General features: G+C 39.0%; 3 protein-coding genes across 6 annotated transcripts; all 3 read right to left on the reverse strand.

Moving 5' to 3' along the window:
- Nucleotides 1-15672: 15672 nt before the first annotated feature.
- On the reverse strand, nucleotides 15673-171362 carry MAP4K4 (mitogen-activated protein kinase kinase kinase kinase 4). Of its 4 annotated transcripts, XM_081947641.1 has the most exons (32): nucleotides 170746-171362; nucleotides 170099-170164; nucleotides 98285-98341; nucleotides 81118-81243; nucleotides 76911-77021; nucleotides 74167-74257; nucleotides 72268-72398; nucleotides 68728-68782; nucleotides 67518-67596; nucleotides 66275-66450; nucleotides 65289-65361; nucleotides 63654-63864; nucleotides 55772-55933; nucleotides 53337-53423; nucleotides 52480-52692; nucleotides 50656-50817; nucleotides 46946-47176; nucleotides 45954-46060; nucleotides 43153-43304; nucleotides 41665-41762; nucleotides 39555-39730; nucleotides 38763-38883; nucleotides 37593-37784; nucleotides 31904-32021; nucleotides 31476-31646; nucleotides 30807-30950; nucleotides 26798-26932; nucleotides 25601-25701; nucleotides 24246-24395; nucleotides 20992-21151; nucleotides 19867-20006; nucleotides 15673-18989 (listed from the first exon to the last, which is right to left on the reverse strand). In XM_081947641.1, exons 1-32 carry the CDS (start codon nucleotides 170800-170802, stop codon nucleotides 18906-18908), a joined length of 4137 nt encoding a protein of 1378 aa, XP_081803767.1. In that variant the 5' UTR covers nucleotides 170803-171362; the 3' UTR covers nucleotides 15673-18905. The 4 variants fall into 4 exon arrangements, with proteins under 4 accessions (XP_081803767.1, XP_081803768.1, XP_081803769.1 ...); XM_081947642.1 differs by lacking the exon at nucleotides 46946-47176; XM_081947643.1 differs by lacking the exon at nucleotides 37593-37784.
- A 37210-nt stretch (nucleotides 171363-208572) lies between these two features.
- LOC309389362 (acetylserotonin O-methyltransferase-like) lies at nucleotides 208573-232378 on the reverse strand. Its single transcript, XM_081947632.1, has 10 exons — nucleotides 232136-232378; nucleotides 230692-230998; nucleotides 228934-229063; nucleotides 228210-228384; nucleotides 224430-224559; nucleotides 222818-222880; nucleotides 218034-218152; nucleotides 212625-212765; nucleotides 212324-212446; nucleotides 208573-209588 (listed from the first exon to the last, which is right to left on the reverse strand). The coding sequence occupies exons 3-10, from the start codon at nucleotides 229003-229005 to the stop codon at nucleotides 209380-209382; spliced, it is 1032 nt and encodes a 343-aa protein (XP_081803758.1). The 5' UTR covers nucleotides 229006-229063; nucleotides 230692-230998; nucleotides 232136-232378; the 3' UTR covers nucleotides 208573-209379.
- Nucleotides 232379-240707: 8329 nt separating this feature from the next.
- Nucleotides 240708-257725, reverse strand: LOC309389364 (acetylserotonin O-methyltransferase-like; the record flags this gene model as incomplete). The annotated part of the gene is made up of 8 exons (XM_081947635.1): nucleotides 257599-257725; nucleotides 255524-255698; nucleotides 254584-254713; nucleotides 247153-247221; nucleotides 246604-246722; nucleotides 245702-245842; nucleotides 245419-245541; nucleotides 240708-240916 (listed from the first exon to the last, which is right to left on the reverse strand). The coding sequence occupies exons 1-8, from the start codon at nucleotides 257668-257670 to the stop codon at nucleotides 240708-240710; spliced, it is 1038 nt and encodes a 345-aa protein (XP_081803761.1). The 5' UTR covers nucleotides 257671-257725.
- Nucleotides 257726-288358: the final 30633 nt, after the last annotated feature.

Genomic DNA, 288358 nt, shown 5'->3' on the forward strand with positions numbered 1-288358 from the left:
GCCAGGTCCAGTGCTGGCTTTTACTTCAGCACACATGAACGCAGCTAGATTTTTCCCACCAAAGTGGTACCTATTTATCTACTTGCAGTATTGTATGTTTTCAAACTGTTGGTGGGTAGGAGCCAGGGAGCAGGCACCCTGCCTTGAGGAGCCAGGCTCGAACCACAGGAGTACAGATTATTTCTGGCCAGCAGTTACAGCCTCATTAAGTCACTGTGCCACTGCGCCCCCAAGTCAACAGTGACTTAATAGTACAAAATCAATTTGTCACCAGGTATACAGGAAAGATAGATTTTTGCTGTTCCTCATGTTGATTGACTATTTCAGTCCTAAAGCCAGCAGCCCTTTCATTTGCCTATAGCAGGGGTTCCCAGCCCTGACCATTTCCAAATATATGGACTTCAACTCCCAGGATTCCACAGCTACCATTGCCTTTGTTAAGAATTCTGGGAACTGAAGTCCACTCATTTTCAATTTGCCACAGTTGGAAAGCACTGACCTATAGGATGAAAGTGTATTATGTACCTAGCCATGTATTCTGATTACTCAAATATACATTTTCATATCATATGGCTACACTCCTGAATCCTTTGGAAAGCTAAATTTATACTGTAAACATGGCTTTTGAGCAAGGGATGGAGATTTGCCAGTGCTAATCAATTTCTGGAAAGCCCTTGATATCTTCTTACTAGAGTGGTAAAGAATTACAATTCTCACATGACATTTGGGGTTATTTTTACTTAAAGTATGTTGTGTGCAGCTCCATTTACTGGAAAACATTCTCTCTGGATTTCAGAGACATGCTCTTTGACCTTTTTTTTCTCTTTTGCCTAGGAGGATTGTTTTGGCAAATCACAGAAACACTTTATTACCAGATGGAATTGCTTAGATCTTTAAATTCTAAATCCAAATGAGCAAGAAACTATGTAGACAGTTTTCAGTAGGCAGTTCCTTCTTAGGACCTTTCCAAAATAACAATTAGTTTATGTGAACATGTACAGGTTTCACTGATAAGATTTTATGGATTCAGAAACTATATTTTTGTCCTGAATTGATTCACTTTTCTATTCTTCCTATGGAAATATTTACTTCTGAACAAATTATCATCGTCCTCAGGTCAGGAACTCCAGTTCTGTATAATTCTCTTCTTTGGAGAAAAGTTATTGGGAAATGCTATTCAAGTGCTGTATTGCTTTAATCATAGCAAATGGATTTATTGTTGCCTGGAAAAATTAAATTCCCAAGAATTTAAGGATTAAAGACCACAAGACCTCAAATTGTACCATGAAATTCAATGTTCAATGTTTTTAAAGTAAATGTATTGTGGCCCCCAGAGTCACAAGTAAACCTCTCAATTCACATATGTCCCTTTTAAAATAACCAAAACTAGAAAAAACTTTGGTCTAGATGAATTTCAAAGCCCCCCCCCCCCCATTAGATCACTGCATTGGCTGCTATGATCCTGCTGTGCTGAGGCAAAATTAATACATTAAAGAAGAAGATAGATGTTTCCCCCCAATTTGTAATCCTTCTCTGTTCGGTAAATTCTACTAAACTATCCTGCTATTAATGTGTTATCCCAGACTTCTATGACATTTTAGATGACATTAACCATATCTATTGTAGCAAGTTATCACCTAGCCCTCTCCCAGAAAAATGAAATATCCTAGGAAATATTGAAAAGGCAGAATATTATATTTTCCTGGATGTGAAAAAGGGAGAAACACATTTTACATAAAGTAAATTCCTACAGCTTCCAGCCCATCCCCACTTTATCAATGGGCCATTAAGAAGGCCAAGCTAGTCCACTTTACATAATAAAGAGTTCTCCCCTTCAGCTCCAGGGGGGATGGCAATGAAGGCAGGATAATATTGCCTTTTACTCAACTGACCACATGGCATCTAAACTCAATCAAACCTGGATTCAAAACTCAGCAGCCTAGAGGGTTGCCCTTGCATGGGCCCATGTGAGTCTGGCAACCAATCAGAATACATTTCTTACACAGGAACAGGAAACAGATAGGTGGGGCAGAACAGATTATAAAAATCCCTGCAAGCCCTTCTTCAGCCCTTCTCTTCCCTTCTCTTCTCTTCTCCACCAACATTGAAGCATGTGATCACCTTTGCTGTTCAGGGCTCAGGCCATGTGGTCCTGTCCACCATTAAAACCATCTTTCCAAGCAGCTTCCATGTCTCCAGTGTCTTTTTCCCCACTTGGAGCCGAACCCAGAAGGACATTTCTTCCAACAATTGGCGACCCAGATGGGACTCCAAGCTAGCCTAACAAATGGATATGGCCAAGGTAAGCCTCCCATGCCGGCACAGACCCCATTGAGTCTGTGGGTGGATTTTATCTTGGCCTTAGCCATTTGGATCTAGGTTTTAAAGGGGTTTTGAGTTTGAGCTCAAAGGCTGCCTGGAAAGAAGGTGAGTACCTCTAAATTTTAATTCTCTAAAATTTAATGTTAAAGCATGGCAAAGCGTGGAAATGTGTGTATGCCTGCATGTGTGTGAGTGATGAAATCTTTCTCCCAATCACAGCTGGATCCTGGTTCCTCTGTGTGTTTTACCAAGAGAGCCTGGAAAGTATTAGGGTCAGGCCAGAGCACGGACCTTCTGTTAGGGAAAGGAGAGTGTGTGTGAAAATGGATGGAAAAGTGAATGAATTTTGCTGTTGTTGTTGCTTTTGTCCTGTGAAAAAAAGCAAATGCCCATTGTGTGTAAAGAGAGAAGGAGGTGCTAGTACTAACTGCAGAGGGGCAGAGGTCCTCCCCAGATCACCTTTTTGGATCTGGAAAACCTTAGCAGAATTCCCTACGAGGAAAGGGGCCGAATACTTCGTTGAGGGAATCGAAGTCCTTCCCGGAATTTTTTTATTTCCAAAAACTTACGGCAGGTGGCACCCGGCTAGGCCAAAGTGAGCCCTGCATGTAAAGGGTCATGGGAAGTGTTAGCTCGTGGGTGGCCAGAAGTGCCCTCGGAGATTTCCTTAGATGCCAAGATTTTGGCTGAGAGCAAGGAAATTGTGTGAGAAATGGGCTTTGCTGAAAGGAAAACTAATTTGGCTACATAAAGGTACTTAAAAGAAAAGGGAAATGTTGAAATGTTTCTTTTTTCTCTTGTCTGTCTCTTTCTCTGTCTTTTATGTAACCACGTGGTTTGTTTTTTAAGATTTGTGCCTTCCCCAATTTAACTGAGATTCAGGGTGGGAATGATTTTGTTTGTGAAATTCATGAGTTTTGTTATGCCCTCTTTGTCTCTCTGTGTGTATGTCTAAGTCTTTGTGTGCCCTCGAGGTAATTGTAACTATAAAATGTCTCCAATTCCCCCCCCCAAAAAAAAAAGACAAGAATTTTAAAGTGTTCAAAGAAAGAAAAGAGTAAGCTGGCAGAAATTGCCTTCGCTCAGTTTGTTGGGCCCACAAAACTGAGTGAAGGTGGAGGGAATCTTTGCTTTGCATCTGTTTTGGCCAGCAGAGACAGAGTAAAGATATTTTTTTCTTTCTTCCTTCCTTGCCTATACCTTAAAGTAACAACCCAGGAAATGTTTGCAAGAAAAGTTTCATCCTTGCATTTATTGTGTGCTTAAATGATTTTACCTGTTCATTTCTTTCCTGAAGCATGTGAATCCAGACCCCATTTCTCATCTGTGATATCCCCATAATGTTTATCTGTTTATCTGCTGAGTAACTGATGGTTTTATTTTTTTCAAACTCTGCCTGCAAGCTATCTACCCCCCCCACGCCCCTCCCTTACCTCTAATCCTCCAACAATGCCTTTTCTGTGGGGGAGGGAACCTTGTTCTCATGTTTTTCAGCCCTAGAAGATTGTACTCTTCAGGTGAGTGTAGATTTTTTTTTCCCTTTGGGGGGAGGAGGAGAGTGTTGCCTTGTGTGTGCATGTATGAAATGAAGGAAATTCCTACTAAAGGTTTGCCTTCAACCTGAGTAAAAAAAACCTCTGCACATTTTTCTGACCAACCTACTCTATTAGTCCTAAAGTAAAAACCTGGCCTCCAGAAGGCAGTTTTGATTTAGATTTTGTCAACAAATTTGCTGATTTTCTGGCCACCATCAGATGAATCAAGGGCCCCACCCAGATGCAAATGATGTGTTAATGAAAGTCTCCATACATCTTGGATCTTTAAAAATATGCCAGCATGTGCTGGGAGCGCCAACCTAGAACCCTGGCTGAATGCAAACAATGTGTGGACAAACATCTCTGTACATTGTTTCTATACATCTTGATATTTAAAAATGCCAGCGCGTGCTGGGATATCAAGATAGAATTTGGATCTTTAAAAATTAGCCAGCATCGGCTGGCAGGTCCAAATTAGAAACGAACACCCCAGGGCAGAGACAGGCATTAACAATCTAGTGCGTGATCATTTCCAGACCTGGAGGGAAGTTGAGATCCTTTAATAATAGAAAATGGAGCTCATTGGCTTATGTACAGCTCCCTGAAGTAATTGTAATAACTGCCTTGCATGAAGAAAGAATGAAATGGGATTTTTGTATGTGAAATTAATGATTGCAGTGCAAATGTGAGTATGTTGATGGTAAAGTTGGTATGAATGTAGTTTGATTCCCTTTCATATAAAGAAGCAGTCAGTTACAAGGTTGTTTAATGGTATGTGTGTGTATGCATGTGTGTTATCATTTCCAAACCTGAAGGGAGGGTGAGATCCTCTAATAAAAGAAAATGAAGCTTGGTGGCTTGTAAAAAAAAAAAAGCTTCTTGAAATACCTATGATTGTTTGGCATGAGCAAGCATGAAGGTCTGATTGCAGTATGAATATGAGTATGTGTCCCCCATGCCCCAAGGAGTGATAAGTGAAGGGATCCAGAGAACCACGTGATTGCCTGTGTGAATTCCCCCCCCCCCCCCAATCTTCCTTCTGGGTCATTCTTTGGAGGGAAGTAGGAAAGGCGGGGAGAATGAGTGTCTGCTCATTTTTACCATGAGTGTGTGTATGAAACGCCCCAGTGATACCTGTGAATGCCTCTGGGCATTCCCCCCCTCCTTCTTTCCCTCCTTCCTTTTGGGTCATTAAAGGCTGAAATTTTTTCTCCTCACTTTAACCACTTTCCCCCCCCCCTTCTCTTCTGAGAAATTTGGAGTAAATGGGTGATCTGCTCCGCTTACCTTTCACTATTGTGATCTTTTATCTGCATATAAAATTATGCAGTTACATTTCTTTGCTCTGAATACAATTTTGATTTTTTTTTCTTCTGGAAATTTTTAAGGTTTAAAATGCTTAATTAAACCTATAAAAAGGAATGATTTTGAGATATTTTGCTTACATTTGTAAATGTTTTAACATACTTAATGAGAATTTGCTTTCATCTGAATGGAATTTGATATTTTGGAGTGTTGACTCAAAGTACCTTTTTTTAATTGCAATTTTTTTAAAGCTGTTTTTCTTCCCTCCCTCTTTTACACCTGAGTGCATTTTTAAATGTTTATGAGTCAAGGTGCTCTACCCTATGACATTTTGTTTGTTTGTTTGTCTGCAACACAAGTTGTTGTCCCTCTTGGAAATTTACTCATCTTACTGCAAAAGTGTTTCAATCATACAGGCAGTGGGAATGTCATGTTCCATGAAATTTACCTCGTCTGCCTCCTGAAATAATGTTTGGATTTCCACACTTGGACAGAATGGGTGATTCCACAACATAAGACTAAAGATATGTCTGTAAAGAACTGTATTCTTGGCCTCTCCTCTTTTTTTTAACCTCAGAAACAAAGGACTGCTAGCTCAAACCATGACTCTCCAATTTGCTGCTGGTGATTGCCTCCTGATAAAACCTGACATGAGGAAAAAAAAACTTAGCCAAGCCTGGGACAGACTGCCAAGACTGACTGACCACTCTTACCACCAAACCAAGCATGCCACCCTAGCAGACATGAAAGAACCCTGAAGGAGATGAAGAAGTAAAGACCAAAAGACTCTTTTCAATTCCCAGAAGACAGCTGAAAAGATTATGGGGAGGGTGGAATTTGATAAAGTTTTCTTTCTCTGTTTCATTCACAGAAATTTATTATGCTTTCTTCCTTGCCTCATTTATATTGTAATCAGTTTAATGTACTCATGTAAGAATTGTATTTGAGAGTGGCTGGCACAGCAAGATCTGAACACCTTAGATTTCTGGCTGGTGGGAGGGAAATTTATCCAAAATATCTGTATTTTCTGTATTTTGAAGCAGACACACACACACACACACACACACACACACACACACAAAAGAGAGAGAGAGGGAGAGAGAGAGGCCCCATTCAGAACTAGATTGAAACTATCTCCTTGACCCAACTCCACAAAGCATTTCTTAGGTTGATTTTTGTCTTTGCACAAAAGCCTAAACAGTGATATCTCCCTTTTAATCCCATGGGGGAGGGTCAGTTCCCCTCAGGCAATTCCCCCACTTGAAGAGTAGCAGAAAGGATCTTCAAAACTCAAACCCTGTGACTCAATTAAAAAAAAATGCTGCTGCCCAGTTGCCCAGTAAAGCAGGACATGTTGCACTGGTGGTCTCTGATAGGAGTCCCTGGGCTCATTGTGTGTAACTTTAAAAAAAAAATACTAAATAGCTTGTATTGCACACTAGCTAAACTCAATTTGGCCTCACTAAAATAGGAGCCAGGGCAAGTTAAAGAAATCCCTTGGAAATGGGCAGCCTGTACTTCTTTAAAAGGAAGAATCCTTCAATGGCTGTGAAGTTTTTTTTGGGGACTTCTGCTTGCTTGTAGTCTGGAAGCTCACAGAAAGTGATATCAAACACCTGAAAATAATTGGCATGGTAAATTGGATATTGTAAATTTCTTTCCAGAAATTGTGCCCTGGTTGCTAAGACCTTCATGGTTGAAAGCTCTCTGGGAGCCACTGAAGTGATCCTTCTGCTGTCTCTTTCAATGCCTTTCCATCAGAAAAATTAAGTTTCCCTGATCTGACCAATTTTATCCTTTGTCAAAAACATGTGCGTTCCACTCACATGTTTTGAAAAAAAAAAGGAGGGATTGTAGCAAGTTATCACCTAGCCCTCTCCCAGAAAAATGAAATATCCTAGGAAATATTGAAAAGGCAGAATATTATATTTTCCTGGATGTGAAAAAGGGAGAAACACATTTTACACAAAGTAAATTCCTACAGCTTCCAGCCCATCCCCACTTTATCAATGGGCCATTAAGAAGGCCAAGCTAGTCCACTTTACATAATAAAGAGTTCTCCCCTTCAGCTCCAGGGGGGATGGCAATGAAGGCAGGATAATATTGCCTTTTACTCAACTGACCACATGGCATCTAAACTCAATCAAACCTGGATTCAAAACTCAGCAGCCTAGAGGGTTGCCCTTGCATGGGCCCATGTGAGTCTGGCAACCAATCAGAATACATTTCTTACACAGGAACAGGAAACAGATAGGTGGGGCAGAACAGATTATAAAAATCCCTGCAAGCCCTTCTTCAGCCCTTCTCTTCCCTTCTCTTCTCTTCTCTTCTCCACCAACATTGAAGCATGTGATCACCTTTGCTGTTCAGGGCTCAGGCCATGTGGTCCTGTCCACCATTAAAACCATCTTTCCAAGCAGCTTCCATGTCTCCAGTGTCTTTTTCCCCACTTGGAGCCGAACCCAGAAGGACATTTCTTCCAACACTATAAAGCAAACTTGGATAACATGCAAACCTGCAAATATTATTCAACTGCAACTCAATTGTCCATCATTAGTGGCCAAGGGGGCTAGGACTCATGGGATTCAGAATTCAGTAATATTTAAATGTTGTTCATTCCTATTTTCAAACACCTCTGAATCTCATAGATCGTACTTGTCAGGCAAATTCCAGAAAACAACCAAAGTATGATTTCTCCACCTACCAGATGCTGCAAGATATTATGTTGATATGGATTATACATGGGTTTTGATCATCTAGTATTCTGCAAATGGAATAACTTTATGCCAATATTTATCATAGTGTCTTGCCATGTTATTGTATGGCTTTGCTTTATATATTTATATAGGTTAAGGTGTGATCAAATATCTTGAAATGATGAAACTATACAAGACTCTTTCAAAGCAGGTAATGGAGGCAGAAAGTTTGATCTGTGGTAGGTGTAAGTTTATGTAGCATGAGGAAATTCCAGAATGAAGACTTCTAAGATGACAGATCAAGAGATGGTTCATCATCGCATGCTGGATGAAATGACACTCGTGTTGACAAATGGCTGAATGAACAAGAACTGGAAATGGGAAAGCCTCATCAGCAATTATGCAAGTGAATGGGAACTCTTAATTCTTTGGCCTGTCACGTACAATGAGATACAGTACATGGTGGCCTTCTCTTTGTAATTTTTCTAGAACTCAAATTTAAGCTGGTCACCTCTATTTTGAATAGATGTAGGAGAGTAACTGAAGGATTGAAACATTTTAATTCAGAAAGTGAAGAATAAAATGGATTTGTTTCTTTGCAACTATTTTCTCCAGAATCCAGAAATAGCAGTCAATAGTACAAGGACCACCTGTACAAAATAAGAGCTGTTTAAGGTATCATTTGCTTCATAGGATAACATTCCTGGAAATACTGACTTTGAACTTAGGTTCTAAATATTAGATGGGTTTTTTTCTTTTCTTTTCATTTTTGAGCCACAGATTGATACTCCCTTTACTAAGACACAGATATACTCACTTTGACAAGGCCTTTATTAGGATACAGATAAAGACAAAAAGGAGAAGTTTATGGACATTTACATTTCACACAACTGAAGAAATGTTGCCCATCAAGGTCCTTTCTCAAGAGTTTTCTTTAAATAAGGAGGAAGCATCCCAACTGTGAGACACATTATGTCCTGACTCAAGCATCTATGCTGAACCAACAATATTTCTCATTGTTCCCAGCAATATTTCTCACTGTTCCCATGCTGGATCAGTAGACTCTGCCTCCTCAATGCAATCCTTATGAATACAATCTTTGAGGGTAAAAAAAATCAGAAGGCTGGGATAGGACTGATCAACTAAATACATCAACAGCTGAACTAATGGGGCTATTTGGAAGTCTTTTGTGATGAAAATTAAGCCTTATCTTTACTTTTTTTTACCTTTGGTCCAGGTTCACCAGCTTTGTGAAATGGGCAGCTGCATAAATATGAAAAACAAACCAATACACCTCAATGAACTCTGCTCTGGGCAAGCAGACTCACTGGCCAATTGTGCATCCATGCAAATTGTATGCATAAGCTCCAGCTTGTCAAAACACTTGCTACTGCAGGGATGTCTAAACTTGGGAACTTTAAGACTTGTGGACTTCAACTCCCAGAATTCCCCAGCCAGTCCACAAGTCTTAAAGTTCCCAAGTTTGGACACCCCTGTGCTACTGTATGTGGAAATCTTTTTAATTTGAGACCTTCAGCAGAACTTCTCCAGTGAGCTTGATTTGGGGCTCAAACTTGATGGATTTATCACGGGACTCCCCAAATAATTAATTACTGCTTCATGTCTGAGTGAAGAACATGGAATAATGGCCTTAAATTTACATTCAGGTTGAATGCCAGGGGAAAGACTAAGTTGACAAAGGACTAGCATTATTTGTTTGCATTCAAGCAATGCCAAATAAAGTACCAATCAGCAACATTTGCTCTGAAAAGGAAGCTATGTGGATTTTTTGAATACATAGTTGTTTTGCCTTACCTAATAATTTATGTTGAGATTTTACATATTGATTTCTGTACACAGCTAAAGACCAAAAGCTAAGAAATTATGCAACCATTGAAAGAAAACACCAAAAACCAGAATTACAGATACCAAGATTCTGAATAAAATCAATAATGAAATATATGGTTGTTGAATTCTAGCCAAGTCCCAATGAAAATGTATTTATAATTACCTACTTTGTTTTTGCAAGCTTGTGATATTTTGAATATTTTCCCACAAGTAATCTTTCTAATTGGAATCCTACAGCTTCACTGACTTTCAGTAAATGTGCTTTTGTTCTTGTACATTCAGGGAAATTCCAAATTGCTTTAACTTGGACAGACAGAAGTCAGTCAACATCCAGTTCAATTCCCTTTAGGTAATAATAATAATAATAATAATAATAATAATAATAATAATAATAATAATAATAATAATAATAATAATAATAATAATAATAATAATAATAATAATATATTTATTTCTTAGCCGCACCCTCTCCCGAAGGACTCAGGGCGGCGTACAACAAAACATACGAAATAAATATGTAAACAAAACAAACATATAGCAAAGACATACACTGAAACATACACAAGGAGGAGGTCGATTGATAAAAACAATTAAAATACAGTATATAAAACCCCTAGAAATTAAATATAATTAAAATACCCAGTTAAAAACCCGTCAGGAGCGATATGGTTAGATCAAAGTTGAGCCAGGCCAGCTGCTTGGAATAGGTGGGTTAATTAATACGGAAGGAGCGGAGGTCAGAGGTATTCCTAATATCCGGAGGGAGGTCATTCCACAGGGCTGGGCCCGCCACAGAGAAGGCTCTACTCCTAGGCGCCGCCCCACGACATTGTCTAGCGGACGGCACCTGGAGGAGCCCCTCTCTGTGCGAGCGAATTGGTCGCAGTGATGTATGGGGCAGAATACGATCCCGCAAGTAACTAGGTCCTAAGCGCTTTAAAGATAGTTATCAAAACCTTGAAACGCACCCGATAGACCACAGGAAGCCAGTGCAGCTCGCGCAGGAACGGTGTCACATGGGAGTACCTAGTACTCCCCATAATTACCCGCGCGGCTGCGTTCTGGACCAACTGCAGCCTCCGGGTGCATTTCAAGGGAAGCCCCATGTAGAGAGCGTTACAGTAGTCCAAGCGAGACGTCACCAGCGCATGAGTGACTGTGCGCAAGGCATCCCGGTCCAGTAGGGGGCGCAATTGGCGCACCAGGCGAACCTGGTGGAACGCCCCCCTTGCCACGGCTGTCACATGGTCATCCAAAGAAGGTCTTGCTCAAGCATTATGGACTTTTCAAGTTTAAATTACTACAAATAAGTTTTTTATCCCCTAATTCTGAGCAGTTGTTGCTCAGAATTTCCACACTATCCTCATGTTTCACTGCAAGACACTGTTCTTCACTAGCTCTCCATTTAAACTACTGATGTTTGCATTTATATCCCTCAAGTCATAATCTCCCACTGCACTCTCTAATATTTATCATTCTTTCTCTTAGAATCCTGTTTATTTCCTTTGTTATCTCTGGGCAGGATCTTTCTGGATCTCCTTTCCAAAGTTGTGATCTCCTGGTTCTGGGTTTTCAGAGACCTTCTTCAGAACTCTTTCCTCATCTTGCCTTTGCCTCTGTAATGGTATTTAAATACCAATAGCACTTAGACTTATATATTGCTTCATAGTGCTTTACAGCCCTCTCTAAGCAGTTTACAGACTCAGCATATTGCCCCCTCATTTTACTGATTTCGAAAGGATGGAAGGCTGAGTCGACCTTGACCCACTCAGAATCGAACTCCTAGAGTGAGCAGTGAGTTAGCCTGCAGTACTGTATTCTAACCACTGCACCACCACGGCTCTTTAAAAGGAGCTTTTATTGGCAAATGGGTTAGTGTGTTACCATTAACCCACTCACCAGTATTCTATTCTTGTTAATCTTTTAAATATTTGTTTATATTGATGAGGGTTGTATAGGCATTATCACTAATTTGGACACTTTTAAAATGTATATTAATTGTGTTGGCTTTTTAAAGACCCATGTAATGTAACAGTGTAATCCCTAGGAATTATAAACTAGGCAGAATTGGAATATCTATGTATTCCTTTTCAAATTGGAAGCAACAATTTTGCTCCGTGAACAAGTAGATCAAATAAAATTATGTGATCAAAGAGCTTAATTTACTGAATGATGAATATACATTTTAAAATTCTGTATCCAATCTCTTTTCTTTCTAATACCAACTAATTTCACTGGTATGAACGGCTAGAATATGATGGCGATGTTCTTTTTCAACTTATTTCAATGTATTCTGTCTCGTGTACATTCATAGCATCTAACAATAACAAGTCAGAAGATAAATCATTAAATATATTACAAACAATTAAAATATTTTAGCTAATTCATACTGAAAAAGCACAGCTAAAGAGGAAAATCTTAACATCCTAAAAACAAATGAATAATGAGTAAGTGTAGTTCTTAATAGTTTGGAAAAGTTTTCAATCATAGAAGATTTTACTGATTATTTAAAATAAACTGAATGAGAGGAGAAAAAAGCAATCATTTATTTCCATGTACAGCACGTACTTTTCACAGGAGTTTCAAAACCCTAGCGTGTTGTAATGGAATAGCACATCTGAACTATTTGTTGTTACTCAGATAGTTAAGAAAGCACATTTACACAATCTCACAGTCAATTTCTTCCCAAAAATACAGTATCATCTACAATTACAAAAAATGACTGAGAACACATGCAAGGTTCAGACACAATTGTTTCATTTTTAAGGAGTTGACTGATATAATGTAGGAAATAGAAACAATAGGTTCATGTCTACTGTATGACTAAAAAAACTCAGAATCACACAAAAGAAAATTTGGACAATTTATAGAAGTTAATGGAATTTTAATTTGATGTGTGTTTATGTGCATAAGACATGAATGCATTTTAAAATGTATATTTTTTTCTTTTGACAAGCAAGAAAGATAGCAAGACACTAAGAAATGACACTTAAATTGCTCATTCATCCATTTTTAGTATTCTCTTTTTGAAGATCTAGAAAAACGGAGACAGGCTTAGACATTTAGGATGTGCAATAATTATTTTGAAAGACATATAGGTTTAGATCTTCTACAAATTTTGGTCCAGAGGTAGTTGTATTTTAAATTTGGTAATTAGTCTTCTTGCCTGGGAAGAAGTGAACGTGCAATATCTCTCAATCAGATATGCTAGATTTCAACATGTAGAATACACACAATCAGTGTGGCCAGTTACAAACAAGCTGGTGATTGCATCAGGAGTTGAAATCCAATGCATTTAGGGAATATCTGATTGGGAAAGTTTGGCTCAGTGCACTGAAAACTCTGTACAAAAATTCATTGTCTATTTATTGCAATTTCTAGAAATCCAGTTGCTGATTATGTCAGCATAATTTTAATACAGACTGGCTTGCGTTTGGAGGGGGAATGCTTCATTTAAAAATAAATAAATAAGAAAATAGTATTTCCAAAATATTGTTTTGTCAGGCTAAACTGGAGGAAACGGAGAGTAGTAAAAAAAATTAGCTTGCCTGCTGGCAAATGACTGTTTTGTAATTCGTCACAACTACTATGGTTGTCATTGCCAAGAACAAAATCTCAACATTTAGTGTGCTCACAGGAAGACGACGGTTGCTTAACTCTAAATTAAGCCTTTGGCAGTCATCTAACATACCGTGTTTCCCCGAAAATAAAACAGGGTCTTATTTTCTTTTGACCTCTGAAATAAGCGCTTGGCCTTATTTTCAGGGAGGTCTTATTATTTTTGAGGTGCAGGAGGTGGCGAGCTTGGTCACCTCATGGCTGCTGCAGTGTTGCAATATTTTCAGGGGAGGGCTTTTAGCGCATGCGCTCAAAAGCCCGATTGGGCTTATTATCCGGGGAGGTCTTATATTCAGGGAAACAGGGTAGATTAGGACTAAATTCTTTAATGAATGTTATTTAGTTTATTTTCTGGTTTTGCACAATGCAGTGAATAGTAGTTAATAGTGAATTAATAAAACAAGCTGGACTGAAAAAGAAAGAAGTCCAACATAAAACAAATAAAGCTTAGTTTGTCATTCGGATGTATTTTTCATGTTGTACAAACTCAGCCGTGGTGGGTTGCTCTTTCCATCACTACCTGTTCGCTGATTGCACGTGTTCCGTTCGTGCGCATGCCTGATTTGCACTTTGCGCGTGTGCACAATCTACTGCCCTGTGACAACCAGCTGATTGTTGGGGCTCGTGCAGGCGCTGCACGTTGTGCATGTGCAATTTACCTTTTGCCATAAAAACAGGTTTAGAGCACAGATGGGTCACGGTACCAGTTCGTTCTCAGTTACTCCGGGCCACTACCGGTTCGGCCAAACCCTGGTGAACCGGCAGCAACCCACCTCTGAAACTCAGCCGAAATGTTAAAAAGATAACCCTAACAATAAACATACGCAGGAATCAATATGTTTTTTCACATTAGTACAGGAGAGATTTTGAAAACTAATGCATGCTCTGGCAGAAAAGAATCAATGTGGGGAATGGCTAAGATGTCGGATCAGCCTCACGGATATTGAGGATCAAGTCTACCTTTGCCCTAGAAGCTCATTAGGAAACTTTGGACGAGTCCTTCTCCATCAGCCAAAGCACTGGAGTCCTGCTGGGAAGAAAACTAGAAGGACAGAGAGTGATGTGTCCTTTCTTAAGCAACTATAAAAAGAGTGGGATACACGTCTGAGAAAGCAACTAATGTAAAGCCAAACTTGTGGACACCCAGCAAAACTCTTATGGATCTTTTGTCAGACACTGCAATGTTTTTCAATATGACGACTGTGGTTCATACTATTCTTCTTTCCAAATATTCCCAATCTAAGAACCACCTCCCCATAGTGTCATCCAATCAAATTCACTTTGTTTCAGGAAGCATTATTCACTGTATCTTATCTCACAATCTCACTTTGTACCAATTCACACTTCCCTCCATGCAGTTTCCCCATATTAACCTCTCTTTCTCACATCTACACATTTGCATAGTCCCGAATTATTTCTAGTGCATTCCTGAAAATAATAGAAAAAAACAGGATAGGTAAATTATGGTTTGCCCATATGATGATACTTATTTATAGGAAATGTATTAAGGCATGGGGCTTAAAGTACATGGTGTTTAGAATAAGAATAGAAACAGAGTTTGTTCTGAAATAACAAAGAAACCAACACCACCATGTATATAAATGCAGTGAGATACAAATAACAGATGATGCATGTCTCACATGAACATTCCATATATGTATACCTTAATAATTAACCCTAGTTAAATCTTTGGGGAGGAAAAAGAAGATACTTTAGCTACTCTATGTTTTGAGAAGTAAATCAATTCTACCTTACTTCAGAACAGATACACATCTGCAGTGGTCTATTGGGATAACTTTGGGAGAGAAAGGGAAGGACCACAGCTGGGTAAGCTGAACCTCCAGACATCTGATAAGGAATCCTCTCTAGTTTCTTAAGACTACAAAAACAAAAGAGAGATGTGCCTTCAGGTTTGTTTTGTTAACATAACATTACAATAAAGTAAATTTAGTCCATCTGTTTGTGCTTCCTGTCCGGATTGTCTCAATAGGCTGGCATAAATCTTGCAAGTCTGGAAGTCCATTTCTCCCCTTTTGTCTTTTACAGCCCACAGAAATTACAGACATTTCCACTTGAAATGTTTGCCAACACAACCACACACACACACTCACACACACACACACACGTTTGTTCGCTGGCTAAGCTGCTATTGGTCCCACAGCTGTTTGTGGCTCTTCCCCGTTTTCCAAAGTCATTCCCACATACCATTTTCAGCATCACTCCTTTTTTGTGTTAGCTTTTCCTTCAAAATATATATTTCACAAAGTGTACCAGTTAAAGAATCCTACATAATTTCACTCAAAAAGCTTTCTCTTGAGAAAAAAAAGTTACTCAAAATACTTTCCACATACACATAGGTGCCATTTTTACTTTATTTAAGGAAAAAATGGGTGGGAAACAGTAATTTATAATACACAAAAAAAATTAGACATCACTGCAAAAAGGCTAGGTGTTTCCTTGTCACCAGTCTATTTTGCAGTTCTACAATTAGTAATTTTACTGCAATTTTGTCATTTGTATTATTGTTTAAGCATCTTCATAGGTGGCAATTCCTGGGGTTATTTTTTAAAAAAAACACAAAAATGTGTACTGCTATCACTATGAAAACCTAAACCCCACAAAATCACTTTGAAATAAACCATAAATATGTGATGCACATTAGTGTAACAAAACCATTTTTGTAAACATTTTCTCCAACATAACATGTGCATACGATAAAAAATAAAGTCACTGCATTCATACAGTTAGAATTACTTTGACATAGGATACAGAAATTATTACTTAAAGCTTAAACTAAACTAAGAGTACTCTTAATGCTTACCAACAGCACTGCTTTAAAATGGATTTCAACATTTCGTATGTAGTGGTTTCATAACACTGATTTGACTTGTAAAATTAGCCACCATGGATTTGTTTTTCCATCTTCTTTTCATTCTGACGGACAGAGCTTCACCAGTATATTAATCTGGCAGAATTCTTCAAAATTACAACATTCTTCCATTTGTGAACAGTAGTCTCTTTTTAAATATTTACATACATATATCTGCATATATATATATATATATGTATGAGTATGCATTGGGGGGGTGTACACACCCATGCATACAAACATGGCGGCATGAGAGGCAAGGGCAAAAATTAAATGAGTTTTAATCACATAATGTGATTCTAAACTTTTCCTCAGAGCCTCTGGCCCATTGGCTTTATTATCTTATGCTACAGTTCCAGTGCCAGAGAGGATCCTATTGCTGGTGGCAACACCAATTTCCTGCATCCCATTCATTTTCCACTATTCAATCTAGCATTGATTTTTTTGACTGTTTGCTAAGAGGAATGAAGGGAAGTGAAAGTCACCTGTAATCTTGGGTCTGACATTCAGTGCTATCCAAATCCAAATCCCAAACAATGAAGAAGACATGATTTTTGTTTTTTTGGTTTTGTTTTAAATCAAACCAGAAATTTGTTCCTATCTGTTGTATATACAACATTACTTTTGAGGGAAGAAGAAACCCTTCCCTTGAAAGAAATTGCTTAATAAAGAGGAGAAAGTTAGTTAAGGAAAAGAAACAGCACTTTTACTGATGACCTAAGTACTACTAACTCAGATCTAGGCTCCTTCAATTGGTGCTGTTTGACACAAAGCAAGTCATTTAGAACAATTAATTAGTTAGAACAATTAATCAGTGGAACAGCTTGCCTCCAGAAGTTGTGAATGCCTCAACATTGGAAGTCTTTAAGATGATGTTGGATAGCCATTTGTCTGGAACGATATAGGGTTTCCTGCCTAGGCAGGAAGTTGGACTAGAAGACCCCCAAGGTCCCTTCCAACTCTGCTATTATTGTATTATTATTGTATTATTGTATTTGGTCTATGTTACTTGATCTGTCAAAGCCTCTTAACTGAAGAATCACAGGTAAGTCCCTAATTTTCATGCCATGAAACACTGGAATCCAATTCACTGATTAAAACAGTGAACTTAAGGCAACTGTCAACTAAATTACCCCAAATATATTTTTCAAAAGTTCAAAAATCATAATTATTGTATCATGACACTGTGCATTATTACATCACCAACAGATAATTACACACTCAAGTCTTCTCAAGTAATAAACACATGTAGCCTTTCAAAGTATTAGTCTTGACAGATTTATTATAAAGGCCAAAAATTCTCTGGCTAAAACAAAATTTTGTGGAGCTTTTCCCCTTTAAAAACATGGGACAGGGGAAAGAAAAAGATCCAAGAATTTAGATTTTACACTGAAACACAAGTATATGCTGCTTTAAAAAACTGAATAGTCAGAATTAACTACATTCTTATAGTTTTAGAGCATTGCATTTTTAGAACAGGAAAACATTCCAAATTTCTTACAAAAGTATTGAATTTGCCTAGTTTTTGTTACTTGTGTTTTACTAAATCTCTCATATTAAAGGTAAAATTTTCTGGATTTTAGGCTAAACGTCTTTAAGTTCCATTGGTAATGAAACTGTTACAAATAAAATTAAAAGTCTTCTTTCAAAATTAAAGAAAACCCAATTACTTAAGTCACTGAATTCCAGTCCTTAAATCTAATTTAATCATTACAAGTGACTGCTGGTCTGATCTCCTAAAACCTAGTATGAAAGTAACAGTCAAAACTGTAATCTGATAGTTTTGGTATCACAATTAAGTGGATATTAGTACTGGTTCATCTAAAAAAATTATAAACCTAAACCACCTCTTTTATTGTATGCATTAGAAACAATGAGGTAGGCACAAAAATAAACATGTTTGGAATTTTCTTTCCCCATAGGCTGGTAGTAAAAGCTGTTGCACATTTTAGGTTTAAACAAAAATTAAACCTTTAACTGAGGCAGTGCTAACACTGAAATTACCAAGTTCTGGCCTAATGAAGAGTCATTGTAGAAAAGTGAACTATGCTGTTATTTTTTTCTTTAAAAAAACCCCATTCACTGTGATTTTTAGGCAAAACTTGGTACACAGGAGAAGAAGGACTGAACTCTTGGCCAGGCCAAAACTTAAAAAGAAAACCACCCCACCTTCCCTCAACCACTGTGCCTTTCACATTTTTATAAATATTAACTTTTAAAACCTGCATCTTTCTCTTTTTCCACAGAGTCACATTACAAAAGAAAGAAAAAAGAAAGAAAAGAAAAAAAGAAATGTCAATTAAATTACATTGTTAATATTACTATATTAAATTTGCCCCCTGCTTCAGTGACACAGAGTCCACCTATGTCACCCTCCTGCACCTTCTCCTGCCTGCCTCCTTCCAAAAAAACATTTTCCTGGTTAGTCTCTCTTCCTTTATTCATTAGGAGATCTGGAGCGGGAAAGGAGGAAAAGGAGAGACCTGATTCTTTCTCTAGCGGGATCCCAAATCAGATAGCACCTGATGGCCAAAAGCACCAGCTGCACCCTGCAGCCTCAGTTTAAAAATGAAAAGAACCCAACACCAGTGATGCTGGCACACGCAATAGCATGTCTGGAATGCATCATGGCAGGTCTGTACTCCAGTTGCAAATGATTCCAAGTTATGAAGACTCCAAAGGACAGCAATTCCTTGCCAAACGAGAAGGCTTCTACCAGCTGAGAAGAGAAGTCCTGCCTAAAGTCATGAAATAAACTTGACTGCTTCCTCCAGACCGTACAGAGGCAAAGAAAACCTGTGAAGCAAGAGATCAAGAGAAAACAAACTTATCAGACAATGGAGCAAAGGTGGGAAACCAACAGAAAACAATCAGCATCAAAACAAACATCACAAGGCTGAATTTATCTACAGCTTTTCTCACTCCTGTCGTAATGCCTCATGTGATGTAAGGTAAAGGTAAAGGTTCCCCTCACACATGCTTGCTAGTCGTTCCCGACTCTAGGGGGCGGTGCTCATCTCTGTTTCAAAGAGATGAGCACCACCCCCGAAGAGCCAGCGCTGTCAGAAGAGGTCTCCGTGATCATGTGGCCGGCATGACTAAATGCCGAAGGTGCACAGAATGCAGTTTCCTTCCCACCAAAGGTGGTTCCTATTTTTCTACTTGCATTTTTACATGCTTTCGAACTGGTAGGTTGGCAGAAGCTGGGACAAGTAATGGGAGCTCACTCCGTTACGCAGCACTAGGGATTCGAATCGCCGAACTGCCAACCTTTCTGATCGACAAGCTCAGCGTCTTAGCCCCTAAGCCACCGCGTCCCCATGATGTACTGATACAAAAATTATGGTAATTTCAATCCTGACCTATCTGGAAGGGAGCAGGATGAAAAAGATTATTGTTCATTAATGGTGACACCCAAGCCTCTGTGCAATATGAGTGTGCAGCAGAAAAACCCTGGGGAAAGACATTTTACATGCTCTTTGATGTTAATTAAAGCTTTGCTGTTATTCCAGGAATCAAAAGTTCAGTGTCCATCAATAGCAGTGGCCCTCTAATCCTTTTGCCCACACTCAAATGTCAGAGGATTGGTGTCATCATTCATTCTTCTCCACAGTAATTATAAAACTGCTAAACTGAGTATTAGAAGTAGAAAATATATCCATATATATCTTACCTTGTCATTACGTTCACATAGAAATTTGAGTCTTTGTGCTCTTTTGTGCATAAATACACCATCCAAATGTCCTGTTTCCACTGACCGTATTTCAATAGCCTTTTCTCCCCAGCCCATAATCTGATTAGATCGAATGTAGGCTTTAAGATAAAGAAAAAAGTCACTATTAAATATAATAATAAACAGTAATCCCCATCACGGTCATTCTACATCCTATTAATTTTTCATACAAACCAAAAATTTCATTTAATCTCAATGACATAAATATTCATTTAAAAAACAGAAAGAGAATATTTTGAGTTTAGATAAACTTTTAATTAATTGCCATCTTCTCTCTACTAAAACAAGATTAATCTAGTGCTTAAGGCACCAGGTTAGAAAACAGGAGAAGTGAGTTCAAGTCCTGCCTTAGTCAGGAAAACTGGGTGATTTGGGCCAGTCTGTCTCAGCCTAACATACCTCACACCATTGCTGTCATGGGGAAAATAGAAGGAGGAAGGTGTGTTGGATATGTTTGCCACCTTGCGTTATTTGTTAAAATTATAAAGGCAGCAAATACATTAATAAATACATACACACACCTCTTCAATTGTTAAAAGTACTAGAACATATACCAGTAATTGTAAGCATATACCTTCATAACAAATATTCTTTCTTCAAAATTGTTTACCTCCCATATATGTACAATGATAGCCTACAAATAATTGATTCTTTAATAATATTATCAAGACAAAAATACATAACATCAGATTATTTTAGAAAAATCTAACTGGGTCCAAGAAGCTTGAAATGTATTCTTTTTGAACTTGTTGCCATACAAAAATATCCATCGGGTATGGATATTTTGCTTTTCTGTAGTACCTCTGAACACCTTATAGATGCAATTATGCTCCATGATCTATTTTGTTTTCATCCAAAGCATTTAAACTTAAGCATAGGTGGACTAAATAATGTATAGGTATAGCAGCAATACAGTTATTATTATGTCCTCTGACTTAGCAATAGAAATAGAGAATATAAGGTTTACCAATCGATTGTTCAATAGCCAAAATGACTGAATTTCAGATAAAGAACCATTTATCTACCATTTTCTGAAAGTGTTTTGTAAAAGCTTGGCATACTTACCCACAGATGTAGGCATTTCCCCCCACTGCAGAACCACATCTTTGGTGATCCTTCCATATGTGTTGACATATACTCCTTCATCCTCATAGCAAACAAGCAGTTCCATTCCATCAGTGTTAGGAAGAATAATGATCGCATGGGGCTGGATACTACACTGAATCTGCAAATACATGTATCTTTCAACTCCCATTCGGCCACAAGGTATTTCTCATTTTCTCTGAATTGCACCACACATTTCCTAGACCAGTGAGGGCGAACTTTTTCGGCACCAAGTGCTGAAAAGGTCGTGTGAAAATGTCACCTGCACGCTTGTCAGGGCCGCACTCCGAAAAAGCCGAATGTTCTAGCGCACATGTGTGCCCGACCATCAGCATGCACAGGTTGGTTTTTAGCACTGCTGTGTGCGCGATGGAACCGTGCTCCAGAAAAGCCAAACTTCTGGGTTCTTGCACGTATACGCACCTGACAATTAGCTGGCCAGCGCCCATGTGCACGCCAGTTTTTGGCACTGCCGCGCGCGCGAAGGACAGCTGATTGTTGCGCACACATGCATGCCAGAAACCCGGAAGGCAAACAGGCAAGACTGCATGTGCTGGGCGACATGGCTTCGTGTGCCACTTTGGGCAGGAGTGCCATAGGTTCGCCATCATGGTCCTAGACCAGTGGTTCTCAACCTTCCTAATGCCGCGAGTCTTTAATACAGTTCCGCATTTTGTGGTGACCCCCAACCATAAAATTATTTTCGTTGCCACTTCATAACTGTAATTTTGCTACTGTTATGAATCGTAATGTAGATATCTGATATGCAGGATGTATTTTCACTGTTTTACAAATTGAACATAATTAAAGCATAGTGATTAATCACAAAAACAATATGTAATTATATATTGTGAAATATTTATTTCTAATTACAAATAAATGAAATTTTGTCTTGAAGCATGATGTAGCATGGGTAACAGTCTTAATATAACAACAGTAAACTACATTGCTCTATTTTGCGACAGTATGCGCAATGTGAAATAGAGTGCATTGTTCGGCACATCCAACTCGTTGCACAAAATGTGGTGAAACTCTTAATGACGCTCTTGCTTAGCAACCAAAATTTTGGGATCAATTGTGGTCATAAGTTCTCTTTCTTTTTCTTTCTTTTTTTCTTTCATCTCTGTCTCCCACTTTCTTTTTATTTTTCTTTTTTTCTTCCTTTCTTTCTCTTTCTGTCTGTCTCTCCCCGTGTGGCTCTTTGTCTCTCTCTCCCTCCCTCCCTCTCTGTCTCTGTCATTCTCTCTGTGTGTCTTTCTGTCTCTTTCTGTATCACTCTGTCTCTCTCTCCTCCCTCCCCCATCTCTGTCACTCTGTGTGTGTGTGTGTTTCTCACTCATTCTGTGTGTGTTTCTCTCTCTGTGTCTCTCTCCCTCTGTCTCTCTCTGTGTGTGTCTCTGTCACTCTGTGTGTGTATGTGTATGTCTCTCACTCACTCACTTAATCACTCAATCTGTGTGTGTGTCTCTCTCTCTCTGTCACTGTGTGTGTATGTGTCTGTCTGTCTCTCACTCACTCATTTAATCACTCACTCTGTGTGTGTGTGTGTGTCTCTGTGTCTGTCTGTCTGTCCCCCTCCCTCCCTCCCCCCTCTCTCTGACCATCTCTCTCTGATTCCCTCCCTCCCTCTCTGCCACTCTCTCATTCACCCTCTCTCTCACTCACACACACACACAGACACACATACTGTGGTCACCTTGTTGAGTGTTCCAATCACATTTGAAACACTCAACAAGTGGCCTACATCTATGATTTTTTGCAGCATTCTGCAGTCATAGGACCAAAATATATGGTTAAAAGTACCTGGCAGCGGCATTTTTCCCTGGGGGGCTCCGCAGAACATCCCAAGACGATGCCACCACATCTCCCCTCTTTAGGGACAGGTCCTCTTCAGAAGGACAAAGCCCCGCTGGTCCCCCTCACGTTCTTCATCTTCCAGCCATGGCCCCTCACCATAGAAAACATAGGTGCGTGCACACCCCATGCAATTACAGCCCAGAGCAGGACCAAAGCCCCTTTCCCAACTGGCCCTTCCTCCTTCGGACGGCTTTGGAAGGAAGTTTCTGCAGAAGCCCGGGCAAGTGAGAACAAGTTCCCACCGTTAACGAAGATTCCGAGGCTGTAATTGTGCAGGGGGGGGGGTTGTGCACACCAAGGCTCTGCGCAGCCGGCGATGACTCCGGAGCCCATCTGGGAAGACGAGGAACGCGAGGGGGACCACGCCCCCATGGATGGGCTCCAAGTCATCACTGGCCGCCCAGAGCCTCGGCACGCCGTGGAAAACATAGGTGTGCACACACACCCTATACAATTACAGCCTCAGAGACTTCATAACAGTGGGAACTTGTTCTCACTCACCCGGGCTTCTGCAGAAGCTTCCCCCCGAAGCCCTCTGAGGGAGGAACGGCCAGTTGGGAGAGGGGCTTTGGTCCTGCTCTGGGCTGTAATTGTGCAGGGCGTGTGCGTGCCTATGTTTTCCATGGCGTGGGGCCGCGGCTGGAAGGCGAGGAACGCAAATGGGACCAGCGAGGTCTAATCCTTCTGAAGAGGACCTGTCTCAAAGAGAGCAGATGTAGTGGCATCGGTCTTGGGATGTTCTGCGGAGCCCCCCTCCCCCCCGGGAAAAGCACCACGGGGGATGGCTTTTTAACCAGGCGACTGTCAGAGAGAAGAGGGCAGCGTGCGCCTGTGTCTTAGGCAACCCCTGTGTTAAGGGTCGTTCGACCCCCAAAGGGGTCGCGACCTACAGGTTGAGAACCGCTGTCCTAGACTGAGAAATAATCCATGGAATCATAAACGTTCTCAGATATAACGGATTTGTGTCCCACAGCTCTTCTTTTATTTATTGCTTTCCAAAGCACAAAGCTCATCTTCTCCAGTATTTATGGAAATTCTCAATCATCCAAGTCACATTTGTCCCAAAGGTGATTTTCCAAAGGCAACTGGACTTCCTTGATTTTTTTTTTCTTTGAAAACATTTCAGAAGTAGAGCAGCCTCTCGGATGAGAAGTGAAATATTTAAAAAAAAAACAACAACAAGAAAATCCAGTTGTCTTTTGGAAAAGCACCTTTTGGGTCATCTATAGATACGCATGTTTGGACATAAATTATTAATTATATGCCATCCGTTCAGCCTTTAGTATGTTTTGGATATGTGTTTTGTCCATTATCAAAAATATGAGTTAATTAACATGGTTACAATGCTACATACTTACATGAGTTGGAAGATAAATATCATATACTGATCCTGAGTCCACATCAACTGCATGAAAACCAGCAGAGGAGCCATAGATCACCTTCAGTCTCTGGCCTTCTTCTACAGTAAGATCCACTAATAATGGCTTATGTACCAAGTCTCCAAATGACTGTTAAGTAAATAAAATATATACATATATACTGAAGAGATTATTTTGAAAACAATTATGGAAAATATTTCATCTGGAATGGACTAAGCAGTATTCATTGATTCCATCATTATTGTTCACTTGCTATATGGCAATGAACTTGAAATATAAGAATGAGCCATGAGAATGAGTATAATATTTTTAGATCAGATAAATCGTATGCTTTTTACAATCTTTTACAAAAGTTTAGCGTTTGATCGCTACTGCTTCATTTCCTTTATAAAAGCTACTGATTGAACTTTTACATAAATGAAGAAGAAAAATACAAATTAAAAGTAAAGTGAGAGGTATTATATTTTAAAAGTGTTATTATGAAAATTCACCCTTAAGTCTAGTCATTTTCTCAGAACTTCAAGACTGTGTGCGACTAGTTTTCCCCCCCTATAAAACCTTTTCATAGGAAAAAACAACTAGTCACTTGCATGCAGTCTTGAAGTTCTGAAAAAATGACTAGACTTAAAGGTGAATTTTCATAATAACACTCCATTTAATTTCCTCATCTCTTTCTTAATAATATTCCCTTTCTCCACCTTGAATATTCTTGAATAGATCAATGAACAAAGTCTTATATCATTTTTCCTATGTAGGGCTGGCTCATCTTGCATGACCATTAATCTAAAACTTGGTAGTACATGGAAAACCATGTAATAAAAGCCTACAAACTGAAAGGAAAATGAGAGTAATGAGGAAAATTGCAACATTTCTGACTGGGGAATTGGCAACAAGTCTCATGACTAAGGGACACCAGTAAAACATGTGCATATTATCCCTCATACACAGACCATGTTTCTACTAAAGCAATTATCCCTCATATAAAAAAGAAGGAAGCAAGAAAATATGTCAAGTCATGTTCCTGGTTTCCTTATAGGATTAATCTCTCTCTTGAAGAATCAGTTTTTTTTACTTATTATCCATAGGTCTTAAGCACATCAACTCAAGAGTTCCACAAGAGTGTGGTAGATATAAGCTATATTTCAATTCTAGAGTAGCAATATTCCCCAATACTACTGGGTGAATTTAGATTTGTTATTGCCTAATGGTTAGGCAATTTGTTATTGCCTTTAATGCTATTTAAAGCACCATATACCAAAATTAAAAATTGTTGACAGTTAAGTTTACACTGACATTCCTCAATGACATATTTCAAGGGAAAGAGGCACTCTTACCTTAAATGCCATAAATTTGTGGTATGGCTTTGGTGCCCAGGCATAGACCTCCACAGAACTCTTCAAAGCAATTACTAAGAATTTGATTCTTTCATATTTTACTAAAATTAAAAAGGACAAAAACATTTTGTAAAATTATTTAAGTAAAATGTTTTATACAGCTGATAAGGCATCAAATTTCAATATTTATTGTAGAAAATATAAATATACACATCAGAGAGTTTATAGTCTAATTCACAAAGTTTTGAACTGTTGCTCTAAAATTTTCTCGAACTACGTAATAATAATTAACATTACATGTATGTAATATTGATACATTAACGTTAAATATAGATTCTAGTTCAGACATATTCTTAAAGTATTCAATGACTCTTAACAGTTTTTTTACCATATAAATGTGGGAGGGAGAGAGAAAAACTAATTATCAGTACTTATAAATACTAAGAAATGATTAGATAGATTGATAGATAAAGAAAGAAAGCCAGTCCACAGAAAATTACTATTACGGATTTAGCTTTAAGATAAAACTAATACCAGACCCAAAATTATATGACATCTCTTCTTTGCAATAAAGTCAGCAGCAGTCAATAACTTCCTGGTGTTTCATTTATATATTTTCCAACAGGATAAGAGGGTCAGACTATCTTCTTAATACTTCCTAATATATATGATTTTACTGATACACAATTAATCTCTGCTGTGTTCAGAATTGGTAAAACAATGTACAGGACAGGAAATTACTTCTCTCTATGCTTTGACCTTAGAACATTTTAGGAAATGACATGACACCAAGGAAGTGGAAAATATGAGCTTCATGCTCAATTCACAGTTGTTTGTACTAAAGCATGTGTGTGTGTGTATGAATATACATATTTATTTATTTATCAGCACAAATACAACACAAATGTAACAAAGGCAACATTAAAAATATGGTTTCCTGCCTGGATGGTCTCCAGGAGTGAGCCGAAAGACAGAAAAGGGAAGCCGTGTGTTCCCATATTTGGGCATACCAGGGGTTGTGACACTATATATATAAATAAAAACAGGGCATCCTTAAGAGCATTTATTTTGAAAATGTGAAATATACAGCTGTATTTTTATGCCATATCATTTACTCATAAAAATCAAAACTTCTCTTTTGTTAGGAAGTTACTTATAACTAGAATTGCTTTCAAATTAAGATAATGAATTACCTACCAACTTTGTAGTGTACACAGCCTTCTAAATCACCCACAGTTGTCCATCCTTGTTTTTTTTCTACTTCAGGGTCATTGTGAAGGATCTTGTTTCTTAACCATGAGAGGTAATAAACTCTCAATTTATTTTTCTTACCTAGGCAAAAAGTATTTTCTTAACAACAGGGCAAGGTTTGCACTATTACACTATGTAGAATAATTCAATAATTACTAGAATGTTATGGAATCATCTGTATATGATTCTATCCCACGTAATTTTATCTGCCAGAGGTTCTTATTCAGAACTTTAACTTTTTTTAAAAAAAAAAAAAGCTTAAGTAGCCATTGTATTCCTACTCCAAATACAAGATATATGAGGGCAAACTTCCTAAATTGTATTTTAAAGAAAATATCCCCTACTCCCAGGAACCAGTAATCTGTTTAGAAGAAAGGATCATCTGCTAGAGATGACTCTCACGTGAGTAATGAAGTAACATAGTAATATAAGCACAGAGGTATCCCAAAGTTCATAGAATAGTTGTATTTGATAAAAATATGAAATATTTTTCCTCATTTAAAAAAACCTTAAGAACACAAAAGAGCTACAAATTTATCACTGTACTTTTTAACCAATCACATGATCAGAATGAGCTTAGTCAAGCTGTACAGTAAATGGAATAGTAACTTCTAGAAGACTTTTCTATATAACAGCTGTTCTGTGGTTCTCACACTAAGCCTTATACAGCCACCACTGTTATCACTTAAGTGGCAGGGAAGATTTCTGACTGAATTGTAGGCAAGTGATGCATTCAGGATAGAATATGAAGAACTGAAGCAAACTTTTAAAAAGCGTGACAAATATATGCCTAAATTGTATCTGATACTAAATTATGCACTGTAGTAAAAATGAAAATAGATTAGCAAGTAGCTACAAAACAATTTGTTCAAACCGAATGAACTGACTGTATTACGACAAACATTATTACGAAATTATTACAAAATGCAATTCAATGTGCATAAATGCAAAGTGATTCACTTTGGAACAAAAAAACACCACCACCAAATAAAACTAAAAAACTAAAATAAAAAAAATCAAAGCTTGTTCAGCTAGTTGAAACCAGGAAAAGAATCAACAATAGAAAATGTCAACCAGGCATGACTAAAAGTAATTAAGAAAGAGTGAAAATAAACTTGCCAAATACATTAATGCCTGTACAATCCCAAATGGTTGAACTATACTTGAATTATATGTACAGCTCTATTACCTGATTTTAGCTAGAAAATGTGCAGAATTTAGCAATCATTAAAGCTGCTTCTCTGTATCCGAATGACTTATTAATTATATTGTGTCAATTTATTCAAGATAGTTTGAATCAAAGCGCCATGTCCTAAATGCAAATTTTGAAAGAGCATCTAGTTGGCCTCTATAGCTGTGATTTGATCCGCCCTTCACCTAATCCAGCGGTTCTCAAATAGTGGGGCGCGCCCCCCTTTCCATCTGGGTGCAACGGCTGCGGCGTGGGCGAGGCATAATACATCCCAGCTTGAAGTGGCAGCGCTGGGGACTGCTCAGAGACTCATCAGAGCCGCGGGCTGGAGCTGTGCAAGAAGCCTGCTCGGGCGGGGGTAGGAGGGAGGGAAGCATGGCTGTCCCAGGCTTCCCTCCCTCCCCCCCCCAGCCCAAGCAGACTTTTTGCACAGCTCCAGCCCGCGGCTCTGATGAGTCTCTGAGCAGTCCCCAGCGCTGCCACTTCAAACCGGGATATATTCTGCCATGCCCTCGGCGGCGTCTTTATGCAGGTAGCTCGCCTCCCCGCCAGCAGCTCACCCGCAAGCATTCCGTCTGGAAGCGGAAGCGCAACAGCCGCTGTTGGGGAAGGGACATCTTGCCACCGCCACCCCTTCGCCCCTGGTAACGGCGACTGTTGTGCTGCTGCTTCCAGCTGGGATGCTGGAGGAGCTGCTGGCAGGGAGGGAGGGAAGAAAGGGAGGAGGGAGTAAGGATAGACAAGCAAGAGGGAAAGAGGAAAGAAGGCAAGCAGGCAGGAAGGAGGCAGAAGGAAGGAGGGAAGAATGGAACTGGAAGGGAGGCAGGGAAGGAGGGAGGGAGAAAGGAAGGATAGGAGGATAGGGAAAGAGGAAAGAAGGCAGGCAGGCAGGGGGAAAGAGGAAGGAGGGAACTGGAAGGGAGGCAGGAAGGAAGGGAAGGAGGAAGGGAGGGTGGAAGGAAGGATAGACAAGCAAGAGGGAAAGAGGAAAGAAGGCAAGCAGGCAGGAAGGAGGCAGAAGGAAGGAGGGAAGAATGGAACTGGAAGGGAGGCAGGGAAGGAGGGAGGGAGAAAGGAAGGATAGGAGGATAGGGAAAGAGGAAAGAAGGCAGGCAGGCAGGGGGAAAGAGGAAGGAGGGAACTGGAAGGGAGGCAGGAAGGAAGGGAAGGAGGAAGGGAGGGTGGAAGGAAGGATAGACAAGTAAGAGGGAAAGAGGAAAGAAAGCATGTGACTACAGTGGGAGTCGAGGAAAGACCGGTGTGCTATGTTATGCAGAGGTGTACTTATAACAATTTTATAGACAAATTATACTATTTACAGTCGCGCGGGGGGGGGGGGGGGCGAAATGTTTTCTTCTTCCTAGGGGGGGCATGACAGAAAATAATTGAGAAGCACTGACCTAATCCAACAGAGTTAAATTCTTAGCAGCTAATAATTTTATCCTCAATCAGTTTGTCTGATACTTTTCAGTCAGCTAAGTTGGTGATTTCATGAAATTTGAGAAGGAGTGCTACTCTTTTTTTTAATCTTAAAGTTCCTACCATTTAGTTTGCCTAGGTGTTCTGATTTTTCTATTAAAAGAATAACTACTCTAACCACATAATATATATTACCCATGTATAATGGATGGATAACTCTAGCCTTTCTTTCATTTTTTTTCTAAATTAAACACTCTAGCCTTTCTTTCATTTTTTTCTAAATTAAACACTTCAAAGGTTATATTCCCCTCATAAGACAATTGTTCAAATCCAGTTATCATTTTAGTTGCCCCTTCCATATGACTTTATGACTTGTTAATTACTTTAGAAAGTATACCTTTAATTAAAATACTGCAACATATTTCCAAACCACATTTCCAAGTTTCAATATATTTGTGCAAACTCATATACTGTATTTATGATTTAGAAAGTGCATTTATTCACTGAAGGTGGGTGGGAGGGGTTGTGATGTTTTTGAGCTAGATTATTCAATATTTTCAATTTCATAAATCCATTCTTAAAAATTGATAAATGAAACCTAAATTGAAGTTTTACTAAACTAAACCAACATTTCATCAAATAAAACTTATTTAACAAAACATTCTAATTTTAACATGAAGAAATCAGGTTACAGAATGCTTCTATGTAAAAGTCGCAGCTATTTTATTAGACTCAAATTCTGATTATCCTTCAGAGTTCAAAGTAGCTCACAGCACATCCTTCTCCATTTTCCTCCCACAATAACAACCCTGCAGACTAGGTTGGTCAAAGAATGCACAACTGGTCATTCATACTATTCCTGGTCATAGGAATAGTATGAATGAAAGGTAGCACGCAAGTTTATGTTACAGATTTTCATCAGACCAATCCTGGTTTGATGGCATTTATTTTGTTACATCATTTCAGTTTGAATGATGCCAGTAATATAAATCAAATAAGTTACCAATGATTCAGATAGTATAAACAAGAGTTGCCTTTACCATGTTTCTTTGAGTTTTGGCATAGGTTTGGACTATGATATATCCCAAAACAGATATAAGCCAGAAAACTTGCTCTCGCATTAACAAGGCAGAGTTTGACTTTGTAATCCAGTACCAATTTTTAAAGCTGTGATTTACAGTCATAAAGCAATATAGTTTTAGTCAAGACATAATGTAAGAAGTAAAAATTTGGTTTCTAATATTATTTGTTCATGCAGGAAGCAGGCACTTGTAAGTATAAAATACAGGCACAGTGCTTTAGTAATGCTGCTATTAAGGTTATAAAAAAAGAACTTTTGCCTACCTGATATTGTCACCAAGACATTCAAACCTTCAAGTACATCCATTTGCTGAAATCTCCTTCTGTTTATTAGTGGATAAACTTTCCCTTGACCACTTCGATCTAATAACATCAGGCCACTTTCTGTCCCCACTAATAAATTAACTCCTAGAATAAACAAGATTAAGACAAACACAAGTTAACTGGATTCTGGATTTTCTACTGTGGACTATTTAAATATCCAACAAATATTATCATGGTATAAAACCTTTAAAACCTCCAGAAATGGCTTTGAAATACTTCATAGCCCTGTGTCAGGAATGTTCATACTCAGCTTCAATTTTCAGTTCTCAGTAGGAAATATTTATGAACAATTCTATTGCTTACTATTAGAATCAAAGCCTGCCATTAAAAGTTATTAATAGAATAGAATAGAATTCTTTATCGGCCAAGTGTGATTGGACACACAAGGAATTTGTCTTTGGTGTATACAACATCTAAACTTGACAAACCAGACTTATTATTAAGACACTTAATTTCCATGTTCATAAGTAGGATTAGATCCAGATCTAATTAATAAGTCAGTTACAAAACCAGCACAACTTCTATATTCTTAATAGATTCTTGATTTTATGAATAAGCCTACACTTTCAAATATAGGAATGATGTAGCAATCAACATTAGATTCTATACCCCATAAGGCAGCACATAAGATTTCCGAATTGAATCTCTTCTTGTATTTGCGGATCTCTGGGGTGTCACTCTGTGGCCGTGTATTTGTAGGATTGACATTAACAACTGATCCTTTTCTGGTTGGATCCTGTCTTATTGCTTCTGATCTCATTGCTTCACTAGAAAATCCTACTGCAGAGAGGGATAGAAGAGTGAAAAATGTGAAAAATAGAAAAATGTTTAGTAATCTTAATATGCAGTAGGTGTAATATGTTACACCTACTGAACACATTATGTTAAAGATCTCAATGATCTCAAAATAATCATACTTGCTGTTTGCCTTTACAAAAATATAAATGAAAACATTAAAATAAAGGGACATTATAAATGTATATACATTTTAAAAAATATTTTTATACTATTGATTTATTTCTACTTGTTTAACTTACCAACAGAAGTCACAGTTGTTCCACTAGATGGAGATATCTGTAGTAATCTGGGGTCTATAAAAGGTGTGAAGGAGGATGAAGATTTGTGTTTTTGCAGTGTGTTACTAGCGGACTGAGTCTGCAATGTAAATTTCAAATAATCACCTTAATAAAACAATTTTGTTCTTAACCAACAAAGACATTTCACCTAGCTGTAACTACGCAGCCTTATTTTCAGAAGCTTTCTTATCCCCTTTCTCCAAATGCTACCTATGTAGAGGCAACCTGAGTATTTCTTTAAAATAAGTAAAATTTAAAGTGCTTATCTCTGCTATGATACATTTTGTCCACCAAGCAGACTTTGCTTCAGCCTTTACAAAATGTATTCTGAATGTATTAAGCTTTACACTAAAAACTTAGAAGAATCTCCTCCAGTTGAAATAGGAGGCCCTGTTTCCTAAACCTTGTTTTTTATTGTCCAAATTGTTTTTTTTATTTCATTGTATTACTTCCTACATTGTATTTCTGCCCTGCATCTTTTATACTGTCAGTCACCAATTGGGAAATATCTTCTCCATATGCCATAAGTATGAGCAACAATCAAGCTATCAGCTTTATAATTTTAGCTTGCAATGATTTTTAGGATTATTTTATTTGTTAATTTTGAAAATTGGTTTCTTGCCAGAAAGCTGCAGCATGTTCTTCCACCATCATTTTCACAGAAAAATATTAAGACAGTATTAAACAAGTGGAGTTATTAGGAGGGGAGAGGTGTGAATGATGACATGAAGGCACAGGTGCATCTTGTTATACCACTAAACATGAAAAAACACAAACAAAGAAGGAAAATGAAATAATGAAACTGTTAGAAATGGCTTTTAAAACTTGTCATATATGTGAGTTAAATGTCAGACTGTGCTGCATCTTAAAATAGAAATAACAGGAGTGAAAAATTAAGTATTGCCCTATAAAGTTGATCTAGAAAAAAGTAGCAATTTACATTTAAATTGTTTCATGCCTTTTCCACTCTGCTGTTCAGTCTTCTTTGCAAGTAAATTTCTATCATTGGACATCTTTCACTATGGCCTCTAACAAAAAATGTTTTTCTCATTTGTATATTATTTTGCTTCCATAAAACATTTTCTCCAGAAACAAAGTACATACAATGTAACAATAGGAGAATAATAAGTCTAGTGCATGATGCTAGCTGCTGATCAGACTGTGCAATTACTTTCATAACATTTCTTCACATGGAAGGCTCCCTTTTACCATAGGATGAATGTCAGATAAGCAAGTTCATGCTACCGTGTTTCCCCAAAAATAAGACATGCCCTGCTAATAAGCCAAATCGGGTTTTTCAGAGCATGCGCCATAATAAGCCCTGCCCCCAAAATAAGCCTGCCCCCAATTATTTAAGTGCATGCGCAACCGGTCCCCACCATTACCACTGTACCACCTACTGGTACAGCTTGCGGGGCAAAAAGAGGGCTTGCCGCAAAAACAGTGGCAGGCGAAGCAAAGTGCTTCCACCAGCCGCCCTTCCCTCCTGCGCAAAAACTGCCCGCTGCAAAAACAGCAGCAGGTGAAGCAAAGTGCTTCCACCCCCCCCGCCCTTCCCTCCGTGCAAAAAAAGCCCACCGCAAAAAGAGCGGCAGGCCAGCAGTGCGATCACCCCCTCCTGTCGGTTCCTTCTCACGCAAAAAAACACCACCCACCTAACCCCAATGGTAAAGGCAGCCTGCCTGGTTCCCTTCCCTGCTATCCCTTTAGCGAGGGGTGGCAGGTGGGGGGGGGGGAAGAAGCGAGACACGCATCCTAGCGCTACCAGAGACTGGCAGCTCCGCTGCATTCCTCGCCCTTTCGCCCATTGAAGCCCCTTGTAAAAAAAACCTCATGAGTTGAACTCCTGAGTTTTTTTTTTACAAGGGGATTCATTGGACGAAAGGGCGAGGAACGCAATGGACCTGGAAAGGTAAGAGGCGCGCCTCGTTTCTCCCCCCCTACCTGCCACCTCCCACTAAAGGGACGGCGGGGAAGGGAACCAGGCAGGCTGCCTTTACCATTGGGGTGAGGTGGGCAGTGTTGGGCCATGAGGTGCACCTCTTACCTTTCCAGGTCCATCACATTCCTCACCATTGTATCCAGGGAAGTCCCTAGTAAAAAAAAAACCTTCTCTCAACTTCAAGAAGTTTGATTGAACTCACGAGAAGGTTTTTTTTTTACCAGCGGCTTCCCTGAACACAATGGCGAGGAACGCGATGGAGCTGGAAAGGTAAAAGGCACGCCTCGCTTCTCACCTGCCCCAGAAAATAATAAGCCCTCCCCTCTATAATAAGCCCAAGGCCATATTTCATGGGGCAAAAGAAAATAAGACCCTGTCTTATTTTTGGGGAAACACAGTAATAAATGAACCTTTCATTAGTAGAATAAAACCATTTTATACAACTAATTTGTATCAAATGGTGTGCAAAAATCTTATTTTTAAAAACTTTATTAGAAAAAAGAATTAGGGAGATCTTTATCATTGTTACATTAATGCCTGCAATAGCAATAGCACTTAGACTTATATACTGCTTCAGTGTTTTACAGCCCTCTCTAAGCAGTTTACAGAGTTAGCATATTGCTCACAACAACTGCACAAACTGCATTTTTATTTACTTTGCTGACAGAACATTTAAATAGAACTGGCCATTATATGATACAGAATTTCTCATTACATACTGATATTACCTAAGTGTTGACATAAACCATAATTACTTTTATAGTTTAGCAACCTGACAAAATTTCAATTCATTTCAGAAAAGAAGCTAGCCTTTATGTTCAGTTGAATGCATCCTTGGGTATCATGTGTTTCATTTTATAAGATTAAATGTATAAACTACAGTATACAACTAATCAAACAATGAACTAATAGTAGGAGTAACTAGGAAGTGGTATGCTAGGAACTACACTCACAGAGAAGTTAGGAAAATGTGAAAGAGGCCTAAGTTGAGAGTCTAGAACCGGATATACCATATTTATTTCTGACCACTTCACAGTCCCTCAGACTGTGGGGGCCGGACTGGCTGGGTGGGTGTGGCTAGGTGATCACGTGACTCGGTGTGCATGTCCAATTTAGCAGTCTATTATACAATACACACAAATTAAACTTTAATTTGTTACACTCCTGGGTGTGGAAAGCAGGTTAGTGAAGGGATGTGGCTGCCTTGGGGGGGAGGGGCTTCTCTCTCTCTCTCTCTCTCTCTCTCTCTCTCTCTCTCTCTCTCTCTCTCCCTCCCTCCCTCCCTCCCTCCCTCTCTCTGGAGGCTGGGGAGGCTCGTTTTTGGTGTCCTGTTTTTGGCATCCTCGGCCTCCAGAACCACTTTGCTTCCCCAAAACAGGCCTGTTTTTGGCCTCTCAGGGCCTCTGTGCATCCTGTGGCCTCCTCAATCTCCAGAAGGCAGTTGGGGGCTGGCAAATAGGTGGGGTGATGTTGGCGGGGCAGCCTTATGGTCCTGTGTCAGTGGTGGGTTGCAGGCAGTATGCACCGCTACGGGCGTACGGGTGCCAGCCCGGAGCACCGGGTACCGTTCCGGTACGGTGCTCCAGAGGGCCCATCCAAGCTCCTTACCTGTATTTGAGGTATTTGGTGCTTCCGCACGTGCAGCGCACGTCACCTGCACGACGCTCCGCCGAGCAGCTGGAGCGTCGCGGAGGCATTGAAAGAGGTAAGTACGCATGTGTGCGTACCGGTTGCAACAGGATCCGGAACCCACCACTGTCCTGCGTGGGCCAAATTAATGGCATCAGTAGACGGTATCCAGCCCGCGGGCCATAGTTTGAGGACCCCTGTACTAAATGGACAAAGTATCTATGACTTGTTAAATGCATCTGATCTTAAGAGGAAACAGCACATACTACATAGAATTTGTTTTGTTATCTGAATGCAATCTACATCTATTTCTAAAATGTTTAGGAACTTTTGGTCATTTACCATGATTTCTATATTAAAGAAATAGATTTATTTTCAGATTTTTTAACTGATTACTGGACAAGCAACATCACTAATGCTTCATATGGTTGAAAATGCCTCCATGATTATAAAAAGCAATATATAAGGATTTCCTTTTTTCTAATGTGAAATAAGTAAGGAGCATTGCCCGGGAATTCACTGTCAATCACTCTTAGGAAGTGAGAGGCATATAATCTAACTGCTGTTTACAAGGTATACCTACTGTGGTTTATTAGCCACACTTTCTTACAAAGCTGGAAGCTGGGTGAAGATTTCATCTCAAAATATAATTCAGAACAAGCCCCTCAAACTACAATTAAAGTTTTGCCTGAGAATTTAAATGGCAAACATTTTTGCCAGAAAATTACCCAATTAGTTGCCAGACTGCCTTTTCGCATTACTAAACATGAGCTGCCATTACAGTTTTCAGAATCCTGTGATTAGTTGTATGCCATTTAAACTGTCTTAAATCTTGTGGTGATTTTACAAGGATTAGCCTATTATTGTTATGGCATGCTTTGCTTCTGATTGAATATCTGAAAAAGAGCTTTAAGTCAGGAGACCCCAACCCCTGGGATATAGTCCACTACCAGGCCGTGGCCTATTCGGAACCAGGCAGTGTGAGTGGGCTAATGTGCATGTGTGCACCCACTCAACTTGCGTGAATGGTGAGCCAGCACATGTGCACACACGTATGCAGCTCAACTTGCACAGGTTGATCTGCACGCTCTGGTCCACCACTTGCACAAGTTGATTTGCACATGTACATGTGCAGACCGGTTTGCCGCTCACATGGCCTGGTTCCCCCCCCCCGCAAGGCCGCCGGGATGCAAAGGTTGGGGCCACTGCTCTAAGTGGTTGAAAACAGGGGTATTTAATTTCCATGCGTAAGCAATTTCAAAACAGCTTCATTGCTCTCATACATGAAGAGTCTGTTTGAGTAAAGTGTTAGCCTACAGAATGAAATGAAACTGCTCCTGTGCTAAAATTTGTATTTAGAAGAATTCACATGCAGTAATTTAACCTATCTTCTTTATTGCCAGCAGATGACATTTTAAATCTCTAAATAGCCTGCAAACTGAAAAGATATTTGTATTCTGGGAAAACAGCCTCCTATTTTATAGTCTCCTGTCAGAGCAGAACCATATGTTAAAAACAAAGACAGCTCATTTTAACTAACTTTCTAAAATAAAACAAATTTAATAATTCATTAAAAGAAACTAGTTATTATATTAATATTTTCTCTAAAGGTTCCACTTATGGTTAGATGGAAAAAAACCTTTCCTTTGTAATATACTGCATCCATTTCCAAAGCAAGGACTCTCTATGTGCATATTTTTCCAGCACTGTGCTCAATCAGGCAGCATTGTTACTTGAAAAAGCCAATCACACTAGGATTACTTTTAGACACTCTTCCCAAAATAGCTTTGAAAGAAATACTGATAAAAACACTTGATTTAGGTGATACAAAAGCCATGCAATTAATCACTTGCAAAAAGCAAAACAAAATAGTAGGCAACTGGCAAATTTGGGGTAAAAATTCCATAGTTCAGAATGTTGGTACATAAGAGCTGAAATGTGTTACTTTGGGGGAGTGAAGGGACAGTGACAGGAAGAAGAGCAGCAGAAGGGACACTAGTTGGAAATCCTCTGGATGCTAGCTATTAGGAAATACATTTATAACCCTGTGAAAGCAGCCAGCTGTGGTGCAAGACATACCTCATTAGTAGTTAGCTTGTCCTGGGGTGTCTGTGGGGACATGGTGGGTGTCGGCTGGCTGGAGGATGGGGAGGAGGAGGTGGAGGAAGTAGAGGAGGAATGGCTTTGCTGTAAGAGATCTGGCAAGAGGTGAATACGACCGGCAAAGCCATTGCTCTCATGATGGCTGGCACGCTTTGTGTCAACTGTACTCTGTAGAAAAAACAGGCACACTTGTCTTGCTCAAGTGCTGTGTACAAGTCTATGCCCCTAGCAAAATGATCTATTTTAAATGTTTCAACCAATGCATTAATCAAACAAGTGGAGTGGGGCTTACTATATTAATTTTTTTTTCTTGCAAAGCCAATTTCTTTACTGGCAAATTGAAGTTTCTACAGATCACCTCTATGATGGCACCTGTGTGCATTCTCCTTGTGACTTTTCTTGCTGTCATGCTTGCATTCAATTATCATTCCAGCGAATGTCCTAATTTAGCTGTTTAAACCATAATTATGCCATCTAAATACGGGGGGCTCAATTACAAAACTGATGTTCACTTGAAAAATAAGAAATGTAGTTCATGACCTTTGATGTACCTAACGTAATGTACCAGGAAGTTCAAGGGAACAGAGGCATTTTCTCAACCGTTTCTTACATAATCTCTCATGACACCAAGACTATGGCCCAACATTTCCTAAAGATAAGCTGCCTTGGTCTTAAAACCTGCCAAGATAGGAAATGTCTTGTGTAAGCTGGTTGAACTCTTCAGTGAGATAGTGTGGTGTAACTGTAAGTGATTTAAAATGAACTAGATGATCCTTATTTTACTATCTCAGGGCTGTCTCAACACTTGATTTTTTTTTTACCTTCTCTTAAGATGCCATTAGAAGTGATACTAATGCAACTGGCTTTATACCAGGTTCCTGCTATGACATCTACAGTTTTCTTTTATTCCACATTAGAAGAGATTAAAATAAACACTGTAGAATCAGACAACAGTCATTCCAAAGTATGCATGCAACACACAGTGAAACAATGGGTGAAAACTAGTGTTCTCTTTGCATGCTCTGTCTGTTTATTCATAAATGGCTACCATCTGGGTCTCTAACCAATTTTAAAGTGGGAAAAGATAAATGAGAGAATGAATGGACTGGTGAAAAGGAACAAATTACATACTGAAAGATGCATTACCTGTCGGACGATTAAAGTGCCCTCCTTGGAAGGAGTCATCGCAGGTTCACTTTCCACATCATCATGCACAATCATTGTTTTCACTGATTCCGTTTCTCCATTGCTGAGGTTCAAAGTGGATCTGTTTGGAGATGTCATTTTATCACTGGGGCTTCAATAGTCAAGATTCACTACAATATTAAAATAACTGCAACTATGGGCTTTCTAAAGAATTACTCATTACGTTTTCACGAAGGACCTGTCTTTTAAGAGATTATGGAATTAAACAAATTGTTATTGTTAGCATAGCTAGCTAAGTGGTAGTTGGCATAAAATAAAGGTTCCCCTCGCACACATGTGCTAGTTGTTCCCGACTCTAGGGGGTAGTGCTCATCTGCGTTTCAAAGCCAAACAGCCAGCGCTGTCCAAAGATGTCTCCATAGTCATGTGGCTGGCATGACTAAACACCAAAGGTGCACTGAACGCTGGTTCTTATTTTTTTTTTACTTGCATTTTTTACATGCTTTCAAACTGCTAGGTTGGCAGAAGCTGGGACAAGTAACGGGTGCTCACTCTGTTACACAGCACTAGTGATTCGAACCGCCAAACTGCCGACCTTTCTGATCAACAAGCTCAACATCTTAACCACTGAGCCACTGAGACCTCTAGTTAGCATAGACTTAGCCTTTTATTTTTCTCAGTTTATTATACATTTTTCCTTAAAGTTTATTTTTTAGAAGTATATGCTAAAAAGGACAACCCTATAAATTACAAAGATTCTTTAATAAAGGAAATAGGAAAAATGTAACTAACACTGCTCTGGTATCTTCAGGCCCAGAGGTAGATTCATCAACTCCTTCTTGCTCCATATCATCCTCCTCCTCATCTGTGGTTCCTGATTCTTCACTTGATGATGAATAATCTGTTACTTTGTGAGGTGGTCGTACATCTTCCACTGCCCGCAATTCCTTTGCTAAAGCAGTTAAATCCTAGGGGGGGGGGGGGAATCATATCAACATTATATTGCAAAATTAATGATGAGCACTGCCTGTTTCAACAGCTTTTTCCAAGAACTGAATCCCATTAATTAACTGATACTTTTATTCTACAATTGGTAAGTTATTTTAGTAAATACTCTTAAACTAGTATATGTTTTAATGCTTTAATTCTAATAGAATTAAATCAAGCATAACTCACTTCATATAAACTTCACAGCAAGATTGAAAATTTAACATCTCCCGAGATAGTACATGGGTGTAATTTAATGCATTTCTTTTTCTATAAACTTTCTTAATTTAGCTTTATCATATAATCCCTTCCCCCCCCCTAATACCTGCCATATTCTGCCCAGTTTTGCTCACAATAGTCCCTGAGTTTCCATAGATTTCTTTGGGCAGTTTCAAATGGCCACATGTGGAAGAAGAGGATAGGAAGTTTTGTAAATTTAAATTAAGTCATGTTAAGATTTGAAGTTATTCCATAAATTAACGCTACTTACCACTTCTCCCTGAAGATCAGTCACATGTCAAAATAAGCAAATCAACATTGGACCAAGGTATGGTGCACGGTTGGGAAAGAAAGGTAAAATACAAAATTAGTACAGGACTTAAGGCACTTATCTTGGAGGTTCACATTCTAAAATTATACCATTGGCTTATTTAAACATTTAAATGAAGGAATGAAATACATAACTAAAATGCAACATTAATTCAGGAACTAATCCAGTTATCTTGGGTCTTAAAATTACAGCAGTGGCTTACTTAAAATTTTAAATGAAGGAGTAAGAAAGTAGAGCATGAAATAAGAGTGTGACATGGGATTATAAATAAGAATCAGGATAATGGAAAGTAGAAGTTTGTTTTTCCCTATTTTCCTTTAAATTTTATAAGAAACAATAATATAAAAACCAGAAACATCTGTGCTGAATCAGACAAATGGACTCCTTCCACAAAAGTCAAAATGATATCAATGGGAAGAAAAAGGCAGATGCAAGATTTAAGGATCTAATTTGAATCAAATTAGATTTGTCCCCACTGATCTTCAGAAAAGCTTTCTATTAGTGCATAAATAAACAAGCCAATTTTAATGTATGGGAAAACTATAATTGTGGCAAACTATGAGTACAGGTTTAATTATAGAAATGAAAGGCAATATCCCTTTTACTGCTTGATGAAATTCAGCTAGGAGAAAGAAGAAATGGCTGTCTTTTACTATCTGTACAGATCGGCCTTTCAGTACATCATCCCTGTTGAATGGAAGGATGCCAGTGTTGACTGGGCAAGAGACTTAAAGGCAACTCAATAGGGCTTTCAGGAAAAAATGGTTGCAAATTGAAAACTACTTGTTTTCATGAGTAGCATTTACATAGGTAAGACCCATTGCTTTCTCTAATGAGTTAAGAATGACTGGACGTCTTGGTCTTGAATGTCCTATAAAAACAATAGCATAATTCCTTAAGTAAGTTTAGCACAGTTATGAAAACAAAACAAAAATCCCTCCAAGAAGCTAGCTGGGAACAAAACTCAAACTCTACCCATCTCTGTGCCCTATTCACTTTGTGCTATCATCGCCTATGGAGGCTCTTTCTTGGCTCCATGTTAACGTAGGCCTCAGTCGTCAAAAGATCCTGTAATTGTGCTTAAAGCTCTCACATTTGGACTGGCTGTCAAGAGTTTTCAAGGATTCTAAAATCGCTTAGATAGTATTTACTGTTTTAAATTCTGCTTGCTTGGGTTAATTGCTTGGAAGGAGTTATTGGAAATATTATGAAATAAAAAATGGTATAAAAATAACTGATTTTGTTATGTGCAGATGACCAATGGTGATACAAATTAAACATTATTCATTCATTTCCTTGCCATCCAATTAAAAAAACAACTATCACTGTCTTCTATGCAAAGATATAGACCATAGGGAGCCTTACCGCAGGCTTGCAGGGTCTGAAGACTTCTTTCTTTTCGTCACTCTTTTTGGCTGCAGTTTCATTACGTTGTGAAGGGGAACCTTCAGATTTTGATGACGCTAAATAATCAAGTAACACAAAAGGCCAGTTTATTTTTTTAAAAAAAAATCTGATTTTGAAAATAAACGGAAAAATCCAACAGCAAACAATCAGGCAGTTCTTGCTGCCATTGCAAAAAATAAAACAAAGCCACTGTTAGGAGGATCACAAAAAAATAAGAAAATGTTTCTGAAATATTTGAAACAGAAAATAGTTATTAAAAATTGGATCAATAGATTCCATGTTAACAACAGATCATATGAGAATAATGTAGGTAGTACTTGGTTAAGAATAATTCAGACCAAGAACTCCATTACCAAGGAATGTGGCCGTAGAGTGTGACCCAAAGGTGCTTTTTCAGGAGACAACTGGACTTTTCTTTTTCTTTAAAGACTTTTCACTTCTCATCCAAGAAAATTCTTCAGCATTGACAGGAAAGCAAAAGAAGCTTCTTGGATGAGAAGCGAAACGTCTTCAAAGAAAAAAACCCAAGGGAGATCAGTTGCCTCCTGAAAAAGCATCTTTCGACCAACATGACCTGGATGACTGAGAATCTCTACAGACTCCTAGAGTGTGATGTTATGTTAGTGTGACAATTTACAATGGTAGTTCTACTTGTCATTCTTAGGAAAATCCCACATGCTCATTAGATGTGTCATCAGCTGATCATCATTTACACCTCCTGCCAGCCTCCTTTGCTTGTTGGAATTTGGCAGCAAAAGTCCAAATGGCAAACGTATGACCACAGGACACTGTGACTGTCATAATTATAAGTGGCCAAGCACCTTACACGATCAGAGGGATATTGTGACAGTCGTAACTTCAAGAACTAATCCCACGTTTGCTCATTCAGTGACATCATAACATTCAATGGTTGCTGAAAGAATGGTTAACCCAGGACTACCTGTACATTTCTTTATATACTCCAAGTTATTTTTCTCAGATTAACATTCTGATTAAGTTTTCCTACGTATAAAGCTCTTACAACTTAAAATGACTAGGAAAACAGAAAAGTGTCTGTGTATATATGTGTGTTTGTATGTATACAAGTGTGTGAAAAATGCATGCAAGTGTGTTATATGTAGGTGCCAGTATAATCTCAGCATCAGGAAAAGTCTGATACTCTTGCTCTTACTGCAACTATTAAGCATAGGTTGCAAAAAAAAAATTGTGGACAGATAAGATAGATAGATAGATAGATAGATAGATAGATAGAGACAGACAGACAGACAAATAAATAAATAAATAAATAAATAAATATTGTTTTGAAGGGTTACATTTTTGTAGCATATGGCTATTCTTCACTTGAAACAGTTTTTTGCTTATATCTCATTCAAAACCTCTCTCTGGTTCTAATGAACCTGGCATGCTTTCATGAGAATAATCCATTCCCCATCCCCACCCCCTTACATCTCATTCGGAATCTTTCTCCAGATCCACTCTGGGAGCCAGGATGGGAACCAGGCTGTGAACTCGAATTGCTTGATCCAGAAGAACTTCCACTTCCTGGTCTTGGCACCAGTTTTTCCACTCTTTCCCAGAGTAACCGAGGTTCTATATTGCTAAAAAGGAGAGAATGTTTTTTAAAAAAAATATTAATTTGACCTTGCTTTCTTTTTCTTAAATTAGAATTTATATCCTGCCTCTTCTCGGACAACGATTGGAAACCTTAGGCTTGCTACATCTCCCTGCTTGGTTTACAAGAGCTTAGACAAAGACTGTTCTCCTTCCTGCTGATCCGATGCCTTTTCTCAATAAGAAAATAGCATGCATAATTTCAGAAGTTAATCTATTTTCAACAAGCTTTTTTCCTCAACTGTCTCCTCCTGAATATAAAAGGACATAATGTCACAGGGGATGCATCTTTCTTTTAGCTTCACCCACTGATTGCCTCTGCAGAAGTGAATCTGTTGTCCCTAGATTAACCTTCTTAATCCTACACTTGGATCTGCACATGGGACTCTTTCCATTTTAATAACAACTCTGTAGGCAGGCAAGATTGAGGGTTCAGGGACAACATAAGGCCACACATAAATTTCTATGAACAATTTGAAATGGAATCTCCATAAACTCAGTTTTAGCAACATTTCTACCAGATAAGGTCACGCTTTGGTCATTGCATTTAAGTCTATTTTATTAATCTATATCCTCTTAAAGAGTCACACTGAACAGATGAAAACTTATGGTCACAATGGCTTACAACAAAAATTCTTGGGTCAAGTGTGGTTGTAAATTGAAGACTACCTGTAATCACAATACTAATGTATGCCAAGAAACAAATTGGCAATAAATACAGAAAAGAATATTAATATAATATCAATGCATATATATATATATATCTTTGATCTCACTTGCCATCTTCAGGCTTGGGCTTAAAATGGGATTGGAGCTGCCATCTTTCTGTAAATCTTGGTGGGAGGGGATGGGGTGCTGGCTTTGTTTCAGTAAGTGGAATGATTGGTTGTGTGGTTGTATCATGATTGGTAGATTGGTGCTGGCTGTGTGTGCATTGCAGCCCTAGCCAACAAACGAACACCACCCACCACCCAAGCCGTTACAATACAAAACAACAATGCACACACAGCCAGCACCAATCAGCACCAATCCACCAATCATGATACAACCACACAACCAATCATTCCACTTACTGAAACAAAGCCAGCACCCCATCCCCTCCCACCAAGATTTACAGAAAGACGGCAGCTCCGATCCCATTTTAAGCCCAAGCCTGAAGATGGCAAGTGAGATCTTGCTGAAACGTTGCCAAGACAATCTCAATCCTACACGGGAAAAGACCCGAATACAACAAAACCAGCGTATGTATGTATGTATGTATGTATGTATGTATGTATGTATGTGTATATATATATCCATTAACATAGTTGCTTCTACATTCTGGATTAGTATATTAGTTCACAGGGTTCTTTAAAGACATTCCAGATATAGTACATAACTGTAATCCACTTGTGATACAAATGAGGAAAAATTGGCCACATAATCCACCAGCCTAAACTGGAGTCGCTGGTAGTACAGACAACCATTTCCAACTAATCACATTCAAACGTTGGATTATGGGGTATTCCAACAGATTGTGAGTTTATCTTTCTTTCTTCTTTTAAAGAGTGTATGATCCTAGGCCATTGTAAGCTCACTGAATGACTGTAACACAGCTCAATCTACCTCACAGGTTTGTGGGAGAAATTGAACACTGGAATGTTATATATAGTGTCTTGAGTCCTTGGGAAAAAGGCAGGATATAAAATAAATGAATAAATATGTTGATCCTAATCCAGCCTGTCATATGATATATGCCTAAAGATCTAGTAATTTTCTTGGGGCTGATGACAAAAGAAAAATAAACTGCTGTGTCGATTGTGGGTCTGGGAAAATGCAGTCTATATTCTAAAATAACCTCTACGGTCTCTAGAGGTCAAGCTAGAGTCTACAAATGACTAAAGCTAAAATCACCATACCCTTCTCACCTAAAAAATGAGAAACATCAAAATGTTCCAATATTTTAATATGATGAGATCAAATGAGGGATTTTTTTGGGTGGAAGTCCCACTGCAAATTCAACACATTTATCGCCTACTCTTGCAAGTCTCTTATGTATGACTAACTTAGACAATTAAGTTAATGCAACTATGCATGTGCCTAAGAGACTGATTACACATATAATTCACATTCTCAGTCTACACAAGTTGACAAAATCACCAAACAGGTATAAGAGGAACTGCTATAACTTTGGTATCTGATGGACCAGATGTAAGTACTTTAACCCATAAAATGTCCCACTGAATTGTCATAATTGAACAGAATCAAAGAGGAGACTGGCCAGTATAATAGGCTTCTGCAATCATTTCTGGTATGTCTGTGAAGTTAAATAATAAGTTTAACTCTAATATGAATATCTAAATCATTACTTTTGCTACCATTTTCTGACGTATTAGATATATTTTAAAAAGAGGCCAAAGCATGATAACCTAGCACAGTTCTTCAGGAGGAAACCCTATTTATATGAATGGTGCTGGAAAGTCATTAAGATGTTATTACTTCCTCACAGTATAAATACACCTTTTGAGATTGCTTAGCTGTAGCAAGCTTTGGCTTTAAAAAAGTCAATACAGGTCAAATCTTATATTCTGAGTGAACATGGTATGTCCAGTGAGCTTCCCACTTCAACCATGGTGTGGGAAGAAAACATTACAAACCTTGTGGAGTTCCTTTGACCGGCTTGGTTATTTTGTTGTCCAGTGCTTTGCAGTGGAGAATCTCGGCGGGATAGCACAGGCGATCTGGATGTGGTTCTCACCGGTACCTTATGGAGTGAACAAGTGGGAATAAAAATAATTAATATAATGTTGCAGGAACAAAACTAAGGTTTTTTTTTTTTTGCTCCTGTAAAGATATATACACAGATATATGACTAAATGTATAAAACTATATTACTAGCACCTAAGTAAGGTAATTCTATTGGTTAAAATGTTCACCAGCTATAGAACCCATAAACCCAGTTGGACTGCATTTAAGATGCTGAAAAAATAGGTTGTTTAGTAAATAGCTAGCATAGAAACAAATAACTACCCACTCACAGACGATCATGACAGAACATAGAACTTTAAAGCAAGGGATTCACAAAGCAATAGACTACGATAGCATGGGGATTTAGAAAATTAAGCTCTAAGGAACCAACAAATGCTTAGTAATGGATCAGTAAAAGGCAGACTAGGAGGAAAGCAAGATTATATCTGATAAAAGTAAATCACATTAAAAAAAACTTTTTTGTGGTCAATACTATCTTAAAATATTTACTGACAAAGGAATTTTAAAGAAATAATTTTGGCTATGATTTTTTTTGTTTGTGCTTTCTTGGATATTATCTTTAGAATGATAAATATTTTATTTATGGATAATAGACATCTTATAAATGTTTACTGATCTTCAATTTTCTGTAACCATCTACTTTAGAAGGCAAATTCTTCTTCAGGAAAAAAAAAAGAAACAAGGAAGAGGAGGAGGAGAACTATTACTATATACCATCCTTTAAAAAAATATTCCCGGGGTGGCGTATAAACATATTAAAAGCACAAATTGCCTGTTTCTGGTATTCTACAGGTGTGCATTCATTAATTAAAAACCTAGCACATGCCTTCTGTTATTCTTTGGTTTAAAGAAGTCAAACTTCTGTCTTTCTATTTCTTACCCTTGGAGGCACCTCGTCACTGTCTGATCTAGCCCAAGACTTTTGGGTGGGGTCAGGTACCTCAGATTTAGAGTCAGAACTTTGATTTAGCACTTCACTGCGTGAAGGTGGATATGGGTCCTGAGAGCGCAGATGGTGATGTGCAAATTTGGGAGAAGGGTCACTGAAGGAATGGGACCGTGAGACAGGGGGAACATTGTTCTTGAGAGATGCCAGATGAGACCACTGTACCTTACAAAAAAAACAAAACATAGAACATTCAATGCGTTCTGTACAACTGGCTTTTCCCCATTAAACACAGAATAAAAGGCAAGAAGGATTTAGCTAGCAGGATAGTCACATCTGAGCTATGAAGCAAGGCAAGCACATGATGAAATCAATGGGCTTAAAGCAAGGAAGGTGCTTAGAGAACGTGAAAAGCTGTGAACATAATGTACTGGCATGTCGGAAAGCATATTCTGAACATATAAGTTCACTGGAAGGAAATGAGAGCAAATCCCACTTGTTTTAACATATGGCCAAGTATGTTCCAAATATGCCAAATTTAAAACATCAATAAAAGAATCATATTTTTGAGTAGTAGAAGTCAAAAGAAGCAACCAAGAAGCCAGTAAATATAATGGCTTTGAAACAATATATTGGTATATTCAGAATGTGAAATATATTGCATTTAGGCATTATGGATGAGTTACATGTAATTACATGACTTACATGCTTCTTTTTCAGCAAATATATGTATATATGTGCCCTTGTCAATGTGTGTGTATGTATACACACTGTAAACACCACATATACAAACATATGCATATACAAAGATCAGGTAATATATGATATATGCATATATTGTATGTATGTATGTATGTATGTATGTATGTATGTATGTATGTATGTATATATGTATATATGTGTATAATATATATATATATATATATATATATATATATATATATATATATATATATATATGTGTGTGTGTGTGTGTGTGTGTGTGTGTGTGTGTGTGTGTTGTATTTGGGGTTGTAACACAAACACAAACACACACACACACACACACACACACACACACATATATATATATATATATATATATATATATATATATATATATGTATGTATGTGTGTTACAACCCCTGGTATGACTAAATATGGGAGGAAGGTCACTACTCCCTCTTTCTGTCCTTCGGCTTATCACAAAGACCATGCAGGCAGAAAACCATATTTTTATTTTTACTGTTGCCTTTTTTATATTTGTGTTGTAATTGTACTGATAAATAAATAAAGGGAGACTAGGATAGATCTATTTCGAGCTAATTAGCTCTCATCAGCTAGTCATGCCCTTACTGGGATTAGAACCCGGGCTGTATATATCTTAGGCAGGAGTCTTAACCACTCAGCCACGGGTTCTCTTCCTTATCAGTTGAGCCAGGGAAATAGGTATGTATTTGTGTTACAACCCCTGGTATGACTAAATATGGGAGGAAGGTCACTACTCCCTCTTTCTGTCCTTCGGCTTATCACAAAGACCATGCAGGCAGAAATATGGCTAGCTGATGAGAGCTAATTAGCTCGAAATAGATCTATCCTAGTCTCCCTTTATTTATTTATCAGTACAATTACAACACAAATATATATATAAAATGTATATATATACACACACACACACATGTATGTATAGTATGTATGTATGTATGTATGTATGTATGTATGTATGTATGTATTTCCCGCATATATGCACATTAGAGACCACAGAAATATGATCATAGGCACTTTACTATCATGTCCAAGGTAAACTTTACAGTAAGTTTATTACTGCACCTATAGAATTATACTATGCCGACATTTTTTCTTTAGTTAACAGAAGTTGTTTAAACATGAAACCTAAATAGGTTTCATAGAATTCTAGAAAGAAAAGGATGACTAAAGGAAGTTATTGTAAATTTAGAGCTGTCCATGGCATAAATATATTACATAAAATATATTTTAGAAGAGTATAATGATTTTAAAAGAACTGAACACTCTTAACTACTACAAATATTCATAACTAGCTTATATTTTCTCAGCATAATTTCCCCAAAACATTTCCAACGTTTTCCTAGTTAGAAATAGTTGGGTATTTTTGACAATTACAATTACCATATTGTTTGTACTTAGAACTGCCAATTGTCAAGATAAAGGTACAAAAAAAAAACATTTTACAAAGACAAACCTATCAGATGGATCTATACAAAAATCCAGTCACTGAAATTGTTTTTAAATACACAGTAAACTATATCATTGAATCTGTCTCTTGGAGAGATCATTGTCTCTCCAAAGTTATCTTGAGAAAGCAAGCCATAATAGAAAACTGATCACACATTGGTCATTTAGATGCTGCTTTCAGATTGGAAATTGTGTCCACCTGCTTGAATTTTCTCATTGAATTTTCTCATTCAATGTTTTTATTTTGCCAGAGCAAGTTTGCTTTTAAATGGAGAATAGAAACAAAATTAAATGTTGTTTCATTTCATTTTCATTTCCATTTAATTAAATTGGAATGCAGTAATACACTTAATGATTAAGTCAGGTACTTAACAGTAGCCTCCAGTACATTAAATATTGTGTTTTGGTAGCAACCTCTGGAGGACTCTGGATACTGCATACAAGGCTTTTGGAAACTGAACATGTCCCTGAGGCAGAAATTGTGTCCCTTTACCCTAGTTAATTCAACTATTATCTCAAGAATACTGTAGGAAAATGCATTAAATAGGAGTAAGATTCTATTTTAACCACTGCTAATCCATGCCATGAAAAATCAATTTTATCAACTAGAAAAGGAGGTAGAATTTTTCTTTCAAAATGTCAAATTCAGAAGGAATGAAATAAATTTTTAAGAAATGCCAAGGGAAGATACGAAAAAATATGCTTTTTACTGAGAGTACATATGTTAATGGAGTGTTAGTTAGTTAGCCTATCGGGGAGAAGAACAAGAGAGTCCCCCACACAGAAATATGGAAAAGTGTTTTCTATTAGGGTGTCATTTATTTATTTATTTATTTATTTATTTTATTTCTTAGATTTTTAGACCGCCCCTCTCCCAAAAAGGGACTCGGGGCGGTGTACAGTCAATACAATAAAACCAGTCATAATAATTAAATACATTTAAGCTACATTTAAGATACATTTGGAGGGGGAGATAGGCTGTACTAAGAAATAAATAATTCTAATCCTAAAAACATCACAATTAAAACCCCAAACCCTAAAATAAAATAAATCCCTGGGAGGTAAAACTAAGAAAGTGCCAGGCCAGCTGATTGGAATAGGTGAGTCTTTAACTTTTGCCGGAAGGAACGGAGGTCGGTGGTAGTTCGAATGTCTGGGGGGAGGTCATTCCAGAGGGTTGGGCCCATCACAGAGAAGGATCTACTCCTAGGTGTCGCCCGCTGGCATTGCCTAGCAGACGGCACCAGGAGGAGCCCCTCCCTGTGTGAGCGGATAGGTCGCAGGGACGTGTGTGGTAGGATGCGATCCTGCAGATAACTAGGTCCTCTGCCATGGAGCGCTTTAAAGATGGTGATCAATACCTTGAAACGCACCCGAAAGGCCACAGGTAGCCAGTGCAGCTCGTCATACTTATACCAGTGTAATATAATCTGTTGGTTTCCATATATGTTACTTCCCAACTCTTCCATGTTCTCCCCATCCCATCATCATACATTTCACAAGGATTTTACCTGCGATTCCATTGGTTTTTGCAATGATGGCTGAACTGGCTCAGAATTTCCATTTGAAAAGGACTCTGATCTTGAAGGCACTGGTGGATCTAACACTTTGCTTCCCTGTTTAGACTGGGCTTCTGGGGAGCTCTGGTTATTCTTTCTATATCTGTCATCAACCTGGGAAGAAGAAAAGTCATACGTGGACTCAACTGACAAGGAAAACATGATTCTTAGAAACTGAAATAAAATTCCTTGAGAGAAAACTACAAGTATCATTTTCTGGTCAACACAACAGATGCACTCAATACAAATAACACTGGTAATTTAGAATCCCAAGCTTATTATGTAGCTCCCAGCCCAGTATGACAATAGGCATATCTCTACTATTGACTATTGCTCTTTGGGATTGGGATGAATTATACTTTAAATACAATAAGATAAATACATTTTCTTCCTTATAATGGTCAGTGTCCAGCATCAGTTCAATATGCTAGGATTAATGTTAATCTGCAGATAGCACCTGACTCTTTTGTGAAAAATATGTTTTAGTGAAAATTATCCCAACAGTATTTGGCTACCCTTATTTGGATTTGGAAATTAAACAAGGTTGAAGCTTGTTAGAATTTGGGCCCTGGAGTTTTGTGATGCTTCCTGAAAGCCTTAAATACAATTCTCAAATTCCTCCAGAACTTGTTGCAAAAATGTTATCTTTAATGTAGTAATAAAGTTGCACCCAAACATGGTTTTACATCCATGAAATTATTTGGTAAATTGTCACATTCTCATCAGTTGTATTATGGATTAATACAATAGAAAACCTTTATTGAAATTATTGATATAGTATAGAATATGCTGTAATACAATAATCACTAATGAATGGTGTATAGAAGACCTCTACTGTGTTATTTCTGGCTATAAAATATATACAATAACATAAATTAGGTGTCTCCCTTTCCATTTTACTAGGTTTTATTTAATCCAAATCCTACCAATCACGACAGATCTCTCACTACTAAAAGTTAAGCAAATTGATTTGTACGTTCACTAGAGGTTCTTCTTCAGAAGTGACTGCAATATAGCAATTGATAATCAATTCAGAAATTTCATGTGACTTTAGTGTAATATTATAGCTATCTTGCCTATTGTTTTGAGAAGCGAAGAGATTTTATGGGCTAAATTGCTGGTCCCTGATGTGTTTTTCCTTGTTAAATCACAAAAATAGAAATTGGTTACATGCTACCTGCTGGTGCTCTATGAAAGGAAAGACACCAAAAAGGGTAAAAGTACCGTATTTTTCAGAGTATTAGATGCACTGGAGTATAAAATGCATCAGGATTTTAAAGAGGCAAATTTTTTAAAAAGTTTTTTCACTCTGCAGACCTCCCAAAAACAGTCCGTTTTTTGTCAAAGAAAAAGGCATGCAAAGCCTTTAGAAGGCTTATAGAGTGCTCCTCGGGGCTGGGGGGGAATAAGCAAAAAACAGCCTGTTTTACACTCATTTTTGCCCTCCCCAGCTCTCAGGAGTGCTCTGGAAGCCTCTTAAAGGCTATGCACGGCCATTTTTGCAAAGTGGGCAGCGTTTCAGGTGGCCAAAAATGCTGTATTCAGTGTATAAGACGCACTCAGATTTTCACCCTCTTTTGGGGGGGGGAGGGGGAAGGTGCATCATATACTCCAAAAAATACAGTACATTTAAAAAATGTCCTTTTCCTCCAAGATGAATAATGGGACACACTCATCTTCCTCTCTCAATTTCCTTATGAGAAGGTGGTCGTTATATACATTCTGATAGGTATTTTGAAAGCAACACCAGTTCTAATAACTTGAGATAGAATTTACCTCCCGTGGCCTTTCAGTAGGCTCATAATGGGGTTTAGGCTCTGGGGTATGATAGTTTTGTTTATTCCTTTCTTGCTGCTGGAGCTGCTGTTGTTGTTGCTGCTGCCTCCTGTGATCATGCTGAAGTGACAAAAGATATGCCTGTTCCTGTTGCAATTGACGTTGAAGTCTCTCTGCTTGTCGGTGTTCCTCCATCTCTCGCCATCTGTATTCCTTTGAGAGAACAGGTCAAAATATGAACCCCCATGCTGGCGGCCACTTGTTTATCTTCTGGCGGCTATACATTTTGCTGCAGGTTCCAGGGTGAGTACATACACCAAGCTTCAAAATTACATTCACACAGAGCACAGGTTTTCCCTTAATTTATAAAACATTTTACACTACACTTAGCAAGATTCAGTACTTACAGGCATAGCATTAGTTAACCTATTGTGATCAGCACAGTCATAAATCTATTTTGCCATGGAAGGGTAGAGCGTTGTGTGTTTGTGGGGGGGGGAATGGGAGGGCCAAAAGGAACATAGTACCCTGACTTTTATATCCAATATTTAATAAAAATAACATGGCCTGAACTCTTGTTCTTTTGAGAAGGGCTGTTCAGAAAGTCAATTACCAAACCGTAACGTCTTTAACTTAGGGGAGGAAAAAAAGTCTTCACTGATTGGCTTGTCAGATCATCATACAGCATGGTCCACGTAGGTCTGCCAGCCCCATCCACACTGTAGGATGATTCGCTCTTGTGCCAGGCTCTCCTGTGCATAAAGCGCAGCTGTGTCCATTTAAAGACAACCTGGGACACCGGTCAGAGAAAGCAATCCCAAACAGTAGCTACTAACAAAACAGATACAGTGCTTTACCAGTAACATGGCCTGCTCCTGGAGCAGCTGCTGCTGAAGAATTTCCAGGTGCCGCTGCTCCTCTTCTAGCTGTCGCCTGATATACTCCTGTCACATAGAAATTACCCAGCAATAAAATTGTTCACAACAGGAATGTAACCAAAGCACCTGAGTGCGACACCACACAAAAGAAAAACGCCAACTATCCCAATTCACCTTCAGTGACAATTCAATAATAAATTTAATAATGGGACTCCCTAAAGAACAATGAAATAAAACCCTATCAGCTAAACTAAGGACTGAAAAAAAATCCATTACAGACCCTCCCTCCAAAAAAAAAAAAAAATGACCTGAATAGAGGAAAAGAAATTGTGGCCTAGGAAAAAATTAATCTTGCCTGTAGAATTTTGACTTCAAAACAAGCAAATGAATTTTTAAAAACAGGTTGGTAGTTAATACTAGCAAGTCTTATCAACACAGCCAACACAAAATCACATGCATTTTTAATAACAGAATTAGTTTTGTGTATGATGAACCATGAGCAACAACTAGACTAGAGCCAGGCTTAGTTAAGGCATCCCTTTTGCAAGCTTTCTACCAAAAAGACCTGTCAATTCGAACCTTAACCTCAACTATAAGCTGATCCTAGCCTCATCCTCAACGCAGACAATGCCAATCTGAAGTATGTGGTGGTTATGACAGAACATAAAAAACAACAACATCCACTAGAGAAAGATATAACTCCAAATGCATTTTCAGTGATACTCCAGAAGTCTGGATTCCTAAGCCAAGTCAAAATATGCAGCAACATATCCAAAGCTAAGAATATCCTGTCGTGCAAATTAATGAGGGAAAGTAAACACATGCGCTCAAACACACATGAAAAGACAGTGGACACAAAAGGAATTAATGATGCAATGCAATGGCAAAATGAAACTGCTTGAAATCTTACGAGACAAAAAAAAAAGTGCATACTAGCTTGTTATACAATCCTCGCATACCCAGAATTAAGTGGAGTTAACATTTTGTAGCATTATGGTTTTAAAAAAAATCTATCAATGCCAGCAATACAGGTAGTCCTTGACACTTCACCACAATTGGGTCAGCACCTCCATTGCTAAGGGACGTGGTTGACAAGTGAGTTGCACTTAATTTTATGACTTTTACTATGATCATTAAGCAAACACTGTAATCATTAGGTACATCCAGCTTTTCCCATTGATTTTGCTTGCAGCCCTGGGAAAGTCGTAAATAGCAATCATTGGTATTTACGTCTCTTGGTTGCTGCAATCATTTAAAATACCGTACATGCTGACTGACAAGCACCAAATTCTAATCACATGATCACCACGATGCTGCCAGGGTTATTAAGTGTGAGGCCCAGTCATTGGTCACTTTTTTTCAGTTGCATCATAACTTTGAACAGTTGTTAAACAAATGATTGTAAATCATGGACTACCTGTACATTTTGGAAAGTGTGTGTTAACTATACATCTCTAGCTGCATGCAAACAATGGCAGATGGTTGATGCACTTCTTCAGCTACCTGAAAATATGATTTCCTAAGACCCCAATTAAGATACTCAGGGAGAACATTTTTAAATCTGTTTTACACAAATGCCTGTTACTGCATGTGTATTTCCCAAAATTAAGTTGGGAAAATCTTTCTCCAATCTAGCCCTCTCCAAATGCATTTTCACCCAGCGGTTCTGGGAATTGCAGTTCCAAACTTTCTGGAAGATGCCAAGTTCAGAGAAGCTAAACTATACTGTTAAGTACGGTATTACATACAATTCTAAAACAACATTTCTATTATTATGTATTCTGAAAAATCCCATTATATATTACATATTGTTTGACATCAAAGCCCAAATAAACTTTATAGCAGAATACAATAAATTTTAAATAACACCATGATGTTCTTAGTGCTTAGTATATTTCCTGAAAATTATTTTTCCAATATGAATATCCCCACTTTCTGACTTATATACAAATTATATTTCAAACAGGCAAGATTCATATTTGAGACTGAGAAACTAATATAGTTTTTGTCAAAGATCCAATATTGATAAACTTTGAGAAATGAATGCATTTAAATCATTTAAATGGAATGCATTTAAACTCATTTGCTTCAGTATAAGCAGATAAAGTAAGTCTATTACTATATTTACATGTTGTGGCTTTGTGGAAGAAATTTACTGCCCAGAATCAGGAAGACTAAGGAATCCATCACAAAACATTAGTTCAGATTTTCCCATATTCCTAACCAGGTGCCCCAAACTAGTCTGCTCTTAACAGTCTACTATATTGTTACATTCCCTAATCATATACTAATACACTATCCAGACTGATGGAAGATATTTTTTAAGACTGTAACCAATAGTTTCCTTAGTGTTTCCTATAGTAAAGAGAAGGAAAGAAACCATACATAATTGATTCACGCTGTTTCAGGTTTACCTGCTCTCTTTCCACTCTTCTCTTCTCTTCCTCCGCTCTTCTCCTTTCTTCTTCTTCCTTCCGCCTTTTTTCCAGCTCCTCCAATCGTTTTTTTTCTTCCTGTTCTCTCCTCCTCTGTTCCCGTTCTTGCTGTCTTCTAACTTCACGCTCTCTTCTCTGTTGCTGCATTTCAAGTAACAATGGATAGAAGTCATTTCTTTCTTTTACCAACTGATCAAATCAGAATACAGAGCCTATGGATTTCATTGCCATAAGTCACCATCCAGCATAATCAGTAGACTGGCAATCCAGCATCATTTAGAAGGGTGGCAATGAAATTTCATTTTTTATTATATCAGGATTTTCTGAGCAATTTTTAGAAAGCCAATTCTACAATTACAATTACTAATATTTTAAAATGATTAGCTACCATGTGGGAAAATGTGAATACTGTGATTGTATATAAGAAATCACCATATATAGGGAAGATACTAAAATAGCTTCCATACAGACAGTGCAGTGCTGTCATCAGAGACTTATTTCTAGCGGCTTCATGAAGCAGCTCATGAAGAATTTCTCCTAGGCATTTGGACTAAGATGTCAGCAACTTCCATTAGTTAATTGATGACTGATATAATGTTTGTTTTTTTCAACCTTGGCTATTTGGAGTGCTGTTAATAATTTTATTCTATTTGGTTTTTAATTTTTGTACACCATCCAGAAGCATCTAAGGCTATTATTTTAAAAGATAGAAGTAGTTCATTTTACTCTGAAAATTGCAGGGATAGAAGGGACGAGATCAAAACCATAAATATTTACTGACAAACCCTACTTCAGAATCAGGAACGTCTGCAAGAATATAGACTGAAACACAGAATAATCAGTTCCTTAAGGAAATGCTTTGTGTTCAGGTGAATTAGTCTGTGCTTCATGGATTAACTGGCAGGTGATCTATAGAGAGATCACTGGAAAACAGACATGGAGAGATGAAAGCCTTCTACTAAGAAAAAACTGAAAATATAACTAAACAGAGTCGGCAGCTATTCCTGAAACAAACTGCCATTCTTTTATCCTAGTAGAAAACTTCCCGAGGCAGCCAAAATCTTTATTCATAGAATCATGGAATAGAAAGATTTGAACAGACCTTGTTCAAACCTCTTACTTCATTAATCCACAATTATAGCATCCCTGGTAGATGGTGAGCTGGCCTAAGTAATTCCAGTGAAGCAGACTCCATATTTCACAGGGTAATTTGTTCTCCTGGTGAATAGTTCAAGAATAAATATTTTTTTTCTCCCCCAAATCCAACTAAAATCTACTTTTTTAAAAAGTTGAAATCCCAATTTGTCTCCTGTCTTCTGGCACAATACAGGACAATTCTTCCACTTTTCTACATGATCCTTCTTCAAATCCTTTCACAATAATCATGTTTTTCTTCAGTCTTCCCTATTTAGTGATTCCTCATAAATTGTTCTCTTAAGCCCCCTGGACTAGAAGACCTCCAAGGTCCCTTACAACTCTGCTATTCTGTTATATTCTATTTTGTTCTGTTCTATTCTAAAATTTTGCAATCTTTTATCATCTTGATTTTTCTCCAATGAATATGTTCCAGTTTGACAATTCCCATTCTAAAAATTCTGTTATGTGTCTACTACAGTGCTTTTGCCTGATAACTGTTGCTATTTGCAAATTGAATCATTGTCCCCTTGAAGCACCAATACTATTAAACAGAACAGGAACAGAGTCTACTATGTTTGTCTATATAAAGACTGTAGTGGTATTGTCCATCACTGTTCATACTTGGCTGTGGTGAAACAACATAGTCTTACTTTGATACGGAAGTGTTCTGATTTGCTGTGTCAAACTAAAAGGTCACCCAAATTCAACTGAATGATGCAATTCATGTGGCTTCAGAATACTTCTGGCCAGTACAGAGGTTTCTCTCAGACTATTCATGTAGCACTAACTGATATAGTGTGGAAGACTTTTGGCATGTTGTGAGAGTTGACCAGGCTAGACACCCTTAATGCACACTGGTGGCAATCCTACGGCATTTGCTGAAACTAAATGATGAGTATAATTCCATCTACTCATAACAACACACCCTGCCTCACTACTGAAATAACTGATTGTTGCAGCAGATAGAAGGATCTCTTCCTTAGGACACATATGACTGGGAAGAGAGGAAGCAATTATGAAAAGTAAGAGCTGTTATGCTGTAGTGTTTCTAAACATTATTATGTTATTATTATATTATTAAACCCTTCCATTTTCCATTTCTGCATTCATTTCATGGTGCCAACAATATACAATGAAGAGTCAAAAGGAAGATCCTCTGCTAAAAGATGTGGTACCTGGGATAAAACCAAAGGGTGGGAGCAAGCATAAAACTCAATGGAGTCACTCTTGCAAGAAATCTGGTACTACTATTTGTTGGTTTGACAAAGCTGAACTTTCTATAAGAAAAAAAAAAGACTAACAGTTGCTCGTCCTAACAAAGAAATGAGCAAAATTGCCATATTTCACCAGGAAAAATGATGGTATGTGCTATGCAGGCTTGATTATTGACAACCCTAAAAGAAAATCCTCTTCCTCATATATCCCAGAGTTTTGTCAGCCTTTTTTGTCAAAGACCAGCACACTCAGAACTGCCCTTATGAAGCATCTATCAACATAGCCTGGCAAAGGTTATTGAAAATGAAACACTGCTGTCAGATGAAAGACAACCCTAATCCTGGCTTTAAAACTAGCTAGTTAAAATATCAGATCTTATTTCAGTAGTTGGAACGGTGCGAAGACTGCACGTAATCGTTAGCTGAATAATAGTTGTTAAATATAAGGACCTTCTTCAGTTGGACAAAAGGTAGATTTAGACTGATAAGTCTGAGTAACAGACAAAAGTCTAATCTAAAATAAAACAAGTCATAGCGGTTATTCAGTTGATGCTTCTGAGACACAAAATATAGAAAGTACCAATATCAATAGATCAAGATTTACTTGCAGGCATGAGACATGGGAAATAGTGGTAAGAGCAGATGTTGGAAAGTGGAGTTTTCTCAAATACTGAGATACCTGTTGCCCCCATGAAAAATCTTAGGTAGCTGATGCAACAGTGAATAGGAGCAGTATCATAGCTACTTACCAATTAGGTGAAGATAACAATGGAAATCAACTTTGAATAATTTTAGAAAACTCGCAAAGTTGCTCTATAGGAGGAATTTATTATATATTTATAGAATATTTTAATGCAATGATAAGCAACATTCTAAGAAAGTCCACTTTTGCATTTAGAAAGGAAAGACAGGGATTAGTCCCAACTTGGTGGCTTTTCTGGAATGATCAACAAATCAATATACTGAGGAGTGACGCCTGAGGGGGCATAGTATACACACATGCTAATTCTGTGGCTCTGCTGTTAAATGAACACACTAAAGTGCTAAATGAAGAGATGTTGGTCTTGACCAGGAAAATAAGGAATTTTTTTCCAGAGATTTTTGTTACCATATGCTCACTGAGTACGCCAGTACTATAATTAATCGGACCAACTTTAAACCAGAGTTATGAGGTGCTCCATTTGGGACTGGAAGTTGCTAGGAACGCCTGTGCAAGAGATATAATAACCTGAGCCCGTGGAGCTTTTCTACCTACAAGAATCAACCGTATAACACTTAAAATTGAAAGGGAAATTATTAAAGAGCTTGAGTGAAAGAAAACTCACAAATTCTCTGAAAAAATATAATCCTTTTGATCAAAAATAGAATCCTTAAAAAAAACCTTTTAATCAAATTGATCCAAAGTTTCTACTATCAGTTTCTATTATCAGTTACTGCTTCATAAAATCCAGGCTTACATTCTGATTTACATTCCAATTTACAGTGTTTATAAAGATATAATTAACCGCAATCCTATTATATGAGCTTCCTGTCCAAAAGATTAGCTTTACCAAGGTCTGTTCACCCACACATCTATTCATTTATATACCTACCAGTAAACACACACATTTACCCAGTACGGTTGGAATGGGCCCGGCATCGTCCACATGGACACGGGCCTCCACAACGTTCCAGCTGCTCGGCGGAGCACCAAAGGCTTTAAAGGACAGGTAAGGAGTTGGGCGGGTGGATGGGCCTTCCGGAGCACTGTACCAGAATGGTACCCGGTGCTCGGGGCAGGCTCCAGTACGCCCGTACCGGAGCATACCGCCTGCAACCCACCACTGGATCTACCCCTAAAACACCACTAACATTCTTAACAATCTCAAACTTGACAATCTTTTGTATTTCTTCAGATTTATCTAACTATTTAGGTATTTCAGTATAGATTTATTAATGGCCTTTTTCAAAAGAAACATTTCCCTTTGGCCGAAATATCCTACACTTAGTAATATGATTACTAGGAAATGATCCGTCTTTTAAAAAGAGATGGTATCAAGCTTGCAAAATATGCATTTAGCAATAGTAATAGCAATAGCACTTTGACTTATATACTGCTTCACAGTGCTTTACAGCCTTTTCTAAGCAGTTTACAGAGTCAGCGTATTTGATTGCACTTCGAATGGAAGTGTGTGTTCACTTCTACTGGCTATTTCCCAAGGAAATCCAGGATTCAAAAGAGATATTTTTCTTTTTCTTTGTACTTTTTGTGCTAACTTTTTTGGTGTCTTTTAAATCTATGCCTAAATCTACATACATATTCATGTATTCTATCCTGTAATGACTTTTGAATTAGGTCAAATCATTTTTTGTTCCACAATCTCTTATGTTTTTTTAAACAGCTGGAACTTTCCCAACCTCCAAAATGTGTTAATGTTATTAAATTGCACTAACCAAATATAATAAAGTAAAATTTAACATGGCACATCAATGAATGCCATACTAGGAGCATACTATAACAGTTTCATGTAGGTATCTCTATTGGCTTTATTATCCTAAGGGACTCAAAATATATCAAACTGACATCTGAACAATTCTTAAAAAGTGCTAAGAACACTGTTTTCTCCATCTATTTTGGTGTAACTATTTAATAAACTGTAATAAATTAAATTGGGATATGGAACAGGCTACAGGGGAATCCATACTTAAAAGCTTTGTTATAAGAGCCTGATGAAGTATTTAATGCATAAAATATATCTGTTCTATTCATACAACATCAAATTGAACATATCATGCAAATACTCTTGAATCTTAAAGGTAACTAAAGATGCATTGAAAAAAAGCATCATAATGTATTTTTCATTAACAAAATTGATTATGATTCCATTGTACAGTGTTTTCCAAAACATGGTTAAGCAATACAAAAGGCAACTTAAGGAGTCAAACCTCAAATGCCTTGATTTTTTTTCCAGTTTCCTATTCATGACCTTTTTAATATTACAGATATAATTATTGCTCAGAAAATACATTTGGGGAAAGGAGTTTGATCCTGTTTGTAGAGTCCAAAGCTTACTTTGGATAATAAAGAAATAACTATATGCTATAGTTAAGACAATGGTGTGTAAGCACAAAATGTCAGCAATACAATATTCTGTTTCTCTGCTGTATGGCATCAATTACACTTAGTTTATAGTTTTGGCAGTTAAGCATGAATCTCTTCTTCTGAATGATCTATTTTAGGTAAATAGAACATCCAGAGGTAAAGAAGTTACATGTATCTTGATTCTCTGATTACACCAGAGGTAAAGAAGTTACATGTACCTAGTTTTCTAAGAGTCACTATATCTATCATATAAGTTTAGTATTACTTTTCATAAACTGTAAACATTTTCAATCAAGAATCTTTCTTAGTCCACCTAATACTGGGGCAAAACATAAGTTGAGCTCAATAGATTGCAACATCATTTCTCTTATGTGTCTTGACTCTTAGTGTCAAGATTTTCTAACACAGTAGCATGTCAAAAAATTTTTTAAGGGTACAGGTACCTATTCTACCTAGAAGGGCTTATGGTTTTCAACCTGTGGTCTGAGGACCCCTGGGGGCAATGTCATCCCAGGGGGTCTGTGAATGGCATTATGATTTAAATCTTGAGTTAAGTCTTGGTGGCCCATGGCCACAAAAGGTATTTAAAGGGCTCCGTAGTGAAGAAAAGGTTGAAAACCCCTGGCTGATGGTATTCATTGCTTCAAAATGCACCCAAACTCTTCTAAAGAATGAAGGCTGATCATAAAATTAGTAGACTCCAGGTATCATTGGAATGATGTACATACATTAAAATTCAGATAAGCTGGTAAGCCAATCTAGATATATTTTATAGCAGTATGCATACATGTATAAAGCACCATTTTATGGGTATGCAAGCAGGGTGAAATGCTCTGAAGTCTGCTACCAGTTCTCTTTGCCACTGGCTTGCTTTGCGTGCATATGCACCGCAGGCGCTGCCGTGCAGCGCTGAAAAAGGTGGATTAAGTAGCCTTTTCTGAGTCTGCAAAGCTAAGTAGAACAGTAAGAGGAGGAACAGCTGTGCTGTGTGATTTAGATTCGCTATAAAGCAGGATTTCCTGCTTTCTATCGAATATAAATCATGTGGCACAACTGATTGTCGCACAGCTGATCGTCAGAACTACCTGTTCACCTGAACCGGTAATAAAAAATGCTACTGGTTCGGGCAAACCAGTAGTTCTGACGATCAGCTGTGCCACGTGATTTCTAGTAAATATAAATCACGCAGCACAGCTGATTGTCACACAGCTGATCTATGGAACTACCGGTTTGCCCAAATTGGTAGCATTTTTTACTACCTGTTTGGGCAAAGCAGTCCAAAACGGTAGCACTTCACCGCTGGATGCAAGCATGTATTTCTGTTTTATTTTAATAAACTCTGCAGTCACTAAAAATAATTATTTAAATATTGTGTATATTTTCCTACTTATACCTGGTGCTGAAAGACCAAGAAGGCATCCATCTTAAAATAAAGATGGATTTATTTAGACTGAGACTGTGATACTTCAAATGGACCAAAACAGTATCAGATCTTTAAACTTCAGTTTAGAATTAAGAGCATATTGAAATGTTTTAAGTATTCTGATTAAAAATTCTAAAATAGTATCAGCAGTATTAATTAATCAAATTTATATTTGAATTTGTTCCTGTAGTATTTAGTTCAATAACAACTGGATAGCAATTGCGGCGTCTGCAGGAAAAACAATGGGGCGCTATTGTTTGTTTGTTTTCAGACTACCAAGACAAAAATGAACATACCAAATCTTCCAGATCAGGGAAATAGCAAATCACTTAAGAAAGTCATTTGGCAAATAGTAGACTGCAAAAATGTTAATTGCCACTAACTCTTTTCAGGGACCAAAGTGGAGAAGCAAATGTGAAGTTGTGTTATTTCAGATTTAACAGTAGTCATTCTTATTGAAAGGATTGTGTAAAACTTGCAACTATGAAAAGTCTAGGTATATATAATATTTTTGCAATTGCATTTTGTTTCCTTTTCCAACTCTTTCTTTTTCCTATTTTTTCTCTTCTGTTTGATTACATAAATACAGGCTTAAAAAAAAGTTTTTAAATGAATAATCCAGCTGCTGTGCTATATAGGATTTTTTTAAACCTGGGATTATTGTTATTACATGACTAATTTTATTAGCTCATGTAGTACTCTATCTACATCCTATATGACATCAGAAAATCATCAAACCATTTTTTTCATTCCTATCCTACCCATACCTTCAAACAAAATCCAATTCTGCAGAAGGGATTCAAGTATTAAAAAGCAAGCAAATCCTCATGGGAATTAAGGTTTCTAATACCAAACACTATTGCTCCATTGAAGAATTCTGGCATTGAGTGATAAATTCGAACGTCTTCATGGAGTCATTTAATAGATCCTAAATTCAATCCTTTGGCTTTTGAACAAAAAGCAATTAAAAAAAAGTGTGCCTTTTCAACCTTGACCCATTTCTACCTCTTCTAGTCTCCTCCTTTGCTCTTTCTGCTGTTCAATGCGCTTTTGTCTCTCTGCCAGCAGCTGCCGCTTGTATTCCTCCTGCTCGCGGAGCTGCTGTTCCTGTAGCAGCTGTTGCCTCCGAAGAGCCTCAGAACGCTCCTTGTTTTCCTGCTGCAATCTCAGGAAGTCACGTCTGAGGGTAGATTCTCCAGGCACATTAACAATAGAACTGCATGAGAACAAAAAGGTTTTATGTCTAAGCAAATAACTGAACAAAGGTTGGAAACGTTTTTTTTTTATTTTTACATCTTCCGTGTTTTTCTTGCAAACACTAGAATACATTTGTGGTGTTGGAAGCATGATAGAGAAATATGAGAGAGTCAAACAAGCAGAAAACAAAGCCTCGTTTTTCTTTTAAAAGTTAGATATTTCAAAACTTAGAAAAGGATTACAGAAAAATGCCTGAATTTTAGTATTTAACTGGTATAGGTAGTCCTCAAATTACAAACACAACTGAGGCCAAACTTTCTATTGCTAAGTGACACAGTCAAGTGAGTTTTATCCCATTTTATGACCTTTCTTGCCACTGTCGTTAAGTGAATCCCTGCAGTTGTTAAGTTAGTAACATTGTTGTTAAGTGAATCTGGCTCCCCCATTGACTTTGCTTTTCAAGAAGGTCACAAAAGGTGATCATATATCCCAGGACACTGCAACCGTCATAAATATGGACCAGTTGCCAAGCCTCTTAATTTTGATCACATGACCATTGGGGTGTTGTAGCGGTCTTAAATGTGAAAAAACAGTCATAGGTCACATTTTTCAGTGCCGTTGTAACTTTGAATATACTAAATGAATTGTTGTACCTTTATTGATTATGTAGTATTAGGCAATTCTGTGTTTTGACTATTTATTGTGTCTCAAGTTAAGTTCTCAAGACATATCCAAGATCTGAGCAGTCAAGATCTTTCTACTGAGCAATCAAAGAATTATTTAGTCCTCAACCTATGACTGTAATTGAGCCCAGAATTACAGTCATAATTATGTGGTCATTAAGTTGAAGCATCCAAATAATTTTTCAGTGCATCATTATTTGTGATCATGTGACACACAACACACTATCTATCATAATGCTGACCTGCATGATATGTGGTCACATGAGAAGGACCAATTAGGATAACCACAAAACATCCATTCTATGGCCACTGTAAATTTCACCAATCATAAAACAATCAATTGTTAAATAATGGCTCCTTGTATCCTTTTAGAGAAGATTACATTATAGAGATTGAAGAATTTAAATAGTATTATTGTATACTGCCATTCTGTAAACTACTTTAGAAAAGCATTGTTCTAATTTCTATTGTTAAAAGGCTACAACAAAGCTAAAGAGCATCACAACTACATAGTGATTTATGCCCACATAAATCATTCTCTGTGCCCTACCTCTAAAATAGCTTCTGCAAATACCTCCAGATACTTTGGCATGTAGGCTCAGATTATGAGTTAAAAGTGTAAGACATCTGAATACCAGATTGTCAAAGACTCTGAGATATTTACCTATTTATCAAATTTAGATAATTAGGTACTATACATCTCATTCACAGAGATAGTCATAATATGGTTCTCACTAGCCCAATACCACGATTACAATACCTTGGTTCTCCTTCTTGTTCAGGCACTTCCTCCTCCTCTTCTTCACTTCCACTATATTCATATTCTGTTTCATCTGACAGAAATTGGAAATAAACAGTTATGGCAACAAATCTCTGCAAGCAAATTCCATGAAAAGTAATTTTGTCCACAAATAAGTCTTAAAAGCTTTCAGGAATAATATAAGTTTAAAATCTATAGAATTCATATGAAAAAATGCTTTGGTATGATTTCCTTATGAACTTTAGAGAAAAGGCCCAGAAACTCCCACCAAGTTATTTAGGCAACTATTATTAAAGTTGACATTTAAAAAAACTTTACTCTTCTATATCATTACATGACAGTGCTATTTCTTAGGTTCATCCGTATAGTTCATATAGAATAGTCTACATCAAGGGAATAGTCTGCAGTCTTGCCCTTATTTAAATATTAACATTTTATACTGGCCTGTTTTTAAATATTACAGCAAGCAAGACAACTCTCTTGGTCACATGACATTGGAAACTAGGATTGAAAACTAAGATCTTCATCTGCAAAGTGTTAGTACCTATCATTTTTTCTACCCTCCATATAAACAGAAAAAATCCACATCAAATAGTTTTCACAATTCCTTTTCTGTTTCAAAGTAGTCTGCCAGAGTGCTAGAAGTGAGGGTGGCTGGAAAAGCCACTTATCAGAAATCACAACAATCTATACATTGTATGCAGTTTCCACACATACAGTTTATCTTTGATGGTGTATGATTAGTCTACTATATGGTATCCATTGTATTGTTTGCTGAGTTCACGTTGCAGAAAAAGTCTTTTGAATTTGCAATTCTGGCTTAACTTTTATTTTTTATTCAGGTTTCCTTTCTGTCTATCTTTTGTTCCCATCTATGTTATAAAGGAACTGCTGTTTTTATTGTTTAATTAATTAGTATATAATTAGCATAATCTTACATTCTATGTATAGAGAAATGTGGTTCTACTTTCAAAAATAAAACATACCTTTCTCTCCTCTCTTCTTCCTGGTTCTGTCTATATGATCCTTAAGCTGGATTCTAACTTGTCTTTCATTTGGTTGATCACGTATAAATGGATGCTTTAATAACTGCTCTGTAGGTGGTCGTTGCATATAATTTTTTACTAAACAGCCTTCTATAAAACTAAAGAACTTCTTTGACCTGAGCAAAAAAAAATCATATATGTTAGTTATTTGGGAAAGTATGGATTTATCAATTAAGAATCCTCTATATCCCTAAATATAGGGATGTGGTGGCTCAGTAGCTAAGACGCTAAGCTTATTGATCAGAAAGGTCGGCAGTTTGGCAGTTCAAATCCCTAGCGCCATGTAACGGAGTGAGCTCCCATTACTTGTCCCAGTTTCTGCCAATCTGGCAGTTCGAAAGCATGTAAAAATGCAAGTAGAAAATAGGAACCACCTTTGGTGGAAGGTAACAGCATTCAGTGTGCCTTCGGGTTTAGTCATACCGGCCACATGAACACAGAGACATCTTCGGACAGCACTGACTCTTTGGCTTTGAAACGGAAATGAGCACTGCTCCCTATGGTTGGGAACAACTAGCACACATGTGCAAAGGGAACCTTTACCTTTTATATTCTAAATACTATATTTATATTTAACGTTTACAAATTTTAGAACAACCAGCATTACAGTCCACATCCTGGGACTCAAATAATTTGCTTTTAAACTACAAAGAAAGAAATGTGAATGTTAAGGTGTCAAGAGAGGGTAATCTTAATTATGTTGAAAACCACTTCTTTTGACAAGTCCTTGGAGATATTTTTCACACTACAGAAGACGAAAAAAATATTTGTGGAAGAACAGACAGTTTAGCAAAATTGGATCTCTCTCAAATCTGGGTCAATCTAAGCGAGCATAGTTTTAAAAATAATCTGTGACATTATTACAGAGTGAATTAATTTTGGGAATAAAATATGCCAAGGCTTATGGAACACTGTCTTCCCACAGAAGTGGTACCTATTTATCTACTCGCATTTTCATGCGTTCAAACTTTTAAGTGGGCAGGGGCTAGGGCAAGTAAAGGGAACTAGCCCTGTCACGTGGTGCTCAGGTCTCAAATCTGGACTGTTACTGGTCTTTAACTGCTGAGCCATTACGTCCCCTTAAGTTACTTTTCCGGTCAATGTAAAGAAAGCTCTGTCTTGTGAATGAAACTGCCATGGCAAAATCAAAGAAAAAGTAACTACACCAACAAATCCCACATACCATTTCTTGGACTTTAGCCGTGGAGGAGGATTTCTGGGAATAAGAAACAGGGCTCTCATTGGATGCATATCACAAAGGGCTAAAAAAAAAAGTTTCACAGTTGATTTTTCAACTCTGTCGTATTATTGAATTATATCTGCATATATTTAACGTTGTAAACTAAGCAATGATGGGATTATGACAAGAATAAAAGATTATAAAAATGATAGGCCTGACAACCGTAGATCAAAGAGAGGATAGAATCGTGTTTACGCTGAGAGAGGTGCTGTGATTCCAGAGGCACCATCTGTTCTATAAAATGCCTTAGAGCTAAGTATAACGATTACCTCTTCACATAGCCCCTGGAAATTAGAGACCAAACACTCATTTCCTTTGCAAAACAGTATATGGGGGATTTGCCGTATGCAATAAGCTCTGTGGCATTCTATAAGCTCTAAACATTAAGTCTGCTAATAACATAAAATCAGGAATCTAATAGCACCTTTTCTGACTAACAAATTTTATTCAAAGCCATGAGCTGTTATCATCAGATGAAGGGGATCATCAAGCAATGTTGGTCCTCAAGCAGTGTTGAACTAACATACACAAAATGTTTTAGGCAATCTCACAAAATCTCAACCGCCCATTATGGTTTTTTTAAACAACAATTGTTAATTGATAAGGTAACTGTAACCTCTCCTACATGAAACATACATCTGTATAACCAACTATCCTCCCATCTTTCCCCACCATCCCTTACTTATTTTAAATTCTACATCCATCCAGACATTCCATTCATTTGATTGGACTGAAGCAAAGTGAAAATTCATACTTTTCAATAAAATGTGTTAGTTGGAAAAGGTGCTAACAGATTAGCCACCTTTCGCCTCCAAGGACCAGCACAGCCTTCTTCTTACAATGAGTAATAGTGTTAACTGTCTCAGAATCAAATACATCATCAGAAATTTTACATGGATTCAATATCAATTCAATAATTCTGTATTGCAGGTTTGTTCTATTGTTTGATTTCTATTGGCTTAGCACAATCACTGCAAAATGAGACTTTGTCACAGCTGCTTAATCATTTCTATTTATGGTACTTCATATTTTTAATGCCATAGAGTGGGAAGATCATTGTGTTCCCAAATATTCTAAGGGTACATTTAGATTACAAAGAAAAGAAAATGTTGCATTTCTGAAATCATATAAACAATATATACATATCACTTACGGGGAGCGCCTTCTGCCATCTCAATGGCTGTAATGCCGCATGACCAAAGATCACTCTACAAAGGGAGACCATATATCAAACACATTATCCACTTTTGTCTCAATCAATTATAGCTCATATATTATAAAGGAAATATTAGAATTACAACCCCCCCTCCCCTGTTCTTTAAAACAGTTTCAGTTTTTTTTACAATTTGACTCTTTAAAAAACAGTAACATGTACCTATGTAGTGTATTTTTCAGAGTATAAGACACTTCGGAGTATAAGACGCCCATTAGTTTTTGGGAAGGAAAATAAGAAAAATTCTGGAACACATGGTAACAAGGTCAACCAATGAATAGGCATATCAACTAAGTCAGCCAATGAGAGATATTTGGACTCTGAAACGGTAATTGCTGAGCAACAAGGAGACAGGAAGGAGCCTGGCTTAGCTGAGAACTGAAAGTGAAACTATTTGTGTTTTGCTTGTATGGGAAAACCTGCTTTGGTATTGTATTGTATATTATTATTATTTTGAATCTTGCTTACTTGTGTGTACTTTCTGAATGTGATTACTGCTGCAAACTCTGATGAGCCAGGTCAGCTTCAGCACTTATTGCAGTCTGATTTAGCATAGCTGATTGGCGGGTGAAATGGACTCTCGGAATACACCCAATCAGCTGTTCCAGGCTGTAGGGATTGCCAAAGACCATTGCTGTTTTTGGCCTCTGGTGGGGGTGGGGTGGGGGGGCTACATTTGGTGTATGACACACCCAACTTTTTACCCTCTTTTTTTTGGGGGGGGGGAAATATGCGTCTTATACTCTGAAAAATATGGTAAATATAAAAAATTTAAATCCCTTATGAAAGACAATGTCTAGCATCTTTGCAGTTTAAATCTCTTCCATTTCAAAGTTCATATATTTTTCTTTTTTTACAAATAATGCAAATATTTGTATTCACACATTTTCATATAGATATCTTATGTATCTGAAAGGGAAAACAACACTTTTCCAACCACGGGTATAACATTTCTGTAAATTCTGTATTATTCGGCTATACGTATTTTTCTAACATATGTTTTTCTGATGTTCTGGATATGCAATTACTTAGAAACCAAAACCAAATTGATGGGCATTACATCAACAGGAAAGCAAAGATTGTGCAAAATTAAACTACTAGGACATTAAGCATACTGTAAAACACTCAAGAACACTACTATAAAAAGCTCATAAATCTTTGCAAATATGTTGCTTGTTCTATTTCAAAATAAATGTAAAAATACATTTCAGAGTACAAGATTCAAGAATGTGGACATACTGCTCCTCAGTAGCCTACTACTGTAAGTTTTTAACTAACAAGTCTCCTAAAACATGAACTCTATTTAAAAAAAATTGAAAATGTTTATCAGATCTGAAACAATGCAAAATCTCTTATCCCCAATGCAGACATAGTCCATAATACAATACATGTTGAAGGCCAATACAGAGTCACTTTATAGCAGAGTAAACACTGAGGAAGGAAGGAAGGAAGGAAGGAAGGAAGGAAGGAAGGAAGGAAGGAAGGAAGGAAGGAAGGAAGGAAGGAAGGAAGGAAGGAAGGAAGGAAGGAAGGAAGGGAAAGGAGGGAGGCTTTTTTTTAAACTCCAATATTAACATGGGAAGTTGTAACAGGCTGCACACAGCTTTCCTCCAATTAGTATCACTAAAATATGCTGGACTGTAACACCCGACCAGTATTACCAAATTAATCATCAGTCAGAAGGTTTAATTTAATTTAATTTCTATCTATCTTATTCCTATTGGAATTTCATGACTGAAAAAAAATAAACTATCTGTTAACACAGATATAAAGAACAGCTGGAAACAATTGTACCTCAAACTATAGTTCTTTTATGAAATCTAACAGGTATCACAGTAAAATATCCCTTTTCATTATTTCTAAAGACGTCAATTTTATACCAATGATCTCAATATTTATCCTATGCTGTACGACAGACCATTAAGTTATAAATAGTTGATATCATCTCCAATATTATTAATCTCCTGTCCCTCTTATTCCACATTCATGCACAGCCAAATATTAATTACCATTGGGGAACAAAGATGTACTTAGAAATTGTATTTAGTGTGATGTAAGATCATATCCCCCAAGATTCTGAAATATTTCAAGCTCCTCAGCAAGATGAATGCTTTGTTCTAGAATTGAAAACATTAAATACCAAGTTATCTTTTTCCCCCCATTGGTTTTCCATGATAAAGCTCAGATATTTCTGTAATTGAAGAGTCTGCTTCTTCAAAATGATCTTGAAGAAGCAAACTCGCACAGAGAGGGCCTCCTCCAGGTGCCGTCCACTAGACAGTGTCGGGGGGCGGCGCCTAGGAGTAGAGCCTTCTCTGTGGCGGGCCCAGCCCTGTGGAATGACCTCCCTCCGGATATTAGGAATACCTCTGACCTCCGCTCCTTTCGTATTAAGCTTAAGACCCACCTATTCCAAGCAGCTGGCCTGGCTCAACTTTGATTTAACCATATCGCTCCTGACGGGTTTTTATTGGGTATTTTAATTATATTTAATTATCTAGGGGTTTTTAAATACTGTATTTTAATTGTTTTATTTATCAGCCGACCTCCTCCTTGTGTATGTCTCGGTATATGTTTCTGTTATATGTTTGTTTTGTCCACATATTTATTTCATATGTTTCATTGTACGCCGCCCCGAGTCCTTCGGGAGAGGGTGCGGCTAAGAAATAAATATTTATTATTTATTATTATTATAAACTCAATTTCAAAACAAGAAACCCATATAACATGACAGTGTTTAAAATTTAATGTTTGGATTAAAGGATTGTACAACCACAACCTCCTCCTTAGATTGATTTCATGCTCACTTAATTCCAGCTAGTTAGGACTAGTGGTTAAAAATACTGAACTAAAAATGGGAAGATTGTGAGTTCTTATTCTGCTCTAGACATGGAAAGCAGTGACTTCTTTTCGTCCAGTTGCTTTTTTCAGTCATACCGCTTTTGAAAAATGGCACCAAGAAAATTGTGTAAATTTTCTATGTAGTCCCCAAGAGTCACGCTGATTTGAAGGCCCACACATAAATCAAGTAGGAGTTTAGGCCTCTGCTGTTTGAAAGGCTGCAGGAACATGAATATGGTAGGAAAATGAAACCTAAAAAGGAGAATCTCCTCTTTGTTTCAACATGATTTGAGAGGAGGCACCAAATAATCACTTGATTGCTGGCCCTCGAGTCCAAAAAGATTACCTTTTCTATTTCCTACAACAGAAATACTAAAAAAGAGCAACATTTATTATCTAAAACAGTATGCTTTGACATATTTGAGATTATCAGGTGTGATCTAAGATTTATTTTTCCAGATTGTGTTGGGTTATCTTGCTCCTCAATTTAAAGAAAAAACTTCCTTACTCAAGAGGGAATATAATGCTGTCCTTACAAAACCTTAATGATTAAGGTTCATTATTGAAATATTAATGAAATAAAGACATTTGTTTACAAAACCAATGGGTGAAAGAAATAGAGCACAATATTTTTCTTACTCGATAGTCATATGTTGCATCTGGATTTTCATCACAGGCAATAACTTCTGGAGCCATCCAATAAGGTGTCCCAATAAAAGTATTTCTTCTACCAACTGTCCGGTCCAGCTGAGCGCTAACACCAAAATCCACTATATTCAAATGGAAGAGATGGAGAATTAAACACGTGGAAGTAAGTTCTCAAGAATTACTTGAGGCAATCTTGTGCAATTATATCGAATTAAAACAAACCAGGCCATCAATGAAAAATTGAAGCAAATGGAATGCCATTAATTAAAATGTATGCAATTCATATTATTTTTCATTGTACGATATTTTTAATCAAACCCAGTCTCGTATTAAAGATTGAAAGAATACCATATTCAAAGACAATTGTACTATGTCACAATAAACCCTAAGGGAATTTTGGGGGCAGAAAGAAAGTAACAATAAGCTAGAAAGTATATATACAAATATAGAAAATGTTTTTATGTCGCATAAAAATATAATCTTTAGGTTACTTTTGACATAGTATCTAAATGATGGTGTAAACTTAAATACACTACAAGAGACAAACATCTGCTTCTGCTACTCATTAAAATTAATCAGAATATAAGATTGAAATTGACTTCCACTGGTCTTAAAAGAGACCATTGTCTTAAAAGATCACTTATGAATGATTATATTGAGGAGAATAATAAATTATTCCAAGACCAAGATTCTCACTTTCTCTAACTGCCATTAAGCACAGTTTATCCTATCTATCCATCCATCCATCCATCCATCTATGAAAATGTATTTCATAAATTCGTTGATGTTACAGGTACCGGGGTGGTGGTGGTGAGTGAACATAGAATATTGGAATTCAACATTATACAAGCACAAGCAATAGAAAAAAAGTTAAACTAAACTCTTGGATTTCAAGATAGCTGATTTCAATAAATTTAGAGCAAGATTGAGAAGGATTCCATGAATGAGAATCTTCACGGGGAAAACAATCCAAGACGCTTGGGAAACTTTCCAAAGTGAGATTATACAGTAAAAGCCTAGCACAATTCCAATGAAGAAAAAAAAAAGCATCTCAAAAGAAACCAGCATGGCTGCACAAAGAACTCTCTGATATACTGAAAGACAAAAAGGATAAGTAAAAGTTTTCGCACGCCAAACTGGCAGTAATACCGGCAGCAACCCACCCCTGCTTCAAATCATCTTGGGAACCAGTTATCCAAAGGAAACTGAACCACTATATCTTTTCCAGTGATGCCATTTTGTAATGACTTACAACCTATCCTTGAAGTTATGGTCATGCGCCATGCCAATGTCGTGTGTTTGCCTTTGGGTGTTTGGTAACTGGATTGCACTTACGAGAGTTACAGACTCCTGCAATCAGTAGCCCACAGGCTGGCTTCTAACAAGCAGATGAATGAGGAAGCCGTATTTGATTAACAATAACATGATTTGATTAACAACCTTGATAAAAAATAATAGGTCTCATGTTTTGAGTTGCAGAGTGAGCCATATGATCTTTAAATGACTTTACTCTTATGGGAGCTGGGTTGGGCTCTTTCAACACTGTTTTTATGTACCTAATAGCTTGCATCTTAAGCATCCATACATGAATATCCTAACAATTTCAAATCCAACCATTTTGGTATTCTCAGCAAAGGGCAGACATTAAAATTCAAATGGAAATAAAGGATATGAAATGTTAAAAAGTAACTAACTGTGATTTTGAATTAGAGGTCTACAATTTTTTATTTTATTTAGTTTATTACTAAATAAACTATGATAAATTCACAATAGTATTGACTATTCAGATCATTTCTCAATACCTCTCCAGATACGTTGTTACTAGATGAAATAATAATTGAGATGAAATAACAAGCCAGAAGGACATTAAGAACAGTCTAATTAACTTACCTAATTTCACTTCTGCATTTTCTGTTAACAATACATTCTGTCCTTTGATGTCTCGATGAATCACATGATGGGCATGTAGATGTGCCAATCCCTGCATTTTTTTAAAAAAAAGCAAGACAATTCATGTGAAACAATTCATTGTTTCTTTTTCCTTAAATATGCAACATTCAGGCTTGCAGTATGTCATACTGTAGTCCATGTTTTCCCCAAATTATTACTGCTACTCCTTTTTTGGTTTTATGTTCTTTAACAAAAGGAACTATAGAAGCTGTTTTATTAACACAGACTACTCATAAAACTTCACATAATTTTACACTGTTTAATATATAACAAGTTCGCAACTTTTAAGACATTTCTGGAACATACTTGATAAGAGCAAATGTTGTAATATCTATGGTTCTGTAAGACAAACCAATCTACCGATCATTATGTAAAATTACTGGCAAGAGTAGAAAAAATGTATAGCAAGCAAAGTATAATTCGAAAGGAAACCTGGTTATTTGACATACAGTATTACCTATAACTGATAATGCTAATATAAATTTTGTAAGGTGGAATAATCCATAAGGTTAGTACAAATTCTGTAAAATATTTATAAATATACACACAATCCTAACAATTATTTGCTTCTTTTCATTCATTTATATATCAATGAAATTTAAAGTACACTTTGAACCAATTGCTTTTCATGAATGGAATACTACCAAGACCAGTAATCATGAATTTTCTGCCCCCCCCCTCCAAAAGATAGCTTGGATCAGATTTATAAGAGAACTTAATAAAATCAGGTTCTTGTACAGAAAAATAAGACATTATAGCAAGACATTATATTATAAAGTATCAGTGACAGTAACTTTACTCAATATTTAAGATCACACAAACTATTGTAGTAATGTATTCTGAATGAGAGAGATTTCTCTATATAAGGGAGAATATAACCTTATATAGTTATTGGCAGATTAAAGATACTGCTTGGTCAGGAATGCAAAGTTATATTCTGTGTATGCATCTGCATGAATGTGTGTAAAGTCTGATACAGTTGCAATTTCTCTTATAGAAAAAACTCTTTTTATCATTAGTGATAGCTATACCAGTAACGAGCAATTTAGAATAACATGAAATAAAGAATGAATATATATATATATTCACATACCGTGTTTCCCCGAAAAAACGCCAGGGGCTTATTTTCTTTTGCCCCATGAAATATGCCCTTGGGTTTATTATCAGGGAGGGCTTATTGTTTTGGGGCTGCCGGGTGGCTGCTCCCTTGTGAACTGGCTCCCGAAGAGCCGGGCACAGCCTCAGCGGCGAAGCAGCCATGAGGTAACCATGCTCACGAGCAGCCGCCTGGCAAATCCCCTCTCCAGCTGGGAAGAGCACCATTCACTGACCTAGGGGGTAATCCCTAAGGTGCCAAGCCATGTGGCACTCTGCCCGCCCTCCAGCTCCCGCGGCTTTGCACATTCGGGATACCCCCTAGGTCAGTGCATGGAGCTCTGCCCGGCTGGAGAAGTGGGTTGCGCGAGTGCCTGTTCCGCCTGCAGCTTCACCAAGCACTTGCGCAGCTCTCCCAGGCCACCGCCGCTGGCTACTGCTGCCCACCACCGCCCGCCGCCCCCCCGTTCCGCTCCGCGCATAACTTCCAAATCCAAAAATCGGGGTTGAGTGTTCTAGCATCGGCCGCTCTAGGAGTGCTCTCTATGGTGGGCTGGCTGCCGGACAGAGAGTCTTCCAGCAGCCGGCCCATCATAGAGAGCAGTCCTAGAGCGGCCGATGCTAGAACACTCGGCCCCGATTTTTGGATTTGGAAGTTATGCGCGGAGCGGAACGGGGTGGCGGCGGGCAGCAGCAGCCAGCGGCGGTGGCCTGGGAGAGCTGCGCAAGTGCTTGGTGAAGCTGCGGGCGGAACAGGCGCTCGCGCAACCCACTTCTCCAGCCGGGCAGAGCTCCATGCACTGACCTAGGGGGTATCCCGAATGTGCAAAGCCGCGGGAGCTGGAGGGCGGGCAGAGTGCCACATGGCTTGGCACCTTAGGGATTACCCCCTAGGTCAGTGAATGGCGCTCTTTCCAGCTGGAGAGGGGATTTGCCGGGCGGCTGCTCGTGAGCATGGTTACCTCATGGCTGCTTCGCCGCTGAGGCTGTGCCTGGCTCTTCGGGAGCCAGTTCACAAGGGAGCAGCCGCCCGGCAACTCTCCCCTTCGGCCAGGCAGAACGCCACTCCCCAACCTAGCGGTATCCCGAAGGCGGCAAGCAACGTGAGCGCTCCCCCCCGGCTCCTGCGACTTGGCACTTTTGGAATAACGCTAGGTCAGTGAGCGGTGCTCTGCCTGTCCGGAGGGGGGGTTTATTTTCGGGGGTGGGCTTATATTTTTGCCCACGCGAAAAATGTGGCATGGGTTTAGTTTCGGGACAGGTTGTATTTTCGGGGAAACACGGTATATATGTGTGTGTGTTTTAATTACCCTTTGTAGTTTCCAGAATTGTACACAAGGTTGTAGCAAGCCCTGGTTGTATTTTACTCTTCTAGAGGACTAAGAAAGTGCTGTAGTAAGCTGTAAATATATGTTGTACCAAATAATATCACAATACAGTTTCTAATGCACCCTGTTACATCATAATTTACTTTTAAATATTATTAAAAATAGTAATCTTGCATTTCGTCACTGTTAAGACTTATCAAAGTTGAAGCAGAATTTAAAATTTAACAATTTAAATAGAAATGCATTTTTCATGTTTCTTACCCTGAGAATCTCTCTGGAGATATATGCTATCCAGTCCTCTTTCAAAGTATTTCCTTTTGTATTCTTCACAAGATCCGTAATAGAGCCTGCACCACAAAACTCCATAACAAGCTAAAAAAACAGAATACAAAACAATTATACATAATACCTTCAGTCCATATATGACATACCGTTTGGATGAATTTACTGAAATAAAGTAAGTTCCCATAAGAATATACCATATGCATTACAACTTAAACCTCAGTAACAATTATAAGTTTATTTCATATCAGCCTATTAACATTCAGAGAATAAGATGTGCACTCCATGGCTATATTTGTGCATGACATTATAAAAGATTCTTAAGTAAAACTGGCTGTCTAACTACTCTGTCTGGTCTCTTTTCTATGTAAAAACTAGCTAACGTAACCTGAATTAACCAGTTATTATGAATTAACCTTCTATAACATCATCCTCTTTGTTGCTCCCCCAATATTAACTGATTTTTCCTACCATTTTCTGGTAACTGTCCCTACTTATAGTGATACCTAACAATACTACTGAGGTTAAATTTTCAAAGTTAGTTATGTGTGAAGACTGCTGATTTATCATTATGTGCAAACCTTACTTGCGTACTGCACAATACAGATAATCATACAGTACATAAAGAATGAGACTACTAACACTAAGGTGTTAATATACGAAGGTCTTTGATTGAAACAATATTCACTACTTTTGGCACTGCATCTGTTCTAGTAATGAAAAATTGGTGGGAACATATAGTTGAAAAAGTAGTCAAAAACTGTGATTATAAACAAGTTGTAATGGTCTCAATTGTTATCAGCACGTTAGGTGCTACCAGGGCCGGATTTTCCTATAGGCTAACTAGGCTTCAGCCTAGGGCTTCAAGATCAAGAGGGGGCTCTTATTTTTATTTATTATCCGTGCCACATTTTTTATAAAGGTTAGTACTAATTACAACATGTTTCATTTAATATATTGATATATATCACAGTAATGATGTATTTTATTATCTCTCATGTAATTTACAAACTTAAAAATGGGAGGTGAAAGGGCTCCATAAGTGGAATAGCCTAGGGCAGCGATGGCGAACATTTTTGGGCTCCCGTGCCAAAAGCGGGGGGAGCGCAAGGGGGTCGTACGCGGGCGTGCCATACCCCCTTGCGCATGCGTGCATGTGCACCCCTGTGCATGCCTGCGCGACCCCCCCTTTTGGCCCGCGATAGACCCGTTTTTCACCCTCCCCAGGCTCGAGAGGCTTTCAAGGAGCTTGGGGAGAGCAAAAACAGCCTCCCCTGCCCTCCCGAGACAGACAAGGGCTTCCCTCCCTCTCCACCCAAGCGGGCTACTGGCACGGCTCCAGCCCGCTCTGATGAGGATCTGCGGTCCAGAGCACTGCTGCCTCCAGCCGGGATATATTCTGCTGGTGGCGTCTTTATGCAGGTAGCTCGCCTCTCTGCCAGCAGCTCCTCCAGTATCCCGGCTGGAAGCAGCAGCACAACAGTCGCTGTTACCAGGGGCGAAGGGGTGGCGGTGGTGAGAATGGGCGACCGCTGCCCCTTCGTCCCTTCCCCAACAGCGGCTGTTGCGCTTCCGCTTCCAGCCGGGATACTGGAGGAGCTGCTGGCAGAGAGGCGAGCTACCTGCATAAAGACGCCGCTGAGGGCGTGGCATAGTATATCCCGGCTGGAAGTGGCAGCACTTCGAACTGTGGATTTTCATTGGAGCTGCGGGCTGGAGCTGTGCAAGAAGGCTGCTCGGGCAGGGGTGGGAGGGAGGGGAGCATGGGACCGCCTGTCTTCGCCACCGCATCCCCTTCGCCCCTGGTACAGGGATGCCGCCAAGGGCCTGGCAGAATATATCCCGGCTGGAAGAAGCAGGGCAACAGCCGCCGCTACCAGGGGCGAAGGGATGGCGATGGCAAGGACGGGCTGTCCCAGGCTTCCCTCCCTTCCCCCCCCAGCCCAATCAGGCTTTTTGCACAGCTCCAGCCCGCGGCTCTGATGAGTCTCTGAGCAGTCCGGAGCACTGCCACTTCAAGCTGGGATATATTCTGCCACACCCTCGGCGGCATCTTTATGCAGGTATCTCGTCTCCCCGCCAGCAGCTCCTCCGCCAGCATTCCGTCTGGAAGCGGAAGCGCAACAGCCGCTGTTGGGGAAGGGACAAAGGGGTGGTGGTCACCTGTTCTCGCCACCGCCACACCTTCGCCCCTGGTAACGGCGACTGTTGCGCTGCTGCTTCCAGCTGGGATGCTGGAGGAGCTGCTGGCAGGGAGGCACGCTACCCTCATAAAGACGCCACCGAGCCTGGCTCACTGACTGGGAGCAGCTGCGGTGGCTGCCCAGTTGCTCCTGCCCTTCTCCCTGTGGCTGTAGCTGCTGGTCTTCTGGGGCACCTGAGCCAGCCAGGCGCTCCAGACTGGATCCTCATCAGAGCAGTGGGCTGGAGCTGTGCAAGTAGCCCGCTCAGGTGGGGAGGGAGGAAAGCCTGTTCTTGCTGTTGCCACTCCCTCACTCCCGGTGGCTGTCATAGTGCTGCTTCTGGCTGGGGTGGGATTGGCTGCAGGGGCCATCCGCCCGCTCCTGTCCTTCCCCTTGTAGCTGCCGCTGCTTTTCTGGGGCACCCAAGCCGGCCAGGCACTTCGGACCGCAGATGAGCCACCGGCTGGAGGGCTGGGGCCATGCAAGAAACCCGCTCAGGCAGGGAGGGAGGGAAGCCCCGACCACAGCTCTACTCTGCTAAGAAATGATGGCCGAGAACCCCTCTCCGCGTCTTTTGGCCCGCGCGGCCATTGCTCTTCCTGTTGCTGTTTTTTGCGTGTGCATGGCGCCAGGAACCAGATCACCAAATGGCCAACGCGCATGTGTACCCTGGAAACAAAAAGATCGTTTTCCTGGCGTGCGCATGTGCACTGGGCAGCTCCACTTCTGCTTTCTGGCACGCCAATGCATGTGAAGACCAGCTGGCTGCTGTGACGGAACCTGGAAGAGGAACTGGTGATGGCTCCACGTGCCAGGAGAAATGGCTCTGTGTGCCACTTCTGGCACGCATGCCATAGGTTCGCCATCACGGGCCTAGGGCCTCTTTTCATCTAAATCCGGCCCTGGGTGCTACACCAAAAAAATATTTGATGGCACTTAGAAAATTTGTGCATTGACAATATTTCTATCTGTCAATTGCAAAAGGCCATTCTGTTTGGATCCATACATATACTATGCCAACACATTATAAATTCTTAGGTTGTGGGAAAGAACTCAATGCATATTAAGGCCAACACTCACAAAAGAACTGTCAGCTGAGATTTCACATTGTCCCAAAGGTGCTTTTTCAAGAGGCCGCTGCACTTTCTGGTTTTTCTTTGAAGACATTTTGCTTCTCATCCAAGAAGCTTCTTCAGCTCTGAAGAAGTTTCTTGGATCAGCTGAAGAAGCTTCTTGGATGAGAAGTGAAACGTCTTCCAAAAAAACCCAGAAAGTGCAGTTGCCTCTTGAAAAAGCACCCATGGGACAACCTTTTTATTCTATCAATATTCTTTTTTCTCACAAAGGAAAGGAGTCCCTGCGGATTTTACTCTGCTAGTTGTTGCTGACTATATGAGGTGGCACTCATCTCCGTTTCAAGGCTGTTGAGTCAGCACTGTTCAAAGACATTTCGGCTATCATGTGGCCAGCATGACATCATGGAGCACTGTTTCTCACAAAGCAACAGAGAAATTCTTTTTTTAAGTTTTCAAAAAATGTCCAACATTGAGCAAAGTTACTTTTGTTGCACAAAGTAAATAGAAGTAAATAAATAGCTCCTTATTTTAAGTAAAGCATTGGATTGTCTAAATAGATGTACAAACCTAGCTCTGTAAAGCATTTGGTTTCTTTGTTTTGTAATAATACTAATTTCACTAAAACCTTCATGCGAAAGAATTAGCCCTAACTTAACAGAGTGTTTTTACTAAGCGTTAAAAGCGGGAAGATAACAGTTCCTTTCATATTCTTGTTCTGCTACAGAACAAAGGCATAAATAAATGTTTTCTGTCAATAAATCATGTCACAAAAATGTATAACGATGAGCCACGCAATTGTGCAATTTATCTTTTAATTCTGTTAGAATATCGCAAGACTTTGCTGCATTCTAATCTTGTTTATTTAACCTGATGCTCTCAAGATCTAAGAGGAAAAGTTATGTACAAACTCATGAAAGATGTCCTTACCCACAATTGGTCATCATGGCCTGGGGGACTTTTTTTAATAAAAGCACCATAGTACGTTGCAATATTTCTATGATGGGAATATTTTTTCAGCATGTTGATTTCCAGCTTTATTTCTTCTTCTTCATCCTTTGGAAAAAAAAACAAGAATGAGCCTATTGCAATATACATGATACTTTCTCAAGTATTTTTTTATCTTATTAGCTTTACAGTAACCAATGTTATGCCATAGTAGACTGCCAAACCAATGTTATGCCATAGTATATTGCAAAGTAGGACTGCTAGCAATCCATAAGACTGGATCTTAATTTAGTTACAGAAAACATTTTACTATCTAAATCAAGCAGAACTCTTAAAAAATTACAGGCACTACTTTACTTTGTTACTTTGCTTTTTTATATAAAAAGAAGAGATATAATATATATTAAGTAAATAGGTAGAAAAAGTAAAGCATATTAAGAAAAAAATAGGAAATGGGGGGGGGGAACTATACCATCCTTTAAAACCAGGTAACTGTCGGTGGTGAGTTCCTACAGGTACAGCCGAACCGGTAGTAATTTGGCAGCCTGGGTTGCTGGAACTGGCAGAAACCCAGGCCTGCCACGCGCCCAAACTGGTTCTCTGGGCAGGTCCTATGGCGCCGCCATGTTGTTTTTCGCTTCTGCATCAAGCGTAAGCGCGCAAAGCACACACAACCAAAACGGTAGTAGTGCCTGTCGGAACCCATCCCTGGTAACTGTATATTAGGCACCAAGCAATTGGATAATATTTTTATCCCTTTATTTAGAAAGTGATTACATATATTTTATTAGTCCAAATATATTTTTGTTTAATTTTGTTATTCCACATATTTAGTACAATGGGTTTTTTTAATCCTCGTGTTGCAAAAGCTCTTTATAATATAGGATCCCCATAATTACAAATTGTACCATAACTGACATTTTAAACTAACATTTAAAAGTCTGAAGTAAAGTCTTTATATTTCTTGGAACCCAATTTGTAATTGTTCGTGTCTTACTTGATTTTTAAAAATTGGTTTGGATCTGGTGAAAGTTGGATCAATGAAAAGTGATATCTGATTCAAATACAAAGTCAACACTTTTATTTAGGATAAGAATTAAGTCTTCAACACATTTATCTGAATACTGTGTTTCCCCGAAATAAGCAAATGAAAAATTCCCTCCAAAACACTTTCTTCATTACTCATAAAAGCGCAGATAAAATCACAGTCAAATGTTTAAAATAAAGAAATATCAGTACTTTTTGAATTAATAATTATTTAATTTAAGTGACTATCTTTAATACCACCTTCTAATAATAGTTAAGATACTTGACATGAATCAATATATATAAGTCTTTAATATATAATTACTGCACAATTGTATTACAGAATATATTCTGTTCAAAACAGGATAGGATCTGTTGCACTGACATCTGGTGGCTACTGATACAGCATCACTCCATTTTTTTTTTTAGATTTTTAGAAACACAAATATGCTATAATTTATTTATTTTTATTTTCCTATCCAGGGATGCATGTGAAGAATAAAAAAAATCTTGTTTTTTATGTTCTCATGGCATTTTTTTCTTGATTCTTGTTCATAAAAACCTATTAAGAAAAGTATGCTTTAATTAAGAGTGAATCAGAATATAACCCAAATTAAGAGAGCAAAATATAGCGACAGAAAAGTGTATGCAATAAAGAAAAAATAAGACCTACTCTGCTTAACAAAGCTTCAGTAACAGAAATTAAATCTTTTCACAGACCTCAATTTGAAAAGCTCCATTAATTAAGTGGTTATTTTAGCTTTTATAATATTATTCTTTCATATAGAAAGAGCTAAAATCAAAATCCCATGAAAGGAACCTATTAATATTATATTACAATTTTATACACAAATGGCCATGGCCATGAATCTATTTTAGCCAATTACCTGAGCAAAGAGAAAAGGTCTGGGAATTATATTAGGATAAATGGAGGAAATCTTAAATTAACCTGTGTAGAAAGAGAAGAAAATGGGAAGTTGAGATATATTTTAGATGCCATATAAATAATCTTAGGAACACTGGGAAGTATGTTTTGGAATTCAAAATAACAAAACTTACAATTTGGGAAAACTTAAGAGTTTCTCAAATTCTTGAGAAACTTCACTTTCTGGTGTCTCTCTCTATTTTTTAATACCATGGAGACATTAGAAAAGATTTCCTGAGCCTCTCAGGAACTATTGCAAGCTTATAAACTTCTTGCTACACTGAAGTGATAAAAGCATATGTAATCCAGTTTAACAAGACCTCAAGCAGAGTACGAAGAAAACAAGGTTTGATCTGCTGGAACTGACCAGATGCCTATCTAATGTTGCATCTCTTGCTAAGTTTTTGTTTATGAGAAATTCAAAACAGGAACCTAACAGCAACAGTTATATACTGTTTCATATTTGATGGTAACTGATAAGTTGCATCTGATCCTAGGGCATAATAGCAGCTGCCACTTAAAAATTGTTGACAGTGAATTTGTCTATTATTTTAAAGCTAAGTCGTTCAATAATAAGGACACAATTTTTTCCGGGTACATGTGGCTAACATTATTTTTAAAACAACTAAGTGCCTGAATTATATCATGATCAAGCCTTATGAGAAAAGACTCCCTGTGGCACTAGTGATGATACCAGAAAAAAACTATTATTTCATAAGGAGCAGATTCTAACTGAAGACAAGTCAAGTCAGACAGATTTAAGACAATGATATAAAATGTTAGTAGTGTGGTTTCACATCAGCATGGAAACATTATGGTTCCTTTAAAAAAAATAGAATGCTATGTTTTTGTTACCAGGTTGCCATGCCCAAAACTTTGAATCTGTTTGAAAGTAGCTTTTTAAGCATGAATAAAAACCACTTTGAATTCTTTTAGTATAGTGTTCAGTTCTGTTGCTAATGTTAAAAGGCACTTTTTTAAGTTTCATTATAAAGAATACTAGTTAACCTTATATGTAAGCAGTACCAAATAATGTTACAGAATTATACATAATAGGTAAGATTAAAACATAGCTAAAACACTTTTAATTCCAGCAAAACACAACACTAGAGTTCTTCGCTTGCCCAATTAGTAAGGTAGTATCATACTTTATATATGTCTGCCAGAAATGGCGCATAATAAAAGATCAGGACAGGAGACAGATGTCTGTGATATAAAATAACTATAAAAATAATAAATCTATAAAATATAAAATAAAACTTCTTTCAGTGAGTGAGTGAGTGAGTGTGTGCGTGTGTGTGTACACTTCTGGAGGCAAGTTGTTCCACTGATTAATTGTTCTAACTATCAGGAATTTTTTCCTTAGTTCTAAGTTGCTTCTCTCCTTGATTAGTTTCCATCCACTGCTTCTTCTTCTACCCTCAGGTGCTTTGGAGAATAGCTGGGTCATATTTAAGTGATTGTCCATTAGGATTTCAAGATTCCACTCACAGTTACTACTACTGAGTACTATTCACATATACTGTACTTGTGCATTTTGTTTTTCTTGCCTGAATGTGGAACCTTACTTCTTTCACCACTGAATTTTATTTTGTTAGATAGTGGCCAATGTTCAAGTCTGTCAAGATCCTTCTGTATCTTAAACTTGTATGTAAGAGGCTATTGCTTCCAATTCATTAGTAATTACTTTGAGAAAACGTATTTGTTTGTTCTCACTGGTAAGGCACCACCTATTCTAATTTCATAATTGTAATTGGTTGTTGATGAATTCCATTTGTGCTACTATATTTTTAATTCTTCAGCACTTGATGCAGCAACTTATGATATGGATAAGAGGGAGGGGAGAGAGAGAGAGAAAGAGAGAAAGAGAGAGAGAGAGAGAGAGAGAGAGAGAGAGAGAGAGAGAGAGAAAGAGAGAGAATTGATTCCTAAAACAATATCAGAACTTCATGCAAAACCATATTCATTTTTTGCTGAATAATTAATTGCAATAAATATGTAGACAATTTATAGCACAACTATGGGCTAAATGAAACACAGTCAAACCTTTTTATATCAAAATTAATTTTAAAGGGGTAACTTTATCCTTTTATTAAAAGCAATAGTATTCAGTACATTCATCGTTGCCTTGATCAGCAATTTTAAGACATGTGAATTTCAGTTACTAGAATTCCCTAGCCAATATCCTGGTGAGAGAATTATGGGAGTAAAATCCACACATCATAAAGTTTCTCAGTGTGAAAAACACTGGCCTAAATTATGCTACATGTAGCTTATTCAGAACATGTAAATAACCGTTACAGTGCTTTCTTTGAAAAAGAGTGAATCAGTCAAAGGAAGTGTTATTTTTAGTAGACAGCTCCACCACACATTTTCACTAATCCTAGACATATAAAGAAAAAAAACCTGCCTTATTTAAAACAAAGTCTTGGAGCTGGCTTTGTGGACATGTCCATGCAATTTACTTAGCTCTAATATGAAAGTGATTTATCATTGTCATATTTTGGATTTTTTCCTCCCACTTCCTAGTCTGGCACTTATAGTCTAAGTACTTAACATCCACGATCTAATTAAGCCTCAGCCTGCTTAGCTTGTTGGCCCAGACAAGATCAGTCAGATACTTCTACCTGCAGAAAGAGTAACTACAATAGCTACTCTCTATTCATTCGAAACGGAAAATAGCCTTGGGTCCCTGAAGCTGAGGGAATTAAGATAATGAGGAGGTCTGGAAAAGGCCTTGATGTCCTGGAAATTTCTTTTTACTTTCTATTCAAATCCATTCCATAAACCAAATATAAGGTATTTGGTTTAAAAATCTAAAGGTTTTATCAGACCTGTTAGATTATTTTTCCATAATAGTAAGCAATAAAATGTGAATGTTCATTATAGAATTTGAACTACTTTTTATTTGTTGCTAAATAATAACTCTTAATAATCTGAATCAAATTAAAAGTCAGATCTAAAATTTAAAAAAATATTTTAAACAAATAACTATTTATTATACATGTTGTGTAAGCTTTGCATAGTTGTGAATATCAATTTATTCAGCATCAAGGATTATTTTGTGCTGCTGTACTTAATGTACCTTGACATATCTATATTAACAGAAAAAGTCTTCTCTACCAGATTTGTAGTGCAGTACCAACAGTCATAGGACTGATAAGAGTATATTCTTGGGTCAGATATTTACATCAATGCTGCCAGGCATATATGGAAACCTTGCAGCTGAAATGTAGACATAAGCAATAATGAACAGAGTCACAAGGTAACTGTGTGTATCTCAGACATGACCTCATACCAACAGAAGAGCTGTTGACAATAAGCAGACATCTACATTTACCATACTTGCCTAAGAACAATAGCAGAAAGTACTTTTGACTAATCAGGCAAGTTTGTTGTCTAACAAAACAAAATCATTCATCTCTCTCTTCATACCATACTTGTCTGGCTATCTTTCAACCATAATCTAGGTAATTCTATTAAATATGGAAAGTTTAAAACACAATTTTAATTTTATTCTATCAAGTTTCTGTCTGTGAGTCTGTTTCAAACATTTAGAAAATATGGTGCTTCCAAGTATATGATCTATGACTACAATTTCTTGCCATTGATTATTCTGCCTAGGGACAACAATGGAACTGAAATTGAGAACATCTGAACAGTGTACTGAAATTATGGGCCAAATGATCTGGCTTAGTATATCATAATTTTCACAGTTAATTAGGCTTAATTGTAACCACCACCTGTCCATTTCAGATGTGATAGCAAAACATGTATACTGCAAACCCGAAAGAGAAAATGGATATTGATGTTTACATAGCAAAGATAAGCCTAGAACACATAAATTTACAGCATATTTTTAACTGCCAATACAGAGTTTGATCATAAAGGCTTTAAGACAACTTTTGGCTTAGCTGAAAAAGTTACTTTAAGTAACAAATGTCCTAATTTTATTAATGTTCTATTAAAATTAATGTATATCTTAATGCACATAGTAGATGGCAATGTACAAATGAAGATATTACACTGGAGACAAATAAGGAAAATTATTTTGTCTCCTCCTATTGACAAATATTACAGCTGAGGGAAAAATATATGACCAAATAGTATACCCAGAAAACTAGATAATGTTGTAGCTAATGATAAAACATGTTTCTTTATAGCTCTTATAATTTGAACAAAAATGCAAGAGTGATACAATAATGCAGTTTATAATGGAAATTATAAAGTTGTAATTTGTACATGTGTTATAGGGTAATTACATTATGGCAGGGTCCCAGATAACCATTTTGCAGCTAGGAATTGCACTCTAAAGTCCAAAGCAGTGGTTTGGTGATATGCTGATTCCGCCCAAAATGTAGCCTTTTCATTTGGAGTCTTGATTTTCCTCAGTGGATTTGTTTTCTATTTAAAATAACCCTTGCCATATGTTAAATAAATACATTAAAATAACCCTATGTATAGATATGTTAAGCTTGTTATAATATCAATATTAATTTATATCATAATAAAAATTATAAAAAAATAATAATTCCATAGCCATGCTGGGTGGTGGGGGGGGGGGGAAGAGAAGAGAAGACTTTAGGGCCACACAGAAAGAATGGCTGTTGTATACATGCTGATGATAAATCACCTTTTCAGATGTATTTGGGATTTCAGCATAAACTTTTTATGGTTGCTGAATAGCAATTGTACACATCTGATTTGTAAAACAAAGTATGCTTCAAAAAGAGGACATTGCAATGTCTGGTATAATCCCAAATAACAAGTAGGATAGTGCAGTTTGCAAAATTCTCTGTGTTAAGCAACATTGGGGATATCCCCAAATCCAAGAACAACACTGAAAGCAATTATTAACCTTACATCTACCATCTTATCAATTCACAGGATTATAGTGTGGGTGTAATTTGCTGATATATGTAGCAAATATAAATAAATTGTAGACTTCAGAGAGGTGAAAACATCAAATAAATAGGACTATGAAAAAGCACTTGAATGTAACAGCTTTGAGGGTACTCTTCTTGAAACAAAACTGAATTTCTGAATAGCATGTTGTTTTGTACTGTACTTTGAACAGAGGGGCAACTGTAATCAACTACTTTGACTACTGTATTCTGTGCAATATAACTGGACTTTGGGATTTGCTATTCTATTAAAACAAAACCGGCTCGTTCAAATTGGCTCATCCAGAGCTGCTACTCACTGAAAAACTGGGAGAGGGATGGGGAACAGAAGGCTCACTGAGGGGCCATTTTAGATCTGAAGCTACTGGTAGCAATTGACTAAGACCTGGAGTTCTGTAATGAGTCAGAATCTGGAGAACTGCTAGAAGTAGTGAGTATATAGCTGGCCATTTAATATACGGATGTGCCTGCTTTATCAGCAAAAGCAGAGATAAACAAACCTTCTCTGATATGCTTATCTGATATGCTACCCAATCAATGTCAGTGGTGGATGGTGGGGAATGCCTGAATTATGGACTCATTCCTTAAAAGGAAGAATCCCTATTGAACAGGCATATTTCTGAATTCTCCAGTCCATTTCCAGAACTAGTAAGCGCTCCAACTTGCCTGAATATTCAGCTATTAGGAATCTGGAGACATGTAAACAAAGGTGTGCAGTAACTATTAGTACTGAGCATCATCAGCCTGTTAACAACTATCTCCCAAGGCAGATGTAAGCCTTGACAGCAACTTCATATAACTTTCAAATAACACAGGAGATAAAACATTGCATGACATTATTCATCCATCCTTGGGAGAGTTTGTGATGGGACAAGCATGTATCTCCCAGTTTCACTTTCAGCTTGAACTGAGGGAAAGGAAAGAACAGCTCTCTTAAGTACTGAAACAATATTCTTTGCATAGGTGTAATCAAGAAAACCAGGAATATCACCAGTACTTGTAGTCCTTGACTTACAACGGTTCATTTAGTGACTGTTCAAAGTTACAAAGGCACTGAAAAGTGACTTATAACCAGTTTTCATACTTACGACCATTGTAACATCCCCATGGTCATGTAATCAAAATTCAGATGCTTGGCAATTGACTCATATTTATGACAACTGCAGTCTCGCAGAGATGATATTCTGCCGGTTCGGACTGGTTCGCCAAAACCAGTAGCGGAAATCGCAGGTGTCCCCCCCCAGCTCTATGGCATTCGATTTAGCCACTTGTTTTAGCCAAAGTGCATGCGCAGATGTGCGCTCACATTTGCGAACCGGTAGGGAAGGTAAATGAATACCATCCCTGGTCACGTGATCCTCTTTTGCAATCTTCTGACAACCAAAGTCAATGGGGAGCCAGTCATAAAATGGGGCAAACCCACTTAACAATTGTTTCATTTGGCAACAGAAATTTTGGGCTAAATTGTGGTCATAATTGTGGTGGTACCTGTATTTCACTTTCCCTGTCTCTTTCCTATCTAGTTGATCGAGAAGTCTGCCTTCATGAAAAAACTGAATCCAAATCCAAGTTAGCAAGACATTTGATTAAGAAAATAAAAATATTAATGATCGAAATAATCATTGGCAGGACAGAACACTTAGACAGCCTTATAAGTTAACAGGCAAGTAGTTGCATGAACAGAACTAAGAGTTACATTTGCTTCCAAGAAATCGTATTTGCAAAAAGCTCACAAGCCTAGTTTGGAGTAAGAAGGCTGACATTACCATTTGTAGTCTGGAGCCTTGCTCAGCTCTAAAAAAGTTCCTTTGGGCAGTTTCAACAGAAGCAATTAAATAGAAAACCCATGTCCTTTCTTTTCCTTCATTGCCAAGGATTTTATAATGGTGCCCATACTAGTTTCAAAAGGATTCCTTGTATCTATCCAGCTGTACCATAGTTGTTCAAGCCACCTGTATTCCCATTTCATTGCTTGCAATACTACACAAAACAAGGAGTACTTTGTAGTTATTTGATTCTAGCATCTAAGAGACATGGTTATTTAATGCCTCAGCCAGATTCCAATAAGCTAAATTCCTATATTTGCAACTTGTCTACCCTATACTATCTCACAATGCCAATATTTCAACCACAAAGAATTGGTGGGATCATACCAGTGGGCCTCCTACAGTTGGGGATTATAAATCTACATGTATTCTTTCTTTTCTTCCTTTCCTTCCACAAACTTGGATGTTGTCACCAAGTGAAAGTCAACAGTCCAACTTATCACACACAGTACCACAAAAAACAGATTAGGAACACAAGTTAAAATAGGGAAGAAAATGATAAGTGAGCACTTGTCCACCCTAGATGAGTTCAAATCACCAGGACCAGATGGATTACAACCCAAGGTTCTGAAGGAACTGGCAGACATGATCTCAGAACCAGTGAACTACATCTTTCAAAGATCCTGGAACACCAGGGGAACTGCCAGAGGACTGGAAAAGAGCTGATGTATTTCCCATTTTCAAAAAAGGGGAAAAAATAGATCCAGGAAACCACGGACCTATCAGCCTGGCCTCAATTCTAGGGAAGATTCTGGAAAAGATAATCAAGCAACGAATGATTGAACACCTAAAAGCAAACAAAGTAATATCCAAAAGCCAACATGGTTTGTCAAAAACAGATCATTATTACAAATTTAAAACTTGGAATAATCACGTCCATAAACTTTTTTAAGTTGTTAATTTCTACATTTCCCTAGGAGTAGTGAAGAGTATGGGTTAAGATACACAACACTCATTCAAGAAAATTATTATTGGAAAGAGGTGGCAGCTTAAAAGTTCTAAAAGTAGCCTTTTTGTGCTTCCATGCATCGGTTGCCATGGCTACAGCTTCCACATAAAAGCAAAGTGTTGGACTTATTTAAAGAAGGGGGGAAAACTCTACCTCTTGCCATTTCAACCACGATGTTCCAAGACATTTTGGCTCAAAACAAACACAACTGTGAATGCAGGACTAAAGGACCAAAGAACAGTTTAAATCTGACAGTCAACAGGAATTTCCTTCTCCTCTTAAATATACAGAGAACCTGCAGAGTTGCCAGGGAGGAGGAAAACGAAGGACAGAATAACATCCCAAAATGTCATTATATTATTTATTTTACCTTTCTACTCAGTTATTTTAATAATCTGCATCACTGACCCTAAGCATCAGGAGCAACTACGTTTTGGAAAGTTGTAAAAGTTAACTGGAACATTATCAAAATATTTTGGTATGATCAATGTCTCAAAACAGATGTGTTTAGTTTAAAACAATTAAGATGAAATTAAATTATTAATGCAAAGTATCAAGGGAAAATAATTCTTTTTCATTTATTCCAGAGTTCTCTTTAAGCCAAAGTTTAGTACTATGAACTTAGTTCATGAGCTTAACTTTACCTCTGAAAACAAGACTCTTAGAAGCACATGGAAGGCAGGGAAATTATATAAATACATTTCCAGAGCTGACTTACAAAGAGTAACTGTATCACTACTGCTGTGATCCATAGTTGCCCATTAACGGCTAGATGCTGCCCTGATTCAGCCAGCATCCCTTGGACCTTGGCAGAAAGCTATCAAACACTTCTTTTCATCTGCAAGGACGCTCAGAACAGACTGCAGCAGCTGAGAGAGATTAAGGGATTTCAGCTGAGGTTACAGTTTGCAAAATGTAGCTCTGTGAACTTCATCATTCAAGAGCAATAAGTATTAAGCATTTATCCAAAGCATTATGACAATTTCAAGATTAATGAGTTGAATACAGCACGAGCTTTATAGTAAGGTTACAGCCTTCCACACGTGGTTTATCTAGTTCTATTACATATATTTTGGAGCTAATTTAAAAGATGCCAATCACCACACAATATGTAACTGTGCTAATTAGAAATGAAAATATAAGAAATTAACAGTAAGAATGACGATTTTATCTGAAGAATAAGAGGCTTTTTATTTAGGATAGAAACATGGACTTTTCTCCACCCCTACCATAACTTTGTGCAAAGAGTAAACATCACTCTTACCCTGTATTTGATCCTAGCCAAATGGTCAAGATGCCATAATATTACAGTACTCTTACTGAAATACCTATTTACAGTAATGCTCCTATTTTTAAGGTCTATGGAAAATTGAAATAACTGATAATTTTAGTTAAATATCTTCCACCAAAAAAAGCGGGTGGAGACAATCCAAAATAATATATTTTACCTATAGTACGTTTGTGCCTACTTAAACCTTAAGATCAGCCTTTGAAACTTTAAGCAAGGATTGCACAGTCACTGAGGCAGGGGAGTTACACAGTTTTCCATAAATGACTTTCAGAAAGATTTTTAATAAGTAATATTATATGGTATACAATTTTATGATCTGTGTGATTAGACATGTTATGTCCTGTTTTATTTTATGGTTTATGTCTGTTCCAGACTAACATCTAGAAATATGAGAACTCGAGATGAGACCTTGAAAAAGCATACTTTATACATGCTCAAAACTCATTTTTCAAAAACATCAATATCTAAAATCTTGTTTTCATAGATAAAAAGATCTGATTTATATTTAGCAACAATTGACATCGTTGCTGCAATTGACAAAAAAGCATAATGTGGTAGGTAAAAAGGGTGACCAGAAGTTTATATTTTCAGTCAAACATTTTGTAATGTTATATAGAGTATTAAAATTGTCATCTTCTCTACTAAGCAAAAAGATACACAAATTAATATTTATGTGTTAGAAATACAAATAGCCCTAACTTACCAATTGCTTGTTCAAAGTGACTGTTCAAAGTGATGACAGTGCTGAAAAAAAAGAGGTTTATGGCCAGAACCTGAACTTGCAGCCTTCACAATGTCCCATCGTCATATGATCACAGTTCAGGTGCTCTGTAACCAGCACATATTTATGTTATTCATAGTCGTGGGGTCATGTGATCAACATTTGTGATCTTCACAGCCAGCTTCTGATGAAGTTATTTCGGAAGCTGGTGGGAAGTCACAAGCCATGGTCATGTAACATCATACTGAACGACCATGGGGATTGCCTCAACAACTGCAGCTGGAACTGATGTAAATCAGACAGTCACATAATGTTTCACTTTATACCTTTGCCACTTAGCGATGGAGTTGCTGTTCCCAGCTATGGACCAGCAACGACTAACTTTATATATATGCTCATAGTGATCAGTGTCTGGATTTTTATCAGGAGTCCTAATTAACTGCATGGAAATCAGAACTGCGTTCTGGATTTCTGAACAGAGGTAGAGCTGAGATTTCCAAAAACTTTTACTTTCAAAAAACAATATGGCATTCTTCACAATATGAGACTTAGTTTTAAAAAGACATAATGTAAACATTTCAGACAAAAGCTTAACGAAGTTTTAAAAATATTCACTACCACACTTCTCTGTTGCTCCACAAATATGAATATCTGCCAGAAATCATTTTGTGGCAAGGGCACTCAAATCTGATTTGAATAAGATACTGCCTTTTTCATTCCTATCATTTATCACCAATTCATCAAGTTTGATTAATTTACTAGAATAGATAAAATGTTCTGCTCATAAACTATTCTGTACACAGAATAGTCAGTTTCTATGTCCAAACCAAACCATGCATGCTTAAAATATTCTGCTCCATGCATGGAACAAAAAATCTTTGTAGTTGTCCATACCACTGCATAAAATGGCTGTTTCAGGCAAAAATGTCATCGAGGACACTGTCCTTGCTTTTCATCAACAGCTTCCACTGTGCCATATCCATGGCCAGTTGCTCCCCAATATTCTCGATGCCTTCCATTCTGATGTCCCAGGCCTGTTTTGGCCCACCAGCAGAGTGGCAGCAGATTTAGACAGTGAGAAGTTGGAGAGGAACATGGGTCAGTCCTGGAGTCTTGGGAACGCTCAGATGAGAGCTCTGTGTTGGAGGCAGAGAGTTATGCCAATTATCAGCTGCCTTTAGAGTCAGACATCAGTGAGGCAGACAAACAGCTAGAGCCTTGTTCCCAGTGTGCACATGCGCAGAGTTGCCAGACGAATGGAACAGCTAAAGAACAGGGGTCACTTGGGAGTAAGGCTACAGGTGGATGATGAATGGCCTCTCCCAGAAGAAATAAAAGAGGAGCAAAGGGGGAGTGGAGTTTGCAGGAGACAATTAGTTCACTTAATTGGCTCGTGACTCTCGAAGACTCCTTGTCAAGTTTTGCAGATATTGCCTTGTACTAACAGATTTACTAACAGAGAGAGAAAAGGGAAAGCACTGAGAAGATTGAAGACCATTTCAACAGTGAGTTATACTGTACTGTAAGTTGTGAAGAAGCTGGGAAGATGTAAATGACCGTTGCTTATTTGGCCTCTTCTGTTTTGTTTCAACTGAAACTTGAACAACTGAAATGTTCCAGTTATGGCAAATATAGGTAGCCCTTGTCTTGCACTGGTAACTTAGCAACCATTTAAAGCTATGATAGACACCCCACCACCAAAAAAGCTACTTACGACCTGATTCCAAAGTTATTATATCTGCCTCTTCATATATGGTCACATTACATGACTATATTTTGGGTCCTTGGCAACTGGCCCACATTTATGGCTGTTTTTGCTGTGCCCTGCAGTCACACAAAGACGATTTATCACGGGAATCAGCATTCATTTTTCATTTACAGGGGGGAACCACCCCCCACAGGGAACAATGGGTTTGCTTAATAACTGGTATTTGCTTAAAGACTGCTGCAAAAACGGTCGTAAAATCGAATCCAGTCACATGATGACCTGCTTTATACTGTCATGACTTATGACCATAATTACTAGGTTCAATTACAGTCATAAATGGATGGCCACCTGCAATGGTTGACATGACAGAGTTTAGCACAATTTCTGGAACATTTGGGTTTGAGTTTTGAAATAAAACAATCTTTTTAATTTTATGAATAAATATACAGTGTGTAATACAATACACATTATAAAGCCTGCATGATTTCATTTACCTGCCATTGTATGAATCTTTAATAACGATAAATACCAAGGTCTTTACATGTTCTAATTCTCAATAAGAAACAAAAATTATTAGGTTCAGATATAGATATTCCCAATTTATGTACTGAAAAAAATATTCTTCGTTTAAAATAACATTAATGTAATATAATTACAAGCCTGTTCAGCCAAAATGATCATAAAACATAAAGTTACAACAAAATTAATAAAATATGGAAGGGGGGCCAAAAAGACTAAAAATGGTTCATGCAATACGTCAGATGTCAGCATTATCCATAGATGAAATAAAAAGACATGCTTTCTTGATGATTTCATCTAAACAAAGCTCACTTCAGGATAACTAACTGAATAAGAAGAAGGACTAGGACGAGAAACAGCATGTTAATGAAAATAATTCAATGTTTCCTTTTCAACTAAGCAATTATAGCATTTGGTGATTATTTACTTAGAAGTACTTACTAGATTGGAAACAAAAGAAAGGCAACTTAGACAACAATACTAGGGATAACTTAACCTCCCTCATTATTGCAGGATCACATTACAAAGCTCTTGGCATTATGCCTCCATTTTTATCATACAGATACACATCCCTACTATAAGAATGTTTTCCAATTCCAGATGTGTTTGGCTCACACTCTCAAGAATTCAGTTGGACTTGCTGAGTGGGCATATTGAAAGCTGTCCTCTACCAAATCTTTTTAAGTCATTGTACAGATATTATGGAGCTACTTATGAGTCAATATACACATTTATTCAATAAACAAGTTTCCCCAACTTTGGTAGAAAGGAACAAACTTTCCGTAATCCAGTGTTGTTCATTTTTCCTTACATCACCCATTTTGCAAATATTTATCTGCTATGACAATGGGAACTGGAACAATATTTCTACATGTCTTTATGCTATTACAAGTAAAACAAAACTAAGACCATATTTCTGAATCAGAAATATTGTCTTGAGTTATTTAAAAAAAATCACAATATTGTCACACAGCTGACAAATATCACTAGAAACTTCAAACAGATCCAATTCCACTAAGTCCGTTATGAATTTTACAAATTTCAAAAGCACCCCCCCCCCCACTATATTAGCATTCAAATATAATTTGGGGAAAAATGTATTGAGTATTATCATAATGCTCTTAAATTCATTATAATGTGACTCACTGGTGTGACATAGATATGGTCTTTTACAAACTTTATGACATAAAGTTCATATTTATATGTCATGGAAATATAAATTATTTCTTCATAACTGAGTCGACTCAGCTTAATGATTAAGCAATGAATAATTTGTATCTTAACCATGTTACATTTTTAAAGGTGACTTGCAGGAAGTATTCCCCCCCCCTGCCCAAATACATTAATTTAACTATAAAGCTCTTTAACTGCTATTGAAAGATTGAATAAAATTACACAAAATATTTCATGTGTTGTACAATTGTAATGATTACTTTATAACTAGATTTTTGAAGAAATGTATTCTATAGAATTTTTTTTAAAAAATCACAAAATTTTCAGGTTTTCTACTGCTATCTCTGACCTTTTTGTTTTATTTTGGTATTATGTATACATATTAGCATTTTCGAATTAAGATTTTCCCTTTTGTGAATGGAAGAACAAAAATCCCTATTGCAGAAAAGAAATAGTTGAATCTAACCATACTTAAGATAAAATATTAGAATACACTGTTATAAATTATTGTAAGATTAAGATCTTTTCCTGCTAGTTAGCCCACTAACACAAGTCTAGGTAAAATCATCATATCTGTTTATTTGAAGTTGTAAGATGAAAATGAGGAATTTTCTTATCAGAATGCTCCTTCCCTAATCTTCAGAGCAAGACTAATTAAAAAAACCATTATAACAACATAGCTCAACATAAGAGTTATTTTATTTTGTTAAAGCAAGCTATTTATTTACAAATCAATGTCTGATCCCTTTCAGTGTCTTTTAATGATGTTTCTTTTTCAAGTGGATTATTGCAGAGTTTAAACAAAATTTGTGCGTTCAAAGTTTTCTTTGTATGGTTTTGTGTGGCTCTGTGTGGCTTTTATATAGCTCCTTCAAGAATACTAACTATCTCACAATATAGAAATTTCCCAATGATCAACTAAGATGTTCATTAACAAATTAGTAGCTCTGCTGGTAGAGCAAATCATTTTGTAGACCCAATTTTTAAATTAAAAAAATAGGTCAAGACTAAAATAAGTGTTCAGATTAAAGTTATGAAGTGAACATGAGATCCCAGGAGGTGCTGTATTTAGCTAACTTACCGTATTTTTTGGAGTATAAGACACACCGTTTTCCCTCAAAAAAGAGACTGAAAATCTGGGTGCATCTTATACACTGAATACAACATTTTTTGCCTCCCAAAACCCCTCCCCTTCACCAGAATAGCCATGCATAGCCTTTAAGAGGCTTTCAGAGTGCTCCTGGGTGCTAAGGAGGGCAGAAATGAGCAAAAAACTGACATTTTCTGCTCAATTTTTCCACATACACCCCCAGCCCCCAGGAGCACTCTATAAGCCTCCTAAAAGCTATGCATGCCCTTTTTTGACGAAAATGGGCCAGTTTTCACAAAAAGCGGGCCATTTTTGGGAGGTCTGCACAGTGCAAAAACTTTTTTTTAACTTGCCTCTCAAAATCTTGGTGCGTCTTATACTCCGAAAAATACGATAATTATTTTGCCAATTGAACAAAGATGGTTCAGGCTGAATTAGATGTACTAAACAGGTTTGGAAGCAATAAGCTGTTTGAATTCAAACATTTTGCAGACTACTGTGTTAACAAAACACAGTTGATGAATATATAAGTCCATAACTATATATGTATCATTCCTAGATAAACCTTTCTGTTTCCTAATGTTTAAAATACTGCTGAAATTAAAAACTGATTTCCAGAGCTTTTAACTGATACTTTGAAAGATCATGGTTCAATTACAGATGTATACTTTTGCTTCTCTGGCTATGTTAATTCCTCCCCATTCTCATATAACGCTCCATAATAAATCCCCTGAGTCCATTACAACTCCTGTCTTTACATTGCTGAAAGATACCAACAATCTGCTCGATATTTTAACAGATGTTCTGCATTTGGGACTTTGAGACCTTTATTGGTCCATTTCCTTTTCAATCTAAAAAAGGACATGCATTTATTCTCGGATTGGTGCGTATTTCACATTGGCCCCAGTCCAAACATCTATACACATGACTTCGAAGAAAGAGTTATCATGAAGTTCAGAACTAAGACAATTCTTACATTATTCTTTTTTAAAAAAGAAGTCTTAATTCAAGACTTACCTCAGTAACATCCATGACTTTAATAGCTGCCAACTGACCTGTCTTGACATGTCGACCCTAATAAAAAATAGAAAGACTTTTTAGACTTCACATTACTAATTAGAAGATTAATACCAAATCACTTGCAGCTCATTGTTTCACAGAATATCTATTTCATTCAAAATATTTATTATGAGCAAAAGAAAATGTAGATTTAACCAAAAATAATTCAACATTTTGCCTTTTAAGAGAACTGATAAAATATATTCTTCAATTGATATTGTAGGCAAACCTTTGTATAGTGTTCAGCCTTTAGTCAATTATTTTTTGGGAAAACAAAGCAGCCTAGGGTGTCTGCGGGTAGAGGGAGCATTCTGTTATTCTGGTGCACTCCACACACATACAAGGAGCAGAGCTGGACAAAGTCATCAAGATTCTGTGATTCCCACAAAGATGGCTGATAAGTGACACCAACCTAATGACTGTTAATAAAGAGAGCCATTGGTGACTCTTTCTTCTAATCCACGGTAATCAGTTCTCAGCCACATTGTTTACTATGAATCTGAAGACAAGCATCAGAAGTGTCAATCTTTCTTAATTTCCCAATCCACAATGTTCTTCAATCTGCCAATGTTTTAGGTTCAAAAGAACACACTAAGGCCTCAGTATACAGCTTTATCACCCCAAAAATCTAAAAGTAAAGTGTGAGTTTACACATAAACATTTACAGTTAGTCCTCAATTTATGACCGGTCACTTAACAAATGTTTAAAGTTACAACACATTCTCAAAAGCTTTCATAACCCAGTTTCGGAGTTACGGCAGCCACACACATACATCTGCAGTCATGTGACTACACTTTAGACACTTGACTTGTCTTTATGGCTGTTTTAGTGTCTTGTGATCACCTGAGCATGATTGGGGGGGGGGGGGGGGGCGGGTTGCCATTTCCAGGATTTATTTCCAGTTGCTGACAAAAAAATTCCCATTGGAGAAAACTGATTTGCTTAATGGCCAGTGTTCACTTAACAACCCCAAGTCTAGTCATGTGATGCCTTGACTTACAACTCTAATAACAAGACCGTCATTCTGGGCTCAGTTAAGTTTAAGTTGAGAACTACTTATATGTCTTATAAATGAAGACATCCCGAATATATTTCTTGGAAAGCCAACAAGGAGTTTGTCAGGGGAAAAAACACCCTGTTAGAGACCGATGAACCGTGGCTGATTCCCTTCTGCATATCTTTTGAGATATTGAGAAAAATAAGTCTTTAAAAGTATTCTAATTAATAAACAAACTTTAATAATAAAATAATAAAAGTAGATGAAAAACAGAAGTAACTAATTGGTTACATTTTGATAATGAAAGCTACGTTTGCCAAAATTGGCTGCCGAACAAAGAAGAGGAATTTGGAATGTGTAACGCGTGCGCAATAAATCACTTTCAGATAAGAACCCTTTTTTTGTTTTATGACCTGCGCAATAAAGCTTTCTTAGTTTAACTCTTGAGTGTCAATTCAGGCAGTTCAGGCCTAGCAAACTTTTTAACATCGTGACACCCCTTCTTTTGCTAGTCTGGGCTGACGTCATCAAATCATCAATTAAGGCACATCTTCTTTCGCAGATACTCGTGCTGATTTGCGGCAAGTGGTTTGTTAAGCATGTCTGCAATCTGATCATGTGTAGAAACATATTGCAATTTAACAAAACCTTGCTTAACTAATTGCTTTGTGTTTTGATAACGAATGTCAATGTGTCTGGACCTAGAACCTGTGAAATGTGACTCAGAAATATAAACAACAGATACATTATCTTCCATCACGGTGATTGGTCGAATCGGACGTGTCCAGATATCTGTGATCAAAGCATCAAACCACGTTAGAGAATTACAAGCATCTGAAACACAAGCATATTCAGCTTCAGTAGATGAACATGAAACAAAACTCTGTTTTCTCACTTGCCAGTAAACAGGACAACCATTTAGGAACATCATGTAACCAGAAGTGCTTTTGCGTGACTTCTTGTCGCTCACCCAGTCGGCGTCGGCAAAACAAATCAACTTTGGTAGATCAGTGTGTGTTGGTTCTAGCAATAACTTCATGTGTTTAGTGTGTTTTAGGTATTTCAACAACTTCTTAATGCATGACCAATGAAATTGTGTTGCCTTACCTACGTGTCGTGATAAAAGATTAACACTAAGTGCGATGTCAGGTCTGGTCCAACTACTAATGTATAATAGTGAACCAATGACTGAACGATAAAGTGTTTGATCCTCGAACTCAGGACTTAGTTCATGTGTTAAGTTGTGAAAATCTGTTTGCATGGGTGTCTTTGTTGTGCTAGCATCTTTCATGTTGCAATGATGTAGAATGTGGTCAATTTTCTCCTCTTGTGAAAGACTAAACCCCTTCTGTGTCTTTTCAATTTGAACACCTAAATAAGTGCTAATGTGTCCTAAAAATTTTAGTGTGAAGTATCTCTGCAAACTTTTAGCAAAAATCTCACTCATTTTCTTATTTGGACCAATATAAACAATATCATCAACATAAACAAGAATTATCTCATATGCATTGTTAGATCTTTTTGTGAACACGCATTCATCAGTTTCGGACTTAATAAAGCCCATTGAATTTAGTTTGTCAGTAAGACATAAATACCACATTAAACCTGACTGTTTCAGACCATAAAGACTTTTGTTCAGGAACCAGGTATCCCCTTCTTGCTTTCGGAATCCTGGAGGGCTTCTCACGTAGATCTCTTCATCTAGGTCTGCATGTAGATAAGCTGTGTCCACATCAAATTGAAAAACTTCTAAACCAAGAATAGTTGCAGTGGTTAAAGCAATTTTTACACTTTCAGTTCTGACTGTTGGTGAGTAAGTGTTTGTGTAGTCCTCAGGATAACGTTGAGCGAAACCCTGAGCTACAAGTCTGGCTTTGTATAAAGACTCACCATTTGGTTTCTTCTTGATTCTGTAGACCCATCGGGTGCCAATGACTTTCTTGTTTGCTGGAGGTTTTGCAGGTGTGAATACATTAAGTTTCTTTAAACTGTCCATTTCATCCTGCATTGCATCATACCACTTGTCTTGTTCTGAATCAGGAAGCTGTTTGATTTGTGTGAATGTCTCTGGAGGAAGAGTAACGTTGCAAATCAAAGGTAATGGTGATTTTGTCAGTTGCCATGAATAACGTTGTGGAGGGATTCCTTTTGTGGCCCTCTTGGAGCGTCTAGGAACAACAGACCAGTCTTCTTCTTCTTCATCATCATCATCCTCGTCCTCACGTTCGTCGCTAGCATCAGCATCCGCGGCTTGAGAAGACGGAACATCAGGTTGTGAAGAACTGGTAGAAGGAACATCTGCCTGCGAATTGTCATCAGGCTGCGTGGCATCTGGAACACCATCTCTAGGAAAATAAACTTCAGGATCATTGGAATGAATCCTGGACCAGTCAATATCTTCCTCAAAATTAGCAGATTGTGAAATGACAATCACATGTTTAGTATCAATGAATTTGTACCATTTTGAATTATCATCAATACCCATAAATCTTAGTCTCTTTGGTCCTTGAGTTATAGGAGTGTTCACCATAGCATATGAACCAAAAATATGGAGGTTCTTGAGATCAGGCTTGTAGCCATACAGCATGTAGAAAGGAGTTTGATTGATTACACTGCTCCAAGTACGGTTGACAATGTAATTTGCATATTTGATTGCTTCACCCCAGTATGCGTTACTGAGATTGGCATCTTCTAGAAGACAACGCATCATGGTTTGTAGAACCCCTTGTCTTCTTTCTACGACTCCGTTATGAGCCGGTGTATATGGAGCAGATGTCTGATGAAGAATTCCATTCTTACGCATCCAGTCCTGGAAACGCTGAGACATGAATTCTGCACCACGGTCACTCTGGATTCTGGCGATGCGAACTTGGTATTGTGTAGAAACAAATGCTGCAAAGTCTTTAAAGATCTGAAAGGTCTCAGATTTCTCTCTCATAGGATATACAAATCCATATCTAGAATGATTATCTACAATTGTTAAAAAATACTTTCTGCCACCAAGTGTTGGTGGGAAAGGACCCACTATGTCAGTGTGTACCAAATCAAAAATGCGTGTTGACCGGCGTGTAGCGTGTTTGGGAATTGCAGCCGCCTTGGATTTAGCCTTTTTGCAAACGGCACAATCCAAAAACACCTTACACCCCTTTAGATCCAAACCTTTTGCGAACTCCGGCATCTTTCTAAGAACACGGAAACTGGCATGCCCCAATCTTCTGTGCCACTTGTGAATACACCTGGAATGCAAAGGTTTACCAGTTAGTGAATTCTCAACATTAACAGTTTCATGAGGACCCTCAGGCTTACTTTGAACAATCTGTTTCTGTTTTCTTTGTTTGTTGGCTTTAGGAGCCTTTGGCACAGTAACGCTTTCTCTCTCTGGGACAACTCTCTCTGGGTTTGCGTTGTGCCTTTTTGGAGTTTGCATACTTGCCTGTGCTTGCCCTTTAGGCTTTGGCTTTAAGTAATAAACACCACCAATCAGCATGGTTTCAGCAACAATATCACCATCTTTAACTAAGTAACTTGCTTTTTCGAGGTGGTGAACCTGGAACTTTAATTCTCTAGACAAGTGACTTTGACTAAGCAAATTACTGGTTGCTGAAGGTATGTAATAAACATCAGGGATGTGTGTATCGAGCTCTTCAATGTAAACAGTTCCTTTTCCCATAACCTTGCAAGTGTGGTTGGTGAAGGAATACAGTTCTCGATACTCGGGCTCTGGTTCGCCCATCTCTGTGAAAAGTTCCCTTCTGTGGGTAACGTGCACAGCTGCTCCACTATCTAAAGTCCACAAAAGACGTCTGTCGAACTTTGGATCAGGTTGTGGAACGTTGGTTATGGCCAGTGTTGCAAGCGGAGCTTGTGGATCACGCCTTGGACCACGACGACCTTGTCTTCCGCCTCTACCTCTGCCTCTGGAATCTGTTCCTCTGGGCTGGTACGTGGCGGGAGCTGGAACTCGTTGGGGACAATCCCGGGTGTCATGTCCCACACGGTTGCAGGTGTAGCATTTTGGCATCCTTGGAGCGTAGCCTCTTCCTCGGAAGGGACGTCTGGCTGGAGCCTTCGGTGCTGGAGGCCGGTGCAGATGTGGGGTAGCTAACCTGATAGCTTCGTCTTCCACTAAAAGTCTGCAAACGTGGTTAACTGTGCGTTGAGCAATAGGCACGTAGTTAATCTTTGCAACAGCATCTTTCCATTCATAATTCAATGAGTTAATGATGATGCTAATCATTTGGATATCATCGATTACATGGCCATTTTGTCTCAATTCACTTCTCATTCTTTTCAGTTTGGTCAAATGTCCACCAATTCGTTCACCAGGTTTCAACTTCGAACCATGGAACTCAGACATGAGCAAACATGAGGATTCAATTGAAACGGGCCTGTAGCAATCTTCCAAAATAGCCCATATTTCTTGGGCAGTTGCATCAGGTGGAAAGATACCTTGGATCTCAATTTCCATTGACATGAGTAAAGTCGTGATTGCTCTGTTTTCAAGGTTTCTTATTGCAGGTGTCCAGGGTTGACGGGGAGGATCAAAAACCATGGAATATGTGCCTTCTCTTCGAAGCAAGAGCGCAATTTCACTGACCCAGGCTTTATAATTCTCTCCTGACTCCTTTAATTTGGACTCACCAGTCAAGGGGGTGACTGTGAATACCTGCTGAGGAACAATTTGTTGCTCTGGTTGCAAAGCTGGTTGTTGAACCAGGGGATGCTGGGGTTGCATCATTGGCCTTTGCGTGGCAACATCAAATTGGCTTCCTCGAATTTGCCTTTGGCTTTGCCTTATTCCATCTAGGGAGAATTCCACACCGCCAGGAGGTATTGAAGACTTAACCTTTGGAGACAAAGTTTTGGCTTCTAAAGGACTCATAGACATATCTCTGAAAATCTGGTCCAATTGCTTAATCTTTTGCTGTAATAATTTTTCTCCGCCAGCAGATGGCAGTGCAGCTTCACTTTTTGGCTGCCTCTCCTTTCTATACGTATGCTGAAGTTCAGTTGACTCAAAGGGACCACGTGACCTCGGTGACGTGTACATGTCTCTTTGTTCTAATTGACCAATGAACTCTGTGGGGTGTGTCTTAGGCTGTTGTTTTGAAGAAGACAAGATGGCGTCCTCAGACATTTTGGGAGTGGGGGAGCTTCTTCTACTTCGCCTTATCTCTTCAAAACACACTCTCGCCTCCCTAGCATATCTTTCCAAACGTTCTATTTGATCAAGATAGCTTTGCATTTCTTGCTCACCATCTGGGGAGATGTTATAAAATCTGCTTTCTGCGTGGGAGGATATTTTCTGTGCCGGCAGTTGCCATTCATCAATCGTTTGATAATCTGCGAGGGTCTGGGAATGGAGTGGCTCTGGCAGAGTGGGAAGTTTTGGCTTGGCCCCCAAAAATTCATAATCTCCTGGAGATATTTTAGAAGGAGGAACCACTGACCTCGTTTCGTGGACGTCGCGTCCTGTAGCTCCTTCTCCCATATTTGGCTCGGCACTTGAAGGAATTTGTTGTTCCTGAAGCACGTTTTGATCTTGCTTCTCTGTGTCCGAGGGAGCCTCCTTGTCAGAGGAAGCTGATCCTTCTGTGCTCGCCCCATCTTTCTTTTTCTTTTTTTTCTTTTTCTCCGACATTGCTAATTAGGCTTAGTCGGTTATCTTTAGATAGCATGAAGGGAAAATACAGCCATAAATTGTAGTCATCTCAGCTGGTCATCAAAAACCAAAACTCTGCTACCAAGGTGTCAACCAAACCTCTGCTACCAAGTTGTCAGGGGAAAAAACACCCTGTTAGAGACCGATGAACCGTGGCTGATTCCCTTCTGCATATCTTTTGAGATATTGAGAAAAATAAGTCTTTAAAAGTATTCTAATTAATAAACAAACTTTAATAATAAAATAATAAAAGTAGATGAAAAACAGAAGTAACTAATTGGTTACATTTTGATAATGAAAGCTACGTTTGCCAAAATTGGCTGCCGAACAAAGAAGAGGAATTTGGAATGTGTAACGCGTGCGCAATAAATCACTTTCAGATAAGAACCCTTTTTTTGTTTTATGACCTGCGCAATAAAGCTTTCTTAGTTTAACTCTTGAGTGTCAATTCAGGCAGTTCAGGCCTAGCAAACTTTTTAACATCGTGACAGAGTTCCCATCGTTTGCAATTCAAAATTAATTATAAAATAATATTTAATAATCCACATTAATGAGGCCGCAGTGAAATTTGTTTCCTTTGAATGTTAAACCACTACAGAAAAACAAAAATATTTTTTTTATTGAAACTCATGATTTTGTCCATTTCTTTAGGCCAGTTTGAACCTCTTCATTACTCTGAACTCTTAATAAATAGTGACTTCAGTATGCAAAAGACAAGAGTGCAGAGATAAAGTATCTGTTTGAATGTTGATAGTAAACCTACACATTCAAAACTTTGATGATGTAATTTTCCAGGCATTTTTTTTGAAAAGATGTGATTTTGATGAAAAGATGTATTTGGTGGCTTTCATTTCTCTGCAAAGTATTTCTACAGCCAACAGATATAATATGAATCATGGAACACTGCATGGAAAAGCACAATTGGCTTTGTGATTTTTTTGCAATCCACTCTAGGAAACAGGATGCTGAACTAAGTATGATCAGATTCTTCAATTTAGGGACTTAAAGGTACACTGCTGCCATTATTTTCATATCAGGAAAGCTGAGACAGTCGGTTTACTTGGTAGACATAAGTTCATGCTTTTAAAAGTTTTTAAATGGCAATAAAGAATCAAAAAGAGATTTTTGGCAATCTCCAATAAGTAAATCAGGCATAGAAGAATTGTCTCTGCAACTACAGCCATAACTTTCAAGACTTAAGAGGGAAATCCTTTTTCTTTGCTGGAAAACCTAATAGGGAAGCCAGCCCAAGTAACCCTTGTTGACTGGGTCATTCGGTTCCCAGAGTGATTCCTGTGTCTTTCATTTTACTGCAGGAAATAAAGTGACAGGAAGGCTAAGAGTGACTCATGTTCTCTTATCCTATCACCAGTGAATAAGAAAATATAATAGAATCAATCAATTTTCAAGAAAGCATTGGACAAAGGATTCACCAAGAACAAGAGGTTTTTGCTTTTTTATTTGTGCTACTCAATCTGCTCACAATTTCATTTAATTTTAAAACAATGTACAGTATTTTAAAAACTGGGTAAATGAAGACTTTCAGATAACTAGCCATGAAGAGCACTGAAAGACATCTCTTCAGAGTCTTTGCTCAAGATTATCCCTACCTTATGCTCCCACCCTTAAGTCTGATTACAATCGGAAGACATTCTTCCTTGGGGGATGGAGAAGTAAAACCGAGCAATTTCAAAGGTCCTAAGGCTCCAGCTATAAGCCACAAAAGTGCACTGGAGCAAATTTCATTCTCATTCCCTTAAGGAATGGTCTATGTTTACTTTGCTTTCCTGAACCATGCAGGAAAATATTATGAAACTGTGGAATGGGAAGTTAAGACTGTGGGAAAGGAAGTGCAATACTCAAAAGTATCTCAGTTCAAACAAATGCTTTAAGATAGAGGCTCCAAAATATTTCAGCACAGCATATTGCAGCATAGCATGTATTTAAATGTCTGACTACTTAAGGAGTCCTACAACTTTAAAAAGAATAGTTTCTGCAATGTTTCAAACTTAAGGAATCCATCTGCCCTTGCCAAGGAACCAGTTGGCACAAAAGACTTCCTATTTAAATAGAAATAGATATCAGGACATGACTGTCTTAATTTACTAAGATCCCATGTGAAATTATTCCTGAAAGTCAATAAACAGTTCCTTATCTTTAGAAGAAAGACTCTTGTATCTTTTGTGCTGCCCATCTCTACTAATTGCATATCTGTTATTCCACATTGCTATAGTTACAATATTTTCATCATTATAATACTATTGTACCATTGTTTCAACAGCAATATGCCAAATCAGCAGTCTAGTGAAGAATTATTGGAGTTGAAGTCCACCAACAAGACTATAAGTTATCCATTCCCATTGTGGAATTATGTTCTTTTAGCAGAAGTGGAATAAACCCAAGATTCAAACACAAAGGCTACTGGCAACCTAACATAAATGGATCCTTAGAAGAAGGCAAAACCTTGCAGACAGTGAACTTATACTAAGGGTTTTCAGAAGCTAACAAATTTAGGTAAGAAAATAAAATCAAGTACGACTACATAGACGGACACTGATAAGCAGATGGTAAAAAGATGCAGAACTCAAGCCACTGCAAATAGTTCTCAGCCTACTGTTATTAAACAGGAATGCTTTTGTGCCAAAATTATATTTTCCATAATGCAACTTACTTAACTAGATACTATGTGGAATCCTAAAAGGCAAATTTTAAGTTCCTACTATATTATTATGATACTAAAATAAGATAACAGTTTGCTTTTAGGCAAATTGTTGTAATACAGCATAAGTAACTTTTCCAACTACTCCCTGATGTTGTTCCCATTACACTTAATACAGAACTGGCACCTCCCTTACTTTACTCTCTGCTTCCCTTACTCAGTTCTTTACTATTATCTTTATTGTTGTCTCCGTACTACAAACCCATACAGGCAACCACTTGGAGAGCTTTAAATGGAACTTAACAAAGATCCACAATTTACAGCAGATCCTATGAAAATCAATAGAAATTTACATTGATTACTTCTTCCACCAGTCCTTTCACATTAACTTGTCTATTTTTAATACCATTTACTCTCAAATTCATTCCTGTTAATTCAAATCTCATCATACAATTACAATTTCCCATTTGGTTCTAGGTATTTTACACTTAATGGATTGGTTGGATTGGTGTGATTATGAAATCTGTCCTTATTTAGGGCAATAATGTGAAATAGTTTCTTGTTAGAGATATACCTCTGTTGTGCTGATGACAGTGTATATCTCCAGCTCAGCTATTACTTCCACCTTCAAGTTCTTTCAATGACACCTGTACATAATAAGATAAGATAATAAGCCTTGCTTACTTCATTTTTCAACTGAAACCTACACTGAAAGTTTTTTTGTTTGAAATCTAGTAAGTCTGAAGAATAGGAAGGGACAAATCTTTCGTTTTTTGTATTCTTTTGTGATTTAAGAAAAATCATAACTCAGGTTATGGTTGCATGCTTCCTATGCAAACAGGCTAAGATCAGTCACCAGAAGTTCTGCTTAGAATTGTAAAAGCCTTTGTCTAAAATCTGGGAAAGGTCTAAGTAATATAGTGAGCTAGAACAACCAAAAATCTTTTTGTACACAGCTGTTTCCAATATTCTGCTCTTGCATACTAGAAAATGAATGTCATAAATACCATCCTTGCTTATACAATCAACTTGTTTATATAAAACATTATGCATCTAAAAAGCAACATTGTAGAAGCCTCCTAAAACTCATAAGCTTTCTTGTTTCAGTACACAGAATTTAAAAGGGTCTTTGTAATGTCCCTCATTAACAGACCTAGAAAAAACAATAATACATTGAGGAAGGATCCACAAACCATGGCCTGTTTATATTTTTATTTGGATCACTAAAACTTAGGGATTGTAAATTCAATGGTAAAATAATACGGGGTGAGAAAAGTCTCTCTCCCATCCACCCCTTCTTCAGTCAGTTTTTGCAACATTATTGTTAGTATTATGGATTGATCAGTGTCTAACCTGAAAAATGCTACCCAGTACATTAAGACAACTAATTACAAGAAATCATGCTAGGTATTAATTTTCATCCAATCAAAACTGGATGGATGAATCAAATTTTCAAATCAAGAACGTGATGTACTACAGAGTTCAATGCAAACAGAGTGCAGACAGTACATAACTTAGTATCATAGTGATGGTGATGGCTGGGGCAGTGGTTAGAATGCAGTATTGCAGGCTAACTATGCCCACTGCTAGGAGTTCGATCCTGACCAGCTCAAGGTTGACTCTGCCTTCCATTTTTCCGAAGTTGATAAAATGAGGACCTAGATTGTTACGGGATTGTTATGCTGACTCTGCAAACGTCTTAGAGTGTTGTAAAACACTATCAAGTGGTATATACGCCTAAGTGCTAATGCTATCAAAGGTAGAAGGGGGGAAAGCAGATCTTCCATTAAAAACATTGTTTTTTAAAAAAAAATTCAATGGAGTCTAATACATTGTACCAGCTTATTATCATTTAAAAGCTTTTAGTTTATATGGTATAAATAAACCATTCCACTTTCTCCTAGGAGGAATCATTAACTACCCTGGTAATGAAAGACTTAATATTGTATAAATAATATGGAACAGTCTGAGATTGGCTACAGAAGCACATACAATGCTATCACAAGATCAATTTACTTTCACAGACTCTTCCTCTTCCAACATGCAATTCCAATTTAATGCATTTAATTCTTCACTTGTTCGTTGGACCATAATATAAAATAAAAATACAAAATGAATTTATTTATCTAATTACACATCAGCAATATGATCTACCCTTCAGCTGATGACATGTTGGGAAGACAACTTAAAAATCAGTAAAAATCCAGACAATATTGCAATCATCCTGCCTCAGGATGCAATGGGGCTGCAGAGATTGCTAACTTGAATTAGCCTCCTAAATCGTGTTTTTCTCATTTCTTTTTGTTTCTGAGGGGAAAAAAAAGGAATATCAAAACAACATTGAGAAACTAAAGCACTTTTGCTGTATATCTCTCTAAACCACTCGTGCATATAAATAATGCTAAATTTAAGGAAAAAAATCACATACAAGGGAAAATCTGATATTAATGTTAATCTTTTAGTAAATATACTGAATAAATTTATTGACTTTTGTATTTAATTACATCAGTAATAATGATAATACTAATACTAGCTCTTGAAATGTAAAAATTGATAAATATAAGCTGCTAAAATCAAACATTTTGATAGTGTCAATATACAGGTGGTCTTCAAACTTATTACTGGTCATTTAAGGATTGAAGTTTTGACCGCCACAAAAAAGGTGCTTTACATTCTGTAAAACACTTTTGGCCATCATTTCCCCCTGAGATGACACGATTGTCACTGAGGCCCCTAACAACTATTTGACAAAACAGGGTAACCACACCAGGTTCTACTAACAGTCCAGTATAATCCCCTGAAGGAAAAATTAGGTTTTGGCCTTCCAGAAACCAACAGTTGAGAGCCTTCGAAATCTCAGGAGGATGCTGGATTTTATAGAACAGGCTTGTCAAACTGGCGGCCCGTAGGCCAGATGAGTCACATGTAGGCCACGCCTACCCCAGCATGACACAATCAAATTTGACATCCATGTTATAGACTAATCACCATGACAATTACATAGACATTTCCATGAATTCCCTAGGTCTCAAGTTTGAATCATTAGAAAGTTTGCTTTAACTAATCAGAAGAGCAGGCACACCTATGTAATTTCTATGTGTATATAATTAAAGGCTCATCTTCCATTATTAGAAGAGTTTCTTAGAATTCAAAGACTTAAGAAACAAAATTAGAGTGTATTGGTATATGAATTGACTTCATCTGTCTTCTTAAAAACAATGCAGATCTCCTACTCCAGGAAAACAAATGCTACTATTTTAATTGTATAATCAATTAATTGTATAATACATGTAGTACTTTATTGGCCTTCAGTTTCTCTCTACATCCCTAAACAGTTATGTGTACACTATTCCACTACACATCCAAGATTGAAGCAGCCTATAAGAATGCCTCTATAAGAAGTTTTAGCCTTAATTCTCTTCACTGCAACAAAAATAATGTATTTAATAAAAAATGGTAAGCTTATAGGATTCTACATTCTCCCCTACACTGTAAAAGTCCTACATGTTTCACAGATGTAATTTCTCCATGTGAGTAAGGCAAAGAAAGGAGCAAGTACACTGCAAATCCACCATTACAATTGTCTACACAAATGGCTCTCAGAAAGGAGAGCAAGACTGAAGAATCCTATCTTATTTTGTCTTTTAATAAAGCTAACATCGTGTTTCTGTTTGCTGGCTGTTCAGAAGAACACCTTTAGAAGCCTATGGAAGAGTTCTGTCACAGTAGAAGAGTGTCTTTATGTCCAGTGAAAATATGCATGTTCAAGGGAAACTTTACTAAATATCTAGCTGTTGTTAGACAAGAGTTGTCATTGGTAAAAGTAATTCAGCAGCAGCATTCAAATGAGATGGTGTCACCATGTACATAGTTCACAGTGGGAAAAAAATCTTTCTTATGATCAGTGGCTGATCCTTCTGAATGCAAAGGCAATGAAAGACGGGCATTTTACTCATTTGCAAGGAACCATCAGCAAGAGCAAACAGCTGTGGATTTTGGATGATCACAGCCAACTGGGATAAATCAGACCTCATGTCACAAGACTTCAGCCTTTAAGCTGTGTTCTGATTTATTTTTTAAAAAAACCTTGCTATAATATTTCTTAAATAGCTTTTTAAATTGGTAAACACAAATTGACTGCAATTTTGGCACAAGAAGATCTAGAAAGATGGTCTAGAATTCATTTGATTATCATGGGCAAGATGATTTTAATTAAAATGTCTTTCATTCCAAAGTTCCTTTATTTTTGAAAAAAGTTTATGAGTTACATTATGAAATTAAAGAGAATCCAACCATTTTTCTTTGCCAATGTGATCTTTTAAGACTGTAATCTCTTAGTTTCGAACAGTATATCAGGAAAGCAACAGCAAAAACAACACCTATAGTCCCTCCATAGTGCTTTACAGTCCTCTCTAAGCTTAGAGCCAGAATATTGGCCCCAAAAATCTGTGCCCTCATTTTATCGACCTCAGAAAGATGGAAGACTAGGCCAACCTTGAGCCAGTCAGAATCAAAAACCTACAATGGGCAGAGCTAGCCTGCAAGACAATCTTGTGGTTTTTTTTAATGTCTAATTTTCTTTAACAATGACACATTTATTTTTAACATGTTTGTTTTGTTTTACACTAACCTGAGTCACATTTGTGAGTGTAGTAGCTATATAAATTTATTGTCTAAATGAAAATAAAAAAGAGGGATAGGCTTACCTGCATTATTTTACGATTTTGCAAAACTATATATATGAAATATAATTTTATAATATATGAATCCAATTATTATATTACATTATCAGGCTTTTTAAGAATAGCCAGTAAAAGCATGTTTTTTTTAAATGCTCTGGCACTTCTTCATGTTATCACAATGAAACAGCTTAGCCCTTTCCTACTGCTTTTAGGTAGAATTTCAAACAGGGTTTGAGTTACAATTGATTGCTTTTGGTTAGTTTATTGAAGTTTAAACATTTGTTCCTTGGATTCATTGATACTGATCAATTATTGCATTTGAAGTTTTCTTGTGTTTTTTAGCATTTGTCCTGCATGATTATAGAGTCTGCTTGTTTTTTGAGCTGTGCTTGCCTGTTTCTTACAGGGAGATCTGTGAATGCAGGATGCAACAAGGGGTTTGTTGTTCAGCTGGATTGTAGCAGAGCCTGATGCTGTTTGGGGGCTAGGAGAGAATGACTAGCTGAAGGTCAGCCAGCAGTTCCACTCTGAGTCTAGCAGCTTAACATTACACACCACTGACTCTCTCTTGCGTCCAAAGTTTTTTTGCATCCAAAGTTCTATATATGAAAGTTTTGCAAACATTACCTAAGGCTCTTAAGCAAATAATTAATCTTTGCAATAAATTGAAGTATGAAATTGAAATCAATGCCTTATGTGATATTTTGAACCAAAGTTTGAATAGCATGAATTTAAAACTTGTTATAACACTCTGAAGTTGTTTTTTTTAAAAAAAAAATTAAAATGCAGTAAGTAGTTGTTTTGTTTGTAAATTGGTTACCTCACAAATTATTCATAAGAACTGGTTTAAAGCACCTTGCTGGTATTATGATTTCGACATTTAGTATCATTTGCTCTGAAATTCATGGGACTGTAAATAGAGCTTTAGTGATCACTGCTTCTAAGTTTCCAAGTTAGGCTATGTTCCTGATATTTTAAAAAACATATTACACAACTTAGGAAAACTAAATTATATCTGATTTGAACAAAAGATTGCTAATATGAACTGTTGGTATTTGCATTTGTATGCTGTTTGATAGAATAGAAATAAGATAACTTTTGACTGTTTATGACTTGTATTTATTATACAAATTTCCATAGATTCTCTTCTTTATTTAACTTTGACTTACATTATATGTTACCTATTTGTATTATTAGATATTAACTCAAACCAAGTGATTTACTATTTGGAAGCCCCCCCCCCCCCCCCTAAGACCATTAAGACATGAGCTTTTCACCAGGTATTCAGGCCAGATGTTAAGGAAGTCCCACATATATTTGATGGAGGGTGATACATATTCTCTGAAAAACAAGTTTTATTTTCACCTGTTTATGATGTTTTAACTGTAACTATGTCTGACTTTATTTTCAAAGGTTAAAAACAGCCAAATTATAATATTTACAATAAAAACCCATAATTTTTAACAATGGGTCAAATTAGGTTTAACTGAAGAAAACTAATTAAAAACACTGGAACTGCACAACAGAGGCTCACTGTTCATTGTATATCTCATATCGGATAAATTAACTATTGGGAAATGGTATGAGAGAAAACAGTTGCAACTCTTTGTTGTAGTTCATCTTTGTTGAGGGAAGAGAATGCAAGATCACATATGCTTCCAATTTGCTTTTCCACAGCTCTTATTCCATGGATAAAAAAACTCTTTAACTCCCACTTTGGGAGGATAACATAGAAATTGCACAATTAAAAACATATGCAAATTATGCTAAACTCTCATATGTGTAACCTTTTACAAAAAAGTTTATAACTTTTGCTTAAAGTAGTATAGGTAGTCCTCGCATTACGAATGTATGGAGCCTGCCCATTCCATTTGTACCTCAAGGATTCGTGGGAGTGAATCTCATACATTGAATGAGATCACTCTCTGCTTTCATCCACAAATTTAATGAGTGGGTGAATGTGCGGTTCGTTAAATGCACAAGGTATCTCAGGGTGGGCAAGGCCATGAAGGGGAGGGATAGTGATGGAACAGACTCCAAGGCCTCTCCAACCGAGTAAGATACCTTATGTTTCCCACTACCTGCCACATGAGACTAACTTACCTTGTAAAGATCTGTCTCCTCTCTGCCATAGTTTCTTTCGCTTTGAGGGAGAGAAGAGTTGATGGAAGCTCCTGCGCAAAAGAAGTGTTTGTTGCACCTGCTTCCTACTCCTCTCCCACTCCCCCAACTCTTTTCTGTCACCACCGGGACACTTTTCGCCTAGACAGAGACCTGACAGAGACTGGACGCTTCATCTGCGTGCAAATGGGGCCTTTGAAAACAGAGCAAATCCCTCCATTTTGAAATGCTCCATAGGCAACTATGGCTTTGAAAACAGATGGATGCGCTCCCTTTTGAAAAACCCCATAGACATCTATGAGGCCTCTGAAAATGGAGGGATTTGCTTTGTTTTGAAATGCTCCATAGATTGCTATGAGGTCGTTGAAAATGGAGGAATTTGCTTTGTTTTGAAACATTTCATAGGCACCTATGAGGCCTTTGCTCCGTTTTCAAAGGCCTCATAGTTGTCTCTGGGGTGTTTCAAAACTGAGGATTTGCTCCATTTTCAAAGGCCTCATAGGCATCTATGGAGTGTTTCAAAAGTGAGTGAATTCCTCCATTTTCAAAGGCATCATAGGCACCTATGAGGCCTTTGAAAATGGAGTTAATTCCTCTGTTTTCAAAGGCCTCATAGGCATCTAAGGGGCATTTCAAAATGGAGTGAATCCCTCCATGAATCTTCCAGTCTCCATCAGGTTTCCACCTCCAAGAGTGTCCCGGTGGTAGTAGAAAGGAGTTGGGGGGAAGGAGCAGGAGATAGGAACCACAAACACTTTTTGCATTGAGAATGAAAAGTCTCTGGGGTCTGTGATCTTGCAAGAGTTCAGGCATCCAGACTCTGCAAAAGAGGATGGACACCTGAAATCACACAATATTATGGCACCCAGGAGCTTCCAACAACTCTCCTCTTCCTCAAAAGCAAAGTAACTGTGGCAGAGAGGAGACAGATCTTGTAAGGTAAGGGATTCTGGCCGGGCAGGATGGGAGGTGGAAGCAGTTGTGGGGAGTGGGAGCATGGGGAATAGGGTAAATGTTGCAGACCTGCAGTTGTTTCTAAGGGCAAACAACTGTTGTGCTGCTGCAGCATTCATAATTTTTAGACTTGTTAGTAAACACTTGTGTGCGCTTATGTCATAACTTCAAAGAGGCGCTAAATGAAGATTCATAACCTAGTGATTAGCTGTAATGAACAAATGACCTTTGTACATAAAAGTGATCGATTCAGATACTATCACAGAACATATATTAAGATGACTTAATCCATCTTAATTCTTGATTTTGTCAGTATAAAGCAATGATTTTGAATCATTATTTCATATAAACATTTAACATCTAAATATCAATATATGTATTTTAAAATTAGTAGGGATTAATATGTCAGAAACATATTACAAAACTTAATCTAATTTTCCCAACAGGCACCTTTGAGGGCTGCTACCCACTTTTTGCCAGCCCTACAGGCAAACCGGAAGTTGGGGAACAGACTTCCGGTTTACTCGGAGGTTTGTTTTGACTGCTCCGGAGGCTTTAGGGAAGCGTCCTGAAGGTCCCTGAAGCTTTCGGGGTGCTCAAAATGACCCTCTGAGCAAACCAGAAGTCACTTCTGGTTTGCTCAGAGGTTCATTTTGACTGCTCCGGAGGCTTCAGGGAAATGTCCTGAAGGTCCCTGAAGCCTTCGGAGCGCTCAAAACGACCCTCCGAGCAAACCGGAAGTGACTTCCAGTTTGCTCGGAGGTTCATTTTGACTGCTCCGGAAGTGACTTCCGGGTTGCTCAGAGGTTCATTTTGACTGCTCCGGAGGCTTCAGAGAGGCGTCCTGAAGATCCCTAAAGCCTTTGGAGTGCTCAAAACGACCCTCCGAGCAAACCGGAAGTGACTTCCGGTTTGCTCGGAGGGTCATTTTGACTTCTCCGGAGGCATCAGGGAAGCCTCCAGAAGGTCCCTGAAGCCTCCAGAGGGCTTCCAGGGCGGGGGGGAGGAGGCTGTTTTCATCCTCCCCAGGCTGCTATAAAGCCTCTGGAGCCTAGGGAGTGCAAAAAAAAGCATGCAAAAAATGGGGGGTCGCGCCTGTAGTGTGCGTATGCGCACTGGGGGTATCGTGCATTGCATTATGGATGCGGCATCCCTACACGACCCCCCCTGCGTTCCTCCCACTTATGGCACGCGCACCGAAAAATGTTCACCATCGCTGCTATAAACCTTCTAAGGCCATAAAACAACAAGCATTAAAAAAATCCCACAAAGTGAGCTATCACTTAACTGTCAGAAACAAAAGTCATCCGTGCCTCTATTAACAGTTGATCCCCAAAACATAGATGCTATAGATCGTTATTTCTTCTCTTTTTCCTCTACAATAAAGGTTAAGATTTCTTATGTTTACATTGTTTTCCTTATGATCAATTGCAATAGAATGTTCTGAAAAGTTATCTTACAGCTAAGAATTGGTTAGGGTCATTTTGAAGTAGAAAGTATAACTAGAGAAAAGAAGCAGCCCTACCCCAAATTCATTTTCTCAGCTACAAATCAAATATGCTTTTCAGCTAAGTGTCCCTTAGACCATTACAGTCAGAAAATACAACAGTCTGTAAATACCTTGCCCCATCCCAAAATTTCATTTTGAAAACCAAGCTTTCTTCTTTTAATAACAAACATTGCTTGTATGAGCCAGACAATAACACTAAATGAAGACATAAGGTACTTGATCCAAGTATCAGTGAGTTATGTTATTTTTACATTAATATATATATATAACTTCTTCCAGCTCAAGTGCACTCATTGCAAATAGCTCTCTATCACTTGAATTGTTCCATTTTCAGTACCTGACATTAAGAAAGGTTAACTTCTTTTCAGTTGTTCGCTAGGTAACAGATCCAGCAAGCCAAACCTTGCATTATTCTTGTAACTTCAAGAAGTCAATCACTGACCCATGGCAATCTTATAAGGTATGAAATTTTTAAAAAGATACCAGTGTAGCATACTGTACATCTTTGGCACAAGCCATTGCTCTTGCTTTCTGCCACATTTTCTTAAATCCTTCTAATTTCTAAGATGAGATGATGCATCTTCAACAAAACTTTTTTCTCAGTAACATTAAAAAAATAAAACTGCCTGGATGCTTTTTGCTTCTGCCCCGGGCCAAATAACAATTCCCAATGATACAATAATCTGCAGATTATTATCTAATTCCTACTATATAGAGAGGAAAATTGTTCCTCAAACTTTATCGCACTCCAAGCATTAACATATAGTACATTGAGTTAATAAATCACATTAATCCATCAAATCAAATGTCTTATATCCAATCTTTCACCAGTCTTCCATATTAACATACAATGTAATTTTTTGTCATAATGTTTTGGGAATATCTAACCACCTGTGGCTTTCCGAAGCAGGGCTTTAAAAAAAAATCTAAATTGTCCACCTTACTGTAGTTACCTAAAGTGGTTCAATTTATTACTTTTTCAAATATAAATATTCAAAATTGCCTCCAATTATAGTATCTCAAAAGTATTGAGATAGCTTTAACTAACCTGATATAATCCAGATGTTTGGAGTGGAAATATAGATAGTCCTTGATTTACATAATTGAACCCAAAATTTTTGTTGCTAAGTGAAACATTTGTTAAGTAAACTTTGCCCAATTTTATGACCTTTCTTGCCACAATTGTTAAGTGACTCACTGCAGTTAAATTAGTAACACGGTTATTAAGTGAATCTGACTTCCTATTGGCTTGTCAGAAGGTTGCAAAAGGTGATCACCTGACCTTGGGCACTGCAACAGTTGTAAGTATGAAAAATGGTCATGAGTCATTTTTTTCAGTGCCATTGTAATTTTGAACAGTCACTAAATGAATTGTTAAAAGTCGAGGATTATCTGTACTGAAATCTGCATTTCAAAAATCTTTACAAAGCATCAGATTAGGGATTGCAGCTAGAAGACACTATCAATTTCAATAACACCATCCCCCCACAAAGAGTCTGTATCTCTGGGCATCAGCTTTCCAATTGTACAGCATCTTTACCGTAGCCAAAATTAAAATTAAAAAAAAATGATTTTGCAATAGTGCATTATCAAGGTAGAGAATAGTACAGTGACCCAACTATGCTACAGTGGAGACAGATCCTCCTGAAGCCATTACTTCTTCCCACCTTTTCTGATGGCAAAGCTAAAAAGGATTCTTAAACCATTTCCTGTGAAATGAAACAGCATTCTTCCCATTTCAGAGTAACACCAGCAAGAGACTCAAGAGAAAGTGTAGGAGATATTAAACCCTATTGCTGATTATATTCCATCAAGTCAGTGTAGAACTCTTAGCAACTACATAGATTTTCTGCAAGATGATATGTTCCAACCTGGTTTTTAGATCTTCCACTAAACTATTACCACTAAATTCCACCTTACTGCTGGCTATGCTCTTATTCTATTTCCTTCCAACATAATGAACTTCTCAAGAAAGCTAAATGGTTATACAATGTATCCAAAGTATAATAATCTGAACCTCTTCATTAATGCTACAAGTAAAAAAATCTGTGCTGAATTGTTTGATGATCCATTGTTTTGTTATCCATGGAATTTTCATTAGTACTCCCCAAAAACCAATTTTCTCTTTTCAAAAGATTTTTTTAAATTCCGTCATTCTTTCATAGAGTCACCTGACCCAGTAGTGGGCTCCTAACGGTTCAGCCAAACCGTTTGGCAGCCTGGATCGCTGGAACCAACAGCGACCCAGGCCTGCCATGCCCCCAAACTGGTTCTCCGAGCAGCACCTTAGGCAGCGCCATCTGTGTTTTTTGCACAGAACAAATTTTATTGCATTGTGCATGCACGTGCAACACGCATCAAACGTGCGCAGTGCGCCCACAAGCGAACCAGCAGTAGTGGCTGCTGGAACCCACCTCTGACCTGGACCATATTAATCTTTGTAGGTAGACATAGCACAAATGAGTTTAAATGGGCTCCAGAGGATGGTAGAGGACAGGAAGGCCTGGAGGAACGTTGTCCATGGGGTCATGATGGGTCAGACATGACTTCTAACAACAACAACAGCAGCACAAAAACTGAGTATGTTTTCCAAGGCCTTCACTGCTACTCTTCTAAGTGCTTATCTGCAGCATATTTCTTGACTGCTGGTTCCTTTACCATTGATTATTGATTCTAAAAGACAGAAGCTATCCATTATTTGAACATCTTCACTGTCAGTTCTAAAACTGGTTACTCTATCTGTTGTCATTTTATGTGGTTTTGTTTATATTTAATTTTAGTTCCTTTTTTAAACTATGCTTTTTTCATTACTGAAGCTGCAGGACATTTGCATTTTCAGCTATTAGAATAGTGTCATAAGAGTAATCCAGATTATGAATAGTTGTGCTCCAATTGTGCAGGTTCCCTTGATGTACATGGGGGAGAATATATAGCTTCTCTTGCTCCTTGAGGCCAGTTTGTTTCACCATGTTTCAGACAGATTGTGGCTTCCTGCGTACATATAATGCAGGTTTTTCATGAAACAGTAAGATGTTCTGGGATTCTCATTTTCCAAGTCCATTTTACTGCATGACATAGTCAACACAGTCGAAGGCCTTTATATATGAGTTGATATTCTTTGCTTTCTCAATTATCCAAGCTGCAATAGCAATAATATCTCTTATTCCTTGGTATTGTTTACATTTGCCATCCTCCTTTTCCATACAGGGCCAAATCTATGTTGGGTGAGACTAAGAACTATTTTGTTAATATGTGAAATTAAAGAAATAGTACAATAGTTTACACACCCTTGTCTCCTTTCTTTGATATTGGTAAGTGACTGAAATTCTTCCAATCTATTGTTCACTGTATCATTATCCAGATTTGTTGATGTAAGTTGGGCACTTTACAGATAATTCTATTGCTCCTACCATATTTCTATAAATAGCCTATTAATTTCTATTGTCTTCAGGGCAATATTTGTAACCTTGGTAATGACTGATTGCGAATACTGATCAGACCCCTGGTAATAACTGTTTTCTGATCATGCTTAATGGGTAAGATGCCTAGTCTTTGCTGTGCAAAACTGGACTTCTTACATAGTAAGCCCAATGTGCCGGTTTTTACAGTATTACAGGCATTGCAATAAAATATAACTCCCAGAATGTACAGTATCTCATAAATATGAATCATTGCAATAAACCTATTTAATATCTGCCTGGAAGTGACGTGTGTCTTCACTAATGAAAAAAGGCATTGCTTACACTAAATAATGTACAGTTGTTCCAATCTGAAGTTAAACAATAATTATAAAGAAACAGTGAAGTTTATAAAAATTGCTTACAATTCACAAAATAAAGAAAATATTAGACTATAATGTAAAATATAGGTTTCTATGAATGTCACAGGTTGGTAACATTTCTGCCTGAAATAGAGATAAACAATGTACAGTGAAGTCTCTATATACTCTGTGCTTTGTAATTAAAAAGTTTTTCAGAGACAGGAGACTGAACAAGATCAAGGATACGCTTGAGTGAGCTAAGGAAACAATCCTGTTATACTAAACTGGTGATTTATAATCTTTGTGATACAGGACTCTGGAGGAAGTAGGGAAATTTTTGGATGAAACATCTGTTTCTTAAAGGAGGAAGAGTGTATGTTATTGATCTTACGATGACTCTTCAAAGTGAGCAATATCTTCCAGATCATCATAGGAATAGCTGAAAAAGATAAGTTAAGCAGTCATCTGCCCACACAATACTTCAGCCGCAAACCAAATGAAGAACCAATCTGAAGACTTTTTTAAAAGAAACTGTTCCAATGCTTAAGCAAGGCGTTGTTGAGCCCTTTGGTCTTATAGATGCTTATATTATTTCAATTCTTACATTTTTTAAATATTTTTATTCCTCTTAAACAATTTGGCCTCTCATATTATCCAGACCAGGGAATTGTAGGTCATTGTATTCATAAATTACCATAGTTCCAGGCAATGGGGAAGACAAATACAAAAGTCATGTGTGACACAAAACCTAAATCAAATAACAGAATAACAGAGTTGGAAGGGACCTTGAAGGTCTTCTAATACAACCCACTTAAGCACAAAACACAGGTCCCTCTTATACTGTAAGTCATCATGGGGAAATATGATTGTTGGATTGTAAACTCTTTTTTTGCAATCAGAAAATATGGTCATACAATTTTGTAGGATATGGTCTATTCCAGCGGTCACCAACTGGTGGTCTGCGAGCAAATTTGGTGGTCCACAGAAAAATTATTTGCATTTTTTATATTGCACTAAATCAGGGGTCATCAAAATACAGCCCCTGGATGGATACGTGCATTGTATGTTTGCGTTGCTGCAGAGTCTCTCCCTTCGGGGTATTTTTGTGTGGGGAGAAGGGGAACAGAAATTCTGACTTAGGGTCTGCTTTGGCCTTCTGGTGCAGGGCTTTGGGTGAAGGCTAGAAGGAAGTGCTGCGAAGAACTGGAGGACCTTGTTCCAGTGGTACTGCAGCATGGCCTAGAAATGGCTGACCATCTCAGCCTGCTGAGCCTCTGGGTGCCGGTACCTGGCCTTGCACTCCCGCAGGTCTTCCCTCTGCTTGGAAAGCCTATGTTCATAGTCCTCCATGAGGTGCTTCTATTGAACGTCCTTTTTGGCCAGATCCAATTTGAACTGAGCTGTTTTGCCAACTGTCTCTCTCATGGTGGCTGCTTAGCTCCAACAACTGCTTCCTGTTGGGGCCCTAAGCAGCCGGGCGGTCAGGCGAGGAGGGGAGGGGCGAGTAGAGGCTGGTGAGGCACTCCTCAATGTGAGTGACATTGAGTTGGCCACGCCCATCCAATCACATGACCACCTAGCCATGCCCACCCAGGCACATCATATTAGTGGTCTGTGGGATTTAAAATTATGAGTTTAGTGGTCCCTGAGGTTCAAAAGGTTGGTGACTCCTGATCTATGCAACAATGTTTTTCAATTGTACTATCTGACCGTAGCCTTTTCAAAGCAGAATCTGCTTCAAATCAAGATCAACTCCAAGTGACTTTCTTGGTAGGGTTTCAGTGATGGGTTTGGCACTGCCTGTTTTGAGATGTTACTTCAACTTTTCCTTCTAACAGCAGCCAGGCAGGTCTCCTGTCTAAGAAAGCCCAGCTTCCCTCCCACTCCCCAAGAAAATCAGCCTTGGGTATCACCTGCTGCAACTGCTTTTTTTTAGTACAGTATGATAATTACACCAGCAAGAAGATTTAGTTTTGGTGTTATCTATTTATGTATGATATCTTTTTATGGGTTAAGAATATAACATTAGGGTTGTTAAAAGTTTAGCTGAGATCTTCAGTAGAAAACAGCTATATAATAATGTACACGTGTAGACACACAAAACATATTTCAGCACAAAAGCATTTTTTTCTTTTTTCTTTTTATTTTATAATATTGGTAGGGAAAACTAAGTTTACAGAGTTTAAAAGTTCATGAACCCTTTGGAATTTTCAACATTTCTGCATAAATGTAACTTAAAATATGAAATTCTGTTCTCCATATGTCCTAAAACTAGATAAAGAGATAAAATTAAACAAATGAGTTAAAACATTATACTGTTGATTTATCTAATGAGGAAAATTTGGGTGCTGTAAAAATATGTAAATGTTAGGATTATAATTTCATTTGAAGAGGTAATTAGAGATAAGTCTGAGTGTCAGAGGTCCTGTCTTTAATATTAAAGAACAGAAGTCTGGCTATTCAGTATCCAAGTTTTATCTCCACAACGTAAGTGAAAATATACTATGGCTCAAAAAAGAAATTCAGAGGACCCTTGGAAAATAGTTATGGAAGCTCAACAAATGGCTACAAACAATTTGAAAACTGTTTCCAAAAAGTTTGGGCTCTACCAGTCAGTCCACTGTAAGAAAGATCATGTACAAATGGAGGTAATTCAATACAATTGTTCTCCTTCCAAAACTGGGAGTGCGTCGTGGAGGGAGAAGGCACACCTGTTACTAAAATCAAAGTTTCACATAATTTTTTTGATATAGAATTATATAGCTTTGGATCATTTTAGTTAAATCAATGAACAAGTATAATATTTTTTATTCATTTGTTTAATTGGGGTTTTCAAGAGTTCACTAACTTTTAAGCCCCATTGTTAATATCGGGCATGCACATTCTGAAAAACATGAAACATATTTGTTTTGTGTGTTAACAGAGATTATTGAAGTGCCCAAGTGCACTTGCATCATAAACTGTTTTACAATTTTATTTTCCACCTACTTCTATGCATAGAATTAATGCTTTAAAACCATTTGTCACTGGATATGAAGTTAATTGGTATTTATGATTTATTCCCTGTCCTTAGTTTGTGCTTCAGTGTGTTTATAAATTGTTCACACAGAAAACTATTTTATGAGAAGACTTGGGGGAAGAAACATTAATTGCCTGCTCTACTTTGGACAGCAGCAAAAGGCTATAATGAAAAGCATAAGTTTTTGTTTTCCTCTTCTTTACAATATTTGCATCTTGAATTAGACATTTCAGCTGTATTTTTACAGCAGTTTAATGCCCCTAGCCATTGCATTCAAAATGGTGGGCTGCTTTTATATATGGCCACATATGCTGTACTCATTTGCAACTGTACTATCTTATTAAGACAAATTCTGGTTCCCTGCCACCTTTGGGAGGATATTTTACTAGTCACCTACCAAATAAATTGACAATCCTTATCGATCAATGTTTATTCGAAACTCATACTGATACATTGGGAATTAATTTCAGATAAGGACCAGGGGTGGGTTCCGGCAGCCACTACTGCTACTTTGCTTGTGTGCTTGATGCGTGCTGTGCATGCATGCATAGTAAAATTGTTATGCGCAGAAGCCAAAAACAAGATGGCGCCATCCATGGCGTTGCCAGGAGAACCAGTTCAAGGTTGTGTCAGGCCTGGGTCGCTGCCAGTTCCAGGAACCCAGGCTGGCAAACCACTACCAGTACGGCCGAACCAGGTGGAACTGGTAGGAACCACCACTGATAAGCACATTGCATATATTTATATGATAACATGACTTCTTCTTATTTGAATATAATCTGAGCTCATCAAAGGTAATGTAAAAACTTTAATTCCTAAAATTAGTTTTGAATCATAAGGGAAACGAGCCATTTAGCTGAAGAAAATAAATTTCTATAAAATAAATTTAGATTAATTGGGTAATAACTTTGCATGTTTTTCCCCACTGGTGATTAAATAGTCACTCCAGATTCATCTATTTCTTTCTTGAATATTTCACAGATCTAGTGTTGTCCAGTTTTTCCAATTAGGTTGGTTCTTCCCGCACCTTCTTTTTGATGTGTGCATATTTCCATTGTCCTTTGAAATTTGGAACTAGTTGTAGGCTGGCTTTGATCGCATTGCTAATTCCATTAATTTTACTTTAACTATATTTTCAACATTGTAGAAAAAAGAATTCCAGGATTATTTGTAAGGTCAATAAAAATATGGTTGACAGAAGTCCACCCACTGTGCTCAAATGGAATTCTTGGGGTAATAATGGTTACTGAAAGGAAGAGACTGAATGAGATAATGAAACCAAGATATATTTTGTGGTTCATTTTAGAAGACAAGACTATATTCTTGCAATCTTCCAGGATCTGGTACTCTCCCCACATATTAGGTTACTCTATTATCAAATCTCTATTATATTCTTGCATGCCAATCATGATTGAAAGAAAATGAAAGCTGCAGCCAAGCACATCTATCTAAAGGCATACAGTTGAAATCAACTGTAAGAATCCAACTCAAATATTGTTTTCATTATATCTGCATTAAATTGTAGTTTTAACTGGAATTTTGTAATTTAAATTCAGCAATTTAGAGCAATGTTCTCTTACCCTTTGGCTAAGAGACTAGAAATCACAGGTGCTGATGTCAGGCATTTGTGGACATAGGCATAGTAAATAACTTGGTTTTAGTCCTGTTTAATTCAATACGTCCAATGCTTAAATATTTGTTAACGTTTTACAGTCATTTGTGCATGTTGAGACATGTATGAAACTCCTTTTACAATCATTCATGCATGTTGAGACAAGAGCATAAAAGGTGGGTAAAATATTAATTCCTCATTTAAATGCCTGCATTCAAGCATGAGTTTAAAAAACACATCCAACTTACTTGGGTCAGTGAGGGCTTGGCACAGTTCAGGCAAATGTAATTTCTGTCATTTCAGTCAAGCAATAAAACACAACTGCAGAAGTATGTTTTATCTACATATTTGTTCCTCTAGCTTGTGCAGTTATGGTATATCTTTATGGAATAATTTAAATAATTTTACATACAAAGAATGCATCCACAATAGTTGTTTATTCTGTAAAATGTGTTGCCCTTATAGGAAATTTACAATTCATTGCTACAGTATAAACTGAGGTAGTTTATTTGCAGATGTTAACTATAAAATAAACAATTTTAGATTTAATAAAAATGGTATTTCTGTGTTACAGTGTTTTAAGAATTCTTACACTATCGGTATTAATTATCAGTGGTATGAACAACTTCTTTGCAACTGCATTTTTTTTTGTTAAATTAACATGTTTAAGGAAAGCAAAAAGAAATAAGAGGTAACAAATGGTTTAACACTACAGGCCACAGTCCTATTCATTGCCAGCTTTCTTCAATATCTGAACAAATCTTATGGCTAAAAATTTGAACATTGATAATAGAATTTCTCTATCCAAACTCTTAGTAATTTTAGCTAAATATTATTGCTCAGGTTAAATTCAATATTAGTACAAAGGTTATGCCTTTTGGGGTTCACTTCAAACAAGATAAGATGCTGACTTAGAAGGAAGAACAAACTCTATATCTTTTTACAGATTAATTAATCATCACAGCAGCTGAACATAGTAAGCATCTCAGCAAACATTTAACTCAGCAGTCTTAAGCTGTTTGTTGCTTATGGCAAAGAAGTTGCTAAGTTGAAAAGTTTAGACTCCTGAATTCTCAAGTATTGAATATGTATTCATCTGGACAACCACATCAAAATTAAAACTATATCAAAAGAGTGAGTGAATCTGTAGTGAAATTGCCTGTTTTAAGATTTTAACATTAAGATTTATTTTAATGTTCTGTGCATGTTCTGTGCATAAAATATTCTATTTTAATGTTTTCCTTATTGTGGTACTTTTAATACACGTGAATCGGGATTATAGTCTTTCTTTTTCCAGAGCTTGGCTTGGGTCTAGGTGGTGGACCATGCAGAAATTTCACACCATCATTTATAACATGACACTGTGAATTCAATAAAAATGAATAAAAGCAGCAAGCAAAAGCAGCAGGAATTCTAAAATAACTGAAAAATTATTTTTTTCTATTCAGGTTGGATAACACCCCATATGTTGCATGAATACCTTGCTAAATTTTAAACACCAGGAAATCTGAATTACCACCAATCTTTTGCTAAAGCATTTTATTTATATAAAATATTTAAATGGCCACCCATCTTCAGCAACCCTGAGCAGCTCACAATTTTTAATCCTCATAATCTATTTGCATGCAGTTGTTAGCTTGGTACCATTTGCCCTTACTGGTCAATCTCTCTATCAATTTTTTTTCTTATAATGAAACTGCTAAATGTGATTATCTCTTGACATGGAGTAAGGTTTTATCAATACTTTCATGAGACCAATATACATCTCTGCCCAGGCTAATCATGTGATGCCAGGGAGGTTCTTTTCTAGAGGCTGTGACAGTCTGCATGGGGAAGAACACCCTCCTAAGCAGAGGTGGTATTCTGCCAATCCGCCCAAGCCACTAGCAGAAATCGCAGGTGGGCCTGCCCCACCCCCCACCCGCGCCCTAGCTCTATGCCGCCCCATTTAGGCACTTTTTAAAGCCAAAGTGCATGCACGGAAGGCTGAGCGTGCACCCACTCACATTTGCAAACTGGTGGAGGTGGTTAGTGAACACCACCCCTACTCCTAAATTCCACCTGGCACCAAAGGGTATGTATTTTGATATCCCCTAAATCCAAAGAGTTTCTACCTTTGGTTTTGAGTGAGATTATTACTCTCAAACAAAACTGATAAGCAATTTGGGCATTCTCTTAGACTCAAAGTAAGTAGCAGCCATAATTAGAAGAGTTTTTTTCCCCAGACATTTATCTCTCAGGAGAATTATGTTTGTTTCTGGGCTGGGAAACCCTATTCAAAGTGACTCATGCCTCAGTCATTTCCCAATTGTATTACTGTGATGTTCTCTGTATGGGGCTGCTCTTAAAAGACCATTCAGAAGCTACAACTGTCCAGAATCCAGGAGTTTGTGGCATCTAGTGATAGAATCATGTCGCCAAGGTAACCAAAGCTCCTTTGGCTTCCTGTAGATTTTTTGGTTCAATTCTGGTTATTATATATAAAGCCCTGCATCACACATGTCAGATTATTACTGAGACTGCATTTCTCCAGTTGTCCCTGTATATTCAGAGCTGGCAAGGTGGCTCTTCTATTACAGAGTGCCATCTTATGGGCCATAGGACTTGGCCCTGATCTTATTAACCTTTTATAAGTCATTGGAGAACTGGGTGTTTTCTCAGGGCTTTGGGCTGGGCAGTTAAATGCGCCCTGTTGGTTGGCTGGTTGTTTGCTTTGGTCTTTGTACTAAAAGTGGGAGTATTTTAATCCCCACATGCGTTATATTGTTTGTTCTGTACGTTTATTTTGCATTGTGTTTTTGTTTGCTTTTAAACCTTCTGTTCACTGCCTAGTATCACTATGAGATAGGTGGCTACATAAATTGTATGTATAAATGAGCACATAAATCAATCAATCTCTTATACTGCCAACAAATCAAAATATATTGCAATCTATTCTGAGGAAAAAGATCATTCAATATATACTTTTATATAATGATATGTATTGTTGGTAACAAAAAAGGAAATCTAGTACTATAATTTACATGGATGTTTTTTCCAGATCCATCTAAAATAAATACCAATCAACATTCCTTAAAAACCTATGAATCTTACAAATAGAACTGTCAAAGTCATCACTATGAAATTCACTAGTACCCTTGGAGATACATCTTCCCCTGAACATAAAGCTAGTGGAAGGCTAGCTAGAAATATCTAAAGTTTTGAATAACAAGACTGAATGCATAGAAAATGCTCAAGCACATCAAAATTATAAAGTAACCAGCAGCAGAAACAAGTGTAACAAAACGAAGACAGAATTAATGTTGTTACAAATATTTGGCTTAATATTTTTATTTATTACACCAGCTACAAAATACATAGTACTTGCTTATTTCCTTCCTTTATTCTGTCAATTTCTTCAATACCTATATAGGTAGTTTTGGACTTATGACTGCTTGCTTAGTATCTGTAATTTCAGGGGGTACTTATAACCTGGATTCAAAGTTCTGATGGTCAGACTCCTTCCCATGGTCACATGACTGCATTTACAGCCATTTGTAGAGTCCCAAAGTCATGTGACCATTTTTTTATGATAACTTTGCTGGAAACTACTGAGAAGTTCACTAAACAATCACTTCATAACTGCTGCAAAAAATGGCATAAAACCAGGTCGGTTACACGATTGATCTACTTTACAACTGTCACAAGTTACAACCCCAATGGGAAAAGTTCATTACAGTTGGGGGGTAGTTGGGGTACAACTACCTGTATCCCAATTATGTTTACTTAAAGGAAAATAATAATAAAAACAAAACATTCCAACATACCATCCAAAGAGGGTTGCAACAATGTCCATTCCTTAAAATTTAAAAAATATTTTAGTACTGTATATTATACTAGAGCAGAACAAATGTAAAGAAGTATTCATTACCTTTTGTAACCTTTTAAATTTCTCATGCAAATTTCCTCTTATGACTATATTTTGTTAATGAATTGGTCACAAAACAAGCCTCAACAAGATTTGTATATTTTGTACGTTACTTCATTTCATTCCTACTCTCACTAAATGCTACAATCACTCTAAGTGGATATCCTAAAATCAACATTCTTCTCCTTTTCCAGGATTCAGTTAACTGCAAAAGAACATCTTGTGTTAATCATTGCCTGTACTTGTAGTTCTTCTATACGTTAGTTTTCTTAGTTACTACCTTCTTCAGCTATTTGAACTATCTATCCAGGTATATATACTCCTTAAAGTGCAAAAAAGATATTTCAAAAGAAATTTCTTCAGAATCCAATGACAACTGCCACAATCTTTTTAAAAAGGGAATGGTGAAAAGTAAGAGAAAAGGAGAAAGTAATGAGATTTATAATTTCTGAATGTAGATTGAGATCCCATTACAAAATCTTATTATTATATAGCCAGAGTAAGATGATGAGGAACTGCAGACGCTTGATAAAAACTGAAAACATAGAACTCCACTGATTTCTTCTATTTTATAGATAGTTTTTGGTAGTAATATGTTGAATGATAGTGCATCTACTTCATTCAGTATTTATATAGATCTTCATAGCCCATTTATTCTACAGGCTGCACCCCTAAGGCCTGATCTACAAAGAGAAAGAAGGGGGGGGGGTAAAAGACCCTGCAGAAAATATGATAACTGGAACCTGATTATGATAGAATCAGATGAATTTTATTTCTGTAAAAGAGGAAGAGCAGGAAAAAAATTAGAAGGATAATTTTGTAATTTATTTTTTATAATTTTCCTGAACTCAAATCTCTTTGTTCAACTGGAAATGACTGTATAGATGTGAACATATAAACAAGTAAAAGAAAATACAGGGTGCACCTTAATTTTCAGAGCAAATTTGTATGGAATGTTACCAGGCAAAGTTTAAAGGTGTGTTCAAGATTTCCTTCTAAGGAGGAAGAACATATTTACTCTTAACGTGTGAATTTCAACATCGTGCTGCTTTTCAGAAGCCTGATACAGTCTCTGTGTTAGTAATGATATATGAAATCTTCTCTTATGTTTAGAAATAGAGTAGTTTCATGTTAAACAAGAAAAATTTTCAGGCACATCTTCAGCCATTATTCGGGCTGTACAAGGACACTACATTTATATATTAACTAATAGCTTAAAAACTCTAAAAATGAACTGTAACATATGAAAGTCCACCATCATTATCTCCAGAAATATCCATAAATTCTCCAGAAATAACAGTCACAACATACAAAAGAACAGCCATAAATTTAATTCACATGCCAAAGGGGCTTCAAAATTAGGAAATAAAAAGTCCGCATTTTCAAAACTACAAATCAGTTTTTTAATGATTATTTACGAAAAATCTGTTGGCAACAATTTCAAAATTTTGCTCAAATACTAATATAGAGAGGTAGTCCTCAACTTACAACAGTTCATTATTGACTGTTCAAAGTCACAACAGCACTGAAAAAAAAACGACTTATGACCATTTTTCACACTTATGACCATTGCAGCATTTCCCATGGTCACATGATCAAAATTTGGATCCTTGGCAACTGGTTCATATTTATGATGGCTACAGTGTCCCAGGATCATGTCATCAGGTTTTGCGACCTTCTCACAAGCAAAGTCAATGGGGAAGTCAGAGTCACTTAACAGCCATGTTACTACCGTGTTTCCCCGAAAATACACCATGTCCTGAAACTAAACCCTTGCGACATTTTTCACGTGCGCAAAAATATAAGCCCACCCTCGAAAATAAACCCTCTGGACAATCCCCCCCTCCGACCAGGCAGAGCACCGCTCGCCGACCTAGCGGTATCCCGAAGGCACCAAGCCACGGTAATGAGGTGGGGGCAAAGGCGCTTGCGTTGCTTGGTGCTTTCGGGGTACCGCTAGGTCAGTCAGCGGCGCTGTGCCCAGCTGAAGAAGGGGGGGTTGCTGGGCAGCCGCTCTCTTGCGAGCGGGCTCCCGAAGAGCCGGGCACAGCCTCAGGGTCGAATGGCTGTGTTGCGCTGTCGCAGCAGCAACGCAGCAGCCATGAGGTGACCAAGCTTATGAGCAGCCGCCCGGCAACCCCCCTTTCCAGCTGGGTACAGCGCCGCTGACCGACCTAGCAGTACCCGGAAGGCACCAAGCAACGCGAGCGCCTGTTCGCCGCCCTCCGCCTCCCGTGGCTCGGTGCCTTCGGAATGCGCCTAGGTGAGTGAATGGGGCTCTGCATGGCTGGAAGGGAGTTTCGCAGCGGCTTTTCCTCTCCCCGCTCGCGTGAAGGGCATCTGCGCTGCTGGCGCCGTCCGCCGCTTGGGTTTTTTTTCAAAGCACGGAGGATGGATGCCGCTCTGGAAGTACGCTCTATGGTTGTACAATCTGCAGCCCACAACCATAGAGCGTACTTCCAGAGCGGCATCCATCCTCCGTGCTTTGAAAAAAAAAACCAAGCGGCGGACGGCGCCAGCAGCGCAGATGCCCTTCGCGCGAGCGGGGAGAGGAAAAGCCGCTGCGAAACTCCCCTCCAGCCATGCAGAGCCCCATTCACTCACCTAGGGGCATTCCGAAGGCACCGAGCCACGAAAGGCGGAGGGCGGCGAACAGGCGCTCGCGTTGCTTGGTGCCTTCCGGGTCCTGCTAGGTCGGTCAGCGGCGCTGTACCCAGCTGGAAAGGGGGGTTGCCGGGCGGCTGCTCATAAGCTTGGTCACCTCATGGCTGCTGCGTTGCTGCTGCGACAGCGCAACACAGCCATTCGACCCTGAGGCTGTGCCCGGCTCTTCGGGAACCCAGTCACAAGGGAGCAGCCGCCCGGCAACCCAAAAATAATAAGCCCTCCCCTTTAATAAGCCCAAGGCCATATTTCGTGGGTCAAAAAAATATAAGCCCCTGGCGTATTTTCGGGGAAACACGGTAACTTGATAACTGCAATGTTTCATTTAACACAGGGATGTCCAAACTTGGCAACTTTAAGACTTGTGGACTTCAACTCCTAGAATTCCTGGGAGTTGAAGTCCACAAATCTTAAAGTTGCCAAGTTTGGACACCCCTGATTTAACAATATGGCAAGAAAAGCATAAAATGAGACAAAATTCCCTGAACAAATGTCTCTCACTTATCAATTTTGGGCTCAATTGTGGTCATAAGTCAAAAACTACCTGTAATGTACAAGTAGCAAATGAAATAAATGCATTATATCAGGCTAACCTTTTTAACCTTGTCACTTATCTTGTGGGACATGTCTTTATTAGTTAGTCTCTTATTTCATTCTTCCACACTGTAGCACACCAGCTCTGAATTTCTTAATTTGAAAAGTTTCTTTCTGATCACTGATACAGATTATATACTATAAAATTCAAATAATGATTTTTCTATCGAAATATTTTCCTGTTTCACAAATGCAGACAGCATTTTCATTATCTCCATATAAGGCAAAATATTAACATGAGTACAACAAAAAAGATTTTTGAATCAGTGGTTGTATTCACCTCCACAGCTTGCATTTTGGCTATTTTGCAATTACAGTAACTGTACATATTTAAAGCTCCCCTGAATGCTTATTCAATAATTCCTTTCACGTGTAAAGCAGAATCAATAGTCACTATATTTCTTATGCTTGTTACTTTGGTACCGGATAAAAATGCTCTAATGCTATCTCTAGCTCTGTATCTAGGGACGTAGTAGCTCAGTGGCTAAGACACTGAGCTTGTCGAGCGAAAGGTTGGCAGTTTGTCGGTTTGAATCCCTAGTGCTGCATAACAGGGTGAGCTCCCGTTACTTGTCCCAGCTTCTGCCAACCTAGTTGCAGTTCAAAAGCACGTAAAAATGCAAGTAGAAAAATAAGGACCACCTTTGGTGGGAAGGTAACAGCGCTCCGTGCGCCTTCAGCGTTTAGTCATACCTGGCCACATGACCATGGAGATGTCTTCAGAGAGTGTTGGCTCTTTGGCTTTGAAACGGAGATGATCATTGCCCCTAGAGTTGGGAATGAGTAGCACATATGTGCGAGGGGAACCTTTACTTTTACCTAGCTCTGTATCTATTCATCTTTATTCATTGCCAGCTAAACAGCAGTCCTGTTAACTATAAGAAACATTCCAAAATATAGGCATTAAATGATAGAATACATTCCCAAATACTTTGCTTATTTTCCAGTTCTTCAGAAAACCTTTTATCACGCACAATGATAAAACATAACAGAAAAGAAATAAATAGTGGAAGATTTGTAAATTCAGTATCATGTTGAATATTTTTTCCAAATGTTTAGTAATTTCAATTTTATAACTTGCTGGTTAACTGGTCCAAACTATAGAATAGACTTTTAGAGTAGATATGTCTGAGATAAAGAAACATTTAATTCAGCTATTAAAACTTAGCTTGTCAACTACTTAATATTGCTCAGTAAAGGGCAATAGCCATAAATAATATTGTAGCATAATATGAACAAGGTATCCTTCTGCTTAAAAATATTTGAGTAAAATAAAAATAACTATTTTTTTGCCAATAGATGTATCAGTCTGGAAACAAGGTTTATTTTTACAGTATTAATTTCCCCCCACAAAATTAGGGTTATTTTCATTCATCTCTTAAAATATTTTAGAGCATTTTTATGAAGGTAATAATTTTAGCTACTGGCATTTCAATAGATTCTGGACAAAAAATAAAATCTAAAATTTTACTTAAAGATTCAGGAGATTTGATATAATACTGTATTTTACTCATTCCAATGTCCATAATATTTACTATAAATCTGTATTACTACAAATGTAGGTAAACATTTTGATAATAATCAAAATAAGCTCCAAATTTCTTACAAAGAAAGGATGTAAGCTTTTATTGAGTAGCATAGATCTCTTAAACAAAAAAATCAGAACAAACATATAAATTTATAAATATAAAAGCTCTCAAAGTTTTATCAGCAATCTTATGAGTGAAACTATCCCTTATTACTTGCTTTATTTCTTGAAACAAAGATTTAAAATTTCAGAATATTTTATTATTTTCAATTGTACATTTCAGTACCGTGTTTCCCCGAAAATACAACCTGTCCCGAAACTAAACCCATGCCACATTTTTCGCGTGGGCAAAAATATAAGCCCACCCCCGAAAATAAACCCCCCCCCTCCGGCCAGGCAGAGCACCGCTCACTGACCTAGCGTTATTCCGAAAGCGCCAAGTCGCGGGGGGGGAGCGCTCACGTTGCTTGCTGCCTTCGGGATACCGCTAGGTTGGGGAGTGGCGTTCTGCCTGGCCGAAGGGGAGAGTTGCCAGGCGGCTGCTCCCTTGTGAACTGGCTCCCGAAGAGCCGGGCACAGCCTCAGCGGCGAAGCAGCCATGAGGTAATCATGCCCACGAGCAGCCGCCCGGCAAATCCCCTCTCCAGCCGGGAAGAGCGCCATTCACTGACCTAGGAGGTAATCCCTAAGGTGCCAAGCCATGTGGCGCTCTGCCCATCCCCCAGCTCCTGGGGCTTGGCACATTCGGGATACCCCCTAGGTCAGTGCATGGAGCTCTGCCCGGCTGGAGAAGGGGGTTGCGCGAGCGCCTGTTCCGCTCGCAGCTTCACCAAGCCCTTGCCAGGCTCTCCCAGGCCACCGCCGCTGGCTGCTGCTGCCCACCGCCGCCACCCCGCGCAACTTCAAAACTCGGGCCGAGTCTTTCAGCATCGGCCGCTCTAGGAGTGCTCTCTATGGTGGGCCGGCTGCTGGAAGACTCCCTGTCCGGCAGCCAGCCCACCATAGAGAGCACTCCTGGAGCGGCCGATGCTGAAAGACTCGGCCCGAGTTTTGAAGTTGCGCGGAGCGGGGCGGCGGCGGCGGCCAGCAGCAGCCAGCGGCGGTGGCCTGGGAGAGCCTGGCAAGAGCTTGGTGAAGCTGCGAGCGGAACAGGCACTCGCGCAACCCCCTTCTCCAGCCGGGCAGAGCTCCATGCACTGACCTAGGGGGTATCCCGAATGTGCAAAGCCGCAGGAGCTGGGGAGCGGGCAGAGCGCCACATGACTTGGCACCTTAGGGATTACCTCCTAGGTCAGTGAATGGCGCTCTTCCCGGCTGGAGAGGGGATTTGCCGGGCGGCTGCTCGTGGGCATGATTACCTCATGGCTGCTTCGCCCCTGAGGCTGTGCCCGGCTCTTCGGGAGCCAGTTCACAAGGGAGCAGCCGCCCGGCAGCCCCAAAACAATAAGCCCTCCCTGATAATAAACCCAAGGGCATATTTCGTGGGGCAAAAGAAAATAAGCCCCTGGCGTATTTTCGGGGAAACACGGTATTTTGAGCCATTTCCAGGAAAATATCACCTTATTTCTGGGATTGTTTGTTTGTATTTGGTTAGACACAACTAGACACAAAGCTACTTTGTGGAATTCTACCACTGGCAGCTAATTCTATGAGTTATAATTACTGGGCAATCAACCTTAAAGTGGTTTAGACCACACAGTACAAACTATCCCTAGAAGCTGAAAAATGATTACAAGAATAGCTCCCTGTTCAGGCTTTATAGAAGACACGTGGACCAAAATCTATATTTAGTGTCTCATATGCAATGGTGTAACAACCATACAGAATCATGTGGGGAGGAAATCTTCAGTACCTTCAAGCAATTTTGATTTGTCTTCTGGAAAATGAAAGGAAAATTTCATTCATTTTTTTCATACAAGATTGTGGCATATCCCTGTTATTACTTTGTTATTAATTTTTCTAAAACAACATCCTAATAATTACTTCTATTTAGATACTCAATGCAACAAAAAGCATTCCTACTAGCAAAGATAGCAAGATTGGTGAAACATATGGGCTGAGATAAAGATAAAACATGTAGGATAATAGGGATCCACCCAATGGAATACAGTATTTTACTTCCAGAATTGGCCAGACCACCGATCCATAGATATCTCAAAAAAGCATATGCTGACAGCTTTCCCACTTTCTCTACATCTGATATCACCAAAGATTTAACTATAAACATATTTTATGCTGTAATACGGGCCTGTCAAACTGGTGGCTCGCGGCCAGATACGTCATGTGCAGGCCACACCCACCCCAGCTCCGCAAAGGCAAAAAACGTCACGACACATCACGATCTGGCCTGCGACGCAATCGGGTTTGACATCCATGCTATAATACATACATTCATTTTGTCTATTAACTGTCAGACACTTCTAATAGAGTTGAAGAGTAAAATTAAATTCTGTCAATAAGACATTTTAACAGTAATATGTTAAATAGATACATTTGATACTGACACATAATCACTGGGTAGCTCAGAATCAAACTGTTAATTGGTCATTCTGAATTTGAGACCAAATCTTGGATCTTTGCAAAGCATTTGAAATCCTGATGGGCATGATCAAAGCCCCTCTTCTCCAAGCATTAAAACAAAAAAATTGGCACTGCTGCTTCAAAGGTTTACTTAGATCAGCTCTGATGTACATCTAAATTGTTTCACTTCACCAGCAGTGCAAGTAGATATGTTGTTTATTCACACATGCACAAAGGATTAAACATTATGAACTGACTGAACTAGTACAGCAATCCCCAAATAGGCGTGATGCTGAAAATGTGGGTCTTGCCTACCAGCATTTCTGTTGCTACCTTCAGTACTGGTCTGTAGCTTCTGGGTGATCTTTAAAGGTACAATCATCAAGAGCATATTGCATTAGTTTTAAAGTGTGGTGATAGGTATTTATGTGTCACTGAGCAGGCCTTTGGTATTATTTATATATTCCTGGTATGCCTGTGTTCTCTACTCTAAAAGAGCTCCAAGTGGCATTCATCAGACATAGGCGTTAAAATCATCAAAACATGACAATTAAAATATTTCTTTCTTTCACGGCTTGATACTAGCCAGAGTCTAAGTGGTCTACAGCATGGGTGGGTTCCGGCAGGCGCTACTGGTTTGCTTGTGGGCACACTGTGCGCACATGAACAGTACAATATTATTCTGCACATGCACAGAAGCGAAAAACAAGATGATGGTGTCTATGCCGCCGCCCGGTTAGGGGGCGTGGCAGGTCTGGGTAGCTGCCGGTTCCAGTGTCCCAGGCCCCCAAACTACTACTGGTTCAGCCAAACTGGTCTGAACTGGTAGGAACCCACCATTGGTCTACAGCCCTAATTTCATTTGCTTCCAGATGTCTATATACCCTTAGGAGAGAAGTTATTCCAGAGGAATGGAGTTGCTACAAAAATGCCCACTGTCAAACCCCTCCAGTTCTGTCCCCTGAAAAGAGGGAATTCCCCCAGCTCCCAGTCTCTGTCTGGATACGATGGGCAGAACTTAATGGGGAAAAGAAATAATTAAACTATTGACATTCCAAACCCCAAATAGCATTCAGAACCTTGAACTGCACTCTGAAACTATTAGCAAGCAATGCAGTTTGTGTAACGTGGTAAAACCACCAAGCCTGAATTCTAACTGAAGTTTCCAAATAGTCTTCAAGCTATTATTTTCCCCATTCAGTTTCCACACATGCCACAGCATTTCTTGGTTAGCCTGGGATTCTTGTTCAGTCATTCAGTTGCTTCCAAAGCTAGGTACAGATATGTCATTTCATCAGGATTATCTGTTAGCAACTATTGGTCTGAACTTTTGCAAGCTCTTGCTTCTGTCATCAGTGATAGCACCTATATATCTTGTGTTCTACAGGGTTTTTTCCCCCTTTGCTATGGATTTACTATACATCTCCAGCGCCTCTTGCAGAGGTTGTCTAAAAACGAAGGATGAGCATTTAAGAGAAAGTGAAGCATTGCCCTTCTGATACTGCCCTTCGTATCACCCCCAATGAGTCATTCATCTGCATATCCCCTCTAGTTTACAAAGGAAATAAGCTAGGCATAAATCCAGCCCAGAGATGGCATAGGGGACCAGTTTCTCAGGCTCCAGCAGATCAAAAGACTAATGATATAAGCTATTATTACAGTACTAGCATATCCCTTGACTCTGAGGAAATACATGCAAGCCTTAGTAAATATGAGCAAGTTATTCTGCAAATAATCTCACAAACCTATCCCAGATGCCTGGAGGTCTTTTGTTTCATTTCAAGTAGCTCTGCTACAGCAATGTAGAATTATACATAAGTTTTTAAAACAAAGCCAAGGTGCCTAAAAACTAACTAGTTAAGCTTTGATTCTGCGATATCCATGTAATGATAGTACGTGACTTTATTATGTTGAACACTGAAAAAACATGTCCTATTCCCAACGTTTATTTCCATATCATTTCATAGAATAAAGCTTTTCAACTTTTCTGTACCTTCAGTCATATAATACATTTATAGACCACAATGGAAACATTTTTCACAAGGAGTTAAAACAAAGTAGGCAGTTTCAGAAATATCTGCACCATAGCATTCATTTATAAGCACAGCCCCAGATCCAAGCAATTATTTTAAAAAGTATAACTGAATCCAGTCTAATTTTATTCAGTTTTTCTTAAGCTGTTGTTTTTAAACAAACAGATCATAGTGAAGCATATTTTAAGGGGGGGGGGTCTCTACCTATTTACATAATAGTTTGCTTTCCCAGTAGAATATTAACATCTTCAAAACAGATGAATTGATTTATGATGCTTTTCCAATCCTGTTGTTCAGATGTATTGGACAAAAACTTTCAGAATTTCCTGACAACATTTCCTGGTAACATTACCATCTAATACATCTTCGGGACACCAGGATGAGAAATGCTGACAAAACTCATTTTACAAGAACTAAATAAAACACTTGTGCCAACATTTTTGAGAAAAATACTATTGTTCTGTTGTTTATTATGAAGTTTCCCTTGAGCAGAAATGGCTACACAGACCCAGCCATATTGTTTTCTTCACAATGAATAGTCAAGGATTTTTTAAGTGTTTTCTTTTTTGGATTTTTTAAAAAATTATTTGATCATTAATACCAATCATACTTTTAAAACTGACTTTCATAAAACGATCTCCTATATGACACCACAGATTGTCTAAGATGTGCAAAGGTACTTTGTCACTGTTGAAAATGTGAAAAACATAAGGGGACATTTTATCTTGAATGTTGGACTTGTGAAAAAATACAGTAGAGAAATACAAATGATGATTTGTATTTAAAAGTTTTTAAAAAGTTCAGATGATAGAACTTTTTTATTAGGATCTATGGACATTTATGGACACCTATAAAAGGCTCATGGACAATTTGAGTTTATATATGGTAACTACAGAGAGACTATTATACGCACAAAGATGGGAAGTCTACAGAGAATCAATGACGATAGCTGAGTGTAGAAATTCTTTGACTTGTTTAAGAAAGAAACTACAACTTTTTTTTACAAAAGATTAGAAAACCTTTATAGACTTTTTGCTGAATATTGATAAAATGAATAGTTGATTTCAGTATTTTATTCATTAAAAGGGTTTGTTTATGTGAAGAAGGAAACTATGGCATGCACATTTGGAAGAGGTGGAGATGGAAACTACCATGTTTGAAACTGTTGTAAGGAAGACTGGAAGTCACTTTTTTAGATATCTTACTTTTTTGTTCATTTTTTGTTATTCCTCACTTTTTCTTTTACCCTTTTGTAATGACTTTTTCCTATTTCTTCCTCTGTTTCTGTTTTAAATATTTGTAAAATATTCTTTTAATAATAGTTATTTATCTCCTCATTTGGATCCCAAATAGATCAGCTATTTTCAGTTTCAAGCATATTTTAAATCTATATTATGAGCACAAAGATAGCCCTTGATTTACAGCCATACTTTCAGCAACAGTTTGAAATTACAATGTCTGCAATTGGTCCAGAGTCCTGATCTGGTAACTTGACAATCAATTATGAACAGTGGCATATCCCACAAACATATACCATTTGCAATATTCCCTGCCAGCTTTCTGAGAAAGTCAATGGGGAAGCCAGCAGGAAAGGTTGGAAGTTGTTGGGCCAAGTCTCCCCCACCCATGCGCCCTACCACAGTCCCTCTACACTTGAGCCATGCTAACCACTCACTCAAACACACACATACTGAGTACCTCTCCAACGATTGCCACATCTCATTCACATCCTCAGGCACCTTTTCAATCCAGCACACCTTCCCTGACTCTCCCTTGCACTCCTTTCCCAACTGTACAATATCTCTTGTGGATCCCTCTCAGCGCTAAGCACACACCCCACCTCTTGTGCACCCTTCTCAACCCAAAATGTGCTTCTTATGCATTCTTCTAAACCCACACCATGCCTCTCATGCATTCCCCTTGTGCATCATTCCCACAACTCTTGTGCACCACCATGCACCTTACCCACACCCTTGCAAATGCTCTCTACTTCCCTTTCTCTCTGCCCCACATACCTGTCAGCCGCCCTGGGACTTGCAATCTCCTGCCAGTTTTCCCACTGACTTTGATTGCAAGAAGCTGACAAGAAGATGCTTTGCCTAATTTCAATAGGATCTAGGCAAACATTGCTAAGTAATGTGGTTGCACTTTATGGCTGCATCATTTAGCAATAGAAATCTGGTTCCAACTGTCATAAATCAAGGACTACACCTGTGAGTCATTTGAGAGGAAGAGAAAGATTCTAGTGTGCTTTAGAAATTTATCCCGGAAATATTATCAAATGTTTTAAGGCAGTGATGGCTAACCTTTTTCTAAAGGTGTGCCAAAATTGTGTGCGCACACATTATCATGTGTGCACAGGTGCCCACCTACCTGCGCATGTGCACATGACCCCACACCTGCACCTACGCGCACAACCCCCATGTAGGAGGGGGAATTTTCACCCTCCCCAGGCTCTGGAGGCTTTCCTGAAGTCTGGGGAGGGTGAAAACAGCCTCCCTCAGCACTCCAGAAGGCCGGGGGAAGCCGTTTTCATCCTCCCTAGGCTTCAGGAAAGCCTCCAGACCCTGGGGATGGTGAAAAACAGGCCCAACGGCGGCCAACCATAAGTTTGGAAACGAACTTCCAGTTGACTTGTTGGGCCTGTTTTTCGCCCTCTCTAGGCTCCGGAGGCTTTCTGAAGCCCTGGGGAGGGTGAAAATGGCCTCTCCCAGTAATCTGTAAAGCCAAAAATCAGCTGGCTGAGGGCTGCCGTGTCGGCAAATATGGCTCCACTTGCCACCATTTCTTTCTTTCATACTTTTATATAAATGTTTAAAATAATACACAATATTGAGAAAAATATTACTAATGGTTTATTTTAGGCAATAGTAAGCACATACTACCACTCCCAAGAAAACTGTCTTTTAACCAGTTATTCAAAACATTCCATCTTATACAATTATGCCTCTTAATATCATCTATCTCCTTCTCAAATCAATCTTCAGAAGCTGCGAGGAGCTGGAAATCGCAGAGAGCAAGTGAGCTAATACAGTAACACTGTATTTCTATCCTGAAGAGTCTGAAATGAAATTATAGTTAAATTTACTTCAAACTAGCATAAATTCATAAAATGAATTGGTAGGAAACTACACAAAGTATTGGAAACTCCTTTAAAAACTGGGACCATAGAAAGGAACAAGGACGACTTTTAAGAGTTAAGTTCAGGAACAATGACCGCTTAAGCTCACTGACCAGCATCAAAAAATGCTATGACATAACAATTTCCATGCATCACGGCCTGAGTCACCTTAAAGATTTACTGTCAATCGGTGTACCTGGCCTCTCCCTGCCTTTGTACAGTAATGCATATAAATACAAACTCAAGAAACATTTTTTCAATGAATCAAATATTCATGTAATTATATAACTACACTGTGTGTCAACAGCACTGGTTACCTGCCACACCCTACCACCATTATCTTCCTATAGGTGCCAGTGATTAAACTGAAGCTCTGCCACTAAAGCTACTACTTTACCCCATTATATTACTAGGTGTTCAGTAGTCTCCATAGGTATTTCTGAATTCCAAAAGGGGCTTCCAGAGAGACAAATCTCCAATATTCTGTTTTAGAGCAAACTATAACTTGTGGATTTATAGAAGTTAGCACATCACAGTAATCCATCTTGCTGCTTTACAAAGTAAGCTTTTGCCCACATTTAAAATGGACTATCTAATTTTGAATCTTCATTTCCTATGTCCCCAGTTTAAAGTCAAATGATTTTGGGGATGAGATAGGCCAGTGATGGCGAACCTATGGCACACGTGCCACAAGTGGCACATGGAGCCATTTGTCAGGGCACGCGAGGCACTGCCCTGTCAGCTGGCCACCGAGCATGCGCGCGCTGGCCAGCTGAGTTCATCTTTTCGCCTTCCCCAGACTCCAGAGGCTTTATAGGAGCCTGGGGAGGACGAAAAGAGCCTCCCCCGCCCCCCACGGACGCTTCAGGGACTTCCGGGTGACTTCCGGGTTGCTCGGAGGGTCGTTTTAAGCATTCCGAACGCTTCAGGGACCGTCTGGAGGCTTCCCTGACGCCTTTCGGAGCGCTTAAAACCACCCTCCGAGCAAACCGGAAGTGACTTCCGGGTTGCTCGGAGGGTGGTTTTAAGCATTCCGAACGCTTCAGGGACCGTCTGGAGGCTTCCCTGACGCCTTTCGGAGCGCTTAAAACCACCCTCCGAGCAAACCGGAAGTGACTTCCGGGTTGCTCGGAGGGTCGTTTTAAGCGTTCCGAAGGCTTCAGGGACCGTCCGGAGGCTTCCCTGATGCCTTCGGAGTGCTTAAAACGACCCTCCGAGCAACCCGGAAGTCACTTCCAGTTTGCTCGGAGGGTGGTTTTAAGCATTCCGAAGGCTTCAGGGAAGCCTCTGGACGGTCCCTGAAGCCTCCAGAGGGCCTCCGGGGGGCGAGGGAGGCTCTTTTCGCTCTCCCCAGGCTCCTATAAAGCCTCTGGAGCTTGGGGAGGACGAAAAAAGCATGTAAAAATGGGGGGGTCGCACGTTGTGCGCGCATGCGCACTGGGGGGGTCGCAGATTGCATTATGGGTGCGGCATGCCCACACACGACCCCCCTGCGCTCCCCCCACTTGTGGCACGCGAGCCAAAAAAGGTTCGCCATCGCTGAGATAGGCTATGTTCAATGTAATTACAATATAATCCCAAACAATACAATCTTTAAAGATAAATCAAGAGGTATTATTTCTAAGAAGTATATTGCTCTAATTTCTGTTTTAGAAATAGTTTTAACAATAGTTTCGGAATATTGTTAACTTTTATCAATAATTAGTTCGATTTATTAATAAATACTAATAGCAATTCAGTTTAAAAAAAAGAAACTGTTGAAATTTTAATAGTCATGCACATCTACTAAACAAGAAATTATGAATCTAAAACAAAGTAATTCCAACTGTAAAAGTTAGAACATTTAACATTTAACTTTGACATCCTTGACTGTCAAGCTCTGCCTTACACACAAAAACATGAATTAGCTAAAGCAAAAAAAAAAAAAAAAAGGCACATGTTCAACAAAATCAGGTGGACCTTGATGATCCCAAAAGACCATTTACCCAAATAAATACATAGAAAACAGATTGGTTTTAGCTACAGTTCAGCAATAACTATGCGAAAAATCCATTCCTCATATTATTCTTCAGATGTGTTTCCTAGATCAGCAGTTCTCATACGTTTTGGTGTCAGGAGCCCTTTAATTCTTAAAAATGATTGAGGACTAAACAGTTTTGGTTTATATGAAAGAGTTCTGGGTTGTATTTATCAATATTTACTTTATTAGAATTTAAAATTTAGAAAATTTAAAATTAAAAGATCCCCAGAAAGGGCCTTGAGTGCCCCAAACCATACTCTGAAAACTGCTAACAGAGATTAGAAAGCAGACGATCCTCAATTGGCCAATACTTCTTATCAGTACTACAAAAGATAACATAAAGACATGTATTTCTGAGACAGTTTTTCATATGAACACAATGAATCACTGTCCAGATGATGTCTCGTATACACTCCTATAACACAGACCTATTTATCTATCTCTTTAGCCATTCACCTTACCTATAGGCATACATAATTTTTCAGTTCTCAAAACTGCCATCTCTTACAATTTATTTAACCCTATAATTAAGTCCTAGAACAAAATGTATAAGTCAAATTTTAGTATCTGCCATGCAAATTATCAACTGGTTGGCATTCTTCCTGAATTTTGTACAATGATAAAATACCCTTTTTCCCAAGACCTCTTCAAGATCTTTCTTGTTCCCCGTTGTATATTTATTATTCCTTGCGAATTATTCTTGATTTAGCCTAAGGGAAGTGAAGAAACTTTGGACAGGTGACTAACTTTCTCCTGGTTAACCAATAAATACAAGCCAAATTGCTACATTCGTATGGCTGATTTCCACTGTCTCCAGCTTTACACACCCGCTCATTTCCTGTTAGAAGAAGGTGAAGCAATTCTAACTATGAAGCATAAAATGAAGGCATACAACTCTGGAAGACATGTTTTATATTCTATTATAGCACATAGAGCCAGGCTGGTGTAATAAAAGCATATTAAGGTTAAAAGAGGTTTTCCAAAATAAAACAAGGAGTAGCAAGATTCATTATGGATCTTTTTAAGGAAAAATGTGATGGCTGTTTAGACATCCATCTTTAGATATCTATCTCTTTCTTAATGTGGCAAGATGTGGACCAAAAATAAATTCTGAATGCTGTGAAAGTTAAGAATAAACTGAGGACATTTCTGACAACGGACAATCATCTATATGAAATGGTATAGGCTCTCCTGCCCAAGCAGGGAGTTGAATTAGAAGACTTCCAAGGTCCTTTATCACTGTTATTTTATGCAGTTGTTGAAAGGTATGAATGTAGAGTTAATGGATCAATGGATTAAAAAAAAACCAAAAAATGCTAGTAAGGCCACTAACCTATATAATAAAGGAGACACGGGTAGATTTGATTTAAATCAAGTCGATTTAAATCACGATTTAAATCACTAGTAAAAAGGCTTGATTTAAATCAATTCAATTTAAATCATAATTTTTAAAGAGCAACTGCCATATCTGTCCTGCAGCAGCTCATCCTCTGACCCGCTGTTGGCTCACCAACAATCCTAACATTGCAGAATATAGTGTCTTATGCTACATAACTAAGCTCCATGTCATGTTGAATAAACTAAATTATTAATAAATAGAAAACTAGCTTTAGATTTTTTTACTCCAAAAGCATTTTATTAAAATAAATTTGATTTAAAAAATCAATTTAAATCTGATTTAAATTTTTTAAAATCCTTTTTTATTTTATTTTTTAAATCATCGATTTTTATCCACCCTGAATATTTATAGCTCAGCATTGACATAAAGGGTGCTCTCTGAGTTTGCTTGCACTGATGATGTTACCTAGTTTGAGTAATGAAACATCTGCAAGAAAACAAGCAAGCTCAGAGAGTACTAAGAACCCCTCACTGACCTAAATACAAGCAAGCTCAGAGTACTAAGGACCCCTCACTGACCTAAATACCTGCCTACCTGATAGGAAGGTCATTGACCAGATAAGAAATGTTATGTCTGCTTAGCAAAGAACTCTGAATGAATGATATACTACGGCTTATAGAATCCTCTAAATCCCAGGAGAGAAATTTTTGAACAGAAAGTGATTTCAGGACACTTTCTTCACATAGCATGTCCTCTGCTCAAAAGGGAGATCATACAAGACAACTAATGCCATCACTGAGACTTCTCATTTCAATGTATTGAATCACATGTCCTGTCAAGGACATCTTGCACAAAGTCAGTATCTAAGGAAGTGACTCACACAGTTGCACAGTCTGTGCAACCATCACCACCATCACTTCCTGCTCCTTTGGTAGATGGCATATCAGATTTCAACATATAATCAGACTGTCGAAACTCTAGAGGAGATTAAGAGAGCCTGGAGGGAAACTGAATCATTTTACAACTTCTGAGTATGACGATACAACCTGCTCTAACCTGGATAAACACTGAAACCCTCCGTGAAAACCCTCAGTAATCTCTACTGGAGATTAGACCTTATCAAGGTATAGGAGCAGCTATATCAACTCAAAATACCATGGTCTTTCAGACCATTTCAGGGGGGGTGGGTGCAGCAGGATGAGTCCATTTTTCTCCAGTACCTTTTGTCCAGCATAAAGGGCAGCAGGGGAGAAAGCAGCCAAAGATAGAGAAGACCCTTGAGTTATTTCATTCCAGGGTATCTGAATCCAAAATTCTTTGTATGGGAAACTGGGGAAGGAAAGGAACTGATTCAGTCTCTGGAAATCCAGAAACAATTGCCAAGTCTCACTATTATTTCAAGGAACATCTGTGGTTTAAGTATCCTTCACAGATCCTCAGTCAATCTTAAAGGAGCACTAATATGTGTTACCCAGACAGATGGACAGAAAAATGAGGCTGCATCCATTCTAGCAATCTTGAAGAAAATACAATTTGGTTCTGCATTAGCATGTCACATGCATTCGGGTCATATTGATATGTATTAATATTGACATGTGGTATCAGTGGTGGGTTCCGTATCCCGGCACGGTGTCTTCCACATGAATGCGCGTGGCACGCACGCACATGCACGCAGCGCATGCATGCATCCTACCATCCAGCAATGCGTCCGCAAGCCTTCACAATGCTTCAGCTGCTCGGCAGGAGCGTCGCACAGGTGCTATACGTGCCATGCATGTGCAGAAGCGCCAAAGGGTTTAAAGACAGGTAAGGAGCGTGGGCGGGTGGCCCTCCGGTACAGGGTACATGGTGCTCCGGGCAGGCTCCGGTACATATCAATATAGTAGACAACGAAATTTCTGAAGGAAATATCCTTATCCTATCTACTGAACTCCAAGAATGTGACTTGAAGTCCATCAATCCACCAGCCGTGCAAACCTTGTAATGGAATCTAGGTAAATGGTTGTTATGAATCAATTGGGGCTCATAAAATTGAGTCAACAAAGTAGCCTTGGCATGCAACATTAGCTGTTTAACTTATGCTTCCTGGAACTTGGGAATAGGACAAAGTCTAAAATAATTTCCAGGTGCTGAGGATTTTGAGACAATTGTTTCTTCTCTCAGATAATACAGAACCAGCAGGGCAGTTTATTAGAAGTGGCAGCCCAAATATATGAGTAATACTAGCAACTGGCATGGCAAGTACCCTACTTGGAGATTTAATGAAGTCCCTATGTTGGATGTAACCTAGATTGTTGTATTACATTGCAAATCCAGAATGTATTTTCAATTACTATTTATTTTGGTTCCTTGAAGACAATTGAGTAGCACTGTAAGAACCTTCTGCTATGGAACTGGCAGTGCTAAGTGCTATCATTGCTTGATTCATTAAATAGGGTTTCTTTGTGCTGTGATTTGGGGAAACTTGTCACTGATTATGAGTTATGTCGTAGAACACATGAACTCCCAAGCATTCAGATCTGAGTGTTGTGGAGAGAACAGTGGTGGACAAAGAGGCAAAATCTGCCTCTTACTGGTGGATCTTAAAAGCTTTCCACATAGCATCATAAGCTGCTTCTGCATTTGCTATTATTTCTGCTGGAAGTTCAACCATTACCTAAGGCTCCAGATCCCTTGTAGCTATGATTCTGTATTGAGATAAAAGGAGAAACGGAAGAGAATCACATTCTATTATTTCTGTAATATAATCACACAATTAAACATGGATCTGGACCTATTCTTTTGACTGTTAGAGTACTGTCATTATGAATCCTTTTCAGAAGAAAGTAATTGAGTCTACCTTCAGAAAGCAGGGCTTACCATCATCTGAAATGCATATCCCTGTAACCTATAGTTTACAGAAGCATTTTTAAATAGGGCTTTTAAAATATCAGACAACTGAAAAACCTTTCTTAGAGTATATGTTTTGGGGAGAGGAAAATCACTTCTATGCCCACAGACAATAACTTTGGGTCACCATGTGAATGACTGGGCTGGAATTAAACTCCCTTGAACTGAAGGATTTATAGAATTTCAGGCACAAGAGAATGAAATTGTTTGGGGATAACAGTCTCACAGAGCCTGTGATGGACATTTTCTTTCTTCTGCCTCATCTCCATCTAAACATCTGGAAGAAAAAGAGCCATCAAATCTACCAGTACGAGGATAAGCCACATTCTATTCTTGGCTGGGCTTGAGGATTTCCTTTCTTTTGAGATTTCTTTTGAGAATCCTGGAGTCTGAAGATAACAGTGGAAATCAAGAAAGGAATATCAATGTTTTTATCATAGAAGTGTTTGAGAGCATTTCTCTCTCCTCAGTTTTTGCAGGATATTGTGTTCTAAGCCTCCCAAAATTGTTTGAAATGAGATGGGTGACAAATATAAATATAAATAAAAGTCTATACAGAGAAGAAAATGCAGTGTTCTATCACACAGCTTATCTCACTTCACTATGAGTTAATCAGAGGAAAGACATGAAGGATGGCCCCATCGCTCCTAATAAGCGATGTAGGCAAATTCTGGCAACTCCTGAGTGGCTGTGGAAGATGATCTTTGGATAAGTAGAACATGCTGGTAGGCCAGTGCATGATGGCACATCATTTTTCTCATTTCAAAATGAGAAAAATACCATAGGAAGAAATGAAGAAGTTAGAAATGTACCAATTTAAAAGAACGAGTTCCATTTGGAATTAGATATTCCAGTGCTTAACACATAATCTTTCCTCATTTGTTTCAGGTTGCTTGTTAAGAAAAATCCTGAATGTACTTGGAGCCAGCATCAAGTACTAAAATAGCTGGTCATTCTTTAAAATTATCAACAAGGATTACCTTGTTCAAAGTATAATGTTAAAAAGAATCTGAAAACAAAACAATAGGCTTCACATCCCATATAGTATTATAACCATGCATTTCGGGAAATAAGCTTTTACAATCAAGGGATAAGCAAAAGTAGCTTTATCTGTCCCTTCTACTTCTGGGTTCAAGCAGAGACTGTAGAAAATTGCCTAGAATGCAATATAAAGATACTAGAAGATCCCTGATTCATAAAAGCTTTCATGATTTTTTGTTTTAAAAAAAGCATACACACCATAGTTATATATTTAATATTTGTTCCCTGAACACACAGTATTTGCCACCTGTTATTTCTCCTCTTCTACATCATTCCATTTGTGTTAGATTCAACAGGGCTTGAATAAAGCAGTAACAAACTTTCAGACAGTATCTATTAGCAGTTCAAACCATCAAATTAATTTATCAACATTTCTTATTGAACAATTTATCAACTGTAACATTGAAGAAACGTATATAAGGAATAAACATTCCTTATATAGTGAACCAGTTCATCCATTAACTTTTAAAATATTTAATATATGCATTCATATTTCATACATCTATGTACATGTTGATTGATGTGCAATTCATTTCATAAAACCATATTTGGCTTAGTACATGATAAATCCCATTATTCATCAGGATAGATAAAAATACAGAAATGGGAAATAAATATTCTATTTTTATATTCATATATTTTAATATATCAATATATGGATGTGCCCATCTAAGTAAATATTTTTGTGTACCATTGCCTGAGAGATTGCCTTTGATTCTCAGAGATTGCCTGGAAAAGTCCCTATTGTTTTCTTAGTGAGATATTTCAGAAGCTGTTTCTAGGGCTATTTCAGAAATCTGCCTCCTTTCTAGGGCTAATGGACAGCTGGCTTTGTGCTTAATGAGAGACTAGAAGTCACAGTCACCTGGTTTCTAGCCTATTGCCACCACACCAAACTGGCTCTCCTAAATAAAATGTTGAGAACCCTCAAATGCTAAGTCACTTCAGGAAAAGTTGGAAGAAAACAAAAGTTTATCCTTTGTTGCCTTATTGCACACGAACTTTAATGCAGACACCACCTACCACCGGATTAAATCTGATCCCATTTTAAAACAATCTATATGTAAACAATTTAAATCATTATTGTATACCATGAAAGAATAAAATATTCAGATCAAAAGTTATGGATCAAACGCTGGCTCACCTACTACAATACCTTTTGGAAAATGAGATATCTCCAATATATTTTTTGAGTTTCTAAACTAGACTGTACACCCTCTATCCCCAAAATATGGGGGTATCAAGATGACTATTAGTAAATATCAGTGACGTGCGGTGAGGTTTATGGCTGGTGAGGCTGGTGACATCATCAGCGCGAGCCGCGGTCCCCTTCATGTTGACTCAGGAAGGCGGAGAATGGGACCACGTGTGCAGGAGGCTGAGGTAGCTTCAGCCTCCTGCACACGTGGTCCCATTCCCCGCCTTCCTGAGTCAACATGAAGGGGACCGCGGAGTGCAAGCCGCGGGGAGCGCGAGCTGCGGTCCCCTTCATATTGACTCAGGAAGGCGGAGAATGGGACCACATGTGCAGGAGGCTGAAGCTGCCTCAGCCTCCTGCACACGTGGTCCCATTCCCCTCCTTCCTGACTCCTGAGTCAATATGGAGGGGACCACGGAGCGTGCTCTGCGGGACCGCGGCTCACGCTCCGCGGTCCCCTTCATGTTGACTCAGGAAGGCAGAGAATGGGACCACGTGTGCAGGAGGGAGGCTGAGGCTAGAGGAGCCTCCTGCACACGTTGTCCCATTCCCGGACCACGTGTGCAGAAGGCTCCTCAGCGCCTTTTCCCTTTTTTTTTATTTTCATGATGAGAGCGGTGAGGCTCTGCCTCCCCTGACCGCACGTCCCTGGTAAATATGTGCATGTAAGTGAAGATTACATTTTTGTGCATATATTTTATTGTATGACAGTTTTTTTTTTTAAATGAGGCAAATTGTTTGCCAAGTTTGGTGTATGAAAATTAAATGTAATTATATATACACCACAAGTGGAGGTGGTAACTCTGATTCTTTTTTCTAAAAAGATCCTGGGCATTTTTACCCTATATCTTAGGTTACTGTATTTGTTCTATCATTTCCATAACTTAGATGTCCTTTTTTACACCAAACTACCAGGTTACCTGAAAGAAATAAGCAGAACTGGGGTCAAATGCCCATCTAGCTTTCCAAGGTAACTGTAGTCTTATCATTTTCCACTTCCAGCCCAAACCCACTTCAAAATATGTTTGAATGGTTTTTTTAAGGAAGTAGGACAAGATGCATCTTGGGCTCCATGAAGCCGCAGAAATAAAAATGTAACCGAAAATTAAAGTCAAAATTTAAGATTGCTACCTTGTAGAACATGAAACCTATGGTTGAAAAGGAAAGGAGACAATAGGTACATATGACCAAGCAATGTTACGTAAGTATCATGAATCAAGTATGGGACTAAATCAGAAAGTGTTATTAGCTTACAGAATTAACTCAGCAGCTGCTTTCTTTAATTGCTAAGCATACTACAATTACAAGTCTCCACAGGAGAGTGTGCTACATTTTTGCAAAAGAAGAGGCATCTCATGGTGAGATTTTCAGGGCCTCCTGACCCAGAGGGCAGAGGGTTTTCAGACGTGTTTTTCTGAGGGTCTTTAATGAGGTTATGAGCGGGAAGGTCACTACTGGTTTTACTTTAGCCAAACGCCAGCTGTTTCCATCTTTGTCTAGTCTATACTTGACACCCACATAATTCTGTTTAACTTTTCTATAAAAGGATTCACAAGATGTTCATCTTATGCTTAAAGGCCATTGATTAAGAAATATTATTTATGTTGCTTAACGGTTTTTCCTATATTATCCCCATTCCATTTAATTCTAGCTGTCTTACAATTCATGATATATTTGATGTATCAATTCAAAATAAAATAGCATAATAAATCTTTGCATCACTGGACTTTAAAATTCTAGTTTAGAATTCAAGAATATATATTTTTTTAATTTGCAAAAGCCTGCAAATTAATTCAAGCGAGAAACAGATCTCAATTCTTTCATATTGAACAAACTAAAAGACACTTTCAGTTTATGTACACATGCCAATATGGTAGCTATACTATGTACTATACTTATTCCATTCAAAGATCATACCCACTTTGCTTCACACATAAACACAAACCCTCTACTTGCATTCAAAATAATCTGATATATTTTGTAATGTTGCAAGTATATGGCTGTCAAACTGTGAAATATTTTCAGTTTAAATATAAACAGCACTGTCTCCAACGTAGGTTTGATCATTCAAATTCTTTAGTCTGTGTCTCCAGTGAAAATCACATTTGCATGTATTTACTCTGTAGATACAATCCATTAAAGATACAATTCCCACAGCCACAATAATAATATTATTCAAAACATTTCCCTAATAAAACTAGATGGCTGAAATGGTTAGTTCAATTCGGACAATCTCATGGGATTCCCGTTAATCTAATGTAGGATAAAATTATCTTAACCAATAAGGCTCAGGTGAAATTCAAACAGAAGCCCACAGATAATTTCATGTGTGAAAAAGACCATTTCAATCCTCTATAGAAGCTTTAAATTTACATTGTACACATTTGTCAGGATTAAAATAATTGACAAGGTTATGAAATTGACAACATAAAAAATATCTTATTATAATTTCTGACAAACAATACGTGAATAGAAAAATGAACTCATAAATTTTACAATTGCCTGTCTCCCCTTCACCATTTAAAATGTTTACCAAGTACTACATGACTTCCATATAAATCAACAGAATAAGTCATCATATTTTAACAATATTTTAGCAACTCAGAGAAAAGCTCTTCATACCAAATCAACATCATGGCTAAATATACTCTAAGAGTCATTCAAATAAAACACCAAAAGTTTTGTTTTATTTATGGTGTTTGATTTGTTAGGTATTTTAGGTTATGTTTAGCCTTGATTTTTATGTAAAAATATAGGGTTTTTTTCAGGAATGGGTTCTAGCCGGCATTACTGCTGGTTCACTGGTGGGCGTGCTTCGCATGCGCAGTTCAATAGAAATAGAACTGAAAAACAAGATGGTGGCGGTGACTGTTGCAACAGGAGAACCTGTTCGTAGGTGTGGCCAGCCTGGGTCGCTGCCAGTTCTGAGACCCAGACCGGCATACCACTATCGGTTCAGCCGAACTGGGCTGAACCAGTAGAAACCCACCTCTGGTTTTTTTTAATATAAAATAGTTAACAATTGAATACAAGCAAGATACAAATTGAATTTTTAAATCTATTTATTTCATAGCGAGAGTTAATTAGATTTTCAGATGTAAACTACATCACCCTATTCCTTTTTTGGAATAAACAGTGTTATATAAAGTCAGCCAAAAGATGAAAAAATAATAAGCCACAAAAATCACAGACATAATAGAAAAAAAATAAATATAATTGAGTTTGGTCTGTACCAGCAACCTTGTTAACTGTTCCTTTCCATACCTTCCTCTTTTGCAAGTCATCCAAATTTTCATCTTCTCCAAAGACCATTTTATATTTTCCATTTTATATTTTTAACCAAGTGTCACACACTTTTAAGTTATATTAAACTGTGCAACAAACACATATAAATTAATTAAATAATCAATAGAGCAGTACAGGTAGTCCTCAAATTATGACTACAAATGCCACTTGAATTTCCATTGTAAATGGAAAACCACTCTCTAAGGGGTTTACAGAGTCAGCATATTGCCGCTAACAATTTGGGTTCTCATTTTACCAACTGCGGAAGGATGGAGGCTGAGTTAATCTTGAACCGGTCAGGATAGAACTCCAGGCTGTGGACAGTTAGTCTGCAATACTGCACTCCAACCAGGGACGTGCGGTCAGGGGAGGCAGAGCCTCACCGCTGTTATCATTAAAAGAAAAAAAAAGGGAAAAGTTAAAAGGCACACGTGGTCCGATTCCCTGCCTTCCTGAGTCAATATGAAGGGGACCGCGGAGCTCGCTCCGCTGGCTCGCGCTCCACTGGCTCACGCTCCGCGGTCCCCTTCATGTTGACTCAGGAAGGCGGGGAATGGGACCATGTGTGCAGGAGGCTGAGGCTGCCTCAGCCTCCTGCACACGTGGTCCCATTCCCCGCCTTCCTGATGACGTCACCAGCCTCACCAGCCATAAATCTCACTGCACGTCACTGATTCCAACCACTGCGCTACCATGGCTCCTTGCACTCATTTCAAGCAAATACTAAAAGTCAATATCCACAACAATTTTTAAATGAACTCTATGACATATTAGTTCAAACCGAAAGGCATTAGGTTCTGTAGAGCTATATTACTGTCCTTGCAGAAAGGAGCTTACAAATGTGAATGATACATAAATGAACAGAACAGCAGGACTAGTGACTTGTAACTGCTGCCATCAGGATAGTGAACAATCATGAATGTAGTGTGAAGTTAAAATACTTGGGGGAAGGACCACATGCATTGCAAAGCACAAGAAATCATGCAACATAATAGCTTGGCTGTCAAAATATATCTTCAGTTCAGTCTCTCTCACATCCCTACTTACTTTCCCACACATTCCACAAGTGACTTGCAACAGATGGCAAAATATGCAATATACAGTTTGAAACTGTATACTGTATTTTCTTACAAATCAAATACACACAATTGTACTAAAGGTAAAGAAAAAGTAATTTAGTACTTTTCCATATAACTCCAAATCCATTAATATCACAGTATACAATATATAAAAAACAAAGGGAAAGTACTAAAAAGAGAACACTAAAGGCCAGGGCTGAAGTCTACAGTAAATTTCTCAATAAACAGCAAGCCTATGACCCACATGCATGTAAGCATCTCATGGTCTTCAATCTATATACTACTAAAACTCTCCTGTCTCTTTGTAACTTTCCATTTGGTAAACAGTGCATCGTAGGGCAACAGTTTCTGAATCAGTGAACCTCAAATGGGCTTAATAAATGTGTCCAAAATTTGGGAGACATTACTGGGACTGAAATTTGGCAAAGTTGTGGCCCTTTCAGCACTGCTACACCATTGCCATCAGCCACAGTAATGTGATTGTCATTTCTGACTACATTTCCCAGGGACATGTATGGAGGGAAGGGAAGATAGGAGGGCCATAACCCTCTTTCTTTCCTCCGTCTGGCCGCTATGAACAATCAGCTGGCGGAAAGACCCAACAGGAAGCAGGGATTGGCTGCTTTGGACCCAAGGCTGAATCTGACAGCAGTGGGCAGCAAGTGAAGGAAAACTGCAGGTAGGGTTAGCTGGGGGATTCCAACATTTGAAGAGGAAATCTTGAGGAAATACCAGTTGGGGAGCAGATATACAGTTTTCCTCATGCATTTCCCAACAACGTAGCAGGTAGTTCCGTGGGTCAGCAGAGGAGAGGAAAAGCCTCCACCAGGTTTCTGCTAAGGGAGCATAGTCTGTATTGTATGGCAAATAAGGATTACCCAACAGGTCACATTGTATAGTTAATTTTTTAAGTGAATCAAAATCTCAGTAAAGTAATATAAAACCCACACAATTTGACTGATTTTCCACACAACATACTTAGCAAAGTTCTCTTCAAAGCCAAACTAGTGTTTAGAAGCCACAGCTAACTTGGGCTGTTTTGACACTTCTTACAATTCCAGGAGGTTTTCCTGCTGTAGAGAGAATTGGCAGCATGTAGTAATAACATAATTTTCTTAATCTCGTAGATGAGATTGTAAAAAGCAGAAGTGAAATGCAGTGAAACTATTATATGCACGAAGATGGAAAGCTAAAATCACCAATAATGAAGTAATGGCTGCCAGGATCATCTTATAGGGGAGATGGATGGCATAAACATTTAATTAATAAATAAAAATACGTAAGATACATAGGCGGTATACTGCCTGTTTGGACTGGTTCACTCGAATAGGTAGTGGAAATCGTGAGTGGGCTTGCCCACCCGCTCCGGTTCTATGCCGTCACATTTAGGCACTTTTTTAGCCAACGTGCATGCGTGGTAGGCTGAGTGCATGCACAGACGGGGTAGGGATACCACCTGATAAAATGGCTCAGTTAGCAGAAATGGACAAGTTCACTTGTTGGATCAAGGAGTTCCTTGGATCAACTCCTTTTATAATAGGCTGAAAGCCTCTTACAAATTTTTTACTGAAAATAGATTAAAATGAACTGCTGATTTTGGGATTTATTGATTAAAAACATTGTTTATGGAAGAAACAAGAGTTTGTGGAAAGGCAGAGAAGTTAATTACTATGTAACTGCCACAAAGGAGATTTGAAATAGTTTCTTTCAAAATGGTAGCTGTATTAAAATTCAGAAATATTTGCAACCATAAATTGATCCAGAAAGATATTTATACAACATCTGTACACAGGTCATAAAAAGCACATTTAAACACATCCATAAGTAATTCATAAAAATTGTAATTTCAAAGTTTTTTCAACCAAATGATAAGATTTAATTCAACAATTCTATATTATACTTAGCAAACGTACCTATTTACACTTCAATAATTTGAGAAAATTTTGTTTCTGCAATAGTGCTAAATAAGTATTTAACCAACTAATTAGATTCATGGAAGCATTCTTCCCAGACCTGCTTTTTCTAGATTTCAAAATATTTAATTTTTTAATTATTTTTTTCTTTAAGTACAAGGAAGAAAATTTCTCAGATAAATGTTTAAATGGTCTAGTTTTTACTATTGCATCTTATGCAATACAAAGAAAAAAATTCCTGCTTCAAATTAATGAGCAGAGATTTCAGAATTCCTTCAGTCTTAACAATACTATGGAACTACATAGTAAAAAGGTGAAAAAAACAGCATTACAGCTGTCTTTAGAGAATCGCAAAGAACTGCAAATCAGTACTTTGTATTCCTGAAGACATATTATGGGATATACATTGCATCATTATTATATCTTCTCAAGAGATTTGCTAAGATTACAACAATAATGTGTCCACCCTTTAAAATAAAAACTGTTATTTCCATATTGGTGCATTTCTACATAGATTTCAGACAGAAATATTCCTCAATTATTAAGAAGTTAGCATATGAATAAAACATTCCCTTTACCCATATTAATTTATTTTGTAAGGATGCAAGAGATAAACTGTAAAGGCAAAGTGCCATATACCCAGAATGGATTAACATTATGTCACAATAAAAATTCTTTAGAATTCCAGTTTTTTCACAAAGGAGGTACGTGTGAAAATGCATTAAGTGTATTCATTCCTATTTTAGAGTAAGCTGTCAAAAAGACTGATGAAATTCTAGAAGATTCCTTCCTGAGAGTGGTGGAAAAGTTTTGGTGTTGTTTTTTTTTTACAAAGTAGGACAGATAGGTTCATCATTTTAACAAAAAGTAATAAGAACAAAGTCTGTCTTGTTATGAACAGCAGCAGCTACAGACTGACATATAATAATTAATCAATCCACAAACAGAATTGTTCTTGGCTGTTTAACCATCTCAGCTGCAAGAGGAGCCAAGGATATTCAGAAGGCACCCCAATAAGCTGGTAATTATGGTGAATTAATGCTTTAAAATTTTATTAGTCAGTTAAAATCCCTTTAATCTGTTAACAACTCTAAAAACAAAGAGGGATAAAGGGGAAAAAAGTGTACATATTTACCATAAGCTGCCATATATTGATCTCAGCCTATGGTTCATTTCACAAACATTAAATGAAGTTGGCCTTGAAAACCAAATAGAAGGACTTCAAAAGTTTTTTTTATCTAGCTCCTTGCGCAGTTTATCCTGGAAGACTCCCATGACTAGCACTATAAAATTCTAAATTTAAAAAGGGTAAATATTTACACATGATTCTTATATTCAAGCAATAATATATAAAATTTTTAAAAAATACTAAATACTGTTATAAAAATTCATTGTAAGAAATGTAATGTTGTACTAGGAAATCAAGAAACTATCAATCATTTCATTAATAGCAAATATTTTAATAAAAAGTGTTACTGGGTTTAAGGATCAGACTGTCAGTCCCAGATGTTTTAACTGTTTAACATTGGCTATTAAGTTTTATTTTCATTGCTGCTTGTTTTTTAACTGTGTCAGTTATTCAAAGACAGTATGGCAAAATAGGCAGCTATATACATTTAATAAAAAATATTTTATTTTAATTAATTTGTATTATATAAGTTTTTAAAAAGAAAAACAATACAATTTAAAGAGAAAAAGGAAAGTAAACAAAAAGTAATCAGTAAACTGAAGAAAATAAAAGGAAGAAAAATAAGGTGGCTTAAGATCTTTTTTGGAGCAAACATAAATGCATTTAGATTTTATCTTCTCTAACGTTATAGATGGCTCCATTCTTTGCATATCTATCCTTTCTAATTAGTATCAAACCCATAAATCATGAATTTATTTGTTTCTGTTGTAAGCAAAAAGTCCATAAAAGACTTCCAGTTACTTACATATGTAGTTATGATCTTTTCTTTAGTCAAACAGAATAAAATAAATTTTAAAATGTTTTGCAGGTTTGAAAGATTTTAGCTAACTTCTTCCAGTTCTTATATATAACTGTCCAATTTTTCTCTGCAATGTGTTATTCTGCTAGAAGAAACCAGGTTTCATGCCTCTCTTTATGACATCCAACAACCAAAACTTCTGAAATATATAGATTTTGCAAGGACTTATTGAAGAACTCAAAAATATTGCTAACAAAGAAATTGTGAATATCTCCCAACCAACAACAGAACATCGGAAACTATCTAGCATTGGTCGACATTTAACTCAGAATTGGCAGAATGTAGTTATGGACTCATTATTAGATATAGCTAAACATCAGACAACAGATTAGCTCTAACACTCCTAGAGAACACCAGTAGTTCTAGATGCAGTTTTACCTTATGCTGGTAATGGCGAACATTTTCGGTACCGAGTGCCAAAAAGGGAGCGTGCATGCTCGTCTGGACCGCAACCTGGAAGAGGAGCTGCCTAGGGAGCATGGACGTGCCCTAAAATGAATTTCCAGTTTCTGGCATGTACATGCCAGGTAGTTTTCCAGGCTTCTGGTGCGCATCCACGCACAATGATCAGCTGGCCGAAGCGCTTGCTCACGCAGGAAAACGGAAGACCAGCTCTTCCAGTTTCCAACACTGCCACATGCACGAAAGCCAGCTGATAGTTGTACGCATATGCGCCAGAACCTAGAAGAGGAACCTGTGATGCCGCACATGCCAGGTGTCATGGCTACTTGTGCCACTTCGGACACGTGTGCCATAGGTTTGCCATCACGACCTTATGCTGTTATTTTAACAGCCTTTTATTAAATCTAGTGAGGCATTAAATCTTGTCCTCATATTAGGGACATGAAGGAAAAACCGCCCTCAAGTTGTGGTTTATTTATTTATTTATTTAAACTTATTAGTCGCCCCCTCTCCCCACAGGGACTCGGGGCGACGTACACAAACAACAGTCAACACAGTGTCATACAGTGGTGACTACAATGATACATCTGTGTAGTTTTACAGAACATAGGATCACTCCATATAACCTGCAAGCTTACCTTGCTGAAGATATATTTTCAGCCCTACTGAAATTTTTTGGATTTCTTGTTCTGACATGCATAATTTAAATCTTCTTAGCATGAACCTCTTAAAAGGTATGCCCTTGTAAACATCTTTGATTAAGGCAAAATCCCCTCTGTGTCAGGCTTGACATCAATGGTTTTATAGGCCCATCCTGCTAAGTGTCTTGGTAACAATATAAAAAGGGGTTTTCAGTGCTTTTTCCAAAATGCTTGTTCAACTTCCCACTCTAAACTACAGCTGTGGGTTTTTCTGGTGGTATCAGGTCCAAGTTCTACTCAGGGTATTTCTGTTTTAGCTCCCTAGAGATCAACCAAGACTGGCTACATGCAACAAGCTCCTTTATAGACATTGTAAAACTGCATAAAACTTTTGGTACTACTGTACTGATTATTAACTATAATAATATTCTTAAATGGAGGCCCTTAAGTTGTTTTTTTGTTGTTGTCCATAGATCTATATTTGGAAAGTAAGTTTTGAATCTTGGTACAGTAGAACCTCTGGTCACGACCATAATTTGTTCCATAACTTTGTTCACAAACCGATTTGGTCATGACCTGAAGCTAATTTTGGAAATTTGGCGCTTATAAAAAATGGCGCAGAAGGGAAAATTGGCCGCCGGGTGTGTGTGTGAATGTTTTGGCAGAACCCAATTGGTCGTGGTCAGAAGCGTTCGTGACCAGAGGTTCTACTGTATAAGGAATCATTTGTAGAATAAAGCTCAGTCAATGTTTGAGAAGTTAACATCATATTTAAAAAGAATTTCCAAGGAAAATTAACCAGAAATTAACTAATAAAACACGCTATTCTGCTAAAGACCTATAATAGATATTCCTCTAGCATTCTTTGTCTATAAATTCAGAATTGTAAATAGGGCAATTCTCCTTTATTCAACACAAAATATAGCATTAATTCAAAACTGAATTCCTAATTTGGTACTGTATATTATAATAACATTTGCAAAATAAATACCTATACCAGAGATCTCCGCATACCTTTCTTAGCACATGATCAAACAGTGACAAACATTTTTTCCCAGCACAGCTGACACTAACTATTTAATTGCCCATATTGTTAGAAAGCTAAACCACTTGCAGGAGAGTATATAACTGAATAAATTTTATTTTCTAACTGAATTATAGAGTTGAATCAATTCCTGAATCTGGAGAGTTTCCAGATTTAAAAACTCATTTTTAAAAATTGTACTTTTGTTCCATTAATGATAGATGTAGAGTTCTTTAAAAAACATAGACATATAGGGGCAGGGGGGGGGGGACTACAAAAATATAATATTGGTATTATTCTTTGGGTAATAGCTATTTATTCAAATGGCAAGACAGTTTTCCCCCTAAATCAGAATTAATATAAGATATAAGACAAAGAGGGGGGAAAAAGAAATTTATTCTAGAGTGACATATCAGACAAAAATATATAGTTGGTTTTAATGTGTTTAAATTCAGCATTTTGGTTTAATAATCTACAAATAGTTTAATAGTTAAACTTTAATGTGTGAATCCATTTAATGTTTATTCATATATGCAGCTTTAAACAAGGTGTTTAAACATAATCTCATATTACTATATAAGGAAGTATTTAAGTGTTCTAAATATTATTTAGAACTTAAAATTGTTTTACATCTTTTCCACAGTTGTTTGACAATATTCATTTATTACTGAACAAGTAGCTAAAGATTTCAAAATATGAACTGGATTGTTTATTATTTCCCCTATTGCCTTTTTCTGAAAATTACAACACATAGGTCTGTAACTATTCTTAAAACAAAAGCAATTCCTAATATGTCTGTGTTCTAATACAAACATCATATATACTTTCCACAATAGTTTCATCTAAGTTTACAGTCGATTTTTAATACTGCAAGCAGATTTGTACAGTCCAGTTTAGATAATACAGTCAATTTGCATTATTTTTAGATTCCAAATTTGCAAATTTGTTTACTTGCTAAAATTTATTTGTAATTGCGAAATCAACAATCACAGAACTGTCATTCACGCACAGTAAGAAAAGTGAAAAAGTTGAATTATCCAACACACACATTCCCATCTGAGATTTTGGTATTCACTAATTCAGCGTTCATGGTGATTTTATAGAATGTTAATTTCCACAAATAACAAGAATCCTCTGTACCTCAAGTTCTGACACAATCAGAAACGATCATACTCTATCACTATCCCATAATGACCCTGCTTTCCAATGAGCATTTACTTGATCCCATGTGCACATCCAGGAAGAGACAGAGCTCCTTCACAATACTTGTGGAATTGTCCACAAATAAAGAGAGAATGCCCATACTTAATATACAACCCTTTAAGCCTACTTCTGCACACCTTTGTATTTTAATTTTTTTACCTGTCTCTTTTTCAGATTCTCTTCAACTTCATCCAACCCTAATATTTCCTTTCCTTTCTTCTTTTCAACCCTTTTGGTTTTTCTCCAAATAATTATTGCTTTTCATTCATTCACGCTCTACAACCCATCCTTCTTAATATACTGGTCACTCATATTTATATTTAATTCACTCAGCACCCGTATCTCTTTATCCCTCTTTCTTATTTTAATACATTCACTTATTAAGAATTCCATACTAAACTGAACATATTTTTATCTTTCTCCTAACATCTAATAAAGAACCACACATCCATCTGGATTTCTTTCAATTCATTCTTCTTAACTGACCGGATACTACCTATTATCTTTGTAACATCATATCTTAACATTTCTCCTTATAAATTGGTGCAGAAAGTCATCTAGGGGACCTTCACTTTATTTCTGCTTTGACCAGAAATTCTTTACACCCTACATACAATATTAAGTATATTATTAAAGCACTTTTGTGCTTTATCACTGTCATATGGGGAAGCACAAAAGTATTAAAAACATCCTACAAAGCATGCTGTATTAAATAATACACTTGCATACAACACATTATTTGAGTATATAAAATAAATGTACTTTAGCTGAAGGCTACTACTTTTATTTTTATATAACTGTTATTCAGTTTTTCTCTTAGCTACTTAATACAAGGATTTGAAAGAAATTCCTTTAGAAAAGAAAAAGTTGGAAAAAGTTCCTTAATACTATGGAAAGGATAACCATAGCATCAACATAACACAGGAGTGTCAAACTGGCGGCCCACAAGCCAGATTTGTCATGCGCAGGCCACACCCACCCTGACTCCGCAAAGACAAAAAATGTTGTGATATGTTGCAATACATCACATGACATGATCGAGTTTGACACCCATGACATAACAGGTCTATCTGCTAACACTGGATGATAAAATTCATGTGTTTACTCTAGGTTCTCACTCTTTATGTATAAGTTGTAAGTATTCATTCAATTTTGCCTGTCGGATGCAACTGATACATTAATTTTAGGTCCAATTAGTGACTAGTATTAGAAAATGTAATCTGAGGTGAAGATTGACTTCAAATTCTTAGAGTTTTCATGTAAAAACACATGTATATTCACTTCCACAACAGCACCCCTCCTTAATATCACAATATTTTTTATTTATTCCACAAATATTTTAAACAACTAGAGTAAATGTTTCCAAAGTTAGCATGACACATGGTAAAGTATGGCTGGGAAATTCTGAGGGTTGAAAGCCATATATTTTCAAATTGCCAACTTTAAAAAACACTGAGCTAGGGAAACATCATAGGTAAATATAAAGGTTCCCCGTACATGCATGCTAGTTGTTTCCAGCTGTAGAGGTGGTGCTCATCTCCATTTCTAAGCCAAAGAGCCAGTGCTGTCCGTAGACACCTGTGTGGGCATGACTAAACGCCGAAGGCGCATGGAGCACTGTTACCTTCCCACCAAAATGATCCCTATTTTTCTACTTGCATTTTTTACTTGCGATCCTTGTTTAATTTTACTCAATGCCAAACTATTCTGTTTATTCTCAGGTATACTCTACCTCCATCATATACTACTCTTATCCATGAGGCAACTACCATTCTCTCCTATTGCATGCAATAATTCAAGGTTGTTTATTTTAACATACACATTTTCTAAAGCAACCTAAATTCATACTCATGGTTTTCTTAATTACCTATTGAAGAGCAAAAATCAGGTCTATATTTTCTTTATCTTGCATAAAGCAGCAGTGACTTCCTAATGATTCATATTTTAACATTTCTCCACCAGTGCCATATATTCCACCATGTTATTTTTCATTATTATTCTTTACATTTAGCATTTTCTTCTTTTTTCTTATAGAAATTGACATTCCTTATTTTAATTGCACTCTTTATAACATCACTATCATTTACATAGACATTTCTAAAATGTGCATTCCAACATTACCTCACTTCACTTTCAACCTAATTCATTTCATACCTTTTATTTTTAATTACATTAAATCTACTGGAGGTTCCCTGCTAAGACCTAGTTTTCAAAATAAATTTTCTTTTCCGTAAAAACTGTTCCACGCTTATTCTACTTCTTACAATTATTTTCATTCAGTTCCAAGTATTTTCCATATCATCCTTCTTAATATTTACTTCTTACATTATGTTTGGAGATTAATCTATCTTTCTAATACTTTTTAATAGAGGCCTATATTTTTCCTTCCTGTAATTATTCTACTATAGAATAGTAGTGCATTCACTTCTTTTCTATTTGTCCATTCCCATTTTTCCCAAGACGCTCTCTTAACACCACCAAATAATGGTCCCTTCCATATTCAAAACCATTTCATCATCAGTCCACCAATTTTCTCATTCATTTTAAGCAGTCATATCAATCATGCTTTTTGATTAATTATTTTTCCAGGTACATAAGTAGTGTTCTGGCTAAATGTATGTATTTGCAAAAAACATTTTTTTCTAATAAATATATCTTTCTCCATCACCATATTCATTCACATTGGTTCTCGAAAGGTTGTGTTCCTTTCTCTGTACTTACTCATACCGTTCTGTCACCCATCATTTTCCCTCTGATATATTAAATCAGAATGTTGTAACAATTTTCTCTAAAACTCATCTTAAATCATTTTATTATCACTGCCCATGTATAATATGCAAATACAGCCATTTTGGATTTCTAATTTTATGGGCACTATATCGTACCAACTTTAAATAATACCAACATTCTCATATGTAGTTTAACAGTTAATCATAATTAGGTCCCCACATTAACTTCCCTGCATGCATTCATCAATTCTAGACCATAACATCAGGTTTCCATCATTAATATATAATGCATCCTTTCTCTTTCTCTTAGTTTCATAGTTACCTATTTTGTTTTCACTCATGTGTTAATTTATGCTCCTTAACATTTACTCCTCTTAACTTTCAAGTCACAACCTTACATATGCATCATCAGATATTATTACCAATACAATTTCCAAACACCCATCATGGTTTTTGTCAACAAAGTTTCATATACTTTTTATGAATACAGAAAAGATGAAGGCTAAACTACCAACCATAGTTTCATCTGTGGCATACATACTATTTGTTGCCAAATAGTAAGAACAATATTGTGGGACAGGATGCTGGAAACAGAACCAAAGATCAATTTTATCCTTTGTATGATCATGCAACTCTATCAGGCTAGAGCCATAGAAAATTGCCCTCATTCTATCAACTAGGAGATATATGCATTTTACATACACATACTGAGGAAGTAAACAACATATCAGAAAAGCATATGAGCCTTCTAATAAAATGTATTAGGTGGAAAGGATGCTAAGCAGACTTTTTCCCCCCATTATGGTCAAGCATAGCTCTCCCTCCTACAAGGCTCCTGCACTCAATCATGCAACATGTAACATATGTTTGTTGATATTGTAAGTGCTGAATGTGGGAAAATAGGTAGAAAATACTTCAAATGTAAGCTTTTGCACACAATCCTCTGAAAATTTCACTTAAGCTGGACAACTACTCAATCATGCTACAGACATTTTCAATTTCAAGATGTTGTATTTTCTGGTACCAAAAGGTACCACATACTAAGAGCTACAGTGCAAATTCATGAAAATGACACCAGATTTGGGGAAGCCTCTTAAAGGAGAAAATGATTTACTAACCGGCAATGGTCATGTTTAAATAAACATTGTACTTTGAAACACTGAACACTAAAAATACTGTTTATCTACTTAAAAAGAAACATCTATTACAATATTGAGGAACGCCTATTAGCCAACCCTATTTTTCAAAAATAAACAATATTAAATATAGAAATGGCGATATCAGTAACTTCAAAATTGTGTATATGTAATTTCTAATAATTCCAAGTGTGGCTAGACATGTTATTATACTGTAACAAAAACAAGGAGTTATGTGGTGTCTTAAAGACTAACAATTTTATTGGAAAAGAAGCTTTTGTGGATTACAACCACTTCATCACTATGTATGAAATATTATTTAGAACAGAAAGCATACCACAGTTGGGGGAAAGATGGGCAAAAGAGAAATGTAGGCAGAATGTTTAACATATAGCAGCAGCAGCAGCGGAATAAATAGCAGAATTCTTATCCCAGAGTAAAGGATAAAGACTTCACTGAAGTAGAATGTACAGTAAAAAATATTTTGTCAAGTATAATATCTCAAGTTGTTCAAAGTATTTTCACACACAACTGGTTTCCCCATTACCATCCCTTTCCAGAAACACAGGGAACATGCATAATTTATACGTGGCTCTTGAAATGCTGAAATATGAATAAAGTAAAAGAAGCCTTCACAACAGACTGTCTCACAAGGTTTCTAGAGAGCAGCAGCGTGAGTCCATTCCCAATTATAAGGGCACATTTCCTGTGGTATTCAAGCCTACTATTGCCTGTTATTTCCTAATCATTAGCTTTTGCTGGGGTCTTTGAACAGACATGGGAAATATTTACAGCAGCTGTTTGTAAAGGACACTTGTTTTTCCAGTGCTTCACTTTTATTTCAGTGCTTTACAGGAGGAAAGTTGTTGGATATATACTTTCTTCAGCTGTCTTTTACACATTATCATTGTCAAACTGGTTTTTCCAACAACAACACGTATTTAGAAACTCAATTCCAGATGATAAAACGCTAATAAGCCAAAATAAAGATTTCCCACAGTAGGTAGGTAGGTAGGTAGATAGGGAGGGAGGGAGGGAGAGAAAGAGAGAGAGAGAGAGAGAGAGAGAGAGAGAGAGAGAGAGAGAGAGAGAGAGAGAGGACAGACAGACAAGATACTTTGTGAAAAATATAATTCAGCATGTCTGTAACAAAGCAAACAGCAAGTTGAGTATCACTATTTTTGTAAAATACCACCAGTCACCGACACAACTCATGTGGGTTTTTCATACACTTACTCTCATGATTTCACTCATAAGTGAAATCCTATCTCTTAGATTAACACCAGAAGTAATACCCACGAAGTTCATCACTTCACAGATATTAAAACTATTTATTAGTGGATCTTAGTTAAAAATATAAATAAATCACAAGAATTATAAAGCAATAAGCTTTAATACCATCAATAATCAAAAACTTTTAAAAGTACAGGACTTTGTTTATGATGTATAATAAAGCATTGGTGAATTGGCACTCTTTTTTACATTTTTTTCTACAAGTTTCTATTTTATTACAACACATAATATAAGAACCTAGACAATCCTTCTACTAAATCCAAATAATCATTATAATTCATTTATTTTGAGGCTTCACATTTTTTTTGTTCTATTGCCTTTCAAAGAACAATCAGGGCACCCAATTCATTAGAAAATACATCCCTGGTGTTGCTGCTCCTTATTCTGCAATAAGAACATGAATGCTGGTGAGCAAGTCTGAACATGCTATTCAGCTGAGAACTAGTTGACCTCAGATTGATAAAGAGGATTTACTCACCCTATTCTACAACTATCCTGCTTTCTAGAAAAAATGTTTTAATTTGTACAACACATCAGCTAATCATTCACATCAATGAAACTTCAAAACAAAGCTTCCACAAAGGGCTCAAAACTATGGTTTTTATCTAAACTGAATTTATATGGAAAAGAATTAACTGTAAAAGTAAAGAAACTATGACTCTCTTCTTTCTACTTTAGCTTGGAAAAAAACAACACAGTCCATTATTTACACTTCAGAGTAGCCATCCTTCTTCCTAAGTAGTAGTACTCTTCAGAGTAGCCAGCCTTCTTCCTAAAGGCTATATTCAGTGTTATATGAATGGTTTTCTAATAGAACAGCTGTAATTCTTGCAAATTCCCAAATCTCTTTCTGAGAGTCACTCCATTTGATGTAGCAAATATTGGGGGGGGGGGGAGAATAAATTTTTCTCCTTGTTATCAGCAGCCTTCACTGCGGAAGGCTTGCTAAGGTTTTTGGTAGCTGGGGAATCCTGGAGTTGTAGTTCCACCTCTGGAAGAACATATGATTCTTGTCTTTATACCCTGGTGTTTTGTAGAAAATGTAAGGAATAAATAAGTGGTTTCCATCCATGGCAACTTTGAGCATGAGGAATTCAACTGCTAGAATTATTAGAATGGCCATACTGGCTAGGAAATTCTGGAAGTTGGGGGCCATACATCTTAAAGTTGCTCAAGTTGGGAAACACATTGTATTAAGCTATAAAATGATTGGGTTTTTTTTACTAATATACTGTTTGAAGCAAACATTAGTGTATACTGCATAAGCCCAGTCAACTATGGGGTCAAGCCAAAGGCAAATAATAAATCAGGATTTAGCAAGCTATAGTTTAGCCCAAAATGTCAGCTTAATTTCTGTTTGATCTGAACATCTCATACAACCTGCTAAGGTTTATTATGCACCTTTGTTGCCAACTCTTTAGAAAAATACTCATAAAAAGAAGGACATTAAATCATAACGATAACCACACATTATAAACTTATCTCACTAGCTGCTCCACATCTTAGACTAGAGCAATCTACAAGGAAGAAATGATGAGTGAAAAGTTTCATCAAGTAACTGCTCTGTAATGCCCCATCTTCAGCATCACTATGGCTAACACAAGGCACACTATTTGGGATACAGGTACAAACTAGGAAAAAGTTCAGTCAATTGGTGCTCCTTCAAAAAAAGGCATTAAATTTTTCACTGAAAATTTGTGCATATAATAAGAGAGAATCAAACCATTTTAATCCCATTGTAATATTACCGAAATTGAAATAACCTATCAGAAGAATTACACTAGTTTATATAACTGTCTTCTTTCAAGGTACAGATATTTATGCAGCGTGTTCATATTAGGTCTAGCAGTGTTTAGGTACCACCAGTACTTCCATTTCATGAAAAACTTTGCAACTCAAACCAAGGTATTTCAATCAAACTTCTGCCAACTCCAAAAGTGTACTAATTAGCTTGCAATATTTTAAGATTAAATTATGTCTATTGCATGATTTGAATTAATTGACGGTGAGGTATACATTCATACAATTGAACTCCATTCTGGGGAATGGGAGAAAAAGACACACCCAAGATGATGTAACCTTCACAAGCAATAACAATGCAGAAAAATGAAACTCAAAACCAGGTATCAAAAGGTCACCTATAAATTAGTTTCAGACTCAGACTCATAGTGATTCATTCAATCCCTACATAGGCCTAGTTCTTTTTGTCTAAAGCAAGGCCAGACCAATTCAGCTCACTGCAATGTTTTTACAGTTGCAAACAGTATACCAATCCATACAGCAATAACTATCAGATATGAGGATGATCTACAAGTACATGTCAGAAACTACTTGTACACAATCATGCATCTTTTCTACTGTATACCTAGAGATGAAAATCGATGAGTGATGAACAACAGTTCTTAAGATCTGCAACACAGCACAAGAAATACATTTTTGTTACTTCCTCAAATTAATTCAAATTCTTTTATATAAACAAACCCTGGCTAGCTGTTTCACTCCCATAACAATGTGCATTGGAAAACTTAGTCATATAGGTGACTAAACATTACACAGCCCGTGATATTGCAATATTTGTTTCCTCTAAAAGGGGGTATATCTTGAAGACTTTCACAGCAACTTATCTTACCCATGTTTGTGTATATTTGTGTATGTGTTGTGTGTCTCCCCCCCTCCCCAAATTTCATCTACTTGTCAAACAGGTTGTTCCAGAAATTTTGATTTTCTGCTTTACAGCCTGAGAATAACCTTTCCTACTCTTTTTCCCCACTTTCACCCCACCCTTTTCATCCACACCCTCTTCTAGAGGTAACAATGAAGACAGTATTATGCCTGCTTCAACACACCTTGACAAATTCATAACAAAGAAAGCCAGCTGTTCTTTTTCAAAAGCAAGGCTGTTTGATCATTTCTGATAATGACAGGAACACCCCCAGTTTCTCCACTCCACTATCATCCCAGTGCACAGATAGGGAAAATACCACATGATAAAATAAAAGATGAAAAGAGTTTGGGTTTGTAACAAAGGGGCAGCAAGAGTTAGTGTCTTATGAACTTATAAACACAAATGGGTCCCTTGAAAACAAGGACAGGTGCTGATAATCCCTGTCACAAAGCCACAGGAAATTTATTTCTATTAACTTCTGTTCACAAAGCAAGGATGGCCCAACATCATGGCTACTGTGAAGGAGAAAAATGTACATGCTTTTTTTTAAGAGGGGGGGGGAGAAAAAAACCTTAACACAAACCTTATAAACTTGCCCGTATGTGCCATTTCCAACCACTTCCACCAGCTCAAAAATCCCAGCAGGATCCTACACAATAAAGGTGAGGAAAAATGAAAGGATGGTTGGGAGAAAAGGGAAAAGGGGGGAGAAGAGAAGATATGATGGTTATCTTTCAATTATTGCTGGATCCCCCAAAACGCACACAGTGGAGTGGATCGTTTAGCAGTGCAGTTGTTTCACCCTGTTTTTCTACGCACATGCCAACACATGCAAACAAAGGAAAGGAACCCAAGAGTGGACTCATCCTCCACTCGCTTCTGCCCAGGGCACAAAATGGGAAGCCAACGAGCTAACTAGTAAAGGGCCTTTTTTTAAAGGGTGTAACAACCCATCCCCCCCTTATGACAGAGGTTTCTTCTCCCACCCACCCACCCCCCGCAATGTGCAAGCTCAAGTCTTCCTCTCACCCTCCCTTCCTTCCCCCTCCGCCCCAACCCAGCTCCGAACAACAAAAGCCACGCCAGGGAAGACGTCGCCCGCTTTGTGTGGATAGCGGGAGGGAGACAAGACGGCCAAGGATCGTCTGCAAGCAGCCCTTTTCTCCCTTGCTTTCCCTCCCATCCTCACCGCCACCGCCACCGCCACCCCTCGCCCCAAGTCACACTCACCCGCAAAGAGGAAAGGTCTATATCTCCCAGACTTTTTGCAGGAGAGTCATTCGCCATTTTTCCTTTTTGTTATTTTTCTTAACTATATAAATAAAGAGCCAAGGACTTAGCGCGCCACGGCGAAAATATCAAGCGTTCACCCCCTTGAAAACCAACCCCCCTCTCTGTCTCTTTCTTTCTGTGTCTGCCTCTGAGAGAGATCTTTTCTTTTCTTCTCTCTCTTTCTTTCTCTCTCTCTCTCCGCCCTTCCGTTTCTTGCTTTCTTCAGTCCGGGGTAAAACTCTTCTTCAATGGAGAGATGGAGATCCAGGAGGGCGGTGGAGGCTTCTGCTGCTTCTGCTGCTGCTTTGCTCTTCGGTGAAAGAGGAGACCGAGCAATGTAGGGCTGCCGTGACTTCTTAGCTGCTTTAAAAATAGTTCCTTTTCGATCTCAGTCCGTGCGAAGTCGCTCTGAAGCGGATTCACACCATCGGGAAGAAAAGAGCGGGCGCTCCCAAGAGGCGTCTCTTCCCAGGCAGCTACATCCAACATAAGAACCCAGAGCCGGCGGTGGGAGAAGGGCAGGCGGCGGCGGCGGCTTTCTTGCGCGCGCGCGCGCGCGCAGAGCAACTCGCACCCACCCGCCCACCGGAGCACGCGAACAATAAAACGCCACCCGGACACAGTCGCTCCCTGCCTTCCTCCGCCCCCGCCCCCACCCCACTCGGTTCTCGGTCTGCTCCTCCTGCTGCTGCTGCGCCCTGAGCGCAGAGACACTGGTTTTTCCACGGGAGCTTCCTCCAGCGCTGGGAAAGGGGAAACAAAGCGAGCGCTGGGAGGAAAGAGGTGCGAAAGGATACAAAATAAACTCTCAAGTCAGAAAGGAAGCCAACAGCTCGCTCTTTCTTTCTCCGACAGGAAAACCCAGCGGAAACACACGCGCACCAAAGCACTTCTGGGTAAATGGAGGTTGGGGAGGGGGAGAGAAGGAGAAGAAGAAGAAGAAGGGGAGGGGGTATCGTCTCTTGCTTTCAGGCAGAGGCTGCCTAGGGAAATCTCTCTTGGAGCGAATCTATCGATAGGCAATCTGGGTGTGGCACAGAACAATGGACAGAAGTTGTCTCGGAGAGCTTCCCAGCTAGGCCTCGCTCTCCAGAAAAATAAGGTATCTCTAGGTAACTTCCTGAACAATGCAGACTCTGGGCAAGTGCTCCATTTATGTGATGTACTAGGTGGGAACAATGATCGTCAGGCCGGCAAGTCAGTGTCAGTCTTTCAAGTTGGCGTGAAAATCCTCCACAACCTATTTGAAACAGCGGTTTTTATGTCATCGCATCACTTAGGACCCAACCAGAAGTTATTGGGTGGTGTGTTTTTTCCCCCCCATTTTTTTTACATTGTGTGCCTTTCATTCAGGAATTAAAACTCCTCTCCTATTTTTCACCACAATAACAATCCTGTGAATTGAGATAACAGGGCTAGGGTTACCTTACTCCCTGCATAAGATTGGACTTGAATGTGAGTCTCCCTGGTGCCAGTCCAGCACATTAACTCCTAAAACACATAGGCACTCATTAAGAAAATCAGTAATGGCTCTGATTAATTAAAAAGACTTGGAAGGCTCTGTGGTAGTTAAGAGTTGCTTGATCCTAGTCACCTCAAACCTGCTTGCCAGAGGCCATTGATCATAGGCATGGTACCACCAGTAATTTTCTGATTATACAATAGGAGGACTACTGTACTTTTGGTATGATGTTTTCATTCAGCAGCAATTATCTGACATCACCAGGAAAGGGTAGGAAACTTACTTCCAGAAAATCTCAGATCTAATTAATGTAGACTCTATTTCCCAATAACAACTGAGGTGACTCCTGCAGCCTTATAGTTACGGGTTATGGGAATATTCTCCAACACATCCTTGGGACACATAGTTGGCAAAAGCATCTAAAGAAACTAGGGGCCTAACTTAAGAAAGGTAGCTTCCTGCTATAGGTACCTACTTTTCAATGAAACCTACGTAGGATTTCCTTATATTTTTTGTTATCCATATACAGTAATAAATTCCCTGAACTTAAAGCATCTGAGTCATAGGATGACAAATATCAGAGAGTGCCTTGGACGACTTTGGACTATTTATTTATTCATCCATTCATTTGTCAAATTGCCTATCTTCCTCACTACTTTGTGTGGCGTACAAATAAATATGAAAAGCATAAAAACTGAATGTAGAACAATAAATATGAGTCATTGTTCTTCAGGTCTGGAATTAGTTCAGTTATTATTGTTCTCTAGAACTTCAGGCAGAATGTTTTTGTTTTGTCTTTTTTAATTGAGATTTAAGGGGAAAAAAAACTACCCCTAAATTAGTTATTTGGATGTCATCAAGTGGGAGGGTTGGCTTCCCGTGACAGTAGGGAAATAGTTTTCTATTTTCATTTCACTTTAATAATAATAATCCTCGGCTTACATTCCAGTAACATCTTTGATCCCATCATAGCCATCCATTTATCTATTGTCTTTCTCTTCTATTTCCCTCAGTCTCCCATATAATAATTCTTTTTAGTCCACCACCCATTTGCTTTACATGCCCAAAGTATGTGAGTTTCTGTTAAGCTGATCATTGCCCCAAGGGAACAATAAGTCTGTATTTGTTCCAGGCCTGAATTTATTACTTCTTGCATCATCTGTAGTAGTCTTCACAACTGTCTCCAAATTCCTTATTAGAAGTATCTGACTTCTTTTTCTTGCTGTTCCTTAGGTCCACTTTCACAGTTATACAGGTAGTCCTTGACACAATAATTCATTTAGTGACCTTTCAAAGTTACAACAGCAGTGAAAAAAATGATTTATGACCACGTTTCACACTTATGACCGTTGCAGCATCCCCATGGTCATGGGATTTACATTTGCATGCTTGCCAACCAACTCACATTTATGACGGCTGCAGTGTGCTTGAGTCAACAGATCCTTTTTTGCGACCTTCTGACAAGCAAAGGCAATGGGGAAACCAGATTCACTTAACCCTGCTACTAATTTAAGAACTGCAGTGATTCACTTAACAAATGTGGCAAGAAAAGTTGTAAAATGTGGCAAAACTCACGTAACAAATTTCTCACTTAACAACATAAATTTTGGGCTCAGTTGTGGTACTAAGTTAAGTACAACATTGCATTGATAATTTCTTTGACTATTGTTAGGTTTGTTGTCATTGAAATAGCCATAGGTTTCATGCTCTGGGCTACCTTCTTTCATAATCATTAATCTCCTTACTACTGTAGGCTAATCAATGCATTTTGATTCATGGGTCAAGGAAAAAATGAGTATTAAAAGGTATTGCCTGTAAATCTAGGGTTCATATTTCATCTATATTTTCACCTATTTTCCAGTGCTGCCAATTCTTCTAGACCCCCTGATGTGTGGGTTCATTGTTTCAGAGATATTTCCTTACCTAAATAAACAGAATGACTAAGGGCAAAAAAGCAGTGGGAGCAGGAGTGACTTCCAACTTCCTGCCAGTTTGACTGCAACTGACTCCCCCCTCCAACAGCCAATGGTGGGACCCGGCTACCAGGCCTCTGAAGGGCTAAGGCAGGATTGGTCTACCTGATCTCCAGTGGTCAAAAGAGGGGCTGGTTCCAGAAGTCATGGGTCCCACATTTTCAAGACATTCTGTAAGTTAGCTCATTTGAAGTACTTTAGTTCACAAACTGTTGCCCCGTGATGCACAGGTTCACCCCATTCAATGTTACAGACACAAGAGTTTTAGTAATATATAGCTAATTACATATTAGGACTATATGCATTCTTGTCATATTCCTTTTCCAATTCTGAGTCATACTGGTTCCCCCCCCCCCCCCAAAAAAAACCCCCTCAGTTTTAAACATAATACACATTTTGGCAAGATCACAATTCTAAAGATTGTTCTTTTAACACTCCATTACGTTATACAGTAGCTGACCCTTGTTGGCTCTATAGATAAAAGCTTTCCAAGCTGTTCCACCCCATTATATAGTTTTTGCAGTTGCATTGTTTGGCATCCAGTATTCTGCCTATCCACTTCATGCATTGTTACACTCTTTTTCTCCTTCCGTCCATAATGCCCATGCCATTGTCATCTTGTACATATATGCATCAGCCCTTATGATGTGCCCAAAGTATAATAGTTTTTGTTTGATGACCCTTTGGCCAGTGAGCTTTAATTCCTCTAGTACTGAAAGGCAGATTCTTTTGATTATCTGAGGGATGCAAAGCAAACTTCTCCACACTGTAACTCGAAGGAGTCAATATTTTTCCTCTTGTTCTTATACAGAGTTTATCTCTCACATTAATGGATCATAATGGGGAATACAATGGAATTGGCCAATCAAAATTTTGCCTTGATTAAAATTCCTCTATTTCAATAGCCTTTTCAATATTTTTGTTGAAAAATAAATTGTTCTTCTTTTCTCAATTTCTTTTGTATCATTTTTATCAATTTTAGACCCTAGAAAATTGTAACTGTTAACTATTTCAGTCATTTTGTTTACATTAAATTCTTCTAGTTTTCCAGTTGAAATAATCTTAGTTTTCTGACTTTCTACTCTGCAGGTTTACTTTTTTTTTCTTTTTGTATTTTTATTGAATGTCAAACAAAACATACGAACAGAGATAACTGCAATACAAGAAGGGACTATAAAAAGTAAAATACCAATCAGTGACCAAAAGATTTAGGAATGATTATAATTTTCCAATGCAATACAATTAACTGTAAATAACTGAATATATTTTATTGTTTTAAAAGACTAAAATCACTATTAATTCTAAACTTTACTGTTTTAGTAAAGTTTAATAAGAACATTACAGATTGAAATGGGAATTAAAGTTTTAAGAGATATTTCATTTTGGTGTAGATCATGTTCTAGAATTGTTGAGCTTTACAAGCATTGCCACCATCAAAATGTGAAAAATAGATCTGGCTTGCTCATTCCTGCCGTTCACATGACGTATTACATTAGTATATAGACTAAATAGGAAAAGTGATATAATACAGTCCTCTTTAACTCATTCAATCTTCCCAAATTATGTTCTTGCTGTCTAAAGCTTTGGTATAGTTGATAAAACAGAATTAGAACTCTTTTTGAAACTATCTTGCTCTTTTGATTGCCTACCTAATATTAGCTGTCTGATCTTATGTTCTTGTGTTTTTTTTTCTGAAGCTTGCTTGTATAGATGCAATTGTTTTCATATGGTCTTCTGCAAAATGTTCGATTCAGTGTTACTGGCAAATGAAATGGTATTAAAGCTACTGTCCTTTATTTGGAACATACTTGGAATGTCCCTTTTTAAGATACAGAGAGACTTTTTCAAGTCTTTAGGCCAGGCTGTTTTTTCTATATGTATTGGCAGAGGACTGACATGCATTTTCCATGCCAGACTTCGTAATGAGCTCTGTGTGAAAGTTTGTCTACCTGTATTCCTGTGGCTTTTTTATTTCCCAGGTGTTAATAGCCCATTCCTCCTCAAGCACCACTGGTTCTTCTTTATAGTCTTCTCTCAAAATATGCATCAGTATGTTTCAGTTTCTCAGCCAGGCTGAGAAGAAAGCAGTGGCAAACCATTTTTGTAACACTGCCAAAGAAACCTGCATAGGTGCAGTCAGCTTGAGGGTATAATTACCTGTTTAGGCCAGGTGTCTTTACCTGTTCCTTATCTTATGCATATGTGTTGCCATAATGCTGTTAGCGCTCTAACTGCCTTTTCTTCTATAGCTTTACATTGTATAAGTCATCGGCACCTGACACCTAGTCCATTTATCCGCTCCGTCTCAATTGTTAGAAGAATAGTATCCTTAATATATAGATAGTCCTCACTTACTGACTACAATTTAATAATTGCATTTATAAAGGGTATAGCATTCCTATCTTTCTGTAACTTCATTTATTTTTATGAGACCTCTTCCAATATTCTCCTTGAATATATCTACTTTAATCACACATTTTTCTATAATTTCCCTAAGCCTCAATAGATACATTGATTTCCTTTCCAGTATGTTTCTCTTTTGTCTTTATGGCGTTGCGTTGGAAGCTTTCCTCTGTATGGAACTGGTGTGCATCAAAGAAGCATTTACAAGGTGAAATAATTCTTGGCAAAGGACACAAAAAGAGAGAGTAGATTTAGTCTATTTAATTCTTCAATAAAAAGTTGCTGCTGTTTGCTATCAGTGGATTTCCAGATTTTTTTTAAATTTCATGATCATTAAGGCTCACTTTTAGAATTGGCATCCTTTTAATATGAAGTATTCTTCATGTTATTATTTTTATCTTGATGATTCAGTTCATCAATGAAATTCACTCAATACTTTAAACAGAATTTTTATCCAATTACAAAGGGGCTGATTGATAGTAATTTAAAGATAATAATGGAAAATGTCAGCTGGAAATCACATAGAGATATCTTTATTCTTTTTCAAATTGAAATTCTTTGTTTTAACTCACTTAACTGAGAAGAAATAACTTTCAGAATCTGAAACAAATGCTGAGCTTGTCTTTCAGTCAGAATTCACAATCAGATCCTGCTGATAATAGCTGTAATTGAAATGATTCAAAAAGATAGTATTCTATTTAATATAAAAAGATAACTGTAATGGTCCTTGCAATGATTATTCTGTGTAGGTAGTTTAAATGATCTATTTTTTTTAAAGAAGAACTTTCTCAGGAATGATAGTGCTTTTGAAATGCTACACTTCTTAGCTTCAAGATGTATAGACACCAGTTCACAAAATTCTTATGAAGATCTAGGTCAGCTGGGAATTCTAGAAATAGCAGTCTGCATGGTGCTTAGGTTGAGAAAGTCTGCTGTGGAGCATAATTGTCCTGTGTCACACCTGATAATGTCTGGGAGATACCACATCAGCTTGCCAAGACAGCACACTCTGGGCCCTATCCTAACAGACATAGGTGAGATTAGCTCCTAGAAATGAGGGTCTTCCCACTCTGTTAGGAGTAGGAAGTCCAATCCCTCCCTATTAACATATAGGAGTGTTGTTAATGCAGTTCTATTCTGCATTTTGGTCACTGTTACAAGCCATCCTGTAGTTATTATAGCCTGGTAACATATATAGGAATAGTGCTAATGAGTGTGATTATATTTTTTTACCATTGATTATTTTGATTTTATTCCAAGAGACCCAGTTTTGTACAGTATCTAAGGCACCAGGCCATAAACCAGGACATCCTGAATTCTATTCCCACTTTATGAACAAAACTGGCTGAACTTGGGCCAGTCACTCTCAGTCCTAGAGAGTACTGTAAACAAAGCCAAAGGGCTTCTAAAAATGCTGCCAAGATAACTTCAGGGTCTTGTCCGTGCAAACATCAGGAGTGAAGACTGACTTGAAGGAGATAGAGAGAAAATTACAGATATATATTTTTATTCCAGAATATTATTTTATTACCCTTCAGACGAGGGCCGGTTTTCAATTTTTTTTACAACCAGTTCTGTAGCGGTTGCTAGGAGGGGTGGGGCATGTGGCTGAGTGGGCGTGGCCTACTTAATGTCACTCACGCGCACACACAGTCACATGCCCCCCCACCTAGCCATGCCCAGAGAACCGTGAAAATTTGTTTTGCCAGCTGGGGGGTTGGCAAAGGAGCCTTGGTTTCCCCTGCTGCTGCAGCTCTTGGAGGAAGGAAGAAGGGATGCTGTCTGGTGCTCGCTTCCCTTACCGCTCACTGCCGCTCGTCCCCTCGCCGCTTTCCTGCCCAGCTAAGCAGGGAAGGCAGGGCCCAGGCTGCAGCCAGTGGGGCGGGGCCTCTGTCCCGCAGGGGTGGCGGTGGCGAGCAGTAAGGGGTGGTGAGCGGTAAGGGAAACGAGCACCAGCCAGCATCCCTGCTTCCTTTCACCACGAATGCAGCTGGGTAGAAATCAGGGGGAGAGAGGGAGAAGGCTGTTCCTAGCTAAAGTTCAGCTTTCTCCTCCCTCTCTCCTCCTGATTTCTCCCTAGGACAAGCAAGGCAGTTCTCAAAGAGAATGAAGCGTGGGCGCTTCCTTCAACAGCCGAGGCCTCCACTCCTCTTCCTTCCTCGTCTGTTTCTTTCTTTTGCTGATATGGGGGTGCAGCCAGGCCACTACCGGTCCGGTAGGTCAGATTTTCACTACCTCTTCTGGCGTACCATACCGGGAGGAACCCATCTTTGCTACAGACTGCTTAGCATCTAGGACCAAGGCTGCGTACCAACTCAAATAAATAATTATCCCTAAAGTTAACAATGAACATCTCCGGATGTGCAAAGATGCTGTCCATTACAAAAGTAGAAGAGAGAAAGATTTTGTTCTATTTTCTTTCATTTCCACTGAAATACTCTGCATATAGTCAGTCTGAATTATAGTCTTCAAAGGCCAGAAGAAGATCAGGTATATGACCTGAATACTTTTAAACTGGCATAAATCCAATATAAGCATTTTTCCACTTGATATATTTCTGAAAACTGTGGTGAAGTGTACAGCCGAATTCATGTACTGGTAAATTCTTAATCATCTGAATAAATGCTTGAGAGAGAGAGAAACTGCTGAAAATTCCCTCTCTTGTGAAGTCTATAGGCATTAGCTGAAATGGTAGGCCATCTGTGTAATAGTTGTTGCTTTGTAAAATATCCCTCCATTCCCCCAAAATATGTGCAGCAGCCACCTTAGTGCAGATCCAGAAAGAGTTTAAAAATGAAAAAAAAAGAATATTTGTAGCTCAATATTGAACTGTAGAGTCTTTAGTAATGTCTGAGCTTGGTGGTTTTTCCTTGTAGACATTTCATTCCCAAACTAAGTAACATCATCAGTGCAACTAAACTCAAAAGACCACCAAGGACCCCAGAGGTTAAAACTGTTTTACCGCAATATGTTTTTGATCACAGCTGACTTATCTGGGCACCTCTCTTGGATTTTATTCGGAGTTTCTCTTGTTGGTTTGTTTTTGGCATTGTTTGGATTTTGCTTTTCATTTTCTTGATGTTGTGTGCCCCTAAGAGTCCTCTGGGATTGATCGAGGTTCTGTATACTGTTAAATAAATAAATATGTCCATTTTCAGTCTCAAAGCTGTCATCATGATTTACTAGTTCTCCCCACCATCACCATGTTCAGGATATGAGGTAAAGGTAAAGGTTCCCCTTGCACATATGTGCTAATCATTCCTGACTCTAGGGGACAGTGATCATATCCGTTTCAAAGCCAAAGAGCCAGCAGTGTCCGAAGACGTCTCCGTGATCATGTGGCCGGCATGACTAAATGCCAAAGGCGCACGGAACACTGTTATCTTCCCAGCAAAGGTGGTCCCTATTTTTCTACTTGCATTTTTTACATGCTTTCGAACTGCTAGGTTGGCAGAGGTTGGGTTAAGTAACGGGAGCTCACTCCATTACACAGCGCTAGGGATTTGAACCACTGAACTGCCGACCTTTCTGATTGACCAGCTCAGTGTCTTGGCCACTTAGCCGCCGCATCCCTTTCTGTTCAGGATATGAACAGTTATATTATTAGCATCTTTGAATACTAATTAAAGACTGCTGAGTATACGCCATCTAAAACTGATTAGCTGCTATTGGGGAGGGGGTAAGAGGGGGCACCATAACTAGATTAAGTTTAATCTGATCCTCCATCCCTTTACATCCATTTGAAAGAAAATCATTCCCCTGTTGTTTCAGTGGTGTTTATGTCATAGATAATAAGTTATGACTTCTCCCAAAATTATTTAGCTTATTCATCCCCCTTTCATTTCATTAGTTGCAACTTGCTTCAGCAACTCCAGAATGACCTATATGCAAAGGAACATATGCACATTCTCCACGCAAAGAACAATTAAAACAATCTATAGAACTATGCATTATATTTCTCAAGACCTTATCTGTCTACTTATCTTTGAACAAAGAAAGAAAGAGAAGCAGAAACAGGCTGTCACATTCTCTACTAGAAATACTTGCATCTTCTTTTCGCAAAGAAAAATGTTGATCTATTTTTATATACATATACAGCCCCTATGCCTCCACTATTCACTTTTCTTAGAAAAGAGACATAGGGCAGTATGGCCAAATGTCATACACCCAACCTAAAAATTGAAATTAAAAGGAGTTAGAAAAGATGTGTCTGCAGTCAGTAGGCATACTGCTAATAGTCCTACGCTGCTACAGCAGGAAAGATTCTGCAAGGCAGTTTTCAGATCTTACCCTGATGGCCCTTCAGCCAACACCTAAAGTCTGGTCTTTGTTCTACAAGTCAGGAGAATATTGCAAGATGCATAAACATCTGGCAAAATATTTTGCCCTATTTAAAACAAAAATCCACTAGAAGAGAATTACAAAACCTGGGAATGGAAAAAAGCAGAAAAAGAGACAGAGTGAAGAAGAAAAACAATAATACAGGTCATAATATTTCTGATACAGGTATTTCTCGACTTGCCAATTGGAACCAGAATTTCCATTACTAAGCAATGCAGTCATAAAGCATGACTACATCGCTTAGCAGTGGCAGTCACTGCAACCCCAGTTGCCTTTGTTAACTGAATCCTACATTCATTAGACAAGGCAACTTCCTAACCAAAGTCAGTGGGGGAACCAGCAGAAAAATGCAAGCTCCAGGTCAACCAGCAGTAAGTGGCTGGAGAGGAAGGGAGGGATGGGGATGGGTGCAAGAGAGAGTGAATGAAACTGCAAACAGATGCATGACAGGTATGGTTTGGGGAGGGTACAAAGGAAGCTAAGCTCGCTGATCGTGATCACATAACCATGGGGAAGCTGGGATAGCCAGAACTCCAAGGACCGATTATAACCACCATACATAAAGCACTTCATAATTTCAAATGGTCACTGAACAAATGCTTATAGGTGGATGACTACCTGTATCTATCAGTTTCATAGTGTAATCAAGCAGACACCACCTGTTTCAAGAGAACTTCTATTAAAATTAATATTTATTTAGCTAGGAGAGAGGTTCAATTCATATAAACATTCACTCAACTGAGTAATTAAAAAAAAAAAGTCTTGAATTCCTATAAGCCAACAGAGTGATAAAATTGTAGGAATCCTGCTTATTCAGACATGATAAATGGGATCATGACAACGTGTGTTTTTAACTTTTCAAGTTTATTTAGCTCTTCAAGTATTTCATTGGCACAAACATCAGTGAATTTGAGTGTCAATGTTTAAGGGTGACACAAAGTGCAGGCTTGTGTTATGCAAGCCAAAAGCAACCTCAGACATGCATTGTAGGTTGTCAAAACAAGACCTTGGTTTACATAGCTCCAAACAAAAGGAAAAGAGCAACAGATGCTTATTCAACTTTAGAGTCAGACTTTGTAGAAGTCTTTAAAAATAATCTTTTTCGCTAATATGTTGTTCCTAACTGAGAGTTCTAAACAGTTTTCATGCCCTATAATAAGAAAGTTTTAAAAAATCAATATAAACAATACAATGATTTAGAGTTACAGAAACTCTGGCTCAATCCTGAACAATCAAGGCATCAAACCCATGACAACTTTGCATATATAATAATAAATATAATAATAAACTATACATTTCCTCTACAATTACAATTCCTTCTTAACAATCTTAAAATACAGACACACACATGGAGCACAAATAGTTATGTAGAATCATGTCACCAGCAGCTTTGGTTAATTTTGCCCTTCCCATTTGTTATAAATCAAGATTGGAGCAACAGAATGTCTGTGTACTACTTACCTGATTTTTCCAAGGTAATATATCATCCCAAGATGATAAGTGAATCTGATTATAAGAAGGCTGTGCAGAATTTGCTAGATGGTATGTTTGTAGGGACGCAGTGGCTCAGTGGCTAAGATGCTGAGCTTGTCGATCAAAAAGGTTGGCAGTTCGGTGGTTCGAATACCTAGCGCCGTGTAACAGAGTGAGCTCCCGTTACTTGTTCCAGCTTCTGCCAACCGAGCAGTTCAAAAGCATATAAAAATGCAAGTAGAAAAATAGGAACCACCTTTGGTGGGAAGTAACAATCTTCCATGCGCCTTTGGCATTTAGTCATGCCGGCCACTTGACCACAGAGAAGTCTTCAGACAGCACTGGCTCTTCGGCTTTGAAATGAAGAGGAGCACTGCCCCCTAGAGTCGGGAATGACTAGCATATATGTGCGAGGGGAACCTTTACCTATGTTTGTAGATGCACAAATCCAATCATAACGGTATTCAGTTGCATAATGGGGAAAGTATTACACTACAGAAATATTATAGCATTTGTTTGATAGAAATAGTTAAAATGGCCATGCCCCATTTCATGTGCTATAAATCTGATTCAAGCCGGGATTTCTTTGTTTAACCTTTAATAGAAAAGCTTTTAAGGTCATCTAGACACCAACTGGTCAATTACAAGCATGTAATTAACATGCATGTTTTTGTTTGTTACGGAAATAAAATGCAAGGAAACCCTCAAAACTGTTGAGATTCTATCTGCAGCCAGAAATCACTTAACCAAAGTTGTTGTTTGCATTTCTATTAAAGTTTCCATTGGCAGAATGGCAGATAAATAAAGAACTGAAGCTTACTTTTTTTTTTTCAAAAAGTTTTATTGGTTTTTTAAAACATTTATAAGGAAAAGGGTAAGTGGAATGGTTACAAATTTTGGCAGTTGCAAGTGTGGCAGACGCCCCCTCCCTCCAAACTCATAGGTTACATCTAAATATTAAACCTTAATACATAATCATAAAAAATCAGCATATTAATTCTAGAAAAAATAATTTTCAATCAGTTTATATAGTTATGATATATAGTCTAGATATAATTTCATTATTACTTTCGGTCTGTTTATAACATTGTGGTTTTCTTATTCATTTTTGTGATCTGAGCTTTCTTGGTGTTGCCCCTTCACCCCCCGCTGGCAGAGCTCCGGCCCCTCCCGTGTCCTGTGTGACCGTTGTGGTATCTTCTGTTTTTTCTAGGTTCGCTTTATTTTTTTCCATAAAGGCCTGTGCCTCTATGGGTGTGTTGATTCTGATTCTTGTCTCCTCCCAGAATATCAGCATACCTTCAGGCATCAACCATCTAAACCACACCCCCTTCTGGTATAGTTTATTCGCCAAATGCAAATAGCTTTTCCTTTTTTCCCTAATTTTTTTGGGAATCTGCTTTAGAATGGTTATCTCCCTGTCATGGTATGTCAGTGTTTGCCCCCTTTGTACACCCAGAATTTCATCTCTTGTGGTTTTCCTAAGGAATTTAATATGAACCTCCCTGGGTACATTGTGTGTTCTGGCATATGCTGAATGCACTCTGTAAACTAGATCTATCTCCCATTCCATCTGCTGTTTATCTTTGTGTATGTATTCAGCTAGAATATTAGTCATAATGTCCCTTATGTTTTCCCCATCTGCTTCTATTACATTTTGAAATCTAAGATAAAAGGACATTCTCTCAAACTCTGTTTTCATTTGTTGGGTATCAAGTTCTTTGTTCCCCTTCTGTAAAGCCTCTACCCCCCCTTTCGCCTCCGCCACCCCACCCTCCACAAGGTCCAGTCTCTGTGAGTTCTTAAAAATTTGAGCTTGATTCTCTTTAATTTCATCTTTCATTTCCCTTAACTGTTTCTTAATTTCCTCCTGGCCCTGTAAAATTTGTTGAAGGTCTATCTCTGTAGTCTTAGGTTGCATCAGTTCTGTTATCTTTGACTGTGTGGCTGGACTGGACGTTGCAGGCGCTGGAGCAGAAGTGGCAAAGCCAGGCTTTCCAGGAGGTGGTCTTTTTGGAGACATGGTTTATAAAACAAAGAGATCAGTCAGTGTAGGAACTGGGCAGCTGGAGAAGTAGAGCAGGCAGGCGAGTCCAGAAGGCAGAGGATCCAAACAGGTGGGAGTTTCTTTAGTCACTCTAGCAATAGATGAAAATTTTTTCTCCAAAGAGTTCAGAAAATAACAATCCACAAGAGATTCCTCTGGGTGACTCGGAGACAAAGACCGGAAGCCTGAATTTTAAAGGTGGAGTCAGGTTTCACAGTTCATGAAGACAACGGAAGTGTGCCATCTTGCCCTGCCAGCTTTGGGCTCAGAGGCATAGAAAATTTTAAAAGTTCAAAAAGTTCTCAGGTCATCAGTAAGTTCTGGATCTAAATCCCATGAAAAGCACTTTTACTGGGGTGAGGCATCGTTAGTTGGCTCTCCCCCCTCCTCCTTCCCCAGGGGGCGAGAGCAGAATTTTAACAAGCCGCTTGTCCAAGGGGGGGGGAATCCCCCTCCCCTCTAGCCGCTCCTCAAAGAGTAAATCCGAAAGGTTAACTTTTAAAGTTGCTGAAAAGCCTTTCAGTTCAAAAGTAAGGGGATGAAGAGAGGAAGCATCTCACCGCACCGCCGTTGCTTCCTTCAGTTTTGCATTCTCCGATCGGCATGGGGCGAGACGCAGGCGCGTCCTCCAAAACTGCTCCCCGGTGCCTAGAGCAAAGCGGAAAAGCCCCCACCAGCCGCCGCCGGTGCCAGAGCCTTCTGCGAGCCGCTCCTTCGGCAGGGCGCCTCTTCGGGGCGTCCTGTGCCCCCCCGAAGACGGGGGAAGCCCACCGAAGAGCGGGAGCGGGCAAAGTCCTTGCCCGTCGCCATAGCCGCCGGAACCGGAAGTGAACTGAAGCTTACTTAAAAGCTGTTTGTGCGTTTCTCTAGCTGCTACCTATGTCATCAAATATCTGCCCATAATTTCATTTCATTCATTTAATTAAGGTAAAGGCTGCTTTCCCTCGACGTTGGTAATAAACATTTCTTCTGTTGCAACAACATGACAGAATAAAAAGAGTTGTCTTACTGCAATGGCTGTAGGATTTCTATCTGAATATTAAGTAGAACAAGAAAGAGAGCAAACCTCACTCCAAAATAACCAGCACCTTTTCTACAATGATACTGAAGCAAATTGAAGCACATAAACAAATAGTAAATTAAAAATCATCAGGTTTGGAAACCTACCCTGGCTACCTATATAAGGAGATGACAAAAGGGCAAAAAGAAGAAGAGCTCTGGTGGCATAGTGGTTAAAATACAATGTTGTGGGCAAACTCTGCCCGCAACCTGGAGTTCAATCCTGACAGGCTCAAGACTGACTTAGCCTTCCATCCTTCCAAGGTCAGTAAAATGAGGACCCAGATTGTTGTGGGCAATATGCTGACTCTGTAAACTGCTCAGAGAGTGCTGGAAAACACTATGGGGCAGTATATAAGTTTAAGTGCTATGGATATTGCCAAGTGTTATAACAGCTTATCTGAATTGTTTGTTTCTTTCTTCCTGAAGGCTCATTGAATTCCTGAGAATTCCTAAATTGTGGAGTCTACAAAACATCCCCATAATTAGAGTAAATTGTACCCATAAAGGAATCTCCTAGACCTAGATAATATTTGTAGGATCAGATAACAGATCAGCACCTGTGCCTGCTGAGCTCAGTATATATTAGGTGTGATCCCAAATGCCTAGAAATCATTTCTTTACTTATCATTAGTTAAAAGAGTTTCAAGAAGCCTCTTAAGAAATCTAGCAATTGTGCTACAGATTTCATGTTGAATTCATTTGAAAACCAATCAGACTTTAGCTTTGACAATAATTTACATTTGCTTAGGTCAAATGAAAGGAAGATCACCTTTCTAAGTAGTACATGTAGTCATCATTTACCAACAGTAATTTAGACTAGGAACTCAGTCACTAAGCTACAAGATCATGAAGTCATGGTCACCAACTTAACAATGGCAGTTTGGGCAGTTCCAGTTGCCATTGTTACGTGAATCCTGCATGATTGCAATATCCCATGGTCATGTGACCATCATTTTCAAGCTCCTGTAAGTTTTCCAATTGGCTTTGCTTGTCAGAAACTGACAGTCAAAGTGTTGAATGAGTGGATGTTACAAGAGGGTTATCTTATCTACAAGAAAAGAACTCAACATTTTCATTTGCAACAAGAACCATTGAATCCAGCAGGAGGGATGTTAATTCTTGGCACCCACTGAATATCTACTGGGCCAATTCAGCTTCTTGATCTTTTTTAGAAAACAATCTGGTGCAACACTTAATTCTAGATATCTTGATTATTTAAATTTCCAACAATATGGGCTCAATAGCTGTTTGTAGGAAACAATGAATAATTGCAAGTCTAGGACAACTCATCACAGCCAACTCGTCACAGAATAGACAACTCATTGCAGGCCAATTCATCACTATATATTAATTGTTTCAGTTACTTTTATTATTGGTGACCATGTTTTCATCTAAATTATTTTAAACTCTTGTATTTATGGATTTACTTTCTTTTTTTAATCATTATTGGCCAGGGTTCCATTGAAATTAATTTCACTTTTGTATTTGTTGGATTGTCCAAAGGCAAGTTGTCGTGCTATAAGTTGTCTGTGTTGAGTTGTCTTGTTCTGCTCCTCCATTGCTCTGTTCCTTATCCATACGTTACTCACCTGGCTTGGCATTCTCGTCTCCTCCCCATCAGTGCAGATTTCATGGCCACTCAGCCTTCTCAATTTTTATTCACTTGGCTTTTATATGTTGTTTTTTTCACTGATTGTGAGAAAGGTTTCCCCACTTGGAGAATGTTTCCTAAAAGGTCTTGTTCAGAGACTCTTCTGAAAATCTCAAGTTTTCAAAAAGCATGATGATATTTTCTTTCCAGGCTTTAGCAACAGAAGACTTCCTTATCACCTCTAGATTTTGAAAAGTGAAGGAAAGATACATATAAATACTGCCAGTATTTCAAACAGTCTCTGTTTAAAATGTTTGAAGAAAGGAGGAGGGAAATCCTGTCATAAGAGTAGAGGAAAGGCTACCTTTAATATTTTCCAACTCCGTTCTTTTCATATTGTTGCCAAAATAACTTAAGATTAAAACAAATATGCACTTCACTCACTTGGGCACTGATGAAAAAATAATAATCAGCAAGTAAATTTTTATTCAAATATTTTCCATAGTTCAGTGGTTTTCCTTTTTATAGGCAACACAGATATGTAGATGACTATTTATTTACATAAAATGAAGACTGAGGGAGAGAATTGCATAGGGCTACAACATAGGGCTGCTGTACCTATGTTGAAAAAAATATACGGTAATCATACTTTAGATGGCAGCAAAATAGTAGCATACTCTAGCTCTTTGCTGCAATCTAGTGGTCTTGCAGATTATTGCAGTCTGTTTATGATAGCCCACTAATTGCTGTATAAATGCCAGGAAACTCATACGTGCATCTTATTTTGTGATAGTAATCCTGTAAATGGACACAACATAATTGCACAAATTGAAAGCTTGAATGAATGTGGGAAAACATTTTTTTAAATATTCCAGATATTATTTTTTGATCTCAGAGTTCGTCTTTCATAATTTTAATATTACCATCCCCATGATGACCAAGCAGTTGAAAGAAGCATTGTTGAATTAAGTTTTAAAGGTTTTAAAACCTACTGATTTTATATTGACATCTTTTCTTCTTCCAGGGAAAAAGCTAAAGCTATTTTACATTGAGTTTAATTACAACAGAGTTATTTGTTCTCCTTATTTCGGAGAGTAAGATTAACTGGAAGTGGATGGTTTGAAGCATGAAATTTTTCAATTTAAGCTGTCTCTGTCATATCTGGAAGCTTCTCTGTTTTCCTTTTTAAATCCAATTAGTTGCACTGGTGGTTACTATCATGGTTCTAAATCAGTCCCACGAGAACTATTGCATCAGTTAAGAACGGAAAGCAATTACCATCACAAGTGGGGTTTCTTTTAAGAATGCTTGGCATTAATGGTAGCTTTTCTCTTAGAAGGGAAATAAAAAAGTTGACGTAGGTTTCTATGCTAAAGAGAGTGTTCTGAATGTCATGTGCATCTCTAAGAGAATTCCAGTGAAAGTGTGTCTTCCTTTATCTAAGAGCCAGGCATGGGGTTTTACTTCAAAGCATGGATGTTCAAAGGGGGAAGGCAAATGAAAATAAATGTGCATTGCAATGTCATAACCCAACCCGTTTTTGAACCTATGTCATGACATCACATATATGTGTAACAAAAGAACTTGTGTGCTGATGCCATTCTGAGAAATCTCTGTATTTAGTGGCTGCATCTGCTTCAGAATAGATACTATATCTAGATCTATGAACTATATTATAGATTTTTTTATTAAGCTGGAATTATGCCTACAAATTAATGACAAATCACAATATTGCACAACATTTATTTATATATGTAGCCAATAATACTATGCAGCTCACCAAACATTAAAATACAATATACAATGAAAACATATATTTATTTGTTCAATGAGGTAACTTATTTTCTATATTCCTGTGGATATGTTTAATGAAAAGGAGTGTTTAGGTTATCTATTTAAGGCCACAGACCTGTCTTATCTACAGTTACAGAATGAGCGCAACAATGATATCAGTTATATAAGCTTTCAAATTAAATCATTCTTGATTACAGTCAAAGGTGGGCTTAACCGTATTAGTTTGTTCTTATTTATTCTTGCATATTCTAAGTGTGCGTCTGAATACTGAAGCTCTCAGTGGTTTATAATAACAACAAGGAAATACAACTAAAACCATAAATAAAGCAACAGCAATAAAAATAATCCTAAAAACATAGGTCTACCAAATTTGCACTGGCCAGCATGTTTTTTTGAAATGCCCTGTGGAAAACACTGTTTCAACCAACTTGTGAAGAGATGCCCAGTTGGTGACAGACTGTTCACTAGAAAGAGACTGTTCCATCAAGAGCAAGCTACAGCCATAATGGTCGTTAGGTTTCAATGGAACTCTTACCTTCTGGAAATGATCCTCATCCTCAGCGGTCATGACTATACTGCACAGGTCAATTCTACCTGAAGGTGGTAGTCCTTCAAATCCATCGGAAACAAGCTATGTAGGATTTCAAAGATTATACTTTGCCCTCCTAGTATGTAGCCGCCTCTCTTTTTTTCCTCAGTGAGCTCTTTTTTTTTTAATTGATAGATTTGGTTTTGTTGGCTTAAAAAGGAATTCTTTATTCTTTCCCACCAGGCAGGACTATACAGGTGAAACTCGAAAAATTAGAATATCGTGCAAAAGTTCATTTATTTCAGTAATGCAACTTAAAAGGTGAAGCTAATACATGAGATAGACTCATTATATGCAAAGCAAGATAGTTCAAGCTGTGATTTGTCATAATTGTGATGATTATGGCTTACAGCTCATGAAAACCCCAAATCCACAATCTCAGAAAATTAGAATATTGTGAAAAGGTGCAATATTCTAGGCTCAAAGTGTCCAACTTTAATCAGCTAATTAAGCCATAACACCTGCAAAGGGTTCCTGAGCCTTTAAATAGTCTCTCAGTCTGGTTCAGTAGGAATCACAATCATGGGAAAGACTGCTGACCTGACAGTTGTGCAGAAAACCATCATTGACACCCTCCATAAGGAGGGAAAGCCTCAAGAGGTAATTGCAAAAGAAGTTGGATATTCCCAAAGTGCTGTATCAAAACACATTAATAGAAAGCTATGTGGAAGGGGAAAGTGTGGAAGAAAAAGGTGCACAAGCAGCAGAGATGACCGCAGCCTGGAGAGGATTGTCAGGAAAAGGCCATTCAAAAGTGTTGGGGAGTTTCAGAAGGAGTGGACTGAGGCTGGAGTCAGTGTATCAAGAGCCACCACACACAGACGGATCCTGGACATGGGCTTCAAATGTCGTATTCCTCTTGTCAAGCTGCTACTGAACAACAAACAACATCAGAAGCGTCTTACCTGGGCTAAAGAAAAAAAGACCTGGTCTGTTGCTCAGTGGTCCAAAGTCCTTTTTTCTGATGAGAGGAACTTTTGCATCTCATTTGGAACCCAGGGCCCAGAGTATGGAGGAAGAATGGAGAGGCACACAATGCAAGATGCTTGAAGTCCAATGTGAAGTTTCCACAGTCTGTGTTGATTTGTGTAGATTTGTCATCTGCTGGTGTTGGTCCACTGTGCTTCATTAAGTCCAGGGTCAACGCAGCCGTCTACCAGGAGATTTTGGATCACTTTATGCTTCCTTCCGCAGATGAGTTTTATGGGGATGCTGACTTCATTTTCCAGCTGCCCACACTGCCAAAAGCACCAAAACCTGGTTCAATGACCGTGGGATTACTGTGCTTGATTGGCCGGCAAAGTCGCCTGACCTGAACCCCACAGAGAATCTACGGGGCATTGCTAAGAGAAAGATGAGAGACATGAGACCGAACAATGCAGAAGAGCTGAAGGCCGCTATTGAAGCATCCTGGTCTTCCATAACACCTCAGCAGTGCCACAGGCTGATAGCTTCCATGCCACGCTGCATTGAGGCAGTAATTGCTGCAAAAGGGGCCAAACCAAGTACTGAGTACATATGCATGCTTATACTTTTCAGAGGTCTAATATTGTTCTATGTACAATCCTTGTTATATTGATTGCATGTAATATTCTAATTTTCTGAGATGGTGGATTTGGGGTTTCATGAGCTGTACGCCATAATCATCACAATTATGACAAATCACGGCTTGAACTATCTTGCTTTGCATGTAATGAGTCTATCACATATATTAGTTTCACCTTTTAAGTTGCATTACTGAAATAATACAATACAATACAATAATACAATAATGCAATAATACAATAGTAGAGTTGGAAGGGACCTTGGAGGTCTTCTAGTCCAACCCCCTGCCTAGGCAGGAAACCCTATACCGTTCCAGACAAATGGCTATCCAACATCTTCTTAAAGACTTCCAGTGTTGGGGCATTCACAACTTCTGGAGGCAAGCTGTTCCACTGATTAATTGTTCTCACTGTCAGGAAGTTTCTCCTCAGTTCTAAGTTGCTTCTCTCCTTGATTAGTTTCCACCCATTGCTTCTTGTTCTGTCCTCAGGTGCCTTGGAGAATAGCTTGACTCCCTCTAAATGAACTTTTGCATGAAATTCTAATTTTTCGAGTTTCACCTGTACAAAGCTAATCTTAACAATCTAAGGATTATTAAAATAATTAGTTTTATACTTCTTAAAATCATACCTTCACTTTGAGCCAGAAGTTCTAAAGCAACATCATTTTTACTTGGGCTAAAGGAAGAAAACTAAGACCTCCCCATCTAGGCAGATTAGGGTGTGTCAGATAATTTAGCCAGACTGATGGGAGTTCATCATTGTTATTTGTGGCTGTGGAAAATTTAAAACCCATTGGCGCTACCAATGAATTTTAAATTACCTTTCTTCCCATCTCGTAATAATAGGTAGCTAACTGGAAAACAAAAGGCCCAAATAGGACTTTGGAGATTCTGCTTTATAGGAAGAATTTGAATAATATTATTCTAAAGATATTTCTTTTCACTTTCATCATGAAACCTGACTAAGGCTGTACACGCTAGCCCAGAGCCTTTCTCAGTTTCCTTCTTTTCTGGGTGGGGTCCAGTTAGTCTCACTGTCTTAGACTAGAAAGTAATTACTCTGAAGTTCCCCGAAGGCTTCTATCCTCAGTTAGCAAGGTAGGGCCTCAAAACTCAAAGCTTATTGCAAGGTGTTTGCCATTGAGTAATCATAAATATTTGCCTAGGCATTACAATGCCCTTTCCTAAGTGTTCACTTTGGGGTTTCCCTGTTATTATTATTATTTCTAGATGGGTCAGGTAGGTTCTCATATAAAGAAGGATTATTTTCTCAGAGGTGGCAACTGCTTTAATGTACTGCAAAGGTGGATATTACAGAATGAAAATGAGCAGTTCTTACATTTTCTCTGTTGAGTGTGACCATTGCTCCTGAGTTTCTAACCTTGGCTTCGGCCTTAACACACCTTTCTGAACAAATCAGTATCATCAATTAACTAAACTAAAAAACATATTATCCACTTGAAGTTTTAATTATTAGAACCTGTCCAGAATTCTGATTCTCTTACATGGATATTATTTGATATGTTCTTTTATTTGTGTAATTTATTTCTTTATTAGTTTGTCAAACGTACAGGGTAGCAGGTATAAGTATGAACATGGACACGTACAAAGGGAATGAATACAATTAAATGGGGATTGTAGGATAGGGACAATAGGCACGCTGGCACGCTTATGCACACCCCCTTTATGGACCTCTTAGGAATGGGGTGAGGTACATGGTAGACAGTTTAAGGTTGAAGCTGTGAGGGTTTGAGGATGTAACAATGGAGTTGGCATTGGCCACTCTGTTGTTTCTTCCATTTGAGCACTACCGGAGATTTATAGAACGTAGAAGATAACTGAAAGCCAACTTTTCTAGAAGGATTCACCGTTACTTTTCCAAACAAGCAAAATACTTGATCTCTGATATCATGGATGTAGTTAGTAAGTATCAGAAAACTGTCTTGACAGCTAAATCCACCTTTTGAATGACTCTGGTACAACGATAAAGATGCTAAGTAGTGTAGTTAAGCCATCATATAAAAGGGGAGAGGTACTTATGGAAAACAAAATAGGATTTTAATATATGCCTCTCAGGATAGGGCCAGTGCTTTAGAAGTGTCATCTTTATTTATCACGGTCATGGATCATTCTTTTTTGCACACAAACAATACCCCAAAGGTCCTTAATGTATCAGATAACTTGCTGATAAAAAATTAGCTGGCAATTAATATGTTTCATATTAACATCCAGCATCCATTCAGGAAAAAGAAAATATTTGTTCATTTTTTGAAACAAAAGAATTATATACTTCCCTCTTCAAATATTTTAGGTGATAATCAAAGTAATTGTGGTCATACTGATTAAGTCAGGGGTGTTCAAACTTGGGAACTTTAAGACTTGTGGACTTCAACTCCCAGAATTCCCCAGCCAGCCATGCTGGCTGGGGAATTCTGGGAGTTGAAGTCCACAAGTCTTAAAGTTCTCAAGTTTGGACACCCCTGGATTAAGTGTTCTATATTATTCATCTCTAAATACTGCAAATGCAATGCCTACAGCAACCTGCTTTATCCCATTATCCTATAATATATTGGGACTATACCGCTACTGTCTTGAATCTTTGATAACTGGGAAATCTTGGAATTTTAGTCTCAATACTCCTTGTAGACACTAGGTTGCTACAACTTATACATCAGACATAGGTGTTTGTTCCTCAACTCAGTGACCCCAAAATGATGAAATATGTGTGTTGTGATGTATTTATATTGCAATGATACATATAAAATTATTTGGCACTTTTTTTTTCTTTGCACACGGTCATAAACACAGACACAAACATGGGTACCCACGACTTAGGGTACCCACGTACGTTAAGCAGTCAACTGGCCATTTTTTGCAGCTTTTATTTGGGCACAAATAATATGTTCGATTTTAATTTTGTTAGTGAGAGTTTAAGAAGCAATGCATTTCACTTTGAAATAGCCTGAAAACTCCAAATTGGAATCCTGGCCTCATATGTTTTGGACCTGTCTTTGCAAACTATTCAAAGCTAATAATCCTGGAACTAACTCCAATTCTCTCCCGGTCCAGTGCAAATTCCCCTAATCCTTAATATTTGCAAAAACAATAATCACTCAGAAATGCAAATGTATATTTATTTGCCACTTAAGCCACATCTTTTCTTCCATTTAGCTCATTGCTTAATGCACTATTTCTCTACTGCTGCTTTCTCCACTGCAGTAGACGGTGATACCTGGATACCTGGATCACTATAATTGATATCCGTTTCAACAGCAATACAACAAATGTAGAGCATTTGAGCAGTGTGGTAAGAAATCCGAATTTAGCCAGCCATAAAGCAGCATTTACATTCAACCTGAGCAAGTGCATAATCTACCACAGATCTCCATAGCAGATAAAGATGATTCAACATGCTATAGTCTTCAATGAAAACTCATTTCAGTTTCTTTGACATCTTCCCATCTCTGCAGAGTATGAACAGAAAAAGAGCACATGGGGCACAAAGATTAGCTCAGGAAGTTGCAGTTCATTAAAGGAGCACTCTAATAAGCATGGATTTCCTTGCAGGTCCATAAGTCTTAGGCCTAAATATTTTGGACTGTGATGTTAACCATGAAAAAAATAAAAGATTTTAAGATTTGTAATATAATAGTGGGAAGATGGCATTCAGCAGGTGACACCATGTAGCCAATATTGACTGATCTTGGAAGCTAAGCAAGATCGACCTGGTTAGTACTTAATTGGAAAACATGGGAATTCTAGGGCTGTTGACTAGACTGGGGAACTTAAAAAAAAATCTAAAAGAAGATAATAGCAAACCATGTCAACAACTATATCAACGAAACTGCACAAAAACAATCACCAGGAATATCGTTGCCAATTTATTGTTTATAGGGAGTCATCATCTGTGCATGAAGCTTTCAGTCATAATCAAGCACCAGAGCTTTCACTAAAAAAAAAAAGTGTTAGTCTTTCCTGTATGACTATATACAAGAAAAGACTTGCATGCAATGCTCCACCCAGTTATTCAGTCAGAAGAAAAGCTGTTTGAACTTGGTGGGTGCTTAACTTTTTAAATGTTGTTAACAAATCATTTATTATTATTAAACAATTTACAGCTTCTGATTCTACATTGTCCTAGAATCCTCCTACTCAGTAGGGTGACTCTAGCATGGAGTTTATTGGTTACATTTTCCAGCTGCTTTTATTTGGCAGTTTAAAGTAACCGACACTCAGAAATAGGGTCAACCAGCAGGGTACTACTTTGACATTGCTCAGCTCACAGGATGGAGGCCATTATTATATTCGTTTCCAATATCTATTATTATTAGATTAACATAAGCACAATTGAGTCATATATAAGTCTTTCGAAGCGCCCCATTCATATTGGTGGAAGAGTTAAATGCAGACTGTAATTTCAGTCACTAAAGCGTTCTTAACTTTGCCTAAATTTTCCTACACATGTAACTTCTTGGTAGAGATAAGGAAAGGGCAAAGTGGGGGAAAAACATCTTGAAGATATAAACTGAATTTCTACCCTTTAAACAAAAAGTACAAAATGAAGTACTTGAAGGTGGATCTAGTTGAAGATGTATCTGTGCCTGTCTCTCATTGCCTCAACTCTGACAAGAATTAAATTGTAAGGGCAAGTCTTCACACTAATTGTCGTGTACGTACTGATGACAGTAATGTTGGTGATGATGGGAAGGATGTCAGAGGTTTCAAAAACACCTCAAACAAGACATCCATGTCAATGGCAATAGTTCAATATGAATTGTGCTCTTAAGTCTATTAAAAACTTTCAGAAATTCCAGTGAAAGAAATGGGGTAGGTCATGAGTATTTTTTATTTCATTTAGCAAATGCCTGAAAGTTTAATTTTGTGTATAGGCGGTAGACCACACATCTTTTAGTATTGTTGAAATGTTTTGGAGAAGAAGATTTAAAAGATCTGATCAAATGATCTGGTTTTCGGGGCAACTCCATAGAGATTATTTGAAAGGCTCAAGTGATCCTTCATATCTTACTAAAACAGATATGAAATGAAAGGAAACACATTTCCATAAGATGTGTCCATAAAAATGATCTAATACCTCCAAGAAATGGTGACCTTGCAACATTTCATCATTTGTTTCAATTTTTAGAAGGTAATAGGGATTTTACAGCAACAGTATATAGTAAAATGCTGTTTATACCAGTTATCATAGCGACATCCAACAGTGTTAAATACCGTTCAAGCAGCTGTAGAAGATAGCAAGTTCACTGTGTCTGGAATAAAGATAATGTAGTATCCATAGCAATTACTGGGGGCTCCTTTCTACTTAGCAAGAGAATTGAAAGAAGATTCATGAACTTTGGTTAGATTTTAATCTCAAAAGCCAGAAAAGGGGGGGGGGGTTGAACATCTTACTAAAACTCTGATTTTGGTATCCATGATTTAGTAAACAAACCATAAGAATTAGATTTCAAACAAGCAAACCTATCATGATACAGGAACCTAGTCTAAATATGTCTTTTAGAAGAGATGACTCTCATATTGTAGGAAGTTGAAACCCACCCATCTCCTAGAAAAATGAAATACCCTGGGAAATCTTGAAAAGGCTGAATATTATATTTCCCTGGATAGGAAATGGAGAAATGAGTTTTTAGGCAGGAAAACACCTTTAACAGCCCCCACCTTTGTCAATGGACCATTAAAAGGCCTGAGCCAGTCTATTCTATGTAACAAAGATCTCCCCTCTTCAGCTCCAGGGGATGGGTTTAAGGCATGATAGTATTAGCCCGTTAGCCATCTCACCACAAGGCATCTGGGAAGAAGCAATGCTCAACTAAACTTGTGCTCAAAACACAGTCTACAGAGTTGCCCCTGCAAGGCCCCATGGGAGTCTGACAACCAATCAAAATACAAGATCAAGATCAAAGCCTAGAGAGGGCATAAAAGCAGGGACTTTCAGCATCTCTGTTTTTTTTTCTTTTCTTCTTCAGCCGACGTCTTGAAGCATGTGATCCCTTTTCTGTTTCAGGAACTCAAGCCATGTGATCCTGTTCACCATTAAACCATCTTTCCAAGCAGCCTCCATGTTTCCAGTGTCTTTTTCCCCACTTGGAGCCAAACCCAGAAGGACATTTCTTCCGATAATACCAAAAGTTATCTTTCCTTGTTAATTTCTTACAGGGGCTATGTATAGAATGGAATTTCAAATGGAAAAAGCACTTCATAACAACAACAAAACAAAAACAGTAATTATCTAGATACCACTGTCCCTAATATGTGTAGAAGTGTAGAGGTCACTCATTCAACTACTTTACAAATTTACAATGGCACTAAATTGAATGGTATTTATGACCAGTTTTGGTCATCACAGGATCCCTCAATCATATGATTGTGATCCAGCCATTCAGTAATTGGCTTCCATTTCTGACCATCACAGCATTACATGGTGACGTGGTTGTCATATGTAATAATTCCTGCCAGCTTCTAAGAAAATGAATGGGGTAACCCTCAAGAAATCAGAAATCACAGTCATGTGAGTTCCATGCTTAACCTGTGTTGATTTACTTAACAGCAGTAACCCGGACTGCCTCCACAAGCAGCATGGTCATAGGACATCATGTTTTATTATTGTTTCACTTAGCGATAGAAATTATGAGTGCCAATTACCATGGTTATGCAAAAACTGCCTATATACTTTCATTAGCACATAAAGATTTTATTGTCTGGTTAAGTGGTGAAGATAATCTTATCACACTTATAAAATCTATTTTTTAAAAAAAATTACTCTTACCACTTTTGAAGATTTCTACACAACCAGACTTTCTTTGATATTCCTTTTCTTAAGATCCAGTGGAGATGGTTCATATCAAACTGATTTGCAGCTAGCCAGCCACCTTCACCATAGTCATTATTTGTAATAAAATTCAGAGGCTTTTTAAGGCTGGTGAAATTCATTATAGCTGTATTTAAGATCACACTTTGCTGCGGGTCTGTTCTAACGTAATTGTTGACGGTTGCAGGAAACTAATACAAACAATGATTAAGATGGCAGAAACAGAAGGGAGATTCATTATTTGTTTGTTTGATTGATTGATTTTTACAGCCGCCCATCTCAGTAAATGACTCTGGGCAGCTTACCATTACATAAAGTGAGTAGACAAAGCCTAGTACCCATTCCACCTCCTCCTTCTGAAAGGAGAGTCCAAGAACATATACTCCGTGAGGGCACGCCTGCCAACAAAGGCTGAAGGAATCTTCTGAAGATTAGAATCTCCTACCTAGAGCAAAGAGGCTGACAAAGAAGCTTAGGATACGAATCCTTCACTGCCCCCTTGTGGTCAGTAAATCATGATGTAGTGCAGAGTACCTACAATTGGATTCCCAGCTGCAGCAGGAAACATGGTAGCGGGAACTTTCATGGCTCTGTTTTGGGTCCCTATTCCCTAAATTCCTGACTTAAAATTGATTTCCTGACATCTGATATGATTAGACATAGTCCTGATACCATGAAAAATAAGTTTCCTTCTTTTATGAACATATCCTCAACAGATCTTCTATTCTATTTGGTGCCTAAGTACAATAGCCATAATGATGGTTCCTGCTTAGTCCTTATTTGCAGAAAACAAACCAGTAAAGATTTTAAAAGAAACTTTTCCAGGAATCTAAATGCATGGTAGAAATGGAGATTGAACTCCAATATATAAAAGCAAAGCATCCTTTTATTATCTAGACAACATTTCACTTTTCGACTCAAATGCATATTTTACAGAAAGCAAATAGTTGAGGCACTGAGACAGATGATTGGGCCATTCTGGCTGGGGAATTTTGGGGATTGCAAGTCCACACATCTTAAAGTCTCCATGATTGAGGAACACTTGAGTTAAGGTATCCACGTATGTGAGCCAAATAAAAGATTCAGGTCTATAGAGATAAGTTCACAGGTGCAAAGTTGCTCAGAGTAAAGATTTCAAAGTAATGTGCATTATTGAAAAATGTAGACTGTACTTACGGTAACAGTAGTTGAAAACCTGCACAATCTTTTTGCAGCCAAAAGTTACAAAGACTGACCTAGAACAGAAATTAATTTTTATTGAATTTAAAGTTCATTTGCTTAGTTAAATTGCTAACAGGATTTCTCCTTGTTTAATATTGGTCACTTCAGTTTTATTAAGAGGTGTAATTCAAACAGCAACTTTTGAATACCCATGGAGGCCAAGCCCAAATGTTTTGAGGGAGTGTTTGCATTTATATTGCTGGTTTGAGAGATTTTTTTGGGAGGGGGGGGTCTGGAATTAGTCACAAATGTAAATAAGAAAATTAAATGATAGGTGGCAATGGGTTTGGGGTTTTGTTTGAAATTCTAGGCAGAATTTTCTAAGAAAAACTTTAGGAAGTATAAATCAAGAATAGCCTAACGCAGATGCTTAAAGGTTTGCTTCTTGAAATGATATACCAGTCATATTAGCTATATATTCTGTGTCCTAATGATTCAGTAAAAACTGACACAAAAGGTAAAAGCATTTTTTAAAGAATAACAACATTCTGCGTCAATAGATTGCACTTCCTGCAACAATAAATGTCTGATGACTCAGAGACTGATTACTCTTCTGTTTTTCCCATTAAATAAACTGCTGATATCAGAGCTTCCTGCCATTTTGATTTTTGAGTAACTCTGGATCTTACTAGTCCAAAACAAATGATGAAGCATTGTCATGTTATCCATCCGTTATGATAAGTTTGGTAATTGTGGTGGGACCACATTACTTCCTCATCTTTGTGCTCTCTAGTCTAGTGAGATGCATCGTAAGTCTCATTGCACCCATCAGGAGGCCATGTTAGGTCAGTTGATGGGAGTTGTCATTCAGCTGTACGGCAAAGCCTTTCTGACATCCATGTTGCTTAAGATATATACCAACAAGTATTTCATCGTACATTCACAATATCATTTATTAAACACAGGTAGGAATATCAATATAAAAGAAAACAGTCTAAGTTCTAAAGGTCCCACTCCTTCTGTGTAATGATAAAGAATCAAACACATTTGTGGATATAGGTCAAACGTCAAATATGTGCACAATTACACAAAACACATTACACACATATAACAGTGTTTTTCCCTATCCTTTGCTTAGAAGTGATTAAAAAGGTCAAAATAGGATCATGCATTTTATGGAAAGTCACTAATCAAGCTTGGCTACTATTTGGGTGCATATTAACAAAACAAAAGTGAGTTTCTCTTGTATTATTCTGGACTTTGTTTTAAAAATTGTTCTTTCTGTCTTATAGCCCAGGGATTTCCTGAATGTAATTCCTCAAAGAATTAACCAAGTCTGATCCTATTTACTTTGTTGAGATCAACCAAAGTCAGCTATCAGCTGCTATCTGAGGCAAATCTGGAACTTAAATAAAGAAGTGTATAATTTTTGATGATAATGATAATAAGGCATGATGGAAATAATAATTTATCGATTTTAAGATCTCTCAAGCTGCATTGTTTGCAGTGATGTGCTTTATTTGTGTAAAGTAATATGGCTGAAAGTTTTCCCCGATTAGCTCGGGAAGTTTTTAGTTGATTCTTATTCTAAAAGAAAAAAATTCCTTAGTACTGTAAGTTCTGCCTTTGGTCTCAGTCAAAGCTGTACTACTCCAGGGAGAAGGATTATTGTTCGGACTGTATTCGGTAATTCTAGTCAGACTTTCTATATCTTTTTACAGTCCTTGACCTTTGATGAGTCGTGTTTGATGGCTCCATTGCCCAAACATTTCAACCAAGGACTGTTTGCAGAAGATCAGCACAGACATTGGAAGGAGACAGAGCGAGGGCAACAGTCACCTTTATCTGGTATCATTAAAGAAAAATCGAAACTCTAAATCTCCAGCTTTTATCATTAAGAATCTTGGAGATTCTACAGCACATCAACTGACGGACTGATATCAATCTGGATATTCACAAGACTTGCAGTCTTGGGAAGTTATGATATATATGCCATAATTGTATAGGTAATCTGAGATGTACTCAAAATTGCATCTCTGCTATGACTAACAATTTAACTGTGGAATTCCTGTTCCATTTTGCTCCTTTGAAAAAATTTGGGGGGATGGAATTCCTTACTTGGTTTTTATTAACTGTGGGTTTTTTGAGTTGATGTTTCCCCCCCCCCCCACTTCAGACTGAGTGGCATGGTTAGGAAATGGAGGAAAAGAATAAAGTAGCATATACAGATATTTGCATGCATTAATATTACATTGTGTTTTTAGAGTGTCAGCCTATAACTGATTTTTCTGAGATGTGTTGGGCACATGTCTGACTAAAAGTAGAATAAAAACATTGCATTTGATTTACTCAATGGCATTGCGTTATTGAAAATAAAACAATGCATTATTTTAAAAATATTGGCATGTAATAAAAATATTGGTGTGTGTGTGTGAGATAGAGAGAGGGAGAGAGAGATTTTCTACTTTTTTAAGTAGATAAGGCACAAACTTCAATTTTGCAAAATGCATTTTTCACTTCTGAAATCAATGTCTATTGGTTAAAGAAAGAACTAATTAAAAGTTCACTATATATTTTTCTCTGTCATCATTTATTTTCTTTTATGCCACACATTGACTGGAAAAATGTTCTGAAGTCTTAGATATTTCTGAGAATCAAACCTGACGATTGCAATTCTGGCTCAAAGGAAGCTTTTAAGAGAGAGAGAGAGAGAGGGAGGGAGAGGGAGATGGAGAGGGGGAGGGAGGGAGAGTTGCAAACATATACATCCATCTAGCATCTTTCCTTATAACAGGAAAACAAAATATTTTTGCCCAGTCAATAATGATTTTATATCTACTGTTCATCCAAGAGTGATTGCACTAATATAAGAGCAAAATTGGAAATAATATAATCAAGTATTTTTAATTCCTTTAACCAGCGCTGTCAACAGATCTGAAGTTTATTGATATCTTATGAATTGGTATGTATTAGATGTTACAAAAGGTTTCTATTTTGTTCAGAGCAAATAAACTAAAGATTCCCAGTCATGTTATTCCTGCTGTGAGTAGCACTTAGCAATAGCACTTAGACTTACATACCGCTTCACAGTGCTTTACAGCTCTCTCTAAGCTGCTTACAGAGTCAGCATATTGTCCCCAACAATCTGGTTCCTCACTTTACTTGGAAGTATGGAAGGCTGAGTCAACCTTGAGCCTGGTGAGATTTGAACTGCCAAATTGCAGTCAAGAGGAAGTAGCCTGCAGTACTGCATTCTAACCACTGCGCCACCACACCTCCATTGCAGTAGTCCACTCACAGAAAATGAAATCTGAATTATGTGTTATATACCTACTTTATCTCTAGTTTGCAGAACAGCTAATATATTTCACAACTCCTTTTAAAAACTTTTGTTGCCTCAAAAGAGTAAATTAGACAACCTCTGAACAACTTAGCCCTATATTGTTAGGACTCATTGAAATCTGCCCTGTGAGATCTGTAGAACATTAGCATATATAGAATCCATCTTTGAAGGAATAAGAAAAAAAAAACATTTGTGCAGTGAAGGATAATGTGTTTTAGCCAAATGTTTGGATAACTTTTGTGAACTAATTGGAGTCTAGTTTATGTACTAATTTTTATTTATTAAATTTACAATATATGCTGTTCATCCTGGCTAGAGGCAACTCTAGACAGCTTACAATCAAGAAATCTTCTGAAACAACTGCCATGTTCCTATTCTTTCTGTAAACTCATTGCCTCTTATCTGACCCTTGTCTAGTCTACAGCTCTTCCTCTTATCTCCCAAGATCATTCCCACATACTGTACAATTAATGAAAGGCTACCACATCAAAGAGTTCAGTATTAGGAAAGCAATTTCTGCTTTAATTATTACAGTTAGAGACCTTGCTTTTTAAGCTACCAGTAATGAAAGGGGAAATGTGTACACATATGTTTGGAATTAATTTCTCCTTTGTGTTTGTTGAATGGCTATACCTAGAAATAACTAATTTCCAAGAGGAACAGGGAGCAGGTGCCATAAGTGATTCCTAAGATGAAGCTACCTGTTATGCGTTTTCAAGCAGTGGAAAAGATATACCATCTCTTAGACCGCTAAAGACTCCAAGAAAGCATATGGCTTCTGAAAACTTCAGATACACTGGTATTGAAAGTTGCCCCACAAACTATAAGTTTTAATGAGAGAGAAGAACATTTATTATATTGCATAATGTAATCATAGTACTTAGAAGAGCTGTGTTGGCACAGTGGTTAGAATGCAGTACAGTACTACAGGCTACTTCTGCTGACTAATGGCTGCCTGCAGTTTGGCAGTTCAAGTCTCACCAGCTCCAGGTTTACTCAGCCTTCCATCCTTCCAAGGTCGGGAAAATGAGAACTCAGATTGTTGGGGACTATATGCTGATCTGTAAACCACTTAGAGAGGGCTGTAAAGCACTGTGAAGTGGTATATAAGTGCTATTGCTATTGCTAGATGCCACTGACTAAAACCCAACTATTGATAAGGGTAAGCACTTTCCACCTTCACCTACCACAGGTGAAAACCCATAATACTTCCTGGAACATTCCAGTGATGTTACTTTTCCTATCCTTGTTTGTTATCTTCCTCTTCTATGTATCTCAATCTTGCTAAGCATATTTCCCCTGTTTCCCAGGGTATCATCTGTTTACATCACATGCCCCAAGGTTAGGCATTTGTGCTAGCAGTTTATTACTCTCGGGAGAAATCTTTATATGTGCCTAATCAAATCGCTTGATCCTTTTGGCATTTCATTATAACCATCTCCAAATCTGTAATTCACAGCCCACAAAGTCTCATTTTTTTTCTTTCTCACTCATTCTTAGTATCCAGCTTTCAGAAGTATATATTATAACTGAACAAAGCTATTGTGTTTTCATATTTTGATTGTTGTTGTTGAAATGACATTTTCTTTCTGATCTTGTCTAAGGTGCGAGTGATGTCTTTGCTAGAATTAATTTCCTCTTTTCTTCCTGCATATTATCCATCTTTATCTCCCGAAACAAACAAAATCTACCACTATTACTATCAACTATATATACTCAATAAGAATATACCGTACTACCTTTATGACAAGGAAAATGTAAGTCATTTAGAGTCTTAGCCTCTACATATCCTCTACATCCAAATAAGTAAACAATCCCAATTTCTCACCATTTTTCTTTTCACAATGCAACATCTAAGTCATCTTTACTTTCCGCTATTAAAGTAGTGTCATCTGCATATCTCAAATTCTTCATGTTTGGGCATCTTATTTTGATGCCAGATTTCATTTCTTCCAGTCCTGCCATTCCTATACATTAATCAGATGTGGGCAGGGAATTCAAGAGAATTATTGTTTCTTCAGAATATTCCGATGACAATGCAGAGAGTTCTGTGCAGGCATTTGGATGACCACTTGATGGCAGCAAAAACAAAAACAGAGAATGGCTTCAACCTTTCAGACGGGCAAATCTGTTTCTCCAGCGTGGATCCGTCGGCGCTCATTTACAAGTAGAGAAAGTAAAGCGTAGTAAATGGGAGGAGTAAAAGCAGGAATTAGAGACGATGCAGCTTTCTAGCATTAGGCGGTTTCTTGATTTTTTATCACGAACGGAAACCCAAATAATGAAAATATTAGCCTCCAACTTCTCAATTAAAATAGCATGCTTTTCCTGCTGAAAGAAAAATTAAAAGCCCTGGATTTAGGGTGAATGGGAAGTGTTGGCCTGAGCAGATTCCAGGCTCCATAAGGCACAGAAGGCTTCCTTATTCAAAATCGTGCTGCCAAACTTTTGCGGTCAGACAAGGTTTCCCCACGGAGCCTGGTTGCTTGATTCCCCTAGAGCAGCTCTTTTCAATTCGGAACCTTAAAATACGCGGACTTCACCTCCTGGAATTCTGGGAGTTGAAGTCCATACATCTTAAAAGGTGTAGGTGATGGTCGCGTTTAAAGTGATCAGAGTATTTAAACTCAAACGCGGCTCAGTGGCGCCATCCAAGGGAAAGGATGGGAAGTTGTGCGCGATGTTAGAAAGCGGCTTGTGAATTGGGGAAACTTAAATTAAGCATTTTTTGACGTTCTTTGGCAAAGCGTAGCTTTTTTATGGGTGAAAGGGGAAATGAGGAGTGGGGAAGAAAAGAGTTATGGGTCCAAAAAATAAAATAAAAGAATGATATACTAATTGTAATAGTAGTATATATAATTATACAAAGCAAAAATATGGGAAGTGAGCACCCCAAACTAAATAACAAGCTAGTGGGGCAATAAACTACTGGTAGCAGAATACTGTAGTTTGGATTTGGGTAAATAAAGCTATTTGCTCTGATATGGACTTTGCATTGGAGTATCTAATAATTAAAGCAATGGAAGATTATGTCAGTATATTATCACAGAAGAGAGATTACTGAATACTCAGAGATGGAAAGATTCAACAATACCCATATTTTCTGAAATAGGTAAATTAACTTCTTTGATCAGAGAAAGACGGTAGGTCCTAATTTCTTCTGTATTTTATAGGACTTTTTAAAGACTCTTGATGACCCATGGAGGGAGAAGTATTATGGTAAGTATGTTCATCACCATGAGTTCTTCGTAAAAATAATAAAGGTGGGATACAAATAAACAAATAAAATAAAAACAGGGCAAAGTTAATCTTATATTCAGAAGACTCATTGAATACTTTCCTAAAGACTTGTAGAACAGGGCACCAGACTTGATGCACTGTCAATTTGGAGAGTCAACATGTATCAAATCAATATTTTATTAGGGCCAAAGAAAAATAAACAGATAAATAATTAATGTGGGAGAAACCTATTTTTGAAGATAGTCATAACAAGGCCCTGGCATGTTATGAGATACCTGAAATATCTTTTTGGCTAATAGAAATGCCACATAACAATCTTCTGACTGCTGTAACATTATTACCAAAAAAGGAGAAAATAATAAATTTGGACAGGTCAAATAAAATTCACACTATAAAAGCATATATATACTGTAATTGTTTTAGGCCCTTCCATGCCACAAGAGCAGAGATAGATCGTTATAGGAGTTGGCCTATAACTTACAGAAGGATCTTACAGTTATTTTTGGAGTCCTACGGAAACCAATTAACTGAGTAAGTGGTGTAGATATCAGATATACAATATCTAGATGTATTGGGTGATTAACTCTTTGGCTTGGTCTCTATTCAATGCACATACATTAGCTGGGCATAGGCCACCAGATGTGCTTTCCTTGCTTAAGGGACTGCTTCAGGGGTGGGTTCTGGCTTCTGCTGCTGGTTTGCTCAGGGATGCGCTTCGTGCGCACACGCAGTAGTAAAAAAATGCTTCTGCGCATGCGCAGAAGCAAAAAAACCCAAGATGGCGGCACCATAGGTGCTGCCGATAGAACTGGGTCAGCCCAAATTACTACCTACTTGGCTGAACTGGTCTGAACCGGAAGGAACTCACTTCTGAACTGCTTCCAGCCGGATTAAAAATGATCTCCCAGCAACTTAACCTGCTTGTGCTCCTGATTGTTGCTTAAACTAACTTCCCAATATAGATTACTGTGCTTGTCAATGGGTGTTACTTGGTATTCAGTCTTTATTGTAGTTACTGCAAAGGCTGTTTTATTCTTCCTTTGCTTCTTGCATTTCCTACTCATGGAAGAAAGGAAAGCTTCACTAGATGGCTCCTGTGTTGACTGGTCTACCCGTGCTCACCTTTTCCTTTCAGGAATGGGTCCCTTCTTTTTATCCCCATATCTCACAAATCTCATTCCACATTAATGCCCCCAACCCCTTGCCCATTATCTTCTTACCACTCAAGCAGACCTTTTCCTTTTCCCCCCGGCAGAAGGAGTATACTGTAAGGTCTTTCTTTCTTTGCCTTATTCTGGATTATTCTTTGATTTCCGTCTTGCATGATGTTATTCATTATTCCGTTATTCAGTATTATGATGTAGTGTTATAATGTAACATGATATGATTCAATATTCTTTTATTATTCAGTATTTTACTTAATTGCTGTTTCATTCTGTGCTCTTATGTTATTTTATTATATTGCCTGTTTGGACCCTGAAATGCTTTCCTTACCAGAAGATTCCAGAGAGGCCAAATCAGGGGTGAAATCTACTTACCTTTGCTAACAGTTCAAATGTGAGCTCCTACCTTTGCACATGCGCAGGACCTTCCGCACATGCTCAGAGCATCAAAAATGGATGCGATGACGTCTGAGCAGGTGGGCAGAGCCTGCTACCAAGCGTGCCTGCAAAGGTAAGTAGAACACCAAGGGGGGGGGTGGGATCCGCTGTGTCACACGATTTATATTAGCTAGAAAGCAGAAAATCCTGTTATAATATAAATTGCACATCACAGCTGATCGTCAAAAATACAGGTTCGCCCTGACTGGTAGCATTTTTTTTACTACTGGTTGGGGCGAACCAATCCGAACCAGTAGCATTTCACCCCTGGGCCAGATGTGACATTATTCCTCTCCCCAGAACTCATGCCATTCAAATGCTATTGATTAGCTTTGGAGATATTGGGCATAAAATCAACCCCACAAGTCAACGGTATTTGAGCTACACCCCAACCCATTCTGAGCAATCCACTGATTCATACCATTTCTAGTCCATACGATATTGGAATCTATATTTGGGACTCCAAAATACTGTTGGCTTTAAGGTTTTCCTGAATATCAAGATGTTATATGTGCCACAGCTTTTCACATATCCTCTGTGACCTCTTTTGAATTGGTTCAGTCAAAATTGCTAAGAACTCCAGTTTCTGATGTAGATCATCTCTTATGTGATCTAAGAGATTCTTTATATTATACGAGCCCCAATCACTTTAAATAGTATTAGATGCCTATCATCCAGGTAGTATATAAAACTGGAAAGGTATCACCTCCTTTTAATTTTCCCCAGAAATAAGATATCTGTGATTGGTGTATAATTGCACATATTTCACAAATCAAGGATATTTTTTTCGGTAGTCATGGGAAACACATCCCTCTCACAAAGAATCATTGGTAACGTCTCTTAATCATTGGTATTAATTTAATCAGCCACAAGGGTCAACAATGAAATAAGTAGTTGGGGCCTATCACATCTCCACACCCTGTCAAAATCCCCCAGGTCTGGAGAATAGAAGCATCCAAAAGAATGGGAAAATCAGCTGGAAGGGTTAAATTCATATTATCTGCAGTAAGGCTAGAATTTAAGGTAGATCTAATCACATTGATCTTTTACTAGTTTGCTACCTGGTTATGATAAGAAAGAAAAGAACGAGAATAAATAAATCTCAAAGGAAGGAAATAAAAAATAGATGTCAACCATCAGTGTTGGGCCTTATGCATACCCTATTTAGAAATAATCTTGTTTTCAGAGAGGTCATTTCTGAACTTTATTGATATAACTGTAGAACTTTTGGAATATTGGATGAGGTTTGTTTCTGGAATAGTACTAGGATATGAGAATATTCTAGAAGTTCAGTATTTGAACTAGAAACCAAGAAACCACTAAAACATTAACACAGTATACAAATTAGTTTATTGACAGATTTAGTACCAGTGATGAAATAGAAAAGCTTACAGAGCAACGAAGTTATAAGCCCCTTTTACAACCTATGTAAATCATTTTTTAATTTGATTGTTAAAAGATCTATATGTAGTTATTAGCCTATTAATAGGATACAGCGCTAATAAGATTATCTTACTGCTTGGGTTAATTCATGTGCATTGAAATATATAACTAAGCATAGAAAGAATGAGAGAATGTTTCTGAAATTGCTATTTCACCATAGCCATTATCTAAAAACCTTGAGTTCTCATCACTGAATGTTAATTTGCTTGTGGCTAGGCTTGCAATCCTGCAGTTCATATTTTTATTCACCTAGTTAGCACCTATTGCATTCTGTGTGTGTTGCAGAATTTCTAGGGCTTAATTGCTTTTTGAATTAGCAAAGCAACAAATGTGGTTTAGAATCCTGATCCAGACCCATAGAGTTTCCCCTGTACTCTGTCGTTTGTTTAATGTGTGTAAGAAGTTTGTATTTGTATCTCAGAATGGGAAAAACTGAAGATCTATAAGGAGATTAACTTTTGTCATGTGATAAGAATTTCCTTTATCCCTTTATTTCCCAGAATTGGTTCTCAGGATTTTTGCAGCCATGATGAGGGATCCCTAGTTATGGTGAAACCATTCTGTGGTAAGAAAAGGACCAGCTATGTATTCTATGTACTCAGGAAGAAGAATAGAATATACCTGTAATTAACAAATCAAGGCTTTGATTACTACAATTTCATCTTGAATATTGAACAGGAAGGAATCAGAGGCAGCATTATTTTCTTCCTAGAATAATATGAAAGAGGCTTCCTTTCTTTAACTCAACTTTTTGAAAACCAGCTTTGCGGAGCAGCACATTAAACTCGGATGCGGACCGTTCTTTCCCTTCAGTCAAGACCAACATTATCATGGAGTAGAAGTGGGCAGTTAAAGGCCCTCTTCTGTCTTCATCAAGAAGCATTTCCACTATTAAGACACCTCCACCTGTTTCAAAATATATTTTCCAATTATTCAGAGATGAGAAAATGCTACTATAGTACGTATTTCAACAGCTCAATGAACATTGCATAATGCCTTAAAATGCCTATATTAATATTATGAATCCTTCATTTCAGATGGTGTTTTTCTATACAGCTTCAGGTCACTATATAAAGAATAACAGCATAACCAAGTTGGAAGGGACCTTGGAGGTCTTCTAATCCAACCTCTGCTCTGGCAGGAAACCCTACACCATTTCAGACAAATGGTTGTCCAATTTCTTCTTAAAAACTTCCAATGTTGGAGTATTCACAACTTCTGGAGGCAAGTTGTTCCACTGATTAGTTGTTCTAACTGTCAGGAAAGTTCTCCTTAGTTCTGGGCTGCTTCTCTTCTTGATTAGTTTCCATCCATTGCTTCTTGACCTGCCTTCAGGTGCTTTAAAAAATAGACGAGTCTCTCTTCTTTGTGCAACCCCTCAGATATTGGAACATTGCTATCATGTCACCCTAATCGTCCTTTTCATTAGACATACACAATTCCAGCAACTGTTCTTTGTATAATTTAGCCTCCAGTTCCCAATAATCTTTGCTATTCTTTTCTGCACTCTTTCTAGAGTGTCAACATCTTTTTTACATTGTTGTGACCAAAACTGGATGCAATATTCCAAATGTGGTCTTATCAAGACATTATAAAGTAGTATTAATACTTCACATGATCTTGATTCTATCCTTCTATTAATACAGCCTAGGACTGCATTGGCTTTTTTTTGGCAGCTGTAGCACATTGCTGGCTTATATTTAAGTGATTGTCCACTAGGATTACAAGTAATTCTCACAATTACTACTATTGAGCTATGTACCACCTACACTATACCTGTGCATTTGGATTTTCTTGCCTAAATGTAGAATTTATATTTGGTGGTAAGGAAGCCTGGCAGATGTTTTTGAGGTTGATAGCCATGGCGTGAGTTATTCAATATTGTTGACAGAAGAATCAATGTACCATATTTTTTGGAGTATAAAATGCTCCGAAGTATAAGACGCACCTACCTTTTGGGGACAAAAACAAGAAAAAAAAATCTGCCTGTACCTCCCAGCAATTTGCCTCCTTGCACCAAACAGCAAACAGTACAGAAGATATACACTGTTTGTGGTGTTACATTTCAGACTATACTTGTACAGATGCTGCTAAAATTGATGTGGCTTTCTGGAAGTATACATTATTCTCTGCTATTTAAAAGAAGATATAATAGCTTCGGATCAAGCATTTATTTTAAAAAGCTTCTTCATTTTGTTAAGTTGTCCAGAACAATAATAAAGCAGTCTTTAAAAAATAAGTCTAATAATTTGAACATTCTATAGGCATTTATAGTTATTGACTTACTTCCTTGCAGCAAACACCCTGTTTGTTTAGCCTGATTAGAAGAAAAAAAATCTGCCAATGCCTCCCAGCAATTGCAGCAAACAGCAACTTTCACTTTCAATTTCAGTTTAAGCATGGGGCTCCCGATGATCAGCTGTTTCAGGCGGCAGGGATTGCCATAGCATATTGCCGGTTCTGCAAGCCCCATTTTCTCCATTTGCTGCAAGGAGGTAAATTGCTGGGAGTCAGAGGCCAAAGGGTGGGGGCCAGTTGATGGGTGGGGCTACATTTGGTGTATAAGACACACTCAATTTTTCACTCTCTTTTAGGGGGGGAAAAGATGCATCTGGTAATAGTGGGTCTCCCTGAAAGATTCCTCTCTTGATATTAAACCCTATGCCCACTTACTAGCAATGGTATTTTCCATTGTTACTTTGGTCTTTGTACAAATCGTCTGACATTTCTACTGACTCCTATTATTTCTAGACATTGAATTATCCAATCATGCAGCAGGGAGTTGAATGCCTTCTTGTAATGAATCCAAGCTACGTTCTGGTTGGTCTTCTCTTGCAGTTTTCCAAAATCACCTTGTCAATTAAGAGCTGACATTTTGTTCCTTTATTTTTTGGACAATTTTCTTTCTGCTTAGGTGGAAAGAATTTGTTTTCACCTAAATGCTGTTGGACTGCATGAACTACAACACCAGTTAGCAATCTGAAATTTGTTGGTGAGTACAGGAAATTGGCTTGTTTTTATATTCTTCCACCATGAACAGATATATATGTCTGTGTGTGTGTGTGTGTGTTGTATTTGTGCTAATAAATAAATAAAGGGAGACTAGTATAGATCTATTTCAAGCTATTTAGCTCTCATCAGCTAGCCATACCCTTACTGGGATTAGAACCTGGGCTGTATTACATATTACGCAGATGTATTAGCCACTAATCCACAGGCTCTCCTCCTTATCAGCTGAGCCAGGGAAATGTATTTGTGTTACAACCTAATATGTAATACAGCCCAGGTTCTAATCCCAGTATATATATATATAACCAAGAAGTAGAAAAGAGTTACAGGGACACACTGAGAGGTCTTACTAGTTACATTTTTCATAACACAGCCACTAAAATATGACTAAATCTGATCTGCCCAACACAGATCCTTTGGGATATAGAGCAGAAGTAGCTGCTAGAATTAATCTGGAACCACAATTTTTCCAGCCCTATAGTTGAATTAGTTATTTTAAGATGCCAATTCAAAGGTCAGAAAAGTTGGATCATGAATTTTAAATTACACTAGATTTCAGGGAATTTAAAACCTGAGCCGTTTGTGAACAGTTTCCTAGCTGATTTAAGTTTCCATGCTTAAAGAACACCTACCAGGTTTGCAGGCCTGGTAAACTTTGCGTAACAGCTGCAAACAACTCTCGTCCGACCAGTCATGCAGAGTCCTGGCCAAAATGTACAGGTCTGCTTCAGGAATGGGATCTTTAAAAAAATCACCTACAAAAAATAAGTAAAATCTCATAAAGCACCATGTCTTCCAGATGATTCCGACAGAATAATCTGTTCTTCCTTTCAAAATCACAGCATCCTAACTCAGTCTGCCCTTCTGCCTGCTAAAGCTTCCTGTGCTTAGCAAGACATGAGTTCAATCCACATGGAACATCACATCTTTTACCTGCATGGAAAGTGATCCGGGTCTCTCCTGAAGGCAAATAATGGTTCTTGGCGGCTTCTGCTAGTTTAGAAAGGTCAAAAACGGTCACAGTACATCTTGGGTAGAATGAAATCAATTCCTTAGCTAAGCCACCAGTGTTTCCTTAAAGAAGGCACAAAACATAATTAAGTAACTGCAAAACAAACTTTTGTACATGTCTAGCTTTTTTACCTGAAGCTACCTGTCTATTATTTCTTTACAGCTGCACATCAGATTAATTGGAATCTAATAATTTTTTTTTAAAATGAGACAAACATCTTTCAAATTTGATATGCTCCTCATATCATGGTAAACAAGTACTAACAGGGGAAAAAGAACAGAGATTGAGCCAATTGCTTCTCAATGTTCATATTGAGAATTCCAATGCTATGAGAATTCCTTGAGGATGGATGCACTGAATATTCACAATGTCCAGAGATATTTGATAGAGATATTTGATAGAGATTGAGCAGGAAAAAAAAACCTAAACATCATCTCAAAAGGCACCAAATCCTGTAACATCTTCAGTCACGTTTTTTTGCAACCCCAAAATGCTCCCCAGGCAAATCCAGTTTTTGGGTCCTTCGTTCATAAGCCTGTTATTCTCTGATTTCTGTTCCTTCCATCTTGGCTAGCTGTTGTGGCCCAGCAGGAGCCGTTGGAGTTGCCACCAGACTCCGACAGCGAGGGTCCCTCTGAGTCAGCTCAAGAGGAGGTGGGGGACCCTGACAGGGTTCCGACGCTGAGCAGGGCGCAGAGAGGCTGGTTGGCCACCAGGGGGCGCCTGAGGCATGGAGCAGTAGTGAAAGCCAAAGGAAGGGGGCTCCTGATGTCATGCCTTGGAGCAGTGGGGAGGAGTCACAGGACAGTGAGTCAGACATCAGCAGTGAGCTATTAGATGCTTGTTACCGACGTGCTACCCGGCGTAAGGAGCAATTGAGCAATTACAGGAGGTAATGGCTCTCAGCTGCTGATAATTAGACTCCTCTCCAGACTATAAAGGGACTGCTTGTGGACACACCCTTTGCAGGAATCAACTGATCATTGGAGTTGGAGAAGCTCAGATCTGTGTCGTACTTTGGCAGGCTGGATTGCTGCCAAAGCAGTGGTGGGTTCCTACCGGTTCGCACCGGATCGCGCGAACCGGTTGAAGAACGAACCCGGAAGTAACCGGACCCGGAAGTAACCGGGAACCGGCACCGGTCCTGTCACTTTATCCCCCTTGCCATCCCAACGGAGCTCGCTCGCTCCCCCGCCCGTCCGCACTAAGCTAGCTAGCCCAGCTAGCCGCTCATTGATTGGCTGGAGTTCAGCCAATCAGTGAGCGGGCTGGAGGCGACCCGTTTAAAAGCAGATCGTCCTCCATTTCAAAACTCCCTTCTCTTCGCTGAGAGCTTGCTGCTTCCCTCAGGTAAGCAACTAAGCACGAGGGGGGGCGGCGGGAGGCTTGCTTCGCCGAGGAAACGCCTCTGGGCCTTTCCGAGACGAAGCGCCGTGCTCGCGTGGGCGGCGCAGCCGCCCGGAGCTTTGCATTGCCTCGGAAATGCCTTCGGGCCTTTCCGAGACGAAGCGCCGTGCTCGCGTGGGCGGCGCAGCCGCCCGGAGCTTTGCATTGCCTCGGAAATGCCTTCGGGCCTTTCCGAGACGAAGCGCCGTGCTCGCGTGGGCGGCGCAGCCGCCCGGAGCTTTGCATCGCCTCGGAAATGCCTTCGGGCCTTTCCGAGACGAAGCGCCGTGCTCGCGTGGGGGGCGCAGCCGCCCGGAGCTTTGCATCGCCTCGGAAATGCCTTCGGGCCTTTCCGAGACGAAGCGCCGTGCTCGCGTGGGCGGCGTAGCCGCCCGGAGCTTTGCATCGCCTCGGAAATGCCTTTGGGCCTTTCCGAGACGAAGCGCCGTGCTCGCGTGGGCGGCGCAGCCGCCCGGAGCTTTGCATCGCCTCGGAAATGCCTTCGGGCCTTTCCGAGACGAAGCGCCGTGCTCGCGTGGGCGGCGCAGCCGCCCGGAGCTTTGCATCGCCTCGGAAATGCCTTCGGGCCTTTCCGAGACGAAGCGCCGTGCTCGCGTGGGCGGCGCAGCCGCCCGGAGCTTTGCATCGCCTCGGAAATGCCTTCGGGCCTTTCCGAGACGAAGCGCCGTGCTCGCGTGGGCGGCGCAGCCGCCCGGAGCTTTGCATCGCCTCGGAAATGCCTTCGGGCCTTTCCGAGACGAAGCGCCGTGCTCGCGTGGGCGGCGCAGCCGCCCGGAGCTTTGCATCGCCTCGGAAATGCCTTCGGGCCTTTCCGAGACGAAGCGCCGTGCTCGCGTGGGCGGCGCAGCCGCCCGGAGCTTTGCATCGCCTCGGAAATGCCTTCGGGTCTTTCCGAGACGAAGCGCCGTGCTCGCGTGGGCGGCACAGCCGCCCGGAGCTTTGCATCGCCTCGGAAATGCCTTCGGGCCTTTCCGATACGAAGCACCGGGCTGGCGTGGATGGCAAGCCTCCGCGAGGCTAGGCCAAAAGCCCCCCCCACCCCTCTCCAGCCCTAAGCAGTCTTAAACATTCTTACCTGTCCTGCTGCCTCTCTGCCTGTCTGCTGCCTGTTGCATCCATCCATCGCATCGGAGAGCTGCTGATTCTGCCTGCTGGTAAGTAACCTGGCTTTTTTTCTTTTATTTTTTAAATGTATTTTAAAATAATATTTTATTTATTGTGCATAGAATTTTTTAAAATAATTTTACTTAAAAGTATTGAGTGTAGAATATTTTAAAATGGTTTACTTCAATTTATTGTGTGTGGATTCTTTTTTTAAAATTGTCTTAGACTATTTAAAAAAAGATTCTATCCAAAATAAATTAAAATAAACCATTTTAAAATATTCTATACTCAATACTTTAAAATGTATTGTGCATATAATTGTTTTAAATTGTTTAATTGTAGTATGGAATATTTTTAATGGTTTCATTTTAAATTATTGTGTGTGGAATAGTTTGAAATGGTTACAGTATAAATTATTGCTGGTGGAATAATGGTTACAGTTGGTACAATACCTTAAAATAGTTATAGTATAAATTATTGCTGGTGGAATACTTAACAATGGTTTTTAAGGATTTTTTTTTATTTATAGAATATCTTTTTTAAATTATTGTTTGGGAATTTTTATGTTTTAATTGTTTATAAAATATATTTAGTACAAGAAATGTTATTCCTTTTTGCAAATGTTTTATTTGTGATGCAATATGTTGCTTTTAAGTGTACAGGTTGGTGTATGGTATGTGTCTCAAGGTGGCTTCTTTTCTATGGGCAGGCCAGGTTGGTGCAAGGCAGCTTTGCCAGATTTTGTGTGTTTCTGTGTGATACCTGGTTGTTTATGTAATTGTGATGTGGTTGCTGGTTCTGTGAGCTTCCTGGCACTGTCCTTTATAATTTCCCACAATGCCTTGATGGTTTTGATTCCAGTGGCTTTGTCTTTCCTGTCCTTAGGGTTAGGGGGGAAAAAACACTGGTTTCATTTGCAGTCTTTGGGGGGGGGGACAAAAAGGAGAAAGAGGGAGGAGGTGGGGGAAAGTGGGATCCTTGCTGCTTTCTGAGCTTGGTGGTTTTTTTACAGACATTTCACTACCAAACTAGGTAACATCATCAGTGCTAGATGGGGTTGTGGGGAAAGGAGGAGGAGGAGAAGTCGAAGGACAAAAAGGAAAAAGATAAGGAGGGAGAGGACTGTGGGGTCCTTTGGTGTTCTCTGAACTTGGTGGTTTTTAATTATTTTTAGGGAAATTTTATTTATTTATTGTTTATAGAAAGTTTATTACAAGAAATGTTATTCCTTCTTGCAAATGTTTTATTTGTGATGCAATATGTTGCTTTTAAGTGTACAGGTTGGTGTATGGTATGTGTCTCAAGGTGGCTTCTTTTCTGTGGGCAGGCCAGGTTGGTGCAAGGCAGCTTTGCCAGATTTTGTGTGTTTCTGTGTGATACCTGGTTGTTTATGTAATTGTGATGTGGTTGCTGGTTCTGTGAGCTTCCTGGCACTGTCCTTTATAATTTCCCACAATGCCTTGATGGTTTTGATTCCAGTGGCTTTGTCTTTCCTGTTCTTAGGGTTAGGGAAAAAAACTGGTTTCATCTGCAGTCTTTTGGGGGGAAATTGTTTGTGTGTGTGTGTGTGTGTTTCTTTTCCTGGCACTGTCATAGTTTGTGTTTGTGGGTATGTAATGTCCCGCAGTTATCTACACATTAATAATGATCAAGTGCTAATAATATTTCCTTATACATTTTAGTGACCTTTCCTTTCATAATTGGTGTTTTCTTTCATACTTTTAGATTTCTAATTGCTGTTTTTGTTAGTTAGCAATTGATAAAACAAATTCCACGTGAAAAAGTATTCAAAGCCTTCTTGGTTTTAATTGTCAATTTATTCATTCTTGCACATTCTAATATTTATTCATTTTCATATCTTTGTTTTTTCCACTGTTGTGCAAACACAATTCCAACAGCTGTTAACATGTGTAAAATTAAATATGTATTTATTCCCTTTGAAATACAAGTAGTAAGTAGTAAGCTACTTACCTTCTGTAAGTAGCTCTTTTATTGTTTTGTGTACTTATTTTAATCTTATTTAAGTAGTAAGTGCACAAAATAATAAATTTCCTTTTTTATATCTTCTTTTTGTAGATCATTCATTGGGGCAAAAAATTCAGTGACATTGTCTTGGCCACTCCCATCCGGTCACATGACTGCCAAGCCACTCCCACCCGGTCACATGGCCGGCAAGCCACTCCCACCCGGTCACATGGCCGGCAAGCCACTCCCACCCGGTCACATGGCTGGCAAGCCACTCCCACAAAGGAGGCCACACCCACAGAGTAGGTTCCAAAAAATTTTGAAACCCACCACTGTGCCAAAGGGTTTACCTGGATTGCTGCCAATCTGTTCCCTGGACCTTGGCAGGCAGGAGTGCTGCTAAGGTGATTATCTGGAGCTTGGTAGCTGGATTGCTGCCAAGGGGTGTCGCTGTAGCTGGATTGCTGCCCAGAGTGCTATCTTGACCTTGGCAGGCTGCATTGCTGCCAAGGTGGAACATGTATGTCAATAAACATCTGGAAGAGACTTTGTGTCGGAGTGTATTGGTATACAAGAGGAGGGGGTCAGAACAGCTAGCACTGAAAAAAGGCAGGAGAAGACTGTTTTCTGAACTGTCACCCATTTTTAAATAGCTTGTGCCAATGTCAGAGTGATTAGTTAATCCACTTTAAAATAGGGGTATTTGTCAAAATTTGGTATCAACATCTTTGTTTTGCTATAAGGTTCCCTCCTTTTCTAGTTACAGATGAGAGGATTTGTAAAAGAAGCTAAGAATTCAATCAGTGCATTGGTCCAACATGTAAAGAAGTTGGCAAAGCACTGGTTATACTTACCACCCAGATCACAAATGAGTGGGAACTGGGACAGGTCAAAGGCAGAAAGCACTTCTCTTCCTAGGATAGGCCAGAGCTCATTCAAAAAACCGCAAGAGGTTTGTAACTCTTCTTTTGATCTAAAATTAAAATAAACACTACCAAATCAACATCTCTAAATATAACTTTATAAACTATTTTGTTGTAATTGTTTTTACATATCTGTTTATGTTTAAATGAAAGATATATTTTACAGGATCATTTAAATGATGAATTTAAAGACTTGGGAAGACTCTGTATGTGATACATGAAACAGTCCTGCCATTTCAATGGACAATGTTATAATGTTCTTGAAACAAAGCAGATTCATATAGTAGTTCTAATTGCAGACTAGTGCTTTATACATTAAAAAGAAATGCCTGATCAATTAGATATGTCAGAACAATAGCCAGTGCCATAAAAGAAAGGTTGAATATGATGATAATGATGGGTCAAGAACATATGACAGAGATATGGACTCCTCCCCAAGATGGGGGAGATTCTTTTTCTCCTGCCAACAAACAGCTGATTTTGCTCCCAAAGCTGGTTATTTGATGGCTTTACTATGATTTATGATTAGTTGACTTCTAACCTATTTTATAACCCCTTGATGGACTTTTACAACTTTTTTTTGTCCTTTCAGTATTTACTATTAAATTCCAAACTGCTTTCATTTTAACCGTAAAGAAGTTTGTGATGAAAATATTTGGGGGAATGGCAGTGAAGTAATCCAATTGGACTTGCATGTACACAGGATTATATTACAATTTTTTCTCTTTCTAGCTTTTTAAAAAAAGCGTTGATATTTATTTCTTAATTTTTTGGGGGGTAAATTCTCTTTCTTTAATCATTATTGATTCCGGCGGGGGGGACACGGACCTTTCATTGGGGACACTGGGCTTTGCCTGACGTGCTTCTCTTATCCTTAAAGAAAAAAGAGTGGGATTCTCAAATGTTTCTAAAAGGAGATAAGATTTTCTGGGAAGCATTTGAAAAAAGAATATTCCCTAACTTGCAGCCTTTATTCAAACTTTATTTGAAACAGGTTTTATTTTATATATTAACAAAAAATTGTTTATGTATAATAACAGTCAATAACAGTTGTGCAAACTCAAGACAATATTCAAAAGCAGAAAATAACAGTTGGACTTATTTGCAATTGGACAAAACCTGATTTATTGCTATCAAATGTACTTGGTTTGGTAACTACAAACCTGCCAGAAAAGATTGAAAGGAATATAAATATAACAAATTCTGAGACAATGGAATTGATAAAGGATGGACTGGACTTTCTTGGTAAGAAAATTATAGTGTTGTTAAGGAGAATGTTTCAACAATGGAGGTGGTAGATCTATTTACCACAGAAACCTACGAACTTTGGAAATGAGATGCCTAAGGAAAGGTTTCATTAATAAAATTTAACAAATGAGGTTATTTGATTCTGGACAGATCAAAGACAATGTTTGGGGTGGTTTGTGGTAAATAAGACACTGTTTAGACTTTCTATGAGTAAATTATAAAAAAGCCTGTTAACAGAGTGTCCTGAACTTTAACTTCGCTGTTGTTTAACCTGTTAACTATTTTTTTCTTTTATATGTATAATGAAGGACAGGTCAGTTGGGTCACAAATAGATGTAGAAGCTTATAAATGTTGGATCTGTTTTGCAAAGGGGGAAGTTATTGTTGTAATAGATTTGTCAGTGTTCAACTAGTGAGGATGAGTGTTTTTCTTTTTTTGTTCTTTTAATTCAGATTTTTTTAACATTCTTATCTAGTTCCGTTTTGTCTCTGTTGATACAGTGTTTCCCAATATATGACCTAACCTGAAAACAAGCCTTAGCCCGATTTTCACATCTGCACCTAATACAAGCCCTATCCCAAAAATAAGCCCTAGTTAAACCCCGCCTACTCAATCCCATCATCTGGTTGTACGAGGTGGGGCAAGGTGTATGCATAAAAATCAAGCGAAGACGACTTCCGGCAGCCGAAAGTGACGGACGCGTGCGTCTGCTTTTTTGCTGCTTCGGTGGGCTCCCCTGAAGCCTAGGGGGAGCATAGGGTGCCTTGGAGGGGCGCCCTGCCATAGGGGCGGCTCACTGGGACCTCTTGGAACGGCGGCGGCTACGGGGGGGGGTCTCCAGCCTAGCCGGAGAGCATAGGGAGCACGCGGAATGCCACCGTGCGCTTCGCCGAACGCAGCCTGGAAGGAAACAATTCGAATGAAACAGCTGAAGCACAGTGAGGTGAGAGGTCTCCCCAGGTCTTTTACTATCTTTACTCTTTTGACTGTTCTGCAGTTTTTTTAGGGGGAACTTTGTTTCAACCTCTGGAGGAGTTCAGATTGGAGGGGGGGAAATTCCACCCCCCTTGGAAAAGCGGCACTTGGAAAATCTCTCCCTTTTATGGGGGAGAGAGAAGGTTTAAAATCTACTTTCACTTCCTTTAAATAATGGGGACATTTTTTTTTCTTGACTACAACTGCGAGAGAAAGGATGGTTGAACTGATTCGTCTCTAAACTATCTATGGGAACTTTGATTTTGTTGTTTCCTGACCACCTGTACTGGCTGAGCCAATATGGCCAACTTCCTCCTTCTTCTTTGTCTTCATGAATGAGACTCCTCCCTTGGAAAACTTTATGGCTTTCAACTAATTTCCACCCCAGAGATCTCCAGGAGCCTCTTCAAATACGTTTTTCCCCTGAATTTGTAACATTTTGACCCACCTATTTGCTCTAGTTTTGTACTAGAAGACTTATTCTCCTTTGGACTTGCTTGCCTGGTGATCCCTACCGTCTGTGCTCTCCCACAGACACCATTTTTCTGCACAGAACAATAGTTATCTCTGAGCCTCATGATGGGTCCAAAGAAATTACTGCCTGGTAAGGCCTCATCGGCCCCAGCATCTTCCACGTCCAGCCCCATTGCTCACCAGTCACAGCTGGGAACTTTTTTTACAACCTAAAGCTTCTGAAGAGAGTGCAAAGGATTTGTCTACTCATCAGATGCTTCAAACCATCTTAAAGGGACAGGACAAAATTAAAAAACAACTGCAGGACTTAAATGAACATCTCAGAGAGACGAATCAGCAAACCACACGGAATGAACAGAGGATAGGTGTACTGGAGGAGGGTGCGGTTGGGATGAGAAACGAGATGAAGACAATCCAAAAGGGGAATGTAGAATTTGGAAATCAGATGTTAAAAATGGAATTTGAAAGGATGTCTTTTTTCCTTAGGTTCCAAAACTTGCCAAAACTTGAGAATGAAGATCTTAAGGAGATTATGACCACAATACTAGCAGAATATATTAATAGAGATAAACAACAGCTTTGATGGGACATTGATCTGATCTATAGGGTTAATTCAGCCTATGCAAGAACACACAATGTTCCAAGGGAAGTTCATGTTAAATTTCTTAGAAAAACTACAAGAGATGAGGTTCTAGGAGCTCAAAGGGGAGGAGCATTAAAATATAAAGATAAAGAAATAACCATTCTTAAACAGATCCCAAAGAAAGTAAGAGATAATAGAAGGAAATATTCCTTCTTAGCAAAAAAAGTATATAATAATGGGGTTTGGTTTAGGTGGCTGTTACCAGAAGGCAAGTTGATTTTCTGGGAGGGCAGTAGAATTAGAATCAACACAGTAGTGGAAGCAGAGGCTTTCACTAAAAAACACAGTGCTCTCTTAGGTGAAATGGGGGATGCTACACAAGAAACAAAGAAGGGAGGGGCTGAGGCTCAGCCAGTGGAGGGGGGGGGGAGGACACAACAACTAGACTCAGATCACAAAAGTGATTTGAAACATTATTGCAATTGTTGTTACAATGTACCTTTATGGAAGTGATACAAAACAAATGATTGAAACATACTGATGATTTTGTGTTAAACTCAAAACTGCTAATACTTAAGTAAAAGTTGATATTTTTCTATTTTCGTTTGTAAAAGTTTTAAGACCTGGGAAGCTTCCCCCCCCCCCCCCGCACGATGTAGCTGTCAAAATGTTTTATAACCCTATAATCCCTTTTCCTTATAAAACTTTTAAAACCAATAAAAATTTGAACAATAAAAAAAAATCAAGCTGGGGGTTGGGGTGGAGCTGCCAATGCGCCCTGCACCTGCTTACCTTAGGACCTCCCATGCCCCAACACCTGTCATGCTTCTGACTGACTTCTGTGGCCGCTCATCACGCCAGTGTCATTACTTGTAATAGGAGGCCACGTGGCTCATCATGTCAGTATTGCTGCTCATGTATGCAATGGCACAACATGCCATACTGCCTCCTCCTGCAAGCTGTGGCACCAGCACAATGAGCCATGTGGCCTTCTGCCACGAGCAGTGGCACCAGTGATGTGTCATGTGACCTCCTACTTTAAGTGATGACACTGATGTGATGAACCACATGGCATCTGCCTGTGAGCAGCCATGAGCAGCCATAGAAGAAGATGGGCAGCGGTATAACAGATGTCACGACTTGGGAGGCCTGGCTGCGGTGGTCCCAAAGTAAGCGGGTAAGACATCCCCCGAGAATAAGACCTGGTACTTATTTTGGGGTGCCAAAGAATATACATCCGAGTCATATTTTGGGGGGAACAAGGTATTTTTTTTCCTTTTGTATTTTGCATTTTAACGTTCTAAATAAAATTTTAAAAATTGTAAAAAAAAGAATATGACAGAAAAAACACTGACATTGTGAAGATTAATCATATTGATTAGTTGCCCATTAAACAATATATATAATGACCATTCTTTAAAATCTTAACGTTACCTGTAAATGACGTCAAATGTGTTGGGAGTGCCATATATTGATAAAATCTGATTGTTTCCTTTCCTAGAAGAATTTTTAAAAAGTTAGAAAGGAACAAAACAATCAGCCTGGCATGTTTTTTTTTTTTTGCACAGATGTAGATCCTGAATTGTCTACTGTATTTTGAAGTGTATTTTCACAGTTCAAAATTTATTCTAAAGAATTCATTATTAAGCCAGTTTTCCTTCACTTTCTCAAGTGCAGTTCAGAATAATCTGGTAATTTCATTAGAAAGGTAGCAGTACAGACGTTTGTTGGGTTCTTTTAATGTTTTTGGTTTAAAGGAGGTTTCAGGAGCAGTCTCAGTTCTTCAGGTTTATGAATTCACTATTGATAGATCTGTAGGAAAAGAAATATCCCCCGAAATCTTTTTGTTTTAAGATTAACGTTGGACCAGACTAGGTCAAATAGACCTGTTCCTAAATCAAGTGGTTTCTTTCATTGTAGAGTTTCAATGTTGTGAACAGAAATGGTCATTCTAGTAATTGGCAAACAAGTCTGGGGATGCCTATCTGATGAAGACTGGAGTGATACACATGTAGTCCTTGGGTTACAACCATTTGTTTACCGACCAGTCAAAGTTACAACAGTATTGAATGACTGGTCCCTGGAGTTCCAGCCATTGAAGAATTTATGCAGTGATCATAATTTCTGATGTTTCCTGTCAGCTTCCTGCAATCAAAGTCAACGGGAAAGCTGGCAGGAAGTTGTAAGTTGTGATCATATAGGCTCTTGCATAATGTCCTGGGCACTCCTCACTTAATGATGGCAACTGAGACAGCTAGAATTATAATTGCTAAGGCACAGGGTCACATAACATAATGCTTTATGATTGCATCAGTTAGTGATGGAAAATTCAGCCCTAATTGCTTATGGAATTTGAGGATTATCTGTAACAGGAATATGTTGAAATTTTCATATTTTAAGAACTGTGTAGCACTCAAAAAAGTTTTACGTTTATACTGATTTCTGCTCTTTTACTTTTGATTGCTTAGAAATTGTTCTTTGGATTTTTGCCTTTGCAACTGCTGCTTTTCATTTTACTTTAACTTAAATATGCCTCTTGCGATCTAAATTACAGTTATAACCAAACTTTGGAAGTTGTTTTTATAGGCAGAATCCTCTAATAGTTACTGTTTTGATATAAATGACAATTTTATTTATTTAAAGTTATTGACTTTGTATTCAGTATTCTGAATTAATATCATTTTTTTAAAAAAAATGTTATTAAAATATCACACTGTTTTCATAGTTTATATTTCTTTGAAATATTAACTGAATATTGTTAAATCTTAAAATATTATTCAAGTCAATTATTCCTCCTATTTACAAAAAGTTACCTGTCAGTCATAAACTTTAATGACTCCACAGCATAACTCTAACTGCTTTTATTATTAGGGTTTGGGTTTCTGTTCCAGTATCTCTTCTGGAAAGCTTTTTAATAATGGAGTCAATTAAAATAGAGGGAAAATTGTCAGGAGCAACATCAGGTCAGTAAAAATAACATAAGATGCCCTTTCATGCTCTATCTTTATTTACTCTAGTTCACTAGTCGGGTGCTAGGTCTGTTTACCTCACAGCATCAGGCAAATGTTGCATTGATGGATACATAACTTCAGAATAGAACTTCATGGAATAATACTGAGACTTTGGACTTGATTTGACCAGGTAGAGATTGGTAAAGTCTGTGTTTCCATAAAGATCTAAAAAAGAAACAAAAATGGCAGGTATCATTGTATGTAACTGTCTTTCAATTAACCTCGCCCCATTCCCTCTGGAATGAGCTGCCCCCGGAGCTCCGCATAATCCCTGACCTCCGGTCCTTCCGACGCACCCTAAAAAGTTGGCTTTTCCAGCAAGCCGGCCTGGCCTGTTAATTTTAATTTTAACTTATTTTAAATGTATTGTTTTTTTTAAATTCGGTTTGTTTTTTTGGAAATGGATTTAATCTTTTTAAACTTTTGGGATGTGTGTTTTTTAATGTTGTACACCGCCCTGAGTCCTTTTGGAGAAGGGCGGCATATAAATCCAAATAAACCAAACCAAACCAATTCCTAAGAGGTCTGTGCATAAGTGTACCAACGGGCCTACCATCCCTGTCCTAACAACCACATTTATTCTATCCATTTCACGTATTCATAATCTTGTATCAGTGGTGGGTTTCAAAATTTTTTGGAACCTCTTCTGTAAGTAAGGCCTGCTTTGTGGGAGTGGCTTGCCGGCCATGTGACCGAGTGGAAGTGGCTTGCTGACCATGTGACCGAGTGGGAGTGGCTTGCCAGCCATGTGACCAAATAGGAGTGGCTTGCCAGCTATGTGATTGGGTGGGAGTGGCTTGGCACTCATGTGACTGGGTGGGAGTGGCTTGCAGTCATGTGACCGGATGGGAGTGGCCAATACGATGTCACTGAATTCTTTGCCCCAATGGATGATCTACAAAAAGGAGATATAAAAAAGGAAATTTATTATTTTGTGCACTTACTACTTAAATAAGATTAAAATAAGTACACAAAATAAAAGAGCTACTTACAGAAGGTAAGTAGCTAACTACTTACTACTTGTATTTCAATACTTGTATACTTGTATACAATACATATTGAATTTTACACATGTTAACAGCTGCTGGAATTGTGTTTGCACAACAGTGGAAAAAAACAAAGATATGAAAATGAATAAATATTAGAAAGTGCAGGAATGAATAAATTGACAATTAAAATCAAGAAGGCTTCGAATACTTTTTCACATGGGATTTGTTTTATCAATTGCTAACTAACAGAAACAGCAATTAGAAATCTAAAAGTATGAAAGAAAACACCAATTATGTATACTAAAATGTATAAGGAAATATTATTATTACTTGATCATTATTAATGTGTATTAACTGCGGGACATTACATACCCAAACACACAAATGATGACAGTGCCAGGAAAACACCAAAAAATAACAAATTCCCCCCAAAAGACTGCAGATGAAAACAGTTTTTTTCCCTAACCCTAAAAACAGGAAAGACAAAGCCACTGGAATAAAAACCATCAAGGCATTGTGGGAAATTATAAAGGACAGTGCCAGGAAGCTCACAGAACCTCACAATTACCTAAACAACCAGGTATCCCACAGAAACACACAAAATCTGGCAAAGCTGCCTTGCACCAACCTGGCCTGCCCATAGAAAAGCAGCCTCCTTGAGACACATAAACCATGCACCAACCTGTACACTTAAAAGCAAAATATTGCATCACAAATAAAGCATTTGCAAAAAGGAATAACATTTCTTGTAATAAATATTCTATAAACAATAAATAAAAATTCCCTAAAATATTTTTTTAAAAAGATATTCTACACAGAATAAATTAAAATAAAACCATTAAAATATTCTATACACAATAAATTAAAATAAAACCATTTAAAATATTCAATACACAATAAATAAAATTTGAGATTGTGGAGATGTAATTCTGAGGCCGGTCATTGTGGAAGGTCCTGATGAGGAGTTTGTGATGACCACGAGGCAGGAGGCATATAAATTTAATAAATGAAGAAATAAATGCCCTGTGGTCTCGATGGTTTGCTTGCAGATGTTTTATTGTCATTGGTGTGAGATACCTAGCTGGGTCATGAAATGTCTGCAAGAAAACCACCAAGTTCAGAGAACACCAAAGAACCCCACAGTCCTCTCCCTCCTTATTTTTTTTCCTTTTTGTCCTTCTACTTCTCCTCTTCCTCCTTTCCCCATTCCCTTCTAGCACTGATGATGTTACCTAGTTTGGTAATAAAATGTCTGTAAGAAAACCACCAAGCTCAGAAAGCAGCAAGGATCCCACTATTCTCCACCTCCTCTTTCTCCCTTTTTTTCTCCTTTTTGTCCTTCTATCTTTCTCCTCCTCCCCCCCCCCCCAATCCCACTCCCTTCTAGCATTGATGATGTTATCTTGTTTGGTAATGAAACGTCTGCAAGAAAACCACCAAGCTCAGAGAGCACCTAGGACCCCACATTACAACCTCATGACAAACTACTGTCTGTCTCCCCGTGCTCAGAAAAGGAAGCCTGTGCAAGTCCTTTGCTAGCAGGCAGGTTCTAGGATGCCTGCCGCCACCAAAACATCTTCCCAGAGTTGCTTTTCTGAGCCCGGGCAGATGGACGGTGCAAAATACCGTCCATCTCCCTGTGCTCAAAAAAGGAAACTCGGCTAAGTCCTTTGCTAGGAGGCAGGTTCTCAGACGCCTGCCGCCACAAAAGCACCTTCCCGGAGTTGCTTTTCTGAGCACGGGGAGACGGATGGCACAAAATACCGTCCGTCTCCCCGTGCTCAGAAAAGGAAACCCGTGCAAGTACTTTGATAGCAGGCAGGTTCTAGGACGCCTACTGCCACCAAAGGACCTTCCAGGAGTTGCTTTCCTGAGTATGGGGAGATGGACGATAGTTTGCGTTGTCCTATTAGAGCAGCTGCACCTCATAAGCTCCTGCCGCCGTCCCCACCCCTGCGCCCATGCTTTCTCTTCTCATGTCTCCTGCAAGACCAGCAAGAGCCAGGACATGAGTGGTTTAAAAAGGGCAGCCATCCAACCTCAAGGTCTTCCTGCTGTTTGCTCCGCAAAGCAGATTTTCCAGGTCTGAAACTGAAACAGAATGGAGATTTTCTAGGCATCGGAGAAGACGACCTTAGAAAGGGGGAATGGGCAGGTTCTGTTTCTAAGTATTATGATTGCACCAGAAACAAAGGGGGTCCTCCTCAAGAATTTATTTCAGAGAAGGAGGATGCTTTTTTCAGACTAGAATAGTGATGAGAGGCAGCCAAAGAAAAAAGACACATGTCCTTTAACTCTTAGTGAAATACATTCAAGGCTGTGATTAGCAGGAATTAAAGAGGTGCCGGTCTGTAAATAGGTACCAGTCATTTGGCCAAGTGCAATGGCTGTCTCCCCCCCTCCCCCATTTCATTAAAGTTGGGATTCGGATATAATTTTATTTTGGAAATCGGTGTACAACAGTAATGCTCATAGTTTGGAAACAAAGTTGATTTTGATTTGTTTTGAAAAAAGCAGGAACACCAACTCAAAATGTCATTTTTTTTTGCTGTTCTGTTATATTTTTTCGCAAGTGTGAATGTAAAACTTTAGGAAGAGCAAAAAATGTCCTGTAAAACAGGCTGAAGAAAGTAATGATGGACTCGACACATACAAACACATTCACAAGCCCAGTTACTGCACATGACTGCACAGCTTTTTGACTTGTAAATTATGGAAGCTTTTCTTCTATAAATTCTACAAACTCCACAGGTGCGGCCACCTATTGCCCGCAGTTATAAAACAATTGTTGCAATTCCAATTGCTTCCCGCTTCTCACAGGATTACCTTTGCCATCCTTCCAGTCCAGTGTCAGGAGCTTTAACCCCACACAGGCCGCCAGCAGCCTCTGCATCCCAGTGAGACTGGTCTTCAAGCGCTCAGCCAAAGTCACAGAGGACAGATGTTCTCCTGACTCCCTCAGCAGATCAAAGATGCCCAACTCACAGGCAGTTGAAATGACCTACGAAGAAGAGGAAAACAGGATTGAAAGCCGTGGCATTCCTCTCAGCTCCATCCAACAATCTCCCAAATCTATCTTTCCACGGCTATTTGAAGGAAAGTCACTAAATTATTTAATATATTGACTGGGAGATTTATTCATGGAGATTAAGGTTAGTCCTTCAGATATGGACACTCAAACAAACATGAGCTAAAATCATCTCTGTAATTAAAAAGCCAAAAGGATGTTATTAAACATATGATGGAATTTACCTATGTGTAAAGCATGGTGTAATAAGATTTTGTAATTGGGCCCCTTTTAATTTCTGATTGGCAAAAGAGGAGCATATCTGAACAAGGAAAGTAACCTACTGATGTCCACTGAAGCCAATCAGCTCAGAAGGGACAAGAAAGAATTTTTTAGCCATTCATCACAACATAACCTTCTATTGATTATATTGTTTCTATATAGATTCTATAATGATTCTTGTTTTCCCAACCATTGAGTAATGGAGGGTCTTTTGTAGTTTCAATGTTAATATTTAATATTTTATAGTATTACCCACCTTACCTTGAAAGTTATGAACGAATGCTGGTATTTAAACAATTTTTGAATAGCTTTATTTTCTTCTGTTGAATTCATTGTTCTTGGCTTCTCTCGTTGATCGAAAAGGACACTTCTTCAGCCAAACTTGTTATTCCTGTGTGTAAAAATTGCAAAATATAGATGCCCTTAAGATGTTACAGGTCAAAAGGTTAGAAGTATTATTAATATTGACAAAAAAGAAAGTCTTCAAAAGTCTTTCAGCAATGGCTCCTGAATAGGTTTACCTGCCCCGGTAAGGACAGGTTTGTTCATGAAAAGCAGGAAATGAGAAATGGAATGTCACCTCAATCTCCACAATGGATGAATAGCTGCAAAAACTAATAGAGTTAGCTGAGATGGCTAAATTGGCAGTTTTGATCAAGGAAAAGAATATGAATACTTTTATTTCTACTTGGAAACCACTTCTGGGATTTGTGCTTGTGATGGGAAAAAAATGAAACTTTGATTTTGGGTTTTACCAATTAGATAGATTTGTTGTTATACAAATGGCTAGTTAATACAATTATGTGAAAGTAAAAAGTGGAGGCTTTATTTATATTTAGAGAGATATTAGGATAGATAGGGAAGAGGTAAAGAAGGGCATAAAACTAGCCAACAGGCTTTAGAACAAATATTTAAAAACAGAACCTTAAGCTTTAAAGAAGGATTTAAAAGATCCTGTATCCAAGACTCAATATATTAAAATAACCCTAAAATACTATTGAAATAATTAATATATGCATACATTGTAGAAATGTACAAACATTTATTGAGTATTTTTTTTAAAAAAAACATTTATTTTTCACATTAAATATTAGCTTAGCTTGAATCAGAATGGGGAAATTCTAGAAATCAAGTTAGGTAAAGAGAATACTTTTATTTGCTATTTTCAACCTCTTTTTCCCTGACTATTACAAGTTCTAGAGAGGAATGATTGAGTCTGTCATCTGCACCTCTATAACTGTCTGGTTTGGCTCTTCAACCAATCAAGACAGACACAAACTTCAATAGATAATTAGAACTGCAGAAAAAACAATTGCCACCAACCTGCCTTCCAACAAAGACTGCAAGAGTCAAAAAGAGGGCTGTGAAAATAACTACAGACTCCTCACATCCTGGATATAAATTGTTTCAAATTCTACCCTCAAAACAATGCTATAGGGCACTACACACCAGAACAACTAGACACAAGGGACAGTTTGTCCCCAAATGCCATTCACTCTGCTAAACAACTAATTCCCACAATGTATTACCTTAGTAGGTCATATTACCTACTCAGTCTTTATTACTATTATTTTTCTGTTATTATTCTTCTGTTCTTCCTATTCTGTTCCTACCTGTCTCTTTCTTAGTACCTATCTCTTTCCACTTATGATTATAACCATGTTGCTTGTATCTTTAAAATTTATATTGTTTAGTTTCCTATTATAATTTGATTGCTTATTAGTAACCTATGACTATCACTAAGTGTTGTATCTTATGATTCTTGATGAATGCATTCCACTTTATTTTTCTTTATGTACACTGAGAGTATATGCACCAGACCAATTCCTTGTGTGTCCAATCATATTTGGCCAATAAAGAATTCTATTCTAATGTGTAGATGCTAACAATTTCTATAAAGCCCATGGCAAAGGTAATGTATTCTGTCCAAAGGAAAAGCCATGAAAAACTGGATAGAAAACACAATACAGTCCATGCTTCACAGACAGGAATTGCTGAGTTTAGTGGCTGAAGTCTTACCCACACGACAGCTGAGCAGAGGAGATTCCAAGTCAGTCTTTCAAGTGACAGTTTCATGAGATACTCAGAATAAATCTCAGTTTCAGACAAACGAAGAGAAGTCAGAGAACGATCTGCAGAATATAGGAACGATTCCAGGAGTTGCTTATTTTATAGTATTACCCACGCCCACCTTATCTTGAAAGTTATGAACAAATGCTGGTATTTAAACAATTTTTGAATAGTTTTATTTTCTTCTGTTGAATTCATTGTTCTTGGCTTCTCTCGTTGATCGAAAAGGACACTTCTTCAGCCAAACTTGTTATTCCTGTGTGTAAAAATTGCAAAATATAGATGCCCTTAAGATGTTACAGGTCAAAAGGTTAGAAGTATTATTATTATTGACAAAAAAGAAGGTCTTCAAAAGTCTTTCAGCAATGGCTCCTGGATAGGTTTAGCTGCCCCGGCATTAGAGGACAGGTTTGTTCATGAAAAGCAGGAAATGAGAAATGGAATGTCACCTCAATCTCCACAAAGGATGACTGGCTGCAAAAACTAATAGAGTTAGCTGAGGTGGCTAAATTGGCAGTTTTATTCAAGGAAAAAAATACAAATACTTTTATTTCTACTTGGAAACCACTTCTGGAATTTGTGCTTGAGGTGGGAAAAAAATAAAACTTTGATTTTGGGTTTTACCAATTAGATAGATTTGTTGTTATACAAATAGCTAGTTAATACGATTATGTAAAAGTAAAAAGTGGAGGCTTTATTTATATTTAGAAAGATATTAGGGTAGATAGGGAAGAGGTAAAGAAGGGCATAAAACTAGCCAACCGGCTTTAGAACAAATATTTAAAAACAGAACCTTAAGCTCTAAAGAAGGATTTAAAAGATCCTGTATCCAAGACTCAATATATTAAAATAACCCTAAAATACTATTGAAATAATTAATATATGCATACATTGTAGAAATGTACAAACATTTATTGAGTTTTTTAAAAAAAACAGATTTATTTTTCACATTAAATATTAGCTTAGCTAGAATCAGAATGGGGAAATTCTAGAAATCAAATTAGGTAAAGAGAATACTTTTATTTGCTATTTTCAATCTCTTTTTTCCTGACTATTACAAGTTCTACAGAGGAATGATTGAGTCTGTCATCTGCACCTCCATAACTGTCTGGTTTGGCTCTTCAACCAATCAAGACAGACACAAACTTCAATAGATAATTAGAACTGCAGAAAAAACAATTGCCACCAACCTGCCTTCCATCAAAGACTGCAAGAGTCAAAAAGAGGGCTGTGAAAATAACTACAGACTCCTCACATCCTGGACATAAATTGTTTCAAATTCTACCCTCAAAACAATGCTATAGGGGACTGCAGACCAGAATAACTAGACACAATGAGTTTGTCCCCAAATGCCATTCACTTTGCTAAACAACTAATTCCCACAACGTATTACCTTAGTACAGCGGTTCTCAACCTGTGGGTCTCCACCCCTTTTGGGGCCGAACAACCTTTTCACAGCGGTCGCCGAGGAGCCTCCTGCAGAGAGGCTGGCGAGAAGCCGAAGGGAAGGAGCCGCTCTTGTTCCCCACGTGGCGGAAGGAGAGGGGTGTGTGTGTGTCTGTGTGTATATGCGTGGGTGGGGGGAAAGTAGGAGCCGGAATGGAGGCGAGGAGGGGGAGAAGAGAGACGCTGGGAAAGCAGCTCACTCCGAGTGATGGAGGTTGATGGGTAGAGCTAGGGAAGCCAGGAGGTACCTTTTCTGAGGCGCAAAACAAGGCGGGGAAAATAAAATAAAGGAACGTGGGATGCGCGTGCACTGAGATTCCCTATTAAGACTATTACTCATCCTTATCATGGGTAACAGTCTTAATAGGCGTTGGCCCCTCTCCTGCGGCTCCCTGCTGATCTAATTGCGCAATCTGCTCTCCGCCCTGAGAAGGCACGAGCCTCTCGCCTGCTTTTGCGATTCCGCGTCCTTCGCAGGAAACTCAGCGTTGGGAAAGAGCTCCAGCCCTTTTCTTGCACTTATCTCTTGCGCGCGTACGCGCAAGCAAAATATCAAGGCGGAGGGGACCACGACTCTCCTCCTGCTGTCGCCACTGCACAATGAGGTGAGTAACAGGGTACGCAGTGCAGGAGACTCCTCAGCGCCAGACTCAGGTCAGCGCAAGCCATGGTCCCCTTCGTGTTGGCTCAGGAAGGAGGAGAATGGGGAGCAGCAGCAGCAGGTTGGGTGCAGGGAGGGAAGAGCTCTCCTCGCGCGGGGCTCTGGAACTCTGCATCCAGAGATGACTGTTCCAGCTCTTTCCTGAGTCAACACGAAGGGGACCACCTGAATCTGGCGCTGAGGAGTCTCCTGCGCAGCGCAGCCCGCTACTCACTTCTCAGTGGCGGCAGCGGGAGGAGTCGCTGTCCCCACTGCCGTGATCCTGGCCCAGGAGGGTATTTTGCTTGCACGTGCAAGAGAGAGATGAAAGAGAAAAGGGGAGGAAGAGAGAGAGGGGGGGGGAGGGAGAAGTGAAAGAGCTGGAAGGAGAGAATGTGAGAGAGGGAAAATAGAGGGAAACAAATTAGAGGGAGAAGGGGGAGAGAGAGAAAGAAATGAAATAGAGCTGAAGGGAGAGAATGAGAGAGAGAGAGGGAAAAGAGGGAAACAAATCAGGGGGAAAGAAAGGAAGAGAAAAAGAAAGAAGGAAGAAAGAAAGAAAGAAAGGTTCTCAGACCTATGATAAAAGCAATGGCAAGCTAGATCTTGCCAAGAAAACTGCAGTTTGCCAGAAGGCACAAATTGGAAGCAAGTCTGATTTTTTAAAAAGAAAATAATAGAGATGGCAAAAAAAATGCATCTGAAAATAAGATTATTTATAATTTTGAATAACTTATTATATTGTCAAACTCAAAATAAATCAAAATATATATATCTTATTGCTGTTAGTACAATCTTGCCAGCGAGTTCACTATAAAAAGATTACAGAGAAGCAATTTCCTACAATTAATAACTTTTTGGATTTGCTATCGTATTCAATGAAAAAGAAAGAAGGAATGGGAAGGAAGGAAAGAAAGAAAGAAGAGAAAGGGAGAGGAAAAATAGAGAAAAACAGAAATGAGAGGGAGGGGGAGAGAAGAGAGAGACCCCATTCCCACAGAAAACACTGAGTCATGAAACCTTGGTAGGCATGTCTGGGGGGGGAGATGCATGTGATTGGGTGGGAGTGATGTTGAGTTGGCCACACCCACCTAGGTTTTGAGGCTCCCGGTGTTACAACAAAGTAGCAAAGTAGCAACAAAAATAATTTTATGGTTGGGGGTCACCACAACATGAGGAACTGTATTAAAGGGTCGTGGCATTAGGAAGGTTGACAACCACTGCCTTAGTAGGTCATATTACCTACTAAGACTTTATTACTATTATTCTTCTGTTCCTTCCTAGTACCTGTCTCTTTCTTAGTACCTATCTCTTCCCACTTATGATTATAACCATGTTGCTTGTATCTTTAAATTTTATATTGTTTTCTTTCGTATTATAATTTGATTGCTTATTAATTAACCTATGACTATCACTAAGTGTTGTAACTTATGATTCTTTATGAATGTATTCTATTTTATTTTTCTTTATGTACACTGAGAGCATATGCACCAAAGACCAATTCCTTGTGTGTCCAACCACACTTGGCCAATAAAGAATTCTATTCTAATGTGTAGATACTAACAATTTCTATATAGTCCTTGGAAAAGATGAAATATTCTGTCCAAAGGAAAAGCCATGAAAAACTGGATAGAAAACACAATACAGTCCATGCTTCACAGACAGGAATTGCTGAGTTTAGTGGCTGAAGTCTTACCCACACGACGGTTGAGCACAGGAGATTCCAAGTCAGTCTTTCAAGTGACAGTTTCATGAGATACTTCAGGATAAATCTCAGTTTCAGATAAACGAAGAGAAGTCAGAAAACGAACTGCAGAATATAGGAATGATTCCAGGAGTTGCTTAATTTACCTGCCGAGTCCATTCTGATCCTGCCATCTCTTCATTGTAGATATCAAGATGGCTGGGGGCCTCAAGCAATAAAAATATGATTTTGGCAAAACATCTGTTTTCAATGCAAAAAGAATCATGGCACAATAATAGTATGTTAATGAAATTGGATTGGCCTTCTTTCTTTTCTTTTTCTACTAATTAGCTTTCTGGCTTCTATGCCGTCTTCCATCTAGGACCTCCCTTGCATTTTTCATATTATCAATTTATTTAGTTTCTTCCAGTGGTGGGATTCAGCCAGTTCGCACCACTCCGGGAGGACTGGCTGTTAACTTTCTGAGCAATTTGCTTAACTGGTTGTTGGAAGAAATCATTAGGGCAGAGAACCGGTTGTTAAATTAATTTAATCTCACCACTGGTTTCATTTTCCCTGGAATAGCACTGTACTATCAGAAATTGTATTTTGGGAAGGGCTAATTTAGCCTGGGTTTTTTCCAGGGCTATTATCCCTGAGATGGGGAAGACTGTGGCTAGTTACAATTATCCTTGCTGCCATCTCCCATTATTGGTCTTAACTACTGTTGCTTCCCTTCCTTAAGACCACTTTGGCATGGCTGTTTGGCTGGAATTGCTTAACTGGACCTTTGCTCTTCTCTAGCTGGACTTTAGTTTTCCCATGGAGAATTAACAGACTCAGGCCTAGCACTGGGAATGTTTGTCTGATCGTGGGAGGTGTGCTGTAAATATGCATAATTAAAGCACTAAAAATGTGCCAAAAATTGCAAGATACAGTCCATAAATCCTAAATTATCTCTTCCCAGGTACTCTTGCACATATGTTAAATACAGAGTGTATTCTGGACATCATATCCAGCCTCAGTTTGAATGCTGTCACAGAAAAAAATATTTACAATTTGATATGACAACTTATCCCACTGACTGGCAGCTGTTACACCCTGGAAGTTCCTCCTGGTGTCCAGCCTGAACATATTTTGTTCTACTTTGATCTATTACTTCTGGTCCCATTTTCTAGGTTGATAGAGAAAAAGTCTGTCCTGTATGTGACCATATTTGACAACTTCTGTCATTTCTGTAGACCAAATCCACCCAGACCCTTTAAAGTTTGCTTTTAGGGATTGGCTTCCAGATACCCTAAAAGCTATCCTGAGATTTTCCAAAATCTCACTGTTCCTTTGAATTGGGCTTTTTAGAACTGGACACAATATTCCAGGCATTTGACAAAGTAGACCACAACCTACTTCTTGGTAAACTAGAAAATGCGGGATAGACAGCATCACAACCAGATGGATTTGTAACTGGCTGACAAATCATATTCAACGAGTAGTCCTTAATGGTACTACATCTACATGGAGGGAGATCAGCAGTGGGGTGCCATAAGATTCCATCTTAAGCCCAGTATTCTTCAATAACTTCATAAATGACTTAGATGAGGGATTAGAAGAGTAACTCATCAAATTTGCAGATGACACTAAGCTGGTAGGAATAGCTTGTCTCAGAAGACTGTGAATGCCCCAACACTGGAAGTCTTCAAGAAGATGTTGGATAGCCATTTGTCTGAAATGGTATACTGTTTCCTGCCTAGTCAGGGGGTTGGACTAGAAGACCTCCAAGGTCCCTTACAACTCTGCTATTGTATTGTATTGTAAGCTCAGGATCCAAAAATATCTTGACAGACTTGAATAATGGACCCTATTGAACAACATGAAATGTAATGTTGAGAAAAGCAAGGTTTTACGCTTATGCAGGAAAAATCAAAGGTACAAGTACAGATTAGGCAAAATCTGGCTCAAAAAGGGGTAACTGCGAGAGGGACCTTGGAGTCCTAGTGGACGATCCCTTAAACATGAGCCAGTGGTGTGTGGCAGCAGCCAAAAAAGCTAAAACAATCCCTGGTTATATAAACAGAGGCATAGAATCAACATCACATGAAGTATTAGTATCGTTTTATAAATCCTTAGTAGGACCACACCTGGAATACTGCACCCAGTTTTAGTCACCAATTACAGAAAAGATGTTGAGACTTTGGAAAAAGGGCAATGAAGAGCAATTAAACTGATTAAGGGCCTGGAGACAAAAACATATGAAGCATAGTTGCAGGAATTTGGTGTGGTCAGTCTAAAGAAAAGGACTAGGAGTAACATGATAGAAGCATTTCAGTATTTGAGGGACTGCCATAAAGAAGAGGGGGTCAACCATTTTCCAAAGCACCAGAAGGCAGAACAATAAATTGGATGGAAACTAATCAAGGAGAGAAGCAATCTAGAATTAAGGAGTAAGTTCCTAACAGTGAGGACAATTAATCAGTGGAACAGTTTATCTTCAGAGATGGTGAATGCTTCATCACTAGAGGTTTTTAAGAAAAGACTGGACAGCCAGCTATCTCCTGCTTCAGTGTGTGTGTGTGTGTGTGTGTGTGTGTGTGTGTGTGTGTGTGTGTGAACTAGAAGACCTACAAGGTCCTTCCAGCTCTATTCTGATCAAAATGGCACTAGATTTTTTAAATTTTAACGAATATGTAAACATTGTTTGGGTTCCAGCATTCGTTTGTAACTTTCAAGGTAAAGTGAGTAATAGTCTCAAATATGTATTTATTTGTTAAATAGTTGCAAGATTCTTTGCTGTGTCTTCTGAGCAGACTTGCTTCACTGGACATCAGTAGGTTACTCAGGAAGACTTATCGTCCTAATACATATTTACTAGATTGTTAACTAGGTAACATTTTATGCAGAAATATTTTCTGAATATTTTTTATAAATATGTTTATTTCTGCCAATTAAAGAGCAAAACAACTCAACAGCAAAACAATAACAATACACTAGCGCAGTGATGGCTAACATTTTTGTCATTGTGTGCCAAAAGCACACGCACACCCATAATGCAATGCCCATACGGCCCCCACCCCCACACATGCCCATGCAACCCCCCGCATGCATGTGTGACCCCTCCGCTCCCCCCAGCCTCATGCATCCGTGCGTGCCACTGCCTCACCCCGCATATGGCCCCATGCATACGCCTGTCACCTCCCACATGCATGTATGATCCTCTTGTGCGCCCTGTCCCTTCCTGCGCATACGTATCTGTCTCCTGCATGCGCCCCACCCCCGCTGGCAGAGATCCAAAAACCAGCTGGCTGGGAGGAGGTGCGCACATGCCGGGTGGAACTGAGCTGGGGCAATGGCTCGGGTGCCCGCAGAGAGGGCTCAGCGTGCCATCTGTGGCACACGTGACATAGGCTCACTATCACGTTACTAGTGTGTTTCTGAAACACAACCTATCTGAATCATGATAACATTTATTGTAGTTTTTCTTATGCAAAAAGTTCCATGAGATTAGGCATGCAGTATTTAAATTCCATGCTCATGCATTGTAAGCTTCTAAAATACACTATTTAACTCAGCCTCCCCTTATTGGAAGTTTCATCTAAATACACAAGGACACCCAACAGAATTAGATTTTTTTTGCATCTGGACAATGAAACATTATTTTTACTTTAGTTTCATTTTATGGTATTCTAACAATGCATCGTTTCCATTCCCAGATCTGGGCTGCAGACATTTGGATGACCACTTGATGGCAGCAAAAAACCAGAGAACGGCTTCAACTTTTCAGGCGGTACTTCTGTTTCTTCTCTGCAGACCCTCATTTAAAGGTGGGAGAATAAATGGAAGTGTAAAGCATAGTAAATGATACCATATTCATAAAGCAGGAACTGGGGATGATGCAGTTTTATATGTGGGAGTCTGAAATACTGGTGACTTTTAAGATCTTCCTGAATGTCAGGATGACCTTTTTGGGAAAGAATAGCATGCAAATGGATTTAAAGGAGCAGTTGAAAATCCGTAGCCAGATTCTTATCCCCAACAGACAAAATGACAATGGTGAATCAATTAGCAATGCTCCCTAACTTACTCCAATTGATTGCTGAGGACCATTTCTAGGGCCAAGAATTCGGGTCATGCTTGGTGACCAGCAGAAATGGAAAAATGGGGAAGTAATGAGGATAGTATCCAGAATTAACAAAACAAAAACAAAAAAAGGAAGAAGAAAAGGAGGAGGAGGAAGAGGAGGAGGAGAAAAGGAAGGAAGGAAGGAAGGAAGGAAGGAAGGAAGGAAGGAAGGAAGGAAGGAAGGAAGGAAGGAAGGAAGGAAGGCTCCAGGATAAGATTACATTATGAGTAATAGTAATCTTATGGTCCATTAGGAGTTAAGAGAACTCCCAATGAACATTTTCTCCTGGATGTACATATATGAGGGTCCAAATTAATACACTGTCAAAGTTCAAGACATTAAAATGCAACAGAACATGCTGCACAACGTCTATGCCATGAGAGTCACAGGAGGAAAGTCATTTGTGACAAGGATTTTTTTCTTATTTACCATCAATGACTTCTAAAGAGAGTGTGTTGAATCTAGCCAATGTCAATTTGTGATATCTATATTTTGATAAGTACTGACAATAGATTGGTGGCAAAAAGATACCTTAGTTCTAATATCTTGCCACTGTTCTGTGTTAAGGATTCTCTTCTTCAAAGACCTTTTTACTTGATCATATCCCATCCTTTGTATGACTTCGTCAGAGGGACACTAACCTGGGAACCATATTGGTCTTGTGCCAAACAAATGAATCCAAATTCTTGCAACTCAACATGTAAAAAGGTCCATCAAGATCATAATTAACATTTTTAGAGCTAATGTATGAGACATTGATATATGTACCACAGCTCTTCATATATCATGTGGTGTCCTTTGATATGGTCCAGTCAAAATTTCTAAGGCCCAGTTTCAGATGTAGGTTATCTATTAATGTGATTAAAGCAGGTTCTTTATATTATACAGTCCTCGTCACTTTAAAAGCTTTAAATTCAGCCATTCAGCTGTTATATAAAGCTGTAAAGGTATCATCTTAACACTTTCCCCCCAAAATAGGTTATCTGGGACTGGAACATCCTCAAGTCTATAGACAGGAAAGTACCCCAAATAATGGGAGAATCAGTTGGCAGGATTAGATTCATATGACCTGGCATAAGGCTAGAATCCAACTCAAGGCAATTCTAATTACATTTACCTTTTTCTGGTTTGCCACCTAGTTATGATCAGAAAGCAAAGTATGAGAATAAATAGTCTCATAACAAAGTCACAGAGTTTCTGAACTTGGCTGCTGTATCTGGAGAACTGGAATATTGGATGAGATTTGTTTGTGGAATAGCTCTTTTACGAGAATATCATAGGGGTATAGTATATTTGAACCAGAGACCAGGACACAATGAAAGCACTAACACAATATGCAAATTAGTTTATTGACAGTGATAGAAAATAAACAAGTTGAAATAGTGAGGAAATTATAAGCCCTCTTTACAATTAATCATTATTAATAGGATACAGCATTAATAAGGTTATATTACTGATTGGTTTAATACAGATATATTGAAATACATAACTAGGATAGAAAGAATGAGATATTGTTTCTGAAGTTGTTATTTTACCATAGCCATATCTAAACACCTTGAGTTCCCACCACTAATTATTAATTTCCTTGTGGCTAGGCTTGCAATCGTACAGTTAATATTTTTTTATATATGTTGTTTGCACTAATGGCGTCCTGTGTGTGTTGCAGAATTTCTAGGGCTTAATTGCTTTTTAGAAGGGCTAAAAATACTGAATTAGCAAAGCAAGAGGTGTGTTTTGGAGTCCTGATCCTGATTTTTCAGATTTTCTCTGGTACCCTGTTGTTTGTTTAATGTGTATAAGAGGATTGTATTGGTATGTAAAGATGGGAAGAACTGAAGACCTCTAAAGAGTTTTTTTTTCATTTGATCTATCTCTTTATGGTGCAGAACTGGTTCTCAGGACTTTTGCAGCCATTGTGGGGATCCCTAGTTATGGTGAAACCATATTGTGATAAGAAAAGGATCACCTATGTAATATGTGGCCATGGAAAAAGAATACAATATACCTGTAATTAACAAAGCAAGAATTTGATTACTGCAATTTCCTCTTAAACGTTCAACAGGAAGGAATCAGGGGCAACATTATTTTCTTCCTAGAATAATATGAAAGAGGTTTCCTTTCTTTAACTCAACGTCTTGGAAACCAGCCTTGCGGAGGAGCACATTAAACTCAGTTGTTGACCTTTCTTTTCCGTCAAGGTAGAGCAACATTAACAAGGAATAGATGTGGGCTGCTAAAGGCCCTCTTCTGTCTTCATCAAGAAGCATTTCCACTATTAAGACACCACCACCTGTTTCAAAATATATATTATTTATTTCAACAGCCCGAAGAGCATTACATATTTTGAAAATACCCAAATTTTATGTTTCAAATATGTTATATTTATTCCTGCCAATAAATAACACAGACCAATTTATTGTGGTTGTTTTTGCATATTTTGTCAATTTACAGATATTCTGAGTATTTGCCAAGGTTTTCCCCAATCTTTTCTAGAAACTGACCATGTAAAGCTTTTCCTTACCAAAATTCTTTTAGTGTTTCATTACGTTATATTATAAAGGTAAAGGTTTTCCCTGTCCAGTTATGACCAACTCTAGGGAATGCTGGTCATCTCTGTTTCTTAGCCAAGAGGGCCAACGTTGTCTGAAGAAACTTCCTTGGTCATGTGGCCAGAATGACTGTACGCTGAGCTGCATAGAACACTGTTACATTCCCACTGAAGTAGTACCTATTTATCCACTTGCATTTGCATGCTTTGGAACTGTTGGGTTGGCAGAACCTGGAGCAAATAACGGAGCTCATCCAATCACGTGGCACTCAAGTCTTGAACTCTGGCTATCAGCTTTGCAGGTAATAAGCTCAGTGTCTTTTGTTAAAAAGTTTTTATTTTATTTTAATTAAACAAAAACACACAAAAAATGATCCTTCATGACATCTTGTAGAAAGCGTGTCGATTGGTTACAGATAACTTTCGTGCATTTCTTCCACAGTCATTACTTATAGTTCATATTAGATTATACACTTTAAATCAAAAATCTTTGTATATCTTACTATCAATGTACCACTATTCTCATTTGACTACAATTATTTGAACGTGCTTTTACCTCAAATAATTCATACTTAAAGACACAAACATATAATGGCGTTCATCAGCTATTTCAAAAATCCTCCAATAACATTACACCTTTGTGACATGTTCTAAATAAAAGTCAATTAATAAAGTTTCTAAACCTTTTTTTCCCTTTTTTCTTTCAACTCGCTGTTTAGAGTTTGCATCCAAGTTTCTTTTGCCAAAACCAGAGCATATATATATAATTAAACAATATCCATTGACAAAAGGGAAGGAGCCAACGTTGCGACGATACAACGTGCGGTCTCGACACTCCGAGATTGCCGTTGATACTTTTGATGCTGGATGGTCCATTTGGACCGAAACCATCCTGCAGAGACAGTGATCAGGAAGATGAAGCCTTGCTGGTCTCTGAGACACTCCAAAGTCCCTGATTGACCCAAGGGAAGCTCTTCAAGCCGGCGGTAAACAGGCAGCCCCAGGCTGACGAAGTTGGGACGGCTCTGGAAGGAAGGCAGTGAAAAGACAAAATGAGTCCCCCTGTTGATGTATTTTTTCTATTTTGAGAAAGACTGCCCAAAGAAACTTTTTTTTAAGCCAAATTAAATTCTTAAGCAAAAGAATTAAAATTAACCTATATTGGATTGCTCTGGAAAGCTTTTTTTTTTCTTTGTAACTATACTTTGTGGATTGAAGTACTCGCAACATTTTTTGTTTCTTCTCTTAAAGTGAACGGATTAATTTTTCTTCTGTTTTTTGTTACTTTATTTTTTGACTTTTGGATTAATACCTTCCTTTTTATTTTAACAATTCTTCCTATTACTTGTTATTAAATTTCATTAAAGAACTTTGTTTCCGATAAGCCAGAGATAAATATTAGAAAGTGAAAGGTAGTGAAAGGTAGCAACACTGCCACTCGGAGGTCAGAGGCTGGAGTTTTTGAAACAACGTATTTCTTCTCTTTTCCTCTTTGAGCTTACTGACTTCGTAGCTGAAGGGTTTGCAATTTGTTTACAGAAACTGATAAAGAGCCAAGGGCATGAATTGTTTTCGCAGGTGCTCTTTGAGAACTATTTTGGCAGGGGAGATAAAGGGAAAAAAACCAGAACCCTTCTCCTTTGAAGAGCATAAAAGAACTTGTGTTTAACTCAATCTAAAATAAAAAAAATAAAAGAGGCCTGGAAGGCTAGAGCGGCAGTGGTTATTAGTTTTTCTTTTTCCTCCTTTTTTTGAAACATGGATCAATACTCAGATGAGGAAACTTTAAAATCCCAAAATATCTTGGCTGGAATTCAAAATCTACTGGAAGGATATGGGAGAAATGAGAAGAAGTTGGAAAAACTAGTGTTCCTCACAGCAAAGGATGAAGGGGTTGGAGCCCCAAAAATTAAAAGGGAGAATGAAGACATAGAAGATAAAGACAAGATAATAGATGATTTTATTAATGGAGCAAATGTGGATGAAAGTGGAAAGAAGGGAATATGGAAAAGGGAATTCGACGAACTGGAGCTCTATCTCAGATTCCAAGATACAGAAGAAGAAAAAAGAGAAATGATGATGGATTTAAGAAGAGAAACTTTTTCAGAAGCACGATTAACAACCAAAGACAAGCTAATTTTAATAGCAGATGGAGGGCAACGAGATTACCTGAGAGATCCTTCAAGCAACAAAGTGTGGAGAGAAGTCTATAAAAACCTTATAAAGGAGATAAAAAGAAGACTGACACCACAATTGGCATGATAGATAAGACTGCTTTGTTACTGGAAAGATACAGGTTGACAATGAAAGTTGATAATAAAAAAATTAGTTAATTTTGGTGATCAATAAGTAGGAATTTAGTAATTTTTAGATTGTTTTAGATTGTTATTAAATGTTTATTCGTTAACAAATAATTAATTATATTAACAATAATGAAATGATAATGGATACAGCTTAATGATATATACATGTACTAGTAAAAGAAATTTGGATATAAATTGCAAATTGAAATCTGGGAAAAAGACCTATACATTTTATTAACCAATTTTTATTCAGATCTTGTCATAGAGGTGTAATGTTTTTGGGGTTTGATGAGAGGAGGTTGGATATAAATAGTAAATGATTTTTAGCCAACTATAATAACAACAAGCTCAGTGTCTTTAACCACTGAGCCATCACCCACCCACCCATACAGTATATTATATTATAATATATCATTTTTAAATTCATGTTTTGTTTCATTCAACAAAGTCCAATTTTTAACTTGCATCAATGTTTGTTATTGGCTGTCTATAATCAGCCAATGCATACTTTTCTTTGACAGTTTGTTCGACTTGAAATATATTTCTGATTTCATTTCTGTGGGCAGGTATAATCTATTAATATTATTTTGCGGTTGTAAGACAGTTTTATTGCTTTTCAGCCCAAATTGTCCAGTTAAAATTCCAGCAGTATACGGGCCATTATTGATGATTTTGATGGTGTTCCCACTTTTCAATATTGTTATTAGCAATTTGTAGGTGTATTTTTAGAAATCAAATTTTTAACTTGTATATCTTTAATGATATCCAATTGCTTTGTGGTGGTTGGCTGCACAATCAGCAGATGTTAGACTAGATTTGGCATTTTTTTGCATCTATTATCCACTCAGCACCTGGGATAGGCTGATATTGTTATTTGATATGTTATTTGATGGCACTAAAGCTGCTTCCAAGTAAAGTTTCCTTTTGCAATTGTCTGATGGTGATTTTGTCAATGCTGATTCTGTTCAAGTGGGGCTTCAAATGTTTTGGGATTGTACCTCAGATGCCTTTTAATATTGGTACTATTTTTGCTTTCAACTGGTATGTGGCAGATGCAATAAAGAATGCAAAGAATATAAATGTCCAACTGTCTGCAAAAAGTATAAATCCTTCCATTTCCCACCATCAAGTCAGAGCGGACGAAGCTTCTTGGATGAGAAGCAAAATGTCTTTAAAGAAAAACCAGAAAGTCCAGTTGCCTCTTGAAAAAAGCACCCTCTACTCTCCATAAATTGGTTTTTTTTAATGAATACGTTCTTGCAATTAATGGCACACTTTTAGTAGTCTTTGTTCTTGCTTTGTGTATATATTCAGCCCATCACCCATGATTGGGCAATATATACACAAAGTCCCAGTGCCAGGCCTGGTTTGTTAGCTTTGCATTCCATGGAAGAACTGAAGTCCATCTGTTGTTTGTAGTCAGTCTGTACAATCTTCTTGCAGCAGCTAACCAGGTGGTTCACTGTTTCTTCACCTACTTTGCAGAGGTGGCATTTGCTATGTGTTACTGTCTTCTCAATTCTGGCTCTGTATGTATTCGTTATTAAGGCTTGAACTTGTGCAGCCAGAATTACCCCCTTCTGGATTTTTACTAACATATATCAAGCCAATAGAGGCTTAGAAGTAGTAAAGAATCACAGGGTCACAATGAGAGATCTTATTAGTTTGTAATACAGCCACCAAAATATGAATGAATCTGATCTGCACAACACAAGCCCTTTGGGTTGTAGAGCAGAGACAGCTGGAAGAATCTCTCTGGAATCACCCTTTTTTCAGCATTGCAGCTGAATAAGTTATTCTAAGATGCCAGTTGAATGCCCAACAAAACTGGATGGTGAATTTGAAATGACACTAGATTTAGGGGCGTTCAAAACTTGAGCCAAGTATGAACTTTGCCAGTTCCTTAGCAGATTTAACTTTCTATGATTAAAGAACACCTACCGGGTTTGCAGGCCTGGTAAACTTTATGAAGCAGTTGTGAACATCTCTCATCTGGCCAGTCGTGCAGAATCCTGGCCAAAATGTACAGGTCTGCTTCAGGAATAGGATCTCTAAAAAAATCACCTACAAAAGAAAATCTCATTTAGCACCATGTCTTTCAGATTATTCCAACAGAATAATCTGTTCTCCCTTTCAAAACCACAGAATCCATTCTGTCTGTAAAAGTTTCTTGTGATTATAAAGACCTGAGTTCAACCCACAAGTAAAACATTGCATCTTTTACCTGCATGGAAAGTGATCCGGGTCTCTTCTGAAGGCAAACAATGGTTCTTGGAGGCTTCCACTACTTCAGGGAGGTCAAAAATGGTCACAGTACATTTTGGGTAGAGTGACGTCAATTCCTTAGCTAAACCACCAGTGTTTCCTTAAAGACAGCACAAAATGTAATTTAGTAAATGCCAAACAAAAATTTGTACATGTCCAGCTTTCCCCCCTAAGGTTACCTGCCTATTATTTCTCTATAGCTGCACATCAGATTAATTGGAATCTAATAATTTCAAAAATTAGACAAACTTCTTTCAAATTTGCTATACTCTTCATATCATGGTAAACAAATACTAATAAAGAAAAAGATCAGCGATTGAGTCAATTGGTTCTCAACTTTCATATGGTCCTTCCAGGCTATAAAAAGTTCATAGGCTGGATGCACTAAATATTCAAAATGTCCAAAAACATTGGCATTTGATGCAGATTGAATCTCAAAGGGCATCAAATCCCACATCATCTTCAGGCATGGTCTCTTGCCAATGTTCTCAGGCAATCCAGTTTAAAGGTCATTTATTCATCAGCCTGCTATTCTCTGATTTCAGCTCCTTCCCATCTTTGATCAGCACTGGAAAAGGGGAGGAGGAGATGACTGTTTTCTTTTCAGAACTGTCTCCTCTTTTCAAAGACCTCTGCTAATTTCTCCACTGACTGTTATACCGTATCAGGTCAGAGTGGCAGTTAATCATCTTTAAAACAGGACTATTCCTCAGACTCTACTATAGACATTCCAAAGTGGTTTTTGATCTCCTAAGGGTTTCTCCTTTTCCAAATGCAGATGAAAAGATTTGTAAGAGAAGCTAAGAACCCATCCATTGGCCCAACATGTGAAGAAGAAGGCAAAGCGCTGGCTGAACTTACCACCCAGATCGCAAATGAGTGGGAACTGGGACAGGTCAAAGGCAGAAAGCACTTCCCTTCCTAGCACAGGCCAGAGTTCATTCATGAAGTTGGAGAAGGTTTGTAACTCTTCCTTTGATCTAGAATTAAAATAAACATTTCTAAATATATAAAATGCTATTGTTGTTATTCTTTTTACGTATATATTTATGTTTGAATTAAAGGAACTCTTATTACAACATCACTTAAATAATGTTGATCAGAATTTGGAAAAATCTGCATGTGATACATGGAAACAGTCCTACAATTTTGGTGGAGAATGTTATAATGTTCTTGAAATAAAGCAGATTCGCGTAGGTGCTCTAACTGCAGAACTGTATAAAAACAGAAACACCTGGTCAATTAGATGTGCCCCAACAATATTTCAGTGCAATAAAAGAGAAGTTGAATATGGTGATGAGTAAGGATCATATGATAGAGAAAATTATGGCAGTGTGAAGATTAATCGTATTGATTAGTTGCCCACAAAATAATTACTCCAATGACCATTCTCTAAAATTATAATGTTACCTGTACATGACCTCATAAGTCTTGTTTGAGGGAGAGCCATATATTGATGGAATCTGATTTCTTCCTTTCCTAAAAATTTTAAAAAAGTTAGAAAGAAACAAGACAATCCTCCTGGCATTTTCTTCTGCATAGAAGTAAATCCTGAATGTACAGGATTTTCAAAGATCAGATTTTATTATGAAGGTTTCCTTATTAAGCCAGTACTCCTTTACTCTGTCAAGTATGCTGCAGTATGATCTTATGCATCTCTACCATGAAATAAGCCATAAAGAACACCTGGCTGGTAGTTTAGGTTGCTTAGTTGAAGAAACTCCCTGGATGAAGGCAATGAACCCAACTCACTTCCATACTGCTGTCTTGTTAATGAAATTACCAGCTACAAATCCTTAGTTTTCTCTGTTAGATACTTGCTACAGTTATAATGGTTTCCACCAAGGTTCTCTGTTCCGGCGGGAACAGAGGTTTAATCTCATTGGTTGAAGGGTCTGACAGCTCCCTATAAAAGGGCTGCTGTCAGACTCAACCTTCGCTGGATTGTACATACTTGTTCTGTTACAATAAAGAGCTGTTGTTGCCTTTAGCCCGAGTGTGCCTTTCCATTACCCTATCTAACACTGGTGACGAGGATGGGATTGGAAGGCAACTAGGCGTAACAAAAAGAGCGTAGCAATCCAGCAAATAAATCCAGTCTGGAGCTCAGCACGGCTTCGAGTAGCCATTTTTGAGCGGCAAACTCAAAACACCCTTGAAGCCTGCAAGAAGATGTTCCTCAGTTACTGTGGACGGGAAATGTTTGAAACTGCCAAAGACCTATCAGAGCCAACGCCACTACAATCGGTCGCTTGGTCCATGCTCCAGCAGATGCTGAGGACTCACTATGCTCCCAAGCCATCTACGCATGTCCGCCAGCAGGAATTTAATATTTGCAACCAGAAGGAAGGCGAATCAATCAAGAAGTATTTGCGGCACTACGAAAGGCAGCAGAGTACTGCGAGTTCCAAGACCTAGACAAACTTATTCTTGACCACATCATATGCAGTGTGCGAGACATTAATTTATAGAGGAGGTTACTTGCCAAATCTAACCTCACTCTACAAATTGCCTTGGACGAAACAAAAGGGGCACATCGCCAAAGTTTGCAGAAGCGAGCATTCCATGATGACCTGGCAGCCAAGAAGCCGATCTAACTGCCAGCATAGGCCCAACCAAGGGGCATGGCAGAAGCCACCGCGGCGCTCAGAGAGCGACACCAGAGTCACCTACCACACCTCAATTGGCCAAGTCCGCACTAAGCAGCCAAAAAAGCTGAAGGTCACAGTCCCCATCCAGGGCTGTCCATGCGAGATGGAGATTGACACAGGGTCATAATTCACCATCATGCCATGGTCCATGCTCAAGTGGGCTATCAATAGCCTGAAGAAGCAACATCTACGTGCCCCTGACATCCCCCTTTGTGATTATCAGGGGAACTGAGTCCCCATCGTGGGCCAGGGCACATTCTGGGTGCAATTCAAGAAATTCAGCTGTTGGCTCCCAGTGACGGTGGTCAGTGGTGACATGCAGAGCCCCCTGGGGCTTTACTGGTTCAAAGCCCTGGGCCTAGAAGTAACTGGTATCAACGCATTGAAAGACGAGAGCGCTGAAGCAATTTTTAAGGAGTTCGAGGACGTCTTCGGCACCAGTCTGGGTAAGTATGTGGGGACTCCAATCTCTTTCAATTTGGACCCCAACATAGCTCCCATAAGGCTAAAACCCAGGAGAGTACCTTTCGCTCTCCGCCCAAAAATTGATCTGGAAATCGACAAGCTCGTAGGCCAGGGAATCCTGGAGCTGGTTGATCACGCATGCTGGGAGCCCCCTATAGTGACACCTGTCAAATCTGATGGGTCTGTCCGCATATGCGTGGACTACATATGCACAATCAATAAAGCGTTACAACAAAGCGCTTACCCTGTACCCATTGTACAGCATTTATTACATTATTTAGGCCCCGGCAAAGTATTCGCTAAATTGGACATGGTGCAGGCATACCAACAATTGCCTGTAGATGGTGCTACGGCAGAGGCCCAAACCATTGTGACGCACAGGGGTGCATTCAAATGTCACCACCTGCAATTTGGAGTTAGTATCGCCCCTGGACTGTTCCAAAATGTCATGGAACGGCTTTTGCAGGGAATTCCAGGAGTCATCTTGGTATCGGCTGCAAATGAGGGGCAACTTTTCAAACATTTCCAAACTGTTTTGACCAGAATTTGAGACAAAGGCCTTTGTCTCAAAAAAGAAAAATGCCAAATTAACGTGCCACGGATTGAATTCTTAAGGTACCTAATCGACGGCTCTGGGATTCACCCGACCACTAAAACAATTCAAGCAATCCAGGGCATCCCTACCCTTTGCAATCAAACCAAGCTGCAGGCATTCTTCAGACTCCTTAATTTCTACAGCGTCTTTCTTAAACAGAAAGCCATTGTTGCTGAGCCCTTACATCATCTCCTGGTGAAAAATGCGAAGTGGCCCTAGGGCAGAGCCGATGCTGCTGCATTTGCCGCGGTAAAAAGTCTTCTGTCAGCAGACACGTTCCTGGTGCAGTACAGCCAGATCCTGCCACTGGTGTTGACTTGTGGCGCTTCCCCATTTGGCGTTGGAACCATCCTCAGCCACCACATGCCCAATGGAACCGAGGCTCCCATAGCCTATTACTCAAGGACCTTTTCTGCTGCCAAGTGGAACTACAGCCAGCTGGACCGTGAGGCTTTGGCTGCAGTGGCCGGTGTAAAAAGTTTCCATGAGTACCTCTACGGCTGTGATTTCGAACTAATTACGGACCACAAACCGCTTTTGGGCTTGCTGGCTGGGGACCGACTTACTCCTATGTCATTATCACCGCAGATGACCAGATGGACCATTTTCCTAGCTGCCTACTCTTACCGTCTCATCCACTGTCCAAGCACCACTTTGGGGCATGCCGACGCGTTGAATCGTTGCCCGCTGCCAGAACTTCTTGCAGACCCTACTCTGGAGACGCCAGTTCCCCTTATTGACTGCTTGGAGACTGGCCCTGTCTCGTCTAGTGACGTTGCCTGTCACTCTGCAAAACATTCCACCATCAAACAAATTTTGAACTGGGTGTGGAGGGCGTGGCCCAAGAAGCCTTTTGGGTCTGATTTCAAAATGTACTATTGTAAGAGAGATGAATTGTCTGTTGTTAATGGCTGTTTGATGTGGGGGGTCCGGGTCGTTGTTCCACCCTAACTGTGCATTGCAGTATTAGAGGCTTTAAACGTAGGGCATCCTGGAATTGTCAGGATGAAGTCTTTGGCCAGGAGTTACGTGTGGTGGCCTAACATGGACAGGGAGATCAAAGAATGGGTGGCTACCTGCACACTGTGCCAGGAGTACAGACCAGCTCCCCCAGAGGTGCCCGCTAAGGAGTGGGAGTGACCTCAAGCACCGTGGTCTAGGGTGCGCGTTGATTTTGCTGGCTCAGTTCATGGCCAGAGGTAGTCCTACTCAAAATGGCTAGAGGTAGTCCTGATGACCTCCACTACGGCAGAAGCAGTCATCAAGGTGCTATAGAGACTTTTCTCCACACACGGCCTGCCCAACGTCCTGGTCTCTGACAACAGGCCCCAATTCACGGCCATGTAATTCGAGACCTTCTTAACAGCACAGGAAATCAGACATGCCCTGGTCATGCCATTCCATCCAGCCTCCAATGGTCAGGCGGAGAGAATGGTGAGATCTGCAAAACAGGCCCTATCTAGGATGGGCCCGGGAGATTGGCAAACACGGGTTGACCATTACCTTCTAATTCAACACATCACGCCAAGTGCCACTACAGGGAGAAGCCCCTCCGAGCTTCTCATGGGTCGCCAGCTAAGGCCCCACTTAGACCGGCTACACCCAAACTATCCTGCGGCATTGCTCCCAGACTCCACAAGCAAAAGTCGGAACTTTAGTGTAGGGGATTCAGTTTATGCCCACAACTAAGCGGGGGGACTCTGTGGATTCCTGCCACAGTGATAGGCATCACCAGGCCTCGCTCTTAGCTCGTAGAGCTCGAGGACGGTTGGAGAAGGCACATTGAACAACTCCGTGGCCGCCTCTCCAACTCCATTCTTAGGCAGCCAGAGGTAACTCCTGCACGAGTTAGCCAAAGCCCTACCCAAAAGGAGCACAAAGTCACTCCTTCCACAGCCAACTCAAACCCCGAAGTCACCGGGATACTTAGCTTCTTGTGTTGCAGGCCCACAGCGAGCTCTGAGCGAACCGGCTCTAGAAGCTCCAGCTGTGGCCTGTGAAAGGTTCCAGGAGCTTCCACCAAGCGGAGCTGCGGAGCAAACAGGTCCGTCCGACCTGTCCGAAGAACACCCTCCGACTGAACTGCGCAGGTCTGGCAGAGCTACCAAAAAGCCCGCCTACCTGCATGACTACATTACCACTAGGATTATTCCATCTAAGAGGGGAGGGGTGTTAGATACTTGCTACAGTTATAATGGTTTCCACCAAGGTCCTCTGTTCCGATGGGAACAGAGGTTTAATCTCATTGGTCGAAGGGTTTGACAGCTCCGTATAAAAGGGGTGCTATCAGACTCAGCCTTCGCTGGATTGTACATACTTGTTCTGTTACAATAAACAGCTGTTGTTGCCTTTAGCCTGAGTATCCCTTTCCATTACCCAATCTAACATTCTGTATTTTAATAAAAGAGTTTAAAGCAAGATTCAGAGGCAATCCCAATTCAGCAGGTTTATGAATTCACTGTTGATTGATTTGTAGGTTTTAAAAAAGTCCCTGAAATCTTTTTGTCTTAAGATTTACATTGGGTAGAGTAGCTCAAATACTTGTTCAGTTACTAGTTTGTGACTTATTCTTTACAACCCCATGGAGCATAGCATAACTGGTCACCCTATTCTCCACAGTCTCTCTCAGTTTGCCCAAACTCATATTCATTATGCTGCTGACTATCTAACCATCTCATCCATCATCCCCTTCTCTTTTTGCCTTCAGTCTTTCCAGCATCTCTGTCTTTTCCAGTGAGGCCTCTGTTTTCCTTTGGTGGACAGAGTATTTGAGCTTCAGGATCTGACCTTCGAAAGAATAGTCAGAGTTTATTATCTTTAAGATTGACTGAGTTGATCTCCTTGCAGTCCTTGAAGGCAAATAGAGTGTTCCTAAATCAAGTGGTTTCTAAAACCTGTAGAGTTTTAATGTGGTGGGGATCCTCATTCTAGTAGTTAGCATACAAGACAGGGAAGGTTTACCTGATGAAGACTGGGGTGATATACAGGTAGTCCTCAGATTACAACAATTTATTTAGCAACCATTCATAGTTTCAACAGTATTGAATGAACGGTGTTTATGATTGGAAGTTGGTCGTCACATTCACATGAGGCTCTTGCTCAATGATCTATACAATCCTCACATAACAATGGCAACCAAGATGGGTAGAATTACAGTTGCTAAGCAACAGGGTCACATGACAGCACACTTTATGATTACATCACTTGGTGATGGAAGTTCCAGTCTAATTGCTTCTTGAACTTGTAACAGGGAATATGATGACATTTTCACATTTTAAAAATTGTGTTAACACCCAAATGCTTATATAAAATACCCCACTATTTTCATTGTTCATTTTTCTTTGAAAAATTAGCTGAATATTGTTAAATTCATAAATAGCATACATCTGAAAACATCATTCAATCTAGCTCTCTACATGGGGCTCCCCTTGAGATGCACCCGAAGACTACAGCTAGTTCAGAATGCGGCCGCGCGGGTCATCATGGGGAGGACAAGATACTCCCATATAATACCACTCCTGCGCGAGCTGCACTGGCTGCCTGTGGTTTTTCGGGTGCGTTTCAAGGTGTTGGTTACTATCTTCAAAGCGCTCCATGGCACGGGACCTAGTTACCTGCGGGATCACATCTCACCTCATACATCCCTGCGACCAATCCGCTCTCACAGGGAGGGACTCCTCCGGGTGCCGTCCACTAAGCAGTGTCAACGGGCGGCGCCCAGGAGTAGAGCCTTCTCTGTGATGGGCCCAACCCTCTGGAATGACCTCCCCCCCCCGATATTAGAACTACTACCGACCTCCGCTCCTTCCGACAGAAGCTTAAGACCCACCTGTTCCAATTAGCTGGCTTAACTGATTTATAGTCCCATTTTAACCTCCTGGCAAACATCTTATTGGGTAGTTTTTAAGGGTAATTTTAATGTTTATTTGTATTTTAAATTAAATATTGTACAGTCCACGTCCTACCTCCTCCGTTTACCTATTTGTATATTTAAGTATATCTGTATTTTGTATTCATACTGTTTTAATATGACTGTACACCGCCCCGAGTCCTGTTTAGGAAAGGGTGCGGTTTATAAATTAAAGTTTATTATTATTATTTATAGTAACTCCTCCTATTTACAAAAGGTTACCGATCAGTCATAAACTTTAATCTCAGTTCTTCTTCTTAATGAAATGACTCCATGGCATAACTCTAAATGTTTGCTTTTCTTGCTTTTATTATTAGAGTTTGGGTTTCTGTTCCAGATTCTCTTGTGTAAAACTTTTTAATGTTGGTACCAATTAAAATAGAGGGGAAATTCTGAGGAGAAACATAATGGCTGTCTGTAATTTATTGCTGTTGTATTTTTATTTTGGCATATATGATTTAGAGAATTCCAATTTAATAAGGATTAATAAATAATTTCCTAACTAAAAACTAATACTGTCTTTAAGTGTCCCATTAAAGGATAATAACTCCTTAAGTCAGTTCATGACATGGTAACTATACGAAGATGGTCATAATTTTGTTGGCAACAGGAAACACGTTTTTATGAAGAAATAAGAAACAAATTGTTATTGAACAACAATTTTCTTCTGATATTTTTTCTTTTTTCTCACTGTTTGGGTACCTGTTCTCCATAGATCTGAGATTTGTGAGTCTCAAACCCAAGGAATAATCAGATACAGCTCAACATAATTTGTATAAGAACTTTCATGATCAATCTGATTCTCTCAATGCTGCTATTGAATATTTTAATACTAATTAACTGAGATCTGATTAAAGCTGTGAGGAAATAAAAATGGATGTGCCTATGTAGGACCTTACAATAATGTATATCTCATGTTTTAAAATGGGAGGAGCGAGACACTAAAACAACTCAGAAAGGCAGAAGATGGTGCTTGATTTTTCTAAAAGAAGGCAAATATGAAATAATTTCCTTTTATCTGAACGGGAAAATTCAGTGATGATAATCCACTGCCATTGCAATTAAGGAAATATGTGTGTTAATATTATATTCAACATCCAGATTGTGAAATTTCCGTAATTTCTTGTGGACAAGGATCTAATAATTCTGATATTAGGATGATTTTTCATGCTCTAACTTTATTTATTCTGGTTTACTAGCCCCCTGCTGGATTTGTTTACCTTACAGCATGAGACAAATATTGCATTGATGGATACACAATTTCAGAATGGAATGTTATGGATTGACACTGAGACTTTGGGCTTGATTTGACCAGGTAGAGATTGGTAAAGTCTGTATTTCCATAAAGATCTAAAAAAAAAAAAAATACCGGTATCATTGCATGTAACAATCTTTCAATTCACTATAGTGTCTTTGTCTACTTTTTAAAAAACAAATTATGCTGTATTTATCTCAAGCATATCATAATAATATGAGAACCAGTTTGATGTAGTATGATGTATGATGCTAAATTTCTTGGAGACTATAAGTTTCTGTCCCACATTAGACACAAAGCCAGTTCTTTGGGCTGGTCATTTTCTCTCAGCTCTAAGAAGGAGGCAATGGCAAACCTCTTTTGCACACACAATCTGCAAGGACCTGTCATTTGGCCAAGTGCAATGGCTGCCCCCCCCCCCCCCCCCACCAAATTTCATCTGATTAAGGATTTGGATATGATTTCATTTTGAAAATCAGTTCAGGCCAATAGTAATACTCATGGTTTGGAAGCAAAGTTGGTTTTGTTTTGTTTTAAAATAACCAGGGACACCAACTCAACATGCCAATGTTTTACTATTCTGGTTTATATGACTTTCCAAGAATGAAATTGCCGCGGCAAGGAAAATTGCTGCAGCTATGTTTATTCCAGGATGTGTTTGTGACCTGAGTGAAATGGATTTTTCAGATTTAGCAGATTTTTCGGTCTGCACTTGCATTGTTCATGGTTTGAGCCATTCAGGACCCAAGGTCCCACTGTACCAGCTTTCTGGCCTGTAATTTCTGGAAGCCCCCCTTCTGCAACCTCCTGGATCTATCAAGCTCAACAGGTGCAGCCACATATTGCCTACTATTATGGAATAATTGTTGGCCATTCCAGTTGTTTCCTGCTTCTCACATGATTACCTTTGCCATCCTTCCATTCCAGTGTCAGGAGCTTTAACCCTACACAGGCCTCCAGCAGTTTCTGCATCCCAATAGGGCTGGTGCTCAAGTGTTCCGCAATAGTTGTAGAAGACAGCTGTTCCCTTGACTCTCTCAAAAGATCAAAGACACCCAGCTCACAGGCAGTTGAAATGATCTAGGAATAAACAGACAGCAAGAACAAAAGCCATGACTTTCCTCTCAGTTCATATCCAACAATCCCAGAATTTATTTGTGTGGTTTACCGAAGAAGGAATCAAGCAGGGCTACACATGTTTAATCAGCCCTACCAACTCTGGGAGCAAGAGGAGAAAGGGCATATGTAGATAATCATTTGTTTCTGCAGCCACATCCCCTCTGAATGTGGGTGTAGTAACAACTAATAAAATATTAAATAACATAAATTATATTAAATAACTAATATTCTTTTCTTCTTCAGACTGGGCTTTTTTCAATTTATTACTGGAGTTTCAGATAAAATCTATACACACAGAGATAGAGAGAAAAAGTGTGTGAGTGAGAGAGAGAGAAAGAGAGAGAGAATGAAGGAGAGAGAGAATGAAGGAGAGAGAGAATGAAGGAGAGAGAGAGAATGAGAGAAAGAATGACAGAGAGAGAGAGAGAAAGAGAGAGAGAAAGAGAGGGAGAGGAAGGGGGAGAGAGAAATAGAAGACTCTGCATAATCTGAGCAACCAGATTTGTTTATCTTGGGCCCCATTTCTTAGAAGGAACCTTTTGGCCTTGAAGGCTACTGGGACCATGGCTGGCGATGTGTTTAATCCCTGGAAGGGAAGATAGTCAAAATCTCAACATCCTTGATGGAGAGGAAAGGGGAACAGAAAGACAGATATCCCATCATACCAATATGATACAAACTTAATTTTTAAAAAATATGTACTCTATGCTATTATTGGGAGATAATCAAGTGTGGGGGGGGGGGCACTGAAGAAAAGAATATCTGTTCCTACCTTACTGTAGTAAAAAAAAAAACCTAGATGATACACATAATACGGGAACAAACCATTAGGGAAGCAAAGATTTATGGCAGAAAAAAATATTGATTCCGCCTCTTTTTTACTGGCACAACAATGAGTTAAAAAAGAATAATTAAAGCTTTAATAATTAAACCAATGCAAGAATAAATATTGAAGCTGCCTTCTACTATAGTAAAGACTGCTGAGACCCCACATTTAGAATTCAAAATTTCCTGAAATAAATTCAACCCAAGTTTAGCAAATAAATTTCTAAACTCAGAGATTAGATATAGGATAGATATAGAGTATGTTGCAATATTAGAGTCAAAAACATGAAGAAGGATGTACAATCATTAAATTATTTAGCAAATTACAACATAAACTTTGGTGATTCTATTGTTTTCACAACTATTAAGAAGTATTATCCAGCTTACTGCCACAATAGTTTGCAGAGTTAAAATTGCTTTATAAATACTAATTAAACTAATACAATAATAAATGTTGAACCTCCTATCTATTATAGTAAACATTGCTGAAACCCCACATACAGTTTTTGTTGCAAGATTAGAGTTAAAACATGCAGGAAAATGTACAGTCACTAGATTATTTAGTAAATTGGCTGGAAGATTATTCATGGAGATCAATGTTGTTAGGATGTGGAAACTCTGTAACTAACATGGGGCTATAATCATCTGGTAATAAAATACGATGTTATGAAAACCTACTAAGGAATTTCCCTTATAACACCTATCATGGTGTAATAAGGTAAACTCCTTACCTTATTAAATTACCTTAAATTCACCTATCATGGTATAATAAAATTTTATAAACTTAATTTTAGTTTCTTATTGGCAAAAGAAGAGCATATCTGAGCCAGGACACTAACCTACAGATGTCCAATGAAACTTCGCTGCTCAGAAGACACTAGAAAGAATCTTGCAGCCATTTAATAGCTGACTCTTTCATTACAACATAAACTTTGGTGATTCTATTGTTTTTAAATGATTAAGAAGCTGAGAAATTGAAGGTCTTTTGTATTTTCAAAGTTAAGAGTTCATATTTAGAAGTATTAGCCCACCTTACCTTGAAAGTTACAAATGAATGCTGATAGTTAAACAATGTTTGAATATTTTCAATTTCTTCTAGTGAACTCATTGTTCTTGGCTTCCCTCGTTGACCAAAAGGACCTTCCTTCAGCCAAAATATTTGGTATTCCTGAGTGTAAAAATGGCAAAACATAGGTGTCCATAAGATGTCCCAGGATAAAGTATGTAAAGCATTACTAAAGAGAGAACCACACCACACTTAAAAGGAGTCCTTTAGCAAAGGCTCCTGAATAAATTTCGCTGCCCTGGCATTAGAGGACAGGTGCTCTCATGGAGCGACCTGAAAACCAGGAAACAAGGAATAGGAATAAATGAGGAACGTTTGTGCTTATATGCAGGTCTGGTTGGCACACCTTAAGAAAAATATAATATAGCTCTAAAAAGTATACATTTTCAATCCGAATGGGAAGCAATAAACACATTCCAGAGAGAATATGAGCCCCCACCCCAAACAACGCAAACACAGTGGAAAAAAAGGGAAATCCTGAAAGGGATTTGTTAAGTCAGCTTCATCTCCAGCAGGGACGTGCGGTCAGAGGAGGCAGGGGAGGCAGAGCCTCACCTCTCTTCATGAAATAATAGTATATAATGTTATGTAATGCGAGGAGGAGGAGGAGCTTCCGGGGGAAAATGGCGGACCTTCCCAAAGCTCCGTGAACGATGGGGCTCTTTGGCAGGGACAGCAGGCGTTTTCGGCCCCCGTTGGTCATTCTGGGGGCCTAGAATCATTAAGTGGCAACCCTGGCTCTCGTTGTTAACAGCTTGGACCCTGGGCGGGGTCCAGATAGCCAGGAGGACGGAGGCAGAGGAGGAGGAGGACGGCGAAGAGGCGAGAATGCAGAGAATGCAGAGGCCGAGCCGCGGCAGCGAAAAAACACCAAGAGCAGAAAGGAGGAGGTCTGTGTGGCTGCCAGGGCGGCGGGACAATGGGACAGCGGAGGAGCGACTCCGGGAGGATAGCGAGTCGGTGAGGAGAACGTGTGGGAGGCGAGCTACATCCTGCTGTGTGGGGGCGGCGTTTGGATCCGACCGGCGGTGGCGACAGGGCGGCAGAAATGGCGCTGGAATATCGGGCGCCCTATTTCTCATCTATCTCTCTGACCGCAGCCTGGCTAAGAGGCCAGTGGGGCCGGTGGGGCTGGAGAGAAGCTGTGGAGACTGTAGAAGAAAGCCAGGGGGGTCGCCGGAGGTTCTGGGCGACCTCCAGAAGATCAATAGGCCGAGCAGCTGGCCTTGGCACCCCGCCTACCCCCCCCGCCCACCCCCCACCCCGCACCCCCGCTGAGGTGCGATCCCTGTATACTCTAAGAACTACCTCTCGGTCTCTGGGCCTTAAGAACTACCTCTGGGCCTCGCTGGTGGACTGTAGATTACTGTGGATTGCGAGGTCTGCTTCCTCTCCCATCTTATCTGCCTGTCAAATACTCATTGCTCTATTTTACATCAAGTTACATCTTGGACCTGCTGCAAAGAAAAACCCTGCCACAGCCATAGTCATGGATTGATTAACATTTTTATCTACTCAAGGTCTGACATTCTTCGACTGCGAGGGTCCCCCCTCTCGCAGGCATGCCCCCTTGCCCTGATGAGGGCCCACCTCGATGAGGGGTTTATTAACCCAGAGAGGTGGAGGAAGCGGGGGATTAGGGGTTTTTTAGTAAAATGTTTTTTAAAGGTTTTAAGGGGTTCCAGGGAGGGGGGGAGGGCTACTTGGCCTTGGGGTATGGACATAGCCAGGTCAACAGGTGGGGTCAGGACGGAGGGGAGCGGAGTGGGGGGGGTGGGAGGAAACACCATTCCTACAAGGGGAATTCCAATTGCGACGGTCGTAGGGAAGGGCGGGCGCGAGGACACTAGAAGAACATACAGTCGGTTGGGAGACCGGGGCCGCTGGATACGCCCGGTCGCTTGTACCAACCCCCGCAGGCTAGGTGGACAGGATCGGCAGAGCCTGGGCCTTAGGCTGATGTTATGTAATGCGAGGTCCGTGATTAATAAGGCCCCCCTCATCAGTGACTTGATCACAGAGGGGGAGCCGGACCTCGCAGGAATAACGGAAACCTGGCTGGGCCCAGAGGGGGGGTTGCCCCTCAGGGAAATGTGCCCTCCAGGTTACCGTGTATTCCACCAGCCACGGGCCCAAGGTAGGGGTGGTGGGGTAGCGATAATCATCCGGGAAGATTTGGCACCGAGAGAATTCACTGTGTCGCAGATATCTGGTTGTGAGTCTCTGGGCGTGAAATGGGGCCCAGGGAGTCAGCTGGGCCTGTTGATAGTATACCTGGCTCCCCGCCATACATCAACGGCCCTACCCGGGCTCCTCGAGCGGATCACGGAGATGGCGGTTGAAGCCCCCAAGCTATTAGTGATGGGGGATTTCAACCTGCCATCGACGGGAGAGGCATCCGGGGCAGCCCGGGAATTCATGGCTTCCATGACAGCCATGGATCTGACTCAAGTAGTTCAGGACCCCACGCACGAGAGAGGCCACATACTAGATCTTGTGTTTGTCTCCGACCAGTGGATGAGTGATCTGGGAAGAGGGAATTTAGTCATCACACCCCTGTCATGGTCAGATCACTCACTTCTCCAGCTGGACTTCCCTGGCGCTGCTCCCCACCGCGGGGAGGCGGAACCAGACTATCCCAGATGGTTCCACCCCAGGCGTCTGATGGAACCAGGTAGGTTCCAGGCAGAGCTTGGGCCACCTCCTGCAGACCTGCCCCGCCCCCGGGCAGAGGACCTGGTAGCCGCGTGGAATAATACGGCCGCCGGTGCCTTAGACCGGGTGGCGCCTTTGCGGCCTCTCCGACGGCCACGATCGACCCGGGCCCCCTGGTTTAACGGGGAGCTAAGGGCGATGAAACGCCTTAGGAGACGCCTAGAGAGCAAGTGGAGGTCCTCCCGCTCCGAATCCGACCGAGCACAGGTAAGAGCCTACGTAAGGACTTACCTTGTGGCAATAAGAGTGGCCAAACGGCAGTATTGTGCCACCCTTATACCGTCCGCAGAGAACCGCCCTGCCGCCCTGTTTTGGGTGACCCGCTCCCTTTTGTCACAGGGGCAGCGGGACACCCCATTGCTGGGCCGGGCAGAGGAATTTGGAGAGTTCCTGCAGGATAAAATCGATCGGATCCGAAGGGGATGGACCCACCTCAGTGCTCCAGTGGGGACGTCCGAGGCTAGTCTTGAGAGACCATGCTGGGAGGAGTTTGACCCTGTTGTCACCGAAGATTTGGACAGGTTGCGTGGGCGACTGCGAGCCACCACATGTTTATTGGACCCGTGTCCCTCCTGGTTGGTACTGGCCTCCTGGGAGGGCTCACGAGGCTGGCTACTGGGGCTGGTGAACGCTTCGCTGGGTGAGGGCCTTTTACCAAGCGCCTTAAAAGAGGCGGTGGTGAGGCCCCTGCTCAAGAAGCCTTCTCTGGACCCAATGGAGCTAGCAAATTACCGTCCTGTCTCCAACCTTCCTTTCTTAGCGAAGGTTGTTGAGAGTGTGGTGGCTCAGCAGTTTCCGCGCCACCTGGATGAAGCTGATTATCTAGACCCGCGCCAGTCCGGCTTCCGACCCGGTCACAGCACGGAGACAGCCTTGGTCGCGTTGGTGGATGATCTCTGGAGGGCAAAGGATGGGGGTTGTTCCTCCATCCTTGTCCTATTAGACCTCTCGGCGGCCTTCGATACCATCGACCATGGTATCCTATTGCGCCGTCTGGAGGGGTTGGGGGTTGGGGGCACCGTATTACGATGGTTCCGCTCCTACCTCTCTGGCCGGACGCAATGTGTGTTGGCAGGAGAGGAGAGGTCGACCGCGAGGCCCCTTATCTTTGGGGTCCCACAGGGGTCGATCCTCTCGCCTCTCCTGTTCAACATATATATGAAGCCGCTGGGCGAGATCATCCGTGGTTTTGGGGTGGGATACCATCTGTACGCTGATGACACTCAGCTGTACATTTCCACCCCAAACCACCCCAACGAGGCTGTTGAAGTGATGTCCCGGTGTCTGGAAGCCGTACGGGTCTGGATGGATGACAGCAGGCTCAGGCTCAACCCCTCCAAGACAGAGTGGCTGTGGCTTCCGGCTTCCCGGTTCAACCAGCATATGCCATCGCTGGCCATCGGGGATGATCAATTAGCCCCGGTGGAAGGGGCACGCAATTTGGGCGTCCTCCTTGATGCCCGGCTGTCTATGGAAGATCATGTGGCAGCCGTGGCGAGGGGGGCGTTCCACCAGGTTCGCCTGGTGCGCCAATTGCGGCCCCTTTTGGACCGGGAGGCCTTGCGCACAGTCACTCACGCGCTGGTGACGTCTCGCCTGGACTACTGTAATGCTCTCTACATGGGGCTCCCCTTGAGGTGCACCCGGAGACTGCAGTTGGTCCAGAATGCAGCCGCGCGGGTAATTATGGGGAGATCGAGGTTCTCCCATATAACACCTATCCTGTGCGAGCTGCACTGGCTTCCTGTGGCCTACCGGGTGCGCTTCAAGGTGCTGGTTACCACCTTCAAAGCGCTCCATGGCACAGGGCCTAGTTACCTGCGGGATCGCGTCCTGCCCCATACATCCCTGCGACCCGTCCACTCACACAGAGAGGGACTACTCCGGGTGCCGTCCTCCAGAGAGTGCCAGAGGGCAGCGCCCAGGAGTAGGGCCTTCTCTGTAGTGGGCCCCACCCTTTGGAATGACCTCCCCCCAGACATCAGGACAACAACCGACCTTCGCTCCTTCCGTATGAAGCTGAAAACCTACCTGTTTCGACTAGCTGACCTGGCATAATACTACAACCTCTCCAGCCCAGGGCATTTTTAATTGGTAATTTTAGTTTTTAAGGGTTAATTTCACTGGGGTTTTAACTTTTTTAGGTATTGTAACTTATTTATTTATTCTTACCTCCTCTGTACGCTATATAATACTTTTGTACGTCGCCCCGAGTCCCTGTGGGGAGAGGGGGCGACTAATAAGTTCAAGTAATAAATAATATTATATACATCCATCCGGCCGCGCCCGGGAGCTGCGGAGGCAGAAATGTTGTCAGCGCTCCCGGATGATGAAGCCACGAAAGCGACTGGGTCGTTCCCCAGTCACTTTCGTGGCTTCGTCATCCGGGAGCACCGACAACATTTCTGCCTCCGTAGCTCCTGGGCGTGGCCGGCCGGATGTAGCCACAGCGATGCCGAGGCGGTCTGGGCAGACGAAAGAGCGAGCGAGGCAGCCTGATCCTCGGTTGCTCGCCCACCGGACCCTCGGTCGCTCGCCCACCGGACTGCCTCGGCGCCATTCTGGCTACCTCGCGAGGAGCGTGCAAAGTCCAGCAGAGGCAGGAAGGTTCTCGTCGTTCCCCAGTCGCTTTCGAGGACTGCGGAGTGCGAGCCGGCGGAGCACGCTCAGGAAAGCAGGGAATGGGATCACGTGTGCTGGAGGCTGAGGCAGCCTCAGCCTCCAGCACACGTTGTCCCATTCCCCGCCTTCCTGATGACGTCACCAGCCTCACCAGCCATAAACCTCACCACAAGTCACTGATCTCCAGATAAGCATCTTAAGGCTTCCTTTACATATGTTCAAGTTAAACTACTGCTTCTCATCTTTAATGCCCTCCCTCCATTAACTCCATGTCTGCTAGACCTTATTTCTCTTGAGGAACCTGGAGGTAGGGCACTCTTCCCCCATGCCTCCCTTCAGAGTATCTGTCCCTTGGTTCTCCATACTTGACTTGGGAAAAATAGTGTCAAAACTGTTCAGATAATTTTCCTTTAAACTATTTGAGAAAATGGGAAATGATGAGAAAACAGAAAATGAAGAAAGAACTGGCCTTTTGTTTTAGGAAAATATGTAAGAGTGAGGGCTGAGTATATGTGTACAGCTAAGTGAAACAAATTTTAGAATATGGAAATTGTATGTATGTATGTATGCATGTATGCATGTGTGTATATATGTATGTATGTATGTATGTATGTATGTATGTATGTGTATGTAGAGAGAGAGAAAGAGAGAGAGAGAGAGAGAGAGAGAGAGAGAGAGAGAGAGAGAGAGAGAGAGAGTCAGAAATTTCATATTAAAATATATTTTACTATGTGTATTGTTTTCACCTTCGCTTAAAAAGCATTAACAGAAACAAGAATAGACTGAGAATCAGTGAATTTACTAGATAATTGACAGTAAGGTGAAACTAAGTTAATGAAATAAAAATAGCAAATGAGGAAATATCTTTTACTCAAACTTCCTCAAACTTCCCAAATAAGTTACGTACTTAGTCCTAGGCACTTCCACACCAGGACAAGCTCCCCTATAAAAGTACGTTGCTGTATCTCATTTGTTGGCCTCTGTTCTCAAAGCAAATCTTTGCTTTTTGGGAATGAATATTTCTCCTTTCCTCACAGATATCTGGATCTCATTTTTATTTACATTTATATAATCCTGGTTTGACCTGAAACCCCAAATTATTCTTCTGACAATAGTAAAAAATACATCTCTTTAAGAAAGATATGCCAAGAAAATTTCAAAGAATTAGAAAATGCTAATGTTTAGAGAGTTATTAGACTATGGAAAGATAGGGGTTGGGGTTGAGAAGGGCATGAAACAAAGCATCTAGTTTCAGAACAAATGTTTAAAAATAGAAAGTTAAGCTTGAAAAAAAGGATTTAAAAGATGTGGAACCCAAGACTTAATATATTCGAATAAACTTAAAATGCTATTATTGCAATAATTATTATATGCATACACTATAGAAAATTTGAAAAGATTCACTCCTGAGCATTTTAAGAAGACTTATTTTGGAGATTAAATATTAATTTAGCTACAGGATGGGTAAATTCTAGAAATCAAGTTAGATGAAGAGAATCGTCTTATTTGCCATCTGCTTTTTTCAATCTTCTTTTTCTTGACTATTACACAGTCTAATTTGTTGATACTATAGATTTCTCGAAAGACCTTAGCAAGGCTGGTGTAATTCCATATAAGGGAGAAGATGTAAAAAACTGGATAGAAAAATCTGAGATTAGTAGCCCCTTGCAGATACTACAGTCCATGCTTCACAAACAGAAAGTGCTGAGTTTCATGGCTGAAGTCTTACCCACACTGAAGCTGAGCAGATTCCGAGTCAGGCTTTCAAGGAATAGTCTCATGAAATGCCCAGGATAAGCCTCAGTTTTAGGCAAAAGAAGTAAGAGAAAGGGTATATATCAGCACAACACAGGTGTGTTTACAGGAGTTGCTTAATCAACCCGTCAAGCCAGTTCTGATCCCACCACTTCTTCATTGTAGATGTCAGGATGGCTGGTAGCCTCAAGTAATAAAAATATCATTTTGGGAAAACATTTGCTTTCAATGCAAAAAGAATCCTAGCACAACAATAGTATATGTTATTTAAAGTATATTGGCTGGTTTTCTTTTCTTTTTTTTTAACTGTTTAGCTTTCTGGCTTCTGTGCTGACTTCCATCTGCATTTTCTCCTTTATCAATTATATTTAATCTCATCTTCCTTTGGATAGTGCCGTATTATCAGGAGCTGTATTTGGGCTTGTCTTTTTTAAGCTTGGTTCACGTCCCAGTACTCTATGAGGAAAATATTGTTTCTTTATTACCCTCATTCCCCACTTGCTGCCTGTTCCCTTTCAGTGGAGTGGCCTGCCACCCACCAGACGTTTCCAGAGATGGGTTGATGTTAGCTTCCTGGGCTGTGACTCCTGGAATGGGGAAGACTGTGGCTACTTACATTTATCCTTGCTGCCATCTCTATTACTACTCTCAACTGTTGCTCCACTTCCTCCTAACTACATTTTGGCATGGCTGGACTTTCTTAACTGGTCTTTTGCTTTTCTCCAGTTGGACTTCAGTTCTTCCATGGAATCCATTGCTAACAAACCCAGGCCTGGCACTGGGGCTTTGTATATATTGTATATTAGCCGATCATGGGTGGTGGGCTGAATATATACACAAAGAAAGAAAGAACAAAGGCAACCAGAAATGTGACATTAATTGCAAGAAAGTATTCATTACAAACTAATTTAAGGAAAGCAGAATGTCCCAAAGGTGCTGTTTTTAAGGGAGGGAACTGGACTTTCTTATTTTTACTTTGAAGACATTTTGCTTCTCATCCAAGAAGCTTCTTCAGCTCTGACAGGATAGTGGGGAATGGAAGGATTTATATTCCATGCAGACAGCCACTATTCTGTCAGTGCTGAAGAAGCTTCTTGGATGAGAAGGGAAACATCTTCAAAGAAAAAACAAGAAAGTCTAGTTGTCTCCTAAAAAAAGCACCTTTGGGGCAACCTGGATGACTGAGCATGTCTACAGACAGATAGTAGAGTTGTTATGCAAAAATTCCAAAGACACACGCTAATTGATGAGACTAGAAGATTTAAGTTAAGAATGTGAAAAAACTTGCTTTACTAGACTTCAGTGAATTATTTCTACAACGTAATGCATCATTGATATATGACTCCAGAGAAATTATTCCCAGACCTGGGCAACAGACCTTTGGTTGACCAGTTGATGGCAGCAAAACACCAGAGAATGGATTCAACTTTTCAGATGGGCAATTCCATATTCCACAATGAAAATCATGCTGGCCAATATTTGCGGTCAGCTAAAGTTTCACACACAGCCTTGGTGCTTGATTCCTCTAGAGCAGAGCTTTTCAACTCGGAACCTTAAGCTATGTGGACTTCACCTCCTGGAATTCTGGCCGTTGAAGTCCACATAGTTCACATTGAAAGATTGAGGTTGAGAAACATAGATTAGATACAGGTAGTCCTCAACTTACAATAGTTCATTTAGTGACCATTCAAAGTAACATTACTGAAAAAAGTGATTTATGACCATTTTTTCACACTTATGACTAAGGTCCTGTGTTCAAAATTCAGACATTTGGTGGTTGACTCATATTTATGGCCTTTGCAATGTCCTTGGATCATGTGATCACCTTTCATGAACTTCTGACAAGCAAAGTCAACAGACAAGCCAATTTTACTTAACAACTGTGCTAATCACAACAATCACTGCAGTGATTCACTTAACAACGATAGCAAGAAAGTTCATAAAATGGGACAAAACTCAACAAATGTCTCTCAGCAACATAAATTCTGTGCTCAATTGTGGACGTAAATTGAGGACCACCTGTACTGTACGTTAATCCTGATGGTCACTTAAACCATGAGAGTATTCAATTCAAATGCAGCTCAGCAGCGCTACCCAACGGAGAGGATGGGGCTTTGCGAACAATGTTAGAAAGCAGCTTGAGAATCAGGAAGTAAGTATTTTTCTCATTTCTTTAGCAACCGTGTAGCTTGTTTATGGGCTGAGAGGAAAGTGAGGAAGGGGAAGAAGAGGATGGGTCCAAAAAAGAAAAGAATGATATATTAGTTGTACTAAATACAAAGAAAAATAGTGGGGAATGAGCCTCCAATCTAAATATAAATAATTGAGGCTGTAAACTAGCAGAAGCATTTTGGACTTGGCTGAATAAAGTGACTTGCTTTGATATGGATTTTGCATTGGACATATTCAGATAATTAAAAGCCATGAATTATTATTTCAATATATTATCACAGCAATGAGTTTACTCGATGTCGAGATAGAAAGATTCAACACTACCCACTATGGAGCAAAAGTTTGTGAAGTTGATATATTTTGCTGCAATGGATGAATCAACTTCTTTGATCAGACTGTTGAAAGAAATGTCCTTCTGGGTTTGGCTCCAAGTGGGGAAAATGACACTGGAGACATGGAGTCTGCTTGGAAAGATGGACAGGACCACATGGCTTGAGTCCTGAACAGAAAAGGTGATCACGTGCTTCAATGTTGGGTGAAGAAGAAGAGAGCTAAGAAGGGGCTTGCAGGGTTTTTTATAATCTGTTTGGCCCCACCTATCTGTTTCCTGTTCCTGTGTAAGAAATGTATTCTTATTGGTTGTCAGACTCCCATGGGGCCATGCAGGAGGAACTCTCTTGCCTGTGTTTTGAATCCAGGTTTGGTTGAGTTCTCAGATACCATGTGGTGAGTGGGTAAAGGCTAATCATGCCTTAATCCCATCCCCCTGGAGCTGAAGGGGAGAACTCTTTATTATGTAAACGGATTCGCTTGGACATCTTAATGGCCCATTGACAAAGGGCATGGGCTGGAATCTGCAGGGAGCTACTTTGTCTTTAAAACATGTTTCTCCCTTTTCACATCCAGGGAAATGTAATATTCTGCCTTTTCAATATTTCCTAGGATATTTCATTTTTCTAGGGGAGGGATGGGTTTTATCTTCCTACAAGACAAAAGACATCATCAACATTTATTGCTGACTGGAAGTCCCTTACCAACATTTTGCATGAAAAAAGTGAACTTGTAGCTTTTGCTGATTACATAGGATAACAGAAATAGAAATAAGAGTAATATCAGAGGTGAGTTTCAATTTATTTTACTACCAGTTTGCTTATGCGTGCTTGCTCGCATGCTCGCGCTATCCAGGAGGGTGGCGGAGCTTCCTGCTGCCTCCATTACTGGTTTGCCCAATCTGGGCGAACTGGCAGAAACCCACCTCTGAGTAATATGATGTAATTTGAAATGGAGAGGTTTAAAATCTATTTGCTCATGTAACTTCTGTGAAGAATTTTAGAAGCCATTTCTTTAAATTGTTTTCTTTCTTTTCTATTTTTCTTTAACCTTTTCCCCTTTTCTTGCATCTTTTTCTTCTATCTTTCCATATTTTCTTCCTAATCTTGCAGTAGTTTGTGCTAGCTTTTATCTTCTTGTTTAAAAGTGTTAATAAAAATTATAAATAAGAAAAACTCAGATAATTATGGATCTCTGTATTTGTTACTTATTTGTTTATTATTGTTAATGAAGGAAGTCATATGAAAAAGAAAGTACACTGTCTCTGAGGTCTGTGGTTGCTGTCTATTGCTCTCTTCTCAATTCTGGCTTTGAATGCATTTGTTCTTAAGGGTTAAGTCTTCAGCAGTCAGAATTGGTCCCTTTGTCTCTTTATTAAAATTTCCTTGTCTAAGCCGTTGGCCAGTCTTGCTGAATATTTTTTTTATATTTTAGTGTACTGTCCATGTAACAGTTTGTCTTGTCATTCCTCTTTTCTATTCCTTGCAGATAGTCCTCAAATTATGACCCACAACTGAGCCCAACATTTCTGTTGCTAAGCAAGACAGTTATTAAGTGAGTATTTCCCTTTTATTGCCAGAGTTGTTAAGAGTATCACTGCAGTTGTTAAGTGAATCATGCCATCATTAAACAAATCTGGCTTCTCCATTGACTTTGCTTGTCAGAAGCCGGCTGGGAAGGCTACAAATAGTGATAACACAACCTATTCAGTTAGAATTATAGCTGTGATGTACATTGGTTGGTTTGTTTCTTGCAGTGAGCTGGTGCATATATTTGATATTGGCGTCTTTAAATGTTTGTGCTAACTGTTTCTTTGGAACAAGTTTCAACACAGGCAACCTTATTCTGTTGTCTTTGTGTTGTTTTAGATGCCCAGTTATTCTTTGTTTCGATTCTTCTACTTCTTTAGTTAGAGGGCTTTGTTCTTTCTGAGGCAGAGAAGGCGCCTGGTTTCCAAATGAAAATAATTCTATATCTGTTCTGTCTTCCTCTACTGGTAACTCTCCTTGACTTGATTGACTCTATAGTCTGAGTTACGTCTGGAGAGCCTCTTGATTTCTTTGCCCTGGGAAGATTTCCCCAGTTCCTCCAATTCCGCTTCTGTGAATACTTTATTTCATATTATAAATTGTCATTGATATACTAGTCTCCGTTCTGTTATTTCTGATTCTGGATGTTGTTCTTTTCAGAACTGGTGCATTAATTTAAAATATCAACATCTTGTTTGACTTGACCTGTAATAACATCATTATTTCTTTGTTTCCGTCACTGCATATTAGCAATAGATAAACATTTTTCCTTCCAGTAGTTTTGCAGCTGCTGGTCCTGGTTACTCAGCCAACAGTCCTGAGTCTATAGCGTAGTGTTCACCAGATGTTCAAGGACTTTAAACACCTAGCATGGTCCTTGCTGACCTGGGACACCACTGAACTGGTACAGGTTTCTGTAATTTACATCTCACCCAGGGACGTGCGGTCAGAGGAGGCAGGGGAGGCAGAGCCTCACCTCTCTTCATGAAATAATAGTATATAATATTATATACTATATATATATATATATATATATATATATATATATATATATATATATATAATATTATAATAGTATATACATCCATCCGGCCGCGCCCGGGAGCTGCGGAGGCAGAAATGTTGTCGGCGCCGGCCGGATGTAGCCACAGCGACGCTGAGGCGGTCCGGGCGGACGAAAGAGCAAGCGAGGCAGCCTGATCCTCGGTCGCTCGCCCACCGGACCCTCGGTCGCTCGCCCACCGGACTGCCTCGGCGCCATTCTGGCTACCTTGCGAGGAGCACGCAAAGTCCAGCAGAGGCAGGAAGGTTCTCGTCGTTCCCCAGTCGCTTTCGAGGACTGCGGAGCGCGAGCCGGCGGAGCACGCTCAGGAAAGCAGGAAATGGGATCACGTGTGCTGGAGGCTGAGGCAGCCTCAGCCTCCAGCACACGTGGTCCCATTCCCCGCCTTCCTGATGACATCACCAGCCTCACCAGCCATAAACCTCACCGCCCATCACTGATCTCATCATATTTTTAGGGGAGAGACATTCTTTGTCTGACTCCTCTGATGAAACCATCCAGCATGGTTGTACCTCTGGCATAGCTCTCAGTTTCATCATAGCATACAAGCCGCGCAACCACACCAAGGTAGGGGCGCACTGGGATTATTATTATTATAATCTTCCACCATGAAGAAGTTACTATTTATCAATTTAGTCATTTTTGCAGCAAGTGTAGAAAGATTGCAAACATATATCTAGGCAGTAAAGGCCAAGAAGGAGTGAAGAGTCACAGGGTCACATAGAGAGGTCTTTTTCATTTGTAGCACAGCAACTAAAATACGAATGAATCTGATTTGCACAACAAAAGCTGTTTGGGTTATATAGCTGAAATAGCTGGAAAGGTCACACTGGAACCAGAATTTTTCTCGTTCTGCAGCTAAATAAGTTATTCTAAGATGCCAGTTGAATGCCCAGGAAAACTGGATGGTGAATTTGAGATGACACTAGATTTAGGGGAGTTCAAAACTTGAGCCAAGTATGAACTTTGCCAGTTCCTTAGCAGATTTAACTTTCTATGATTAAAGAACACCTACCGGGTTTGCAGGTCTGGTAAACTTTGGATAACAGCTGCAAACATCTCTCGTCTGGCCAGTCACGCAGAGTCCTGGCCAAAATGTACAGGTCCACTTCAGGAATGGGATCTTCAAAAAAATCACCTACAAAAAATAAGTAAAATCTCATAAAGCACCATGTCTTCCAGATTATTCTGACAGAATAATCTCTTCTCTCTTTAAAAGCCACAGAATCTTGTGCTTAGTAAGACATGAGTTCAGCCCACATGGAACATCACATCTTTTACCTGCATGGAAAGTGATCCGGGTCTCTTCTGAAGGCAAACAATGGTTCTTGGAGGCTTCCACTACTTCAGAGAGGTCAAAAATAGTCACAGTACATTTTGGGTAGAGTGAAGTCAGTTCCTTAGCTAAGCCACCAGTGTTTCCTTAAAGACAGCACAAAATGTAATTAAGTAACCGCAGAAGAAAATTCTGTACATGTCCAGCTTTTTTGTCTGCTTCCACCTGCCTGTAATTGGAACCTAGAACTAAGGAGAAATTTCCTGACAGAGAATAATTAATCAGTGGAACAACTTGCCTCCAGAAGTTGTTAGTTCTCCAACACTGAAGGTTTTAAAGAAGTGATTGAAGAAACATTAGTCTGAAATGGTGTAGGCTATACTGCTTGGACTAGAAGAGCTCCAAGGTCCCTTCCAACTGTTATTCTGTTATGGTCCTCCATTCTATGAGAATTCCTCAGGATGGATGCACTAAATATGCAAAATATCCAAAAACACCGGCATTCAATGCAGATTGAACAGTGAAAAACTGAATGTAATCTCAAAGTGGACTAAATCCCATATCATCTTCAGTCATGGTCTCTTGCATCCCCCCAATGTTCCCAGGCAAATCCAGTTTTAGGATCCTTTATTCATGAGCTGCTACCGGCATGCTATGATTTCAGTTCCTTCCCATCTAGGTCAGCACTGGAAGAGGATAAGACTGTTTTCTTTTCAGAAATGCTTCCCCTTTTCAAACAGCCTCTGCCAATTTCTCCACTGACTGTAATATTGTATCAGGTCAAAGTGACAGTTAATCATCTCTAAAACAGGACTATTCCTCAGGGTCTGCTATAGACATCCTAAAGTGGTTTTTGATTTCCTAAGGATTTCTACTTTTCCAAATGCAGATGAAAAATTTTGTAAGAGCAGTTAAAAACCCACCCAGCCCATTGTCCCAACATGTGAAGAAGAAGGCAAAGCGCTGGCTGAACTTACCACCCAGATCGCAAATGAGTGGGAACTGGGACAGGTCAAAGGCAGAAAGCACTTCTCTTCCTATCACAGGCCAGAGTTCATTCAGGTAATTGGAGAAGGTTTGTAACTCTTCCTTTGATCTAGAATTAAAATAAACATCTCTAAATATAACTTTATGAAATGCTACTGTTGTAATTGTTTTTACATATCTATTTATGTTTGAATTAAAGGAATTATTTTTACAGCATCACTTAAATGACGTTGATCAAAATTTGGAAAAATCTGCATGTGATACATGGAAACAGTCCGACAATTTTGGTGAAACATGTTATAATGTTCTTGAAATAAAGCAGATTCGCGTAGGTCCTCTAACTGCAGAACTGTGCTTTGTATAAAAACAGAAACACCTGGTCAATTAGATGTGCCCCAACAATATTCCAGTGCCATAAAAGAGAAGTTGAATATGGTGATGAGTAAGGATCATATGATAGAGAAAATTATGATAGTGTGAAGATTAATCATATTGATTAGTTGCCCACAAAATAATTACTCTAATGACCATTCTCTAAAATTATTATGTTACCTGTACATGACCTCATAAGTCTTGTTTGAGGGAGAGCCATATATTGATGGTATCTGATTTTTTCCTTCCCTAAAAGAATTTTTAAAATGTTAGAAAGAAACGAGACAATCCTCCTGGCATTTTCTTCTGCATAGAAGTAGCTCTTGAATGTCTTACAGGATTTTCAAAGATCAGATTTTAGTAGAAAGGTTTCCTTATTAAGCCAGTACTCCTTTACTCTCTCAAGTATGGTGCAGTACGATCTTAATATGATGACATTTTCACATTTTAAAAATTGTGTTAACACCCAAAAGTCTTATATGTAATAAGCAGGTAATTAAAATACACCACTATTTTCATTGTTTTCTTTTCTTTGAAGTGTAGCAGGGGGAGAGGAGTGAATAAAAGGAGGGTTTGGGAGGAAGGGGAGGGGACAGAGGGAGTACAAGAGAGGAAAGGAGGGGCTTGGCTGGGGGGAAGAGGGAAAAAAAGGAAAGGGAAGGAAAGGAGCAGGAAGCCGGGAGAGTGGAAGTGAGACCAAGGGGAAAAGGGGGGGAAATAAGGGAATAGAATATAGCAGAGGCTTCTGTGGGCCAAGCCTGAAGGAGATAAGGGAATAGAAGATAGCAGAGGCTTCAGTGGGCCAAGCCTGAGGGAGATAAGGGAATAGAATATAGCAGAGGCTTCTGTGGGCCAAGCCTGAGGGAAATAAGGGACTAGAATATAGCAGAGCCTTCTGTGGGCCAAGCCTGAGGGAGATAAGGGAATAGAATATAGCAGAGGCTTCTGTGGGCCAAGCCTGAGGGAGATAGGGGAATAGAATATAGCAGAGGCTTCTGTGGGCCAAGCCTGAGGGAGATAAGGGAATAGAATATAGCAGAGGCTTCTGTGGGCCAAGCCTGAGGGAGATAAGGGAATAGAATATAGCAGAGGCTTCTGTGGGCCAAGCTTGAAGGAGATAAGGGAATAGAATATAGCAGAGGCTTCTGTGGGCCAGGCCTGAGGGAGATAAGGGAATAGAATATAGCAGAGGCTTCTGTGGGCCAAGCCTGAGGGAGATAAGGGAATAGAATATAGCAGAGGCTTCTGTGGGCCAAGCCTGAGGGAGATAAGGGAATAGAATATAGCAGAGGCTTCTGTGGGCCAAGCCTGAGGGAGATAAGGGAATAGAATATAGCAGAGGCTTCTGTGGGCCAAGCCTGAGGGAGATAAGGGAATAGAATATAGCAGAGGCTTCTGTGGGCCAAGCCTGAAGGAGATAAGGGAATAGAATATAGCAGAGGCTTCTGTGGGCCAGGCCTGAGGGAGATAAGGGAATAGAATATAGCAGAGGCTTCTGTGGGCCAAGCCTGAGGGAGATAGGGGAATAGAATATAGCAGAGGCTCATGTGGGCCAAGCCTGAAGGAGATAAGGGAATAGAATATAGCAGAGGCTTCTGTGGGCCAGGCCTGAGGGAGATAAGGGAATAGAATATAGCAGAGGCTTCTGTGGGCCAGGCCTGAGGGAGATAAGGGAATAGAATATAGCAGAGGCTTCTGTGGGCCAAGCCTGAGGGAGATAAGGGACTAGAATATAGCAGAGGCTTCTGTGGGCCAAGCCTGAGGGAGATAAGGGAATAGGATATAGCAGAGGCTTCTGTGGGCCAGGCCTGAGGGAGATAAGGGAATAGAATATAGCAGAGGCTTCTGTGGGCCAAGCCTGAGGGAGATAAGGGAATAGAATATAGCAGAGGCTCATGTGGGCCAAGCCTGAGGGAGATAGGGGAATAGAATATAGCAGAGGCTTCTGTGGGCCAAGCCTGAGGGAGATAAGGGAATAGAATATAGCAGAGGCTTCTGTGGGCCAAGCCTGAGGGAGATAAGGGAATAGAATATAGCAGAGGCTTCTGTGGGCCAAGCTTGAAGGAGATAAGGGAATAGAATATAGCAGAGGCTTCTGTGGGCCAGGCCTGAGGGAGATAAGGGAATAGAATATAGCAGAGGCTTCTGTGGGCCAAGCCTGAGGGAGATAAGGGAATAGAATATAGCAGAGGCTTCTGTGGGCCAAGCCTGAGGGAGATAAGGGAATAGAATATAGCAGAGGCTTCTGTGGGCCAAGCCTGAAGGAGATAAGGGAATAGAAGATAGCAGAGGCTTCAGTGGGCCAAGCCTGAGGGAGATAAGGGAATAGAATATAGCAGAGGCTTCTGTGGGCCAAGCCTGAGGGAAATAAGGGACTAGAATATAGCAGAGCCTTCTGTGGGCCAAGCCTGAGGGAGATAAGGGAATAGAATATAGCAGAGGCTTCTGTGGGCCAAGCCTGAGGGAGATAGGGGAATAGAATATAGCAGAGGCTTCTGTGGGCCAAGCCTGAGGGAGATAAGGGAATAGAATATAGCAGAGGCTTCTGTGGGCCAAGCCTGAGGGAGATAAGGGAATAGAATATAGCAGAGGCTTCTGTGGGCCAAGCTTGAAGGAGATAAGGGAATAGAATATAGCAGAGGCTTCTGTGGGCCAGGCCTGAGGGAGATAAGGGAATAGAATATAGCAGAGGCTTCTGTGGGCCAAGCCTGAGGGAGATAAGGGAATAGAATATAGCAGAGGCTTCTGTGGGCCAAGCCTGAGGGAGATAAGGGAATAGAATATAGCAGAGGCTTCTGTGGGCCAAGCCTGAGGGAGATAAGGGAATAGAATATAGCAGAGGCTTCTGTGGGCCAAGCCTGAGGGAGATAAGGGAATAGAATATAGCAGAGGCTTCTGTGGGCCAAGCCTGAAGGAGATAAGGGAATAGAATATAGCAGAGGCTTCTGTGGGCCAGGCCTGAGGGAGATAAGGGAATAGAATATAGCAGAGGCTTCTGTGGGCCAAGCCTGAGGGAGATAGGGGAATAGAATATAGCAGAGGCTCATGTGGGCCAAGCCTGAAGGAGATAAGGGAATAGAATATAGCAGAGGCTTCTGTGGGCCAGGCCTGAGGGAGATAAGGGAATAGAATATAGCAGAGGCTTCTGTGGGCCAGGCCTGAGGGAGATAAGGGAATAGAATATAGCAGAGGCTTCTGTGGGCCAAGCCTGAGGGAGATAAGGGAATAGAATATAGCAGAGGCTTCTGTGGGCCAAGCCTGAGGGAGATAAGGGAATAGAATATAGCAGAGGCTTCTGTGGGCCAAGCTTGAAGGAGATAAGGGAATAGAATATAGCAGAGGCTTCTGTGGGCCAGGCCTGAGGGAGATAAGGGAATAGAATATAGCAGAGGCTTCTGTGGGCCAAGCCTGAGGGAGATAAGGGAATAGAATATAGCAGAGGCTTCTGTGGGCCAAGCCTGAGGGAGATAAGGGAATAGAATATAGCAGAGGCTTCTGTGGGCCAAGCCTGAGGGAGATAAGGGAATAGAATATAGCAGAGGCTTCTGTGGGCCAAGCCTGAGGGAGATAAGGGAATAGAATATAGCAGAGGCTTCTGTGGGCCAAGCCTGAAGGAGATAAGGGAATAGAATATAGCAGAGGCTTCTGTGGGCCAGGCCTGAGGGAGATAAGGGAATAGAATATAGCAGAGGCTTCTGTGGGCCAAGCCTGAGGGAGATAGGGGAATAGAATATAGCAGAGGCTCATGTGGGCCAAGCCTGAAGGAGATAAGGGAATAGAATATAGCAGAGGCTTCTGTGGGCCAGGCCTGAGGGAGATAAGGGAATAGAATATAGCAGAGGCTTCTGTGGGCCAGGCCTGAGGGAGATAAGGGAATAGAATATAGCAGAGGCTTCTGTGGGCCAAGCCTGAGGGAGATAAGGGACTAGAATATAGCAGAGGCTTCTGTGGGCCAAGCCTGAGGGAGATAAGGGAATAGGATATAGCAGAGGCTTCTGTGGGCCAGGCCTGAGGGAGATAAGGGAATAGAATATAGCAGAGGCTTCTGTGGGCCAAGCCTGAGGGAGATAAGGGAATAGAATATAGCAGAGGCTCATGTGGGCCAAGCCTGAAGGAGATAAGGGAATAGAATATAGCAGAGGCTTCTGTGGGCCAAGCCTGAGGTAGAGAAGGGGATAGAATATAGCAGAGACTTCTGTGGGCCAAGCCTGAGGGAGATAAGGGAATAGAATATAGCAGAGGCTTCAGTGGGCCAAGCCTGAGGGAGATAAGGGAATAGAATATAGCAGAGGCTCATGTGGGCCAAGCCTGAAGGAGATAAGGGAACTGAATATAGCAGAGGCTTCTGTGGGCCAAGCCTGAGGTAGAGAAGGGAATAGAATATAGCAGAGACTTCTGTGGGCCAAGCCTGAGGGAGATAAGGGAATAGAATATAGCAGAGGCTTCTGTGGGCCAAGCCTGAGGGAGATAAGGGAATAGAATATAGCAGAGGCTTCTGTGGGCCAAGCCTGAAGGAGATATGGGAATAGGATATAGCAGAGGCTTCTGTGGGCCAAGTCTGAGGGAGATAAGTGAATAGAATATAGCAGAGGCTTCAGTGGGCCAAGCCTGAGGGAGATAAGGGAATAGAATATAGCAGAGGCTTCTGTGGGCCAAGCTTGAGGGAGATAAGATAACAGGATATAGCAGAGGGTTCTGTGGGCCAAGCCTGACGTAGAGAAGGGAATAGAATATAGCAGAGGCGTCTGTGGGCCAAGCCTGAGGGAGATAAGGGAATTTAATATAGCAGAGGCTTCTGTGGGCCAAGCCTGATGGAGATAAGGGAATAGGATATAGCAGAGGCTCGTGTAGGCCAAGCCTGAGGGAGAAAAGAGAATAGGATAGTAGAGGCTTCAATGGGCTAAGCCTTAGGGAGAGAAAAGTTGAGTGAAAGGAGGCAAGCAGTGGAAACTACAAAGGAGCAGAGGCTGTGGAAGGAGAGCCAAGCAGACAGTTCAAGAGAGAGTAAAGATAGAGAAAGAGGAAGAAGCTCCAACCAGCCACCTGAATATCACTCCATTTGTGGCCTGCCTGCTGAGAGGAGGCTGATCACCACCCCGTCACGTGACCCTGGGAAGTTGAAGTGCATCAGAGAGGGACCAGGTTGGACTGGCATTCATACGAAGGGGGCCTGGAGAACCCAGACTCCAGCGGCCCTTACGAGGGTTAGCACTACAGGAAAAATGTTAGATCTGGTAATGGTCAGGCACACACAGGCTAATGGTAACAACAGCTCTTTATTATAACACAAGTAAGAACAATCCAGCGAAGGTTTAGTGTGACAGCAGCCCTTTTATAGGGAGCTGTCAGACCCTTCGACCAATGAGATTAAACCTCTGTTCCCGTCGGAACAGTGGACTTTGGTGGAAACCATTATAACTGAAGCTAGTATCTAACACCCCTCCCCTCTTAGATGGGATAATCCTACTGGTAACGTAGTCACGCAGGTAGGCGGGCTTTTTTGTAACTCTGCTAGACCTGTGCAGTTCAGTCGGAGGGTGTTCTTCGGACAGATCGGACGGACCTGTTTGCTCCACAGCTCCGCTTGGTGGAAGCTCCTGGAACCCTACAGGCCGCGGCTGGAGCTTCTAGAGCCGGTTCGCTCAGAGCTCGCTGCGGGCCTGCAACACAAGAAGCTAAGTATCCCGGTGACTTCGGGTTTCAGTTCATTGTGGAAGGAGTGACTTCCTGCTCCTTTTGGGTAGGGCTTTGGCTAATTTGAGCAGGAGTTACCTCTGGCTGCCTTTTTTTTTTTTGAATTCCTTACTTGGGTTTTATTAACTGGGGGCTTTTTGAGTTGATGCCTGCCCCCCACTTCAGACTGAGTGGCATGGTTAGGAAATGGAGGAAAAGAATAAAGTAGCATATACAGATATTTACATGCATTAATATTACATTGTGTTTTTAGAGTGTCAGCCTATAACTGATTTTTCTGAGATGTGTTAGACACATGTCTAAGGTGACCAACTTTTTTACAATGAAAAGGAGGACAAATAAATTGGAAAAAATATATCGTAAATAAAAGAAATATTTTATTCATTGCAACAATAATACACTGAAATATGATATATGCATAATAAAAACATTTGCAACATTTTATATTGTAATTATGCTTACATGCCTGTTAATTATTATTTAAATGAGTACTTTTCCATTGAATTAATATTTTTGTCAATGTATCATCTTCTAATAATATATTGGAAATATCTGAACAAGAAATATCCTTCATATTGAATTTTACGGCAAGTGCTGCAGCTAGAGTATCAACATTCAAGCTCGATTTCTCACTTGTCGAAAAATCATTGGCAATTGAAAAAAACTCTTTCAACTGCTGCATTAGTTCCAGGGCAGCACAACGTAAATTGAACAAGTATAAATAAATGTTCACATGGAATATGTTCATTTTTGAAATGGCTGAAAATATCCACCCATCTTTTATCAATTTCAACATGTTGATTTTCCCATTGTATTAATTTTTCAGAATTTAAATATACATTCAGTCTTCTAATTTCTTCAAAGAGACAATTGTTGTCTAGTTTAATGTCTAGCATTTCTTTAGATAAAAATTCAACACAAGATTCAATATCTGTTCAATATACTTGTGATGAAGTAAAAAAAACACCATTAAAAACTGTTTAATAAAATAAGTCACATAACAGATTAGCCTTCAAATATCAAAAAGGAGGACATGTAGGAGGACACTTTTCGAGGGAGGACAGAACTTACAAAAGAAGGACTGTCCTCCCTAAAGGAGGACGGTTGGTCACCTTACACATGTCTGACTAAAAATAGAATAAAAACATTGCATTTGACTTACTCAATAGCATTGCGTTATTGAAAATAAAACAATACATTATTTTAAAAATATTGGCATGTAATGAAAACAGTGTGTGTGTGTGTGTGTGTGTGTGTGTGTCAGAGAGAGAGAGAGAGAGATTCTACTTTTTTAAATAGATAAGGCACAAGCTTCAATTTTGCAAAATGCATTTTTCACTTCTGAAATCAATGTCTATTGGTTAAAGAAAGAACTAATTAAAAGTTCACTATATATTTTTCTCTGTCATCATTTATTTTCTTTTATGCCACACATTGACTGGAAAAATGTTCTGTTATTGAAACACTTTGTTTTTCAGGCAGTGATTAAATGAAGTCTTAGATATTTCTGAGAATCAAACCTGACGATTGCAATTCTGGCTCAAAGGAAGCTTTTAAGAGAGAGGGGGGAGGGAGGGAGGGAGGGAGAGTTGCAAACATATACATCCATCTAGCATCTTTCCTTATAACAGGAAAACAAAATATTTTTGCCCAGCCAATAATGATTTTATATCTACAGTGCATCCAAGAGTGATTGCATTAATATATAAGCAAAATTGGAAATAATATAATCAAGTATTTTTACAATACAGTACAATAGTAGAGTTGGAAGGAACTTTGGAGGTCTTCTAGTCCAACCCCCTGCTTAGAGAGGAAACCCTATACCGTTTCAGACAGATGCCTATCCAACATCTTCTTAAAGACTTCCAGTGTTGGGGCATTCACAACTTCTGGAGGCAAGCTGTTCCACTGATTAATTGTTCTAACTGTCAGGAAATTTCTCCTCAGTTCTAAGTTGCTTCTCTCCTTGATTAGTTTCCATGCATTGCTTCTTGTTCTACCCTCAGGTGCCTTGGAGAATAGTTTGACTTCCTTTTCTTTGTGGCAACCCCTGAGATATTGGAACATTGCTATCATGTCTCCCCTAGTCCTTCTTTCTCTAAACATAGCCAGTTCCTGCAACTGTTCTTCATATGTTTTAGTCTCCAGTCCCCTAATCCTCTTTGTTGCTCTTCTCTGCACTCTCTCCAGAGTCTCCACATCTTTTCTACATCATGGCGACCAGAACTGAATGCAGTATTCCAAGTGTGGCCTTACCAAGGCATTATGAAGTGGTATTAACACTTCATGTGATCTTGATTCTATCCCTCTATTTATGCAGCCTAGAACTGTGTTGGCTATTTTGGCAGCTGCCGCACACTGCTGGTTCATGTTTAAATGGTTGTCCACTAGGACTCCAAGATCCCTTTCACAGTTACTACTACTGAGCAAGGTACCATCTATACCAGTGATGGCGAACCTTTTTTGGCTCGCGTGCCACAAGTGGGGGGAGCGCAGGGGGGTCGAGTGCGGGCGTGCCGCACCCATAATGTAACGTGCGACCCCCCCAGTGCGCATGCGCGCACAATGCGCGACCCCACCATTTTTACATGTTTTTTTTGCCCTCCCCAGGCTCCAGGGGCTTTATAGGAGCCTGGGGAGGGCGAAAAGAGCCTCCCCCGACCCTCTGGAGGCTTCAGGGACTGTCCGGAGGCTTCCCTGAAGCCTTCGGAGCGCTTAAAACCACCCTCCGAGCAAACCGGAAGTGACTTCCGGGTTGCTCGGAGGGTCGTTTTAAGTGCTCCGAAGGCATCATGGAAGCCTCGGATGGTCCCTGAAGCCTTCGGAGCGTTCCGGGTTGCTTGGAGGGTCGTTTTAAGCGCTCCGAAGCCATCAGGGAAGCCTCGGACGGTCCCTGATGCCTTCGGAACGCTTAAAACCACCCTCCGAGCAACCCGGCTCGGAGGGTGGTTTTAAGCATTCCAAAGGCTTCAGGGATGGTCCCTGAAGCCTCGGGGGGGGGGGAGGCTCTTTTCGCCCTCCCCAGGCTCCTATAAAGCCTCTGGAGCCTGGGGAAGGCGAAAAATAGCTTTTAAAAAGGTGAACTCAGCTGGCCAGCGCGTGCATGCGCGCTGGCCAGCTGACAGGGCAGCGCCTCGCATGCCCTGGCAAATGGCTCCGCGTGCCACTTGTGGCACGCGTGCCTTCGGTTCACCATCACGGACCTATACTGTACCTGCGCATTCCGTTATTGTTGCCTAAATGTAGAACCTTACTCTTTTCACCATTGAATTTCATTTTATAAGATAGTGCCCAATGTTGAAGTTTGTCAAGATCCTTCTGTATCTTAAGCCTATCTTCTGGAGTGTTAGCTAATCCTGCAAGTTTGGTGTCATCTGCAAATTTGATGAGTTCCCCATTTATTCCCTCATCCAAATCATTGATGAAGATGTTGAAGAGTACTGGGCCTAAAACAGAGCCTTGGGGTACTCCACTGCATACTTCCATCCATGTAGATGCAGTTCCATTGAGGACTACACGTTGAGTGCGGTTGGTCAGCCAGTTACGAATCCATTTGGTGGTGATGCTGTCTAACCCAACCAATGCTGTCAACAGATCTGAAGTTTATTGATATCTTATGAGTTGTCATGTATTAGATGTTACAAAAGGTTTATATTTTGTTCAGAGCAAATAAACTAAAGATTCCCAGTCATGTTATTCCTGCTGTGAGTAGCACTTAGCAATAGCACTTAGACTTACATACCGCTTCACAGTGCTTTACAGCTCTCTCTAAGCTGCTTACAGAGTCAGCATATTGTCCCCAACAATCTGGTTCCTCACTTTACTTGTAAGTATGGAAGGCTGAGTCAACCTTGAGCCTGGTGAGATTTGAACTGCCAAATTGCAGTCAGAGGAAGTAGCCTGCAGTACTGCATTCTAACCACTGCGCCACCACAGCTCCATCGCAGTAGTCCACTCACAGAAAATGAAATCTGAATTATGTGTTATATACCTACTATATCTCTAGTTTGCAGGACAGCTAATATATTTCACAACTCCTTTTAAAATCTTTTGTTGCCTCAAAAGAGTAAATTAGACAACCTCTGAACAACTTAGCCTTATATTGTTAGGACTCATTGAAATCTGCCCTGTGAGATCTGTAGAACATTAGCATATATAGAATCCATCTTTGAAGGAATAAGAAAAAAAAACATTTGTGCAGTGAAGGATAATGTGTTTTAGCCAAATGTTTGGATAACTTTTGTGAACTAATTGGAGTCTAGTTTATGTACTAATTTTTATTTATTAAATTTACAATATATGCTGTTCATCCTGGCTAGAGGCAACTCTAGACAGCTTACAATCAAGAAATCTTCTGAAACAACTGCCATGTTCCTATTCTTTCTGTAAACTCACTGCCTCTTATCTGACCCTTGTTTAGTCTACAGCTCTTCCTCTTATCTCCCAAGATCATTCCCATATACTGTACAATTAATGAAAGGCTACCACATCAAAGAGTTCAGTATTAGGAAAGCAATTTCTGCTTTAATTATTACAGTTAGAGACCTTGCTTTTTAAGCTACCAGTAATGAGAGGGGAGAAGTGTACACATATGTTTGGAATTAATTTCTCCTTTGTGTTTGTTGAATGGCTATACCTAGAAATAACTAATTTCCAAGAGGAACAGGGAGCAGGTGCCATAAGTGATTCCTAAGATGAAGCTACCTGTTATGCATTTTCAAGCAGTGGAAAAGATATACCATCTCTTAGACCGCTAAGGACTCCAAGGAAGCATATGGCTTCTGAAAACTTCAGATACACTGGTATTGAAAGTTGCCCCACAAACTATAAGTTTTAATGAGAGAGAAGAATATTTATTATATTGCATAATGTAATCATAGTACTTAGAAGAGCTGTGTTGGCATAGTGGTTAGAATGCAGTACAGTACTGCAGGCTACTTCTGCTGACTAATGGCTGCCTGCAGTTTGGCAGTTCAAGTCTCACCGGCTCCCGGTTTACTCAGCCTTCCATCCTTCCAAGGTCGGGAAAATGAGGACTCAGATTGTTGGGGACTATATGCTGATCTGTAAACCGCTTAGAGAGGGCTGTAAAGCACTGTGAAGTGGTATATAAGTGCTATTGCTATTGCTAGATGCCACTGACTAAAACCCAACTATTGATAATGGTAAGCGCTTTCCACCTTCACCTACCACAGGTGAAAACCCATAATACTTCCTGGAACATTCCAGTGATGTCACTTTTCCTATCCTTGTTTGCTATCTTCCTCTTCTATGTATCTCAATCTTGCTAAGCATATTTCCCCTGTTTCCCAGGGTATCATCTGTTTACATCACATGCCCCAAGGATAGGCATTTCTGCTAGCAGTTTATTACTCCCAGGAGAAATCTTTATATGTTCCTAATCAAATTGCTTGATCCTTTTGGCATTTCATTATAACCATCTCCAAATCTGTAATTCAAAGTCCACAAAGTCTCATTTTTTTCTTTCTCACTCATTCTTAGTATCCAGCTTTCAGAAGTATATATTATAACTGAACAAAGCTATTGTGTTTTCATATTTTGATTGTTGTTGTTGAAATGACATTTTCTTTCTGATCTTGTCTAAGGTGCGAGTGATGTCTTTGCTAGAATTAATTTCCTCTTTTCTTCCTGCATATTATCCATCTTTATCTCCCGAAAAAAACAAAATCTACCACTATTACTATCAACTATATATACTCAATAAGAATATACCGTACTACCTTTATGACAAGGAAAACTTAAGTCATTTAGAGTCTTAGCCTCTACATATCCTCTACATCCAAATTAGTAAACAATCCCAATTTCTCACCATTTTTCTTTTCACAATACAACATGTAAGTCATCTTTACTTTCCGCTATTACAGTAGTGTCATCTGCATATCTCAAATTCTTCATGTTTGGGCATCTTATTTTGATGCCAGATTTCATTTCTTCCAGTCCTGTCATTCCTATACATTAATCAGATATGGGCAGGAATGCTCCTTTTCATATATAGCCTTTCATATACACCATTCTCAGTTGTATGATTCAGCCAGTTCGCACTGGTTCAGTAGAACCCATACCTAATTTTTTGCTGAGATCGGTGAACTGATTAGACGTGTTCTGGAAAATCTGTGTTTTCCGGAACACATCTGGTTTTCATTGAACTTCCTTCCAGGCAGGGGGAAAAAAAACTCTTCCCAAAAGTCCAAAAGAGGACCGATTGGAAACCTTCGATCACATCACTCAGGTGAAAACTATCTCAGGGGGCAGGAGTTGGGCCTGTACATAAGGCAGCAGCCCAGGGCCAAAACACCGGCAGACCACCAGAGGATTGGGGAGAGTGCTGAAGAGAGCAGGCATTCTGCCTGCAGAGCCCATGCTGGCTGCCCCTTTCTGGTCAGAGCTAGAATGCCACCACGTTTAAGTGCCGGTAGATGCCGGCTTTCCCTCCAGCAGACCTGGGCAGCTGCTGGACAGAAACAGGCCCATTTCAGTGCCTGGCATCCAGATGCCCTCGCTTCCTCCAAGCATTTCTTTGCCTACCCAATTTCCAGCTCCATCATTTTTCTTGCCGTCGAATCATAATAGCATGTGTTATAAATTTTCCTATGCAGAAAATCCCATGAGATTATAGGCATGCTGTGCTGACGATATTCCATGTTTCATGAGTTTGGAGCTTCTAGAAAGCACTATTTAACTCAGCCTCCCCCAATTTGAAATCTCATCTAAATAAATGGGGACACCCAACAGAATTGGACTGGCAATGAAACTTTACTTGACAAATCGGGGAATTCAAGAGAATTATTGTTTCTTCAGAATATTCCGATGACAATGCAGAGTGTTCTGTCTTCATGGACCATCGTTTCCATTCCCAGATCTCGGGTGCAGGCATTTGGATGACCACTTGATGGCAGCAAAAACAAAAACAGAGAATGGCTTCAACCCTTCAGACGGGCAATTCTGTTTCTCCAGCGTGGATCCGTCGGCGCTCATTTACAAGTAGAGAAAGTAAAGCGTAGTAAATGGGAGGAATAAAAGCAGGAATTAGAGACGATGCAGCTTTCTAGCATTAGACGGTTTCTTGATTTTTATCACGAACGGAAACCCAACTAATGAAAATATTAGTCTCCAACTTCTCAATTATAATAGCATGCTTTTCCTGCTGAAATAAAAATTAAAAGCACTGGCCGCGATACATTGGATTTAGGGGGAATGGGAAATGTTGGCCTGAGCAGATTCCAGGCTCCATTAGGCACAGAAGGCTTCCTTATTCAAAATCGTGCTGCCAAACTTTTGCGGTCAGACAAGGTTTCCCCACGGAGCCTGGTTGCTTGATTCCCCTAGAGCAGCTCTTTTCAATTCGGAACCTTAAAATACGCGGACTTCACCTCCTGGAATTCTGGGAGTTGAAGTCCACACATCTTAAAAGGTCAAGGTGATGGTCGAGTTTAAAGTGATCAGTGTTAGATATTCACACTAGCTACCAGAGTTTCCACTCTGGTCCTTTGTTCCGGCGGGAACAGAGGTTTAATCCTATTGGCTAAGAGGTCTAACAGCTCCCTATAAAAGGGCTGCTGTCAGACCAAACAGTTGCTGGATTGTACATACTGTTCTACTATTAATAAAGAGCTGCTGTTACGTTAAGCCTGTGCCTGCCTTCTCATTGCCCGATCTAACAATCAGAGTATTTAAACTCAAACACGGCTCAGTGGCACCATCCAAGGAAAAGGATGGGAAGTTGTGCGCGATGTTGGAAAGCGGCTTGTGCATTGGGGAAACTTAAATTAAGCATTTTTTGTCGTTCTTTGGCAAAGCGTAGCTTGTTTATGGGGTGAAAGGGGAAATGAGGAGTGGGGAAGAAAAGAGTTATGGGTCCAAAAAATAAAATAAAAGAATGATATACTAATTGTAATAGTAGTATATATAATTATACAAAGCAAAAATATGGCAAGTGAGCACCCCAAACTAAATAACAAGCTAGTGGGGCAATAAACTACTGGTAGCAGAATACTGTAGTTTGGATTTGGGTAAATAAAGCTATTTGCTCTGATATGCATTGGAGTATCTAATAATTAAAGCAATGGAAGATTATGTCAGTATATTATCACAGAAGAGAGATTACTGAATACTGAGAGATGGAACGATTCAACAATACCCATATTTTCTTTTCTTTTTTTTCAAACAAAAGTTTTATTGGTTTTTTTTCAACTATTTTGGGGAAAAGGGTACATAAATGTGGGAGAAATTTTTTTGACAGCTACATCATACGGAAGGTGGTACTTCCCCGGAATCCTACATCTCTTTCATGTTTTATATATATCAAAATATCATTGTTACATTTACTTTAGTAGTTATTTTACTCAATTCTTTAGCATCTTCAACCATATTTTATATCACTTGTACATTTCATTATATTAGCAATTGCAATATGTTTTTAATTCATTTCTGTGACCTAAGTTTCATTACTGTCTCCTCTCCCCTGTCTGTTGGCTGAGCCAAGGCTCCCCCCCCCTTTCATGTCTTGTGCGCCATCTCTTTTTTCACCTAGGAAGTCCTTGTGTTTTTCCATGAAGGCTTCTGCCTCCACCACTGTATTAATTCTCACTCTGGCCCCCTCCCAAAAGATCAACAGGCCTTCTGGAATTAACCACCGGAACCAGGTATTTTTTTCATATAACTTTTTAGTTCTTCCTCTTATCTTCCTCTTATCTCTTATTCTTTTTGGTATCTGTTTCAAAATGGTTATTTCTTTGTCCTTATATCTTAGAGATTCCCCCCTTTGAACTCCTAGAATCTCATCTCTTGTAGTTTTTCTGAAAAATTTAACATGAACCTCCCTTGGGACATTGTGTATTCTGGCATATGCTGAATTAATTCTATATATCAGGTCAATATCCCACCCCAGCTGCTGCCTATCCCTTTTGGTGTAGTCTGCTAATATTGTTATCATAATCTCTCTTAGGTCCTCACCCTTTGTTTCAGGTATGTTTTGAAACCTAAGAAAAAAAGACAGCCTTTCAAATTCCATTTTTTCCAAATAGCTCTCAAACCCAACACTTTTTTTTTGTATTTTCAGAGACGGCAGTTCATTTGTAACAACAACACGAGCACGGGATGAAACACCATTTTGGCTCAGCCTTCCCCAGGGAATGGAGAACAGTCATTTAGAAAGTTTATTCATAGCTTTTCAGGTCGACACACTTTCTTTCATCCGCAATTGTTAAAGAAGATAATTAGCCCAGTGCTTGAAAGAAGTGAATATCAAAGGATTCCCCCCCCCCCAATTCTCTCTTTGTAAGAGAGATAATTTAAAGCCGCTTTTCCGAGAAGGGGGGGAACCCCCCCTCTCCAATCTTAGCACTTCGTGGAGATCAAAGAGTCTTAAGGATACTGCTAATCCATTTAGCTAATTGTTCAAAGGGAGTAAAAAAAAGACCCAGGGGGGGGGGGGTTCCCTCCTCACCGCATTTCTGCTGTTGCCTTCAAGTAGAGCATTTTATTCCGATCTCCTCTGGATCAAAGTGCGCTTGGCAAGCACCCCCCCCCCAAAAGCCTCCCAGTGCCTAGGGCAAAGCCAGAATCCCCCCTGCAACTGCCGTTGCTCCAGGGGGCTCCAGCAAGCCGCCCCCCCTCGGCAAGGCGCTCCTACAGGGCATCTTGTGCCCCCCCCTTGACCAGGGGGGGGCCTACCGGGGCGGCGACCGGCGGACAGCATATCCGTCGTCCACAGAAACAGGAAGTAGACAGCCAACAATACCCATATTTTCTGAAATAGGTAAATTAACTTCTTTGATCAGAGAAAGACGGTAGGTCCTAATTTCTTCTGCATTTTATAGGACTTTTTAAAGATTCTTGATGACCCATGGAGGGAGAAGTATTATGGTAAGTATGTTCATCACCATGAGTTCTTTGTAAAAATAATAAAGGTGGGATACAAATAAAAAAATAAAATAAAAACAGGGCAAAGTTAATCTTATATTCAGAAGACTCATTGAATACTTTCCTAAAGACTTGTAGCATAGGGCACCAGACTTGATTCACTGTCAATTTGGAGAGTCAACATGTATCAAATCAATATTTTATTAGGGCCAAAGAAAAATAAACAGACACATAATTAATGTGGGAGAAACTTATTTTTGAAGATAGTCATAACGAGGCCCTGGCATGTTATGAGATACCTGAAATATCTTTCTGGCTAATCAAAATGCCACA

This window comes from Natrix helvetica, assembly GCF_964273705.1.
Source record: "Natrix helvetica genome assembly, chromosome: 3".
NCBI lineage: Eukaryota > Metazoa > Chordata > Lepidosauria > Squamata > Natricidae > Natrix > Natrix helvetica.

Coding starts and splice junctions, on each gene's coding strand:
- LOC309389362 (XM_081947632.1), bottom strand. CDS start 229,005: ATGAATTCAACAGAAGAAAATAAAGCTATTCAAAAATTGTTTAAATAC. Junction 228,385..228,933: donor ATTCGTTCATAACTTTCAAG/GTAAGGTGGGTA, acceptor TCTTCTTCGTAG/GTCATTTCAACTGCCTGTGA. Junction 222,881..224,429: donor CATTTGCCTGATGCTGTGAG/GTAAACAGACCT, acceptor AAATTCTTCTAG/GAAAGGAAACAATCAGATTT.
- MAP4K4 (XM_081947641.1), bottom strand. CDS start 170,802: ATGGCGAATGACTCTCCTGCAAAAAGTCTGGGAGATATAGACCTTTCC. Junction 46,061..46,945: donor GTGACGAGGTGCCTCCAAGG/GTAAGAAATAGA, acceptor TCACTCCATAAG/GTACCGGTGAGAACCACATC. Junction 25,702..26,797: donor CTGTGTACACTACAAAGTTG/GTAGGTAATTCA, acceptor TTTTAATTTTAG/TAAAATATGAAAGAATCAAA.